This window comes from Salminus brasiliensis, chromosome 20, assembly GCF_030463535.1.
Source record: "Salminus brasiliensis chromosome 20, fSalBra1.hap2, whole genome shotgun sequence".
NCBI lineage: Eukaryota > Metazoa > Chordata > Actinopteri > Characiformes > Bryconidae > Salminus > Salminus brasiliensis.
In genome coordinates this window covers 3,927,594-4,210,959 of record NC_132897.1, presented here as the reverse complement: position 1 = coordinate 4,210,959, position 283,366 = coordinate 3,927,594, and the positions used below count along the sequence as shown (strand labels likewise).

At 42.3% G+C, this 283,366-nt stretch overlaps 5 protein-coding genes across 7 annotated transcripts; 2 read left to right on the top strand and 3 right to left on the bottom strand.

The window, feature by feature from the left end:
* Nucleotides 1–15,178: 15,178 nt before the first annotated feature.
* xbp1 (X-box binding protein 1) lies at nucleotides 15,179–19,124 on the top strand. Its single transcript, XM_072664901.1, is given in 6 exon segments — nucleotides 15,179–15,546; nucleotides 16,715–16,811; nucleotides 16,915–17,031; nucleotides 17,302–17,382; nucleotides 17,385–17,468; nucleotides 18,051–19,124. Coding segments are annotated over 6 exon segments (1,188 nt in total). The 5' UTR covers nucleotides 15,179–15,334; the 3' UTR covers nucleotides 18,648–19,124.
* Nucleotides 19,125–40,606: 21,482 nt separating this feature from the next.
* LOC140542349 (coiled-coil domain-containing protein 60-like) lies at nucleotides 40,607–75,499 on the bottom strand. The gene is made up of 14 exons (XM_072665300.1): nucleotides 75,338–75,499; nucleotides 69,271–69,351; nucleotides 67,735–67,811; nucleotides 60,064–60,234; nucleotides 59,180–59,305; nucleotides 57,559–57,663; nucleotides 54,542–54,670; nucleotides 53,042–53,118; nucleotides 49,541–49,628; nucleotides 45,861–45,938; nucleotides 44,961–45,101; nucleotides 43,956–44,114; nucleotides 43,679–43,868; nucleotides 40,607–40,772 (listed from the first exon to the last, which is right to left on the bottom strand). The coding sequence occupies exons 1-14, from the start codon at nucleotides 75,497–75,499 to the stop codon at nucleotides 40,659–40,661; spliced, it is 1,698 nt and encodes a 565-aa protein (XP_072521401.1). The 3' UTR covers nucleotides 40,607–40,658.
* A 4,734-nt stretch (nucleotides 75,500–80,233) lies between these two features.
* Nucleotides 80,234–83,426, top strand: LOC140542145 (uncharacterized). The gene is made up of 5 exons (XM_072664995.1): nucleotides 80,234–80,600; nucleotides 81,755–81,818; nucleotides 81,926–82,046; nucleotides 82,714–82,903; nucleotides 82,999–83,426. The coding sequence occupies exons 1-5, from the start codon at nucleotides 80,234–80,236 to the stop codon at nucleotides 83,400–83,402; spliced, it is 1,146 nt and encodes a 381-aa protein (XP_072521096.1). The 3' UTR covers nucleotides 83,403–83,426.
* Nucleotides 83,427–87,117: 3,691 nt separating this feature from the next.
* hspb8 (heat shock protein b8) lies at nucleotides 87,118–102,201 on the bottom strand. Its single transcript, XM_072664712.1, has 3 exons — nucleotides 101,584–102,201; nucleotides 95,713–95,776; nucleotides 87,118–88,293 (listed from the first exon to the last, which is right to left on the bottom strand). Exons 1-3 carry the CDS (start codon nucleotides 101,918–101,920, stop codon nucleotides 88,125–88,127), a joined length of 570 nt encoding a protein of 189 aa, XP_072520813.1. The 5' UTR covers nucleotides 101,921–102,201; the 3' UTR covers nucleotides 87,118–88,124.
* Nucleotides 102,202–104,632: 2,431 nt separating this feature from the next.
* Nucleotides 104,633–210,722, bottom strand: srrm4 (serine/arginine repetitive matrix 4). Of its 3 annotated transcripts, none has more exons than XM_072664793.1 (13): nucleotides 210,664–210,722; nucleotides 147,252–147,404; nucleotides 132,873–132,962; nucleotides 130,832–130,909; nucleotides 130,707–130,733; nucleotides 129,271–129,321; nucleotides 126,928–127,014; nucleotides 120,017–120,158; nucleotides 115,882–116,189; nucleotides 114,548–114,721; nucleotides 112,795–112,899; nucleotides 112,548–112,691; nucleotides 104,633–111,135 (listed from the first exon to the last, which is right to left on the bottom strand). In XM_072664793.1, the coding sequence occupies exons 2-13, from the start codon at nucleotides 147,326–147,328 to the stop codon at nucleotides 110,850–110,852; spliced, it is 1,569 nt and encodes a 522-aa protein (XP_072520894.1). In that variant the 5' UTR covers nucleotides 147,329–147,404; nucleotides 210,664–210,722; the 3' UTR covers nucleotides 104,633–110,849. The 3 variants fall into 3 exon arrangements, with proteins under 3 accessions (XP_072520894.1, XP_072520892.1, XP_072520893.1); XM_072664791.1 differs by lacking the exon at nucleotides 210,664–210,722 and adding an exon at nucleotides 204,153–204,631; XM_072664792.1 differs by lacking the exon at nucleotides 210,664–210,722 and adding an exon at nucleotides 204,153–204,631 and having other exon boundaries at nucleotides 112,795–112,878.
* Nucleotides 210,723–283,366: the final 72,644 nt, after the last annotated feature.

Below are 283,366 nucleotides of genomic sequence, written 5' to 3'. Positions count from 1 at the left end.
ACATTTGGACATATAGTGGATATCATTGCTGTCATACAAAAACTTAGATCTTAGAAATGTCAACTTTACAGAAGATAAATAGCTCATAGTTGAATATGAAGAGTTTCTATTGGTCCATGAAATGTTTGTGAACACATGCACAAAAAATGACACAAATGGAGATACAAGGTTTTTGCATGGCAGTGCTGATAAGCTGAATAGCTTAAACAGTAGCAGCAGTAGCAGCAGCCCCCGCTTGTTCATTTTTCTAGTTATTTCAGTCCGGCTTGTGCTGTAGATCCAGCCCTCCGTCCGCAGCGGGGCATGTCCGCTGATGGGGTCGTTGGTGTTGTTGATGTTTTTGGAGTTTGACTGAGCGAGAGACCGGAGGGTGTTTGTGCGCCGTTGATGTCTAACAAAAAAAAAAACCTGTCACATCAGCTTTTCTGCAAACAAAGCTGAGCTTAAACGGCCCGGGACCACCGGCCCAAACAGCAGCAGTATCCCACCCGTGAAATTTCTGTCAGTTTACACGGTGGACAACCATCTGGAATACCACAGCCACCACCTAGCAGCACTCGAGCAACCACCTGGGATATCATAACACCCACCTAGCAATTCCATTATAACCACCACGCAAACCACTCGGCAAAACCATAGCAATCATCTGGGATACCATAGCAACCTTTTACTAACACCATAGCAACCATCCTTGCTACCATCCCAACCAATCCCAATCATAAATAGGTTAGCATTTAACAATACCATATGGATACCATATGAACCACTTAGCAATACCATAGCAACCATCCGGTATACAATAGCAACCACTTTGAAAGTATGTCCCACGGCCTGAAGTGTCTTCGAAGCCCCCTAGCGAGAGGTGAGAAAAGGTTGAAGAAGGGGGGAGACTGGGAGGTAGAGGGCGTGTGACATGATGATGAAGTGAGAATGAGGGTTTCTATTGGGGTTGAGTGGGAGGAGGTCAGGGCATGGACCATCTCCCAAAATTAAGTTAAATCATAACTCCACTTAGCAACAACATAGCAACCATCTGGGATATTGTTGCAACCACCTAGCATCCACTTAAGAGCACCATACCATCCACAGCAATTACATAAACACTGTAAGTGCTAAATCTGTAACACCAGTGAATTTGCTGTGTAGCAAATAAAAGCACCGCCTAAAAGCGCCATATTAAACACCTAGCAACCACTAAACGACACCAGCAATCATCCAGGATATCATAGCAACCATCAACAACAGTGTTGATTTAACACTGGCAAATTTGTTGTGTAGCAACCACTTAGCAACACTATAGCAACCGCCTAAGAACCCCATAGTAACCATCCGGGATACCATAGTAATCACCCAACAACACCATAGCAACCATACATAGCAAATTGTCCAGTGTTAAATCAACACTGTTAGCGCTAAATCTTAACATTCTTGGTGTTCATTTATATTCATTTGAGTAAACAAATTTGCTGTGTAGCAATCACCTAAAAACATCACAGCAACCACCTAGCAACCACAGAGCACCACCATAGCAACCACATAAAACACCATAGTAATCATCTGGGATGACATAGCAATCACCAAGCAACACCACAGCAACCATCGGGTATATCATAGCAACTACTCAGCATCATCATATCAACCATCAAGGATATCATAGCACCCACGTAGCATCCACTTAGCAGAACCATACATAACAAATTATTTGGTGTTAAATCAACACTGTTAGCACTAAATCTTAACACTCTAGTGTTGATTTAACACTGGCAAATTTGCTGTGTAGCAACCACCTAAAAACATCACAGCAACCACCTAGCAACCACTTAGCAACACCATAGCAACCACCTAGAAACACCATAACAATCACATAGGAACACCTTAGCCATACCACTGCAACCACTTAAAAACACCATGGTAACCATCCAGGATCCCATAGCAATCACCCAGCAACACAATAGCAACCATCAGCACATTGTCCTGTGTTAAATCAACACTGTTAGCACTAAATCTTAACACTCTAGTGTTGATTTAACACTGGCAAATTTGCTGTGTAGCAACCACCTAAAAACATCACAGCAACCACTTAGCAACCACTCAGCAACACCATAGCAACCACCTAAAAACATCACAGCAACCACTTAGCAACCACTCAGCAACACCATAGCAACCACCTAAAAATACATATACACATAGTAACATCCACAAAATGTGTGTATTTTTAGAGTTTTTAGCAAAATGTAAACAAACATAAAAAACTTGAACTGAATTGAACAGAATTAGACTAGAACTTCTGAACCAGCTGAAGCTAAACCCTGATAGATCAGACTCTGTTTGAAGCCCATGCTAACCTTCAACCTGATAAGACAGATAAACAGTACAGTAAAGGAGACAGAGAAGAGAGCACCCACAGTACCGCAAGCGTGTTGCACAATTATTGCCTCAGCAGTGCCATGTTTTGACTCGAAAGTACAAAAACACACCCTTCCACTAATGCACACACACACACACACACACACTATGTCACAATTCCAATCAAATACTGGAGAGGTAAGCGGGAAGATCTTGGAATTCCTACACATCACTAATCCCACATTACATAACCATGCCTCCAGGATGTGGATCCAGTTCTGTGCAGGTCTGTGAGCAGTATTAGCCTGGCCTGTTCTTGTTCTCACACATACAGAAGCTCAAATGGCTTCATAGTGAAATCTCCATGATCTGAACAAAGTCATTCAGAGCCGTCCAGACTTCCGGAGAAACTTGGATCCAGACGCCTGAAGAGTTTACTGCCCCTAAAATCTCCCTCACGGAAAGAGAGGAGACATGGTGACGCTTAGCAGCACCATACACAGCCATTTCTCCAGTGTTAAGTGAACACTATGACTGCTAAATCTTAATACTCACTAAAAACATCAAAGTAACCACTTAGCAACGTCAAAGCAATCATCTAACATAGCATAGCAGACACCTAGTAACCACTTAGTAGCACCATACACAGCCATTTCTCCAGTGTTAAATGAACACTATGACTGCTAAATCTTAATATTCACTAAAAACATCAAAGTAACCACTTAGCAATATCAAAGCAATAATCTAACATACCATAGCAGCCACCTAGTAACCACTTAGTAGCACCATATACAGCCATTTCTCCAGTGTTAAATGAGCTATGACTGCTAAATCTTAATACTCACTAAAAACATCAAAGTAACCACTTAGCAACATCAAAGCAATCATCTGACATACCACAGCAGCCACCTAGTAACCACTTAGCAGCACCATACACAGCCATTTCTCCAGTGTTAAATGAACACTATGACTGCTAAATCTTAATATTCACTAAAAACATCAAAGTAACCACTTAGCAACATCAAAACAATCATCTAACATTTTTTCAGTGTTAAATAAATGCTATGAATACTAAATCTTAACACTCATTAAAAACATCAAAGTAACCACATAGCAACCAATTAGCAACATCAAAGCAATCATCTGACATTCCATGGCAGCCACCTAGCAACCCCTTAGCAGCACCATACACAGCCATTTCTCCAGTGTTAAAGAAATACTATCACGGCTAAATCTTAACACTCACTAAAACATCATAGCAACCAACTAGCAACCACTTAGCAATGTCATAGCAATCATCTGACATACCATAGCAGCCACCTTTTCCAGTGTTAAGTGAACACTATGACTGCTTAATCTTAACCCTCACTAAAACATCATAGTAACCATCATAGCAATCATCTCACATACCATAGCATACACCTAACAACCACTTAGCAGCACCATGCTTAGCTATTTCTCCAGTGTTAAATGAACACTGTGACTGCTCAATCTTAACAATCACAGTGTTCATTTAACACAAATAGTGTTCATTTAACACTAGCCAATTGGCTGTGTAGCAACCACCTAAAACATCATAGCAACCACCTAGCAAACGCTTAGCAACACCATACACAGCCATTTCTCCAGTGTTAAATTAACACTATGAGTGCTAAATCTTAACACTCATTAAAAACATCAAAGTAACCACTTAGCAACCACCTAAAACACCATGGTTACCATGCTACACTGTTTTTAATGCATGCGAGGCGTACTGTAAGTATATAAAATAATCTACAAAGAAACCATGTGTGTTCTGGATTTACCACAATTTCACTACATGGTCATACCAGAACATTATGACCACCCCACTGCTGGCAGACCCGTATGACCGTACGCTTCCATACACCTGTACATTCAGCTACTTTCTACTATTTGCAATCGCTCCTTTTTTCCAAAAACATCTAAGTAACCACCTAGCAACCACTTAGCAACATCACAGCAATCATCTGACATACCATAGCAGCCACCTAGAAAGCACTATGCCGCACCATACACAGCGGATTGTCCAGTGTTAAATGAACACTGTGAGAGCCTAATACTTAACACTCACAGTGTTGATTTAACACTGGCAAATTTGCTTTGTAGCAACCACCTAAAAACATCAAAGTAACCACCTAGCAACCACTTAGCAACATCAAAACAATCATCTGACATACCATAGCAGCCTACTAGCAACCGCAGCCACTAGCAGCACCATACACAGCAATTTGTCCAGTGATAAATGAACACTTTGAGTGCTTAATCTTAACACTCACTAAAAACATCAAAGTAACCACCTAGCAACCATGTGGTAACACCATTGCAACCACCTAAAGCTTATTATGTGCTTATTGATGGTTCACAGTTCATAAAAGTTGTCTAAAAGTGGCAGAAATAAAAACAAAACTATTTCTATGAAATTGAGAAAAGTGGGGGCTGTACAAACACACACACACACACACATTGATTCCACAGCTGCATCAGACTGGGAATGGGTGGGAACGGTACAGCCAGTGCAAACACACACGCACACACACAGAGAGAGAGAGAGAGTGGGTGGAGTGTAATCAAGGTTTGAGTAAATACCACCTCAGGCCTGAGACTCCCCCAGCTGGACTCCTGCATGTGTGTGTATGGGTGTGACCCATTAACACCCCATGAAGACAGTGCTGTCTCCAGGGTGGAAAAAATGCCACCACCGTTCCCACCCGGCTCCTTACACACACTCTCACACACACACATGCGCACACACACACACATACAGGATCTGAATGTTGACTCTGGCACTGCCCAGCTAACTGCTAATCACACATGGAAGTGGCTCAGTGTGTTAGCAGCCCATTCCTGTTACACACCTTCTGCAGCTCAGTAAGCTAACACACCTGGGCTGGATCATGGCTTTTAATTCACACTCAGTATTTTCATATCTGCAAAACAATCACCATGTGTAGCCAGCTGATCCATGTGTGTGTGTGTGTGTGTGTGTGTGTGCCAACAGTAGCTTTAGAAACTCCATAAAATATGAAATTTATTAAAAATGAGGACACCTCACTCTCACAAATGAAGAAACGGCTTTAATCATCATTTATTAAAAATAGAATTAAGAGAAATGTAATTTTCCTGTAAGATGAAATTTTGAACATCAGCTGCAGATGATCAGAACATGGTTGGAGAGGATTATTCTGGAGGAGTCTGTCTGATTTAGGCCTCAGACGTTTGTTTAGTCTGGTCTGCTCTTGATTGAAGGTTGAAGTGAGTGGTGAAGAAGAAGATCACCATGGCCAGATCCAGAGAGCTCTCTGAGGCCTTCAGAAAGAAGGTTGGAGATGTTGTAGAGGAGTCTGGGAAGGGGTTTGAGAAGATCTCAGAACAGTTAGAAATCAGCCGTCCCACTGTTTGTCCACTAAATCATCTACAAGTTTAGAACAACATGGCCAGATCAGACCAGCCTAGCAAGTTCAGCCCAAGAGCAGAACCTCAAGATGAGTGAAGAACCATCCTACACCATCCTAAAATCTCATCACTGGATCTACAGGCAGCTCCTACATCACAGGCGATATCCAAGTACAGCATCTACCACCAGAAAGAGACCACACACAGCTGATAGTCATGGGAGGTGAGCAAGGTGGTGGTCAACACTTGCGGTCAAAAACACCTAGACAAAGGCCAGGACCTCTCTAGGACTTGATGTAGTGGACCGATTTGAGACTATAGGCATTTTAAATGGTAATAAATATGAAAAATACCATTTTTTAAATAACAGTATAGCTGAAACAGCTCATTTTAACTCCTTAATGCAGAAAGGATTATTACTAGGTGACTACAGGGACTTCTGCACAAACTGGTGGGGCTATTGTTTGGTAATAGAAGTTTGTAAGAGGTGCTTTAAGGGGTTAAAAAGCCTATGGCCTACCGGTGGGCCAAAAGTGTTATTATTTTAGAATATTTGTTATAATATAAAATTATTTTATCATATTTTATTATTCTATGACCAGAGAATAGCCCAAACCAGTTTGTACAGAAGTCCCTGTAGATACTGAGTCATACACAATGTAATAACCCTTGGAGTGTTGGGGGGTTAAAGCTCAGTAGAATCAGAGTAGCTATTGGGGCACCGTCCTCTCGGATTGGATTAGGGAAAAATCCAAGTGCGTGAAAACATGCGAGGACATCTGATGGTCCTGTGTTCTGGACCAGTGCAGAATTCTGTACAGTTTACTGTGAAACAACAGCAGAGATGGCATGTGAATGATCTGGGCAGTATACCAGGTCAACACCTGGCTGTCAGAGCTGTTTAGCTTGAACCTTGAGGAGAACACCTGATAGTTGGGTCAGATCGAGGCCAGGTCCAGACCACCTCCTCTCAAAGGTCTCACATCAAAATGAATCACATCAAGGGTGGAACTGGACCAGGGTCCGATTACACCGGGCTAACAGGGTTAGCGTTGGAGGCCTCGTTGGCAGTGGAGGTGCAGCTTCTGAACAAAGTTTAAGCAGCCTGTTGCATTTTGTCAGCTGAGGTCACACTGTTATCACATGATACGCAAGTCTGCAAGAGGGTGGGGGAGGAGACGCTGAGCCAGAATTGGTTGAACTGGCGGTCCAACTATCCCTTATTTGTCTTAGCAGTAGGTCACGCTGAGAGGTCAATGCGACAAGTGATCACGTCAACTCAAGGTTTCATACAATATATGGACAAAAGTATTGGGACACCCACACATTACGCCTACAGGAGCTTTCATGCTATGCCATTCTAAATTCATAGGCTGTATTAATATGGAGCTGGCCCCCCTTTGCTCTGAGCTCTAACAGCAGCAGGTCTGGAGCTCTGCAGTTACTGGAGGCTTTTCTGCACTCTGCTCTGAGCTCAGCACTCGGCCCTGACCCCGCTCTTTACCTTACGTGGTCTTGCTGAGCTGCTCTCTGTCGTTCCTCCTAAACGCTTCCACTGTTCAATAATAATAATAATAATAATAATAATAATAATACCACTCACAGCTAATGGAGGAAGATCTAGGAGGGACGGTCTAAATTTCACCAGCTGACTTGTTGCTGTTGGTGCAGCGGTGTCTCCTATTACATACAGAACCACGCTGGACTTCAGTGAGCTCTTCAGAACCTCCAGTTCTTTCACTGATGTGTGGAAGAAAGGCCGACTGCATGGCTAGGGGCTTCATTTTATACACCTGTGGCTGAATAGGACTGAATGAAACTGAATTGAACTCTTGAATGATTAAGAGGTGTCCCAATACTTTTGTCCATAGAGTGTACGTTCTATGTACTGAACGTGCTTGCTTGTTTCTTTCATGTTCTTTAGAAGTAAGGTAGAGCTAGAGGAGTTAAAAGGCCTCCAGCATTACGCTGTGGAGCAGTGAAGCTGCGTTCTCTGGAGTGATGAAGACGGAGCTCCACCCAATACTTTTGGGATGAGTTGGAGGCCCAGAACTAATCATCCAACCTCAGTACCTGACCTCACTAATGCTCGCATTGTGGCTGAATGCAGTCAAATTCTCACAGCAGTGTTCCAACATCAAGTGTAAATCTATCTCACAGCCATTAATATCAACACTCCAGTTGATATAGCTAATGCTAAGCCGGTGAAATCGGACCCTGGTCCATTTCCACCCTTGATGTGATTCATTTGGGCAGGAATCGCGCTGGGATTCAGACCAAAACAATGAACCGAGACCTTTGAGAGGAGGTGGTCTCGGTCCAGTCCCAGTCGAACTTCTGAGCGTTTTATTTGTGGTCAGAACGTAATCTGGCCTCGATCCGACCCAACTATCAGGTGTTCTCCTCAAGGTTCGAGCTAAAGGCTCCGACAGCCAGGTGTTGACCTGGTATACTGCACTGGCCCGGAACACAGGACCTTTTTATCCTGTATAGCTAATGTAATGCACCGCTAGCTGGTGTGCAGAAGCCTCTGGAGTGCTTGGAAAGGCTAAAAGCTGACAGGTACAACCTCTTCAGCTAGTGAACAGCACTATTACAGTTCTAAGCTATGCCAGGCTACGCTAGCCTTTAATATGTAGCCATGGGCCATCATGGTGCCGTAAACCAGCCCATGACAATAACAGTAATGGAAAATTAGTTTCATTCTGGGGTAAAATAACAGGGTGGTAAATAGGCATTTTAGAAGTTACAATGCTGTAATGCGACTAATGATGAATGTACAGTGGTGATGCTATTGGTCAATTGGACCATTGATGTGAGAATCTGTCTGCATCCAGCAACGAGAGCATTGGCGAGATTTACATTTACATTTATGACATTCATCTGACCCTCTTATCCAGAGCGACTTACAAGGTTACTCATATTACAGAGGTGGGCCTATGGAGTGTTAGGAGTCTTGCCCAAGGTCTCTTATTGGTGTAGCGCAGCACAGTCACCCTGCTGTTACCCCCCCCCCCCCCCCCCCAACCACAGTCACATCCCTCAATACCTACGTCCCTTTTGGACAATCTGGCCCTACCCTGTTTTCGGGCCTGCTGTCTTTGAGGAAGGCCATGTCCCTGCTCCTGTTTTCAGCCGAGCAGAGAAAGTGCAGGAGGAATCTTCATGATTTCTCTGATAGCTGACAGTAAACAAGCTACACTTCCTCTTAGGCCTCAAATGACTCGTACTTTCTTTTTTCACCCCACTGGGACTAAAATGAGACTTTCCTGTGCGACAGGAAAGTGCAGCACATCGAAAACCCCTGGAAGCTACCGCAACTAGAGGATCGCCCAACTTTCCCCTGAGTCACTTTTTTTCACGGGAGTACTTGAGATGATCTTCACCGTCCTCACACTGACGTTTCTGTTCCTCCGGCCCCCCCCCCAAAAAAAAAAAAAAAAACCCACAGAAACCTCAGAGGGAGGACACTTTCGGGGTGGGGTGGGGGAATGGGTATAGAGCCAGTACTGCTCTAAAAAAACCCCGGTGACTTTTGTTTTTAAGACTCCTGACCAGCAGGGGCTCCCCCAGCTTTACCAGCAAAAGAGCACAAATCTGATGAAATAAAACTCTGGTCTTGGTGCATGTGTGTATGTGTGAGATCCTGAGAGGGACGTTCATATTTAAAAATGTGTTATTTAGAATTTCATGATGACTGGACCAATAGAAATGACTTCCATTGAAAGTTACACATTCCCTTTACTGGAACGTTTTGTAAAGTTTGCATTTTGGAGATGCAAGGTTTTTGTTTGACAGGGACTAAATATCTAAATATGAAAAAGCTAAGTAAGGTCTGACATCTTGGTAAAAGTTATCTGAGAGCTCAAATCTTTTGGGGCCATTTTAAACTCTGAAATTGGTCCAAACAACCAAAACAATGGGATCTTTAATTTGATGTTTTTTAGAGGTCAGTTCTTTTTTCATTTTTCTATGTTTTCTATTTCTGTCTACCCGTATTATATTTTATAATATTTTACTATTTTATTTATTCAGTATTGCTCTTTGGGTGTAACTGGGACCTTGAGATCACACTTTCATTCCACCCCATGGACCACATGGACAACATCCTGTAACTGTTCCCAATAACTGACATTTTGACCAAACTTTTGCATGGCAGTGTATATACAACTGAGAAGCTGTGTAGAATGAAGGTTACTATAAGTTGCAATAAAATAAATATGAATGAAAAATGAATATATATATAAAATGGAACAACTACTTTTGTATTCATTAGACTTTAGTTGTAAAAATACGTTTACAGTTTAAGTACACTTAAACTGTAAATGTACAGTGAAATACAAGCACATCTCAAGTATTGCAACAGCATTACTGTTATACACTGAGTGCATTACTGTAGCAATATTTTTTAATAACCTTATAAGGTGTATAAATTCAACTTTTTTATATATTTTGCCTTACTTAATAACTTTACATTTATACCTTATAATAATGTATTCATAAAATATATACTACATAATATATATTTAAATGTATGATCAGTTTATTCATTGGTTTATTCACAGGCATTCTGATCATGCCTTTCATCAAAACATAATACATATTTAAAGGTGTGATCATGGCTTATAGATGTATACATATAGATTAATAAGTGCATAACAGAAAACCCTCATTGGCCCTGATGGCAGGGCTGCCCAGCTACAGTAATGTTCATCTACATTTTACAATGTTGATTGCAGGGCTGAAGGGCGGTCAGGTAAACAGGCTCCTGTTTGTATTGGGCAAACTCAGGCATGTCCAGGTGACAGACGACTCGTCAGCCAACCTATAAAAACCATCCCCCGGCCTTCACATGCTAATTACGCACTACTGAGAAACACTGTCATTACAAATGACGGCCACTGTTGCCTATTATTATGCTTTTGACCAATAAGGGACACAAAGAGTGTGGAGAGTTAACGTTACATTACATTTGTAATGTGCTTAGTTTGACTTTTATTTCTGTTTCCGTTAATTTCTTTCGATTTATGTTATGTATTACTAAGAGCATGAACCAAAATACTACTATTTTAAGTACTGCAATATTTTCTTGAGTTAGCAATTCCTACATGAAATTGAAATAAAAGGCATTGCATTTAATATTTACCTATAAATATAAATGAATAGAACCCCATAAACAGGCCCAGACTAATATGAAGTGTTGCTATGCAAATATAATGTAGAGTAATGTAAATAAATAAATAAAATAAAATAAAAAGCAAGAAAAAAAACTAGCATTCACAACTGATAGGCCAGTTATCATCATTCTCATATAATAACATAATTGCAGTTATGTAAGCAGACTGCAATGATTTATACAGCCCAAAAATAATGTGCAAAATGCATGTATTTTGCATTAATTAAGACATGCTATGGATTTAGTAAGGAAAGAAACTAAGAATGTAACTTCTAACTTGGTGTTATGTCAAATTTAAAGGCTGCATCCCTATATCTAACCTCCGTTTATATGTAAGCTAAGTAGCTAACACACCAGTAGTTAGCGTATATAGTCACGGAATTATTGTTTTGGCTTATATATTTAAGTTTCAATAGAAATTTGTCTCTACACATGACTTTTCGGTACTGTAGACATGTCTGTGAGTGTTTGGATAGGGCAATGGATTGGTTTTTGTCAGTACAACCAAGTATTAGCTATAAGTGAAGCTAGCTAGGAAGCAACATAGCTAATCAGCTAATTTAGCCGCTTGACCCTTAAACCCTTCACTGCAGTTTGTTACATGTATAACTACATTATTTCAACTCTAGAGGCCCTAAAACAGAGCCCTGTGGGACTCCACAATTGGCCAATGATTCGTAATAGTTTCTTCATTGGGCCTAATAACTGAATAGTTGCGCTAGGGTCAGTCTGAATCACAATTATTTATGTATCGGTTAACTGATAACCTGGCAATTTGATCAGGATTGTGCCGGACTAACTCATTAGGTGGTCATTCAGATCAAAAAATAGCAGTTAGCAATTGTCGCTGTATTGATGCCGCTGAGTGGAGGACAATAGCAGGCCGTTAATGACTACATCAGCCTTGATTGAGTAACACTGCGGCACGTGTTGACTGTTATACAGCTCATAGAGGAAACAGGCCCACTGGTCGGTGGTTCACTTCAGTTGGTTGGGCTTAAGAAACTGCTGTTCTTCATGGTCTACACTAGATGGACAAAAGTTTTGGGACGCCCGCTCATTCATTGCTTAATCAAGAACGTTATAAAAGCGCTTATCCTGCTTCCGTTGGAGTAACTGTCTCTTACTGTCCAGGACAGAAGAAGACCTACTAGATTTTGGAGGAGTACTGCTGTGAGGATTTGATTGCATTCAACGACAAGAGCGTTGATGAGGTCAGAATGTTGGATGATCATCAACACACCCTAACTCATCCAACTCCCAACTCCCCAACTCATCCCACCCAAAAGTATTGGATGTAGCACCCACCATCATTCCAGAGAGCACAGTTCCACTGCTACTCAGCTCAATGCTGTAGGGCTTACACACACACACACACAAACACACACACACACACACACACACATATATATATAGCGTATGTAGTGTTGCACTAGGCACTACTGTGCTCTTTTGCAGCATGCTGTAGTAGATATAGTGGCCTTACAGACTATATGTTCAAATCTTTGTGGACACCCCTTCTAGTGAAAGCATTCAGCTACTATATATATATATATATATATATATATATATATATATATATATATATATAGACAAGCTGTCTGTGTGCATTTGCATGTATATGTTAGCAATGGGTGCCACTTAAAGTAGCTGAATGCCTTCACTAGAAGGGGTGTCCACAAAGATTTGAACATATAGTCTGTAAGGCCACTATATCTACTACAGCATGCTGCAAAAGAGCACAGTAGTGCCTAGTGCAACACTACCTACACTGTTCCTCATCATAACCCAGTTTCAGTCCGAACTCACAGGCAGGACAGGGGTTAGCTGATGCAATACAGTGAAATTGCTGACCACTACATCCACACCAACACTACTACTTTATCTCTTTTAGAAAAAAAGAAAAAATAATAGTCAGTTCCTGATTGTCTAACAGGCCCATTTAGACCAGAGCAGCCTGTTTATGTTCAACTGATGCAATTTACTGCACGTCCAGGAACACAGAGAGTGGTCCCTCCTTAATCCACTCTGCATCTACCTCCTCCAACGACTGACAAGATCCTTCTTGATCTTTAACTGATGCAATTCTGTGAAATGGGTGACCGCTGTATCCGCCTACTTTAACACAGAAAACACTGTAGTATGAAACAGTGTACAGCCTCCTTCCTTCTTTAAGCCATTTCCACGTTTATTTACTTCAGCATTAATGAGAAAGGTAGATTTGTCGTATATAGGATATATATAAGATTTTTTATCCTGGGAAGACCCTCAATTTACAGTATAACCAAGCCATAATTACAAATCAACAGATTGAGTGAAACAGTTAAAAAGACTATTAAAAAATAATGGAAAAAATAAATAAATGAAATATGTATTTATAAAAACATTTTTTTAAAATCAGATTTAAAAATAAAAATAATAAAGTAAAAATGTCACATACTGCAGTCAACTATGATAAGTTAAATAATAAATAATATTGTAAAATAACAAATACAAGAACTAATAATAATAAACAGTAAAAAAATTTACAGTAATCAAGTAATCAAAATGACCCCTTAATGCAGAAATGTGTATTTTTCAGTATCTACAGATACTTCTGAATTCACATAATGGTTGTTTTGGCTTATATATTCAAGTTTCCAGAGAAAAATATATTAAAATAGTTGAATTTGTCTCTACACATGACGTTTCTGTACTGTAGACATGTCTGTGAGTGTCTGAATAGGACACTGGATCAGTTCTTGTCAGTACAGCCATGTATTCGCTACATAGGAAGTACAAGCTGGCTTTCTTTTGGTAACAGATAGGCGTTTTCGGCCCACCGGTGGGCCCTAGACTGTTTAAGGGCTTAAATCCACTGTCCAAGGCCTGGTATTTCTAGGAGCTCTGCTGTGAGGATTTGTTTGCATTCAGGGTTGGTCAGGATGTTAGATGGTCACCAACCCACCTCATCCCAACTCCCTAACTCATCCCAAAAGTATTGGATGGAGCACCACTCCATTGCTCCACAGCTCAATGCTCAACACATGGACTAGATAGGCTGTATGTGTGCTTTTGCACATCTGGGGCAGCAATGGGTGCAGCTTAAAGTAGCTGAATGCAATTATTAGAAGGCATCTCCACATACATATGGCCACTATATCTACCTCCATTCACAGTAACACAGAAAACACTGTCTAGTGCAAGGGTTTTATATGTTATACGCCCGTTTTTACCATTTATTGAAATGGTGAGAAGACTGTAATGGAAATTTCAGTTCTTTATATGTTTGTCTGATGCAACGTTCAGGAAATAGCTGACCACTAGGCCCAGCTCCCATATAAATGAAATAGGAATTTATAAAAACAATTTATCAAATCAGATTTCAAAATAAAAATAATAAAGTAAAAATGTCACATACTGCAGTCAACTATGATAAGTTAAATAATAAATAATATTGTAAAATAACAAACAAAAGAACTAATAATAATAAAAAACAGTAAAAATTAACAGTAATCAAGTAATCAAAATGACCCCTCAATGCAGAAATGTGTATTTCTTAGTATCTACAGATACTTCTGAATTCACAGAATGGTTGTTTTGGCTTATATATTCAAGTTTCCAGAGAAAAATATATTAAAATAGTTGAATTTGTCTCTACACATGACGTTTCTGTACTGTAGACATGTCTGTGAGTGTCTGAATAGGACACTGGATCAGTTCTCCACATACATATGGCCACTATATCTACCTCCATTCACAGTAACACAGAAAACACTGTCTAGTGCAAGGCTTATATATGTTATACGTCCGTTTTCACCATTCATTAAAATGGTGAGAAGACCGTATCCAGCTATAATGGAAATTTCAGTTGTTTATATGGTTGTCTGATGCAACGCTCGTGAAATAGCTGACCACTAGGCCCAGCTCCCATAAGACACTGTCTAGTACAGGACATTTAATGAATTAATTCTCATGTTCATCTCATTTTGCCCTCTTTCACTCATCCACCCCATCTAAATAATAAAAAAAATAAAGCTGACAGGACATTCATGTCCATTTATTGTCTACTTTATGGTCAGACAGGCTCAAGCTGTCCACCATGTCCACCAAGTTCACACTTGGATGTTGTTGAGAAGCCCTTAGAATGAAAGAAATTGCATCAGCAGACCAGCCAATCAGAGGCCGGCTGAGGATGACGCACGGCCTCCAGCAGCCAATCCGATTGCACCACGATGGTAGAAATACAAAGCAGGCGCTTCCCCCCAGTTAGTTTTCGAGGGCAAGAGGGGGAAGCAGGCTAGGGAGGGAAGTAAGGGGAGTAAGGGAAGTAAGGCCAGGTTATTAATTTTAACATCCCTTCCCCCCGCTGACTAAAACTCGCCAGGATCTCTACGAAGCCCGTGAAGTGAATACAACATGGTTGTAGTTACAGCAGGGGCCGGAGGCGCCCATAAAGTCCTGCTCATATCTGGCAAGCAGAGCTCCGGGAGTCTAAGCCGGTCCGTGTCCGTCGTCCTGCCGCCCTCAGCGCACCAAGCGTCGGATTCGGATTCCAGCGTCACCGGGCCTCCTCTGCGGAAGAGACAGCGGCTCACTCATTTGAGTCCTGAGGAAAAGGCACTTCGACGGTGAGCGTTTTAACCCCAAATATATACCTATATAATCATTCAGCTAGTCTTAATCTCGGGGTTTAGGCTGTAGACATCTGCTAGGGCGGTGTCCCAATTGGATCTAGCTCCCTACACTGCTCTATGGAGGCCTCAGCGCCCCTATGCACATTGTATTGGGTGGTGGCCGTGTGGGTATTGGGGCAGGGGTGGCCCAGTTGAGGCAGTCCAGCGTTGGAGAGAGGTTGGAGGGGGGTAAAATCTGATTTTGAACTTTAGCCAGAATCAGCTGAGCTCCTCCCTCCCTCCCTCTTTCCTTCCTCCCCAGTTCAGGTCAAGTTCTGCCTGCGTGGCAGCAACATGGCTGCAGGATTGTGCAATTGCAATTGATTAGTTTTCTGGGGGTGGGGTGGGGGGCACTGTGGAAAGCAGTCATTATTATGCAAGCTTTGATCAATTTGATCAGTAATGCATGCTTTGAAATGGTTGCATGCAATCAAATCTGAGCTGATGTTTGCTTTTGGAAAATTTCAGGGCTGTTTTCAAGGTGCATGATGAGCATTAGTCTTAGGACTAGGTTTAAGAAGGTGCTGTGGATGAACATGGGTGTGAATGCCATACAATTGTTCCCAAACTAATAAAAATCAGGCCTAAACCCAGTCGAAAATCCACGATGTGGTCAGAAATGGGATGAAATTATGGCCAAATGTCCATGTACTGCCCAGCCCTACTCAAAAGCACCTGGTCTGTAAGACTGCACTCATTTTCAGGCTATATGAGATGTTGAAAATCCATGATATGGTCTAAAATTATGGCCGAATGTCCATGTACTGCCCAGCCCTACTCAAAAGCACCTGGTCTGTAAGACTGCACTCATCTTCAGGCTATATGAGATGTTGAAAATCCACAATATGGGCTGAAATTATGGTCGAATGTCCATGTACTGCCCAGCCCTACTCAAAAGCACCTGGTCTGTGAGTCTGCACTCATTTTCAGGCTATATGAGATGTTGAAAATCCACAATATGGTCAGAAATGGTCTGAAATTATGGCTGAATGTTCATGTATTGCCCAGCCCTACTCAAAAGCACCTGGTCTGTGAGACTGTACTCATTCTCGGGCTATAAGAAATGGTGGACGTATGCAGAAGGTTGCATTATAATGATAAATCTCTGCTTTGCCCCTTATAGGAAACTTAAGAACAGGGTTGCTGCACAAACAGCAAGAGACAGAAAAAAGGCCAAAATGGGAGAGCTGGAGCAGCAGGTCCTGGAGCTGGAGCAGGAGGTAAGCAAAGGAATGAGCTGAAACGGTGGATTAGTCTTCAGTTTTCTTGGTTTAGGGACTCTTGACTGACAGGTCTCCTCTCTTTACCCTCATCTGCCTACAGAATCAGAAACTCCATCAGGAGAACAAGATGCTGAGGGAGAGAACGAGCGATCTGCTGAGTGAGAACGAGGAGCTGAGGCAGAGATTGGGGTTGGATACCCTTGAGACAAACGTGAAGGTGAAGAGGATTGATTTACAGGTTGAGCCGAGTAGGGGGCTGGGTGGGTGAGATGAGTAGCGGTCTAATCTGCCTGTTTAAGCACTAGTTTCTAATGCACAGTTGGCATCAAGTATTGCTTGGTGCTGGCAGTAGGTCAAAATTGAAGCTGCTAAGGCAGTAGGGCACTACATAATCAGACATGGAGAGGATGCCGCCTTTTGCTTGGGTTGCAATACAACTGCTTGTAAAATCTACAGTATCTTCACCCATGGTTTCTCTCCTCCTTAGGTTCAGGTTGTTGAGCCCAGGGCGAACGATTTGGTCTTGGTGACCGGGTCTTCTGAGTCTGCAGTACTCAGGCTACGTGTGCCTCCGCAGCAGGTGCAGGCCCAGCAGTCATCAAGTCTGAAGAATTCGCCGTGGATACTCGCTCTCCTGGCCATGCAGACACTGAGGTAAGGGGGCTCATGTTTGTTGAAAGGGAAGGTTCTTGATTAAGTGCAGGATCATGGGTCTGACTTTGGGGAACTGAAAGTAGGCCTCAGGGTTTATCTGGCAAGGAATCCAATCCTTATTGTTGAGGTAATGTTCTTGAAACTGGAGCTGGAGGCACTTCCGAACTGGTCCTGTCTTCAGAGAAATTTAAAGAGGGTGGGGTGGGGGGGGGGGGGGTGGCATTGTGGTTTCTCAGGAATGTGCACAGAATATCTCCATGGGGAAGTTTTCCAGTGATCCCAGCAATGGGCTGTGCATATAAATATGTCTGACTTCTTGTTTAGCTGGTTTGACTATTTCTGTACCGTAGCGTTATAATCACTCAGCCGTCAAAGGATGTAGCTAATAGGATGAGTCAGGCATGTCACAAGCAGCTTAAAGTAGCCTACCCTGGTCGTAAGCACCTCACACCCACCTTTGTTCCATGATTAGTCAATCAAGTCTGTCCCAAAACCACCATGACTAAAATTATTTGGTGAAATTTGTCCCAAATGCCCCTTGGACCCTCATGCTAATTGTCCTTAACTCCGTTTCTCTTGCAGTCTGATCTCCTGCTTGGCATTCTGGACATCCTTGACCCAGAGCTGTTCCTCAAGGGTGGTCTCCAAGAAGCATCAGAGCCAGAGCAGCAGCAGCAGCTCCTTCTGGTGGGGCCAGCCGGAGAGCCGCTACCTGCCTCCGCACCTGGAGCTCTGGGGCCCGCACCAGTTAAGCTGGAGGCCCTTAATGAACTGATTCAGTTTGACCACGTCTACACCAAGCCCGTAGAGGTGGTGCACGAGGAGAGCGTCGAGGAAGTGAAGATGGAAGAGATCCTGGAAGAAGGCGAGGCCTTCACGGTGTCCGACGAAGAGGAGATCGAGGTGGAAGTGGAGACGGTGTCCGTCAAGGACGAGCCGGAGGAAGCGGTCATCCCCGTGTCCGATCACGACGCGATTGGGGTCGACGACTTCCTGACGGCCTCTCCTTCCTTCGGCGACTACGAGAAGGCCGCGTATTTGACGGCTGATGCTTACAGTGACTCTGGATACGAAAGGTCCCCCTCCCCTTTCAGCGACATGTCGTCCCCGCTTTGCTCTGATGGCTCCTGGGACGACATGTTCGCTAACGAACTCTTTCCACAATTAATTAGCGTCTAAACTTGTCGGTTATTGGTAGTGAAATTACTAAAAAAAATCTGATGCAATGGAATTCCACGATTTCATTGTAGTGTACAAAGTGATAACCCTATGCTTCATTCTGATGTACAAACCTTTTTTGTTTTCAGACCAAAGTAATTGCTGTTTTGCAGATGTGGCAGGCCCATTATGGTTTACCCTCTAAAGACTTAGGAAACGGACATTGAATTTCATAAAATGGGGATTGAATTGGATTGAATCAAACCGGATTCTCATTCAGTATTTTTCTTTTTATTAATGTTTGGGGAAGGGTGACGTGGGAGACGTGTTTTAAAAACAGAACTATTTATTTGTCTACCTTTTTATTCCAGAGTCCTCTGTATTGTAATCTGTCTGCTCAAGATGATGCTTATTGTTGTATAACATATATATAATTTTATTAGCGCTCTCCTCGTAGAATCATTTACTGCATTAAACAAAACCTTGGCATTGCATAAAGTTTTGTTCTGACTCTTTTGTGATGGGAGACCTGAGGGGACCTTTTTACCACACATTGCCTTTGAATCGGCCTTGAACTGGAGAGTTTAATGAATTGAGGAGCCCAGTTTGAGCTTAAGACCTCCAACCTGCACACATCTTATATGGGACTTGGACAGGGTTTGAGCAACACAACAAATGTGGTGGTGGTTAACCTGCTAGTCAAGCTCCCTTTAGATATACACTCCCAAAGGTGCTACAAAGGGTTCTTTGAGTGACTCTATAGAGGGACCCTTGTAAAAGAGCTGTGAGGGGAGGGTGTGGGGGACCTTCTAAAACAGTAAAGCCTGTTTAAGTTGACCTGTCTAGACCTTTAATGCAGTTCTTCACTGGTTTCTTACACAAATATGGGTCCTTATGAATCTGAATTTTTTTTTGGGGGGTGGGGGTTTACTCAATGAAGACCTTGTAGCGCCTTGATTTTGGTCATTTTCAAGCAATGAGTGCAAGGATTTCCACAGACAGTTCTATGAAACTTGATGGTGGCCTTTATGCTTATGCTCTTAACAAAAGAACACGCTCTTGGAGAAGTAAGGAGCACCACTACCAGTGTGGCTGTGGTTTTCAGAGTGAAGGGTTTCCATGATTGATTCTGTTTAGCATTACTTAAGTCCTTCAGAGTAAAAGACTGACCTGGTTTACACCTGGTCAGTTCTGGAGAAGGTCAAGCCACATAAATGCACCAAATGAATTAAATAATAAATGCCGTTCCATCATAGCTGGGATATTACATGTAGCATCAAGCTTTGAGCTGCATTTCTTGTAGCTATTTGTCAGTACAGCGGCTCCGTTCACCCTTGAGACTTTGCCACATGCCTGCAGGCAACAAATAAGAGGAGATAAGATAAAACCTCTGACCTTCTGTAACATTTCACAGCACACACCAATCCACTGATCGGGCAAACATGCCCTCGCTGTTGAAACACATGTATACTTACGGCAGTGCAGTGTTAAAAGGTGCTGAAAGTGTGTTGCACAAAAGCTTGATAGCATTGGGGCCTAGATTTCGAGACAGTAGGCTCCTGTTCCAGCCTGAAGTGGGTCAGCCGAAGTATTTTCTTTCAAGGCTTGGGTGTTTACTACAGTGCTCCACCCAGTTAACCTCAGGGTGATTTAATGGGGCTGTGGTGGAGATGGGGGTGGAGCAGTGTGGGCTGTATATGTTCAGAAATAGTAAAAAAAAGAAGCAACTCTCAGCTCTTTAAACAGAGGTGGACATTAAATCAGCCCATCGAATAGACCAAGAAACTGGGTTTAACAAGAGCTGTTTGGAGTAAAGTCACCAAAGAACCACTTTGGGTTCTCCAAAGAATCTTTTAGAGGTAGAACTGATCTTTTAGGTACAGTTTCCAGGAGAAGGACTAAGTCTAGTCCTGTTTTTCAGAGGTAGACATTCAATCAGCCCCTTGAATAGACCAATAAACAGGGATTTAACAAGAGCTTTTTGGAGCAAAGACACCGAAGAACCATTTTTGGTTCTCCAAAGAATCTTTCAGAGGTAGAACTGATCTTTTAGATACAGTTTCCAGGACAGGGATCAAGTCTAGACCAGAATAGACAAGACTGTGTTAAACAAACCAAAACCAAGAGGACAATTCTTCAAGTTTGCAAACACGTCAACTGATTCCCACCATATAGCTAATATATAGCTATAGCTAATCAGCTATAGGTGTGAAAACGCTCAAATCTCCATGCTTTATGGGCTTAATGGGCTGTCAACCATAGAAGAACCACTTTTGGTTCCCCAAAGAATCTTTCAGAGGTAAAACTGACCTTTAAGGTACAGTTTCCAGGACAGGGATCGAGTCTAGTCCTGTTTTTTTAGAGGCAGACATTTAACTAGCTCCTTGAGTAGACCAATAAACAGGGGTTAAATAAGAGCTTTTTGGAGCAAAGCTGACGAAGAACTACTTTTGGTTCCCCAAAGAATCTTTCAGAGATAGAACCAACCTTTTAGGTACAGTTTTTAGGACAGGAACTAAGTCTAGTCTTGGTTTCAGAAACAGACATTTAACCAGCCCCCTTGAATAGACCAATAAACAGGGATTCAACAAGAGCTTTTTGGAGCAAAGCCGCCAAAGAACCATTTTTGGTTCCCCAAAAAATCTTGCAGAGGTAGAACTAACCTTTTAAATACAGCTTCCAGGACAGAGGTCAAGGCCAGATGTAGACCAGGCTGTGTTAAACAGACCAAACCAAGAGGACAATTCTCCAAGTTTGCAAACGTGTCAACTGATTCCCACCAGAGCTAATCAGTTATAGGTGTGAAAACGCCCCAAATCTCCATGCTTTATGGGCTTAATGGGCTGTCAACCATAGAAGAACCACTTTTGGAGGTAGAATTGACCTTTTAGGTACAGTTTCCAGGACAGGGACTAGGTCTAGTCTTGTTTTCAGAGGCAGACATTCAGCCCCTTGAATAGACCAATAAACAGGGGTTCAGTAAGAGCTTTTTGGAGCAAAGCTGTCAAAGAACTACTTTTGGTTCCCCAAAGAATCTTTCAGAGATAGAACTGATCTTTTAGGTACAGTTTCCAGGACAGGGACTAAGTCTAGTCCTGTTAGATGCAGAAATTTAATTAGCCCCTTGAGTAGATAATTACACTGTGGTTGAACATAAGCTTTCTGGAGCAATGCCACCGAAGAACCACTTTTGATTCCCCAAAGAATCTTTCAGAGGTAGAACTGACCTTTTAGGTACAGTTTCCAGGACAGGGATCAAGTCTAGTCCTGTTTTCAGAGATAGACATTAAATTAGCCATTTCAGTAGATCATTAAACTGTGGTTGAACATGAGGTTTTGGAGCAATGCCACAGCAGAAAAATTTTGGTTCCCCAAAGAACCCAACCAATAGTAGAACAACATTTTTAGATACAGTTTCGAGGACAGGGATCAAGTCTAGGCCAGATGTAGACAAGACTGTGTAAAAACAGACCAAACCAAGAGGAAAATGCTCCAAATCTAAATGCTTTATGGCCTTAATCCATGTCAACCATGAACCAGCCCTTAAAGTTTGAAGCCACGTATAACGTAGAAGTTTTCCAGCAGTTAAAGATTTTCTCTAGATCTATGCGAACATACATACCCAGAGCCATTTAGGTACTTTTTTTAAATACTGAAGAGTGCAAGAGCTGATATGGCCTCATTTCCAGCCCATTTCTCAGTAACATCACACTGCGGTATAATTAGCATCTGCTACTTTGAGTCATGTCACACACTTCCTGTGAAAGGAGCTGAGGTTTGGAGTTTTGTACGCAGCGAGTTTCATACTACGGAAGAAAAACGTCTGTTGTGGTTTGTTTGGCAGATTGGAAAGACAAAAGTCTTCTGTTCAAAGACTCGGGCGGCTAGGATATTTACAATGTACACACAAGTACGTTGAGCACACACTGAAACTTGTCTGGCCCAAAGGTCGTTCAAACGTCTGAAAGGCTTCAGACTTCAAGGGAATAGCACTGTCACTAATGTTTGTGAACAGCCCTTGTATTGAATGCATTCAGCTACTTTAGGTTGCACCCATCGCTGACACAGATGAGCAAATGTGCAAACACAGCTAGTCTAGTCCCAGTGAAGAAGTACTGCCAAAAGAATAGGACTCTCTGGGGTGAGCTGATAAACATGGTGAACCTATTGGCACCATGCCTGATGCCAGGAGTGGGCTTGTGGGGTATAACCCTACCCCAGCATTGAGCTGTGGAGCAGTGGAAGAACTGTTATCTCACTATTTTTTAGGGTGGTGATCATCCGACCTCCAGACCTTTATGTTTTTATCCCTACTTTCTCCACAATTATGGATCCATATGCATATTCAATTCCCACCTAGCAGTTTGAACTTTCACATCTCTGTGCATCAGTTACATGAGGCTCCACCATTTTTACAAATTGCATTTATCGAACAGCTCAACACGCTTGCAGGAGAATGCGGTTACCAGTTACATCATTAGCATTAGGCCCACGCTGGTTAGCATCCCACTGACCTCGTTATTCACCTGGTCATCCGTTTCAAGTATCAGGATTGTATCTGGATAAGGCCCAGCTAAATGTGCAAGTGTAAACACACCCAACACTTCAAGCATTTCAACCAGATCTATAGGGATAGCATGTTGATTCAACACCGGTAACGCGGTGTTAGCTCGCCGGCTGCCGGCCTCTCTGCCAGCATTGCCACCTTGGTGTCAGCATTGCCATCACAGCAGTAGCAGTAGCTATTGTGGCACTAGCTGCCAGCCTCACTCTGCATCGCCTTAGCGGTGTTAGCATTGCTACCGCTCCCCCATCATTGCTACCGCAGCTTTAGCATCACTACCTCAGTGTTAATATTGGAATCGCAACGTTAGCCTGCGAGCTTCAACTACCGCTCGCCATCCTTTAAAATCCACGGAAGACGAGTGTGCCACCGTGCTGGTCGCCAGCATTAGTCACAAGCCATGCTCATGAGGTCCTGGGCCTTTCACATCTACGCACTAGTAAATATGTGGTCTACATATTAAAACTCTAAGGCTTGAGTCCTTTACCAGGCCTGGCCACATGAAATAGTACCATAATAGAGGTCATTTTATGCCACAGAACCTTTTTCACAGTAAAGAGCAGTTATTTTGATTCCAATGGGAAAATTGATGACAAATCAAAGAGACAGGAAATACAAATGGTAACAAAAGAGGCCAGTAAAACTTCTAAAGAGATTAAAGGTGAACTTCAAGCTCAAGGAACATCAGTGTCAGATCTCACTATCCGTCACTGTTAGAGCCAAAGCGGACTCCATTGGAAACAACCAAGGAGGACACCATTGTTGAAAACATATCATAAAAAAGCCAGACTGGAATTTGCCAAACTACATGTTGACAAGCCCCAAAGCTTCTGGGAGAATGTCCTATGGACAGATGGAACTTTTTGCTAAGGCACATCAGCTTTATGTTCACAGACGGAAAAATGAAGCATATCAAGAAAAGAACACTGTCCTTACTGTGAAACATGGAGGAGGCTCTGTTATGTTCTGGGGCTGCTTTGCTGCATCTGGCACAGGGTGTTTTGAATCTGTGCTGGGTACAATGAAATCTCAAGACTATCAGAGTCCAGCATTCGCTGTCTTCAAACGCTGACTTAAGACCCTCTTTTTCCGAGCGTAGTGTTGAGTATTATGGTCTCCAATAATACTAGCCAATACAAACTAGCTAAGGGCATTTTCTGAGTGAACAGTAAAGCACTTTTGTAAGTTGCTCTGGAGAAGATGCCACCGTGCTGGTCGCCGGCCCCCGGCCCAGTATCACAACTGCATTAGTCACAAGCCATGCTCACAAGGTCCTGGGCCCTTCACATCTACGCACTAGTAAATATGTGGTCTACATATTAAAACTCTAAGGCTTGAGTCCTTTACCAGGCTGGGCCACATGAAATAGTACCATAATAGAGGTCATTTTATGCCGCAGAACCTTATTCACAGTAAAGAGCAAATATTTTGGTCCCAAACTCCCCTTTGCTGAAATGCCGTTGACCATTCTATGCAGCCAGTGGCAGCCCAGCAAAGCTAGGCCTGCCTGGTATCAGTTGAAAGTATCTAGGAAAGTACAAATCCATCAAAATGTGGCTTAAGTATAAAAATGAAAATGATCTGGCTTTAAGCAACTTTCAGAAACATTTGAAAAGCTGATGTATCTCCGCACATTTAATAGATTTTGTGCCCCCCACCCCCCCAACCCCAACGTTACTTTCTATTCCTTGTCTCAGTAAAGGAAACAGAACTACAGCATGATGTACGAACACCATCCAAATCACTGCCAAACGTTCATCTGCGGGACTTTCTGTTCGCAATCCCCTTCCCTGCTGATGCTGGAGTGTCCAGCAAGGTGTGGTCCAGGCTTAAATTAGAGTGTGATCCAAGCTGTTAATGTAGAGCTGTCACCACTGCCCATCTCAGTGGTGCAAACCCTACAGTAAAGACCAGTATAGATGATGCACGGCCTACAGTGAGTGTCAGGTTTCTGCTCTCAGCTGGAGAATAACACCAGCAGCTGACGGACGAGGGAAATACCCACTAACTCCAATTCACACTTTCAGTTTCAGGAAACCTTAAAGTGAAAAAAGCAGATCACATATATTGAGAACGGTAGTGGCAAGCCTGGAACCTGGCTTTTGGCCACGTTTATAGATAACAGTATAGGAACCAGTGTAAGAAGCCTTATGAGCAAGGCTATTTGAGGTAGTGGTGTAAAGCAAAACCCCTACATCTGTATCCATATCAGTTCAGAGCTCAAAATATCGGTGCTAATACTTTATTTATTAAAATAAAACTGATGATTGGGTCAGGAAATGTGACATCTAAATGTGCAGTACAAGCTATTTTGTGTAATTCTAACCTTGTTCATTGATTTAGACAAACAAGTCAACAGTAAATGCAAATGCAAAATGAAGGCAATTTTGGCCTGGATGGTACAGAACTATGGGCTTATTTTGGAGATTAATACACTTTAGCAAGTGAAATGATCTTACACATGTGGACAAAATTGTTGGTACCCCTCGGTTAATTAGACTGAGAGATTAATTAGACTGTGTTCAGGTCTTGATGGTACAAAACTATGAGATTATATTGGATATTAATTAGACTGTGTTCAGGTCTGGATGGTACAGAACTATGGGATTATATTGGAGATTATTAGACTGTTTTCAGGTCTGGTTTGTTTAGAATTATCGGATTAGACTGGAAAATAGAAACCAAACAAGCACAAAGCTTACCAAATAAACACAAGAATCAGGTCAGGCCAAGTAAACAAACCGTGGATGTGGACGAGGACATGGACACATGCACAAGACCAGACAAGGGACGACTGAAACAAAGGGGTACTTATACAAAGGATAACAAGGAGCACCTGGGAGTAACAAGGGGGCATGACTACAAAGGAGACACTGGTGGAAACACTAATGGACAGGCGTGGCTAGGGCAGACAAGACACAAACAGAGCCATGTGCTTGGGAACACATGGCAAACCAAACAAAGGCAGATATGACAACAGGGGCAGGCATGACACCTGGTTAGCACAAGAAATGTGTATAGAACTATGGGATTATACTGGAGATGAATAAACCTGGTTGGGATATATGAAATGATGGGATTCTTCTGGATCTTAATAAACCTATGTTCAGGTCTGGTTGGTATAGAACTATGGGATTATATATGAAGATGTGGTTGGTATAGAACGATGGGATTATGGGATATATAAAGATGTGTTTGGTATAGAACTATGGGATTATATATGAAGATGTGGTTGGTATAGAACTATGGGATATATGAAGACGTGGTTGGTATAGAACTATGGGATTATGGGATATATGAAGATGTGGTTGGTATAGAACTATGGGATTATGGGATACATGAAGATGTGGTTGGTATAGATTGCTGAGATTATTTTGGATCTTAATAAGGCTGTGTTCAGGTCTGGTTGGTATAGTACTATGGGATTATAGGATATATGAAGATGTGGTTGGTATAGAACTATGGGATTATGGGATACATGAAGATGTGGTTGGTATAGATTGCTGAGATTATTTTGGATCTTAATAAGGCTGTGTTCAGGTCTGGTTGGTATAGTACTATGGGATTATAGGATATATGAAGATGTGGTTGGTATCGAACTATGGGATTATGGGATATAAGGTTTAGTTAAGGTTAAGGTGTAGATTAATGTATAGATTAAGATTAGGTTTAGGTGTAGATTAATGTGTAGGTTAAGATTAAGTTTAGGTGTAGAAATAAGGTATAGATTAAGATTAGATTTAGGTGTAGAAATAAGGTATAGATTAAGATTAGGTTTAGGTGTAGATATGAAGATGTAGTTGGTATAGGTTGCTGAGATTATTTTGGATCTTAATAAGGCTGTGTTCAGGTCTGGTTGGTATAGTACGGTGGGATTATGGGATATATGAAGATGTGGTTGGTATAGAACTATGGGATTAGGGGATATATGAAGATGTGGTTGGTATAGAACTATGGGATTATGGAATATATGAAGATGTGGTTGGTATAGAACTATGGGATTATGGGATATATGAAGATGTGGTTGGTATAGAACTATGGGATTATGGGATATGTGAAGACGTGGTTGGTATAGATAGCTGAGATCATTTAACACATTTTAGTAAGGCTGTGTTCAGGTCTGGTTAGTAGGAAAATAGTCAGGGTACCATAGAAAAGCTCTGATGATGAACAAATGGAGTTTGTGGTGAATGACGGTTCATCTTGTGGTGTATGTGTTGTGTTAAAAGCTTCTGACCTGCCTCCTGGTTCTCAGAGGTTCCAATCTGGTTCCAATCTGGGTTTATATTACCTCTTCTTTCTTACAAAAGTATTCCTATTTATTTACAGCCCTAATTAATGAGTTTAATGAAAATGGGTTGATCTAATGGGTTCTGAGAACTCTCCCAGTCAGAGTATCTACAAGGTGAAATCCTGTGGTCTGACTGTAGAAAAGGCAGCAAAGAACACCACAAAATCTTCCTGCAATCAGAGGAAGTCAAACCTCAAAATTCAGCACATTCAGCATAATCTCACCCTGCAATCTTCCTGTTGACGTCAGAAGGTTCATGCTGGGGCCTCTTTGTGCCTTAAAGGTGTTTCCAAGGCTTAAAAGGTCAGTGCTGGTGGCCAAGGTGATGAGGTTGGGCCCAAAATACTGGAAAAGCCTGTGTTTTCTACTTTAGATAATTAGAAAAATGGGCAGTGATACGTTTATTAGCATAAACCGATAACGAGCTCGACTAAATACAAATGATGGACATCAACATGAATCACCAGCCATAACTCATTTTCCTTCCATCCTGTGACGGATTTCTGAGTAAAAATGGTTCAGGGACGGTGTCTGAGCTGGCTAACCGTCCTCACTGTCTATTGATCTCTGTGAGGTGGGTGGTGGTAGGCTGAGGTGATACATGATGTCATTGGTCAGTATTATTTAGCGCTGGGGCTCGGTGATGTCATCACAAAAACACAAAAAAGAAGATTTGAAAATTTGGAGACATCAAACATCATTACACATAGGTGTAGGGTTAGGTGAAGATTAGGGTGTAGATTAAGGTGTAGGTTAGGTTTAGGTGTAGATTAAGGTGTAGGTTAAGGTATAGATTAGGTTTATATTAGGATGTATGTTAAGGTTAGGTCAAAATTAGTTTAGGTGTAGATTAGGTTGTAGATAAGGGTGTAGGTTAAGGTACGGATTAGGTTTTTATTAGGATGTATGTTAAGGTTAGGTTAAAATTAGGTTTAGGTGTAGATTAGGTTGTAGATTAGGGTGTTGGTTAAGGTTAGGTTAAGATTAGATTTAGGTGCAGTTTATGGTGTAGATTAAGGTTAGGTTTAGATTAGGCTGTAGGTTAGTTAGGTTTAGGTGAAGATTAAGGTGTAGGTTAAGATTAGGTTAAGGTGTAGGTTAAGATTAGGTTTAGGTGTAGATTAAGGTGTAGATTAAGATTAGGTTTAGGTGTAGATTAAGATGTAGGTTAAAGTTTGGTTTAGTTATAAATTAAGGTGTAGGTTAAGATTAGGTTTAGGTGTAGATTAAGGTGTAGGTTAAGATTAGGTTTAGGTATAGATTAAGGTCTAGGTTAAGCTTAGGTTTAGCTGTAGATTAAGGCCTAGGTTAAGATTAGGTATAGGTGTAGAAATAATGTCTAGGTTAAGATTAGGTTTAGGTGTAGATTAAGGTGTAGGTTAAGATTAGTTTTAGGTATAGATTAAGGTCTAGGTTAAGCTTAGGTTTAGCTGTAGATTAAGGCCTAGGTTAAGATTAGGTATAGGTGTAGAAATAATGTAAAGGTGCACGTATTTGTCACTGTACAGTGTACAGTGTACAGTGAAATGTGTCCTCCGCATTTAACCCATCTGGTAGTGAACACACACACATGTGTTAGGGGCAGTGAGTACACACACACACCCAGAGCGGTGGGCAGCCAACTCCAGCGCCCGGGGAGCAGAAAGGGTAAAGGGCCTTGCTCAAGGGCCCAACAGTGGCAGCTTGCTGAGCCCAGGAATCGAACCCACAACCCTGTTATCAATATCCCGGTGCTCTAACCACTGAGCCCCCACTGCCCCTTATCTTAACTGTCTAGGTTAAGATTAGGTTTAGGTGTAGAAATAATGTCTAGGTTAAGATTAGGTTTAGGTGTAGATTAAGGAAATATTTTTGTAGTTGTTGCTTGGTTACAGGCAAATCACTTTACAATTACTGTTTCACTCCAGCTTCAGAGAATAGCAGTTGTTTTTCAGCACCTGCAGGAAATTCAGAAGCAGAAGTTTCGTCTTCATACAAAGTTTCGAACTGTGAGGTTTCACACACCATCAGAGGGGAAAGGGTGAGTTGGAGACTCAGTTGCAGAAGAAAACTGGACTACAAAAATTTTGCATATCCACACACACACACACACACACACACACACACACACACACACACACATACATACACATCTGGCAGCTAGCTTATTGCTTTTCCACTCAGAGACAGGGCTGTTAAATATATCTGACGTGGAGGGGGTCAGCTTGTGAATGATTCAGAGTGGACACAGAGAGTCAGCGGCTAGCACCTCCTACGCGGACTGGGTGAAGAGTCAACCGAGCGGAGAAGAACACTGATGAATACACAACACGCTTACATGACATGGCCCAGCAGTGGAGACAATAACAACCTGCGCATATATATATATATATATATATATATATATATATATATATATATATATATATATATGTGTGTGTGTGTGTGTGTGTGTATGGAGTTTCTAATGTGCAACTGTGTACATATGTATACAGCCATAACCAATGCATGATATATGCCACAGCAATGTATCTATATATATATATATATATGTATGAATGTATACACACACACACACACATGGATGTAGGTCGTTATATCTATCTATATCTTCCCCTCTCTCTCTCTCTCTCTCTCTCTATATATATATATATATATATATATATATATATATATATAAGTGAGCAATGTGGGTGTAGCGTCTGACGTCTATGTGCGAGCTCCACCTAAAACGATTTAAATACCAAACACAACCAAGAATCTCAACCAGCAGAGAGAGAGAGAGAGAGAAAGAGGATATGAACAGCCTGAAGCTGTGCTGCTTAAGGCAGGGAGAGAGAGGGAGAGAGAGACGTCAGACGTCACTTGTGACACACTTCGCGATCGCCATGGTTTCACTTCCTGTCCATGTGGCAAGTCTCCTACACACCCTGCCATGTGGAAAATTGTCCATGCATGCACACACACACACACACACACACACACACACACAAATAGTTTTCCCTTCCTGGAACGCCTCATATCCATGTAGGCCAAGTTTATCAAGTCTAGTTAGAATCCAAACACACAGTTAAACCAGTGAAACCAGTTAAACAGCACAAACTAACCCTGACTGCTTTCAGATTCTTGATGTTCACTCTGTTCCCGTCAGTGTGTTTACTTCCCCAATCAAGGGGAAAGGCAAGATCCTGGGTGAAAGAACATTTAGTGTTACATCATAGACCTTCTACTAAAATACAGTGAACTAAAACCCAGAAAACAGAACCAGGAGCAAAACTATAGAACCTATAGAACTGGAAACACATAAAACCCACAAAAACTTGGTTTGGTTCCTGAGTTTAATATATATATATATATATATATATATATATATATATATATATATATATATATATATATATATAAGGAGAGAGAAAGAGAGAATACATATTATTAAACAATGGGACATATAAGTCCATATAAGATAAGATAAGATAGTCCTTTATTAGTCCCGCAGTGGGGAAATTCTCAAAGAGGACATAAGAGGACATATTATTAAACAATGATATTCGCTATTTTGGAGATATGAGGTTTTTCTGCACCAGTGTATATGGGTACTTACATACATACAGGTAATACACATGGGAAATATTTGCTGCCCGGACCAAAAAAACAATTGGTCAACTTGCGTGTTTAAGGTGGTAGTAACTTCAGGTTCCTGCAGATGGCGCTGCACCAGGATGATCAGGCTATAAATACCTGCGGGGTGTGTGACGGGACTCAGACTTTGAGAATAGTTGGTGCAGTGCAGTGAGCGTCTCGTTGGATGTGTGGAAAATGGGTCACAAAGCAGATACAGTTACTGATTGGCTAAAAGGAATTGAATCTGCAGGTGTATGGAAGCTTACGGTCATACTGGTCTACCAGCAGTGGCAGAAATCCCAGTCTACAGGAAATTCTCATCAGAACTGAGGCTGAAAGGCGAAACTGATGGACAGGGACCGCCATTAGGGTTTGTATGGCATATCAGAACATTATGACCACCTACCTAATAGTGGGAATAACCACACTTGGGAATAACCATGCTTGAATGACGCTAGTGAGATGTTGCGATTGCTCTGTACCACTCACTGGAGTCGCCGTTCCCCTCTGGCATCATTGCCCCGTGGGGCACCACTGTTCTATTGTTGGGAAGGCACTCAATGTGGGGAAGCCCATTCTCAGTACACCTTCACTACCAAGTTAGCAGTTGCCGAGATGCTACCACCCTTCTTCCACTGTCACAGTCATATCAGAACATTATGACCACCCCTGGTTTGGGATGAATGATCTCAGCCCAGGACGCAGATCCGGTCGCAGATGCCATGTGCACAGGGTTTACTCCACGTATAAATAAGCGCCCACCGGTCAGCTGTAGCATTGTCATGGGCAAAGGATGCGATCTGACTGGGCAAAGGGCATGATAACAGGGTGGTAGCCCTGGTAAGGTGTACGTGTCGCACATTGAGTGCCTTCCAACAGCATAACAGTGGTGCCCCATGGGCCGTTGATGCCAGAGGGGAACAACGCCGAGCAGCTAATCTGTAATCTGAACACCACCAACTTCCTTCACCCGTGCTACGACGTTAAGGCCTTGTTTTGGAGGTTATACATATGGTACATACGTATGCATGACCCCTAGATCCTGGAAGTCTAAAAGCAAACATCTGCATGTGTGTGTGTGTGTTTACACAGCAGGCCTCTATTGCTGAGCAGTGAGTTACACACCAACAGGTCATCATGTTCTCTACTAAAACCCACCCAGCAGGAACCGCCTGATAGACGAGATGGAGGTATTTCTCATATCCATTATCTCAAACACCTCTTTACCTCAAGCCAAAAACCTTCCACAAGGGCGTTTCACAGAAAGTGCCGCATACTTTCACCCCATCTGAGATTAACTCTGAGATGAGGAAAATACAACATGTTCAGAGAGAGGGGAGGAAAGGCCGGTGGAGTTCACACAGCGAGGTGCTTTCTCTTCTACTGAAGAACAAGGAAGAAGGAAGTCATTCAGCTGTTTAGTCTACAGCGCAGTTCCTGTCCGTAAGTACAAAACCAGCTTAGTTGGGCTGTGTACACACACACACACACACACACACACACACAGATACACACACCCCTATATATTTCAAAGCTATAACTGCTGGCTGGGTTGGGTTGGGCTGAGCTGAAAGTGGAGAACCTGATCTTTAACTGACTGTAACAGGGTCACTTCAAGATCACTGGTCATTAATATTGGTAATAACTGACCAGAACAGTCCAGCATCTGAACACACACTACTTTAATAATCCTCTCATTTATTTGACTATTTTCCACATTATTACAATAACACAAGCAGATAAGGTGGGATGGTGATCATCCAACATCCTGACCTCACTAATGCTCTTGTTGCCAAACACAATCAAATCCTCACAGCAATGCTTCCTCCTCCAACATCCAGTAGGAAGCCTGTGTACATATAAGTACACCTGGTTGAATGTGTGCTGACCCCAAATGCTGGGGGTGACCACATTCTTATTTTAAAAAAAGAGGACCCAAGGGAAACAGGGGTCTCCACCGTAGTTAGGATGTCGTGGCGGGGGGTGTGTGTGTGTGGGGGGGTGGTTTGAGTAGGCCTAAGTTGAAGAACTGAAAGGGGATTATTGGGTCATGTTTGCTATAAGAGAGAAGTAAGAGTGTGTGTATTAATGCACATTAACATACTGTAGCTGCAGGGTTTGAGAGGGATTTCCACCCTTATACACACACACGCACACACACCCACACACTGCCACGGTCCTACAACTTTCTTGAAGCATTCTTGAAACCCCCCAGGCAAGCGCCATCCTAACTACCCATGTGTGCTCAGTGTCCTCCTTAAAAATATGGTCACCCCAGCCTTTGAATTAAATGGTTTTAAGATGATGACCAGCACACATTTAACCTGGTGTGTCCAAACCTTTGACTGGTACTAAATATATACATATATTTATATTTATATTTAAATATAATATAGAATCTGATCATTATTATATATATACTGTGTGTGTGTATACACAACTGGGTGGATCAAACATTTACACAATATGTGTGTGTATATACACAAGCGTCCAACTAGATTTTGGAGCTGTGAGGATTAGATTGCATTCAGTGACATATATATCTTTTATAATTCTTTATTTATTTAAAATATATTTTTAAAATATAACTGTTGGGAATCTAAGCCTTATGTATTAAATAATAATTAAATTAAAATAATTGATTTATTAGTAATTAAATAATAATATATAAACATATATATAATATAATATAATATAATATAATATAATATAATTATATAATTATATATATATATATATATATATATATATATATATATATATATATGAATTGAATTATTATTTTTTAATAATTATTAATTATTATTTAATCCAACAGTTATAGGTTTATTTAAAAAATATATTTTAAATAAATAAAGAATAATAAAAGATACTGGCCTTCTCTAATCTGCTGGGTAGGCCACAGTAAATATGTACCCAAGTGTTATATATCAGCAACAGGCAGTGACAACCCAAAGGTCAAAGGCAAGGTCACCTCACTCTCTGACACGGGTCACCAAATACAATTTGCAAGAAAACGGACAATATGGACACTATCACATGTCAAACCGTCCTTTACCAACTTCTCTGTTTGGCTGAACATGAGATAGCACACAATTAACAGCAGATGTAGAACCTGATGCTTCTCCACTTACTGTAATAGGGGGAGAACGGCGTCTCCGTCATTCCCACTCCGGGCCGGAACGCTGCTGCTGCCCTGCACTATGGAGCTCTGGTGGTGGAGCTGCAGGAGGAGAACCTCTCTCCAGAACTGCTGCTGTGTAACGCTGCGTGACTCCCAGTTTGGTACTGCCAATTAACCCACCTGTTCGAAGCTCCCCCTAGAACTAGCAATGCTCCCGACACCAGGAGGGTAAGGCCCCATTTCCTCCAACAGTGATAAGGGTAGACAGCTCCATCTACCACCTGGAGAGAGCACGGCCAGTTGTGCTCTCTCAGACTCTGGCAGCTGATGGCAGAGCGTTATAGTGGCAGGGCACTGATGATGGTGTTTCAGCAGCTGGCGACTGATAGAATGGAACTATTTTATTAACAAATCAATAATTAATAAAATCAATAAATATAAGGAGCTGTGGGATAATCACAATAATACACTCAAGGTTTGATCTTCGGCACTTCTTCAACAGTTGGAGAGATATTGGAGAGTGTTAGTTATCCACTACATTGTCCAACAGTTTTATAACACCCACTGCACACAGAAATCCATAATCTAACAATCTAGCAGCCCAACAATGGCTTTATAAATGATTAAACATATTTTTTATTACATAACATCATACATTTTATATATTATGTATTATTTATATAATAAAAAAATAAAAAAGCTGTAATTTAAACACATATTATACTATACCATTAATTGTCCCTTCAAAACAGGGTGGTCTAATACGCTGCCACTGTGGCCCGAACGACAAGCCATGTCGCTTTGCCATCAGCGTCCAGAGCCAGAGAGAGCACGACCAGTTTTGAAGGGATAATTAATAGTATATTATAATATGTGTTAAAATGACAGCTTTTTTGGTTTTTAAAATTTATTATATAAATAATACATATCAAAAATTGTATGTGATTTAATAAAAAATATGTTTAATCATTTATAAAGTCATTGTTGAGCTGCTAGATGGTTAGATTAGTGGTTGTTATAAAACTGTTGGACAATGTAGTGGATAACTAACACTGAGGGTAGATGGTGCTCTCCCCACTCATCACTCTTAAGCGATGCTGTCTGTTAACCGCTGTGGTGGATCTTCGAGCGTGTCGGCTGCTTGGCAATGCCGTGTCGAAAACCGGCAGGGGTTCGAAAACAAAGGCAGTGGCTGGCTTACCCAACTAAGTTCTTACCCTCCTAATGTCGGGAGCATTGCAGGCGCTAGGGCCAGTTACCCAATAAACATATACTAACCTACACACACACACACACACACACACACACACATCACTTTCTGTAAGCAGTTGCTGGTTCACTTTCTCCACTTCAGGCTGCTCGTAAATGCAGAGCAAATATTGAACTTTCCACTGGAGGCAACCAGTGGGTAGAAAAGTACAAGGACAGGCTGAACACACACACACACACACACACACACACAATTATTCAGACTCGCCACATGCACAGCATTCCACTTACATGGGCTCACTTTTTCTCTCTACACACACACACACACACACACACACACACACACACACACACACACACACATATTAAAGTGTATACAAGCCAGTCATATCAAGCCATCAATAAGCCACTTTTTCCTGACCTTTAACATACACCGTATGGACAAAAGTATTGGGACACCTGATCGTGCATCGTTTCTTCTGAAATCAAGGGTGTTAAAAAAGAGTTTCTCCTGCTTCTGTTAGAGTAACTGTCTCTACTGTCCAGGGAGGAAGGCTTTCTACTAGATTTTGGAGGAGCATTGCTGTGAGGATTTGATTGCTTCAACTGAGACAAGACTGTTAGTTAGTTCGTGAGGTCAGGATGTTGAATGATCACCCCTCCACTGCCTACACCCGACTCCACAACTCATAATCCCAAAAGAATGGGATGGAGCAGCACCATCATCCATCATTTCAAAGAACACAGTTCTTCCACTGCTCCACAGTTCAATGCTGGGGTCTTTATACTTGTATGTATGGCCTCTCTATAGTTGTGTAGTGTTCTTAACATATATATATATATATATATATATATATATATATATATATATATATATATATATATATATATATATATATATATACATATACATAAACGACAGCTCAGCAAAAATGACAGACCCAAGAATTACTCAATTAGTCTAGACATGTTTGATACTTAGTGTGTGTTAGTGTAGAATGAAAGATGCTAGGCTAACATTGCTAATAAACCAGTTTCATGTGCATATTTTCATATATTTGCTTAAAAAATAATATGATTTAGGAAAATAACTCGGAAAGGCCTTGTACCATAAGTTGTACATATTCGTGTAAAATCCTGTAGTTTTACTCTACCGCCTCAGCCCACATTCCTCTCTACCTTTCAGCTTGTCCAGAAATGCATGTGTAGAGCCGTTCATGACGAGATGCTTTAAGCGTGATTTGTATTTACTGCAGTGGCGTGAAAGTGAGTTATGCTACCCACCTGTAGGGGGAGCCCAGGAGCAAATAAAGCAATTTTTAAATATTGCTGCTTTAAGCTAAAATTGAGCCCACATTATCATCGTGGAATGATACCACATACTGTGCTGAGGTAAAAGAGGTTCCGGTTAATCAGGGGCGCAGCTGTCCCACTGTTTATTTTTGTGTTTATAGACTAAAGAAAGTCATAAAGAAAGCTCTAAACCACACTAAATGATGATCTGGAGGAGTTGTGAGCAGCTGAAGAGAGACCTTTTTGGGCGAATATTTACAAAAACGAGATTGGTGACAGCCTATCCCCAGTGTTTGTTAGCTATATTAGCCTAGCATCTCCTATTCTAAGCTAAAGAAGCACACATTAGAGTCCAGACGTGTCTTGGCTGATTGACTGTATCAATGATTAGATTAATTAGTGAAATTATCGTAACTTTTGAACTGCTTTTCCATGATTATAGCTGATTATTAATTCTGTTGTTTTTTCCACTGGTTTTAATGGTTTTATAAAACAACTACAATACAACTTTACAAATGGCTGAAACTGTCAGCGGACTGTAACTCCAGTGCTGTTGTAATGTAATCAGTGCAGGGTGTTCCTGCTGGGAAAGTACCAACCATGTAATCACCCAAATGGGGCCTAAATGAAAGGCATGTTAGAACCCAGAAACAGAAAGGCATTCGAGAAATTTCCAACCACAGACCCCCGACCCACCCACCCACCAGCTCGCCTCTCCACCCTCCCCCTCCCCACCCTTTAGCCTTAACTGGCCTGTGGGTATCTACTGTGTGTGTGTGTGTCTCTTTGATCTTTGACCCCACCTACCACTCACACGCACAGCCCCCTGGAGTGTTTGGTACCTCCAGTCTGGGGCTAAAGGCAACACAGCTTATCATACTGGATAAGCAAAGCTGCTTTAACTCTGACATTTCTGCTGATGCTGAAAGTTCCAGACTACAGTCCAGCAGAGTGGACGTTCAGTGCTGGTCAGCGAGCACAAATATCAGCGTCAGATGTTTGGAAAAACAGCTTAATCTTAGAAATGCAGACTGATGTTTTTTTTTTTTCCCAGAATGGAGGCTTGGAATTCCCAAAGGGACACAATCACAGTTTGGTTTGAGACGCCATGACAATGAATCAGTCATTGTAGACACAGGCCAGTATCCATGTTTACCGATAACAGTATTACTGAACAGTTCAATGTGGTTTAGGGCTAATCCTAGACAATACGCTCCCAGCTATCCAGCCAGCATGCTTATGTGGGGCTCACATGGGTGGAACGTGGGCTAGGTGGCTTCCAGGTGGCTTCCAGGTGGGCATATGCTCTGAGTGGGTTTGTAGATGTGCTGTTATTGGGACAACCCAGACAGGGACCATGTTTAACCCCTCCTGGTCCCATCACTGACCCTAGTTGGGCTACCCTTAAAGGCCCCACATGGACACGTTATCTGGGTACTTGTTAGCTACATTAGCACTGTAGCAATCAAGCAAACTACTGACACCCTGGCTTACAGAGCGTAATAACAGAGAGCAGGCCTTGAGCAAGATGCTCGTCTCCAGTCTCTCGACTGATGGAAACAACAGATGTTGGCTCAGAAACTCAGGACTGTTCCTATGGAAACAAGGCCTTTGTAAATGTGCTTTGAAACAAGCTAAATATAGAATATGGTCATTCAAGTGATAATTTGGCCCAAATTAAGAATGTGCACTTTCCAGCCCCCTCAACCCAAATACTGTCAATCAGCCCAGATAACATGTCCATGTATGGGCCCCACATATGGATGAGCACCAGGGTCAGTGATGGGACCAGGAGAGGTTAAGCAGGGGCCCCATCTGGGTTGTACACTGCACTTGAGGCCTAGATGGGACAATAATAATAATAATAATAATAATAGCTAAAAAGCTAATTTTGTATCTTGTATCTCCATTCTCAACACCACCGCCTTCCCAATGGCAGACTGGGGTTCAGTTCCCCAGATAAACAAAGCACCCCACACTACACCAATAAGAGTCCTTGGTCAAGGCTCATTTACACCTCCGCTATGTACCAAAATGAATACGTCCATTTCAAATGATGTAACTGCCGCTGCCCACATACTTCTATATGTCCTTTACGTTTACATGAATGTTAAGCGATACATCCACTAGAGGGCAGCGGTGTAAACCTTAGTAAAAAAATATGTATAAAAACGTTCCACCCTAAGTTTCTTTTCTGCCAGAGTTTCTACTTTCTTATATTGTCCATATAGCAGCGTTTAGCTTCCCGGATTGACTACACTACCCACCACGATTTTCAGCAGTACTGGTCCGTTCCGTTCATATCTGCAAGCTTTAAATTTATCCGTGCATAAATACAGGCCGCAAAAAAAAATGACCACAGCGCCTCCTCTGAGACACAGACAGAAAGGGCTCTGTCCATTTCCATAACCACATTAAACACTGAGCGTGAATGAGCTTTTATGCTAAATCCTCTGTGTAACATGATTCAGATGTATCAAGTATTTATATATATATATATATATATATATATATATATATATATATTAGTGGTATTAATCTATTAAAAAATGAATGGCGTTAATCACGACAGTATTCTGTGATCAAATCTAAAAGAATCCATTTATTTTTTCTTCTAACATCTCAGTGCAGTTTTGAGAGCATTAGCCTTGAACACGACGAAGCTCAGATGCAGAAGCTTTAATAGAGAAAATGCTTCTCCAGCTTTTTAAGTGAGGTAAGAGCTAAGAGAGGAGCAGCTGTGTGAACAGCTGTGTGTGTGTGTGTGAGAGAGAGAGAGAGGCAGGGGTAAGAGAATGAGAGTTAGTTATGAGATTGAATCCATATTTCAGCAGAAATAAAGTGTAATCTACCCTCTGAGCTCAACAGTAGCCACGCTGTGTTTACGATACTGAGTAAAACAGCTAATACGTCACTGGGCCTGTAAAGAGAGAGAGACCTACGGGAGGAAGTTGGGGCCAAACTTGGTAAGATGATTCATTTACGTTAAAAACTGTTTAACACGGTACAGTTATATATTATATATAACTCAGGACTGTTCCTATGGAAACAAGGCCTTTGTAAATGTGCTTTGAAACAAGCTAAATATAGAATATGGTCACTCAAGTGATAATTTGGCCCAAATTAAGAATGTGCACTTTCCAGCCCCCTCAACCCAAATACTGTCAATCAGCCCAGATAACATGTCCATGTATGGACCCCACATATGGATGACCACCAGGGTCAGTGATGGGACCAGGGGAGGTTAAGCAGGGGCCCCATCTGGGTTGTACACTGCACTTGGGGCCTAGATGGGACCCATGTGAGAATAATAATAATGTATATTTTAATATATATATATATATTCACTATCACTGTATCTCCAAAATAGCAACAAAAAAAAAGACTTCTTAACTTCTGGAGCATTTCTACTGGTCCACTCATCATGAAATTCCAAAACAGAGTAAAGAAGACTAACATTATGTCAAAAAAACTGAACAATTGCAAAAATAAGCTAAAATGAAGCGTTAACCCCCGATTCACATCTCACAAACTAAACTCATGTGGTTTCTGACACTGTCGTCTGTAAACATGGGCTAAAGACATCTCAGGGTCAGTGGTGTGGCACACGTCCTCTCGTAAAACCATATATCGAGAGAGAGACAGAGAGAGAGAGAGAGAGATACAGAGAGAGACAGAGAGAGAGAGAGGTACAGAGAGAGACAGAGAGAGAGAGAGAGAGATACAGAGAGAGACAGAGAGAGAGAGAGAGAGATACAGAGAGAGACAGAGAGAGAGATACAGAGAGAGACAGAGAGAGAGAGATACAGAGAGACACAGAGAGAGAGATACAGAGAGACACAGAGAGAGAGATACAGAGAGAGACACAGAGAGAGAGATACAGAGAGACACAGAGAGAGAGATACAGAGAGACACAGAGAGAGAGATACAGAGAGACACAGAGAGAGAGAGTTATCCTGTGGGTTTAACTCGGAGGTAGTGTTTAGTCTGAGGCAGATTAACTCTCCCACACAACCAGCGATCATACTCCTCTTCAGACATCCCCACTGCGCTCTGCCGCACCATCTGCAGGCCAGAGAGAGAGAGAGAGAGAGAGAGAGAGAGAGAGAGAGAGACACAGCCAGAGGGTGTTAGAGTTATTAGTTATTTATTATTAGTATCTTTACTTTGTAGTATTGTTGTTGTTGCTTATTTTATGATTATGGCTGCTGTTATTGTTACTGTCGAGAGAATGAGAGAGATAGAGAGAGAGAGAGGCGGAGAGATATTTATGATTATTAATAACATTATTTATATTTATTATATATTGTATTTTTTGGGTTTATTTAGCACCTTTAACTAAAAGTTTTTAGCTGCTTGATGTACAACCCCCAGAGTTTCAGACAGACGAGAGAGAAAGGAAGAGAGCGAGAGAGAGAGAGAGAGAGAGAGAGATGATGACAGATCCAATCCTTCGCCATAATGACCCCGTATTTATCGTTCACCCTCATTTCCTGACACTGATTACACACCATCCATGCCTTCAAACAGCTCTCATTGCAGACCAGTACCAACCTGTCCAAGCAACAGATGACTGAAGTGTGAGTGTCTGCGAGTGCATGCATATATGTGTGTGTGTGTGAGGTCTGCAGAAAAACACTACTTAGTCAAAATACCTCAGCAGCTCTGAGACTGAGGCATTTTTTACGCTTTCATCAGTGAGAGGCCGGCTTACAGTGATACAGCCACCGATTACCAAGAGTTCCCCTAACTCACATGTCGGCCTTCCGCATCTCAGTTTGGCCAACAGTGCACACGGAGCTGAGCTACAGGCGGGCCATAAGCTGTTAATTAGGTGTACAGTCTTCACTTATAGCTTACAGCGTGTGTGTGTTAGTGCAACTGCCTGTTCGCCGTGCACATGGCAATAAAACCTACTACATCTACTACAAAAAAATCTACTACAGTTAAAACGCTCTTATTGCTGAATTTAAGAAAAATAAACAAATAAAGAAACTGTGTGCCTACATTTAAATGTGATATTTATATTATATTTATATTAAATTGAGTTTCTATTTTCTACTATTTTTTTTTTTAGTTTTTATGTTGTTGCATTTTAAAGGCTCTTTATGTGATTTGGAGATTTTACAGTTAAATCTCACTTATTGCTGAGAAACATGCTGTAAATAATGAGATATGAGCCTAAATATTTTATATTGATATTGTATTTACATGAAATAATTACTTAGAACTTAGAATTTAAAATATTTGTCGTTTTTAAGTTTATCTTTTTACATAATAGCATTTCAAAGGCTCCTAATGTAATCTGGAGTTTTACAGTTAAAAAAATGAAAAAAGCTGGTAATAATTAGATTGTGTTGCTAAATATGTTTTTCATATTTTATTCATATTAAATATGTTATGTTTTAAATATATATATATTATTACACAGTAGTGTTTTACAGTAAATCTCTTATTGCTGATAGAAATGTTGTAAATAATTGGGTGAGATTGGGTGTCTAAACATTTTATATTTATATTATATTCATATTAAATACATTATATTGAAAATATTCATTTTTTTTGTTGTTATTGATCCTATTACACTATATCATTTTTACAGTCTCTATTATTGCTGAGAAAAATGTAAATAATGAGACTGGGTGCCTAAATATTTTATATTTATATTATATTCATATGAAATATATTATGTTTTAATATATTTAAATATTTATTTATGTTGTTGATCTTATTACACTATAGTATTTTTACAGTTCAATCTCTCTTATTGGTGATAGAAATGTTGTAAATAATGAGACTGGGTGCCCAACCATTTTATATTTATATTTTATTTATATTAAATATATTATATTTTAAATATTTCAAATATATATATATATATATATATATATATATATATATATATATATATATATACTTTTTTTTTTTTAAATATTAAATATCAACCTGGAATTTTTGCAGAAAAAACTGTAAATGCTGTAAATAATGAGATCGAATGCCTAAATATTTTATGTTTATATTAATTTTAGATTAAATATGTTGTAAACATTCAAATATTTTTTGTTATTTCAGTTTATCTTATTACACTAAAGCATTTCGGAGGCTCTGCATGTTTCTTATTGATAACCAGGTAATCAGCTTTACTGTCCAGCCTTTGTAAGAAACTCTTCTGGGTAATCTGTAATTTACCTCATTGCTAATCTGGGCGGGGAATCCTAGCTCTTAAAGGGTCAAGCGAGCATCACACCGCAGACTCCCTCCACCAGGTAAGATGCTTTTGGGAAGCCAGGCCCTGACTGACAGCAGAAGCTCTCATCTCAATGCCGCAGGTATACTTCTGGTCTTTCAGCATTCCTTTACCCAGAGTGCACCTCAAGGGTACCCCTGAAGTGTGGCCAGATGATTGCTTCTACTGGCTTTAGCCACGTGACAAAGGTTTAAGGACAGTGGGGGCTCAGCGGTCAGCGCTCTGGGTTATTGTTGACTGGGTTGTGGGTTCGATACCCGGCCTCAGCAAGCTGCCACTGTTAGGCCCTTGAGCAAGGCCCTTTACCCTCTATGCTTCCCTGGTGCTGGAGTTGGCTGCCCACCACTCTGGGTGTGTGTGCACTCACTGCCCCTAGTTCACTAGTGTGTGTGTGTGTTCACTACCACAGATGGGTCAAAGGCATAGGACAGCACCTTTGCCCTATTGAAAGGTTTTTCTCAACCTTCTCAGCCTCTGCTATTCTGGGAACACTTTGCACAACATTGCTGTGAGGATTTGATTGCATTCAGCCACACTGAGCACATCAGCGAGGTCAGGTAAAGGCTTGGTACCCTTCAAGCTGACCCCATCATTGGTCCCAGCTATACTATTGAAACTGAGCGCGTCTTAAGGTGGCTAAAATAGAAGGTATGTATGGCTGTATTTTGTATAGAGTGTGTGTGTGTGTGTGTGTGTGTGTGTGTATGTGTGTGTGTTGTGTTACCTCTATAGCTACACACAAGTCAGGGCAGCAGAGCTCCCAGGGCTGGAGGGAGTTTAAGACCCTGAGGAAGATGTGAGGGCGGATCCGCAGAGTCTGCTGTGCCGTGAAACGCCTCAGCTTCTCCAGCACACACACCAGCTTCCTGTCCAAGTGTGTGTGAGCGGCCAGGCCTCTGAGCAACACTGAGAGCCTGGAATAAGGACACACACACATTTAATATTCAGTTGGCAAGGGTTGTATTACATACAGCCGAGCAAATACATGCATAAGCACAAACCACTGGGTGCTGTAGGGTCTCTCCGTGACTGTGTCTGGGTGCTCGGACTGCTGTGGACTTGGTGGAAAGGTTCCAGAACAGGCCGAGGAAGCAAGAGATCCGTAGGACGACGCATTCGCGAGGAACCGATATCTCTGGACTGCACCGCTCCATCTTCTCCTACAGAGAAGTCACCAGAGTCGACGTTAAGAAGCCTCCAGATTCACCCTGTAAACTGACTGCTATCTCATGGTGTCAGTAAATACAATGGCAGAGCTGACTAGCTGATGGATCCACATGGCTACTAGATCAGCATGATCCAGGAGAGAAGCTCAACAATTGAAGCAAATATTTATACACTGACCCCAGTACACACATCTGCATCACTCATCCTCATGCATTTTCTTTTGCAAATTTAATCTTGCAGAAGTCCCCCGCCACTTCCCGGCAGGGCCGCCACTCCCTGTGGCGCCCATGTAGACCACTCGTTGTTCTCAGGGCCTTTTTTTGTAGCTCTTCATTGTTCTTACTGGACAGTCGTACATTCTGAACCCTTGTGTAGTGTCAATATTCCGTATGCTCCCCTTGTCCCATGTTTAAATGACTGTTAAACATGGTGGCGGGTGCATTTTGGCAAAAGTGCCGGGACCTCAGCTCCACAACACCAGCCAATAACACCTGTGCTGGCCAACATCGCTTCAGAGTGATGATGAGGGGTGAGAGGGCCATCTACCCACCCCGAGAGAGCACGGACAATTGTGCTCTCCCAGACTCCAGCTGCCGATGGCAAAGCGAAGTGGATGACGGGCCATAGTTGGGTCGAACGCTGTAGGATAGGCGGTGTTAACCACTACACTGCTCCAACCACCACAGAAGCATCTGTTTGAACTTTTCTCAAGAACTAATTCAAGGAAATTCTTAGAAAGATGCTTAGGAGGGTGAATGACGCCTGTTGCTTTTCAAAGTGAGGTACTGAACATATGAAGAGTGGTCCTTTCTATCTAAGCTCTCATTTGAGGAACTTACTTGGCACTGCGGTCCAGAGCATCAGTTAAACCCAGTGCCAACTCCTCGGCCCTGTCTTCAAACGACAGCCTTATCTCTTCTAGCATGGCTGCCTTCCTGTGGCTAAACGCGGTGGTGGCAGGGGGGCGTCTGGCAGGAGAACTGGCCGAGAGAAGAGGAAGAGAACCGATGAATTGGGCAAGAGGTTTGGCCTCTTTCACAATGCATGAGCAACAGTCCTGCCAAACACGGCACTGAATACCAAGCGTTTTGAACCCATTTGGTTCCATCTGTCGCTCAAATATTCTGTGACCAACAATATGAATATATATTTAATAGTGGAACATGTTGACCATATAATCAATGTCCAAAAGTATCCAGACACTCCTCGAAAAGAGCAAATGTACAACCTTTAAATCTACTTAACCTTTAAATGGAATAGCACAGCTTGTATTATCAAAGATCTGGAGAAGCTGCGCTTAAGCCCTGCAGGCCACCCAGCATGAAGCCCTCAGCATTGTGGGGCAGTGGGTCTGTGTTTTCTGGAGTAATGGAGCTCCATCCAATACCTTTGGGAGGAGTTGGAGTGCAGGAACTCTTAACCTAAGAAGGACCTAACCTCACCAATGTTCTCATGTAGCTGAATGCAATCATATCCACACAGCAATGGTCCGAACATCTAGTATAAGGCCTTTCCAGGGGAGTAGAAGCTGTTACTACAGTAAAGTGGGACAAACTCACTATTAATACCCTTGATTCTGGACGTAGGATAGACAATTTAGGATACCTCTGAATAAATAGTGGTGCTGACCTACAAGGCAGAAAAAGTACACTTCTCAGTAGATCATGGACTAGATAAGATTACGTAATCTGAAGATGAGCACATTTAGAAAGTCGATGAGGGGGCAAAACCAGACCTACCTCTTAGGTCTCTGCATGTCCACTTTTCCAGTGATTGCACTGTCCAGTCTTGAGGAGATACGCCTGAGAATCTCACCACTGGAGGAAAAACATTCATGCATCCATATAAACCAAATAACTGTAACCTATTATGGCTAAGTGATTAGCTGCTGTGTTACCACCCACCATTATAGCTATGTTCACATGTCATTGATCAGGCTATCAATTAAAAAGGCCTATTGGCCTTCTGGTCAATCTTAAAGTCGCCGCCAAAGGCACTTGCATATAAGATAATACCCACATGTTTTATATCAAAATGTTCAAGACAGTCTCAACTCTCTATATAATGAAACTCCTGAAAACACCATATAGTCCATACAGTTGTGGCTCAGCGGTTCGAGCAAGCAAACACCTGGATATTTAGAGTTTACTTGCACTTTAGCATAGCGGGACTATTTTGGCACCCCAACAGATGCTGAGGAAGGGTCATTAACAGGTAGGAGCTTATAAACAGGTGTATTCTGAATGGCCTTGGTAAGATATGACCTGCCTGGATCACTGTGTGAAGAGATATTCTGACCTAGTCTTGGCTTCACCAAAGCTGTGGAATGTATTAATAAAATAGTCTAAAAATGTCTAAAATTTTGTCAAAGTAAGTCTTCATTCACTGTGTAAAAGCTATAACCGAAAACACCCCCAACTACAACAAGCTATTTACGCTATTTTCTCTTATTTAATGAATATTTTTAACGGTCATGCCAGTTTCTGTCCAGCTGCAGGCTTACATATTTGATTTCCAGAGTGTCCACTGGTCACACAGAACCTAGACATTTACATTTATGGCATTTAGCTGATGCTCTTATCCAGAGCGACTTACAAGGTTACTCGTATTACAGAGGTGAGCTAGGAGTGTTAGGAGTCTTGCCCAAGGACTCTTATTAGTTTAGCGCAGCACAACCACCCAGATCGGGAATCGAACCCCATCGAATCGTGTGGTAGCTCACTGGCAGGTTGTGGTGTTATCTGTTGCGCCACACCAACCACGGACGGACACACAAATCCATAAAAAAATTAGATGGACACGCAAATCCATCAATTACAGATGAGAGGCAGATGATGGACACACATGAATCCGCCACTTAGATACAGAGAGAGGCAGAAGACAGTCCGAGAGGTTCTTGACCCGTCTTCTGCAAGGGTTCAGTCCACACCGGCAGTCACCAGCAGGGGGCCAAGGCAGTGTGGTAAGAAAGCAGCAGGGGGCAGCTCTGAAAACTCCCAGATTTCCCAGAAGCCCCAGCGCTAATTACAGCTGATCAGACACACCTGCTGGGCTCTGCATAAAAGCTCTAGCAGAGAGGGGCTCAGTGCTACACCTTTGTAGAGGGGCAGACGGTAAAGTGGTAGAGCAGACAAGACCAAGACCAAGACCAAGACCAAGACCACGAGACGAGACGAGACGAGACGAGACGAGACGAGACGAGACAAGATCAAGAGAAAAAGACAAGACCAAGACAAGACCAAGAGAAAAAGACAAGACAAGACAAGACAACACAAGACCAAGAGAAAAAGACAAGACAAGACAAGACAAGACAAGACCAAGAGAAAAAGACAAGACAAGACAAGACAAGACAAGACAAGACAAGGCCAAGAGAAAAAGACAAGACAAGGCCAAGAGAAAAAGACAAGACAAGACAAGACAAGACAAGACCAGGCCAAGAAGAAAAAAAGACAAGACAAGGCCAAGAGAAAAAGACAAGACAAGACAAGACAAGACCAGGCCAAGAAAAAAAGACAAGACAAGGCCAAGAGAAAAAGACAAGACAAGACAAGACAAGACAAGGCCAAGAGAAAAAGACAAGACAAGACAAGGCCAAGAGAAAAAGACAAGACAAGACAAGACAAGGCCAAGAGAAAAAGACAAGACAAGACAAGGCCAAGAGAAAAAGACAAGACAAGACAAGACAAGACAAGACAAGGCCAAGAGAAAAAGACAAGACAAGACAAGACAAGACAAGGCCAAGAGAAAAAGACAAGACAAGACAAGACAAGACAAGACAAGACAAGGCCAAGACCAAGACCAAGAGAAAAAGACAAGACCAAGACCAAGAGAAAAAGACAAGACCAAGACCAAGACCAAGAGAAAAAGACAAGACCAAGACCAAGAGAAAAAGACAAGACCAAGACCAAGAGAAAAAGACAAGACAAGGCCAAGAGAAAAAGACAAGACAAGGCCAAGAGAAAAAGACAAGACAAGGCCAAGAGAAAAAGACAAGACAAGGCCAAGACCAAGAGAAAAAGACAAGGCCAAGACCAAGAGAAAAAGACAAGGCCAAGAGAAAAAGACAAGACAAGGCCAAGAGAAAAAGACAAGACAAGGCCAAGAGAAAAAGACAAGACAAGGCCAAGAGAAAAAGACAAGACAATTCTCTGTTTGAAGTGACCAGGAGCTCTGCTCTTAAGCCCCCCCCCCCCAATCCCGTAACATCATCTTCACAACCTCGTAACTCCGGATGTGAGTCAAATATGATCTTGAAGTAATCTGAGATCGAAGACACCGGGCTCAACAGATTCAAGGTAGCAAGTTGTGAATCCTGAGCCATGCTGCACTGCCACCAGCGGCCGGAGTCTGAGGGAGCACAATTGTCTGAGAGGGCACAAACCGGGTTGCCATGCTCTCTCTTCTGTCCGGTTGGAGCTGAGGACCTGGCATTTTTTCCTCTGAGTGTGTCGGTTGCTCAGTAATGCTGCATCAGCAGGGCGTTTGAAAAGAGGCGGTGTCTGACTTTACGTGCATCAGTGGAGATATGTGGGTCACTCTTTTGCTTACAGTAGGGGGAAATTACAAACTGGTGGGTCAGTTGGCAGTACTAAATCAGGACAAGAAGGAAAAAGGGATATAATATATAAAAACATAAATTTTAATTGAAAGTGGGCGTGGCCTAAACCTGAAGTTTACCACTTGATGGGATTTCATTACCATTTGTGTTGTCATAAGGGTCGAAAATGACCCTCTAACCCAACATTTTAGAGAAGGTGAAGCATTGTCTTTGTTTAAACTGTCCACCACCAAGGGACGCAGATTGTCTTGGGGACACTTTTGACCCTTAGAACAAGGGCAGTATACAGAATATTGAGACTACACAATGGTTAAGCATGTATAATTGTCCAGTAAGAATGATAAAGAGCCATGTAAAAAAATAAAATAAATAAATACTCCCAGCTGTTGCCCTGAGGACAGCGAGTGATCTGCATGGGCTACGTTGAGCTGAGGCCCTTCCGGAAAGTGTCAAGGGGACCTCAATAAATGTTAAAACTAAGTGTGTGTGTGTGTGTGTGTGTGTGTGTGTGTGTGTGTGTGTGTGTGTGTGTGTGTGTACCAGTGTTGATAACCAGGTGCATACACCTTTTCAGCTACAGTGTCTAAAGGACATATAGGACCTACGGCCTGGTTTGACCACCACAAGGCCGATTGTATTGCATTACTGTAACAAAAAGCTGGTAGTGTAACATCTCACTCTAAGCTATTGAGCACAGCCGGATGTTACACACCCCCCAGAATGTAAAACGACACCGTAAAGCTAAAAACTAGGCTGCACAACACAAGGGGATTAAAGTCTGAACCCTGTGGGACCCCTTAGGAAGGGAAGGTGAGGGTGTGTGATTGTGTGTTATTGACAATGTGGTTCACTGGTTCTTACCGATCAGGTTCAGAGCTGTGCTCCCTCTCTGAGCCGTAGAGGTCTTTAGCAACGCTCTTGTGAACCTCCTCCAGTAGCTTCTGCAGGTCTGAAACACACACACACATTCAGCAGAGATGTTTTAAAGCGACCACATCATGAAAACTCCATATAGTCCATACAATTGTGGGATATTTTGGAGTTTACTCGCACTTTAGCATAGCAGGACTATTTTGGCATTGGTCATTAACAGGTAGGAGCTTATGAACAGGTGTACTGTGAATGGCCTTGGTGGCAGAGGTGGTTTCTCTTTTTTTTTTTAATCCAGGCCACTTCGTCACAAGCTGGTCCTTCTGCCCTTCTGTTGGTCATATTTAAACCTCAGATGTCCGTTTAGTCTGGTCTGCTCTTGATGGTTGAAGTGAGTGGTGAAGATCACCATGGCCAGATCCAGAGAGCTCTCTAAGGCCTTCAGAAAGAAGGCTGGAGATCTGCAGAAGAGTCTGGGAAGGGGGTTGAGAAGATCTCAGCACAGTTAGATATCAGACGTTCCTCTGTCTGTTAAGTCATTTCTAACTGTTTTGACCTCGTTAAAAATTCAGATTATGCCAATTAATAAAAAAATCATGCATAAATGGAGATACAAGTTTTTCTAAAAATGATAAACGACCTGTCTAGCTGACGTCTCATCTTGGATGCCATCTCATTACCTCAAACCCTCAACCCCAGCAAGACCCAGCTGCTGTATCTCCTTGGAGAACTCACTGGTCACTCCATCTACAGAAGCAGGAAGCCTTAGCGTAGTTGTGGATGACCAGTCATCGTTCTCAGCTCGTTGCAACCCGCTGCTGCCTCTGAGATTCGAACCCCTGACGCTGGCCTACAAAGCTAAATCTGGACAAGCCAGCCCCTCCGAATTTGATGGCAAAGGTCCAAGAGCACTTGGAGACAGAATGTAGTGTATGTTGAGTATTGTGGTATCTAAGGATCTTTTAAAGACAAAAGTATTGGGACGCCTGCTTGTGCATTGTTCCTTCTGAAATCAGGGGCATTAAAGAGTAGATCCTGCTTTTATTTAACTGTCTCCACTGTCCAGGGAAGAAGGCCCTCTACTAGAGTTTGGCGGAGCATTGCTGTGAGAATTTGATTGCAGTCAGCGACAAGATACTTCATAACCTCATCCCAGAAGCATTGAATGGAGCACCATCATGGGGGGGGGGGTGTCGTCATACCCCAACCTAGTGGTGCCATTAGTTTGATGATGGTCTGCTCCAGGGAGTCCTATTCCTACTCCAGGGAGTCCTATATCGGCAATACTTCTCTACAGGAGAAGCTGGACAGGCTATGTACGTGTGCATGTGCACATCAGCTGAATGCATTGATTCGATTTAGAAGGGGTGTCCATAAATATTTGGACATTAGTGCTTTTCAGTCAGGCTGAAGTCAACAAAGCAAACAGGGGCACAAAATGAGCTTATATCTCCCTCTGCTGGTCAGAATCTGTCACACCATTTTCCAGATATTGAATATCTGACCAGATCTCATTGAAAAGTGAGCAATTTAGAACTAAAATATGTATAAAAATATTATTTTCTCAATTTTTAGATCAATTATGATCACACAGCCATAATTATGAGGATCTTCTCCGTCTTGAACATAACTTAACTTAATTAAGGAGCAGAAAATTCACTCATCAAATTAAAGAAATGGGTTGATTTGGGGACAAATTTTAAAAGCGTAGTAACGGAGATGAATTGGTCGGCATTAGGCTTCTTGGAACTCGCTCACAATCTCATTTTAAACGCTCTGGATTTAACATCTATTTTATTAATTCATTCATTCATTTATTCATCCTCTAGAGGCCCTAATCACTTTTCCATTCAGCTCTATGAAATGTAATGAAGGGCCATGTTGGCTTTTCCCCATCAAAAGTCTGTTTCTACCTTCAGCTCCTTTTAACACCACAACAAAACTTCCACCCTCGGCTCATTTGAACGGCAACAATAACAGAGTAATGGAGGCAGATATCTGAACAGGCCAGCTCTTGGATTTCACGGCTAAATCGGAGGGATTAGAAGCTTCCTCAATTAACCGGCTAAACTGAAAGGGGCTTTAATGGGGCTTTTGATTCCGGACGCTCTTTCTTTGGGTATTAAGGAACTGGCCGCTCTGGAGAGGGAAAAAATCAAAAGGCCAGTTTCCCACTGCAGACAGCTTTGACTCAGCACTGCCTGGCACTGTCGTCCAGCTTGTACTGTAGAGGCCGCCAGAGAGCGCTGAGGATTAACTATGGGCGGAGTGCCTGGACAGAGCAGAGGGGTCAGCCAGCACACGGCCCTGAGGGACCTTTTCAGGGTTTATGGGCCGATTCTGGAACTTTTGAAGAAAGGATCAAAGACGTTCTCCGACACGACAGGAGTTCTACGATGAAACCCAATGTATATAACATATAGAATGTGTTCAAGATGTTCTAGGTATGCAAAATTGCATTAATGTATTAATGGAATGCAAACTGTGTTCTAGATAAAATGTATTAGGGGTATGCAAAAGATGTTCTAGAACAAAATTGTGTTAATAGTATTTTAAAGACGTTCTAGATTAAACTATTAATGGTATGCAAACTAGGTTCTAGAATGCAAAATATATTCTAGAACAACTGTATTAATGGTATGTAAAAGATGTTCTAGGTATGCAAAAGAGGTTCTAGAACAAAACTATTAGAATGCAAAATAGGTTCTAGAATGCAAAAGGTTCTAGAACAAAATTGTATTAATGGTATGCTAAAGATGTTCTAGAACAAAACTGTATTAATAGAATTCAAAATAGGTTCTAGGCATGCAAAGGATGTTTTAGAACAAAACTGTATTAATAGAATGCTAAGGATGTTCTAGAATGCAAAATATGTTCTAGAACAACTGTGTTAATGGTATGCAAAAGATGTTCTAGGTATGCTAAAGATGTTCTAGATCAAACTATTAATAGTATGCAAAATAGGTCCTAGAATGCTAAAGATGTTCTAGATCAAACTGTATTAATGGAATGCACCATGTTCCAGAACTAAAATCAGTGTACCTGATGTGTTCAAGATGTTCTGATATGTAAAGGATGTTCTATAATGCAGAACATTCTTAAACATAAGAAATTCTAGACCTAATCTATTTATGTATGCAGTGCATTAAATATTACCTAGAACCCAAAACGACAGTTCTAGATTAAAAAAAAAAAAAAAACTAGAATGCTTTGAAGATGCTCGGTGTGTAATGTCTCCCTCTGTTGGCCTCGGGTGGGACTGCAGGTGTACAAGCCGTGTGCTTTGGCCAGGCTCCACCCCTCACCTGAGTGCACTCCTCAGCCTCAGCTGGGGGGTCATTCCTGTGTGTGTGTGTGTGTGTGTGTGTGTGTGTGTGTGTGTGTGTGTGTAATATGTGAACTTGCAGTATTTACTCTGTAAATGCACATGGAAGGTGACCAGGGTGCCCAAACTTTTGCACCAGACTGTAAATGCAAATTCTGGTCACCTACATTCAGAAACGGGGGGCTCCGTCTCTGACCCCGTTGTGCTCGGGGGCTCGTCCTCCTCGCCGGGCACAATGACGTCGCTGGCGTTTACAGCGGAACATGCTAATTAGCTTTGACCTGAGGTTCTAGAGCTTCTTTTGTTGCTGTTTTTGCCCATGCTGCCAAACCTTGGTACGAAACATCTGTCACACTCTGGTTAGAAACAAAACTAGCATCCTTAAAGCAAAATGTGTTTTTTATTATTATTATTATTATTATTATTATTATTATTATTAATATTATTTTTTTGCTCCTTGGCTCCCCTTCCTGTAGTATGTATATTTATTTATTTATTTATTTATTTATTTTTTTATTTATTTTTTTATTTGCTCCTCCTCCTGTAGTATTTATTTATTTATTTATTTATTTTTATTTATTTATTTATTTTTTTGCTCCTCGGCTCCCCCTCCTGTAGTATTTATTTATTTATTTATTTATATTATTTTTATTTATTATTATTATTATTATTATTTTTTTTATATATATATATATATATAATTTTTTTTTTGTTTGTTTGTTTGTTTTTAATTTTTTGCTTCTCGGCTCCTCCTCCTGTAGTATTTATTTATTTTTTATTTTATTTTTTGCTCCTCGGATCCCCCTCCAGTCAGGAAGTGTAATTCACGCTTGGAGCCACGACTAAAGGATTATTTTTAAAAAATGATTTTATTTTTTTATATAATCTGCTGGGCACAGGACGGGACGGGGGGAAAAACTACTAGCCTATTCTGCCCCCAGGTGTTTAGCTCCTCCCACTCACATCAAAATAATATTCAGTTTTATCGTAAGCAATAAATGGTTCATAAACCCATAGAAACGCCATAAGTAAACCTTAGGGAAGGAAAGTAAATACATACATTTAAAAAATCATCCCCAACTCCTCCTAAAAGTACTGGATGGAGCACCACCATCCATCACTCCAGAGAACACAGTTCTTCCACTGCTCCACAGCTCAATACTGGGGGGCTTTATACCCCTCTAGCCCACGCCTGGCATTAGGCAGCATGGTGCCAACAGGGTCATGATGCTTATCTGCTTCAGAGAGTCCTATTCTAATGGTAGTACGTCTCTACAGGGACTAGACAAGCTGTGTATATGTGTGTGTTTGTGCATTTGCACATCAGTGAAGCTGAATGCACTGATTAGAAGGGGTGTCCACAAACTTTTGGACCATAGTGTATAATAATTACTATGTTACTCTAGCAGTAATAACCCTCCCGCATGATTCCAGGAAGACTTCCTCTGGTTGAAAACTTGTGTGTCCACCACTGTGAGATTTTCTAAGGACACAGCGAGAGTGTGATGGAGAAGGAGAGAGAGGGAGAGAGAGAGCAGGTAGGTGCTTTGAAAGCCAGCCACGTCAATAAAATGACATAAAGACATAAAGCACATCTCCATTATTGAATTTCAAGGCTGCGGAGATTGTAAGGCTTGATGGAAGCAACAGGCAGTAATCACACAAACCGCGCTGGAGAAAGAGCTGAGCTCGGAAAGAGAAAAACCTTTGGTGGGGATACAAACTGCTCCCACTTGGCCTGTATCGCTTTCTCCTTATTCAGGGTCTTCAGAGTGTTCCTGCTCCTACCAGGGTCCCTGCGAGAGAGAGAGAGAGAGAGAGAGAGAGAGAGAGTCAACTACTTAACACCCAGTTTTCACTCCCATACACTCTAAAGATGCTGCCATCAGTTCTTTTGAGCCACACCATAAAAGAACCGGAGATGTACACCAAGTGTCCAAATGTTTGTGGACACCCCTTCTAACGAATGCTTTCAGCTGCTGGCACAGATGTACAAACACACACAAAGCTTGTCTGAGAATGCCACACTGACTAACATGGTGGTGGACATAGTAATGGCATAGTAGTGGATCAGACACAGAAATGATGCTGGACTGAGAACAGTCCATCAACCATCTCGTGAGCACTCATGAAGGACTCAAGGATTACCAACACCAACAACCTGTGCAGCAGCAGATCAGAGAGAGCCTCTGTCTCTGACCTTACCTTCATCTACAAGCTGGACCAGCTAGGTAGGAGGAGTGTCTAATAGAGAGTGGACAGTGAGTGGACAGACAGACACAGTGTTTAAGCACTCCAGCAGCACTGCTGCGTCCAATCCACTCGTACCACCAGCAGTGCAACACACACACTACTAACACACACACTCGCTGCCACCACCAGGTCAGTCAGTGTCACTGCAGTGCTGAGAATGACGACCCACCACCCAAATAATACTACAGTCTGCTCTGTGGTGGTCAGTCCTGTGGGGTCCAGAGCATTGAAGAACAAACAGGGTGAAAAGAGGCGAATAACAGAGTCTGCAGAGGAACAGATGGATACAGTCTGGACCTATAGACCTACACACTGCTCCTGTACAGGACGTGGAGCTGGTTGCCCAGTGAGGTTGCATAGGCGGCGGTTGAAAAAAGGAGGCATGTGTCGGTCCTCACGCTCCCAGAGGGGGGGAAGAGTACTAACGAGTGGACTGGAGAATAGGGTATGGTTTCAGGGCCTGGATGACCAGCTTTCCTACCACTTTTGACCATCTGGCTAGACCGGAAGAACCAACTACCAGCAAAATCTGGCCTTGAGCTGGATTCCTAAGCAGGAATATGAGACCATGTGATCTAACGAAGCTTATAACGTTCGAAAAAGCAGACAAGAGAGCACACCAATTCAAAAAACATGGAGAAATCAAAGATATTTCTGTTGTTTTGATGGTTATTATGGTTACGGTTTAAGAGAAGATGTTCTAGATGCATTTTATCCCCCCAAAAAAAATCCTAAAAAAAAAAAATTGAGAAATGATCGACAGGACCGAATCTTATTTTTTGGAAGTCGGATGGAAAAGCGAGTGCGTTCCTGTAAGCCGGCTCCACTTCTGACGCTGGCTGTTACGGTTTCATCACTGTGTGTAATATCTGCTCTGTGCAGGGCTGCAGAGCTTCTCCATAAAGCTTAACGTTATTGGAAATTGGACGGTGGAAGGTTGAGGCCCTGCAGGCTTGGAGGGAACTTCGCCGCCTGCCCTCTCTCTCTGTCTCTCTCTCTCTCTCTCTCTCTCTCTCTCTCTCTCTCTCTCTCTCTCTCTCTCTCTCTCTCTCTCTCTCTCGCCATCCCTCACCCCAGTTTATCATTAATATTAGTCGGTAGCTCCAGGAGACAGGATGTAATCTATTTCCTCCTTCTTTGCGCTCTCTGTTGGTCTGTCTGGCCTCCTTCCTCTCTTCTGCCAGCCCTTTCTCTAATATATATGGGCCACTCCGTTGTTGTCTGTCCAACATTTATAATCCTGTGCTTTCTCTCCTCCCCAGCGGACGGCCTTTCCCACAGTGCTGTTCATTATGACCAACGCGTCCACATCGCTCACTGCTATATTAAAGCCATGGTGCGGCCAAATATTAAATGTATGCGGTTGCGCCTAATATGACCACTGTAGGCTTTGTCGGTCTATGGTTTCTCTCCTTACAGCTTCTCTCTAGCTCTTACTGTGTGGGGCTAGGTCATGCTAACTCCTGCTAATGCATACATGCATCCATGCACACACATGGTTCTCTGACTTTGCATCCTGAGGCTCATACATGCAAACTCCTCACCCCCCCCCCCACACACACACACCCTGACTGTAGCTTCTGCCCTCATTACATCAACTTTGCGTCACCCAAGGTCAAACGGTCGGAGGATTATTAAGGTCACTGTTGGGCCTGAGGGAGGACGTCGGAGTCTGACCCGGATGCTGGAGACTAACTCGCTGCCCAGAGCACACAGATGATGCTCTAGTAGTCCTGCATACTGAGGGTATACTTGAAAATATGGGCAATGAATCCCAATCTAACTCAATTAAAAGCGCAGAAACTGTACTATAGTGAAAATATGGTACTGTATCCCAATCTAACTCCATTAAAGAGCTGAAACTGTGCTATAATAAAATATGGGTACTGTATCCAATGTAACTCAAATAAAAGATCAGAAATGATATTCAAATGAACATATGGGTACTGTATCCCAATCTAACTCAATGAAAAGAGGGGAAACTGTACTATAGTGACAGTATGGGTACTGTATCCCAATCTAACTCAACTATTAGAGCAAATGCTGTACTATAGTGAACATATGGGTACTCTATCCCAATCTAACTCAATTAAAAGAGCAGAAACTGTACTATAGTGACAGTATGGTACTGTATCCCAATCTAACTCAATGAAAAGAGCTGAAACTGTACTATAGTGACAGTATGGTACTGTATCCCAATCCAACTCAATTAAAAGAGCTGAAACTGTACTATAGTGAAAGTATGGTACTGTATCCCAATCTAACTCAACTATTAGAGCAAATGCTGTACTACAGTAAACATATGGGTACCGTACCCCAATCTAACTCAATTAAAAGAGCTGGAACTGTACTATAGAGAAAGTATTGGTGCTGTATCCCAATCTTATGCAATTAATAGAGCAATGGCTCTATCCTGGATTTGCTCACTCACTTTGTGTCCCAACACGAGGTCATAGGCCCAACTCTTCCAGCGTGTTCCAGGGTCAGGGACTCTAGCAGCCAGCACAGACAGCATAACTGACGATACATATGCTCACTAGAACAAAAAGAGGAGAAAAACATCACTGTAGGTTAGCAAGGTTTTTTTTTTTTTATATCCTCTAAAGTTGCTATTTTCAGTCACAAGGTGACTGAGCATAGTAATCCAAAGCAGAAGACAAAACGGCCTCTAATTCTTTTGCTTTCTGCATTTAAATCCACAACCAGAGAAAGAGCGAGAGAGAGAGCACCAAGGCTGTGTGTGTATGTATGTGTGCTTCAAGAAGTCTTCATTGAATCAGACTGAATACGTCTCCCTGTCTGTTCAGCCTGGAGAGTCATCACAGCTTTGCCTTTCTTCAATTAAGAGCGCAGTCCTCAGGGTCAGCGCCCAAATGCGATTCAGAACGTCTGTCAAAAGCAGCCACCTACGCTCTGCCAGGCAACTTTGGCATGACTGACCTTTTCAGTGTGTAATCTCAGATACAGGGCAAGGAGAGCCACTGTACCCTCAATGCCTCGGCAACAAGCTCAGGATTCTGCCTCTTTTTTCCAGCACAACAGATTCAGCCCATTAGGGCAAGTACAATGAGCAGAGTCTACAAACCTGAGCAGGGAAACCAAGAATGCAACTAAGGTCTGCAGTAGGTTGGTCTCATTTATTCAGTTATGGAGCGAAGGGGAGTGGTTTTAAGGCAAACAGGGCCCAGTTTGGTGCTGCCAGTTTACCCACCAGTTCGTAGCAATGCTCGCAACACTAGGAGGGTACAACCTTAACACACATTTCCTCCAATACATGCAAAGCCAGCCACCGCCTCTTTTAGGGCTCTTACTCTGGGTAGTGTCGGTCTGTAGAGCTCTTACTCTGGGTAGTGTCGGTCTGTAGAGCTCTTACTCTGGGTAGTGTCGGGCTGTAGGGCTCTCACTCTGGGTAGTGTCGGGCTGTAGGGCTCTCACTCTGGGTAGTGTCGGGCTGTAGGGCTCTTACTCTGGGTAGTGTCGGGTCTTTAGGGCTCTTACTCTGGGTAGTGTCGGGTCTTTAGGGCTCTTACTCTGGGTAGTGTCGGGTCTTTAGGGCTCTTACTCTGGGTAGTGTCGGGTCTTTAGGGCTCTTACTCTGGGTAGTGTCGGGTCTTTAGGGCTCGTACTCTGGGTAGTGTCGGGTCTTTAGGGCTCGTACTCTGAGTAGTGTCGGTCTTTAGAGCTCTTACTCTGGGTAGTAAAAACTCGCTCTGAGGAAAGGGCCGGGTCCCCAGAGGTCCACAGCTCCACCAACACCAGCTGACCGACACCTGTGCCGATCAACATCGCTTTAACAGTGATGAGGGGAGGCTGCACCATCTACCCACTCGGAGAGAGCACTGCCAATTTTGCTCCCTCTGACTCTGGCTGCTGATGCCAAAGCGGCCTCATCAAACATGAACTTTACGTGGGATGCAGTGCTGCAGAATATAACAGTATTTGTTTAAGAGTTTGCCGGCATCGCCATTAATATTGTGTATCGTGAAAATGTAAATATATATAATATTGTGTGTGTGTGTGTGTGTGTGTGTGTGTAGACTAGACTGACTTACTGTGGTAGCTCCTGTATCTGATGTGAGGTCAGTGATCGGTGGACAGGAGTGAAGGGTCGGCCAGACTGAACCCGTCTCCTTCTGGTCAGCTTCCAAGATGACGAGATCGCGGCATTAACACCCCTCCTGAAGAGAAGCGTGTGTGTGTGTGTGTGTGTGTGTGTGTGTGTGTGTGTGTGTGTGTGTGTGCGTGTAAGTGCATATGTAAGCACATGAGTCATGATGTTCCATAAGGCTGAAAAAGGACATAAAGAAGTAACACTTCTCTCAAACATTCTTCTACCATTACAGCATAAATGACCTCTAGAACCTAACTGGACCTTCATGTTACCCCTCAAAACCTCTCATATTAATAAGAAGATAAATGAGAAATATATATATACACATGTATGTATGTTTACATATTTAAACATCTCCAAAGCTCTAGTCCCCTATTCCCCTACACCTGGTTTGATGGTAAATCAGAACTTAATGATGGTAAATCAGGTGAGCTGCTGCTGCTGCTGCTGCTGCTACTGATGGAGTTGAACACATCCTACACGGTGTGCTGGCTGGACTGGGGGGCGTCCAGGAGGAACCTGGAGGAACCGAGCTCTGTTCTTCAGACTAGCTCACCGACAAGATCTCACTACTTTCTTTCTTCAGAATGAGAAGCTCTTGTTTCTCCTATTTACTGGATTCATGTTCACCTGCTTTATCTGATCTGATGAGATCTGGAGCTTCTACAGTAAAAACTCTCTCACTACTGAGAGACTTGACTTAGAATAAGGGGACTAGGGGCCCAAAACCTCTAAAGAGCACTTTATCTATATAGTAATTTGTGAAAATCAACAAATATGGAGATACCAGGTTGAACACATGAAAACATTCAGTCCCAGTCCCACCTCTCTGCCTCCCTGTCCGTGTCCGAGTCGGACGAAACGGAGGGAGGTCGAATCGCTCTCTGCCTCCTCTCCTCTCGTCTCCTCCTTTCTCGCTGCTGCTCCTCCTGCGCCTCCTGTTCCTGGAGAAGGTGAAAGTAGCTACGACCCTGCTTCACTGCCAACACCAGCTTCCTATTGGGAAAATAAGCACTGAACACATGCAGCTTCTGAAGGTCTGGAGGCCATTAATCATCATTATTTACGCCAAGAGGTTCAACAAACACCAACAAACCCCATCGTCCCCCACCAAACATTAACACCCTCTATCAAGCACCAGTCCGTGGAATGGAAATACTCCAGAGAAAGACCATGAAGAAGCCCTCAAAGAAACCTTGAGGGAACTAGATGTTTTTGAGGATGACTGTATTTGGTGGACAGTGTTGGGGTTTGGAAATGATCTTATTTGATGAAACATGTTGGTGTCTGGTGGAGAATGATGGCCCTTGGTAGACAGTGGTGGTGTCTGCTGGAGATGTTTGATGTTTGGTGGTGTCTTCAGGTGACCCTACTCTGCCAAAGCTTTAGGAACAGAGATTGGAAGTTGGAGCCCAGTGGTTTTGCCAGTTATGGTAAGGGGTAGGGGGTAGTGAGCACACAAACAGTGGGCAGCCAACTCCTGCCAAACCCAGGGAGCAGAGAGGGTGAATGGGCTTCCTCAAGGGCCCAACAGTGGCAGCTTGCTGAGGCCGGGTTTTGAACCCACAACCCTGTCATCAACAGCCTGGAGCTCAGGAACCTGACCAAAAGCTATAACATAGTACATTGAGGAACTGTGGTCAGCACCAGACTGTGGAACATATGTGTTTGAGGGAAGGTGGGAGCTGAATGGAGTGAACATGACCTCCAGACACTGAAGGGCAAGCACTTATGTATTCCACATATGGACGATAGCCGGCACAGCCATTCAATAGCTGTATTATCATGCCAATAATGCTCCAATTATTGGTGAAAACTCCAGTTTTTGCCAATTAACCCCTTAAAACTCTCACTCTATTACAGCCTAAGGCTTATTATCCCATAACTACATTGACTACAATGCAAACGGCTTATTCTGAAGGTACAGGAGTGTGTAATAATTGCATTAAAAGTTGCAGTAACACGCACTAAACTCTTTTTACCACCCTGTTATGCCCATTATTTAGTGCTGTTTAGAACCTATAGCACCTGAAATGCTCTATATAAACAACATGCAGGCTGGGCATGGGTAAGGGTTCAGTCCACACCACCAGTCTCCAGCAGGGGGCCAAGGCGGTGTAGTAAGGAAGCAGCTGGGAGCAGCTCTAAAAACTAAATTTCCCAGAAGCCTCAGTGCTGATTGCTGCTGATCAGATGCACCTGCTGGGCTCTGCATAAAAGCTCTCCCAAACAGTGGGTCAGTGCTGCAGACGGTAAACCGGTAAAGAGAAAACTAGAAGAAAAGAAGAGGGTGGAAAAGACAAAAAATTAGGAACAAGAAAAAGTAAAGTCAAGTGGATTCTTGGTTTAGGAAGGAAACTCTATCTGTGTTTAAAGTATGAGCTGATCCAAGGGCTCGGCTCCAGATACAGCCTTATTTTCAGCCCCAAGGCTGAGGGCGTCTTTAGTTGAACCCTGTTTGAGGTTTTTTGTGTCTTTTTTTTTTTTTTTTTCCCCCCCACCACTTCCTGGCGTGGTTTTTCCACTCCTTTTCACACCTCCCATGCACGGTGGGTTGCTGGTTCAATCCTGGCCTCCAGCAGTCTAAGCAAAACACACCCGATCATCTTTATTCACCTTTCTGATTTATCCATCTTATTTATCTCCCTTAAAAAAATAAAAAAATAAAGCAGGAGCACTGCTCTTGGCCTCCGGCCTCCGCCCCCCGCCCCCATCCCATCCCGTCCCGTCCTGTAACGGGGCAGATGAACATACAGACGGCGGCTCCCCGACGCCCTAAAATTGACATTTACATTAATGTAAGCCATAAAGTGACTTACAAGGTTACTCATATTACAGAGGTGGGCCAATGCAGTGTTAGGAGTCTTGACCAAGGACCCTTATTGGTGTAGCACAGCATAGTTGCCCAGACCGGGAATTGAACCCCAGTCTCCACGTGGTGTGGTAGCTCACTAGTAGACACTGGTGTAATCTGTTGCACCACACCAATAAACCTATAAAATGACCTATAATATCCTGAACACAGGAACTGTGGTCAGCGCCAGACTGTGGAACATTTTGTGTTAGAGGGAAGGTTAGGAAGGTTAGACGTTAGAACTGTACGTCAGATGTTGGTGAGGGATGTGATGATAGGCCAGGACATCTGGATGAGGCTTTCATCGCAGCAGGAGGGCATTAGACATTGGAGTGTCCTTTCTGACACGGACGGCTGCTGAGCTATTGCAATGGATGCGGATCACTATGCCTGTATATTCAAGCCCCCGCAGGCCAGTGATGAATAAGAAAATGCGACTCCCACAGGATGAAAGAGTCTGCGCTGTAAGCCCAGAAAGTTCACCTAACTTTTTTTTTTTTAGGGAATTTGAGGGGAACCTGTTGCCTTAAAGGAGTTCAGTTAAGTTGAATGCACATCGTATGTTAGATCAGCTTCAGTCCTAATATTTAACGGAGTCATTTGAGTTTTAGGGCCCTATTTTAGCGATCTTTTGGCGAGCTTGATTTAGGGGGCGTGTCCATGTGTCTTTGCTATTGTACCGTCAGAAAAAGTACACCTTGCATGGTTCGAAGCTCTCGAAAGTCATGTACTAAGTCTCTTAATTAATCATTTGTGTGTTTTAGGTGTAACAAGCAGTAATGAACAAATCAGCGTGTTGCTTGCCATCCCCTTTAAGAGCCAGGTGCGGTCTATCTGACCTTGGCGGGTTGCTGTTTTAGTGGTGTAAAGTGGGGGTGTAGCATGTCGGGCGGATTGAGCTTATTTGGCCATGTACTAGATAGGCCCCGAACAAACATGACACCCCAGACGTCATATATTTTTGATACCGTCAACATTTACTGTTTTACTGCCCAGGCTTTAATCTCAACTATTCATTTTTGACTTCTGTACAAACTGGTGGGCTTCTTCCTTGGTAATGGAAGTGGGATTTCAGCAGGACATAGGCTGTTTTAAGAGATCCTGTATTTCTGCAGTATTTAAGTTGTGCTACCTTACAGTTAGGTTTCACAGTGTAGGTATTCTGATTCCAAAGGCCAAAAGCAACACTGGTGGTAAAGCAGGCCGGGTCCAGTCCACAACGTTCACAACTTCAGTCTTCTCTGCCTGAGAAAAGCCAGTCACAGTAATTGTATTTTACCCCCTTAAAAATGCCAGACCACCCCAGCTTTGGCATCAATAATTCAGAATTCAGGACCCTATCAGTGTCTGTCATAAATGTCAACCATTTTGCCTTGCCCGGGGAGAGGAGAGGGGCCTGTGGAGGAACAATGTGTTATATTCCCCTCTCATACACCAAATGCCACCGGTGATGCCTGCCAGGTTCAGCCTGTACTCCAGTCACTTGGCATGAGCGAGCGCGAGGGAAAACGGAGAGCTGGAGTGATGGAAACAGATCTGAGGCAGAAAGTGGAGAGGCAGAAAGTGTGAGAGTGACGGAGGAGGCACACAGCAGATTCAGATCAGCTGTGTCAAAATATATAAATATGAATATGAAATAATGTCATTTTACACCGGTACGCTGCGTCCTTTCCCATCAACTGTCCGTTAGAGCATCTCCACACCTTTCTCATAGCGGACTGACCCTACAGGAGCTCTCTGCTGTCCAGCTGCATCAGACGTGACGTGTTTTACGACAGCTGGCGAGCGCAGATGGATGAGTTTTTGAGTTCACGCACAACATCCGAACAAGCTCACTTCAAAAGAGGCCACAGAGAGGCTTTATAATCCCCTAAGGTGTTGTATTCCACATATGGACGATAGCCAGCACAGCCATTCAATAGCTGTATTGTCATGGCAATAATGCTTCCTGTGAACCTGTGCCGACCAGCGTTCTGCACTGTACAGTATATAATGTGGCATAACTGTGTTCCACAAAACTGTGTGAAAACTCAATTCTTTTGCCAATTAACCCCTTAAAAGTCCAGCTCTGTTACAGCCTAAGGCTTATTATCCCATAACTACAGTGACTACTATGCAAATGGCTTATTCTGAAGGTACAGAAGTGTGTAATAATTGCTTGGACCCACTGGTTAATGTGTTAAAAACTTACCAAGCACTTCCTGTTGCTCTATTCTCTATTCATTATGACCTTTATTAGTACATATTTGGACGTCTGGTATGTGAAAATCAAATAATTGCAATAAAAGTTGCAGACAAGTCTTTTTACCACCCTGTTACGCCCATTATTTAGTGCTGTTTACTCTCTAATTAGTGATTAGTAGAACCTATAGCACCTGAAATGCCCTATATAAACAACATGCAAGCCGGGCAGATGGACATACAGACCTCCCACACCTGCTGCATGTTGATGGCGGCTCCCTGATGCCCTAAAAGGACATACAATATCCCGGAAATTGGAATTCTGTATACACTCTGATACTGCTCAACATTCTCTGCTCTCTATAAAATCCTCTCAGAACTAACTCTCTCTTTTTACCTTCTCTGAGTAAATGGCCACCCAGCCCGACCTGCTGGAAGATTGCCCGCTGAGGTCCCCTCCACCTGCATCAGACCAGCTACCACCTACCAGTCCGACCAGCAGGCCTCCCACCCACCACCACTAATAGCAGACCAGCGGCTCACCCTCCTACCACTGCTACCTGTTTAAAGACCATGTTAAACCCTAAATGGACTCGTAACCATCTGCCACTATTAATAATATCACCACTATTAACTATCTGCTGTATCTGGTTTGGTATTTTTTATCAATAATTGGTAAATAATTATGATCAGAGGAGGATGGGTCGGGTCCCCTTTGTGAGTCTTGGTTCCTCCCAAGGTTTCTTCCTCCAGCTCTGAGGGAGTTTTTCCTTGCCACTGTCGGCGTTGGCTGCTCACTGGGGGTCTTCATGTCTTACGTTATTTTCTTCTTTCTTCTTTTATTAATTACTAATTATGTAAAGCTGCTTTGTGATGACAACAGTTGTAAAAGGAACTATACAAATAAATCTGACTTGACTTGCATATGGGGCTCATATGTGCACTCCTTGGGAGTGAGTGAGTGAGCGAGTGCTCTGTGGGTGGGATTTCTTCTGGGAAGTTTGCTCTAGCCCTGCCTATAGGGTCAATATAATGTTTGCAACAGTGACTTTTCCATTGCCCCTGGGGGTTTAACCCCTTGACGCAGAAAGGCTTATCACACTAAGATGTATTAGTAGGCCCATTAGCTGCAGGGACTTCTTCTGTACTTCTGTGGGACTATTCTTTGGTAAAAGGAAAAAGGCTGTACGCTGGTTTAAGGGGTTAAATGAGTGTAAAAGATGAGCTGTGGTGAATTAGCAGTGGTCTGTCTTTCATTAGCATAGCCAATCTTATAACTAGCTAGCTCTGCTGCACCATTGGTGTCTTTCATGAGGGGTGTGGTGGACGTCCTCTACACTTTCTTAATTCTATAATAGAATACAAAAAAAATTAAAACACTGTGTTGGATAATCTCTCAAAATTACATATTTTAATGACCTTTGTATCATATAGCCGAACAATGTGGCTTACAGATTAGACAAAATCACCAAAAGTGTAATAAGGACACTATATGTGGTCTCTATAGCTATAAGGTTTCTATATGTGAGGCAGGGTTGTTGCTTGGTGCTACCAGAGCCAGTTTACGGAGAGCCTGGCCGCTTCCAATTTCCCTCGTTATATCCAGAATTACTGCAATGTGCACATGGGGGGATTGAGCTTATTTGGCCATGTACTAGATAGGCACCGTACAAACTTGACACCCCAGACATGTCATAGTTTTAATACCGGCAACATTTGCTGTTTTACATGCTTTAATGTCAACTATTTATTTTTGAGTTAGCCTGGCTTAATCAGTTTAACCCCTTAACCGGGACTTCTGTACAAACTGGTGGGGCTATTCCTTGGTAATGGACGTGGGATTTCAGCGGGACATAGGCTCTTTAAGGGGCTAAGAGAACCCACATTTCTGCAGTATTTAAGTTACCAGAGGAAGCCTACAAGCGAGTCCCCAGTGAAAGGGGTGAATGGAGCTAAACAGCTAAAAACTGTTACAAATGTCTAATCGCTTGGGTGTCCAGGGTCTTCTTTGAATTTTTGGGAAGTAAGTGATGTATTTCACAAAAGGCAAAGGATTCACCTCTGTATTTTCTAATTACTATTATATTTATTTATTTATTTATTTTACAACAAAAAGGTTCTGCCAGTAGCTAGCATTACTACTACTGATTGCTAACTGGCTGAATTGTTAACTGGAGCTGGATTTTTCTTTTCTCCATATGAAAAACACTTAACACCTAAACACTGGCTTTTCCCAAATGCTCCATATTAACCCATTCATAATAACCCATTTTGGATTTGCTCGGGGGCGCCCTCTAGTGTCTGACAAACCCCAAAGACATTCTCAATCTCAATTATTCTTCCCTCTACAAATTCCCTCTCTGGTTCTGCCTTCCTAAAAATGAGCTTTTGCATGATGCAATGTATGAATACATGGGTTCATTTTACGCTTTTTAAATAATTAATCTTCATTAATTATGAGCTTCGGGTGTGTTTTAGATATTGGCAGGTTTATGCTATACATGAGTTTAGTGAGTTAAAGGGTTCCATGCTCTAAAGTGAGGTTCTGCTCATCACTAATTAGAGACTGACTTGACTAATTGGAGACTAATTTTCATTAGTGTTCATTTGCATCACAAATGAAGCATCTTTCCATCATTAAGTATCTTGGTTGAAAGAACAAAATCCCATATAATAGTGGGATTTCTTAGCATTCAGTAACCCCTTAACACTCCACAGCTTATTACTCAGTAACTACAAGGACTTCTGTGGAAACCGGTGGGGCTATTCTTTGCTAATAGAGGTGTAAAATTACACTTTTGCTTCGCCGGCGGGCGATGGGCTGTTTAAGGGGTTAAAAAGGCTGAAACTAACTGAGCTATTCATCTACCCAGCTTGTATTGTGTGTTGTGTAAAGGTCATTTACACATCATCACTAGCTACAGACTAAATATCACTAAATAATGTGCGTAACAGGGTGGTAACTAACTAGTTCATGTGCATTATTACAACTAATAATGCAGTTATTGGTGATTTTCACATAACAGACCTCCTAATCATGTACTAGTAGAGGTCAATAAATAATCAGAGTGAATACATGACTTGAAAAATGTCTAATTCAGGTTTTATTTATTGCTTATTTTACTAAGAATAAAATCTAGGGTTGCCAGTAATGTGTTAACACTTTTAACTCATGAAATTATCTAGAACGTCAGACTGGAAGCCGTTTAATTTATCCGCAGAGGTCCAGGAAAGCAGGACTGGGGCTATTCTGAGCGGAATAGAGGAAATAATTTACACCTCTATAGCACACACACTCTGCAAACTAACAATGCAAAAATTCCAGCAGGAAATCTGTGTACTGAACAGACCCCTGATTAGGTAATCCTCCAGCATCTGTGGTGCCCACTAATTTCAGCTACACTTCGCCGGCATATTGACTCAGCCGCAGAGCGTAATTACAGTTCGATGGGAAAACTAACCTTGACTGGCATAGGCGCTTCCGGAAGCTGTCTGAGTCTGTTCTTCTCTGAGTCTTGGGGCACTTTTGAGACCGATTCTGTGGGACAAATGGACAAGGGAAGCCATGTTGTCAAAAAGCTGCTGGCCTCCAAAACAATTACTATAAAACAATTGATTAAAAAGAAGTATACAAATGAAATGAAGCTTATTACAGATGTGTACACCTGCTTATCCATGCAATTATCTAATCGACCAATCATGTGTCAGCAGTGCGATGCACAAACGTACAGGCCAGCAGCTTCAGGTAATATGTGATCTCAGTCATTGTTGGTGTGAGAAGGGCTGGTCTCAGAGTGCTCCCAGCATCGTGTCCAACCTTGAGGAGGACGGATGGGCCACAACAGCAGAAGACCACATCAGGTTCCACTTCTATCAGCCAAGAACAGAAAGCTGAGGCTGCAGTGAAGTGAGACTGGACAGTGGAAGACTGGAGAAACGTAGCCTGGTCTGATGAATCTGGATTTCTGCTGAGGTTAGGGTCAGGATTTGGCTCCAACAGCATGAATCCATGGACCCAACCTGTCTAGGTTGGTGGAGGCGGTGGTGTGATGTAGTCGTATGGGAAATGTCTTCTTGGCACACTTTTGGGCCCATTTAACACCAATAATCATGACTTGAATGCCACATTTTTATTTGAGTACTAATGCTGACCATGTGCATCCCTTCATGACTGCAGTTTACCATCTTCTATCGGCTACCTCCAGCATGATGATGCACCGTGTCATCTTGTGGAACCCATGCCACCAAGAACTGAGGCTGTTTGGGAGCAAAGAAGGCCTTAACAAGTTTTAGCATCTTCCGTGTACACCAATCAGCCATAACATTAGTACCGGTGGAGTGAAAAGCATTGATTATCTTCATCTACAGTGGCATCTGTCAAGGGGTTGGCAGGACGTAAACCGTTGACAATTCTGACTGGGTCAGAACTTCTCTAAAGCATCAGACCAGTCTTGTGGGCTTTTCCTGGAATGCACAGGTCAATACCTACCAATGGTGCTCCCAGAAAGAACAACCAGTGAACCGGCGACTGGATCATGGGCACCCAAGGCCCACTGAGGCCCCACTTCTCAAGTTACAGGCCTTAAAGGATCTGCTGCTAACGCTGGTCTTGGTGTCAGATCACACACCCCTTAACCCCTTCACAGGACACCCCAAATGGTCAGATCAGGAGGGGCCTACCCAATATTAGGCACTAATGGTACTAATGTTATGGCTGGTCCTGGTTATAGCAGTCTGTGCAAACACACCAGGCAAGAAGGCTTGATAATGTGTCTAATAAAAACATCAAAAAAAAGATCTGCCACCCTCAACTGCCCCCTGACGCCGTGGTAAAGTAACTGGCACCGAGCCACCCACAGGCCCAAATCCCAAAGTGTGAGATTCCAAGAGGTAGTTCATCAGTCAATGAACTGGCCAAGTTTAATTAGAAAAAGTTTCACATCTCTGGAGTCCTTGCACGTCTACGTGCTCTCATAAGACCCACCGCTGACTAATACCTTATTTCCTTGTGAAGTGCCCACGGGGCTCGCATGACACCGGCCATCGTCATCATCCTCACTGATCTCCACCTTGGGTGCCTATGGAAAAAAATAAAAAAATAAAACAAACAAACAAACAAAACAGACATAGTGCCAAGTCAGTTCGTGCTGGCTCGCCATAATCCTGTTCTGCTGAGTCATGAGGTCACGCACACATCGTCCTTCTTGCAAAAGAACACAACCTAAGGGATTTTTAAACTACAGCCAGATTCTGATTCTTTAAAAAACAACACCGTTATCCTAAGCTCAGAAAAAAACCCTTGTGGCAAAAGAATTTGGACAGCTTTGGAACTCGTGAAAATCTTAAATGAACTTGATATTTTGTAATAACTTGGATGCTGTATATCGTTGCTGTCTAGTGAAAAACATGTATCTCCATTTTTGTCTGTTTTTAGATTTCTCCATTGTTTGACCCCTGAGGCTGCTCTGTATACTGTGTAAATAACTGTGGTTGAATGGACCAATAGAAATGCTTTAAATGACTTGGAATAAACTCTTATTTTACACTGACTTCCATTCAAAGTTAAGATCATTGTTGCCTTCTCCTGTAAAGTCGCTATTTTAGACATACATGTTTTTCCTTAGACAGCAATGATATCCAGATTTTTAAATATTTTTTATTTTAATTTTTTGAGGTTCATTTTATGACGGTTGTGTCAGTTTCTATATAAAAGTTGTGCTTTTTATTACTTAGAATAAAACAGGCTTAAATAGCTACATTGAAAACCTCCTTGCAAAGACGGAACGCAGAAATATGCAGTAGAAAAAAAAGTTTGGCTCACACTGTGTGACTGGGCAAAGGAAAGGTCAGTTCAACATGACAAAGCCAAAGTAAACCATCAAAAACTTGTATTCAAATACTTTAATTTTCCAAAAAACACTGCAATTCTCCTTACATTTACATTTAACACGTATCCAGAGCGACTTACAAAAGTGCTTTGCTATTTACCCAAGAAAAACCTCAGCTAGTTTGAATAGACTAATAATTCAAAGATCCTCTAAGTTTAGACTCTACTAAACACATGTCAGTAAGGAGACCATAGTACTCTCAGAAGAGGAGGGTCTTCAGTCTGGGTTTGGACTCTGCTGTTCGGACACCCAGGGGAAGTTCGTTCGCCAGAAAAAAGCCTTGACGCTTGTCTTCCATGGATTTTGAGGGATGGTTTGAGGCTTTTGATCATTGCCATCAAGTATGGAGGGGCTGGCTGGTCCATTCTTGGCAATAACACCATCATTCTCTGAGTAAACCAAATCATTCCCCGTAAAAAGACACCATTCTCCACCAAACTCCATCCTTTTCAAACTACCACCAACACCATTGTTTAAAAAACAAACAAAAAAATGCTATTACTCTCCAACAAACACTGACCGTCACAATGAAACATCTCCAAGAACACACCATAAACCTTCAACCAAACACCATCGTTTTCAAACATCATTCCCAAGTAAACCCAATCATTCTCCATCAAAACACTACCATTCTCCACCATGTTTAAAAAAACAAAAAAATGCTATCCCTCTCCAACAAACACTGACCGTCACTATGAAACATCTCCAAGAAAACACCATCAATCTTCAACCAAACACCAACACTCCCAGAGGAAGCCCAATCACTCTTCACCAGGCACCATCATTCTCAATCAAACACCATTATTCTTTAACTAAACACCCATGTTCTCCACAAAAGATCATCACTCACCAAGCAAACACCATCATTATCCATCAAACACCATCATTCTCCACCCAACTCCATCCAATTGCACCATTGTTTAAAAAAAACAACACAAAAATTGGATATTACTCTCTAACAAACATCTTTTAAGAAAACACCATCAATCTTCAACCAAACACCATCTTTCTCCATCAAACACCATCATTCCCCAAGAAAGCCCAATCACTCTCCACCAGGCACCATCATTCTCCATTAAACACCCATGTTCTCCGCAAAACCTCATCACTCACCAAGCAAACACCATCATTCTCCATCAAACACCAACCACCAAAACAATCCTATATAAATCAATAATTCCAATATTTCTTCAGTGACCACCAGTATTCTTCATAAAAGTCCAACATTTCCTAATAATAACCTACATTCCCCAATGAATACAAACATTCTCCATCAATTACCAACACTGCTACTGAAACGCCATCATTCCAATATAGCTTTATACCATTTCAGGACTAAGACCAAACTAAATAAACCAATCAGGATGGGGGAGACTTTGTAGGGACTCTGGATATTAACCAGAAAATATAGGTACAGGACATCAACCAAACATTTGGGTTTGTTGGCCTCATCCTACCGTGACCATTTGAAAGCCCAAACGCCTGATTAGCCACAACTGTCCTTTGTCAATGTGGTTGTCCCTCCGCAGAACAATGGACTAGCTGCTATCATCAGAAGACTTGTGTTTGTGGAATAACATCATGTGCCAAGGGCTTCTGGCTGATAAATGTGGCTCCTTTCAGACAGAGGTGTCTCCTCCGGCTGCCCTCTCGTCCTCTCCTTCATCCCTCACTCCCCTGCTGATAGATGATCTCATTTGCAGTAAATCTGTTCGTGTTCAAGACGGACACACTGCTGCGTGCACTCTCCTAGCTTAAAACACACTCCGCGTTTCTTTCTTCCTTTACAGACAACAAGAGGCTACAAACAACAGCGTCCTAAAACAGCAGCCCAGATGCAATTCATAGCAATGCAATTCTGCACATCGGCTACAGCATACAGAGACAACCTAATAAAGGAAGGAAGAACATGACCATGCTCCAGCATTATCTGTACAGCCACCCTTAAACATTTGTCTTTTTAAACATATTTCAACATCTGGACGCTTGATCTTCACAGGATCAATACTGAGAGATGATCGGCTCCACATATCAGAATTAGAGGCAGGTGCAGAACATCAGCTGCAGATGATCAGAACATGGTTGGAGAGGATTATTGTGGAGGAGTCTGTCTTATTTAAACCTCAGACATTTTAGTCTGGTCTGCTCTTGATGGTTGAAGTGAGCGGTGAAGAAGATGATCATCATGGCCAGATCCAGAGAGCTCTCTGAGGTCTTCAGAAAGAAGGGTGGAGATGCAGAGGAGTCTGAGAAGGGGTTTAACAAACACTAAGAATCACCATGAAAAAACACCATTCTTTAACCAAACACCACCGTTCTCCACCAAACTCCATCCTTTTCAAACTAATACCAACACCATTGTTAAAAAAAAACACCATTACTCTCCAACAAATGCTGACCATCACTATGAAACATCTCCAAGAACACACCATCATTCTTCAAGAAAACTCCATCATTCACCAAACATCATTCTCCATTAAACACCCGTGTTCTCCGCAAAACATCATCACTCACCAAGCAAACACTATCGTTCTCCATCAAACACCATCATTCTCCAAGTAAACCCAATCATTCTCCACCCAGCTCCATCCAATTGCACCATTGTTTCAAAAACCACAGACTCTGAACGGAGACTCGCAGACTGAACCTTGCAGACTCTGAACAGAGAGTCATGGACTCTGAACGGAGACTCGCAGACTGAACCTCGCAGACTCTGAACAGAGAGTCATGGACTCTGAACGGAGGCTCATAGACTGAACCTCGCAGACTCTGAACGGAGACTCACAGACTGAACCTTGCAGACTCTGAACGGAGACTCACAGACTGAACCTCGCAGACTCTGAACGGAGACTCTCAGACTGAATGGAGACTCGCAGACTGAACCTTGCAGACTCTAAACGGAGACTCGCAGACTGAACGGAGACTTCTGGGCTCTAAACGGAGATTCCTGGACTCTGAACAGAGACTCGCAGACTGAACCTCACGGACGCTGAACGGAGACTCCTGGACTCTGAACAGAGACTCGCAGACTGAACGGAGACTCGCAGACTGAACCTCGCAGACTCTGAACGGAGATTCCCGGACTCTGAAAGAAGACTCACAAACTAAACCTCGCAGACTCTGAACGCAGACTCCTGGACTCTGAACGGACACTCGCAGACTCTGAGATTGGGCCAAGCTTGGCTAACTCGGTTTCTTTAAACCATTTTCATTGATTTATCTTTGATAACCAAAGATTTTACCATTTTTTTTTTCTTTATTTTTTCTCTTAAGGTACATTCAGATTTTGGCCTGACTTCTTATTCTTCCAGAACCATGTCGTTATTCTGCAATTTACATTTGCCTGTGGTGAAAAAAAAATACTGGTTATATCCCTACTAATCTTCATGTTCCTCTAAAATGTGTATTTAGTTTCCCTCTAAAGGGCCCAGAGCTGCTCTCCAGCTATGAGCAAAAATGGATAGCCAGACTCTGTATGTTTACAAGACATGACAGTGGCTAATGGCATTTGCTTAGACAATCCCCGGCGATTTGTAAGGGCCCATATGACAACTGCTTATGCAATGCATGTTTCACCAGGTCCGTTCCTGGAAACCATTGGAAAGCGGTGCAGCTGTTTAAAATTCAGTAGCTCCATCTGAACAGCAGGCTGTCAGAGAAAGAGAAAAAGCCCATTAAAGTGGCCTCTCCTGCACGGTCTTAAACATTTACCAATGCTAGAGTCATCCACTCTACCCAGTCACTTTCAATAAAGCACACCAGGCCACTATATAGCAAAGAATCTGCCTAGATCAGCAGCAAACACTGGCAATAACCATGATGAATGCAAAGTCCCCGGGACAGCGCCTCCCTCTTGACACCTTCTATCCCGCAATGCATTAGGTACCCCGGGTATCGCGGCATGGGCTGTGATAGTGGCTTCGTAGCACACAATGAGGGAGTAAATTGCATTACAAATGGCAGCTGCTGTGTCTTATTCCGGCCGCATTTGTCGGAGGCTCAGAGAGACGCTGCTGAATTATTAGGTGTGATGGGGGGCATCATTCACTACAAGGCCTAAAGCAGCTGCGCCACGGGAGAGAAGAAAACAAGGGGCAAATAGGATGGGCTTTATCAACGACTGCGTCCTTGGACTGCTGTGTGCGTTTGTGTGGAAGACAAAGAGCAATTCTTTGTGCTGTGGATTTGTTCTGTATCAAAGATCAGCGTCCATTTAGTGCACCACAGCATTAGGCCAGTAATGGAGACGGATCTGTTTGGCCTATGGAGGGACAACGGGTGGAAAGAGGATGGACAGACTGCCATGGAAAAAAAAGCCCTCAGGTTCATCATCACTGAAAGGATGGTGCCAAACAAGTAAAACTGATGGGGAAACTTGTCGTTCCAAAAAGTAAGACCCCATAAAAGCAGCATAAAGGCCCACTAGTGTTAATTCTGAGTTGACTGGACATTGACTGATTGAATTTACTGGTAGAATCCATGTTTTCTGGATAAAAGATGTGCAAGTCTTTTTGTTTTTTGTTCTTGTTGGATGCGCTATGTTTTTTTCCTGAGTGAATATATAAGCGCTATGGGGTTGGTATGTGTTTATTATTGCTTTTTCCAAAGACCTGTGAGTGATGTGTGACTGCTTTTCGTATTTATGTGTTTTCTTGTACAAATGGTCAGTTTTTGGGGCCAATAAATGACAAATATCAAATAAATGCAACAATTTGTACGGTGTCATCCTATTAATACACATAAGAGGATGAAAATGAATAAGTGTTGGTCACTTATGGGCACTTTTTACCCAATTACCATCACTATTATAATGCAAATGAGCAGCTAACACTGCTAAACATTCACATTCCCGGGCTTGGTGCTGCTTGAATGGCAGCTCTAAGACTATGCATGTTACCCATTCTTTACTTTGTATGTCACCGTCTTTCAGAGAATCTTTCAGAGAATTTCCTGAACTAGTCGTTTAGCCAGCTTACACAGTAGTACCAAGAGCTACTGTTGGTAGCTTGCTAGCTAGCTACGGTGTACAAAAGTGCCGAATACTTTACAGTGGGCTTCTACTGGCCAGTGCAGGACCTTCCATTGTAACCAACACCATGGGCTAGTCAACAATTTAGTGCTCAAAGAGTTTAGCTCTACAACCTTGTCTCCACAGACACCAGAGGAAGATGCCCACCTCATCAGTCCTGTATCCCAGCCGGCTTTGGTCCCTCTGACTGCGCCCCAGACTCTCCCAGTAGACCCTTTCCCAGCTTTCCTTGTGCTGGAGTACACAATCACGAACTGAGGCGGATCTAATGTAGCGTCTTGCTGCTGCTGCTGTTGGTGGTGTTGGCATGCTTTGGTTGGTGATTTATTTGGCTAATAAAACGGAATAAAGTGTCCAATTATCTAGAGATCCTAGTAGATCTTTTAGGAGATCAATCAAACGCTGAAGGGTCTATTCCTCTGGCAGGTGCCACTGCGCTAAAACAGCTTTTGTTATTGGTCTCCAGTAGCAACAGGTCACTGCAAACCTGCCAGACAAGAAGGAACTGTTTAACGTGTCCCGCGGTCAAGGTGGCTGGTGCTGTTTAACTGCTGTGGATTACTGGAATGCTTACCAATGCTTTTCCTGTAGTCACCCAATAACAGGAGTGGGGAACCAAAGGCCAAAGTCCGGGACAGTTTGCTGATTTCCCTGCTCCAATACACACACACTACTCAACCCGGCAGACAACGGCTAAGATGATTCAACTGTGCTCAAGCAGGAAAAGCAAAAAACTGGACAGGAACCTGGCTTTCCAGGCCTGACATTCCTCATCCTTGCCCAATACACTCAATTTTTCATTGGTTCTGCTCTGAAGCAGGAGTCCCGGTCAACAGCTTTGAACTTTTCCCCTATCTAGAACTCATGAACCAACTCAGTAAATAGTGGACAAGCTTCTAATGGGCTGGGTCAGGTGTGTTGGAGTTGGGAAAAACACAAGGTTTCCACAGACTCCTCATACATTCGCATTGAGTTCATACGTACCCCAACACCCCCACCCCCCCAGTGAGGGCGAGACCAACACGCCCCCTCCAACACCTGTGCAGTCAGTCACACCTTTTTTTCGAACTGCCACCGATGCAACAGCACCAGGCAGGCAACCAACCAACACGCCTGGAAGGACGCACTGTATACCTGGCTCTGAAGCACTGGCTAGCAGATGCCAGTGATGGCCATTACAGTGATGTGGGGGGAGAGTGCCATCTACCCACCCTAAAGAGAGCAAGGCCAATTGTGCTCTCTTGAGGCCCTAGCTAGGCCCAGGGTGATCTGGATCCGAACCAACGATCCTCTGATCACAGTGACCATGCTGGACCACTGCTGGTTTCTACCATTTTAAGCATTTCTGTTTATTTCTTGAGGATCCTCAGCTGTCCATGTCCATATTTCATGTTCTTCAAATCCTTTTTTACAAGTGTGGTCCCTCCAAATGTGGTTCCCCTATGACATCCTGTAGCTTGAAGATTCCCTCTTCGCAGCTTTATTTGAGTACTTTGGTATTTATCAAGTTGAAAGTAGGTTTTAGGGGGTAATATAAACACCACCTTACCCAGTTAGACCAGCAGGGGCCATCTCTAACATTCAGACATGTAATATTCAGAAGCTCCTCAACATCACGTTGTTCCACCAATCACAATTTACAATTTACACCTAGGTGGTACGTGAACACAGCGCGAGCCAAAAATCTGCTAACATGGGCATTGCACATATTTACAATTGCACAATGATTAATGTGCATCTCTCGAGATGTGAGGGAATATTACACGCACAGGTTGCAATTTAAAGCCAGGTGAAAATGGGGTCACTCTGCTGTTCTAAACTCAGTACTGGAGTATTTCTTGGCCTGCTGGAGTGTTGATGGGAACTGGTAATGATTGGGGTGCGGAGGCAGGATGCAAGTGTGAGTTTAGTTTATCTACACTCTTTTGGCGAAACACCAAAGAAACAAAAGCCTAAAACATCATTTTAAACTTAACATAGGGTGCTGGCAGGGCCCAGGTAGCAGGGCGGGTTCACGGCCTTTGTTTAAGAGCCCAACAGTGACCGCTTGCCAAAACCGGGTATTGAACCCACAACCCTGGCATCAATAGTCAATAGCCTGGCGCTCTAACCACTAAAACACCATAAAATTAGATCCCCAGAGATGATTCTCTGAATTGCTGACCTCAAGCAGTCATTACATGCAAGAGATATGCAACAAAGTACTAAACACGGCTGCTATACATTTTATTTATTTATTTATTTATTTATTTATTTAAAACCAAGAACTTAATTGTACAATTTTCATTTCAAAAAACAAAATTCAAACATATATTTGGCATACAAGAAATTGTTATTATTTATTTTTTTATCTATATATTTATATATAGGGCAATTTCACATATGCTGAATATATGTTTATTACACAAATTAAAAATATATATTTTTAGACACATTGTTTAGCTTTTTTAATACATCACAGAAATGTATTTGATAAACATTTTGAACATGTTTTTCCAGATGGGTGTCTAAAATAGCAACTTTTCAGTTTCAGGTTCTGGAGCTCTAACCACTAAACCACCACAAAATTAGATCCCCAGAGATGATTCTCAGCACCTAGTGACGTCAAGCAGTCATTACATGCAAGAGATATGCTACAAAGTACTAAACATGGCTGCTGTTATATACCTTTTATTGCTGTGTCCTAAACATTATGGTTGCCTGAAATCAGATCAGATTTTTAAATTTATTATTACAAATTTATTAACCAATGGAGGCCTGGATTTGGAGTCACACACAAAATTAAAGTGGAAAACCACACTACAGGCTGATCCAGCTTTGACATAATGTCCTTATAACAAGTCAAAATGAGGCTCAGTACACTCTGACACTCTCCTCTAGACACTACGCTGACAGACACAGCAAACCTTCTTGCCACAGCTCGCATTGATGTGCCATCCTGGATGAGCTGCACTACCTGAGCCACTTGTGTGGGTTGTAGAGTCCGTCTCATGCTACCACGAGTGTGAAAGCACCACCAACATTCAAAACATCAGCCAGAAAGCATAGGTACTGAGAAGTGGTCTGTGGTCCCCACCTGCAGAACCACTCCTTTATTAAGTGTGTCTTGCTAATTGCCAATAATTTCCACCTGTTGTCTATTCCATTTGCACAACAGCATGTGAAATTGATTGTCAGTCAGTGTTGCTTCCTAATAGGACAGTTTGATTTCACAGAAGTTTGATTCACTTGGAGTTATACTGTGTTGTTTAAGTGTTCGCTTTATTTTGAGCAGTGTATAAACCATAGAATGAGGACTGTGTAAAAAAGTGATGGTGATATCTAAATGTATGCATATACTCTTAATAATACTCCTAATGATGCTCGTTAATTAAGTCTGGAAGTCTGGAATATGCACTTCAGTCTGGTCTGATTGGTTTGGACTGTGGAGCAGATGAATTTCTTACGTTTTATTGTGTTATTTATGAAAGTATTTCTCATGTTAGTGTATTCAAGAGTTAGATAGTTTTAGATAATTGGTTTTAAACATTTTGGGTGGTCTAAGGCATCCGCACAGCACCACAGATGTGTGTTGAGACAATTTAGTTCATTAAAAGTCTGTAGTTCCATTTTAACGTTTTTCGCACCATTTAAAAATACCAACCCAACAACAAACACACAACGCCTGTAGATTCTTTGTAAGAATATTGTGATAAAATAACCATTACAAATGTTTTTAAATTGTGTCTTAATCAAAAATCTTGATGTAGTGATTGATCTAGAAAAATCAAGAAAAATCGTGTTGTATTTTTCATCAGTTTGGTGTTTGGAGATGATTGGTGAATTGGTGATTTTTGGTCATTTTGGACATCCATGACAGGTCAAATACAATAGTCATACAGTAATTCCACTTTCTCCAGTTCAAAATATTCACAAAAATGTAAATGATTGCTGGAAAATGTTATTGTCATATGAGGAGGTCTATTTCAAATTAATATTTGCCTAGTATTAAGCATAATGTGTACACATGATATGTGTGTAAATGTAATATAGTACATATGCAAAAACCTTGCACATGTATTTTTATACATTTGAAATACATTTCATTACAAAATACATTTCACATACTAAAATATAATTGGAATATATTGCCTATAAAGAAAACAAATGTTAAAATACATTTATTTTAATTATATATTCTATTTATTGAGTAAACATATATTATGGAATAATTATTGTTATGGTTGTATCAGCAAATATACATTCAACAAGGCATTCAGATTTACAGGCATCATTGGAATTAATTAATTAATTAAAAATCAAAAACTTTTGTACAATTTTCCTTTCAAAATTCAAACATATATTTGCCATACAAGAAATTGACCAAATAATATATTTTTACCCATTGTTTAGCTATTTCAATACGTCACAAAAATGTATTTGATAAACATTTTATTACATTTAAACAATATATTTTCCCCAGATGGGTCTCCAAAATAGCAACTTTACAGGACACAATTTAAAGAACAACTGCCAGATTTATATTAAGTAAACCCAAAAAGAATAAATGAAGATACAAGGTTTTTGCATGATAACAATAATATATCCTCTATTTATCCATTACCACAAAAACAGCAATTAATTGGTCTCCCTCATTGACTCCCCAGTTGGGCTGTAGTCTCTATAGCACGCTAATGATCACCGATAAGTGGCAAAGCTCCCCTTGACCGCTGGGTTCTTAGGCTCACAGTTCACAGTCTACAGCCTTCATCATCCACCAGCTATTTGTCATTTTGCCTTCACATCTATAAATATCTCTAATTAGCATCCAGCATAGAGCAGTTCAAGCAAGAGCGAGGCAACAGCTAACTCTCCGTCACCTCGTCCCTACATTCTCCTCCTCTAGCATCAGCAGGGCTGCTTAGTAAGTGCTAAAAGGAAAGGATGGGGTATATATACAGGCTTGTGAGGATGTCCCCAGCATCACAGAGCCTCACCAGAGAAAGAGGTGTACTGAGGAGGAGACCTGTTCCATCCAGCTAGTCCAACTTGTAGTCCTTCAGCATGGCAGATGAGATCCAGCCCACGAGTTCCAGGCCACAATTCTGCAGTGAGGCCACCTGGTCTCCCCCAAGCTGTGGATGGCAGCCCAGTGTGCTCTACAACCAGCACTTTGGCCTTCCTCCACTGTTGGACTCTAGAGACCTCAGCTGGATGGAGAACCTCTTCAGGAAGCTGGGGAGCTCCTCCTGGTCTGGCTACACGAGGACCTCCAGGGCCGTCATGAGCATGAAGGTCCACAGAGAGTTGAGCGAAGGGGTGTCCGAGGTTTACGTGGAGGAATCCAAATGGATGGTCAGTCTGGACGTGAACCACTTTGCACCCACAGAGCTAGCAGTCCGGATGCAGACGGGGTTCCTGGTGATTGAAGGTGGGCTATAATGATAAATGTTGACAGTAAGTGCTATCTATGAAGACCTCAAGGCCTTACAAAGCATCAGTGCCTAACCATAAAGTATTTGCTGCCAGTAGTATATGACTACTTTTAATGACTTAAGTAAATAAGTAAAAGAAATGTCTAGAAATATGGACAAAAGTATTGGGACATCCCTTAAGCATTGAATTCAGGTGTTTCTTTGCCACAGGTGTATAAAATCAAGCCTCTAGCCATGCAGTCGGCCTTTCTTACCCACATTAGTGAAAGAATGGGAGGTTCTAAAGAGCTCACTGAACTCCAGCGTGGTTCTGTATGTATTAGGAGACCTGCTGTTAGAGGAAGGGTCCACCTCCATATCAATGCCTAGGGATTTAGGAATGTAATAAAAGCTCCTGTAGGTGTACTCTGTAGTGTCCCAATACTTTTGTCCATATAAAGGTCTCAGAAGATTTCACTTGCCTAGATATATTTTTTTGCATAATTTCAGGATCATTCAGGTTGCTCTGGTACGATCACGGCTAACATGTCCATGTGGGGTCCTATATGGGTCGCCCAAGTGGGAACCACACTGTTCCACACTGGCCCCACATATAGACACCCATGAGGCCAGGATGAATCATCCTTGTGCCAAGATGCAAGCCTGTGAATCAGATCTTATGGACAACCATGGGTCCAACCTAGAAACTCTGAATTCCATCTCTATGACGCTCAAAAAGGCCTAAAGGATATTTAGGGGAGGTGTGGCTATTTACGACTGGACTTAATATCATCCCAGCCAGTGTGCTCATGTGGGGCTCACATGGGTGGCATGAACCCATGTGGAGTGGGTTTGCATATGGCCTTTTTTACTGGGACCCAGTTGGGCTTCCCAAATGGGCCCTATTGTACTGCACACCTTAAATCTCACACGGGTCACATCTAGGTCCCGTATGCAGTGCACAACCCAGACGTGACCCATGTTTAACCCTTTAATGGTTGAGCGAGCATGCCATTGAGCACTGTCTCCACCAGTTAGGAGGATGCTTTTGGGAAACCTCCTGGTGTTGTGGACCTGTTATGTGGACACAAGTTACCCAAGTGCTTCTAAAAGTGGTTCAGATTAGAATACTCATTTTTCATTATTAATTAAATGTATTCTTAACCCACAGGAAAACATGAGGAGAGGAAAGATGAACATGGCTACATATCCAGAAGTTTCCTAAGGAAATACAAGTGAGTGTCTACCTGTAGTTCTACCAAGCATATGAGAAGGAATTCCTCTCTGATCAAACCATAAACCATATTATTGATGACTCTTCTATCTTATGGTGTTGCACCAGGCTTCCCTTGGGAATAGTTCCAGAGTCCATTCAGTCTTGCCTCTCTGGAGATGGAATTCTCACTATCGAAGCCAAAATCACCAGCGTTCCCCTGCCGGCTGACATAACTATTCCAGTCCAGGTATGGCCAATCGTGAGCCAAAAGTGTATTATTTCGACCTTGTTTTGCCTACCTTCTTACTTTTATACTCAATCAGCAATTATTTGGTTGTTGTTGTTTTTTTGCCTTAGGAGAAAGAGTCCAATTATGGGTTTTGTAATGTGAGAAAGACTCCAGAGAAAGAGGGGGAGTCCAGGTGTTGGGGAAAATTAACATGCACAAAGACCGAAGCCATTTACTGTGCTCTGAGAAACGCACATGTTGCAATTATTTACCCAGTGCAAGATTTTTTCATTCTTTGAGTCAGTTTGCAGCACCGCCGAGCCACGGCAGTTAATTGGCTGCAAAGGCAAAATATGCTTTTCTGCTAGAGCCAAAGGGAATCCAGAAATAATTAGAGGTATGCAATCCTGCAGCCTGCTGTAAAAGTAAGATGTCTGAATCTGTATAGCAGTTTATAAATGAATCGCCCTTCGTTTTCCAATTACCAGTCTCATAATTGTTCTAATAACCAACAAAGTGATTAAATGGAACTGTGCTTCACCCTTGGAGGGATTGCTGGCCTTTCCTCACAACCCTGGAAAATTAATCATTTTGGTCTGCGATGCCTCTGGCATTTAGTGGGTCTTGAAGTGGCATTTTAAGCCCCTTGTCTCGGTCTGAAAGCCGTTTCCTGTTTATGCCACAGGTGGAGGTGCCAAGTCTTGAAGACAAACAAGAAGATGGACTCCAGCGTGAGGGGCTTGCCGAAGGGGATGAGATCCCAGTGGCTGAGGGAGATGCTTCTCAGCCTCCTGTTCCAGCCGGTCCGGAAGAAAAGCCTGAGGATGAATCTGTCAGCCAGCAGATTCACTACGATGAGAGGCTTCATCCCTCAGGTGACCCACCTTCTGGAGTTTTGTTTGGATCTCAATACCTTGGTAGTTTCCAGAGTTACAGCAAGCTTGTTTCCTCTCATTCTTTCAATTCACAGCTCCTACCGTGGAGGGAGAACAGGAACCCATCCCAAGCAGGGCTGCTGAGGATCAGCAGGAAGCGATATCTGAGGAGCAGACAGAACTGCTTCAGAAGAAGGAAGAGGACCTGCCAACCGAGGAAGTCTCTGAAGAAAAGGTTGAGGATGCAGGTGAAGCTGCACAGGAGGTGCAGGAGCTCGCAGAGCAGCTCGAAGTTACTCAGGTTCCAGACGCTGTGACTGCCTCCCCCCAGCTGGAGGACCAAGTCGAAGCAGTGCCAGAAGGAGAGATCCAGGAACCTGAAGCTGACCGTGAGCAACCCACCACTGGGCAAACTCAGGAGGAGATTCTTGCTCAGGTGGAGGTCCAGCCACAGGTGATGCTAGAGGAACAGCTGCAGGCCAAGTTGGGAGACCAGTAGGTGAAGCTCCATCCTTAAACAGAGTGAGGAAGAATGCCCTGCTATGCATCAGTTGGTTACCTGACCATGAGTGGTATCTGGGAAACTGCTGTAACATGCAAATTTGAAGCACTAATAAATCCATAGCAAATTAAACCCTATTGCGTCCTTCGTTCCTTTGACCTGAGCAGGGTTCCTGGTGGTCCCGCTCTAGAAGCATCCTTGCGAAACACATTTTTACTATTTTCTCTGTTACAAAAGCACTTAAGTCAACTCATCATGAACTACAGCACTACTGTAAACACACAAACACAAAAAACAGCAAAAATACAATGTTTTTTAGGACACGCCTCCAAAACATCAGCCAGGTCTTGTGGGATGTTCCTGGTATGCAGTGGTCAATACCTACCAAAAGTGATCCAAGGAAGGACAACCGGTGAACAGGCGACAGGGCCATGGGAGCCCAAGGCTCGTTTATGCTCATAAAGGCAACTCACACTCACAACTCACAACTTACAGGACTTTTGGAGGTCCTGTGGAGTCCATGCTTTGATTGGTCAGGGCATTAAGGAATCTACACAAGATTAGAGAGGTGGTTTCGATGTCATGGCTAATCAGTGTTCTTTAATCATTGTTCTTTGCTGCCCCTGGTGGCCTGGAGCCTGTGCCTTACCTCCTAAGCTAGGTAATGCTGTTTTATGACCAAATTTGAATACATACAGAATATTTTTATGCCAAATCAGGAAACTCACAGTCTCACTTGTGGGATGTTCCCGGTATGCAGCGGTCCGTACCTACCAAAAGTGATCCAAAGAAGGACAACCAGTGAACAGATGACCAGGCCATGGGAGCTCAAGGTCCATTGATGCTCATGAAGGCCCCACCTCTTACAACTTACAGGACTTACTCAGGATATGGTGCCAGAGACCACATGACTGCTTCAGAGGTCCTGTAGAGTTTATGCTTTGATGGTTTAAGCTGTTTTAGTGACATGAGATGATCTTCACATTATTAAAGAGGTGGTTTTGATGTTATAGCTAATCAATCGTGTATGCTCCTTACTGCCTCTGGTGGCCTGGAGCCTGTGCATTATCTCCTAAACATGTTAGCATGTAGGTAATGGTTTTAGGTCGGTGACAAAAACACAAATCTGCCATAAAACCAAGTGAACCAAATATTCTGAAATGTCCAAATCAGTAATTATATTGAGTTCTAGCCTGTCCATCAGACCACGACAACTGAAAGTGTCCAGTAAAATGGTGGGTTTTTAAGGTGCAGACTTTATTTTATTCTAAAACGCATTTTTTTTATACATTTTTTTAGATGTTCATAAAACTATAAACCGAAAGGAGCTGATTTGGCCAAATAGGCTATTATGGTTATGTAGTGGACTTCAATAAATGAGTATATGTTAAAATACTAATATATTGATATTTAATTATATTTAAGTCCTTTTCTCCCTCCCAAATACACACAAACAATGGTCAGATGGCTAGACGACTGGGTTAGAACATCTTGAAGGCATCAGGCGGGTGTTGTGGGGTGTTCTTGATATGCAGTGGTCACTACCTACCAAAAATGATCCAAGGAAGGACAAAAAGTGAACAGATGACAGGGCCATGGGAGCCCAAGGCTCATTTATGCTCATAAAGGCCCAAACTCACAACTTACAGGACTTTTGGAGGTCTTGTGGAGTCCATGCATTGATGGGTCAGGGCATTAAGGGATCTACACAATATTAGAGAGGTGGTTTTGATGTTATTGCTAATCAGTGTTCTTTAATCATTGTTCTTTGCTGCCCCTGGTGGCCTGGAGCCTGTGCGTTACCTCTTAAGCTGGGTATCATCTAGGTAATGCTATGTCATGACCTAATTTGAATACATTTGAATATTCTTATGAATTATTATTGGTAATGATGTTCCAAATCAGGAAACCCACAGTATTATCGCATGTATCTCCGTGTTTCTTGTTTATTCAGATCCCTCCACACTTTTCTCAACCGCAGAAACCAGGGTTGTGCTGGTTGTTTCTGGAAATGTCGCTGGATTTTTTGCTTTCCGCATGTATTGTTCTGGAATGTCATTGCATTGACATCACTGTCGCCTTTGCAGTTGCTGTTGTGTTATATGACTCTGTCGACCACTGTACAATACCCTATCTCTGAATGCATATTCAGACTCTGGCCTCGTTTCACACACTAAGCAATAAAGAAACCCCAGGCCCTGTAGGCCTACTCTCATAGCAGGAGATCTGACAACAGCGCCAGGAAGAGCTTTGATTAAGCTGGCAAGGGAACATGCAGTGGGCGAATCGGTCAGTTAAGCAGAGGAAGACTTTCCTCCGTTGCTTTCCTACCATCGCCACGTCGACGGCATTGTGCGCGAGCCAAGGCACTCCGAATAAGCTCTGCACTAATCCGTCACCCAATTACTGCTGCCGTGTGGAGACAACTCCCCTGGACGGGCCCCAAAAACGCAGCCCACTCGTTCCAAACCTCAGCCAACAAAAGACACAGATGTGAGAGGACAGAGGCAGAGAGACAGTGTGATGGAGAACAAGTGACAGAAGCTACGAGAATGAGGCAGGGACAGATGAGAGCTTTAATGGTCTCAAACAGTCCTCAAACAGCCACCGTTAGTCCTACAAATCCCAAAGTCCCAAAAAAAGGTTCTCTGGAGTGAAGCCCCAGAAGAGCCACATTTGGTTCCCTTAGAAAAACTTTCAGTTTATAAAACCAGGATGTTAGTAAATGAGATGCAAGCATGAGGAACCTTTTCTAATGGTCTGAACTGTTGCTATGCCAACTAAATGCTCTTGAAAATAAAGCTTCCCAAAAGGGTTCTTCACAAAATGCCATTGAAGAACCATATTTGGTTAAAAAAAACAATCAGTGGATTTATTTAATGGGTCCAATGCCTTCTTTACAGTACTTTCCCAGATAACATGCCTATATGGGGCCTGTGTGGCTAGTTTTGTCCATAGGTTCCATGTTGGCTCCACATATGGATGCCCACCAGGGTCTCCCCAGGGTCAGGGATGGGACCATGAAGAGTTAAGCATGGGCCTTATCTAGCTTGTACAATGCACACTGGGTCTAGCTGGGACCAATGTGAGATTAAGGTGGGCTGCAATAATGGGGGTAGCCCAATTGGGTCCCAGTGACAAAACATATACAAACCCACTCATGCCCAACTGGAACCCACCTGGCTCACATTTGCCCTAGGTGTGAGTGTGTGAGTGAACGGGTGTGTATGGTACCCAGCTCTGGACTGACTGTGTTCCTGGTATGCAGTGGTCAGAAAGGACAACCAATGAAACCGGCGACAGGGCTCCACCTCACGACTTATAAGGACCTAAATGTCATACACCAGACACCAGAGGATGCCTTCAAAAGGTCTTGTGGAGTATCCATGCCTTGAATGATTAGCCCTGTTGTGGCAGCACAAGAGGGACCTACCTAGAGTATTCTGTATTAATGTTCTGGCTGATCGGTGTAGCCCAATTTCCTTAAGAAACATCCACACCTGTCCAACTTCTCATTGAGGTGGTACAGTTGAGCCAGACCTTGAGGAAAGTCCATTAAATCTTCCTTTGAAAATGGGAAAGTCATGATGTACTTGGAGTCCTTTTTGTATTGTAATACTGGATAACTAACAATGACTAAAATGAACCATAATGGCATCACTGTGCAAGTTACCACAACAGCTATAAGCTACGCAGAAATAATGAGACGATCTCAGTAAGACAATTTATTTTAGATCATTTCTCAGTATGAGTTACAAACTGTATATTTACAGACCATCAGGAAAACATCAACTGATAAAACACTGACATTGGCTTTTGGCAAAATTCAGTGGTTTTCCACAAAACCATTTTCCTCCACAATCTTTTGGAGATAAATAAAGCAAATCAACTGGAAATACATTTAGTTAAAAAACACACCATATCTTCTCAAGAAAACTATATTTTTCCAACAAAAAAAAGCAAGAAAGCAAAGAAACGGGAGAATATGGAGTCAAATTTACCCCAACAGTCAGTACAGTCATGCACAAAGGCTTCATATAACAGTCAAACTAAACCCATATACTCAGGAAACACACCTCACGCACCATCTGATTGTCGTTCCGGGTACTGATTACTCCAGGTCTGGGAATTGTACCGGTATTAGTAACCTTCACTGTAAATCATGCATTAATCTGGACTCTTGTCATACACTGTGTCCAGAACCTTGCCCAGTAATGACACAGCTCTAGAGGAAAGAAGTGAAGAAATGGTGAAAAGCCTCTAAACTCACTTTAATAAAGGCTCTGTCTACGTTCATGAATCTGATCTGACTCTGGAAGTTCAACCACATCAGCCAAAATGAATCCAAGCTTTGCAAGATGGGCTGAGCCAACTCTATCATTGTATGTATTTACTGGATCCAAGCACTTGCTACATGCCTTATACTACAATAGCCCAGTGATTGCCAGCCTTTCTCCTCTATATCCACCTTCCTACAGGGTTTACTTCCAATCCTGATCTGCTACAGCTTGAGAAAACCCTGATTAGCTGGAATTTTCTCATGTTAACCAAACCCTGCAGGAAGGCAGCTTCCCAGGGGCGTGACATACGCCGAATGGCATAGCTAGTTTGTCATAAGTTAGAATTTCAGCAGGAATTTGCTCGGAGTAAACATCATGTCCACATGGACTTCGCTGATTAGACTGGCTGTACTGATTGGGGGGCTTGCTAGGTCACGTTCTAGGCCATGGTGGACTCCTGCGGTTTGGCCTCAGGCTCGTCCGTGGGCTCTGCAGGGGTTTCGCTGCTGTAGAGGTAGTAAGGAGGGGTCTGCCGTGACTCGATGATCAGCACGCCCTCCGGAGACAGAGAGGCAAAGACTGTGAGGGGGTCCACATCTTGCGGGATCCTGCAGGACAAGAGAGGGTGGAACATGATGTTAGGGTTTTGGTCTTGCTGTGTTATAAAAGGACAGGTGGACAGTGTTGACCGTGTAGACTTTGAGGCAAGTGCAATCCAAGAGTAGCTTGACTTTTAAGCCACTGACCCAAAACTAAAGAATTAGGGGAGGTCCTGAGTGGGAAGATGGAGTTAGCATGGTCTATACAGATTGCAGATTAAGGTGGAGGTGAATAGCCAACACATACTGGAGGCTACCCTAGGTACGAGGCAGATGCCGGCTTCCATTCCACTTTAAATAGTGCTGCAATTTCGGACGTGCGCTAGCCCCAGAATGTAGCCGCTGCATCATTTTAAGGTGGAATGTAAAATTTAGAAAGAAACCACCCCCTCATCTCCTTGCTTCAACTCGAGTCATATCTCCCAGTCCTCATATCTCCACTTATCAGAGGGAGGTCTGACCTTCTGAACTTCATCTAGCCCAAGTTCTCAGAGTTCCCTCCCTCTTACAGCCGCCTCCCATATTATCATAGTAACGTAATGAGGTGGTCCTGAGTCGCATACGTCTTAAGCTGGTTGGGAAATCTCTCAAATTAACAACTTTATAGACATGTCAAACATTATAGATGGATCAGGAATTGTTGTGGAAGTACCCTCAGGGCTTCCTTTCATACGTTTGTGAAGACAGGCATTGCTCAATATTGCTCAATCTGTGTTTGCCCAAGCTTTTTTTGGACGGCACTAGCTCATGGAGAGAAGATAATTCATAACACATTTCTTGATTTTCATTTAAATGTACTTGCTATCTCTTGGAGCGAGAGAGAGAGAGAGAGAGAGAGAGAGCTTCAGGCACGGAGTTCAGTAATAGAGTCTGTTCCCAATTATTACAAATCGCCGGCTGATGCATAGTTTATCACCTGAAATTTCCATCTGCAAACTCTCCTGATCGATGTGCCAGACTGGCACCAGCCATTTTAATGAGAGAGAAAGAGAGAGAAAGAGAGAGAGAGCATACATCAAAAAACACTAAATATACTACATGTCCAAATGTTTGTGGACACCCCTTCTAATGCACCAATTGCTGACAGCTTGTCTAGTCCCCCGTAGAAAAGCACTGCCAATAAAGTAGGACTCCCCAGAGCAGATAATACACATAAACATGAACCTATTGGCACCGTGCCAAGTGCTAGGCATGGGCTAGAGGGGTATAAAGCACCCAGTGTTGAAGAACTGTGCTCTCTGGAATGATAAGGGGGCTCCATCCAGCACTATTTTTTGGGGGATGAGTTGGGGAGTTGGTTTGGGATGATCTCTCTAGCGCTCTTGTCACTGAATGCAATCAAATCCTCACAGCAGTGCTCCTCCAAAATCTAGTAGAAAAAAGCCTTCTTCCAGTTACTCTAACAAAAGCAGGAAACATGCCTTTGATTTCGGAAGAAACAATGAATGAGCAGGCGTCCTAATACTTTTGTCCAAACTACCGAAAACAAATGGTGGTGTTCTACTTAGCATGTGTGCGGTTCTGAAGGCAGGCAAGAACCCGATGCCTGTGAGCCTGGATTCCATCGACTCACTCCGGCTCTGCAGGGAGAGGGAGGAACATACTTCAGGCATGAATGAAGGGTGATGTCATTAACAGCTGACCCCCAACTGGACTCCTATTGCAAAACACTGGTGGAGAATATTCCAGAACTGCACTCTGGTGAGCGATGCTCACTTTTGGTTCCAAAAAGAACCATGTTTGCCACAGAGAAATTGATGAAGAGTGTGGAGAACGTCTTGCAGAACATTTTAGGATGGGAATGAGAAAACTCAAGGCATTCCTGGTCGTAAAAAGGGAGGTGGCCAGAACATTCCAGAACAGGAATGTGAGGTATAGAACATCCTAGAGTGGAAAAGGGGGTTGGAAAACATACCATAAGGCAGGTAGGAACCTCTTAGATTCCTTAGGGGCAGTTCAGGAGCACAGCAGTGTTTGGATATTGTAACCATTAATGCAATGCATAGGGTGTTCAGGGTGTGAGACAGATAAGCCATGGATTTGAAGGAATCTGGGATTTGCTCAGGTTCACCCCACTCCCACTCAAAACCCTTCGATTCAAGCCAATTCTACACTGGGTCTAGGAGGAGAACCGTTGAGCTCCAGATCCTGAAGCTAACTAAACCTTGCAGACCTTGAAACACCAAGACCCTAGGAGCATGTGCAGAAACCACGGAGAGCTTGTACTTAGCCAGGCCACTCTTCGCCGTAACATACAATCTATGCTGAGAGTGGGGAGACAGACAAAGGCACAGGAGACGAGGAGAGACTCAGGGCTTTGTTGAGCACTCTGACCAAATAAGGTGGCAGTGGAGTTTCCGTGCAGGCTGCCAAGCGTCCAGACTCTAATATAAACCCCCAGTGCTAGTTCAGGGCCGACTCCGGTGGCCTCTCTCCATTCAATTAGCATTAAGCTGCTACAATCCATTTACACAACAGTGTCAGGCTGATGCGAGGGCTAACCCAGATGTCCTCCTGACCAGTAGAGCATGTGGAGAAACCGGTGACTCCTAGTCGTTTTGTCACTGTGATGAGAAACCTCTTTAAACACTGTCCCCCCATCCCAGCCCCCGACTGGAAAATGCTAGCTGCTCTTTCCACGGCAAGCCTCGCACTGTATTGTTACCACGTCGACAGCCAACCTCGTCTAGCATTGCTACCACACTGCTAGCCGCTACCGTGACGATCACTGGCCTTGTCCAGTTAGCACACTGCCCGTCGACCTCATCCTGCCCTGCTATTGGGTCGACCGCCGGTCTCACCCAGCATCGCTACCGTGCCAACCGCTGGCTTTTCCTGGCCTCATCCTTCATTGCTATTGCATCAACTGTTGGCCTCACCCAGCATGGCTACCGTTTCGACCACTGGCATTTTCCCGCATTGCTACTGTGGCATTAGCACGCTGCCCGTCACCCTCATCCTGCGCTGCTATTGCGTCGACTGCCCGCCTCACCCAGCATGACTACCATGGCATTAGCACACTGCCCGTCGCACTCACCCAGCTTCACTACCGTTTCGACCACTGGCCTTTTCCAGCGTCACTACTGTGGCGTTACCACGCTGCCCGTTGGCCTCATCCTTCAATGCGACAGTGTCGACCGTTGGCCTCACCCAGTGTCCTTTCCTGGCATAGCTTCTGTGGCGTTGTCACACTGCCCATTGGCATTGCTATTGTGGTGACCACTGGCATTTTTTCCAGCATCGTTACTGTGGAGTTAAGTTAGCATGCTGCCCACCGCCCTCATCCTGCACTGCTATTGCTTTGACCGCCGGCCTCACCCAGCATCGCTACCTCGCCAGTCTCCCCCAGCATCATTTTATGCCACGATACCTTTTTCATAATAACGAGCAGAGATTGTAGTCCAAACTCCCAATTGTTGAAAGTCCACTGACCATTCTATGCAGCCAATAATGGTCTCGGCTAGGCTTTTTCTTGTTTTCCATGACTGTGTGTGTAGTGTGAAGTGAAGTGTTCATAAACAACGACTGCCGGTGAACACAGACACATTCCAATACAGGGAGATTTGGGCCTCGGATCAAAGCAGAAGAGATTAAGCAAAAGAGCATCCTGCCAAGACCTGGGTGGCCGTCCGCTAGCTTAAAACATCTGCTAGATCTGCCATGTTCAAAATCACAGCATGCCTGTCTGCCTGCCTGTGTGTTTTTATATATATATATATATGTGTGTGTGTTTGTGTGTGTGTGACTGTTCATCTCTCTCTGTCTCTTTGTCTCTCTCAGTCAGAGGCCGAGCACAGCACGGCAAAGTCGCTTCGCTGTGTGACAAAGTCAAATCATTCAGGAGCGTAGGCCTCAGAGCAGCACGCTACTCTGTTTACCCCTGGCAAGAGTTTTTTATTATTATTTCATCTCCCACATTGATTCTGTAAGACTGCCAGCAGCCATCTGAAATGATTCTCTCGGACAGAGTGAAGGGGAGAGAGAGAGGGGGGGGGCTATAGAGAAAGAGAATGAGCCAGACAGAGCGAGCATGATGGAGAGAAAGGGACAGAGAGAGAGAGAGAGAGAGAGAGAGAGAGAGAGAGAGAGAGAGAGAGAGAGCGCAGACGAAGTACTAATAGACTGACTCAACCTGAAAAGGTCTTTTTCTATTTGGTCTTTTACTGTGAAAAAGACACAGACAGAGTGACTCTCTCCACCCACCCACCCATCCACCCCCACACACACACACACATACAAACACACAAACACACACACACATACACAAATGGGAAATAAAAGAGGAACCGTGCTGATATGATTCCGACACACAGCGAAGCTTCAAAAGAGCCTGAGATCAGCGATGTTTTCCATTCCTGCAGTAATTAAAGCAGCTGTAAACACACATGAATTATTTCTCACTGAAACAAGCAGAGAGGTTCTGCTGAAAGTGTGCTTGAAAGTAGCAGAGGGGATATTTTACCATTTTATTGATTAGTGAAACCAATAATCAATAATTCGGATTATGAATCGTGAAATCTCTTTATACTCTAATACTGCTTATACTTCTCTTTACATTTCACTGGTTTAATGATTTTTTCAGCTAATATAAAAGATATAAATAAAAATATTTCAAATTTGGCATAAACAAATAATGTAATAAATGTAGAAAAATAAAAAATGAGCATTTTGGCGATGTCGGCCTCGCACAGCATCAATACCACATTGTTAGCATCGTTACTGCGCTGGCCACTCTCAGCAACACTACCGCACCGTGCCATTGACTATTCTATGCCACCTTCAGCGGTCTGGCAAAATTAGGCTTGTTCATAAACAGCGACTGCCGGTGACTACATAAATATTTCAATATACAGTGAGATTTAAATATTTATAAATATAAAACAGATAGCAAAAATACTTTTTAACTTTGTTTTTCATTTACTTAGCTTTATTTTAGTGTGTATGTATATATATATATATATATTAATTGTGTTTTAGATTTTTTTTATTTACTTATTCTGTTTTTCTCTTTTTATATTGATATTTTTAAGATTATGTCAGAATACAGAATAAGTATAAATAAATCTATATTAAATATATATATATATATATATATATATATATATATATATATTTAATACTTATTCTGTTTCTCTCTTTTTATATTAATACTTTATAATAAGATTATGTCAGTAAATTGAGGAACTGCAAAGTAACTGCTTGTTTCTAAGTTCATATAATTTACATATATATATATATATATATATATATATATATATATATATATATATATATATATTTACATTTCAAGTTTCTCAAAAAAAAATCTCTTTGTACAAAATTTATTTTATTTATTTATTTTATTATTTATTTTATAATGTTTATTCTTACACAAATGTTTGCAGCTGTAACAACTGTAGTTTCCCTCCTGGAAACAATAAAGTATTTCGGATTCTGATTCTGCTGTGCATATAAGATAAGATAATCCTTTATTAGTCCCGCAGTGGGGAAATTCTCAAAACATGACAATATATAAAATATGACAATAAACTCTCGAATCTTAAAAAAAACCAGTTTTCCCTTAATCACATTTTTTTGGATTAGCAAAACAGAAAAAAATGTAAAACAAACATGAGACGATCATTTTAGCTCTTATTTTGTGTTACTGCTACGTTTGTGTTTGTGATTTATTTTATTTATGTTTATATTTATTTATTTTGACATGGTCTAGCTGGAGCCACACTATTGTTGTACCCTGCCTCTGCATTTTTTAAAGGGTGGGACCTAACCCAAAAACATACGCCATTTTGAGAGTTACCGGAACTCCCGTTCATATTCCACGCAAGACTTCATAGCAGTTCCTGCATTAGGATTAATAAACAAATCTAGGGTTCAAGGGGGACAGTAGAGGAAGTACAGGAAGACGCAATAAATGAGCAGGTGTCCCAATACTTTTGTCCACATATTCACTGTGGTCTGATGATTACAAAATAAAAGAGAAACTAAGGGCGTCGATGCAGTTCTGTTTGTACTGTGTCAAGGCCACAGATAAGGCCATAGTGAGGCCACAGCAGAGTACAGACTATTCTGGGACAGAGTCCAGAGGGAGGGCAGTCCCCGTTTCCAAAACACACACACACATGCACACAATTTCACATTACTCTAACACACTGATTTTTTTTGGAGTATTGTTGCTGACCATGTGCATCCCTTCAGGGCCACAGTTTGCACAGTTTATGGTCTCATGATAGTCACTGAGACACTGAGTTCGATGTTCTCCAGTGGTCTTCCCAATCAGAGGATCTGAATCCCATAGACCACCTCTGAGATGTGGAAGAGTGGGAGACTCAGAACATTTAAAAGTTTTCCTGAAACATCTGCAGGAACTGCATGATACAATTAAGTCAGCATTGAACCAAAATCTCCAATGAGTGTTTCCAACATCTTGTGGAATCCAGTGCCATGAAGATCTGAGCTGTTCTGAGAGCAAAGGGAGGATCTACACAGTATTGGTGTAGCGTTTCTAATAAGACTGTACGAAAATATCGGTATGTTGAAGTATTGCGATATTAGGTTTGTAATACTGTATCACTTCTCAAAAACACAGTATTGATAAAAAACGTATTGGTACTCAATTACCCAACCCACTCATTAGTATTCTCCCCCGATCACATGTAATGCTCCAGACTCTTCCACCCACCACGACCCATCCCAGACCAGCGGCACACCAGCAGACCAGCGGCCTACCACTGCTACCTGTTTAATGACCATGTTAAAACCTAAATGGACTCTTAACTATCTGCCACTATTAATATTAATATCACCACTATTAACTATCTGCACCATGATTATTATATTATATTATGATCAGAGCAGTTCAACAGTTTAGATGGTTTGGTAACTTTGGTAACAAGGTTTCTTCCTCCAGCTCTGAGCGAGGTTCTCCTCGCCACTGTCGCCGTTGGGGCTCACTGGGGGGTCTTTGATCCTTCATGTCTTACGTTATTTCTTTTTTTTTCTGTCTTTTACTAATTATTAATTATATAAAGCTGCTTTGTGACGACAACAGTTGTAAAAAGCTATACTAATAAATTTGACTTGACTTGACTCTGGGAGGATGAGGACTGACATATATGCATCCTCTGACACACAGCAACCGGTCACCGCCTCTTTTCGACCTGCAGACATCGTGCTCTAAGGAAAATGCTGGGTACAGAGTTCTGATGCATCAGCTAGCAGGCCGGCCAGCCAGCATCACATTGAAGTGATGTGAGGAAAGAGAGTGAGATAGAGAGAGAGAGAGAGAGAGAGAGAGAGAGTGTCTCATCTACCCACCCAGGGAGAGCAAGGCCAATTGTGCTCTCTCCGGCTCCGGCTGCTGATGCAGGCAGCATGACCCCAGATTCAAACTAATGTACTAATGTCTTCTGAAGGCTGTGGAGAACTTACTGAATCTTCTTCGTGAAGTTCTTCGTCACGATTCCCCCCTCGTCCTGTTTCTCTTCGTGTTTCCCTGTAGATAAAAGAACGGCATGGCAGAAATGAACACAGAGAATCACCATCAGGCATGACTTTGAGTCTAATTCTCTAGAATGGTTAGTGGGTAAATTAGTGGCTACTGCACGTACACATCTGTTCTCCCCTGAATCACTTGACACAATTTTCCTGGACGGACCGACATTTATAGCTTCGAGATCACGGCAGATTACTTTTCAAGCTTTCCTCTGGGATTAGGGCATTTGTTTTTCATACTGAGAACACTATTCAGCAACACTCACGCGTTAAAGTCAGGATTAAGGTCTAACATACATTTACATTTACACTGAAGGCATTTAGAAGATGCTCTTCTCCAGAGCGTCTTACAAAATTGCTTCACTGTTTACTCAGAAAATACCCTTAGCTAGTTTGTATCGGCTAGAATCCAGAAGATACTACTACGCCCAAGTGCTGTGTCTTCAGTCTGCATTCATGATGGTGAATGCAATCAAATCCTCACAGCAATGCTCCTCCAAAATCTAGTAGAAAGCCTTCTTCCCTGGACAGTAGAGACAGATACTCCAACAAAAGCAGGATCAACTCTTTTTAATGCCCTTGATTTTGGAAGAAACTATGAAGAAGCAGGTGTCCCAATACTTTTGTCAATATAGTGTATGGTATTTCTTGCTGTCTCTTTCACTGTTCGTATCTGACTCCCCCTCTCTCTCTCTCTCTCTCTCTCTCTCTCTCTCTCTCTCTCTCTCTCTCTCTCGCACTCAGCAGCTGTCAGACTCTAAATCGCAGACATGCCACTCCTGGCCTCAGCCTGGCCCAGATATGTGCACCCACCTCCCCCCCTCCTCCCGCACACACTGTCCCAGCCAACCCCTCGCTTCAGTATAAACCATAAACGCAGTTCTCGTGAAGACTGTGCAGTGTGACCGTCATTCACGGACATGATGTAGGCCATAAATACCTGCTCTATTTATACGCATCTGAAGAGTTTCTCTGGTTTAACGGAACCTGGGTACCCTGGAACCCTTTACTGATAATGTATGCAGTTATTAAAATTTCTAAACATACTCTTCTGTAGAAACTAAGCTGCCAAGAAGCCCCGATTGAATGTTGACATCACTACATCCACTTAGGATTCTGCTTGTGCTGCTTCTGAATGAGGCATAACCCAGGGCAGCCAATCTGAACAGAGTTCATTTACATATACACACACAACCCTCCTACTGGATCTTCAACATGGCAAGTTTACAGGAAGAGGAAGAAACCTCCTTAACTTTCACTGGAAGTCAGTTGGGAGTCAATGCAAGACTTTTTGGAGCTTCTTTATTGCTTTCATTCATCATGAAATTTTGACACAATGTAAAGATCAACTGACCGATTCATTTTATGTGAAAACGTAGAAATCTGCAAAAATAGACGTACAATGCCTAATAAATATATTTATTTTAAAATTAATATATATATATACATTAAAATAAAAATTAATAAATATATGTTTAATTGAAATAACATTTATTTAATATAAATATATATATACATATATATAATATCTGTCACGCAAAACCTTGTATGTCCATATATATATCACATTTTCTATTTAAATAAAATCAAAAGGTTTGTACTTTCTTAAAATTAAATGTTTTTTAATGATACGTCTACTAAAGTTTTGTAGCAATGTTTTGTAAACTCATTTTAGTAAATAACATTTAGTTCTTCATTTCTTTGATTCTAATGTATTCATTTCTTCATTTGTGCTGCTTTGTAATTGGTTACAGCCCTGACCTCTAAACATTATCACTTTATTTTCAGAAACAACAACTTCAGATCCTAAAAATAACATTTCTTATAATTTTTATGTTTACTTTTCTAAATTTCTTTTAAAAAATTATTTCTTCATATGACATTTAAATGTTTTCAGAAGCTTTGTCAACTCCTGAGTTTTTTTAAAGTCTGCTAGCACTGATATGCCAAAGACTGGTTAACAGCCCAACAGCAGGTTGGTTGCCTCAAAGTAAGATTTTTGTCAAAGTAAAGTCAGGGCTGTTATTCAATGTATCTGTTGCTTATTTCCCACAGTTTGGGTGCTGAGGACGTTAAATCAGTAACTTTCAGTCAGTTACGGCTGCTTTCCAGTGGGTGAAAGCGTTAATCTGTTGCTCTTCCTCATTTAGAGTGCTGGAAATGACTCGAGGACGGGCTCTTCTAAGCTTTATTTAACCCGAGGTTTTAAAATTATACTATGCACTATATACTATACTATACTATACTATACTATATACTTTACTATAGTATCTATACTATATACTTTACTATACTATATAATATACTATACTATCATATCAGAATCAGAATCTCTTTATTTCACCAAGCATGTTGCACATACAAGGAATTTGTCTTGGTGAGAGCAACACGTATAACAAGTAACAAAAACACAGAACACAGATTATTTACAGTATTAAACTAAAGGAAAATTACACTAAATAATAAATAGGATAGGGGATCAATTAAAAAAGTAAAGTAAAAAGTACTATGGGTAACAAGAGCTGAAGAAGCTGAGAGATGTGAAACAGATTTAGTTGAAAAATATTATATATAGAAAGTTACAGATGACCTGAATATTTACAGAAAGAGAGAGAACATCTGTACAGGTGTGCAAATAGTCATAGTGCATATATTCTTCACTATACTATATACTTTACTATACTATACTATATACTTTATTATACTATATACTATACTATCATATATACTTTACTAAACTATATTCTTTACTATACTATACTATATACTATACTATCCTATATACTTTACTATACTATATACTATACTATAAACTGTACACTGATATCCCAAGGATTGATTAACAGCTTACTCCTCAGTCTTACTTGAGGTTAAATTCTGTTCATTTCCGGCTGCTGTCCAGTGAGAAAGTTCAGAGTATTGTATTTTATTTTATTAGTATTAAGGCTTTTAAAATCATTTAAAATACTGATTTAATACTTTATTTTTCTTTGTCATTATTTGTCCATTTATGTAAAACTTGTCTTGCCTTCTAGAAGTTACTTAAGTACTAAAGTAGTTTGTAAAGTTGCTACTCTTGTTGAAATACATGTTTACTTTTAATTGAAATTTAATTTAATTGAATTAAAGACAGTATTTTAATGTCAGTGTGGGTTCAGGAAAATCTACCCTCATCCCATTGTTAATCTAACTCTAATCTAATTCTACTCAACTTTATTCTACACTCTTAAAAATAAAGGTACTTCAAGCGGTTGTGAGTGTGGAGAACCTTCAAATTGGTAAAGAGCTTTTACATGGACTTCTTCAAACCTTTAAAGGTTCTTCACGCTCAGATCTCTAGTAGAAACATGACTGTCAATTGTATCACCTAAAGAACCCTTCATTTGTGTTGAAGATGATCTCTCTCTCTCTCTCTCTCTCTCTCGCTCTCTCTCACACACACTCGCTATCTTTCCACACTGAGTTAAAAGGGAGGCTCTCGCTTTGCCACAGCTCCATGAACATTCTCCAGATCACTTTTAGAAGGAGGCTGTGTCTGACGTCAGAGGACCCCCGTCAACCCCCCACCCTAAACCCTTCCTAGCAACTCTGAGTGAATGACCCAGCTGGCATACCAACAATGTGTTTATATAAAGTCTTACTGCCAGCACTAGGCCTCTCTCTCTCTCTCTCACACACACGCACCACGGCAGCTCTTCGTAAACATGCAACCAAGGACAACAAGGGTTAAAGTGTGACAGTCTGACAAAACACCACATTTCCCAGTAACCTGAATGCAGTCGAGCAGCAAAGACATGTTTGGTGCCGTACTTTGAGGCCTCAGTTTTGGAGCCTTGGACCTACTTAATGGAAGCTGATACCCCACCAATTACCAAAACATCCCACCTTAAACTGTGTAAAGTAATGTAAAATGATAAGTAGTAATCCCAAATAGACTAAAATGAGCCCTAGAATGAATAACTGTGATTAACTTTTTACTTTTCCAGTGGGTGAAAGTGGTAAATATGTCGCTTTTCCTCATTTAAAGTGCTGGAAATGACTCGAGGACGGGCTCTCCTAAGCTTTATTTAGTCCCAGAGGTTTTAAAATTATACTAGCACTGATGCAAAATGTTAAGTAATCTCAAATAGACTAAAACGAGCCATAAAATGGATAACTGTGATTATCTTGACTGGTTAAATAATGCTGAAGCAACCAAAACAGAGCTGGAAAAAGGGCCAATTCCAAAACCCCAAAACTGTTACATCACAGTCCTGACTCTTGATTTTATTCACATCGCAAAACTTTGTAAACCATAATCAAATGTGGTGAATCAGTGAAACTCAACGGTGACTTCAGGATAATACGGTGGTTTTGATACTGCAGAGCAGCTCATCACCTCCAGACTCTGCTAGTTATGGAAATACAGGTTGCTACGAGAAACCAGGCCTTGTGAATGTGGCCTTTCTGGTACCAGTGTCAGTAGAAGGGGAGCTCAAACTCGACTAAAAGAAAGGCTGGGAAGCTGGAATCCGTGCTAGGCTATAAGCTAACCCTAGCTTTACCCATCTTTCCTCTCCATCGAAAACAAACTGGACTCCCTCAGCTGAGCCAAACTGGAGCTACATTCACATCAGGAGGAAAAATAGGCTCCGGCCTATTTTTTCTTTTTTATCAGTGAGACCAAAGGAGGCGTGTGGGGCAAGGCTAAAAGCTAACCGGCTACAGTCACTTTAGCTTGTTAACAGCACTATCCAGTAAGACTTGGGGATAATTACAGTACTAAAACTACACCATATTAGGCATAATATGTAAATCAGCCACTAACAGCAGAAGCTAATCTTTCACAAGTCCTCCGCAAAGGAAAATCAGCATTCGGAGGTAATACCAAAATAACAGGGTGGTAAACAGGCTTGTTAAACCACTTATGAGCATGTTTGTCCCAACGAAAGTCACACACTTCCTACTAATGCATCAGACAACCACTTAAACACTCAATAAATGCATCCTATGGTATCTTAAAGTGGTGGGAAGTACGTTTGTGGCACTGTAACAAACACCAAAAGGTACAAAGGGCACACAAGGGTCCTGGCTGACTGACTGCATTTGGTGTAAGCAATCTATCACTTTAACCATCCACCCTTTCCATACAGTCCAGACCAGTGTGCTGATACTATTTAAAGACAGACTGCTGGAACTCTCCATCTGACGTCTAATTTTATCTCCTGTTTAAAGCACAGTCGTTTTTAAGGGATCTCAGCAGGTGCGTGAGTGTGAATGGTGACCCCATAATGTGCAAGTCATGGTGGAGGTGCCACAGACACAGCGTTGTGGCTGTGTATGGACCTTTGACTTCCAATTAAACCTGGAGAACACTGGGGCGACCTTTTTCTTCAGTTTAGTGTTCTGGAAGGTTCCTCTTGGGTTCCTCTTATGATAGTAGTAAAGAAGAAAGGCGTAACCTAGGCCTATAGAAATACATATACATAAAAAGCAATATATATATATATATATATATATATATATATATATATATATATATATATATATATATATATATATATACACATTCCAGAACACTAAATTGTAGAAAAGGCTCACCCCAGTGTCCATTTCTCCAGGTTTAATTGGAAGTCAAAGGTCCATACACAGCCACAACGCTGCCTTAAATTGTGTGTATGTATATATATATATATATATATATATATATATATATATATATATATATATATAAAGCTCTGTTGGCATATATAAAGAGACTGAGTTCCTAAATAGGTAAAGAACTACTACTATCCAGACCAGGACCAGCTTCCATTCGTGTGTTCTCACCTGAAACCTCCACAAAACCCTCTTTGGTCTTCACGCTGAGCTCCTCGGGCCTGTAGCTGTGCACGTTCACGCACACTTTCCACGGCTCGTCCGCGTGGCTGGCTGGAGCGCTGCGCGGAGGCTCCGTGTACCTCCGCGGGAACGTCGAGTGCAGGGCGCCCGGCCAGGGTGCGCTACGGCGACTCGAAAGCCGGGGACGCGCCCAGCCCGGCCAGTCCATGGAGAGCTCGTCCGGAAAGGCCGGCATGGCGAAATCGTCGTCCATGAAATGCGAAGTGAACGGGTCCCTGGGAATTCTCTGCCTGCTGCCCAGCGTGTAGAAATCACCCTCTGCCATGGTCAGAATGAGAAGGACCTCAACTAATCAAATAATCCGGCCTGAAGGTCGAAAAGTGTCCGTTCGTGAAGCCGCTGGCCGAGTTTGTCCAAGTTTGACGTTAAGACCTCATGCGCGTTTTTACGCACGGAGCTGTGTGCGTAAAGGTCGCGATAAGTTAAGTCAACTCCAGAAAACTCTAATCTTCTCCTCAGCTCGCGCTGTTTCTGAAGTTTTCTGGCCCAAACCTCTGTTTTATACGCCTGCTGGAGCTCCTCCACGGGCAGTCTTGACAGCTACAAGCGTCCAGAAAGTGCTGGTCAAAGACCGCTCCCCAAGGCAGGCCAAGTTTAGCCCTGGGCCCTCACTGGCTCCCCCCTCCCCGCCCCTCGCCCCCCATGTGCTCCTCCTCCTCCTTCTCTGGTGACTCATTGACTTTTTATTAGAACATAACGCACAGCCTTCAGGACCACGGTGATGCTCAGGGCTGTGGCCATGCAAGGTGATGTCACCCCCCCCCCCCCCCCCCCACACACACACACACACTCACCAGCACATATAATACTCTATAAGTGTCAACATGACACGATTTAATGACACTCAGGAATTCTGACCCTCAGCTCGAGAGTCCTTAAGACGGACATTTACACCACGGCATACCCATCTCATGCCATCAGTGCATATAATGAGTTTACATGTTTGTTTATGCTTCATCCTAGGATGGAAAATGATGTCAGCAACCAACGTATAAAATGCTCAGTCCGTGTCCGTAAACATGATACGACCTAATGACCCTCAACAATCCTGAAGACACTAATTTCATGCCTGCAAACCATAGCATTTGGAGCTTATGATGAACCAAAGATCCATGGCTCAGGTGCTCTCTATTATTAGGAGACCCATGGAGAAGATACAAGGAGCTCTCTGAGGCTCTTGATGGTTGAAGTGAGTGGTGAAAAAGATCACCATGGAGAAGATCCATGGCCCAGGTGCTCTCTATTATTAGAAAACCCATAGAGAAGATACAAGGAGCTCTCTGAGGCCTTCAGACAATGCCAACTGCTTTGTAGCACCCCACTGGCTTTCTGAAACTAGCATCATACAGTATGATGCTGGCAACCACTTTTGATACCATAAAGACCACTGGGTATGCGCTATAGCAGGGCCCTAATGACATTAGCAACGGCTCAGTGCCATCCTAGCAAACGCTTAGGGCCTGTTTACACATGTTTGCAAATGTCCTTAATAATGAAATAAATAGAAATGTAATTTTCCTGTTAGACCCCCCCCCCCCCACACACACACACACATTTATTACCCCTTCAAATGTGTAGAATTAGAATTAGAAGCAGGTGCAGAACCTCAGCTGCAGATGATCAGAACATGGTTGGAGAGGATTATTCTGAAGGAATCTGTCTGATTTAAACCTCAGACGTTTGTTTAGTCTGGTCTGCTCTTGATTGACGGTTTAAGTGAGTGGTGAAGAAGAAGATCCCCATGGAGAAGATCCATGGCCCAGGTGCTCTCTATTATTAGAAGACCCATGGAGAAGATACAAGAAGCTCTCTGAGGCTCTTGATGGTTGAAGTGAGTGGTGGAGAAGAAGATCAGCATGGAGAAAATCCATGGCCCAGGTGCTTTCTATTATTAGAAGACCCATGGAGAAGATACAAGAAGCTCTCTGAGGCCTTCAGACACTGCCAACTGCTTTGTAGCACCCCACTGGCTTTCTGAAACTAGCATCTAGTAATACATACAGTATGATACTGGTAACCACCTTTAATACCATAGATACCACTGGGTATGCACTATAGCAGGACCCTAATGACATTATCAACGGCTCAGCGCCATCCTAGCAAACGCTTAGGGCCTGTTTACATCAGGCATTAGCATAAGTTTGTATCTGGGTAGTATCTGGATGTACTTTGATTGGATTCTGTTGACACTAGTCATTAAAATGCGTCTCCAGTGAGATCAGATGAGATCTGATTTTGCCTTCCCGTGTTGCACAGCAACAGGTACAATAGATGGTTCCTGCTGCATTCCCGTAATGGCTTTATCAGATGTGACTATTTAAATCGCAAGGGAACAGACTCTGTAATACTGCTCTCATCTACTGGTACTATGTGGGTACTATTCGAGTGATCCAATCATAATCCGATCACAATGCATCTTGGAGAGGGGTGGTTGTGGTGTTTACACCTGGCTTGTTTTTATGCAGACAATGAAATCCGAACATGATCCGATCACCACAAGCACTGTTAATGCCAGGTGTAATGTAAACAGGCCCTTAATGACATTACAGCAACCACCGAAAAACCATAGCAACCACCTAGCAACACAACCATCTTTGATACCATAGAAACCACTAATCAACACCCTCGCAACCACATGGAATACCATGGCAACACCATGTGTTATAGTGACCTCATAGGAACCACCAAGCAAAGCCTTAGCAGCTAGAATGGGGCATGGTGGCCTTAGGCCCGTGTGTGTCCGCTTCAGTAGATCCCATTCTATTGGTCAGTGACTATACAAGCTGTGTGTGACATTGAAGACCTCCTGTCAGCAATGGAGATGTCATCTTAATGATGATGAGATGAAATCACTCATTACAAGGGGTGTCTGGATACTTTTGGACATCCATGTTTCCTCAGTAGTCCACATTCTTATCAATTTAATGACATCAGACCACACAATAAGGTTGAAATCAGTGTATTATTTATTTATTTACTAATTTTTCTATCATTTAATTACAGACTCAGACAACAGAGGAAGACTAATTACTCATTTGAGGAGCAAAACGGACACTTTCATATTCTAAGACACACACACAGTATTTTGCATATAGTACAGTACAGAACAGGGGTATGATTAGTGTGCTTATTCTCCGGGGATGTCAGCTTGGACTGGGCAGTTTTGAAGGCATTGACAGTAAAGCTGTCCTGGCTTTCTTGTCAGAGGATTCCTGGTGGATAGGAAAGATCTGATGGATGTCTGATGGATGTCTGATCTTGGACCTACTGCATTTCACTTTCTGTTTTAACAAAAGATTAGGGTTGCTTTTCCTTTCGCTTTCTGGTTCAGCAGGACTGCAGGACTGGGCGATATTGGACAAATTTACTTTCATATTTATGATATTGTATCATGTGACTATTTTACAGTGATACAATGAAACAGAGGTCACTAATAGGTGGGCCGCAGCCCAGGTCCTATAGCCGATAAACTATTAAGAACTACTTAATTTTGACTTTTTTAATTATTTATTTATTTTTATGAATTTTAGTAGCCCAGAAAAATCTTGCCGACCAATAGCATGCATTAAAAGTGTGAAGTAGAGCAAAAAACGAGCTTTTATTAAGAATAAATGTTTATTTATGGGCAGCTCTACACCAGTGGTTCTGAGACTGTGGTGATCATTAAAAGCAGTGATGTCAAGCAAGACTACTAAGAGTTATTAAGCTCTATATTTTGAGAAAATGAAAATCTTAAAATTATTTTAAAATTATTTAATATATTTTTAAATCTCTAAATGGACCATATTAAATTTAAATAATTTTTAATTGGGCTTTAAATAAGAAACAAGTCCAGTTCAGTGTGAAAACCGAAGGTAAAAAATGTTGAAATATCGTTGTTGTCCAATGAAAAACATGTATCTCCAAAATGTTGACTTTACAGGAGAAGGCAAGAATGGCTTTCATTTTAAATTGTAGTCAATGTAGAATAAGAGCTTATTCCAAGTAATTTAGAGCATTTCTATTGGTCCACTCATTCAGAATTACCTACACACAGTCTACAGAGCAGCAACAGGGTTCAAACCATGGAGAAAACTGTAACGCATTAAGATGGAGATACAAGGTTTTCAATGGAGAGCAGCGAAATACTGGTTTAGGCTACTTTACCATACAGGATTGCAAGTGAGATATTATGACATTCTGGACTTTGTCTTGAGGGAATTTTCTCTAACTGGATCTTATTGTATTTTAATTAAATAGCCCTGCCATAGGAACCACCTTTGATTTCAGAGATTTGTGAGAGTGTAGAAATGTCCAAAGATCTAAAGAACCATCACTTGATGTAATTTTTCATTATCAATTTAGCTCTCTAAACCCTTTAACATAAGCACACACTTCAGTTCTTCACCCCCACAACTGCATTACTGTCATAATTAACTTCAATTTCATAGGCCCTAAAATAGAGCCCTGTGGGACTCCACAATATATTCTTAATGAGCGCTCCAAATAATCCATAGTAGCTTCTGCATTGATTGGATTGATAGCGGAGCACTTAACCCAGGGTCTAGTGAGTTCACAAGTTCTTCACAAGTTCTTTGTAATAGAGAAGTATGAGCGTGAAGAACCTTTCAAAGTTCTAAAGGAACTTCACTTGATATAAATGTTCATTATCAGTTTCTTACTTTGCAAGTTCTTCGTAATGGAGATGTGTGAGTGTGATAACAACAAAGAGCCTTTACATCACATATAGGTACTTTAGATCTTCAAGAGGTTCTTCACACTCACAGCTCTTACAAACATGGTTCTTTATGAAACCAAAAGTGGCATCGTTCAAAGCGCCTCTATTTTTAAAAATAAAAATCTAGACGATTCTCATTGCCTACAAAAGGCCTTCAGTACTGATTCCAATAGGTGTAAAATCACATATGTGTCAGGTGACCTTTGGTTGAGTCGTGATGTTTTTTTATGATATCAAAGTTGACAGAAGCAGCCTATTAAATGTTTTATTTTATTTTATTTAAATTCATTATTAATAAATTTTATGAATCTTTATGTAGTTTTATGAACTGTGGCCTATGGCAAGGTGTTACAATCGTGAATTCACTTTAATTGACTGAAGTTCCACTTTATTCCATTTCCGTCTACTTTAACTACTTTAGTCTGTCTGTCGATTTGTTTTTCTGTCTGTCTATCTATTTGTCTGTATCTATCTATCTATCTATCTATCTATCGGTTTATCTTTCTGTCTATTTGTCTGTCTGTTTGTCTGTCTGTTTATCTATCTATCTATCTGTCTATCTTTCTGTCTGTCTGTCTATTTGTCTTCTCTGTCTATTTGTCTTCTCTGTCTATTTCTCTGTCTATCCATCTATTTGTCTGTATATTTGTTTGTTTGTCTGTCTATCTATTTGTCTGTATGTCTATCTATTGGTTTATCTTTCTGTCTGTTTGTCTGTCTATTTGTCTGTCTGTCTGTCTATCTGCCCGTCTGTTTGTTTGTATGTTTGTTTGTTTGTTTATATTCTAAGCTCTCTGTTCAAAACAATCTTACAACAATTAATCGGGAACAGGGATGCTGCTATTCTGTGAGCACTATATTATAAATATAATGCAAATGATCTATTAAACATATTGCTAAATATCGCAGAAACTGATAAGCAATATCACGTTATTTCAGTATCACTGTACTTCAATCCAGAATATATATATCGCCCAGCCCTGCAGGACACTCACTCCATTTGTTCCAAGTCTCGCTGGGCTGCTTTCCTCAATGACATGGACTGAGAATAAGCATCTTTACTGTACAGTATATTGTTCACATCGTTCTCAATGGCTGTCAACCAAAGTTTGATAAGATCCTCCCAAACTATTTCTCCCAAGAACGTCAACTGAGAATCACTACAAAAAAAAAATCAAATTCAAATCAAGCTTTACAGACTACGCTGGTGTAGCACGTTTCATTTACCAGAGAAACAACTTGTAATCGGTTTGATTAGATTCATGGTGGGATTCCAGTGTTTATGCACTATTTGTACATGTAGACTGAGCAGACATCAAAAATATATATCATTATACCATAGCTATGTACACCAGAGAACCGGCCCAGTCAACCAACAGACAGGATATCCTTCGCTGCCGCTACTTTCTCAGCAGAATTACACACATGCCTACATAGGTCACACTATACTTTGGCGTATTTACACAACAGATTTACAGATAAACATCAGGACAGTTGCTATTCGCGAGTCACATTCCTCCAGGAGTTCCGTCATTTCCCGTAAATCTCTGTACAGGTCACAGCAGAACAAGTAACAAACTGATATTTTATTATTTACAATGCATAGAGCCAGAGAACACCTTTGATACTCATGCCAGAGCTAGATAAAAAATAGATCATAAATAATTCATACATTTATTAATAATTCATTGATTCGGTAATCATTTATTAATACATTATTAATAAAAAGAATAAATACGAATAAAAAAACAGACCAAACACGATGAATAAACAAAAGCTAAAATGTATGAAAAAAAATATTATGATTCATGTGCTGAAAATGGTCTGGAAGGAACCCCAGTGTAACGAGTGCTTGGTCCCCTTTAGGAATAGTAGTCTAGCCATTCACAATCAACAGCAATCCCTGCGAAGGTCAACAGCTCAAATGTACTGCATAAGATGTACAGTGCTGTGCAAACATTTTGGCATCAAAATTTCCTTATCTGGCCAGTTAGTGTTTATTAGCTCAGTAAAACACTGATATCAGAATAAACACTAATAATAACATTCCTACAGAAAGTGGTGGTGGTTCTCCATCACTGTGTTCATCATTAGAACATCTCCAAAGTTCTCCTCATGGAGTCTAGTATTATTTAGAGTTCTCCTCAGATCAACACCCGGTTTGGTAAATAAATGCTAAATAATGTTAAATAAAAGTTTATAGATGTTAATTGTTTGTTAATAACCTGTAAAATACTCCAATATACTCCCAGGTACTTATTTCTAATGGCTTTGCTAGGTGGATGCTATGGAGCTGGTAATTGGTTGCTGTGGTTTCCCAGGTAGTTGCTTTGGTGTTGCTAGATGGTTGCTATAAAGTTACTAGGCGGCTGCTCGGTGATTGCAATGGCATCCAAGGTGGTTGCTATGGAGTTGCAAGGTAGTTGCTATGCTAGAGATGTATATATGGCATCCTAGGTGGTTGTTAGGTAGTTGCTAGGTGGTTGCTATGTGCTTTCTATGTCGGTACAAGGTAGATGCTATGGCATCCTAGGTGGTTGCTATGGAGTTGCAAGGTAGTTGCTATGCTAGATGGCTGCTTGGTAAGTGCTAAGGTATCCTAGGTGGTTGTTATAATGTTATGTCGTAACAAGGTGGCTGCTATGGCATCACAGGTGATTGCTAGGAAGTTGCTAGATGGCTTCTTGGTGTTTGCTATGGCATCATAGGTGGTTGCTATGATGTTGTTAGGAAGTTGCTATGGAGTTGCTATGTGCTTGCTATGTAGTTACGAGATGGCTGCTATGTAATCTTTAGTGGTTGATATGATGTTGTTTGATAGTTGCTATGGAGTTGCAAGGTTGCTGCTGTGGCATCTTCAGTAGTTCCTATGATGATGTTTGGTAGTTGCAATGGAGTTGTTAGGTGCTTGCTAGGAAGTTCCTAGGTGGCTGCTTGGCGGTTGCTTTGGCATCCTGGGTGGTTGCTATGATATTGTTAGTTAGATGTTATGACATTCCTGGGTGGTTGCTATAGCAATGTTGCCCTAGATGGCAGCTATGGAATTCCTAGATGTGCTTATGTTAAATCAGGTGAGCTGCTGCTGCTGCTGATGATGATGATGATGGAGTTGAACACATCCTCCACGCTGTGCTGGCTGGACTGGGGGGCGTCCAGGAGAAACCTGGAGGAACCGAGCTCTGTTCTTCAGACTAGCTCACCGACAAGATCTCATTACTTTCTTTCTTCAGAATGAGAAGCTCTTGTTTCTCCTTTTTACTGGATTCATGTTCAGCTGCATCTGTGTTGATGGGATCTGGAGCTTCTACAGTAAAAAGCTTCTCACTGCTGAGAGACATGACTTAGAATAATATGCTTAAGTGTCTAAAATCTCTGCACAGTGCTGTTCATCTCCATAAATAATACTCATTAATACCAGATTATGTCAATTCCCATTATGCATGTACTCAAGCACAGCTTCATTTGCTTAACCGGCAAGACATGCACATCTGTTGTGAGGAAAATAATGAATTAAATAAATAAATAAAAATGTGTATTAAATGATGACACAAATGAGTGTAAGATAAATAATCACGAGAAAAGTATAAATATTATAAATAACCATAAATAAGACCTCACAAATAAGGCTGCCATTCACATGAACCGAGATAACCTGAGATAAAATTATGAAAATAAATACAATAATTGATCAATAAAAATGAATAAATTAGAAAATAAATAAATAGAATATTGGATGAACTGTGGAATGTGACCACTTCCCCATGTCATGATCAGATGACCAATTCTGTCATGATTGCATGAGGAATCGCCGGATTTCCCTACAGGTTACTTATAGGCCTTAAAGGGCTCCCCCTGCTGGTCACGCTTTCTGAACATCCTAAACGAATCAATTTGCTCCCGAGATAAAAACATGCGTCGTCGCCTGGACAGATGGTTCCTAAAAATGGGATTCAGCCTCCGAAAGGAGTGCGGCGTCCTGATCATCCGTCATTACTGTCATCATAACCATCATCAACGTAACAGCCACTGACATTTGAATTGTTTTCCACTTCGGCAGAAGATAAATACTGCTGGCATTTGGGCTGACAGGGCGGAGGCTCGACACATTTTTCAAAGCGAGCGTGAATGTGATGCAGGTGTCAAAGAAACCCTGCATGCAGTAAAAGCTGTTATGGAGGCCATATATCTCTCTGCTTGAACATTTTTGACACGTTTAAAAAAAAAAAAAAACACACATAAAAAGAAAAGAAAAGTGGTGCATGGAAGGGCGGAGCCGATCCGTAAGTGGCGCTGCAGCTCGTGAGGCCTCTCCGAAAGCAAGACTTGTTGCCTCTGCCCTGAAAACTCTCCGAAACTAGGCTGATGAATGCAGAATTTGAAAGAAGGTAATACTGAAAGTCTCCCAGAGTCATCCCAGACAGTCGTCCCAGACGCAACACGCAGGCCGCTTTCCTCCTCTTACTGTTTTGTCTGTAAATTAGCGCCGAGCTCGGCTATAGAGAGCTAGGGAATCGTAGCTCCTGCTGTGGCTGCGGCTCCGGCTCCGGCTCCGGCTGCGGCTCCGGCTGCTGTAGAGAGAGTTCCAGGAGGAGCTACGGCTGTAGCTGCGGTACGACGAGCGGCTGCGGCTCCTGCTTCGGCTGCGTGTCGGACTGCGCGTTCGGCTGCGGTTCAACGAGAACAGGCTCCAGGAGGACAGGCTGCTGCAGCTGGAGGAGGAGGAAGGACTAGGGCGGTAGTAGGGAATGGGTCTCTTCCTCGCACTGTAAGAAAGGAAGATTTTAGCATATTCAGTACGACCGTGAAGCAGACAGTGATGTCGTCATGCCACTGTGTTCCTTCAACAGCAATAGATAGGATGCACCCGAATGGCAAAATGTGACAAAATGTAGCATAGTGACTAACACCACTGATAAACTGCTAGGATAGTATAGTGACTAACACCACGGGTGAACTGGTGGTGTAGCATAGTGACTAACACCATGGGTGAACTGGTGGCGTAGCATAGTGACTAACACCACGGGTGAACTGGTGGCATAGCATAGTGACTAACACCACGGGTGAACTGCTAGGATAGTATAGTGACTAACACCACGGGTGAACTGGTGCTATACCATAGTGACTAACACCACGGCTGAACTGCTGGTGTAGCATAGTGACTAACACCACGGCTGAACTGCTGGTGTAGCATAGTGACTAACACCACGGGTGAACTGGTGGTACAGCATATTGACTAACACCACTGGTAAACTGCTAGGATAGTAGAGTGCCTAACACTGATGGAAAACTGGTGGTGTAGCATAGTGACTAACACCGCAGGTGAACTGGTGGTGTAGCGTAGTGACTAACACCGCGGGTGAACTGGTGGTATAGCATAGTGACTAACACCACTGGTAAACTGCTAGGATAGTAGAGTGCCTAACACTGATGGAAAACTGGTGGTGTAGCATAGTAACTAACACCACGGGTGAACTGGTGGCATAGCATAGTGACTAACACCACGGGTGAACTGGTGGCGTAGCATAGTGACTAACACCACGGGTGAACTGGTGGCGTAGCATAGTGACTAACACCACGGGTGAACTGGTGGCGTAGCATAGTGACTAACACCACGGGTGAACTGGTGGTATAGAATAGTGACTAACACCACGGGTGAACTGCTGGTGTAGAATAGTGACTAACACCACTGGTGAACTGCTAGGATAGTATAGTGACTAACACTGATGGAAAACTGGTGGTATAGCATAGTGACTAACACCACTGGTAAACTGGTGGTATAGCATAGTGACTAACACCACTGGTAAACTGGTGGTGTAGCATAGTGACTAACACCACTGGTAAACTGGTGGTATGGTGTATTACCTAACACCACGGGTGTACTGCTGCTGAGTATTACTACCAATGAACTGGTGGTACAGTATAGTAGCTAACGATGCTAGCGAACTAGCTGGTGGTGTAGCAGAGTGACTAACACGGCTGGTAAGCTCATGGTGTAGCATTATAAGTAAGAACACTAGTGAACTGGTTGTATAGCATAGTCACCAACATAGCTACCCTTCATACAGCAGGGTGGTGATTGCCAGTATACCAATATACCAGCAAGAGTAACGGCTGATGTTCCTCTACACATTCAGTACTGTAGTTTCAGTAGTTTGTTGTGCAGCTGTAGCAAGACCTTGTAATTCTGCGGGCCTCCAGATGACTGGGCGAATCTCTTCTCCTTTTTCTCATAGGCGAACAGGCTCTTCTCCTGCTACACTTCCTGCCTCGCTTTGATTGCTTCTCGCTGGAGCTGGAGCCTCGTTTCCTCTCCCGGGTCCTTTCAGAAAGACAAGTATAACACACATGCCTTCAGTAAGCCTGGCTTTAATAACTGCTTCTAATACACACTGTCTGAAAGCACTGAAGCTTTGGTTCAGTACCTGTCCGGCGTGTATCTCGAGTGTTTCACGCTCCGTCGGCTACTCGCGCTGCACACACTCCCCCTCCTCGAGTCTATGGAGTAGCTGGATGAACGGGAATATGACCTTCAAGCAAGTGCATGAGAATTAGATATCCATCATCTGTCCAATAGATATGCATCTCAGGTAATATGGACGTGGTGTGGCCGAATGAGGGGCTAGCAATTCCATAAACCAATAAAAGTGATCAATATAAGTTTCTATCTATATTTATAGGCTATAGTGTATATAGCCTATATAGCCTATACAGTGTATATAGCCTATATATAATATGGGTATATGGGGATTGGGTATTGGCTATTTTAATCCCAATCCAGTTCAATCCAAGTCTTTTCTTCGCCCACAGTGTTTAGAGCACCATCTAAAGTATCAGTGCACTGTTGGTATTTGTACACCAATGAAACAGCTGATCATTCATATATATATATATATATATATATATATATATATATATATATATAATATAATATGGGTATATGGGGATTGGGTATTGGCTATTTTAATCCCAATCCAGTTCAATCCAAGTCTTTTCTTCGCCCACAGTGTTTAGAGCACCATCTGGTGTCCACAAGGTACAATTAACGGACATTGTCGCCCAGCCGGCTGCAGCAGCAGCAGCAGTGCGGACGTTCTCAGAAGGTAAATAAAGAAGTTGAGGTTCTGCAGTGTGGAACTACTTTACAGTGGAACATGAAAACAGACCATAATATCTGAACTTTATTAAAAATCTGTGAAACGCTCCGTTTTACCAGCGGGAGAACCGCCACTCGCCTTTCTCTGTTTCTAAACCAGCACTGAAGAACCCATTCAGAACCGAGTGGAGGCTAATGCTAACGCTAATGCTAACACTCACACACACACACTAGCTATAGAACCCCCAATCACACACACAGTACATTCACCCACTACAGACCAGTTATTACACACCAGTAGACCACAGATACCACTCCAGAGTGTGTACCACTACTACACACACACACACACTCATATACACACACTCACAGGAAGTGATTAGACTGCAGTGTTGTAAAGGAGCTGGGATCTGATTGGTCAGGGAGGAGATCAGACTGGATTATCAGATATTAAACACTATAAAACAGTTATTTTAATAAAAGTCTCGACTAAACTAAATCAGTCAATCCAGAATGTCTGATTATAGAAACATTAAGAGGTTTTACTGATCGGATTCATCAGCAGCTCGTCTGATCTAAACTGTGGGGCTGGATTATTTATATATATAGGGACTATTTAATAACATATAAAGCTGCTTATCTGGGCAGTAAGTAATTTATCTCACTGATAACATTGCTACAGAAAGTGGTGGTGGTGGTTCTCCATCACTGTGTTCATCATTAGAACATCTCCAAAGTTCTCTCTCATGGAGTCTAGTATTATTTAGAGTTCTCTTCAGATCAACACCTGGTTTGATGGTAAATCAGGGCTTAATGATGGTAAATCAGGTGAGCTGCTGCTTCTGCTGCTGCTGCTGATGGAGGTGAACACATCTCCACGCTGTGCTGGCTGGACTGGGGAGGGGGCGTCCAGGAGAAACCTGGAGGAACCGAGCTCTGTTCTTCAGACTAGCTCACCGACAAGATCTCTCTACTTTCTTTCTTCAGAATGAGCAGCTCTTGTTTCTCCTTTTTACTGGATTTATCTTATCTTATCATCTTATGATTTCAGTGTCCTACATCTTACAGTATCATCTACCAACCTGCGGCTGGAGGACAGTGACTTGCTCCTGGAGTAGCGCCCCCAGTGTCGAGAACTTCGGGATGATCTACTCCGGCTGCGGGACCTCGATTCCGAGCGATATCTGTCAGGAGACGGAGTGAAACTCCTAGCAGCTCGGCGTCCCGGGGGCTGCAGCCTCACGCTTGGTTCTTCACTGTAATTATAGCAACAAAGTGACTCTCCTTCATTTAGCCAGAATGATCAGATCATTTGCATCCCCAAGGAATTCGGTCCATTAAACTGGAACACAACTGTTTAGCAGACGATTATCTACAAATCCTCAAATTGTTCATTTGGCTGCTTATGGACAGCAGAGTTAGACTTTCTTAGACTGTCAGTTAATTGAGGCCTATTTGGCCAAAACGTTTGTGGACACCCCTTCTAATTAATGAATGCATTCAGCTACTTTAAATTAAAGATGTGCTTGTCTAGTCCCTGTAGAGAAGTACTGCCAATAGAATAGGACTCTCTGGAGCAGATAAACAGATAAACAACCTATTGGCACCATGCTGCCTAATGCCAGGCGTGGGCTAGAGGGGTATAAAGCCCCCTAGTATTGAGCTGTGGAGCAGTGGATAACTGTGTTCTCTGAAATGATGGAAGATGGAGCTCCATCCAATACTTTTGGGATGAGGTGCGGAGTTTGGGATGAGGAGGGGTGGTGACCTTCCAACATCCTGACCTCAGTAACGCTCTTGTCACTGAATGCCAAAATCTAGCTGAAAGCTTTCTTCTTCCCAGGACAGTAGAGACAGTAGAGTTTCTCCAACAAAATCAGGATAAGGTGTCCCAATACTTTTCTGAGGTGGCTTTTAGAACATTGCTGCTGGATTTCATTATGTTCAGCCACAATGAGAGCATGAGGTCAGGTACTGATGTTGGATGATCAGTTCTGCCACTCCAACTCATCCAAAATATTGGATGGAGCTCCACCATCCATCATTCCAGAGAACACAGAGAAGTTCTTCCACTGCTCCACAACTCAATACTGGGGGGATTTATGTTCCTCTAGCTAATGATTCGATTGATCGATTGATCATGCTTAACAACTTAAATGTATCCAGACACCCCTTCTAATGAAGTTCAGTACAGTAGTATATGGTACATCCTGTATGATACAGGATGTACCATATACTACTGTACTGAACTTCATTAGAAGGACCAATAGAAATGCTCTCCATGCTTCTCCATTGACTTCCATTGAAAGTTTTGTCTTTTTTTTTCATCCTCCTGAAGATATGAGGTTTCCTGCAGGACAGCGACACCACATAGCATCTCAAAAATCTCTAAAATAGGGTGTCTCTGTGTTCTCACCTTTTGACCTTGCTGAAAACAGAGCTGGACAGGTTACTCTCCCTGTGTGCCGCTTTCCCCAGAGAGTGATAGCTGGTCAGAGAGTTTCCGGAATCAGAGGCATTGTCCCTGTCCGTGAACCTGAGCTTCTCCGGAGACGCAACCTTTCCTGCGACCTTTGCTCTGGAGATGCCAGTTTTGGTAGACAGCGGAGAGGACGTGTCATTTCCTGAATCGTAATCTGCGTGTCCTTTGCCCTGATTGGACAGCGAGGCCTGGACGATGGCCACTTTGCTTAAAGATTCAAGCCCAGGGCGCGACCGTTCGACCTGCGGGCAGACAAAGCGACGCTGTTGTTTTTCTTCTGGAAAACCCAAAAGGCACAACTTCACAAGTCCTAACCTTCTAGCTGCACGGATGCAGTGAGAGTACTCTTACATACTCTTACCAAACAGTCACCTTATTAATTTCCCTACCAACAAACCAAACACAAAGAGAAAATTAAGAAAATATTTTTTTTCTTTAAATTAACTCATTTTTTAGGACAGATAACTGTGATAGATTAAAAATGGCATGCAAATTGGTCACATGCGAAGTAATTTCCAAAGGAAAGAAGAAGAAAAATACGCAGAACTCATAAGAGAAGGGAAATTTAATGGAATACACTAAAAAGAAGGGGGAAATCAATGGCTTTCTCAACGTAATATCCACATGAGAGGTGGAAGATCAGAAAAAAGAGGGAGGGAAAACTCTAACCAACAAATAAACTGCTTTAAAGTCGGTGTGGTAAAAAAAAAGGAGGGAGAACAGAAACGGAAATGAAAGCTCAGCTTGAAAAAGTTCTGTCTATCAAAGAACATTGAACAAACATCACAGGATGGGCTTCTAGAGATAGAGATATGTCTATAGAAACAGATGAAATAAAGATTGCAGACAAAGAAATACTTCCATCACTCTAACTAAGCCTAAAATGCCTTGAGGAGAAATAAAAAAATAAAAATAATAATTAAAAAATAACATTTCTTTTGGGCTTAGGTCCCCTGTAGGAAGAGCCTTAAAAGTCCACCAGCGACCTATATTAAGTCCCTAGGTCTGCGGATAGCATCGACTTACCAATCAAGACTTCCTCCTTAAGTAGGTAAGGTGTAAGAAAAAGGGAAGAGCGGGTAACGTAAGTGAATCATTAGAGTGGTAAAATGCATGAAAAAGACAATAACCCTCTCTTCTTCAAACCTCTTCTTTAAAGCTCCCTTTGCCTGCAGGTTATGTCCTGAACCCGCTCCTAAACCAGTTTCCCAATTAAAACATCATAAGTGCTTAAAAAGTAAGTGGTCTGATTCCAATGATTGACAGGTATGTACAGAAAGTCACATGGTGCCGTGTTACAAATCCTAAAGGTCGGGTCACTTGACCTCATTTGGCTGTTTTGTGGAGGAAATAGCTTCTTTTACCAATCTGTAGAATTGATCTGAGCACCTTCTGGGCAGATCCATGCATTGCAATCTTCTCTTATCTGACCAAGGATCAGATTTAAGGGCAGGCTAAAGCCCTGCTTACCCTCTGGCTGGTAACGGGGTTCAGCTATGTGACGCAAAAGAAACAGGCCTTGCTCAACTTGCTTAAAATAAACATGAAAAAATACGTTTTGGGGGGAGCAGGGCGGGGACATGGGTAAACATCAGTACTGGCCTGGTAAAAGGTTGGAGAAACACTCGAATAGAGTGAAGAATACCCACCCAAGTTGACTGTAATGACCACGATTAACCCAACGAAAGGGCCCAATGACCTTTTTTTTATTGTTATTGGAGCTGTGACTTCAGCCGGCGTTTGCGCTAGAAAGCAAACCTCTAGTAGGAAGTGCCACCATACGCATGTATTACCTAGAGGCCCAATGAGGGCTGATTCATTCTTTGGTGAAGATGCAGGGAGGTGCAGCTGCACTGAGCCGGTATTTAAGGGTAAGTGGAGCTCGCAGAAGCTCAAAAGCCACAAAAATGTCTCTTACGCCCTCTGGTGGCTAGTTTGGGTACGACCATTTTACCGCCCATTTTACAACTTGCACCCGTACATGTTTTTAAACCATAGACTGGATATAAGAGCGGACTGGACGACAGTGGTTGAAAAGTAAAGCTAAAAATGTCTCTCATGCCCTCTGGTGGCTGGCTTCGGTATGACTTTTAACCCCGCCCATTTCGATATAAGTAAACGGAGCAGAAAGAAAACCCTAATTTAAAATGACATGTCCAGCAAAGGCCAATTGTGCTCTCTCAGGCTACGGCTGCTGATGGCAAGGGATTCGAACCAGCGATCCCTTTGGATCAGTTTAGACTGATTTAAGAACCACTACACCCAAGAACTAGTCACTGAACGTTCCTGGGACTTATTCGGTCTCGGTTTTTGGTTTTATTTTAAAGAGCGTAGTTGAGTTTTCGGAGGTAGGCATGTCACGTGTAGACGTCTCTACATACACATAGACCTCATTTACACCTGGTCACTTAATGTGACTAGTATCTGGATTGTATCCTGATATGATTTCAGCCATTTGTGTTTACACTGAGTAGACGAATGCGTCTCAGATTGCTTGGTGGGACGGAATATGCAATATGCGCTTGTTGCACGGCAATGATTACAGGTGTTTCGGGTTGCAATGGGAGGGGTTTTGGTTTTGGAATGCATCTTGGAGAGACTTTCATAGTGTCGAGTATATTCACACTGCTATGAGAAGTGGTTTGAGAGATCGGATTTGCGTCCGATTGAAATGCATCTTGGGTGCGTTCACACGTACACATATTTTGGCGTGGCTTGGCCTTATTCAGATTTTAATACTCAAGACAGATGACGTAAACAGGCTCTTCCTTGCATCTTCCCAGATTAATAAATCAGGCCTATTTCCAATATAACTCCAATTTAATATGGAAAATTCCCAAAGGACAAACTACTGAACTGATTAGATGGCTTGGCTTACATGTTTAGAACTGTAATACATGACGCCTTGCATTACCATTGCAATCTTTGAGCTACAGATGGTAATTAGTGACATTTAATAAAAACCAAAGGCCAAATGTTTTTAATAATAATCCAGTGAGCATTGCCACTGCATTTGTGCATATACTGTAGCCTTTGGATTGTTTGGAATACCAAATAAGACTTACTGCTTCAGAGGAGTCACATTAGTACTGATGGATCATATTCTAGGCAGCTGTATAGAGCATATTGACATTGGCAAATCTATCTACAAACTATTCTTGTATTGTTATTAACTAAAAATAAAAAACCTCTCAGTATAAAACTATCTGAGTATTCCTCTAGCAAATTATGCATAAGCAGAGTTATTATATAAACTGGAATTAGAGTAATGGGTGCTTTTTCCCCTGGATAAACGTTGAGAGGGATGAAAGGTCAGATGAGAGTTAGGCCATGTATAATTATTCGAGCTGGAAAACACTTGAAAACCACTCTCATTTAAAAGTTAATTAATGCAAATCTAAGCGGGGTGTCAAGCGTGTGTTGCAACATGCAGATCCAATGAAGGCCCTTCTCGTAAATGTATCCTCAGTAAAGGGCCTGATGAAATGCTGGTCAATGTGCAATGTGAGGGTTGTCAGGTTTCTAAATCTGCTGCCCTTTTAGACTGACCAAGGCACAAGTTTCCCAACCCAAACCCAGCTTTAAGGCATCATATGTACACAATTCCCCCATTATCTGAAATGTAGCTGATCATCCAAGACATGTTTGGTGTCTGAAGTCTTTAATTTTTCTTTGGAAGCTACAATGCTAAGGTAGCTCCACCAACACCACCAATTAGCGTTGTGCAGACTGCACAACTCGCCTGAACTCGCCTCAAACTGTGTTAAATTGGTGGGTAATTTGAAACAGACGGCCTTATCTGGCTTCTAACACTGTAACGTAACTCACTTCAGACGCTAAACGTGTCTTAGCTAATCATCTGCATTTGGGGTAAGAGAGAAAAGGAAGCTGATCGCGAGTATTGGCGCTCTCTGAAGTGTTCAGGCCACGTCAACGGGTGTAGAATGGCATCGGCCCTCTCTCTGCTTCCCATTAAACGGCAAAAAAGAAATCAATGCTTTTACACGGCCTTTAACAGAGCAGCAGCCTAGCGCCATTAGCGCACCGCGTAGCAATTGGAGACACTTACTGAGCATTCAGGCAGCATATTGCAGCACTTAGAGGGGATTTTATTGGCTAGCTTGACTGCTGACCCCCATTCAAAACTTCTTTTTTGGTCCCCCGAAGGATGGGTGCCATCTCCAAAGTCAGATTTGCCATGATCTTCAGATCTATAGAGACAAAACAAACAAGTTTTAGATTCATCGGCCTAAAATAGTGTGAACAGAGCAGTGTCTGGCCCAGTTTTGCATTTTACTATGTTTGTCATGTGAAAAAAATTAGGACACCATATAAAACACATGTGTTTTTTATTTAACTGAACATATACACCCATAAAGCAGAACAAATGTCTTAATTTATGTAACATAATTAACAGAAGTGCATTTTTTGTGAAGAAAAAGTTAGCTAGTATTTTTCCCGCTTTGGCTGAAATAACCTTAAATAGATGTTTCCTATAACCATCTACTAGTTTCCCACTCCACTATGCAGAATTCTTTCATCTATGTGACATTTGGCGACCTCTCCATCCCTTTTTTGAGCCATTCCTTGGTGGATTTTCTGGAACGTTTGGGTCATTGTCATGTTGCATGGCCCACTTCTGCTTCCGCTTCAGTTTTGGATAGATGGTCTCAAATTTTCCTCAAGCATCCTCTGATACAATGAAGAATTCATAGTGGATTCTATGATGGAGAGACTGTCAGGCTCTGCTATAGCAAAGCAGCCACAAACCATGACATCTCCACCTCCATGCTTCACGGTGTGCGGTTCTTGTATTCAAATGCTGGGTTTGGTTCATGCCAAAAATGTCTTCTGCTGCAGAAGTCCTGGTCTTTGTCTAGTTCGTCTTGTCTTGATGTTTTTGTTGGACATGAAGGGTTTCTTCTTTGCACACCTCTTAGGAAAATCAGACAATCGACAATTGAACACGGGCGGAACGACAACAAAGTCAGAGAGGAGCTAACCGGCTCTGTCTTCCCATGTGAACTGCGGCGAGGTCAGTGGGCCAAAAGCTGGACCTTTGTGCAGGCTGGCGTATGTGAAAATGTCACCAGCTCAGAGCTAAATCTGGAAAGTGCTCTTGCTGTGTGTGAGGGGGTTGAGGCCATGGCCTGTGGGAGAGATCAGAGAGTGTATAGAGCTGGGCCAGTCTCTCCGGAGCGCAGGACTGCAGCAGCCTTTGCTTTTTTGTTCCCCGAAGAAAAGATACGACTCCAGAAGCCGAGATCAAGTGCCGAACAAGCGCAGTAAGCTGAGGAGATATCCGGCTCTATGCCAGTCTTTTATGCTCTGCGTTTGCTTTTGAGAAACTTGCTGTTGCCTGTGCACCCAAAGGCAGCCACAACACACTTTGAAAAAGTCAAAACTTTGGCTCAAAGAACAGCAGAAGAGACACATGAGCAAAGACTGGACATTTCAATCTGGGGTCTAAAGATCCCTAAAGTCAATGGACTGCAGTTTCTTTTTCTGGAGGTCAACCAGGAATGACCAACCAAGTTCCATAACTGTAGCAGCAGTGGTAGAGTGGCATGTGGCATGGGTTTGGGTATTCAACGACCCATTTTAGCCAGCTCTGAACTCACTGTCTGAATGTGTACTTGTAAATTGCGACAGTTTTGCCAGGCATCCCACCTCTCCAGGATCTTCTGGGAGTCTTCTATATATTAATCGCAAATTTACATTTACATTTAAGGCATTTAGCAGATGCTTTTATCCAGAGCGACTTACACAAGTGCTTTGCTCTTTACCCAAGAAAAACCTCAGCTAGTTAGAATAGACTGATAATTCAAAGATCCTCTAAGTTTAGACTCTACTAAACACAAGTCAGTAAGGAGACCATAGTACTCTACTATTCGCCCAAGTCCTCTCAGAAGAGGAGGGTCTTCAGTCTGTGTTTGAAGACAGCGAGTGTTGGACTCTGCTGTTCGGACACCCAGGGGAAGTTCGTTCCACCACTTCGGTGCAGGACAGAAAAAAGTCTGGACGCTCGTCTTCCGTGGATCTTAAAGGATGGCGGGTCGAGCCGAACCGTACTTGAAGCTGGAAGGGCTCTTGGTGCAGATCGGCTTTTGACTATTGCCATCAAGTACGGAGGGGCTGGCTGATCCTTTCTGGGCTTTGTAGGCCAGAGTCAGGGTTCTGAATCTGATGATCTGGGCAGCAGCTACAGGAAGCTACAGTGAAGAGAGAACGCAGCAGTGGAGAGACATGGCTGAATTTAGGAACGTTGAAGACGACCTACACCGCTGCATTCTGGATAAGCTGCAGAGGTTTGATGGTGCGCAGAGGGAGACCAGCCAGAAGAGAGCTGCAGTGGTCAAGTCTGGAAGTGAGGAGAGACTGAACATCTGAGCACCTTGGTGACTCTCTAGAGAGGAAGGGTCAAATTCTCCGGATGTTGTTCAGGAGAAATCTGCATGACCGAGTTACATTTGCAACATGGCTTGAGAACGATAACTGATCATCTATGACTACACCAAGACTTCCAGCTTCTGTAGGAGTGACTAGTGAGTTCTCAAATTCTTAACATCCTCAAATGATATGGTCTACAATATCCTGGAAATTCTGGAAATCGTGATTTTTTGTACATAGCAAACTTCGTTGATTTGTATAGCTAATATTATGTAAGCTAACTGGCTAACTGTGCTACTCTGTTGCTACTGTATTGATGCCCTTTGGGATAAGGCCAAACACTCTATAGACCTGCATAACTTATATAGAATAACAAACAACTCCACGAATGGAATCATGTGTTTTGGTCGTAAGCTAAAGTTTGGGCACTTGTGGTCAACCTTTTGCTTTTCTAAATGGCAATACATACAATAAATACAATAAACACATTAATTTAGACAGAATTTATATTTATTTGCTAAATTTAAGAAAGAAATTTAAGAAAACCGTACAACCATCACCTTAACATTTATAGCCATAACCCTAACCTTTATACATACCACATTCGGTGTTACTTAAAATAGTCACAATAATAATAATAGTCATAAAAATGGTAAATTCATCACATATGCTGCTGTTCATAGACCTGACGTTGGGGTATAGTATGGTGGATGTCCCATGAAACTCTAGGAGACTGGATTGGTTTGACACTTTGGTTTGACACCTGCACAAATGTGCTATGTTTGTCCTATGATGTCCTCTGAATGATCTCAAATTGCAGAAATTAATAAATAACAATAAAGAAATAAAGAAAACCCCTCTTTGAAGTTTGCATCTATTTTAAAGGTGCCATAAGTAAAGTTTCAGATTATATTTACTGGCTGAATTTAACATACTGAAAAAAGTAAAACACCACCTGATCCTTACAGTCATATGTTACCATATTTTATGTTTTACTTTCCCCACATTGAGATACATTCAGCAAATAACCAGTAATTGAGTTTTCAAATGTGCAAAAGTGTGTTTCTGGAAAAGGGCACCCAAACTTTTGCGAGGCTAAGCTATATTTAAGGGGGTATTTGCTGCATTATTTAAATATTCTATTTTAGATCCTAAAAATTTTTAAAACAGAATGTAACAATAATGATATTATTAGATAATATTGAATATTTCTAATGTTTATATAATATTATTTATTAGAAAAAACAATAAATAAAACTAGTAAGGGCATAAATGTGTTATTTCATAATTAATGTCTCTGATATCTTCTCTGATTTTATCCCAAATAGCAAAAAACTGCAAAAATAAAAAATAAACCCCTAAAATGAAAGTTGCATCCTCTTTTTAGAGCAATTTTAAAAGTTCCATGAGTTTCCCTTGAAACCCAAAACACACAGCAATGATACTGCAATCAGAAATGCTACGCTAACAGCAGCCCAGCAGGCAGATCTCTACAGGGGTGTAGGCAGTGAACGGAGCCGCCTAGCTCTTAGGTAGAACTCAAGGCCTTTTCAGCACTGAAAGCACATGCAGCTTCACACTCGTCCGTTTCTATAATGACTTCTCCCTCTCAACATCCTTTTGGAAATTGCAAATAATGGAAAAATCGAGAGGGGATTTATAAGCAATCATCTCCGGCTTAAGATCATTTCAATTTGAAACCGGAGCTCCGTTCTGTCGCTTTTACAAAAGGAGAAGTTTGGGGTGAAAATGATGGAATGACCGTCTGAAAGGCTAGATGAAGCAATTAGCATGTAGGGTTACAGGGTGACAGCGATGTGGGCCAGTGAGGCGCTTTTTAAGTCCGGATCCGGAGCTTAGACTCTACTAAACACAAGTCAGTAAGGAGACTCTGCTATTCGCCCAAGTCCTCTCAGAAGAGGAGAGTCTTCAGTCTGGGTTTGAAGACAGCGAGCGTTGGACTCTGCTGTTCGGACACCCAGGGGAAGCTCGTTCCACCACTTCGGTGCAGGACAGAAAAAAGTCTGGACGCTCGTCTTCCGTGGATTTTGAGGGATGGCGAGTCGAGCCGAGCCGTACTTGAAGCTCGAAGGGCTCTTGGTGCAGATCGGCTTTTGACCATCGCCATCAAGTATGGAGGGGCTGGCTGGTCCATTCTGGGCTTTGTAGGCCAGAGTCAGGGGGTTGAATCTGATGACCTGGGCAGCAGCTACAGGAAGCCAGAGAAGAGAGAACGCAGCAGTGGAGAGACATGGCTGAATATAATCCTGATGGTTATACTGACTGTTGGTGTAAAGCAGGTGTAAACGGGGTCACAGTTGCAGCCAGATATTGCGATATTGAAATCTATGAATATGAATTATCGGCTGTTTATAAGATTTAAGATTATATATTCCTTTCTCGGTGTTAGATGCTGATTGGGCAATGAGAAATGTATAGTTTGGTAATTCGGGCCTCTATTGCAACTCAAATTAGGTCAGAAATGATATTAATAATAATAATGATAATACCCAGCACAGTCTTCTGCAGGGATGGGATCTCATATGTCATTCGCAGCCAGTTCCCATTGATCCACAGTCCAAATGTTTGGCATCAGCTGGGAGCCTCTGATAAAAGCATTTCCTGTGCTCCACAGATCACATAGTCACCTCTGCCTCTATCAGTCATCGCCCGGCAGCGGCGGACACTCTTCGCTGATAAGATAAAACGCCTGCACAGGCAACACCAGCCACGGCCAGCCAGAAAAACACACCAACATCTGAAAGTTGCCACTTGACTTGATGAGCTGCTTGGTTTAGTACGCAGGACACATCGAACAATTCGGACCGGACCAGGAAAGTGCTCGTTTTAGGACTGCCTATCCTGCACGTCATAATAGACATGATGCAAGTTAGCCGACACTAAGGGCAGATCGACATGATCCAGTCCTGTCCTGGTTGTTTTTTCCACTCGTCCACTGGTGGCGCTGTTGAGCATTATACACACAAACACACACGCCCAACAGCTGCGTTCATGTTCCAAGGCCTAGGCTGCAGCCTAGGCTGTGTTTCTCGGACGCTTCGTCATTGGACCCTTCATAGTCTGGTTAGACTGTTCCATAGTATGTCACCAATAAGCTGCTGAGAAGGAGAAGTCGTCATAGCACAGTTGCTCTACTTCGGCTGCAGCCTAGGCAGCTTCTTCGCAGCTCAGCCAACCGGTCTGTACTGTGCTTAACGAAAGAATGGAAAAGACAGCGCTGGACAATAGTGCTTCTCTAAATAAGAAATTAATGAACCAACATTGAAGTAGAAACAGTAAGGGGTCCTCATTTCACCACGGTTAAGGTTAGATTCTGAATGAGGGTTAACATTAGGTTTCAGGTCATGATTCGGGTCATTTTGCTTGGTTACAGTACCTGATTGAGATCTTGAGGGGGGGAAGCACACCTCAAAAGTGTATTTTAAATGATGCTTCACATATTTGCTGGTGTCTAGCATATAAGCTTCAGGCTTTTTACATGCACTAAATAGACAAAAGTATTGGGACACCTGTTTGTTCATTGTTTCTTCATAAATCAAGGATATTAAAAAGAGTCTATCCTGCTTTTGTTGGAGTAACTGTCACTACTGTCTATGGAAGAAGATGTTTTACTAGATTTTGGAGGAGCTGTGAGGATTTGATTGCATTCAGTGAGGTCAGGAAGTTGAATGATGATCAGCACCCCACCACCTCATCCCAAACAAACCAACTCCCCAACTCGTCCCAAAAGTGTTAGATGGAGCATCACCATTTTACTGCTCCACAGCTCAATGCTGGGGGGCTTTATACCCCTCTAGCCTACGCCTGGCATTAGGCAGCATGGTGCCAATAGCAGCAATGGGTGCAGCTTACAGTAGCTGAATGCATTCTTTAGAAGGGGTGTCCACAAATATTTGGACATATACTGTATCTAGTGTTGAGAAAATGCTGGGTGGGTTATCCCTTAACAAGTCCTTGGAAAAATGTAGCAAACAAGCTCAGAAGGACATTAAAATGCAGGGATTCGAGTCCATTACGGATCCAGTTTGGATTGACCCTGACCGATATTGGTGGAGAAAACAGAGGCAAGCTGTAATTTTAATTTAATGTGATTTATTTCTCTGCAGTTTTCCATGTTTTTGCCGTGTTTTGACATAAAAACATCGGCGGAAACTGAAAAGCAGACACGAATCAGTCCCAACAGGATGCAAATTAAAATGCAAATTTAAGCCATTATGTAAGTATGTAAATAATTAAGCAATTATGTAATTGCATAGAAGCCATTATGCAATGCAGACTGAAAGTAGAGCAAAACAACAGTAACTGTAAATTGTTAAGGGTTCCATCTAAATGACGAGAGAGCCTAGAAGAGACCAGCCACAACAAACAGGCTCAGAACGGCACTGCAGTGTTGAGGACTTCTGGGGAATGTCGCATCCATGCAGCACTGGATTAACTGCTAGCTTTCACAAAGACAGCTTACTAACCATAGTGGCTGCCCTTTAAGAGCGGCGGCTGCGGCTTTTCACTGACAGACCACAGGAACACATCCCACCCCACCCCACCCCATTGCCCCATGAGTGTCCATACCTGTTCACTGTGCTTGTAGGTGTCCAGTCAGGACTGTGAGGCTCTGCCCTCTGCAGACGCTGTCTGTGATGGGAGTCACTCCGAGACCTACACCAGAAACAAGATATATACAGAAACATGTTTACTATAATTTCTCTTATTATTGCAGACGGGTGTGTGTGTGGGGGGGGTACATATGTACGCCACCCTAGCTAACATATATGCGTTATGTGAGGATGTTAAAGCACTGGCTCCGCCCACAGTCGTTTCTTTAACTGCTGATTACTGAAGGTTTCACTATAAAATCCATTGAAAATGGTGAAAATGCATTAACGGCATTAAAAAGGGGCGTTAATAACTTATCGCATATTGACAGCCCTAATGCATATTTATTAAACTACGCTACAAAGCTGCTACAAGTGAATCAGTCGGCCTAGGCAGCCATACGGACTGAGGGGAAAGAAAAACAATCCAATTTCTGTGGGAAGAGGGCGCCATCCACCCATCCAGAAACAGCAAGGCCTATTGTGCTCTCTCAGGCTCCGGCTGCTGATGATAATTACAGTTAATGGTTTGGCTCCTTGCTGCTGCAGGTTTTTTTTTCATTGTCCAGAGAAGTATTCTGAAGGTTTCACTATAAAATCCATTGAAAGCCTTTTTTGTTTTAATCGAGAGAAGCTACAACCACGTATACTGTCAGATCAACATAGCTGGTTTCAGGCTAGGCTTGAAGGGTCTTGAATTGTGCTCTCTGAGGCTCCGGCTGCAGATGATAATTACAGTTAATGGTTTGGCTCCTCTCTGATCATACTCTTTCACTCGTATTTATACAGCTTGTGGATTTTTGTTACAGTCGAGGCTCTCAAAAGAACCTGGAGCTCCACTTTGCTGGTGTTTTTGTTAATCTGCAGTGGGTGGATGTTGTTGTTGTTGTTTTTTTCATTGTCCAGAGTAGTCTTTTGATGGTGTCACTTCAAAATCCATTGAAAAGGCTTTTTTTTTGGTAGTCGAGAGAAGCTACAACCACGTATGCCGTCAGATCAACGTAGCTGGTTTCAGCCTAGACTTGAAGGGTCAAACTGTGAAAATGCATTAACGGCATTAAAAAGGTGGCGTTAATAACGTATCGCACATTGACAGCCCTAATGCATATTCATTAAACTATGCTTTAAAGCTGCTACAAGGGAATATATCCCTGTTGTTGGCAACCTTCATCAGTCAGGCTCGGCAGCCATATGGGCTGAGGGGAAAAAAAAATAACAATCCAATTTCTGTCACACATATACACACACACACACACACACTCCCTCTCTCTCTCACACACACACACACATACACCTCCTGAACCTGCAGAAGGTCAGACGCACAGCATGCTCTCCTCGCCGAGGTTGGGAAGTGTGTGGAGCAGTGTAGCGGCGCCGTGAAATTGGTTTATGTTTCTGCCTCCTAGGCTGTTTCGCTGCTTTAGACCCTGCCGCTCTCTCACACACTGCGGCCCGAGTCCCTTCTGTTCCCACTGAGAGAGCACGCGGGACCAACGGCCGCTGAGACTGATCTGGAAATGCCGCTCCATGCGGTCAGTGCACTGTGGCTAATCTGGGTAATGAGACACTAAACCTGGCCGCTCTGAAAGGTGCAGCCTGGCTGGGTCTATATTTATTAGTCCTGATCTGCTGGTACACGGCGTGACCATGGTGGTGCGCATAAATCACAGGGACGCCACCCATCCGCGGTTTTGGGAGGACCATTTTAGGGGGGCTGATTTTACTATTTTGCAACTAAGATAAAAGAAGGAAATCATTTTAAGGTCTTAATTTTGTCTTTTTCTGTTGAAAAGTAGTTAAATAAGGACCCCAAAAAATGGACGGGTAGTATCCCTGTGATTTATACATATATAAAAACATTACCCTTATAAAAAACAAAAGAACAAAGAGGTACACAAATATAACAGGGGGTAAAAAGGATGTGATACAATGTGAGGACAATGTGTTAGTATCAGCGCTGAGAGGACACAATGAGAGGACAGCAGCACTGTCCGGTAAGACTCTGGAATAATTACAGTGTTAAAACTATGCTAGAATATGTGGGTCCTGTCAGTTGTCATCAGTGCTAAAAAGCCAACAAGCTCATCCAATCAGAGCAGAGCTTATTGGGCATTTTTTTCCTACAAGCCCTTCCTAAAATAACAGGGTGGTAAACAGGGTTGTTAAATGACATCTGAGCATTTTACACACTGACCACACAGTGTCACACGTTTATTTTTTTTTTATCAAACAACAACTTAACAAAAACACTCAGTAAATACATTCTTTAACATCTTTAGTCCGTATGTTCGAGTTTATGAGTAAAAATTGAAGGACCGACCTCTTTTTATGTTTTCTCTCTTCCTTCCTTTTGCGTCTGGTGCTTGAAGAGCTGAACAATGAGAAGAAAATGAATGAGAGAACATTAAAATACCCTGACCTTGCAATATTATTATTTTTTTATTGAGTTTAGTCTGCTGACCGTTAAAAGAAATAATGACTTAAATAATAAATATAATAAAATAATATATATAAATAAATATAATATAATATAATTATATATAATACAATAATATAATAAATATAATATAATTAATATAATATAATATAGTATAATATAATATAATAAAATATAATAAAATAAATAATATTAAACCAAAAAGTATGTGACATGTTTACACTGCACACTTCCTTAGTTCTATGTTTGTGTCCTATCAGTCATATCAGAATATTATGACCACCTTTTCAGGCCCTGCACCAGCATACATTACAGAATAATCAAAACCTCTATCCAGGTCTTTAGTTTGAGGTCTTTAGATCAGTTGGCTGTTCCACGGTCTCAGCTGAAGCTTAAGAGTCCTGTTGCAGCACTGAGACTCTGGGACAGCCAACCATTATACATTTGATCCTTTAAAAATAAATAAATTACTTACTTACTTACTTACTTATCTACCTTCCTAATAGTGGGAACATCCACTCTTGATTACAATAACAAGACGTCATGGCACGGATTGTATTAGGGGTTGCTCTGTACCACTCACAGATGTCTCAGTTCCCATCTGGCATCAATGGCCCATAGGGCACCACTGTTATGCCACTGGAAGACCTTCATTACAGCAGCTCTAGAACACCCCACAAAGTTACCAGTTTACAACATGCCCCCATCCTTCGCCCCGGCACCCTTTTATCCTGCCCTTTTGGACATTAGTCAGATCATGTCCTTTGCCCATGATGATGGTTTTACACTCTGCTACAACTGACTGGTGTGCTCGCTCACTCCTTTCTACAGGAAGCAAACCCTGTAACATGGCATCTGCAACAGTGTCCTGGGCCGAGTTCATCCCCTACCAGGGGTAGTAGCGTCCCACTAACTTGGGATGTGGGATTTTGGTTTTTTTTTGGACTTCTCGCTCATCAAGTGCCTCCCAATGACCGGCAAGTGGTACAGCAGTCGAGCAATCAAGGCGCCACTGTGGAGCAGCTAACCTCTATACTGAACCCCTTCCATCACCTGCTAATACAGTCCATACCAGTCATCCGGACCAAGGATGGTTATTCCCACTATAAGAAGGTGGTACCTATTTATGTACCAATATATATATTAGATCTTAAATTGTATACATTATATCACACTGTGCTGTGCTGCATGAAGGGTTATCAATAATAGCTCTATTAAAAACACCCATATTCCTACTCCTCACAGATCCCTTGTTTAAGCTCTTGGGACGCTCGTATGCTGATATTTTATCTGTAACTGAACAACAAACATGAACACACCTGTGTCTTCTCTTCTTGGAAGCAGACCTGTGAGAGAGACGGGGCAGAGTTAGCTATACCGGCAGAGCTGGCACATGGGCCCTTTCTTAAACTATATGATCTGACGCACAAACGTGAAACACTACCTGTGTTGCTTCCTTTTCTTCGAGCTCTTCTTCTTCTTCTTCTTCTTCCTCACGGGCGACACACTGAAGGAGGGGGACCTGCCGGATGAAACAGCACAGCAGCTGAAGAAGCACACACTTTGCTCAAGCACTGACAGTTTACACAGTATCTAGACACCTGACTGAATGTACACCAATGTCCAAATATTTATGGACAACCTTTCAAATGAAGAGAAAAGAATACTACCAATAGAATAGGACTATCCCTGGAGCAGATCAGTCTGATCAACCTATTGGCACCATGCTGCCTAATGCCAGGCGTGGGCTAGAGGGGTGTAAAGCCCCCCAGCATTGAGCTGTGGAGAAGTGGAGGAACTGTGTTCTCTGGAATGATGGATGGTGGGGCTCCATCTAATATATTTGTGATGAGTTAGGGAGATGGGGATGATGAGGTGATGTGGTGATGATCCAACATCCTGACCTCACTAACACACTTCAATCAAATTCTCACAGCAATGTTCCAATGTTCAAAATCAAATAGAAACCCCTTCTAGCCTGGACAGTAGAAACAGCTACTCCTACAAAAGCAGGATAAGCGCTTTTTAATAGCCTAGATTTTGAAAAAGGGATCCGGTGTCCAAATACTTTTGTCAATTTTGTGTATTTATACATAAACCTCAATTGTTACTGCCATAAAAAATACTTGTAACTTTACTATTGCCATTTTTCCACTTTTAAACATTTCATTGTGTCCAAATTTCAATGAATGGCCCGATAGAAATGCTCCAAAATGACTCATTGACTTCTACATTAACTTTTATATTGACTATAACCCTGAGCTCACTTCAAATGTTATTGACAATCACAATCACATACAAGTATGTTACACATACAAATAATTTGACTTGAAAGCAACACAAGTATGACATTTAACAAACAAATAAATAAAATAAAAAATATGTTTAAAAAAGTATTAAAGTAATAAAGATCTGTAAAATAAATAAAAAACCCTTTTATGAGCAGATATAATTATATAAACATTTACAGAAAATGAACATCTGTACAGCTGTGCAAATAATCCTAGTGCAAATGTTCTGCATGTTGTGTATCAGTGCTGTGTTGTAGTAAAGTCCAGTTGTAGTTAAGTTATAGATTAAGGTTATAGGTTATGGTGTATAGTGTGTACTACTGTAGTGGAGCGCTACAGCTCTGGGGGAAAAGCTGTTAGCGTGTCGTGTTGTTCTGGTTTTGATGGTTTGATGGTATTAAACTCGGCATCACCATGGTTTTAAACTCCAGGAAACTGCATTCTAGTGCACTCTAGCATTAATGAGCACAGTCTTTCATACTGCATTGATCAAGCAGATTAAGATGTATCAATTATTAAAGGATCTTGATATAACAATGCATTATAGATGCAGCTGTTCATGAAAAGTACAGCACTGATCTTTCTGTTCCAAAGCAAAACTTTTAGATCTTCATTTTTAAATTTTTATTTATTTTTTTACTTATATATTAACCCCCATTTTTTTCTCCAAGTCTTTTCTAGGGGTGGCACGATACCACTTTTTCCTGATCCGATACCGATACTACTGCAACCTTGAGTATCTGCCGATACCAGGAGCAATCCGATACCATTTGTTTCTCTCTTTTAAAATTATTTATCATACATTTTTGATTTATGTGTCTTTATTTGCTTACAAATTTCAACGTTATTTTATGGGACAGGCTACCTAAGAGCTAAATATTGACATAAATTTGCATAAATTTGACATGTTTGTATCATAAATTTATAACTAAGCAGTTGCTGCTTGTATAGACTATAAAAACATGGTTAGATAGGGTCAGTTCTGCTGCTGAACCATGGATTTACATATTGGATTGGTACCGGATTGGATCCCCCCCCCCCCTGCAAATCCGATCCAGAAAGATTGGCCAGTATTGGACTGGTACTGATACTGAGTATCGGATCAGCGCATCCCTAGACTTTCTATTTAAAATCACATGAAGCTGAAATCGGGTTGTGGCTTCACACGGAGAGCCGGCTGTTTTCTGAACTGACCTTTCCCTCCTCCTCTTCCTCTCTGATTTCTTCTTCTTCTTTTTCCCTTTGGGCGCCGGCCGGGGGGAAAAGTCCGCATCAAAAGACACACTGCAACAGAGACAGAGACAGAACTTCACTCACCAGGGTCACTTCTGAGCATTTGTCTGTGAGAATGTAAAAATAACTTTGCTTTGTTCAATTGAATCAAACTAAAGTTTATTAAATGCTAAATTAAACACAACTGACCAATAATCCAATAATCCAATAATCGGTCCTGCTCTACATTAAGTGTGATTACCCAGCTAACATGTCCAAGTTGGGCCTGTGTTGGTAGCCAGAAACCAGAAAGTTTTGACCTTAGGTTCCATGTAGGCCCCACATTTGGTTCATGCCCACCAGGGTTAATGATGGGACCAGAAGGGGGTTGAGCATGGGCCTCATCTGGGTTTCATACACTGCATACAGGGCCTAGATGAGGGGCCCACTTTTGGAAGCCCAACTGGGTCCCAGTAACAACATATGCACAAACCCACTCAGAGCCCTTGTCCTCCTGGAACCCACCTAGCCCATGTTCCACCCATGTGAGCCCCCCAACAAGCCCCGCATGTTGGACCTGCACCTGTGGTTGGTCTGTGGTTGGTCCATAACTTGGCTCTTAAGCTCCAGTGATGCAGATGTGCCAGGTGCTGGTGAGGCTAAGGTAAGACATTAACCAGAGCTCCATGACTGAGCCATTTCTCTGGATAAGGATGTTGGTTCTGGTGTTGGTTTTGGATGTTTGGGTGGGTGTTTTAAAAGTAGGGCCTTCAACCATAGACGCAGGTCCTGTTTTTTGGAGGTGGTGGATATTAGGTATATGGTGATCTTTTTTCTGTCTTCTTTTAAATATTCGGACACCCTCTTACTTAGCATATCATGCTACTCACCGTATGTTTATTAGCACTGTGGTTGTAATCTTGTAATTTTAAGTAAGTAAAGTTAAGTAAACAAAGATGGCCACCCCCATTTTTAATGGAAAATCATAAGGCCTTGAAGTCCGCTGTTTAAAAAAAGCCCTTGGTTCCAGACAGGCTGATTTGAGTATTTCTAGGCCTGCTGGTCTCTTGGGATCTTCAGCACAGCAGTCTCTAGAGTTACTCAGAATGGTGCAACAAAGAAAACACATGCAACGGTTCTGCAGACGATAACACCTCGTAGATGAAAGATGCCAACAGAGAATGACCAGACTGGTCCATGGAGCTGACAGAAAGGCCACAGCATCTCAGAGAACCACTTTGTGCTGCCTGAGAAAAATCCAGAAGATCCAGTTGGACTGTAGCCACCCAGCACATGGCTGTTCGCCTTACTGCCACCTGGCAGGAGGTACCGCAGCATCCAGGCCAGAACAAACCGGCTGATGAACAGTTCCACCCACAAGCCATCAGGTTCCTGAACAAGCTGTGAACCTTTCACCAACACATATCACTGCTGACATAATTTATGGATATATTGGATATATTTTTAAACTTTTCATTTCTAACCGCCAGCACATGTTATTATTTTATTTATTATTATTACTTGATTATTATTATTATTATTATTATTATTATTATTATTATTATTATTATTTGGTTATTTTTATAATTTAATTGGAATTATGTTATGTTTTTTATAAATACTATTTTAATTAGATTATTTTATCAATTGATTATTTATTATATTTTTATGTTTATTTACATTTATGTTACTTTTATTACTTTTAGTATTTTAGTTTTAATTAGTATTTTAATTATTTTAATAATTTTGTTGTTTATTCTGTATTTTGTGTATGTTTTGTATTTATTGAATATAATTTTTATATAACTTTATTTTAATATGTTTAGTATGCATATAGCTTTGTCCTCCTGTGGAGCATCAACCCAAGCCTCACCACAAGCATTTCAATGCATAAATGTCCTGACATGTTGTGCAAATGACAAATAAACCTGAAACTTGAAACTTGAAACTACAATTGTGGGCAAAAGGAGATCTCTAGCATCTCACCACCTACTCACCACCTCCAATCATGAGGAGGATGGATGAGCTACAACAGCAGAAGACCACGTCAGGTTCAGTTCTGTCAGCCAAGAACAGAAAGCCGAGGCTGCAGTGGCTCAGCACAGGCTCACGACCCTCTGATGGTAAGGTTAGAATTCAGTGCCAACAGCCGGAATCCAAAGACTCAACCTGCTTTGTGTCAACAGTCCAGGCTGGTGGAGGTGGGGGTGTAGTGGTGTGGGGAATGGGTTCTCGGCACATTTTGGGCCTGTTAACACCAACCAATGATTGCTTGAATGCCATGGCCTATTTAAGTATGGTTACTGACCATGTGCATCCCTTTATGACCACAGTTTACCCATCTTCTAATGGCTACATCCAACATGATGATTCTTCAGAGTTTTTAGAGCATGAAGGTTCTGAAACATCTGCAGGAATCCCAAAGGACATGTCTCAACATCTTGTAAAATCCATGACATGAGGACTTGAGGATGTTCTGAGAGCGAAAGGAGGCCCCTACGTCGTATTAGTATAGTCCACCAGCAATAAATTGCTTGGTTGGGTGAGTTTATATCCAGTTTAGCAAACTTCCACAAAACTTCTCCTGCCTGAAGGTCTACACCGATCCTGACATTTTAATGACAGAGCTACCACCTGTGCACATTATGACCACATTAATGCACCCTGTGAATGGCAGGGCCTGGCTTGGAATGAAGGCTTTTGAAGCGCTCGGAGAGTTATTAACCTTTTCAGGATTGTGGTCAATGCGGTGGAAAGTCACATAATGGAGTTATTGATGATAACATCTAGTCATCTAAGAAGAGACTGAGGAGCTGGAGAAAGTGGTGATGGTTGTGTGGGAAGACAGATGGCTGTTTACATTAATTGATCGGTGATGACATTACTGGAGTCGTAACCCAGAGAAAAACGTAAAGGGTGACCTGGGCATGTTGTATTGGGTGGGCATTTTAAGAGTGCTGTTGCGGCACTGCAGATAGGTGCTTTTAAAAGCAGCAACGTGGCTGCTGGGGTGCACAGAGGTCAGGATTAAAAGCTTAGCAGAGACATGCTGGGCAGCATGACCAGCTGATAAAGGGTACGCTGGGGTGAAAAGTAAATGACCAGGGACTGCAAATTTATATCACGTATAACATTACTGACTATAATTTAAAAATCGTGTAATAAACCATTACTTACAGACATAATTTATGGAAATATGGATATATTGGATATATTTTTAAACTTTTCATTTCTAACCACCAGCACCTGTTGTTATTATTTTATTTATTATTATTACTTGATTATTATTATTTTTTGTTTATTTTTATAATTTAATTGGAAATATTTTACTTTTTTTAATAAATACTATTTTAATTAGATTATTTTATCAATTGTTTATTTATTATATTTTTATGTTTATTTACATTTATGTTACTTTTATTACTTTTAGTATTTTTGTTTTAATTAGTATTTTAATTATTTTAATCATTTAAGTATTAGTTAGCTGTATTTTAGTTTCCTTATTTTCATCTTACTTTTTTGGTTTAATCATTTTTTAAATTTCATCATTTTCTTTGGCTGTTTTAAAACCTTACTTTGAATTTATTTTAAAGCTAATTTTTGAAAGTCGACTTTTTTTATTATAATGTGTTTTATTGTATATATATTCCTCTCTCTTTATCTTTTAAAAACCTATTGTTTTTTTTATTATTTTGGTCATGTTAGTCTATTTATTTCTGTTTCTGGTTTCTATTTATTCTTCCTCTCTTACTGAAGCCCCTGTCACACATGCACAGCAACCCAGACCTTTTCCAGGCTCCAAATCCTGGGTCATGCTGCCTGCCATCAGCAGCCGGAGCCTGAGAGAGCACAATCGGCCTTGCGCTCTCTCTCTCTCTCTCTCTCTTTCTCTGCCCTCATCACTTCAGGATGCTGGTGGCCCTTCATCGGCAGCACTTGGAAGAGAGGTGGTGGCTGGTTGTGCATATGACCGAGGAGGATGTGTCAGTCCTCACCCTCCCAGTGTTGGAAGCATTGTATGTGTTGGGGGAGAGAACTAACGAGTGGACATTTTGAGTGGTCCGGTTGTACCGGACATTGCCAGTGCATTATCCTGTCTACCCCCTAGTACAATGTCCGGGTAATGTCCAAGTGAGGCCATGTGTGAATAGAGCAGGTTATTACCCAGAGAATTCACAGTGAGTGTGTTGATGACATCATTACCGAAGAGTCGGTAGCCTTGTTCGCCATCTTTAATGTGCTGTAAACAAAGACTTCTATTTCTGCAGCGTAGTTTTTGCATCCTGCCATGTGTCCATCATGGGCTACACAGGCACTAGCCCCCTGCCTGAACCATGGTTGAGTGGTAGGGTAACTTCGGATAATGTCCGGGCCTGATTCTCTGGACATTTTTGGAGTTTATATGTGAAAACCTGTGCCTTAACCCCCTTAACACCCCCCTAAAAATGTCCCGCCAGTGGGCCGAAAGCATTATTACAAACCTCTATTACCAAAGAATAGCCCCACCAGTTTGTACAGACGTCCCTGTAGTTACTGGGTAATACACTGTAGTGTGTAATAAGACTTTCTAGGTTAAGGGGTTCATTCAAATCATGTGTATTTACACAAGCAAAACAGCAGCAAATAGGCTACATAGACAGTAGTCTTACTGTTATTACATGATTATAAGACGTAATTACAGCAAACATTTGAGCTACTGCTACAACTGCCATACCTATATGTAGTAAATCGGGGTGAATTGTTCATAAGCAGTAAGTGTTGTTAACATACCGGCATGTGAAGGACGCTTATATAAAATGAATATTTTCCACAAATATGTTTGCAACATAAATTGTGTTCTTGACCAGTCAAATGTTTGGACACACCATATTACCTGATTAATTTACACATCTTAGAATAATAGTGATGATGTCAGATCTATTAAAATAATATTAATGTAGATATTTTCTCAAGTATCTTCATGAGGAGGCTCCCGAGGAACTTTCCCAACAGGCCTCAAGAAGATCCCACAAATTGCAGGTATTTTATAGATCAATGTGACCTAAAGCTTAGGAGAACTCTGGCTCTGTACTCCGGCTACTCAATGGTCATTCAGACCCATGCAATTGGTCATCGCTCTAAAGTTTCCTTCTAATTCAGCTGTATTTACTCAGTGTTTTATTTTGCTTAGCTTCACTTTAGAGTACTTTTATATATATATATATATATATATATATATATATATATATATATATTAATTATACTTATTCTATATGACAATAAACTCTTGAATCTAGAATCTTAAATCTATACGCTCTGGCTTAAGCCACCAACAGCAGCAGTGTACCAAACAAAGCAGTGCGATGAACCCTCACGCCGAAGTTAATAACGTCCTCTAAACTAATTGAGGAGTTCCAAATCTCTACTAGCCCAAAGAAGCAGATTTATCTGGCGCACAAATGGAGAATCGTGTGAGACGCAATGCTGGTCTGATTTAGGCACATCAAATAACCTCTCCATTTCCCCTTCTAATCCTCTAAACCTTAAAGAAGCCTCGCCGGGCCCGTGCCTCTGTCACTCACACACAGATAACAGCAGCATGACCTCTACATCACATTCGTCAAAGGCATATTTTCTATTTTCTGATATGTCTCTGCTTTTATCAGAGGGCTTTTTTTGGCGTGATGAACTGAGAGCTTGGCTTGATTTTAAAGCAGAAGTTTAACGCAAATCAGATCAGATTTACACTTTTTTAATCTTCCTCTTCATCCTGAATGTGGTCGAACATCTAAGACATGCTCGGTGTCTGAAGTTTGCTTCTTTGATTTAGCGCTTTAATTGGTCTCAATCACTGTTCTAAGACCTCCCCCTGGCTGTGATTGGTCCTACTCACCACATTGTTTTTCTTTTTTTCTGAGACCTCCCACTGACCTTGATTGGCCCTATTTATCAAATTATTTGTTTTGAGACCTCCTCTTGGTTGTGATTGGTCCAAATCACTGGATTATTTGTTTCAAGACCTACCCCTCATTGTGATTGGTCCTAATCACTGCATTGCTTGTTCTGAGACCTCCCCCTGAGTGCAAATGGGTCAAATTGCCTTATTTGTTCTGAGACCCCCCACCTGGCTGTGATTGGTCCTAATTATTAAATTATTTGTTCTAAGACCTCCCCCTGGCTGTGATTGGTCCTAATTATTAAATTATTTGTTCTAAGACCTCCCCCTGGCTGTGATTGGTCCTAATTATTAAATTATTTGTTCTAAGACCTCCCCCTGGCTGTGATTGGTCCTACTTACCACATTGTTTTTTTATGAGACCTCCCACTGACCTTGATTAGTCCTAATGATCAAATTATTTGTTTTGAGACCTCCCCTAAACTGTGATTGGTCCTAAACACTGCCTCATTTGTTCTAAGGGCCTCCCCCTGGCTGTGATTTGTCCTAATCACTGCATTGCTTGATCTGAGACCTCCCCCTGACTGCAATTTGGTCTACTTGACACATTTGTTTTCAGACCTTCCTATTACTGTGATTGGTCCAAATCACTGGATCAATTGTTTCGAGCCCTACCCCTCACTGTGATTGGTCCTTATCACTGCATTGCTTGATCTGAGACCTCCCCCTGACTGCAATTGGGTCTTCTTGACACATTTGTTCTAAGACCCCCGCCCCCTGGCTGGGATTGGTCCTAATCGCTGCCTTGATTGTTCTAAGACCTCCCCCTGGCTAGGATTGGTATTAATTATCAAATGATTTGTTCCGAGACCTCCCCTTAACTGTAATTGGTCCTAATCTCTGCCTCATTTGTTTTCAGACCTTCCTATTACTGTGATTGGTCCAAATCACTGGATCAATTGTTTCGAGCCCTACCCCTCACTGTGATTGGTCCTTATCACTGCATTGCTTGATCTGAGACCTCCCCCTGACTGCAATTGGGTCTACTTGACACATTTGTTCTAAGACCCCCGCCCCCTGGCTGGGATTGGTCCTAATCGCTGCCTTGATTGTTCTAAGACCTCCCCCTGGCTAGGATTGGTACTAATTATCAAATGATTTGTTTTCCGAGACCTCCCCTTGACTGTAATTGGTCCTAATCTCTGCCTAATTTGTTTTCAGACCTTCCTATTACTGTGATTGGTCCAAATCACTGGATCAATTGTTTCCGAGCCCTACCCCTCACTGTGATCGGTCCTTATCACTGAATTGCTTGATCTGAGACCTCCCTCTGACTGTGATTGGGTCAAATCACTACCTTGTTTGTTTTCGGAGATCTTGCCTTTACTGCCATTGGTCCTCATCTCCACCTTATTTGTTCTGAGACCTTGCCTTTACTGCCATTGGTCCTCATCTCCACCTTATTTGTTCTGAGACCTTGCCTTTACTGCCATTGGTCCTCATCACCACCTTCTTTGTTCTGAGACCTTGCCTTCACTGCCATTGGTCCTCATCTCCACCTTTTTTGTTCTGAGACCTTGCTTTCACTGCCATTGGTCCTCATCTCCACCTTATTTGTTCTGAGACCTTGCCTTCACTGCCATTGGTCCTCATCTCCACCTTTTTTGTTCTGAGACCTTGCTTTCACTGCCATTGGTCCTCATCTCCACCTTTTTTGTTCTGAGACCTCCTCCTCACTGTGATTGGTCCTAATCACTTGTTCCACAGAAACCCACATTTGAGTCTGGACCATTTCCCATGTGTATAGCCAATGAGTATAGTGCTGATGATGTCTATGGAACATGCGAAGGACTTATCGGATGGACTGTTGGATGAAACAGCCCTATATGTGGAGTCTGTGAATATTGGTGAAGGTTTCACATACACAGCATCAATGTAAGTGACACTGACAGTCCAAAGGATGTTTCCTGGAGTCCAAAAACTATTTACAGCTGACAAGTACAAATTAACACATGGAAAAGTGGCATTTTCATGTAATACGTCTACTCCGTAACAAATGGACAGGCAGACACAGGCCAAAGCGAGCACAGTGTGAGTCTGCTGGATTTCCATCATGGCTCGGCAGACTGATAATGTGTCCCGGACTCTGTGGTGGGGGTTGGTAGGGGCGCTGTCTGTGACAGGCGATGAATTACAGCATGCTAAAGCTTAGCCTGATTGATTCTATACCAACAGTGATAGCAGGCCTTTAGAGTGCTCATAACAGACAGTGGGAATGAATCTAATGTGCTGGAGGGGACGCTGATCGGAGGAATGGCCGTTTGGGATGATATAGGGAAGCACACGCTGCTGCCTTCTCTACATTAGTCGAGCTGGATCGCATTAGAAGCTGATTAGAGACAAAGCAAGAGCCTTTTCTGCTTAATTAGAAAGCTTTGTCACTCATTATGCTCTCTCTCACACACTCACAGATATTGAGGCCACGGCTGGGAGACAAAGAAAGTTCATTTGCATTTTGTCACGATTGCAAATCGAGATGGATTGGCGAAAAGGAGTTCACATGAAAAGTTGCAGTCAGTGAAAGTTAAGCTTGGCTGCTGTACAGTTCTACAGTCTGAACAATTAAGGTGCCAAAAGGGTTCTTTACAATTATGCCATGCAAAAGTTTAAGAGTTTGTGAATGAGGACTACAGGTTCCATTCACTTTCAGAAAAAAGGTACATTCTTTTTTTTGGCTGCAGTGTTGGTATGCTATGCTACCTGGCACCTGTGAGCCATTGCAGTGCCATAAACCAGCAAATCAAAAGCAGAGCTTACCATTTTTGATCCACAAGCACTCAGGAAACTGGAAAACTGGTGTATTTCATTACAAGGTAAAATAACAGGGTGGTAAATATGCTTGTAAAACCCCAACCAACATCAGAAACTCACTGTATCCAAGCCAAAATTCCTATTATTTTAAGGGCATGATGCTCTTTAAATAGTGTGAATATTTCATGATGAATGGATCAACCAAAATGCTCCACAATTATCTGGAACTACATTTTATTGCATTAATGGACATTTTGATCTAGATTCACAAACTCCAAACCTGCACTGTAAAAAAACAGTAAAAATCTACCATAAAAATACCAGTAATAATTTCTCTATCTTTATCTATCTTAATTTATTATTTATTTTAAGTACCAGCAACTGTAGTTGCCAGAATTTCACCATAAAATATACACAATGAATAAACACCACACTATGCTTTTTAGCATATATATTTACATATATATAAAAAAGCATACATATTTAGCATACTGTATATATAAATATATATAAATCAATAATTATTGTGAAAACAACAGATAAACTGTAAAAACATCAAGCATCAACAAATTCTTCATGGCAGCTCATTTCTTTAGCCTTATTCTTTCATTCCTTAATTGACTGATATTTACTAGCTGCCATAAAGCTGACCATATAATCCTGTGGTATTGCAAGAGTGACCACTGCAATACCCGGCCAGCATAGAGTCACCCTCAGCAGCATAGAAAATTGTAGCTTGCTCATATAGCCTTCAATACTGAGGCCAGGCAGTCAATCATATCAAATATAAATGTAAACCCAAGAAAAGGTAGCCCAGGAGGAACGATTACACGCTGACAGTAAATGAAGAGGGGCAAGGATTCATGCAATATGCCAATAGATGATGCCAGGAGCCAATGGGAAAGTTTTTCTTCAGTATGTTGCACCTACAAACCCATGGTATATTATTGAAACAGCACAGCTGACTCATCAACATGTGAGAAATTCTAACAAATGATTAAATTCAACATCCGTTGAACAGTGTCATTTATTCTTCACAACAAATAAATACAAAACAGCCAAAAATGTTGCCTGTTGATGAAATATTATGCAAAATGCAAGAGTATTTAAAGCTGGAATATTGTATTTTGTCCAGAATATAGATGTAAAAATGATTGTTTTGGCTGATATATTTTTTATGGTATTTCACAGAATGTTCTTACATTAATTATGTACAACATCTTTAGAGTTTACAGTCTTTTATCGTCAAGGTTTGCCAGTTTTCCCCCGCTTTTAAAATTTACGGAGATTTTTTACAGTGTGACTGAGATAACAGCACTGCCGTTGCTCATGTGCTTCATCTGCTGCCACTTTCAGCAGCCGCTGCTGACCTCACATGGTATTTACAGTCCTCAGCTTTTAACACTTTTGTGTGGAAATTGGTTTTCTCCTGTCACACCCCCAGTGCACTATGGTCTCGAGGGCATGCAGGTGACGAACGGCTCTGGAGAATAGTGAAGGTTATGGAGCTAAAAGCCTGCCAGGGCCAATAATGGACGTCTAGCGGGGAGATTTAATCAGCTGTTAGCGAACGGCGGCTGTTAAGTGGCCGATGCTTTCACAGTTTGTCTCAAGGCCTCTTGCGAAACAATACAGAGCCAATTCATCACGGGAACACTAAATAATTCATCTGTTGGATTGCATGTGGTAGGAGGAGTAGCCTGGGTTTGTAGAATAGTGTGCAGTTCGTGGATGGTAGCCCATCTGTGGACCACCAGTTGATGCACATCAAGTTTTTAGTAGACATCTTCTAGCTCTTCATTAATGGTGAATTTCTGACCGCAGAGCTGCTCTTAGCTAGATTTTGGTGGGTGGTGGACTCACTGTAAACCCAGCAGTGCCAGGAATATGTAAAAAAAACAACAACCCAGCAACACTGTTGTGCCCAATACACTCGAACCAGCACCACATACACTATAATGAACACTACCATGTCAGTGTCACTGGCTTGGTATGTGTGGAGAATGTTCCACCACCCACCCAAATAATATCTGGTCACCAGTGGTCAGGAACTGGAGTAGAGGGTAGCAGACAGACATTAGCATCAGCAAATAGCCTAAAGTTTGTAATTGGAGGCCTATTAAGGCCTATAAAGGGGGACACATCGGCAGTTATAATGTGCACTACCCAGAAAATCCTTTAACGATAAACTTACCTCTCAGATGGCCACTTTAAGGGGATCTCCACTGCATGTGTGCTCATGCTTTGAGCTATAGTCTTGCATTAAGGGACTATTGACTGTCAGAATAATTTTTGTGATTCATCTTGACGTCAAGCGATCCGTTAAACCAGTCCGATTTTTCATTGGGGGCCTCTTCACACCCCAGGCTCTTCAGTTTTTCCTAAGGGAAAGCTAGCTTATCAAAAACATGGGTCTTGAAGGCGATGTGTTAAGGTAAGCAGTAAAAATGGGCAAGCATTGGGATCTGAGACACTTTGACGAGAACCAAACTGTGATGGCTGGACAACTGGGTCAGAACACCTTTAAAACGTTAGGCAGGACTTGTGGGGTTTCCCTGGTATGCAGTGGTCAGTACCCTACCAAAAGGGTTTTGGTAGGACACAGCAGACACAGACCCACAGATATACATCTGCATGGCCACACAGCAACCCGACAGCACTATACACAGCACCGATGGGCAGGACCGCACAGGAGCCATGTCAACCCCACAGCATTCTCCGCCCATGACCATTACATTGCTCAGATTGCCAGATGAGTGGCCATCTCCCTCTAGCTGTTGTAGCGACCTGCACAGACCATATCCATGCACTTCGAGCTGAAAGTGCTGTTGTCGAAGGTCTACTTATTTTAGCAGCGACCCAACAAGGTCAGCTGAGGTATGTGTGCTGCCTGTGGGGTTGGCAAGAGAAGGAGGCCCCAGCGCCCTTGCAGCATCCTACCCCTCCACACAGTCCTGTCCATCAGAACCTTGCACAACGGCATCCACACAATCACACGTGCAGCTAAGAACGCACAGCTAGCACTAACTCTAACCCAAGCAGTAACTCTAACTACAATGACACCTGTCTGGACGGTCCAGTCACTGGTTAATCAGTATTCCTGGCTGTAAATACACCATGAAGTCAAAAGAACACTCCATGCAACTTGGAGAAAAGGTTATTCGAGAGTTGAATGGGGTTGGACGCAAAACAGTGGCTTTCTGGAGTTCAGTTAAACCAATCATTAAGAAAGGAGAGGAATATGGCACATATGTAAATCTGCCGTCCTCACAAACTGAGTGACCGCGCAGGAGGGAGGCTAGTAAGGGGGGCCACCAAGACACCTATGATGCCTATGACCACTCTGAAGAAGATAAACCGATGCTGCTACCATCCCTCCCTATGCTTCACGGTGGGCATGTTGTGTTTGTGGTGACGTAGCGTCTAGTCTGATGTCCAGAAAGCTCCATTTTGGTCTCATCAGATTGAAGAACCTTCTTTCACTTGACCTTGGTCTCTGCAGCAGAGGTGTAATTCTCTAATAATAATTTTTCTGTCCTGCACCGAAGTGGTGGAACGAGCTTCCCCTGGGTGTCCGAATGGTAGAGTCCAACACTCGCTGTCTTCAAACGCAGACTGAAGACCCTCCTCTTCTGAGAGTACTTGGGCGAATAGTAGAGTACTATGGTCACCTTATTGACTTGTGCTTAGTAATGTCTAAAGCTTAGAGGTAACTATTAGTCTATTCTAACTAGCTGAGGTTTTTCTTGGGTAAATAGCAAAGCACTTTTGTAAGTCGCTCTGGAGAAGAGCGTCTGCTAAATGCCTTAAATGTAAATGTAAATTAAATTTCTGTATATTTGTAAATGTTCAGAACGTGAAATCCTGGTCTAGGAAAGTCTGCATTGCAAGTAATCTTTCCCACATTGGGCTTTAACTGCTATTTGAATCAAGCTGCATCTCCATGCTCTGAAAAATCCCCCTTGTGGAAAGCCTGGCCACGCTTTCCAAACCACCTCCTTTCTCTCTGGCAGGCAAAACCGAGCATGAAGGCTTTTTTTATATAAGTTCACCTGCCGTGTGGCAAATTCAGCTTCTGATTGAGATAAGTCTCTAGTCGGTTTGTCCTCGCCGTTCCCCCGATGTTTGCCTTCCCGCACAATTTGAAGGTATCACAGGAATTACACCCTTAGGAATTTCTGACTGAATCGATTATTTTATTTATTTATTTATATATGTATGTACTTTCACCCCAGTGGAGTTTTAATTTCAGCGGGTGCAAAGTAAGCGCTGAGATGCGCCGATGAAAGAGCTGCACTTCATCTTAACATTCCCGGCACCACCTGAGCGCTGATGCTGTAGAGGTGAGATAAGAGTGTTTGTGTTCATTTCCCTTCTGTGTTTGAAGATTTCTCTTCCCCGCGTTTATGTTCTTATTGTTACGCTGAAGCCTCCGGGCTGCTGTAACAGGTTTGGTCCTCCATCGTGCCATTACGTTTATCACATGCAGCAAAAAATGAGCTGCAGATTACGAAGACGCACCTGTAAGGAAGGCAGCGCCGCTGTGCGAATGGTGGGTGTGAAACCTGGTATAAAACCTTGGGTGTTGGGGGTACAGCAAATGACAAAGTTCGGAAAGTGATTAGATGGAATATGGGGGGTGGCTTTGTTCCATATGTTTATGAATGCTGCAAAAATAAAGATCGTTCCCAGTTTTACCAGACCATTCAACATTATACACAGACACAGGTCAGCCTCCCCTGACACCTTAAAAAAAGGCCATGAGGGCCCAAAGTGTTAACAGTCCCCCCAGATTGTACAGAAGTCCCTGTAGTTCCTGAGAAATATGCCTCAGCCATGATAGTAGCGCTGCTGGGGTTCTAACTTAATGTGGAGTGTTTCCTTTTATGGATGTAATAAACACTCACCAGACTCTTCTACAGCCCAGAAAGCCCAGCAGCATCTCTACTTTCTCCAGAAGCTGAGAAAGGCCCGTCTCCCACCACCCATCCTCACCCTCTTCTATAGAGGGACCATAGAGAGCATCCTGAGCAGCTGCATCACTGCCTGGTTTGGGACCTGCACAGCCTCTGAGCGCAAGACCCTCCAACGCATTGTGAGGACAGCTGAGAGAATCATTGGAGTCTCTCTCCCCTCCGTCATGGACATTTACATTTACATCGGGAAGAAGGTACCGCATCATCCGGTCCAGCACAACCAGGCTCTGCAATAGCTTCTTCCCCCAAGCCATCAGACTCCTCAACTCCAGAGACTGAACTGACTGAACTCTCACTGTGTACTCTGTATGTAGTTGAAATGACAATAAAACCCACTTGACTTGACTCTCAATAACATCACAACACCATCTCAGTGATGTAGCAGCAGATAAACATTCAGCAGATCATCGAGAAACGTTTACTAAAGACTTCAACTGAAGTCAAATGTTTAAAAATGTAAGATATTAGCAAGCAATTTCATTTACGGCCTTTGTCGCCTTACCCAGAGTGACTTACAAGGTTACTCATATTACAGCCGTGGGCCAACGTAATGTTAGGAGTCTTGCCCAAGGACTCTTATTATTGGTGCAGCACAGGATAGTCACCCAGCCCAGGAATCGAACCCCAGGTCAAACCCCAGGAAATGCTACTCTATTGTGTACTCTAGTGCGATTCGTGGGTGTTGTTGCCGTAGCGAACCTGCGAGACAGATGGCGGCTGTGATGTTTCCGTGTCCTGCTACGCTTGGTGTGCCGCTTCCTCTCTGTGGCCTTCATCTCCAGTTGTGGCTGTGGTTCGGGTTGTGGCGGTTCTGCCAGTTGTAGCGGAGCCTCGCTGCTTTTGGGCGCCAACCTGTGACAAGACAAAAAGGACAAGACTTCTCTTAGAACCATTGTAGAATGTGGCAGGATGTTGTTATAGATCACACTTTAAAATGTTCTGAATTTAGAGTTCTACAGGATGGTTTTCTACAATAGAGTTCTAGACGTTCTGGAATTAACATTTTAGAACCTATTTTTTTATTTAGATCCTAAATTTAGGAGGTTCTGGAATTTCAAAAGGGTGTATTTCTGAAATCTGACTTGGCCAGTCAACGATGCCACAGGGGGTGGCTGGCTTTGCATGTATCAGAGGAGACATGTGTTAGGTCCTTACCCTCCTAGTGTCAGGAGCAATGCTACTGACAGGGTCGGGTTGACTGGCAGCACCAAATTGGAAGAATTGAGACTGTATTTTTCTGACTTCTCAAGTTCTTAAAAAGTGAACCCAACCTCTAACACATCTAAATGAATGCTCTTATGAAGATGTATGATGTATGTAGACATTTTCTGAAGAAAAAAATTATATTTGAATTTTTTTTTTCAACAATATGAACAAAACTGTATGTCTGATGAGCTGAAGTAACTCATGTTTGGAGCTTTTGGCCTGTGAAACGCTGCAGCATCTCCTCATGCTTTTCCTCTAAGCCCTTCATGAATTCCGAGGTCATCTGCTCAGCATTTAAATGAGGCGTCGGCAGGGAAAAAGCCTTTATTTACACGCTTGGTCTGATCTGACATTTCTGAAATTATTTCTGGATCTCAAGGTTGTCAGACGCCTCATCAGTGAACTCCAGACTCAGGTGGAAAGCCCAGCCAGGTTGTCCTTTACTGGTGGAGGACAGATTCAAGCAGGGGTGCTGCCATGGATTTTAGGGCCTAAAGCTGGGCAGGATCCACTTTTTTCATGCTGTTATACCATTAATACCATATAATGGTATTAATTGGTTAATTTTTTTTTTTACAACCAAAAAATGACCAAATACAACATTGATTTTGCTTGCAGCGTGACAAAGTGAGCAATCAATCATTCAATAAACGTTAAACCATCAATCTGACCATTGCAAATCCTAAACTGGCCCGAATCAAGAGAGAGAAGCTGGTTAGTATTAGCTTATTTAGCCGAATAACAGTCCAAGTCTAATTCAAGTCTGGCTGACTGAAACCCCACTTGTAAACATCTAGACGAGTACGACTCAGAATGAGTGACTGCTGCTGAAAGGACAGAAAGCTTAAGTAGCCTTTGCTTCACTAGCTCAGCTAGCTACAGCTCCACCGAGTATCAGACATCCCTGTTCAGCAGCTGTTGACTAACTGCTGAGCTACCGACACAAGCATCTGAGAGCGATGTCGAGCGACTGCTGTTGGGAGGGTCAGAAAGGGGAGGTGAGAGACCGGTTCTGCTGTGTTCGGACTTAGGGACAGTTATGTAGCCATAGATAAGTTAGCTGACAGGCTAAACACCACAGCACAGGTCGTGTTTCAGCTAACCGAGGCTCAAGTCAGACCCCTTTAGAGAATAAAGCCGTAAATCTGAGAGCACGGAGTCGAGGGAACGATCTTGGGATTGTTTTCGGCTGTTTTCAGGTACATATGGTTTATCCAGGTTTGCTTGCTATGTCTTTCAGTCAGTTCAGCTTATTTGGCCGTGTACTACATCAGACACATCGTAATTTTGAAATACCGTCCTCATTTTGACATCCCACCAACATTTGTAAACACTGTGGCATATGAAATTACTATTCTACCAATCAAGCCTGTTGGGCCCCATGAAAAGATATTACACTGGGCCCCACAACTGTAAGTGTTCTGCCAAAATAATTAATACATTTTAGGGCCCACTGTCAGCCACAGGCCCTGAGAATTTTCCTAACCTCACCCCCTCCTGGTTGCATATCAGGACCCTGGTTGCATATAATATGCTCCGAAGTAGCATACTAAACTATAATTACTCCAATCTTCACATTCTGCTACTCTTTTATTAGTACATAATTAAACAAGAGGCAGAATAAACAAAGAAGCCTGTCTGATTTGGCTTAATCACAATCAATAGAAGTGATTAAACGTTGTTTGCTATTAAACTTCATGAACAACCCTGCTGTGCCTTTATGCATCCAATCTCCTAAAAATAACCTCTATCAGGAGAATGAATGAAATAACACCTTCAGTAAGAAAACAGCGTTCTCCTCATTAACACTTCAGAAGACTCCCACCACATCCTGAAAAAGCTCTCCGAGACGTTCGTTTCATTTGCACTGACCAGTTTCTTACAATTAATCAGGCCGCACTCGAGCACAAGACACTTTAGGCGTATTGCCCAGTCCGGTTATTACAAAGAACAGGATTTGCTTAATAAAGATTTTTTAAAAAAAGGAGAGAAACCTCAGGGGCACATTCTAGACGCTGGAGAAGAAGAAGTCCATGGAAATTGGTTTAATAAGAAAACAACAGCAGTGTCATTTAGTTTTGGTAGAAACTGTACTTCTTCTGCGTTCCTGCACAGGCACGTTTTAATCACAGAATGACCTGCATATTAAAAAATATCCATCTTTTTATGGCTTCTTTTTCTTTTTTTTTACAATTTGAGGAGCATGTTCACATTTCACCATCTCTCTGTTACCCAGATTTCCAAGCCCACATTGCATGAGAGGTTATTTAACGGTTGCCTCAGGCTTGTGGCAAAGGGTTCACCAGTCAAACCAGATTATGAGAGAAAATGGCACTGTCATCATGAGGAAGAGTACATGGTAACTCCTTCACTCTTGATGATGTTAGGTGCAGTACTAATGTAGACATGAGTAGCTCTAGTATTCAGTGCATCCAGGCCAGAACAAACCGGCTAATGAACAGTTTCTACCCACAAGCCATCAGGTTCCTGAACAAGCTGTGAACCTTTCACCAACACCACTGCACTCGGACACTTTATTATTAATACTCTATATATCACTGCTATGGACAACACCACTAAATCACTTTACACAACATTTTATACAAGATTTTGGAGGAGGAGAATTGCTGTGAGGATTTGATTGCGTTCGATGACAACAGGATGTTGGATGATGATCACGATTCCACCTCATCCCAAAAGTACTGGATGGAGCTCCATCACCATCATTCCAGAGAATACAGTTCTTCCACTGCTCCACAGCTTAATGCTGGAGGACTTTATACCCCTCTGGCATTAGGCAGCATGGTGCCCATAGGTTCATGTTGAGTCCTATTCTATTGGCAGTACTTCTCTACAGGGAGAAGTACAGAGTCTGTGTCAGAAACTTAGAAGGTGTTAATTGGTAGGTTTGGTCATGCTGGTTGATCTACTGGTCATGGTGGTCAATGTGTTTGGTCATTGCTGGTTGATCTACTTAGTCATGTCCGTGGGTCAGCTTGGTCATACAGGTGGATGGGTTTGGTCATGCTGGTTGGTCTACTTAGTCAAGCTTGCCAATCTACTGGTCATAGAGGTCAATGTGTTTGGTCATGTTGGTTGATCTACTTAGTCATGTTGATTTTCTGGGCATTGCTGGTTAATCTACTGGTCACGTTAGTGGACCAGCTTGGCCATATGGGTGGATGTGTTTGGTCATGCTGGTTATGCTGCTTGGTCCTTTGGTCATACTTTCCAATCTACTGGTCATGCTGATTGATCTACTGGTCATGTCAATGGACCAGCTTTGTCATGTAGGTGGATGTGCTTGGTCATGTTGGTTGATCTACTTGGTCATGCTTGCCAATCTACTGGTCATACCAGTTTGGTCATGCTGGTGGATCTACTCAGTTATGTTAATCTACTTGGCCATTGCTGGTTGATCTACTGGTCACGTTAGTGGACCAGCTTGGCCATACTGGTGGACATGCTTTGTCATGCTGGTTATGCAGGTTGATCTACTTAGTCATGTTGATCTATTCGGCCATTGCTGGCTGATCTACTGGTCAAGTTAGTGGACCAGCTTGGCCATATGGGTGGACGTGTTTGGTCATGCTGGTTATGTTGATTGGTCTTTTTGGTCATGCTTTCCAATCTACTGGTCATAGTGGTCAACCAGTTTGGTCATGCTGGTTGATCTACTTAGTCATGTTGATCTACTCTGCCATTGCTGGTTGATCTACTAGTCACAGCATTGGACCAGCTTTGTCATACAGGTGGGCATGCTTGGTCTACTTGGTCATGCTTGCCAATCTACTGGTCATAGTGGTCAACATGTTTGGCCATGCTGGTTGATTTACCTAGTCATGCTGATCTACTCAACCATTCCTGGTTGATCTACTGGTTACATTAGTGGACCAGCTTGGCCATTTGGGTGGACGTGCTTGGTCATGCTGGTTCTGCTGATTGACCTGCATAGTCATGTCCATCACGCTGGTAAACCAACCACCATCAATCCCATCGAACATAGCTAACAGACAATTACTTTATTTTTCCTACAGTGTAACCAAATAGAAATGATTCTAAGGGAAGGTTTGATGGCACCCTGGCCTCCACATGGGCTTTTATCTTCAACCTGCTGAATCCGTGTGATGTGACCTAACGGCAGCGCCGCCCAACAGGCAGAACACTGCTGGGATCTTATTAGACTTATTAGCGGTGCATCTTTCAGCATGAAAAGCTTGTATCTGTGCGATTTGTTCATAATTACAGATCCTCTTCCCTCCGTAGGTGTTTTGTGTGTGCATCTGTGCATTGGAGCTTGCGTAGGTGTTTCTGTGCGCCTCCGTCCTTCTCTGAGCGCGAGCATTTGTGTGTGTGTGTGTGTGTGTTTGCGTGCCTGATTGTAATGAGAGGTTAATCAGTCTCTCAGATTAAAGCCTGATTGCCTGTGTCTTCCTGCCGGAGGAGGAAGCTTGTCCTCTTCCACCCCTGAATTAGTGAGGGCAGGGCAAAATCACGCTAATAACAGCCTGGATCCTCAACTGCCTCGCTACGTGAGCAGAAAATATGAAGGCCCTACTGCTAGGCATGATGTGTTCACATGAAATAGGGCTATATTGCATTACGTTGTTGATGTATGAACATCAATTTAGAGAAATAATAGATGTCTTTGTACAGTCAATCCAGAGTAAAGCCTTTATTAGAAGAGTAGAGGCTGTTATAACAACAACGAGGGGCAAACTCCCCATTAATACCCTTGATTTTAGAGGGAACTTTGGACCAACAGTTGTCCACAAACCTTTGGACATCTACTGAAGCTACCTACCCCATGCTACCTACAGAGACTTAAAGATAAATGTTGGCCTACAAGGCAAAAAAATGGACCAGGTCCTTCAAACCTGATGACAACAGTCAAAATCTGACCTCTACCAAGAGAACCAAGAAGAACTCAACTTAACCCACCATCCTTCAAGATGCTTTGAAGACAAGCATCTAGACTTTTCTCTGTCATGGAGCTGAGGTGGTAGAACCAAGCTCCCCTGGGTGTCCAAACATCTCAAGTCTTTTGCCATTCAGGCACACTGAATTGCATGTTCACTATGTGTCCAAATGTTTGTGGACACCCCTTCTAGTGAATGCACTGATGTACCTTTAGCTGCACCCAGTGTTAGTCTAGTAGAGAAGAACAAGACTGGATCTGGAGCATATAATAATTAAGCCAATGCCGTCATGCCTGCGCTAGGCCTAAAGGGCTAGAGGTGTACAAAGCCCTGCCGGGTCCCCAGCTCAACCACACCAGCTAACAGAGGCCAATTGTACTCTCTTTGACTCTGGCTGCTGATGGCAAATTCAAATTTGCAACCCCCAGGCCATAGTGGGATTTTAATACCCTTGTATTCAGAAGAAACAATGAATGAGCAGGTGTCCCAATACTTTGGGCTATTTAGTGTACATAACTGTTGGGTTTTATGCATCTTTTGCATCTAGGTATTGGGCAGTATCTAAGCTTAGAGGTGTCTGTGGACTATTCACACCAGCTAGGGATATTCTCTGAGTGAACAGTGAGGCACTTTTGGAAGTCACTCTGGATAAGAGCATCTGCTAACTGCCGTAAATGAAAATATAACCACCCAACCCAGGTGGGCAGTGCCGTGAGGGAAGTACAGGATACACCACTCCACCACTTGCAGAGTGAGTGGATTAGTCTAACAGCTGCTAAAGCTACTTTATTAGTTGCTTTCTGCAGCTCACACATTTGGTGTTATGTAGCACTCTGATACTTGCTCACTTGCTGTCTGCTGGAGAGGTTCGATGACGAGAAGCCTAAATGAAATCGATTCCTCGCTCTTTAGATCGCTTTCCCTCCCGTCAGATGGATAATGGATAGGAGAGTATTGCTTAAGCTGGGCAGAATTGTGTTTCTACCTGTCATACGCTGCCTCTGGAAACTTCGGCGATATCCTGCTTACAGATTTCTTGAGGTTTTCTCCCCAATTAAACTACAAAGCAATGTGTGAATTCCTCAGGAGCATTTAGCTGATTGTGTGGGTCTCACATGGGTGGAACTAGGTGGGCTAGGTGGGTTCCAGGTGGGCATGGGCTCCTGTTGGGCTTCCCAAATGTGCCCCAACGTTACAACCCAGCCTAATCTCACTTGGGTCCCATCTAGACTCCATATACAAGTGTATAACCCAGATCAGGGGCCCATGTTTAAACCCTCCTGGTCCCACCAATGCCACCGGTGGGTCCACCAGAAAAACAGCTCTCAGTCGGCCCAGAAGTGAACCCTGATTCAGTTCTCTTGCTCATATGGATTTATGTATTTAGTACACTATATGTCCAAAAGTTTGTGGACATCCCTTGCATCACATGCATTCAGCTACTTTAGGTTTGCTGACACAGATGTGCAAATGCACACAGTCTAGTCTTTGTAGAGAAGTACTGTAAACAGAATAGGATTCCGTGTCTGTGCGTTGTTGTGGGTCCCCCATGTGCTCCTCAGCACATGGCTCTGTTTTGTTTGTGTTCTTGTCTCCACCCTTGTCTCCGCCCTTAGTCATTAGTGTTCCCACCTGTGTCTACTTTGTAGCCCTGCCCTCTCGTTATCCTCCCCAGGTGTTCCTGGTTGTTCCTTGTGCTCTTATACCCCAGTGTTTGCTCTGGTTGCTGACTGCCAATGTTTATGTTTGTGTTGTTGGTTCTGTGGCCATGTGCAGTGTACAACCCAGATGGGGCCCATGTTTAACCCCTCCTGGTCCCATCACTGACCCTTGTGGATATCTATATGTGAGGCCAACCCAGGGACAAAATTTTTGGGGTTCTGGTTGGACAGACCATACAGCCCCCACATGCATGCATGTTATCTGGGTTGGAACGAAGAGTGCCATAGAAGAACCACTCTGGGTTCCATAAAGAAGAATGTTAGTAATAGAGATGCATGACTGTGGAAAACCTTTACAATGGTAAGGAACCTTTACATCAAATGAAGGTTCTACACACTTACACACTTATCTACAAACATGGTGCATGCTGGACCCAAAAGTGGATCTACTATGGCATCGCCCAAAGAACCCTTTGAAGCACCTTTATTTTTAAGAATGAAAAAAAGGATTTGATCCAATTTTGGTTCCTTGAGGAACCATTTTTGTCGATGTGCAAACTTGCATCCTGCCTCCACACCCCAATCGTTACATACTCCAACTTTTTCAATACTTTTTTTTTTACCCTTGATGTGGGATGCACAGTGAACAAACAGGTGTCCAAATACATTTGTCCATACAGCATACATTTAAAAAAAAAAGTGTCCTCAGACCTTTGTGAGGCAGGGTAATCACACACAGACATATGTACATACATAAAAATGCAGCGCACACTAACACAGCTTGCAGACTTCCCATGCTATCGTTCCACCCTAATATCACATGGGTCCCATCTACGCCCCATATGCAGTGTACATCCCAGATGGGGCCCCATCACTGCCCCTGCTGGGCATCCATATGCAAGGCCAACTTTAAACCCATGGACAAAACTGTGTGGTTCCCGGTTAAACTGACCATACAGCCTCCACATGCATGCATGTTATCTGGGTTGGTACGAAGAGTGTAGGACTTTGCCCACCCTCTTAAAAACAAAGGTGCTACAAATGGTTCTATGAGCAAAGCCATAGAAGAACCACTCTGGCTTCCTTAAAGAAGAATGTTAGTAGTTGTGATTGTGGAAAACGTTTACAGTGGTTAAGGATACATACTCCAACAAGAGCGTGATGTTTTTAAATCCCTCGATTTCAGAAAAGAAACTATGCACAAACAGGCGTCCAAATACTTTTGCCCATGTAACGTACATGTTGCCAAAGTGCCCTCAGAGCTTTGTGAGGCAGAATAATCGCAGACAGACGTACGTACATAAGCATGCGGCACGCACGGGGACACAGCTTGCAGACTTTCCGTGCCAGCCTGAGTCGTTTTGTAATGGTAATCCGCAAAAGTCTGAGGAGTCTGAGGAGCGCGGCGGTTTTGAAGCCGCTAAATGGGAGCATTTCGAGGCGACAACGAGGAAAAGAAACTTCAAGCAAACAATAACAGGAGGAGAGGGAGTGTAAGGATGCGAAAGCGTCTGATTTAAACCCCTCTCACAGCGCGGGGAGATTCACGGTGGTAGGGAATCGGCAGCCTGCATTAGGCCGAATCATAAAATGAGAGATGTAGCTGTAAAGCAGGCGTTCGGCGCGATGTTTCCGACGATGTATTTTTCCAACTCCTCACAGTTTTACGAGCCTCCCCTCCCGATGCTGACCGAAATGATATCATTAGTCCGAAGTTACTGGACGGTTATGACGCCCGGCCACTGCGTCTTGTTTACAAATAAAAGCAGATCCCGTGAGCAGCACGGGCTCTAGGACACGGTTCAGCTCAGGCTCAGGGACATAAATCACAAGCGCTAACACTGTCACACCCCCCGTCTCCGTCCCGCAGTGCTGTTGTGTCTGACGCTTGTTGTTTTGTGTTCCTCCCTGTGCTGTAATCTGCTCTCTCTGTAGTGCCGTAATATTAGATCCCTGAGTCGTGGGACTGTGTGTGTGTGTGTGTGTGTGTGTGTGTGTGTGTGTGTGTGTGCACTGTTGTTGTTGTGGATGACTCACTGCTCTTGGCTCAGGCCTTCTTTGATTCTCTGTCATACAGTGCTGAGACCCTGGAGTATGGGGGGATTGGGGGGGGGGGGGTGTAAGATGCACGGAGCGAACCACAGGACGGGAAAAGTCACGTGTACCTTTAAGCATACCATAACACACACCCATATATCTGGACAAAAGTATTGGGACACATATCACTGAACTCAGGTGTTCCATGCAGTCCCATTACCACAGGTGTCTAAAACCACAGTAGAGGAAAAGTCACGCGCACCTCTAAGCATGGACAAAAGTATTGGGACGCACATCTTAATCACTGAATTCAGGTGTCCCATGCAGTCCCATTACCACAGGTGTCTAAAATCACAGGAGGGGAAAAGTCACACGCACCTCTAAGCATACAATAACACACACCCATATATCTGGACAAAAGTATTGGGACACATATCTTAATAACTGAACTCAGGTGTCCCCTGCAGTCCCATTACCACAGGTGTGTAAAGCCACAGGAGGGGAAAATCACACGCACCTCTAAGCATGGACAAAAGTATTGGGACGCACATCTTAATTATTGAATTCAGGTGTCCCATGCAGTCCCATTACCACAGGTGTGTAAAACCACAGGAGGGGGAAAGCCATGCGCACCTCTACGCATACAATAACACACACCCATATATCTGGACAAAAGTATTGGGACACACATCTTAATCACTGAATTCAGGTGTCCCATGCAGTCCCATTACCACAGGTGTCTAAAATCACAGGAGGGGGAAAGTCACGCGCACCTCTAAGCATGGACAAAAGTATTGGGACGCACATCTTAATTATTGAATTCAGGTGTCCCATGCAGTCCCATTACCACAGGTGTGTAAAACCACAGGAGGGGGAAAGCCATGCGCACCTCTACGCATACAATAACACACACCCATATATTTGGACAAAGGTATTGGGACGCACATCTTAATCATTGAATTCAGGTGTTGATATAGTACCATTACCACAGGTGTCTAAAATCAAGCCCCTAGCCATGCAGTCGGTCTTTCCAGACCTAGAGTAAAGGGGGGCTGTCCATGCCACAACGTCTCGCTAGTGTCCTCCAAATCAGGGGTGGTTGTTTCCACTATTAGGTAGGTGGTCGTAGTATTAGTTATAGTGTAAAAAATAAAGGAACCTGAATCTCACCCATGCTGAAATTTCTCCTTTCTGTGATGTGTAATTATTTAATGTCTGATCCAGGCAGTCAGCAGAATGGCTTGCGGAGCATTTGGAAAGGCATCATGGGAGATGGTGATAGTGAAAGCCTCCGCAGAGACAAAACAAAGACTGATAGAAGAACAGCCTTTTCATTTTTATCCCCCACTGGCAACGTATAACATGCTGCTTCAAGCTGTTTTCATATGGCCTGGACACACACACACACACACACACACACACACACACACTTACTCACTCGGTCAGCTTATATGAACAGACTACACCAATTCTATACGACACCATCATTTATTTACACCAGCTTCAGTGAGGTCTGGTCCACATTGTGAGCCGAGCTGCTCCCGGCTTGGCCTTGCTGCTCTCTGCTGTCGGTTCCATTGAGCTCGGTTTATCCTCCTACAGCTGTTTTCATAATGGACATTTCTGCTGAAGCAGCTCTACAGGGCAACAGTGTCCGAACGAGCTCACTACAAGCATGAGGAAGAACCTCTGTGAGGGACCAGGACTCAAAAGGAGGCCCGTCCTCATCGGGCCCATGATGGATGGAGGTAGTTAGATACGAGCGGTTCCTCCACTCTCCTCCCCTCCACTACAGCACTAGTAAACATTAGTTGTAGGTGTTTCTGATAAAGTGGCCAGTGAGTGAAAGCTTAAGGTAGGTGTTTCTAATAAAGTGACCAGTCCTTTGAAGCTCATTGTAGGTGTTTCTAATAAAGTGGCCAGTGAGTGAAAGCTCAAGGTAGGTATTTCTAATAAAGTGGCCAGTCAATAGAAGCTCAAGGTAGATGTTTCTAATAAAGTGGCCAGTGAGTGGAAGCTCAAGGTAGGTGTTTCTAATAAAGTGGCCAGTCAATAGAAGCTCAAGGTAGGTGTTTCTAATAAAGTGGCCAGTGAGTGGAAGCTCAAGGTAGGTGTTTCAAAAAAAGTGGCCAGTGAGTGGAAGCTCAAGGTAGGTGTTTCTAATAAAGTGTCCAGTCAATGGAAGCTCAAGGTAGAGGTTCCTAAAAAATTGCCCATAAGTGAAAGTTCAAGGTAGTTGTTTCTGATAAAGTGGCCACTTAGAACAGCTCAACAAGACTGCAAGATAAAAAGCACATAAAACAAGACACACACACACCCCATACACACTGCAGGCACCCCTGATTTACGAGCCTCTCGTCCCCCCTGCGGTTCAGGGGACCATCCAGCACTATTAGCCCTGTCATATTCACAGCTGAACAATTGATAATCGTTATCATAAAAAATGAGTGCAGGAGAGATAATGAAGAGGAAAGGAGATGACTGAGTGTGTTAATTAAAGATGGATACTGATTATGCTCTCCTGGGCACCAGCTATTAAAAGTGGGATGATGATGATGAGTTTGTTTGTGTAACATTAAGGTTAGGGCAGATTTCTACAGAAAACTAGCAGTAATATTGGATTCGGTGTGTTTAGCCATGACAAGATCAGATATGGAGACAAAGCAGATAATTAGTTTTCATCTTGAAGCAGCAGCTCTCCACAACATTCAAGCACCCATTTCAGCAATTGCTCTATTATGTTCTTCAGTGTCTCACAGCTTATAAATTAAACATTTTCCATCTTAACTCCGTCCACTGTTGTCCACATTTAATTCATGCTGTAGTGCACTGACCTCTACTGTAGGACACTCAGTCAACAGTGGATATGTACTAAAGCCGCAAGTCCGGCAGGTAATAAGAAGTCAGTGAACATCTCCCAAGACTCTGTGTTAACCATCCTCTACCCCAGTGGTCAAAACTCCTGCTTGTGGAGATCTGCCATCCCAGCAACCCTAAAAAGTGGGGTCACTGCCTCCGTCCAATTAATGCTTTCAGAAGTGCTTGATTAGCTGAATGAGATGAAACCTGGAGGTGAACAGGGAAGGATGGTGAATCTTCATAAGGAGGGTTAATGCCCACTGCCATGACTCTTCATTAGTCCATGAGGTAGGTGTTTCTAATAAAGCGGCCAGTGGGTGGAAGCTGAAGCTAGGTGCTTCTAAAAAGCACCAGTGTCCAGTAGAGATAGGGTAGGTAGAGGTATATGGTAGGTGTTTCTAATAAAGTAGCCGGTGAGTGGAAGTACAAGGTAGGTGTTTCTAATAAAGCGGCCAGTAAGTAGAAGTATATTGTAGGTGTTTCTAATAAATTGGCCAGTGAGTGGAAGCTCAAGGTAAGTGCTTCTCATAAAGCGGCCAGTAAGCAGAGGTATATGGTAGGTGTTTCTAATAAAGTGGCCAGTGAGTAGAAGCTCAAGGTAGGTGCTTCTAATAAAGCGGCCAGTGAGTAGAGGTATATGGTAGGTGTTTCTAATAAAGTGGCAAATATGTGGATGTACAAGGTAGGTGTTTCTAATACAGTGACCAGTTAGTGGAAGCTCAAGGTGTTTCTAATAAAGTGGCCACTCAGTGGATGTACAAGGTAGGTGTTTCTAATAAAGTGATCAATACGTGGAAGCTCAACGTGGGTGTTTCTAATAAAGTGGCCGGTCTGTGGAAGCTCAAGGCAGGTGTTTCTAAAGTGTCCAGTAGGTAGACGTATATGGTAGGTGTTTCTAATAAAGTGGCCAATGTGTGGAAGTACAAGGTAGGTGTTTCTAATAAATTGGCCATTAGGTAGAAGTATGCGGTGGGGGTTTCTAATAAAGTGGCCAGTAAGTGGAAATCCCAGGTAGGTGTTTCCAATAAAGTGGCCATGAGGCAGAAATACAAGGTAGGGGATTTTAATAAAGTTGCGATGGGGCCGAAGTACAAAGTAGGTGTTTCCAATAAAGTGACCAGTAGTCTCTCTTGCCCTCTCTTACTCCCATTCTCACCTTCACACTCTCCAATATCAACAGCAGATGTGAGTAGAAATCCCCGCGGCAGCCCACACAGGCCCCGGCAGTTTGCTCTGCTGAAAAGTAGAGCAAAAGAGTGATGCTGAGAAACCATGACCAACCTGTCAACCAGCTTTAACAGCTTAGTGATTAGCTTGATGACCAGGCTGGTCAAGTTGGTCATGCTCAATGACCAGTTAATCAGTAAAACCAGCTTAGCCAACTTGGTCAACCAGCTTTTCAAAAATTCTGAACCACTATGACCACCGTCAGGTTGGTCAGGCTGGTCTCTCAAACCCGTTGGCGATCAATGAGGTCAACCAGCTTTTCCCAACTTGTCAACCAGTATGACTAATTGACGGACGGCTTGGTCAAGACTGGTCATGCTGATAAACAATCCAGTCCCTCAAACCAGCATGACCAAACTGGTCAACCAGCTTTACCAAACTAGTCAACCAGTATGACCAGCTTGATGACCTGCTTGGCCAAATTGGCCATGCTAATATACCAGCTAATCCATCACATCAGCTTGACCAAACTGGTCAACAAGCTTTACCAAACTAGTCAACCACTACAATCACCTTGATGACCTGCTTGGCCAAATTGGCCATGCTGATAGACCAGCTAATCCATCACACCAGCATGACCAAACTGGTCAACAAGCTCTACCAAACTACTCAACCAGTATGACCAGCTTGATGACCTGCTTGGCCAAATTGGTCACATGCTAATAGACCAGCTACTCCTTACACTCAAATAAAAACAGACACAATGCTGGTCACATGCTAAGCTGGTTAACTGGTACAACAAGCTGGTTCACCAGTCTAGGGTATGTTTTTGCCTAGATGACCAGCTTTGATGACCAGCAAAAGCTAGTCTTGAGCTTTGAACTTTTTGCATGAGATTGTATACAGTATATAGACATTATGGCAGACAAATAGAGAGAGAGAGAGAGAGAGAGAGAGAGAGAGCCTTCCTCCTTTAAGAAAATAACATGCATGTCATCTTGTGGGAGAAATAAAATCATGGCACCAAACCTCATTATATGGCACAGACAATGGGCCTCGCAAAATCCCAAACGAATGAGGGAAGGTAATTGATTTCTGGGGCTCTGTTGGAACAGGGAGAGCGAGCGAGCGAGAGAGCAAGTGAGAGAGCGAGCGAGCAAGAAGGATGAGGTAAATCTCCCCTGGCTGGTCGAGCCCAGTCCGGAATTGGCCGTCCTATTTCGCGCTCTGCATGAAGGCTCGACTGAGTGATACGAGAGGACATGAAGGATTTAAGGCCAATTCAGACAGATTTAACAGCTTTATTCCCAACCTCTGATCCCACCCAACCCCCCATCCGGCCTCTTGCACACCCTCCGATAGGCATGCCAATTCACACTCACTTCCCTCTTGCTCTTGAAGTGTCTAATTTTTGGTTTTGGAAAATACAAGATAATATACAAGATAAATGGACTAAAGTATTGGGACGCCTGCTCGTTGATTGATTGTTTCTTCTGAAATCAAGGGTATTAAAAAAGAGTTCATCCTGCTTTTGTTGGAGTAACTGTTTCTACTATCCATGGAGGACTTTCTACAAGATTTTGGAGCATTGCTGTGAGGATTTGATTGCATGAATGAATGATGTCCACTTTTCAAACTTCCTCAAGAACTAGTGGACTTCACCCAGAACCACATTCCTACACACCAGGGGAATTTATAGAGTAACCAATTCACCGGATCGCCATGTTTTTTTGGATTGGAGAACTGGAAGTCCTTGAAAGAAACCCACACCGACACATGGAGAACATGCAAACCCCACCTAGACAGGGACTAGAACCAAAGACCCCAGTGCTGATGGGCTAACCACCATTCCAGTTCATCCAACAGTATTGGATGGAGCTCCACCACCATCATTCCAGAGAACACCGTTCTTCCAGTGCTCCACAGCTTAATGCTGGGGGGCTTTATACCCCTCTAGCCCATGCCAGGCATTAGGCAGCATGGTGCCAATAGGTTCATGTTTATCTGCTCATGAGACAAGCTGTGTGTGTGCATTTGCACATCTCAGAAATGGTTACAACGTAAAGTAGCTAATGCATTCATTAGAAGGGGTGTCCACAAACATTTGGACATTGTTCTAATATGCAGGGAATTGTAACAAATTTGGGAAATGCATCTATGAGAAGGTTTATGGATGGTGGTCTCTCATTGCCAACACTTCAAGCCAGCTTTTGCTGAGAAAGACAGCGAGCTCACCACCACGGGTGTGAGTCGGAAGACAAGTGAGGTTGGTTTGTTCAATTATCGCAGTCTGATGATAAAATGGAGCAACATAATGGCTTGATTAATTTCCTTATCACAGCGAGCACAAAGAGTAATTATGGCCAAGTGCACTGCTTGGTGATCCTGCGATCCATCACACTAAAGCACCCTCCACTCCCTCCAATCACTTCCACCTAAACACAACAAATTAGCTTCTCCCTCGCTCTTGCCATGACTTTCCTCTTGACTCAGAGCAGTGAAGCGTGATGTTGTGTTCCTCAATAGTCTGATTTTACTAGTGTGGCCTACAGTAGTTTTACTGCATGTGTTTAATAGCTTAGCAATCAGTTATCTAGAGCTCAGACTTGGGGTTTTTCATTGGTAGTGTTTATGAGCCAGTTCAGGAATCACGAAAAGCTCCTGGGAAGTTTGGGAAGCGTCTACACCGCAGTGCTGGTTTGGTGGGAGGTGTTTTGAAGGATCTCCTAGATTTGTTGGTATAAAAGGCTCTGATTTGGTCCAATTTTGGTGGAATTCTCTGGTATCGCTCAACTAGGAAAGAATCTGATTGGGTCATTTGACAATTGTGTAGTACAATTGTGACAATTGTGTCCCGGGCTCGGCAAGCTGCCACTGTTGGGCCCCTGAGCAAGGCCCTTTACCCTTTCTGCTCCCCGGGCACTGGAGTTGGCTGCCCACCGCTCTGGGTGTGTGTGTGTACTCACTGCCCCTAGTTCACTAGTGTGTGTTCACTACCACAGATGGGTTAAATGCGGAGGACACATTTCGCTGTGCAGTGCACACTGTACAGTGACAAATACGTGCACCTTTACCTTTACCTTTTTAGTAGGATCTTCAACTGAGAAGACATCTGAAGGTGTCTTATGACAATTCTTTGTAGGGTCTTTCAACTGGGAAAACATCTGAAACGGTCATTTGACAATTCTTTGTAGGATCTTTCCATTGGGAAGACACCTGATTTGGCCATTAGATGATGATTTTGACCCATTTGTGCATTAAAAGAAACTACATTTTGGCCATTTCCAAATCATTTTGTAGGGTCTCTTTGATTTGTTGGTATAAAAGGTGATTTTTGGTATATTTGAAATTGATTTGGTCCAATTTTGGCAAAATTATCTGATATGTTTCAACTGGGATAACATCTGATTTGATCATTTGACAATTGTGTAGTAGGATCTTCAACTAGGAAGACATCTGATTTGATCATTTGGTAATTCTTGATGAATCTTTAACTGGAAAGACTGGAAAGACATCTGGATTGACACTAGTACAAGTCTAAAGTAGGATATTTCTATTGAGAAGACACCTGATTTGGCCATTAGACAATTTGTTGAAGGGTCTTTGTGCATTAAACGGAACTAAATTTTGGTCATTTCCAAATCCTTTGTAGGGTCTCTTTGATTTGTTTTTTGATAAAAGGTGATTATTTGTTTTTGAAATTGATTTGGTACAGTTTTGGCAAAATTATCTGGTATCCTTTAACTTGGAATACATCTGATTTGGTCATTTGACAATTGTGTAGTAGGATCTTCAACTGGGAAGACATCTGATTTGATAATTCTTTGACGGGTCTTTAACTGGAAAGACATCTGGATGGTCATTAGGCAAGTCTAAAGTAGGATCTTTCTATTGAGAAGACATCTGATGTGGTCATTTGACAATTCCTCAGTAGGACTGTTAAACTGGAAAGATTTGGCAATTCTTTAATGGGTCTTTTTTTGGTCATTTGACCATTCTTTGTAGGATCTTTCAACTGGGAAAACATCTGACGTCATTTGACGATTCTTTGTAGGATCTTTCCATTGTGAAGACACCTGATTTGGCCATTAGACAATTTGTTGAAGGGTCTTTGTGCATTAAACGGAACTAAATTTTGGTCATTTCCAAATCCTTTGTAGGGTCTCTTTGATTTGTTGGTATAAAAGGTGATAAAAGGTCAAATTTTGGCATTATCTGGTTTCCTTTAACTGGGAAAATTTGGTCATTTGACAGTTGTGTAGTAGGATCTTCAACTGGGAAGACATCTGATTTGATAATTCTTTGACGGGTCTTTAACTGGAAAGACATCTAGGCAAGTCTAAAGTAGGATATTTCTATTGAGAAGACACCTGATGTGGTCATCTGACAATTCCTTTGTAGGATCTTCTAACTGGGAAGAGTCTGATTTGGTAATTCAACAATTCTTTGTTGGGTGTTCAACTCAGAAGTTGTCTGATTTGATTATTAGTGGTGAAAACATGGGTGTTGGTAATTTGACAACTCTTTGTAGGCTCGTTTTGCATAAAATAGGTCTGTTTTGGTCATTTGACTTGATATTTTCATATTGTAGGAATTAATTATTCTGGTATTTGCTATCTATAACCTTTAGAATGAAAGGATCTGATTTTGTTTGTGAATCTAATTTACTCTGTAGAGTCTAGCAGGTTTTTTAACAGGTCTGATTAGTTCTTTTGACCTGCGTTGTACTTCTAATTCAGATAAAGTGGAGCCTTTGTGGTACTTCCAGAGGTAAGCAGTAACATCACTAGCCGTAACAATAGCTAATCAGCATTGAGCTGAATTGATGGCATGATATGGAGGTACTTAACTTTCTGTTGGCTTTCTAATATCTACGATTTACACCCTGTGGTTTCGTACAGTCGAGTGTGATGTGGTAGGTTCCCATGGCACTGATTCTGAAAAGTCAGGTTGAATTTCTTTTACCCTGTAAATACACACTAGAGTTAGCACCACCATCAACATTACAGGCATTTCTCCAGAAACCATATAATCTTGTCATTTATTAGGAAGTAATGAATTCAGTATTGGCAGAACTGAGTGTAAAATAAAGCCAAAGGCAAAGGTTGGGAAAAATGAGATGAGCCTTTCCCAGGTGTTAAACAGCACACTGTCAGTTTCTACAACCGGCATTTATAGCACCTTCAATATTTTGTGCTTGTAAAGAGTCATTGCATCTATTTAGTAAATCGGTCACTTTTTCAAGCGAAAATAGGACTTTCAACAGTGCAGAAGTAGATTAGTAAATCTGCTTTAGGGCATCAGAAAATGAAATATGGACTTTATAGTCTTGTTAAATAGGGACAATTACTGCAGAGCACTTTAAAATACACTAAAAATTGTGCTCAGGATTTCCATGATTAAAATGCATTTAAATAAAAATGTTACATCAAAAAAGTTATTTTTTAAATTGCCCTATAAAAAAAAGGTGCCACAATTAGCTAGATGCCAATGGAGGGATAAGTTCAGCCAACTACAGATGAGCATTCTCTCTACAACTGTTACTGTAAAACCATCACAAACTGCCACAAATTCCCACTGGATAAAAATATCCCAGGTTCTTTTTAGTACACTATAAAAAACTATTTCATACTGGATTAAAATCACTATACATTTATTACTGTCAGACTTTAAAGACCATACAGGCTGCAGCTTCATACTGGATTAAAACTGTACTACAATTATTAGTCAGCCTAAAAATCACAGTGCAAATTCATACTGGGTTAAAACATAAAGTTTTCATACTCAGCCTTTAAAACCACACAGTTCAGATTCATACTGGATTGTGATCATTCCACAATTAATACTGGTAGACTGCAAAAGTCTGCAAACAATGCTGATTCATACCGGATTAAAACCACTCTGCAGTCAATACTGCTCTCCAAATTCATACCGGATACAAATCGCACCACAATTATTACTGTCAGCCTAAAAATCACAGTGCAAATTCATGGATTAAAAATAAAGTACAGATGCTGCAAATTCATACTCAGCCTTTAAAACCACACAGTTCAGATTCATACTGGATTGTGATCACTCCACAAGTAATACTGCTCTCCAGATACATACTGGATTCAAATTGTACCACATTTATTACAGTCATCCTAAAAATCACTCACAGTGCAAATTCATACTGGATTAAAAATAAACTACAGACACTGCAGTACACATGCTTTACTGGCAGGCTTTAAATCCACACAGATTCATACTGGTTTAAGATCACTCCCCAATTAATACTGATTCATACTGGATTACAATTACAAAAACAAGTATTACTGCCAGACCGTAAAAACCACACGCAGCAGATACATACTGGATAAAAGCACATCAATAATCACATAAATTAGTGGAGCTTTTGGTTGGACATGAAGCAGGCTTGCAGGTGTGGCCGTCTTGAGCTGTTTTTTGTACGTTTTATAAAAGAGATATTTGTGGGAAGAACATTTTACAGGTTGGAAGAAGTTGAAATACAGGTAAAATATCCCACCTGTTCATAGCTCTAGCTCTAGCAATGCCAGCCAGCCACTGCCTCTTTTTGAATCGCCGGGTCCCCACCTCCGCCACACCAGCTAGTTTGCCCTGCTGACCCCCTCGGCCACTGTGGTAGCACATTTGACCACTGAGGCACTTGGAGTCCCTTTTTTTTTACCAGGATTCTCACAAAAATGGATCTTTATGGAACCAGAACTGGTTCTTTTATGGTATCACTCAAAGACCCTTTAGCAGCACCTTCATTTTTAAGGGTGTTATAAATAAAGACGGTGTAAAATGATATGGCCGTATAACTAAAAGGCCCAACGTTTATATTCTATAATATTCATATATAGCACTCCAATATAGCACTTTTTCATATTGCTGAATAGATCTCTTTAGTATAGGTCACCCATGAAGAATGCTATTGTACTCCCTCCCTCTCTCTCCTCCTCTTCCTCGCTCTCTTTTGTTCCAGTACATAAATCAAATTGAGTTGTCACACTATGGCTTCTATTCTCGCTGCACATTATCTGCTGTATGGATGAAGGAAAGCGGCCTTGAACCCCAGGGCAGTGGAGAAGAAGCTTGCAAACGATCAGTACATTCACTATTCCCTCTCGCACTCTCTCACTCTCTCTCTCTCTCAGATTAAAATTCATCCTGGCTACACTTGAGGACAGCCCAGCAGATTGTAATTACATGTGTTACAAAACAGAGCTAAAGTGTGTGAGGGGAAGGCGGGATCATGAGGGACTGAGTTTGGGGAGAACGCCAGACATCGCTCCAGTCGTGTCAACACCCCTGCCATACACCGTGCCTTAGCAACCTGCTGTCTGCTTGAGCCCTGTGAATGTATGTGTGTGTGTTGGGGGGTTGGGGGGGTGTTAGGGGTCAGGGCTGTCATTTTAATCGCTGCCTTTTGTTGCTTTGAATTTTTGTTGAATTAGAGACTGACCGCAGCAATGGCGTGGTCATTACGGGTCAAAGAGGAGCTGATGCAATCAAAGCGGATTTGAATTGCCAGTCCTGAGATGGAAATTGGCGGTGGCATTTGATTGTTGCACAAAGGCATAGCTATCATCCCTCTAACGCAATCTGACCATGATGTTATTAACCAATTGGGCCTTTATCTCTAGGTAATGTCATAGTCACCGACCCTGCTTGTGGAGTCGAGTTTTATCATTAGTGGCTTCAGGATAGATAAGTTCAGCCAATTATAAAATACTACTCAATCCACAATGAATACTGTACCCGCAGATTCCTGCCAGAATAAAAATACCCATACAATTATTATTGTAAGGATGGATGGGTGGGTGGAAAGATGGATTAATGGATGGATCAATAAATGGATAGATAGAGAGATGGATGGATGGGTTCAGACAATTATAAAAGACTATTCACTCCACAATTATTACTGTCAGACTGCAAAAATAGCAAATTGCAAATTCATACTGGGTTAAAATCCCACCACAATTATTACTGTCAGACTGTACATTTACATTTACATTTAGACTGTCAAACTGTAAGAAAGACTGTACATTTTGACTGTCAGACTGTCAAATTGCAAAAATAGCAAATTGCAAATTCATACTGGGTTAAAATCCCACCACAATTATTACTGTCAAATTGTAAAAACCACACACACAGCAGATTCATACTGGATTAAAATCACACCACAGTTATTACTATCAGACTGTAAAAAACACACACCAGGCAAATTCATACTGGACTAAAACAACCCTACAATTACGACAGTCACACTGTAAAAACTATACACACTGTAAATTCATACTGGATTAAAATCACTACACATGTTTTACTGTCAAGCTTTAAAACTACACAATGGATACTGCCAGACTGAAAAAACACACACCAGACAAATTCATACTGGATTAAAAATCACTATACAATTATTATTGCCACACCGTAAAAAAATATGCACACTGTAAATTCATACTGGATTAAAACGACCCTACAATTATGACGGTCACACTGTAAAAACTATACACACTGTAAATTCATGCTGGATTAAAACAACCCTACAATTATGACGGTCACACTGTAAAAATTATACACAGTGTAAATTCATACTGGATAAAAATCACTACACATGTTTTACTGTCAGGCTTTAAAACCAGACAGTGCAGATTCATACTGGATTGAGATCACTCCACAATGAATACTGCCAGACTGAAAAAACACACACTGTAAATTCATTCTGGATTAGAATCACTACACAATTATTATTGCTAGACTGAAAGACCACACACCAGGCAAATTCATACTGGATTAAAATCCCTACACGTGTTTTACTGTCAAGCTTTAAAACCAGACAGTGCAGATTCATACCGGATTGAGATCACTCCACAATGAATACTGCCAGACTGAAAAAACACACACCAGACAAATTCATACTGGATTAAAAATCACCATACAATTATTATTGCCAGATTGTAAAAACTATACACACTGTAAATTCATACTGGATTAAAACGACCCTACAATTATGACAGTCACACTGCAAAAACTACACACACTGTAAATTCATTCTGGATTAGAATCACTACACAATTATTATTGCTAGACTGAAAGACCACACACCAGGCAAATTCATACTGGATTAAAATCCCTACACGTGTTTTACTGTCAAGCTTTAAAACCAGACAGTGCAGATTCATACCGGATTGAGATCATAGCACAATCTATACTGCCAGACTGTAAGAAATTACAAACGCTGGAATAAAATCACAAACAAATCACCTAAATCACAAACCTGCAGCCTGTTAACCTACATAGGAGCTTTTGGTTGAGCATGTCTGACTGACTCTAGTTCTTCCACTGTGTCTCTATTACTGCCTCTATGTATCAGCCCTGAGGATGGAAACCTACACCAATCTCCTCTCACTCCCCCATTCCCTCACATACTCTTCAAATTCCATTAGCTGTAGAGCCCGCTGTGCATTACAAGCCAATTTATTTCATTTTGCCAGCTCCTATCAGGATGGCTCCATAATCGCTGGGAGAAAGGAAGTCAGGAAGATGTCCAGCTTCAGCTAGAGCTCTATTTCTGAGAGAACAACAAAGGATCTGAACACAGAGGCTGAATACACCCCCCTCCCCACCACCCCCACCCCACTTCAAGTGAAACAATAGCTTCATATTATATGGTGTAGGTTTGTTTCAGGGATTACTGGAGTAAAACCGGAAGCTTTCATTTGCCAGCCTATTGATGCTTATTGGCAGGAAACCCCTGGCTATGTCCAAAACTAGGTCCAATTCATTATAGACTGCACTATTTTGGGGGTCTGCCATTTTGTAGTGGTCTGAAAACACGTTTGGACACTCTGTGGACTGTGTTACTGGACATTTACTTCAGTCAAAAAAAAATGATTAGACTATAATTTCTGTTTCCTAGCATAGCATTCCAACATCGTTCCCTTAATTTTCCAGCTTATGGAAAAGTGATGAGGAACCATTTCTGCTCACAATAATAGAATAATAATGAACGGTTCTCCTGATTTTACAGTTTAGTGCACTGCATTGCTCCTGATTTTCCAGTATTCAGAACAGTGAGTAAGGTATTAGCTCTGTTCCCTATAACAGCATTCCAAATAGTTCTCCGGATTTGTCAGTGTAGAGAATACTGATTAGGGACTATTCCTGTTCCCTGTTATAGTGTACAGTATTGCTCCTCATGTTCTAATATTTAGAATAGTGATTAGAGACTGTGCTTTCTGTAGATCTCCTGATTTTCCAGTTTAGGGAACAGCCATTAGGTGTAATTCCCTATAAACGTGTCATCTGCTGATTTTCCAGTGCAGGGAATTGGGATTAGGGGTCATTTCTGTTCCCCATGTTGGTGTTATAAATAGTTCTCCTGGTTTGTTAGCTCAGGGAATACTGTTTAGGGTCAATTTCTGCTCCCTGTAATAGTGTACAGAATTTCACCTGATTTTCTAATATTCAGAATAGTGATTAGGGACCATTTCTGCTTCCTATGATGATACCGTGCTTCACTAAACTGCAAAAATAAATAAATAAATAAATAAATAAATAATTGGGGAAAAAAATTTTGTTAGACATAACAACATTTTAAATGTAAATGTAATTATTACATATTACATAATTACATAATATTAATTATTAATTGTTTTATTTATTTTCATTTGAAAAATAAAATGTAAAAAAATGTTATTATGTAATTACATTACTTTTTATTATTATTATTATTTAATATTTGTTCTTTTTTTGTGTAAAGTAAGAATTTCCTAGTGAACATATTTAAAATATCAATTATTATAAACCAATTTTAAGAAATTTCAAGAAAATTTTAATCTACCAAGCAGACAAATAAATACATTTTATTTTATTAAATAAATAAAGAGTAAAATATAAAAGTTAAAAAGAAATACTCTAGACAATAATATGTTTTAATTGATATGTTTTAATAAAGATTTAAGATGGTATCTCAAATAGATCTCCTGATTTTCCAGTTTAGGGAATTGCAATGATGGTATCATTTCTGTTCATTCTGATAATTTCATAGGGAATACTGATTAGAGATAATGTCCATTCCCTGGAAAAGTGGATGGCCGTGATGGTGATTACAGAATAATAGTATTCCAAATAGTTCTCCTTGTTTTTCAGTTTAAGGAATGGTGATTAAGAGCCATTTCTGGTCGCTGTAATAGTGCACAGCATTGCCCTTGATTTCCCAATATTGGAAACAGTGATTAGGGACCCTTTTCTGTTCTATACAGCTCTACTGATTGTCTAGTTCCCTAAAAAAGTGCTCTCTACGTCTTGGGATTATCTCTGTTCTTTATAATGTTGCTCTATGTAGTGTTTCAATGAAGGAACCAGTGATTAGGGACCATCTCTGCTCCTTATAATAGTGTAACTCCTGCATTTCCAACTCAGTGGCTAAGCTTTAATGAAGTGAAAACTATAGCCCAAAGGTATAATACAGCACTTACTCACAGGCAAATAGCCCCCGATAAGATCATCACTGCTAATGCTGGCTTTGCCCCAAATGTATGGGCAAATGGGGTAATTTGCACCAGAGAAGCGTCTGAAAAAATCCCATTCCAGCACTGGTGTACCGGATAAAACATGCTAATTAGCACTTCAAAACTGACAAGGTGTCCAACATAGCGAAGCAACGGAAGAGAAGATGTGTCTTAATTAGAGCGGGTGCACATTTCCAGGGTGTTCCAGGTTTGCAGGAACGTTTGCAGCGTAGAGCGAATCTGCGGGGCAAGATGGAAAGAGTGCCGGGGTCATACAGGGTCACAAGCCACACAAATAAGCCTATTAGAGATTACCTGACAGATCAACACAGTTTAAGGTGAGTGTGTGATGATTCGGGCAGGCACAGCATAAGCTCCCATTGCTTCCATTCTGTTACTAAATATCTTGGAACCGTTAGCTATTTTATTTTATTATTGTTAATATTCATATCTCTTTTTGACACATAACATTAATCTGACAGGTCCTCTTTATATTGTGTCAAAATTTTATAATGAACAGACCAATAGAAATGCTCCAAAATGACCCGGAATAAAGTACTAGGAGTACTAGTTACTAGGAGATAAACGAAATTGACAAAAGTATTGGGACGCCTGCTCATTTATTATTTCTTCCTAAATCAAGGATATTAAACAAGAGCTGATCCTGCTTTTCTTGGAGTAACTGTCTCTACTGTCCAGGAAAGAAGGCTTTCTACTAGATTTTACAGAAGCATTGCTGTGAGAATTTGATTGCACTCAGCGACAAGAGCATTAGTGAGGTCAAGATGTTGGATGATCACCAACACACCCCACCTTATCCCCAACCAACTCCACTCCAACTCAGCCGAAAAGTACTGGATGGAGCTCCACCATCCATCATTCCAGAGAACACAGTTCTTCCACTGCTCCACAGCTCAATGCTGGGGGGCTTTATACCCCTCTATACACCTGGCATTAGGCAGCATGGTGCCAATAGGTTTAGTCAGATGTATCTGTTTCAGAGAGTCCTATTCTATTGGCAGTACTTCTCTACAAGGACTAGACAAGCTGTATCCGTGTGTGTTTGTGTGTGCATTTTCACATCTGTGTCAGCAATTGGTGCAAGTGGTGCAAGTGGCTGAATGCTTTTATTAGAAGGGGTGTCCACAAATATTTAGACATATGGTGTGTAAACATTGGCATGTGAAATTCATCTTAAAAAAAAAACCTATTTATTATTTAAACTATTTATTTAAAATATTATTTTTTACTTTTATATTACTATAAATATATTTATTTATTTATTTATTTATTTATTTATTTATTTGTTTATTTATTTTATAAGTTTAATTTGTTTGTGTGCTTGGTAGATTAAAATTTCTAATATTATTTGTTGAAATTGGTTTAAAATAATTGATATTTTAAATATTTTCACTAGGAAATTACTTTACACAAAAAACAACAAAAATTAAATAATAATAATAAAAAATAATGTAATGACAATAATATTTTTGGTAATAAATTGGAAAATAATGAATACAATTAATAATGAATATTATTATGTAATTGTGTAATATGTAATAATTACATTTACATTTAATATGTCTAACTATTTATTTATTTATTTATTTTATTTATTTTTTTTTTGTTTATTTTTGCAGATTAGTGAAGCACTATAGAAGCAACCAACACCAGTCATGCTTTGGCTTTGGGATCTGTGTGAATGCCTCTACAACAGTCCTGCTCAGCAAATGAACCGAGTGAACTGAGGATCCAATCAGAAGCCAAAGCGGGGGTGAAAGAGAAGAAAGGAGTCAGCTGGGGTTGCCTGATTGGAGTGTGGCGTTTTGAAGGAGTGCACAGGGCCTGCCATTAAAGCATCAGGCAGCAGATTTAGCTCCATTCAGCAACGGGCTTAGCCGAGGGGCCGGACGCAGGGCCATTTGATTGGAAAGCCGAGAGGTTTTGGACCAAACCCACGAGCTCCGTCTTCTACACAAAGACTAGCAGATGGCCAGGCTTGACTTAAGCATCCTCTCTGATCCGTGTTTTTGGGAGAGAGAAAAAATCTTCCTTTTTTTTTCTTAAAGTGGGAAACAAATGTAGCGGCGTCGGAGAGGAGAGAGCCAATTAGTTTGGAGCATGCTGCTTTTAGAATAGCTTGCTGATGAATCTCCCCAAAATCTCAGCTCTAAGCAGACTCCTTCAGTATGTGATGGCCGGCGTTAAAGCAAGGCTGTAAGGTGCCGTGCAGAAAAGCAGCAATTTTCTGTTCCTGGCTGATAAGTGGCAGCTTTTTAGGGTTTCTAACGAGACTGCAAAGTCACATTAAATTGCTGTTATTTACTTCTAAACTATTCCTCCTTCTCTTTGTACCAGTACTGGTTAAACTATGATTTAGAGGATGCAGTTTTGCAGCACAGACTGAAAAAAATGGTGCTGGTAATTGAAATAATTCGGGTCTGTTGGCTGGTTGCACCTCACTAAAATGTATTACATGGAGACAAATCCTAGTAAAGAAAGACGTTGACCGCAACATGGAGAAGATGGGCTCTCTCTCTCTCTTTATTCATATATATATATATATATATATATATATATATATATATATATATATATATATATAGTACTTGTATAGAACCTAAATATAGTACTATAGAACCTAAAATGTTATTTTTTAAGTAGAACCCAATTTCAATATAAAACAAATATATATATATTTTTACACATCCAGGCCTTAGACCAGGGTTTCATAGTAAAAGTGCTACAAAAGGTTCCTTGAGTGAGGCTACAGAAGAACCTCTTTTGGTTCCAATAGGACCCATTTTTGTAATAGAGATGTGACCTTGACACTGCAGCAAAAGAAGGTTCTTCAGGTCTTTTGAAGGTTTTCATTCACATATTTCTGTGACAAACATGATTTGTATGGAACCACAAGTGATTCTTCTACAGCAGTGTTCTTCTAATCCAGCCCTGGAGGGCCAGGGTCCACCATGGTTTGGGGATTCCTCCACTTGGACACACCTGGATTTTCATTCAGCTCAATAATGCAATCATTTAAGTGGTTCACCAACATTAAGACGATAGATCTCTTCAAACATGTCTAGAACAGTCAGACTAAACCAGATCATGGCAGCAACACCCCCTTCCCTGTGGTACACTAGGGTTCTTCTTCCTGGTCCTTGGGTAAGACTTCAAACATCACATGCTCCTACCTGTATAGCGTGATTCGAGTGTTACGTCACTCTGGATAAGAGCGCCAGGCAAAGGCTGTGAATGGAAATGCAACCAACTGTATTCTCCTCATGTACAACTGACTGACACGTCTGAACCATGTACCAAACGACCCAATCCAGTATGTGCTTCATTACGGACAGGCACCTCCATTTGAATAAATTCAAGCCGGTTATTAAGGAGGCTGTGCAATGTAGAAAAAGCAAGGAAGAGGGTGAGAGAGGGGGTGTAGAAAGAGAGAGAGAGAGAGAGAGAGAGAGAGAGAGAGAGTAAAGTATCTGCAGATAAGGCCACCAAATGCAAATAGAGCTTATTACATTTAAATTGCTCAAACCTAAAAAAAATATAATAATAAAATACCATGAGGTGAACCTGGAAAGCCATTGCTCATTTATGCCGCCGTTCTGGGAACAGAACATTTTTAACTGCAGAGAGCTGGAAAAAATAGGGGTGTATTTATTTCTCTGGATGGGAAAATAGAATTAATTATAAAAAATTACATGAAAAAAAAGTATTGAGACACCTGCTCATTCATGGACAGCCTCTACTGTCCAAGGAAGGCTTTTCTTCTGAACTGCATTCAGTGACCAGACCGTTAGTGAGGTCAGGATGTCAGATGGACCATTACCGCCTTACCTCATCCCCAACTCCCCCAACTCAACCCCAAAAGTATTGGATGGAGCACCACCATCATACCAGAGTTCCACTGCTCCACAGCTCATTGCTGGGGTGGGGCTTTATGCCAAAATAGCAAAGACAGGAGAGGGGGGGGACTTCAGAACTTTTAATGGAAGTCAATTTTGGAGCATTTCTATTGGTTTATTTTGTCAACCCCTCGGTATCACGCCCTCCCCCGGGGCGATTCCAAGCCGCCGCCCACAGGTCCCTTAAGAACTTTTTGTTATGTTTCTGTTCTTGTATCTATTCAGTGACTCGGTTCTCATTCATTTACGTTCATGTGTGTTTGGTTCATGTTTGGTTCTTAGTGTCAGTTCAGTGTCTCTTTGTTCACGTTCTCGAGCAGGCCACCCGGCCCTCTACGGATTGAGCGAGGTGCTTTCGCGAGCTCAAGTTGATACCCACAACTCTCGGTCCTGCTAGGCGACCCTCTTCCACGCTGCGTTGTCATCTTTGGTCGGCCTAGCCGTTTTTGGTTCTGCGGCTGGTTCCCCAGCTCACTTCTCCCCTTTTGAGTAGTCTCAGTGCAGTTCTCGTGCGTCCTTAGTTCCCCCCTTGTTTCCCCAGACACTGGGGAGGTTTTGTTAGGATTGCCCCTGTTTTCCTGCCCTGCTCACCCAGCTCAGCTCCCAAAGCCACCAAACCCCCCCCCCCCCCCCCCGCTCCCCCCTCCGGTCTCAGGTGTGCTTTGTGTTTGCCCTCTAGTTTGTTGAATTTATGTTTTTTTCCTATTTATTCCCGTTAGCTGCTGCTGTGTTTGCTTTGGTTTGCTCTTTGTATGATTTTCTATTGTGTTATTAAAGTACTTGCATTGGACCCATCTCTGCAAATGTTCATCCCTCTGTGTCTGGCCTAACCCACCATGACACATTTCTAAAGACATTTATCTTTAATGCAGTTATCAGACGCTCTTCTCCAGAGCGACTCCCAAAAATGCTTCACTGTTCACTCCGAAAATATCCATAGCTAGTTTGTATCGACCAGAATCCAAAAGATACCCCAAGCTATGACAAAAGTCAGTATGGAGACCTAGAGTCCACATTTGGACCCCAGGACCCAGGGAAAGTTCGTTCCACCACTTTCGGTGCAGGACAGAAAAAAGCCTGGACGCTCGTCTTCCGTGGATCTTAAGGGATGGCGGATCGAGCCGAGCCGTACTTGAAGCTGGAAGGGCTCTTGGTGCGGATCGGCTTCTGACCAATTTCCATTTCCAAGTACGGAGGGGCTGGCTGGACCATTCTTGGCTTTGTAGGCCAGCGTCAGGAGTTTGAAACAAGGCCTAACCGCATGCCACTGCATTCTGGATCAATTGCAAGGGCCTGATGCAAGTGGACATAGGAGGACCAGCCAGAAGAGAATTGCAGTTGTCTTGAAATGACGAGGGACTGAACAAGCACCTTGGTGGCCCCTCTAGAGAGGAAAGAGCAACTGCTAGATTCACATGCTGTCAAAAACGAAGAAAATACTAGAAATAGTAGAAATAAATGACTTCACTTGCCGATGCTTCATTTATTGTAGCCTAAGTGCACCTCCTAGTTGTGATGGTGGTGGTGATGGTGGTGGAAGGAAAGTAAAGATGGTGCCAATGGGGTTGAACTGTAGGGGTGTAACACTGCGCAGCCAAGCGAGACTAAGCAGCATCTCACTGAGACTCTGAGAATGGAAACCACAAATCACTGCTTGATTGCTTCTCTTTCTCTCCCTCTCTCTCTCTGAGGAGAATGTCACTGGTGTTGGCCAAAGTCCATGTCATTAAGCCAGATCCTGCCAGAACAGCCCTCATTATTCCAGCATCAACAACCCCTGACTTTCCCTCAAAACGCTGATTTTGTTTCCGGCCAGCTATCGAGTGTGTACAGTAATTGAGGCAGCTGCGGTTTACAGCGCGGAGGAAGTTCTTGCAACTTAAAACTAAAAACGCAACAAAGTAACTCCTCCATGACCCTCAAACCTGGCTACCGCGTTGCCTTCGCATCTAGTTGTGAAATCTGTCACCTGTTCATGCTCCATGTGACATCTCTCATGAGCTCGAGACGACAGATAATTAAAATCATGACGTTCCTTCAAAGCTGCTCAGTGTCTGGATGTGAGGGAGCTGTTCGGATAAGGCAGCCGTTCCATCACTCACTTTAAGACAACACATCGCGACGTCTGTCTCCATCGACCGATTTTTTTTGGGGTTGTTTTTTCTCGTAGTTGTCCTCGTTGGCTAGAGGAGTGTAAAGCACCTCCCAGTATTGGGCTGGAGTGATAGATCTCTATCCAGTATCTTTGGGATTAGTTGGAGTGCCATAACTAATCATCCAACATCAGTACCTGACCTCACTAATGCTCTCACGGCTCAGTGCCATTAAATTCTCTCAACGCAAATCTGTGATCTTAAGGAGGCAGGCTGAATTAGCTTTGCTCTGGAGCTACGAGGCTAATGTAGCTGTAAGTAGTGAGCTAAGCTTATTTCCTACATATTTTGGGTCTCAAGAGCAACTTGAGCTCAAGTCTGGGGTCATAGCAGATTCCAAACGATTGGTTAGCTCACACATCCCAACTGTGACGCCCTTCAACCCATTGCTGGACCGAACACAACACGCCCCCAAAACGAGGCAGATATTGCTTTATACATGAATTACCATTCCACCTTAAATGGTGCTGCAGTATCGAGAATGTACTGCCGCCAGAATGTAGCTGCTGTATCATTTAAGGTGGAACTCAGAATTAATGTCATTGGCTAAAGACGGGACCCTTTCAGATTTTGTTTCTGACCAGTAGACACTACCAGAGTCAGGTTGGATAGGCTCTGACTGCTCTGATATGCAACTAAGAGGCCAAAAATCAGAGTCTGCTTCTCTTACATACTACTCAATACTACTGTCTCCACCTGTGGACTCCAACTGATGCAAAAGCTGCAGACCACCAGCACCAGCTAACATCGGGGTCAAAATCGTGTAGTGCAACCCGGCTTTAGATGCTTCAAAAATGGACAACAAACAAGCCAGTAAGTCAGAAACCACCGTCTCGAAGGTTATAAGAAGATAGCCAAGTGTTTTAATGTGAGCTTCCTATGGTTAGACTGTTATTTAAAAATGTCAGTTGAGTTTTTGGTTAGTAGACTGTTAAAAGTATAAGATCATTGAGGAACGTTTGGAGGTTCTTCAGTTTAGAACTGTCGAGGGGTGCTCTAAGGAACCTTCAAGGAACCCTTTTCCTTCAAAAACCTGTTTCTTAAAGAATCTTAAGAGGTTTCTTCACAGTTTCCTTGAAATTGAAGAATCTCCAAAGTTCCTCAAATACTTTTAATAGTGTAGAACATTACGTTCATGTTCTGAAAGTTCCTGTTTTGGTTCCTAGAATATTAAGTCTGTCAGATTTCCTGGAAGTTCCTAGAAGTTTTTTTTTAGCATTTATTAGTTTATTCTTTATTTTAATTTAATTTCAAAAAGTAACCACTGTTTATCATTTATCCATTATATTATCAGTCTAAAACCAGCAAATATTCAATTCTATGTCTAAATAAATGCTTTAATTCTTAGATTAGGTCAAGATAAGAATCTGGAAGACCCAGAAAACTCAAAGAGAACTGCTCATATACTGGTAAGACAAGGCAAATCAAGGTCCCTACATGACCGCCAAGAAGCGTGGTGCACTGTTCCACTGTGCAGCATTGCTTACACCTAACTTTGACCTCACTCATCACAAAACTACTCCTTTAAGACCTCAATCAAGTCCTACCATAGCTCCACTAATAATGCTTCCCTGATCCCTTCGGTGCAGTGAAGTATTAAAAACACATCACACGAATGTCCCGTTCTCGCCGCAGTCCAGATGCAGAGAGGGAGAAAAACCCTGTCGAGTGTCGGACACGGTAATTACCACGGCCACAAGCGGAGGAGAAGCAGAAGCGGCGGACATGTCATCCTCCGTCCTTCCTCCTACTCCTCCAAACCCCTCCCTCCCTCTAACAGCTGGCCTTTGCAATGCAAATCATCCTGGGAGACTGAATTATTCACCGCTCTTCACAAAAGCACACTTTTTTACGAGCGCCAAACGTTCTTCACCAGGAATCTTTTATGAAATAATGAAACCCCAGATAAAGTAGGAACACACTTTTTCTCAGAGTGTTTAAAAAATGAGAGCGCTTGATTTACGGCCTCTTGAAGGAGAGAGACAATCTGGTGGAAAATCAGCAGTAGTTTGAGGGATATGGCAAGGAACATCTGGCGCACTCTACACGTGAGAAGAGAAAAAATACACTCTCTTGCACACTTACACACTTACACACAAATTGCTGCAAAGCTGATAAATAAATCACTGCTCACTCCTGTGTTAATAATCAATGGGACTTGTGAAGGTAGCCTACGATGCTTCTCATATTTCATTAATGCAAGAAAAATGAAAGAAATTTGCATTTCATTTATGATCTCCTGCAGGTTTTTCCCGAGCTGCAATGAACCCATTAATGGTTTCACATCAGTAATGCAATCTGCTGTTCCGAGACCACGCTAGCTAGGTCTAAGCATGCTTTCCTTTCCAGTTGAATGCCACATTATCTCAATCAGGAATCTTCACATTTTAGTGGAAAGGCAGGATTAAAAAAAAATAATAATAATCACACTGTAATTCTTCTCCCACGTCTTTATGCTCTGGTCTACTGTTTCTTCTGGAACCTCAAACTAGTTCTAAAAGCTTTTTAAGCCTTTGGCACCTTCATTCATCACACTAAGCCTGACAGACTTGTTTACAAACTGGATTTGAAGCTCATCAAAAGCCGGGAAACAGAATAAAAGATGTTTTTATACTCCAAATATTTGGAGATTTTTTTGTTACCTGCTTAGATCAATCAAGCTCCTTCTACCAAAGAAACAAAAATCCACCAAAATCCACCAAAATCATCAATATGGCCTGTGCAAGGGCTCAGGCCCCTACATATTGCGAAGGCCCTGATTGATTGCTTTATTTAATTATGTCTTTTTGGGCGAGGTCTCATGCCAGATTAGCCTATGATGGTCTGAGACCTGATCCGACCTGATCCGTAAAATCAATCAAATAAATAAACAGACACTTTGCCATTGTCGCGCACCTGGCTCAGCCTCCAAACTCTCCAATGTGCAGGACTCCATATCCCAGAGTACCCCTCACTCCTTCATGACAGTCACAGGATTTCGAACAACCGGAGAAACCATCAGAGGTGGTTTCTAGGGGCCACTTCACCAGAATACTAACCAGTTTCACCTGTGTCTATTGTTTTGCTTTGGTATTTAGGTCTACATGTGTCGTTAGCTTGTTGTGAAGTATTGGCATTGATTATCGCTGCATACCGAGTGTTTACTGACCTCCTGCCTTTCTGTGTTCTCGACCTGTTTTTGCTGTCTACCGTTTTTCCGCTTCTCATCTAGCCCTTTTGGTTTGGTGTTTGGACATTGCCTTCTTCTGGTTTTGACCTATGCTTTGTTTCTCGGTTACGTCTCTGCTTCTTCCATGCACTCTTCTGCTTAATTGGTTTGACTTGACTTGAGCTTTTACACAAGATGCAGTTCTTGGACCTTTCAACAGGGTTCAGCAGTCGGTAGTCGGTCAGTAAGCAGAATTGCATCTTCTAGGCCAAATATGGATCTTTTTTTAATGGAATGGACACCTTGCCAACTGTGAAGAATGAGGGTGGATCTATCCTGCTTTAGGGTTGTGTTGCCACCAGTGGCTTTGGTGGCAGGAAAGAATGGATTTCACAAAATACCAGCAAATATTGAATGGATTTCTTAAAACATCTGTTCAAACATCTGGCTTTTACATCAGCATGAAGATGCACAACACACCCCAAAGTCTGAGGAGGCATAACTGAAGCTTTTGAGAATATCTCAGAACTAGGGGCCTTCTGTGATGAAGGCTTTCAGCTGCTACAGCAATTTCACGCTGTGAATGTGGCCAAGGATGATTTAACCGGATCCTGACCAGGTAATAGTCAGTGCCCAAACTTTTGCAAAGGCCTCATTAATGTTATTATGTATTTATTTATTTATTTATTTACTATGTATTTGTATTTGTTTACAAATGTGGCTTTTGGCAAGGTTGGACAGTCAGCCTGAATAGTCAGTCACCCCTTTTCGTATTGGGTGTCATTGAATTAGCTCTATATATATATATATATATATATAGCAGTGGAATACAGTTAATCTCATATATTTCTGTGCAATATTGCTGCCATTTCTGTCTGTCGAGTGTCCTGCGGAAGTCCCATGCCGAGCTCTGCTCATTAATCCTGTCCAACAGCGGTCCGCTGTCTCCACCACCTGTGCGCAGATACAGGGGCAGATGGAGCAGGAGTTATCTGTCTGTTCGGAGAGTTACTGTAGCCAAGCCCAGCATGCTTCCAACAGAGGGGCTGAGATACGCAGGTATGCAACTAAGCAGGGCGCCACGAGAGGCTCTGCGTTAGAGAGGCTTTACCAGGTTTTGGGCACTGGTGTTGGGGGGGGGGGGGGGGGTTACTGAAGAAAAGCAATGCAGTACTGATTACAAATTACAGGAGAAACACAAACACAAATGTAATTAAGGAATGTAATTCAATGTAATTGGTGTGATCTTAACATCCCCCTTCCCTTTCTTCTGTCTCACAGCTAGCGTGCAGTCTGGCACAGTTGGTAAATTAAGAACTTTAGAGCAGCAGATTATTATTATTATTATTATTATTATTATTATTATTAGAGTTGGCTATGTTAAGTTGCATACCCCATTGAAAGCACAGTCTACCCACCACGTCAGATGCAGCTACACTTTAAAGAATGACAGATTTATTACTTTTTACAAAATGAATAAATAAAAATGAATAAATAAATGAATAAATAAATATATTTATATAATATATATATAAATAAATATATTGATATAATGCTAAAAGCATGTCATCCGTATAACTGGATGTTATATAACCTTCCTGGTATCATGCTACTAAAAGAAGACCATACCCGCTAAATTGCGATATTGCAACCAAGCGGTACTGTGACCAAATCTCCGGACGGTGGAGACGGACATGCAGGTGGTGTGTTGTCGGGATGCTGATTAAAGAGGGTAGAGGAAAGGAAATGTGACTTGGGGTGTGTGTGTGTGTGTGGGGGGGGGGGTCGCAAGTTAGAATCCCAAGCCAGGCTGCTTTGCCATCAGCAGCCGGAGCCTGAGAGAGCACAATTGGCCAGGCTCTCTCCAGGGGGGTAGATGGCGCTGTCTCTTCCCTCATCACTCTTAAGCGATGCTGGCCGGCAGCTTAAGGCTTCTGTTAGCTGGTGCAGCAGAGCTGAGGACCAAGTACTTTCCGATGAGATAAAAGGGGCGGAGACTGGCTTTGCATGTACTGGAGAAGACGTGTTAAGTCCTTGTGCTACTAGTGTCGGGAGCGTTGCTAGTGCTGGGGGGAGCTGTGAATGGGTGGGTTCATTGGTAGTATCAAATTGGGTGAAAAATGGAAAGAAAAAAAAGTTGAACGGCTGTTAGATCAATTAAAAAAGGGGGGTTGGAGTTTAGAGGGGTCTTGTCTACTGTTTGAGAAATTCCTATAAAATATTATCTAAGGTGGGACAATAAATTTATCCAGTAAATGTCCCAGGTTTACGGTTTAAAATTCACTTTCTGACAGATTGCAATACACCCCCGGAAGTGTAGGGGGCAATATAGCCTGTATTGTTTCAGTATATCTTAAAAGAAGTAACCCTAACTTTGTACCACACAACTTTTTTAGTTACTAGCAGCTACTAGCTGGGTATTGTATTAAGAGGAAAACACTGTATTCAAAAGTTTAGGCACCCCTAAACTTAAAATATACACTACATGGACAAAAGTATTGGGACACCTGCTCGTTTCTCCTCCTGCTTTTGTTGGAGTAACTGTCTCTACTGCCCAGTGAAGAAGGCTTTCTACTAGATTTTGGAGGAGCATTGCTGTGAGGATTTGATTGCATCCAGAGACAGAAGCACTAGTGAGGCCAGAATGCTGGATGGATTATCTCCACCCCAACTCATGCCAAAACTCCCCATCTCCCCAACTCATCTCAAAAGTACTAAATAAAGCACCATCATCATCATTCCACTGCTCCACAGCGAAAGGAGAAGCCCATAATCCAGCGAATTAGCTCGACTAGCTAATCAATGAAGTAATAAGTGATCAATTTACTGTTTGTATGAGTAACAGTTGGCTTTATTACAGATTCGACTGCAGCTCTGTGCCGAGGGAGCTGTTCTTCCAGCCGGCTGGCTTTCACAGCGGCCCGTGTAATAACTGAGAACCCGTACTGTTCTGGATGAGCGGAAGAAGGGAGGCCACGCGATGTCCGGACAGAGCGATAAACGCAGCGGCGAAGAGCAGATTCTCACTTTACTCGTTCACCTGCTGACTCCAATTAGCCGGTAATCACTTGAAGTTATTCAGAAATGGGGCGGCTCAGAAACCAGGCACCAAACCCCAGCTTTAACCTTTTAGTTAGCCACTGGACCGTAGAGTTGCGCGCTTGCTTAAGGACATAATGACCACATTTGTCTCGACGGGCCATCTCAAAACATTCACACCCTATTAACGGGATCAGAATTGTGTAAAAAAACACTCAGGCTCCCGTGACTGGAGGACCACCGGCTAATCACTGAGCCCCGTCTGGGCGGCTACTGACCCGTTTTAGCTCCTGTACTACGCACTCTGTAATCACCGTCCTCCACCTGGACGTGTTCATTGAAGAGACAGTGACCTCCTCTTTTCTTCTTCCACAAGCTGCTACAGAAGCGCCTCGTCCAAGATGCCTAATAAATTGTCTCATTGGTTAGACTTAACCTTCCCTGTTATTTAATACCCCCATCGCTGGCAGGCCATTTCCATTTTATGCGAGGGAGGTTCATCCAATTTACCCAGACCCAATGAGAATGCGCTCTCTCAAGGACGAGCGGATTATTCTATTACCTTTAATGTGTCAGAGGTGCAGACATCAATGCCATGTGATGCAATGCCTTTTTCTGCTGTTTCCAGCAGGGCTGTTTTCCAGCAGGTCTGTTCCTTTGACTGCGTGTAGCCTAATATAATGAAGCCTGTATATTTTGAAAGAGACTGGACTGGAATATTTGTGAAAGTAAATTGCGACACCACATAGCTGTTAATGGGAGGATGATAAACGGGGCCGGCCCAAGCCTTTATGGGGACCTAAGCAGGGACCTAACCACCACTTCAGCACCAGATGCTTCAGCGTTCCAATACGCTGTGAAGCGCCCGGGCCTTTATCGACCACCCAAGTGAGGCAAATCTACATTTGCCCAACTGCAGAATTTATGAACTATTTAATTAAACTCATTTAATTGAATATCATTTCAGTTTATTATTCAATGTTATTATTTTATAGATATTTTGTATCATTACATATTGGTGCTCTAATTTGGGTCTTGAGTATGAGAGACTTCTAATTAGTGCATTTCACTACCATAATTAGCATAGCATAGCTAGGCAAGCACTGCTGACCTATATGCAAATACAACATGTCCAAATGATTGTGGACAGCCCTTCTAATGAATTACCTGCACCCATTGCTGACACATGTGCAATGCACACACACTCACACAGCTTGTCTTGTCCCTGTAGAGAAGCACTGCCAATAGAATAGGACTCTCTGGAGCTGAGCAACCAACATGAACCTATTGGCACCATGCTGGCTAATGCTAGGTGTAGGCTAGAGGGGTATACAGCCCCACAGTGTTGAGCTGTGGAGCAGTGGAAGAACTGGGACCTCTGGAATGATGTTGGTGCTCCAAAATATACTTTTGGGGTGAGTAGAACGCCTTCTTCCCTGGACAGCAGAGACAGTTACTCCAACAAAAGCAGGAGCAACTCTTTAAAAAAAGCTTTGATTTCAGAAGACAACACACACACACACACGTATTGGCTCAGACTGTTCCACATATTCAATATTATCATATTCAACATATATATGTATTATATATATATTTATATATTTATATTTATATATAGTTATATATAGGCTTGGGTGTTTTCAGACGGTTCGACATATTTAGTGATTTCAGACTATATATATTCCTCCTATATCTTTTATATATATATATATATATATATATATATATATATATATATATATATATATAATTGAATATGTGCAACAGTCTGAGCCAATACGTGTGTGTGTATATAGTATGTATATAGTATGATATATATATATAGTATGAAATCACTACATATGTGGAATTGTCCAGAAACACCTCAGAGGCATATATATATATATATATATATATATATATATATATATATATATATATATATATATATATATATAACTGAATATGTGCAACAGTGTGAGCCAATCAGAACTTGAATTACTGTGTTTGTCTGCTGGCCAAATCAACTGAAGTAAACTGTATTAATACCCACATTAAACCATGTCCAATTATATCAAGACATAACTAATAGGTACTTGAATTATTTTGCTCATGATCAGACTGGTATCAATACGTTCAGCCTGCAGGGCAAATCAAACGAGCCGAACCCTGTTCTGTTATGATTTACTCTGTCCAGGTAATTGAATATCAGTGAGGGGAGCACTGCAACAAATGCTGATGTATGTTTTAATTATATTAACTCTGAGCTAATGCGCAAAGTTTCGGATCAATAATGAGAGTTAATTGCAAATAATTAAAGTGGCTCACAACTTGGAGTGATTGCCGGAACGCGAGAGGGAGGCTTTTTGGTGCAAATATGATTAGCTAACAGGCCGTTTGAGCAGACAGAGACGGATTAAATAGACGCTGGGTTGCAGTGTAAGCTCAAGACAAATATTTTGCTCTCTGAATTCACTTTGAGGACCTTTATAAAAGGGTTTTCTTCTGAGCCCATTTAAAGGTGCTATAGATTGCATTATTTTCGAGTGTTTAGTAATTATCTATTTAATTTTTAAATATATATATTTAAAAGTCTGTTTATCACCCTGTTGTTTTACTGCAGAATTAAATATGCTGATTTTCCTATTACAGAGGATTTATGGATAAAAAAAACCCCAGCAAGCTCTGATCTGATTGGCTGGTTTATGGTATTGGCGATGGCTCACAGAACCCCCATATAATAGTTTTATTAAAATTATAGTAAAATAAAAGCCGGTGCTTTCCCTACTGATGTGAGTTTAGCTCCAGTTTAGTTCAGCTAAGGGAGTCTAGCTTTTTCGTGAGGGAGCGGATGATTAAGAGGAGATGGTAAAAGTTAGGGTCAGCCAGTGTTTTGCGCTTTTTAGCTTAGCACGGATCCTGGTTTTATCTCCAAAGCTTTGGTTTGAGCCCCCCTTCTGAGGACGCTGGCACAGGAAAAGCCATGAGGTCACGAGGCCTGGTTCCCAGTCTGATGGTAAGGAGCTGCTCTCCAGTATCAACAACAGCATATTCTCCTGAAGTCGCCTTTGCGGGTTATCATTTCAACAGCTTTGACTGGAGATTTTACTCTAGTAGATGGGTTTTTTGGTGATGGGGGTGTAAATATAACAAATGAAGACTGTGATGTAACAGTTTTGGGGTTTTCCAGCTCTGTTTTGGTTTTGCTGGATGTTCTTTTGAAGAAGGTTTTTGAGGTTCAGGGTTTCTGATTTCCATGTATCGAACTCTCATTATGCTACTATGCCAAAAAAAATACAGTATGTCTTTCTAGGGCACCATTAAGAAATAACTAGTAGCCTTTTGGTAGAAGCCACTGTGTTGGGTTAAAAAACTCAATGTGACTCCAGTAACACTTAAAAATTGGATGGCTGAATTTATTTTTTTGGTAAACAATCCCACAACTGTCAATGAAGTCAAAGCAAAATTGGCCATGTGTTCCTCACCACTTAAAGTTCTATACTTATTTACTCAATTTCTGCCCTACAAAACAAAAAAAAATGTAAAAGGCAAAAGGAAAGGACGGCTAAAGGCCGTGTGATATGTGTGATATTACTAAATATAAAATTGCCATGTACGTTACTAGAGTAGCCTGTTTGGGCCTCATTACTATTACTCATGTGCAGCCATGCGATCCCGTTCATTCCTGAGGAAAGACAGCAGATGGCAAACCTACTTTGCTGGATGTCTGATTGAATAGGTCTGACAGCGGCACATTTTTCTGCAAGTCGGACCCGAATTCGGAGTAGTCGCATGGCTGAAATATGTACGGACATGACTGGAAAGCCCTGGACTGAGACAATGGAGAGGAATGGGGGAATGTGGTTAAATAATTCAGAAGCATCTCATCGTCTGAGTCACATTGTAAGTGTTATTAAAATGGGGACACTGAAGCAAGTGCATCCCCATGCTGTGATCAAAGACACCTCATTATTTCCTGCTTAAGCCTTTGCAATTGGACCGATCCAGTGTTCTAGAGCCTACCAGTGGGTTCTCTTAAACTGCCGACGAGCCGGGCGATGAGGCTAAGACAAAGTGTTTCCTCTGAAAAGCCTTTTTAATTGAAACCCTAAAATAAGAATGGCATTTTCTATCTACAAGCCTTTCATGTTTTTATATGACTGATAACCAGTTCTTCAGTAGAGATCAATAGAAATGGATATATGGGGGTAAAAAAAGGAAAACAGCGGGAAAGTGCGTCTGCATTTATCAGTGTATTTGAAGCTAGCATGAAGGGAGGCTTTTTTTCTCAAAGCTCTCAAAGTCTAATCTTCAGAAGGAAAGTATTAAACTCTTAAACCAAAGGTTGAAGGAGTTTCTTTTCTTTCCTCTTTCTCCAAAGAGAAAGTTTTGCCAGTGCAGAGCAAGGCAAAGGGAAAGTGGCTAATGAGCTAGCGCCAGGAAAGGAAAAGGACACTAGGAAAAAGCCTCAGAGCGGGAGCAAATATGGCCGCCACGTTGGGCGGGGAAGACAGCAAACCTGTCAGCTTCACTTTTCCTAATCAGCACTCAGCCGAATCTGTCAGTGGTAATATCCTTCACACTCGCAATTCCTACACTGAGTGAGTCGGTAACAAACCCTCCTCTCCAGTCACTTCTTGTTCTTAATAACAAATATAGCTGAATCTGGAGCGGCTCCTTATAGAGTGCGCTACATAGGGGAAATAGTGCCTACAGTATTCTACTACACTGAGCTTCAGGCCTTCGGCTGTACAGAGCATTGACAAAAGTGTAGGGACACCTGCTCAATCGCTGTTCAAGGCTATTAAAAAGAGCTTATCCTGCTTTTGGTGAAGTAACGGCCTCTACTGTCCAGGAAAGACGGCTTTCTAGAATTGCTGTGAGCGTTTGATTGCATTCAGCGACAAGAGTTTTAGTGAAATCAGGATGTTGGATGATCACCACCCCACTGCACCTCATCACCAAATCCCAAATCAACTTCCCAACTCATCCTGAAAGTATTGGATCATGCACCATCATCATAGAGGGGCTTTATAGCGCCCTCTAGCCCACACCTGGCATTAGGCAGCATGGTGCCACATAGGTTCATGTTTGCTTGTCTGCTTCAGACAGTCCTATTCTATTAGCAGCACTTCTCTACAGAAACTAGACAAGCTGTATGTGTGTGTGTATGCATTTGCACATCTGTGTCAGCAATGGGTGCAACCTAACGTAGCTGAATGCATTGCTTAGAAGGGGTGTCCACAAACATTTGTACTAATACTGAGCCCTTATTACTGAGCCATTAATGTACCTGGGTCTTCTACTGTTCCCGTTTTATGCTAGCACTCAGCGGTTGCTGTTTTTCGGGAGCACAAATGAGCCTCCAGAAGAGTTAGCCAGTGATATACAGGCTAACAATCTGCCAAGGAGGGATCTGTTAGAATTTCCGTAATGAGCTATCTAATGCATGGTCCAGAGGAATGTCGCTTTTCAGTTCCCTTTCCTGGCGTACATTTGCTCATGACCTCCCCCTGAACTTGTCACTGGGCTTAGCTTGCTTCTGCAGTTGCAGTCACTTAGCTATATCCCAGCAGTCTGGAATGAAAGAGAAATGTTGTTCTTGACCATCCACACCTCAAGTCGACTGCGTCATTAAATTACTCCTCTCCGAATACTTTACAAGACCTCTTCAATAAAGGCAGCACGGTTTTGGCTCGTAAAAGGAATTGGGTGATGCTAATCCAGACGCACGGCAGGCTGTGAAAGTTTTACGTGGGTGTAAAAGTGTTGGATTCCTCGAGGCATCGCAACACAATGGATGTTTTTGCAAAATAGCCCCTTGAGTGTTCATTAGTGCAAACTAGCTGGAGGTTTGTTTGTTTGTAGGATGCTAAGAGGTGTTGTTTAATTACATCCCACAATGCACACTTAAAAATGCAAGGGAGAAACCTAACCAACTTTGAGATTACATAACAACAAGTATGTTGTAGATACTGAAATATATAAATAGACCAGTTATATATTATAATATATTTACAAATGTGAGGTTGGACAGTCTGAATCCAGTGTTTGTAAGCACCAGCCTAGCCTAGCATTTCTCATTCTTAAAGCAGCAGTCCTTAATTTTTGTTCATTTCAATTGAAAGCAGTAGTGAGTAGGGAGGGCCATAAATATTATAGCAATATAATAGCAATAAATGGTAGCAGTGTGATGCGCGAACGTCCCTGAAAAGCCTAATGTATTCATTGTAAAAACAGACAGAGTGGTCTGGTAGGTTTTCGTGGGAGTTTTCCTGGCCATGTCAGGCTTTTACATACTTATGATATCAGAAGGGCACTGTCCAACCAGAGGAACTGACTAACTGTAAACTTGTAATGCTTAGATCCATCCTCCCTGAAAGGAGACCGCACCACAAGGCACATTTTAACAGTACTCTTCCACCATGCTCGATGCAATTACACATTCTCACCAGAGAGGTCTCTAAATCACCAAATCCCCAAATCTTACAGACTGTCGCTTTAACTAAAGAAGTTGTCAGACATTAAACATGTCTTTGTTGATTGGCTGCATCAGGAGTCAGTGATCAATCATGACATATTCAATGCATTTTCTCCATGCAATTCCTTTAAAGCAGCACTATGCAACAATTGGTATTACTCCCTCCTGGGCTCCCCCTACAGTCAGAAACTGTAATTTGCGCTTTTAGCCAACCCTAATGCACACACTTTACACAAGCTGAGAGATACAAACCGTCACTGGAAGTCAAAGAAGAAAATGGGCTGAGGCAGAAGAGTAATATTTCCAGTCCATTTACATAGCGCAGTTAGCAGCGTGCCAGGCCTGAAGTGGCAATGACAGAGATGCTGTTCTTCTTATTACAGTCAGAGGAGCATCAACATGATTTCGAAGCTGCTATTTTGAGGTAAATATGTTACATACTGCTGCTTTAAGGTGGGATTTAAGGATTGTTTTTAGCCTTTGGATGGTGTTAATGGTAATGGTAATTAAAATGCTTAATCCATTTGGAAGGCACACTCCAGAGAATGGATTTTTTTTACAGAATTTGATGAAGTTGGAAGTTGTTTGATAAAAAAAATATTTTTTAATTTGCTGTAAAAAAAAAATCACATAAATTACATTTACATTTACAGCATTTAGCAGACGCTCTTCTCCAGAGCGACTTATAAAAGTGCTTTGCTATTTACCCAAGAAAAACCTCAGCTAGTTTAAATAGACTAATAATTCAGAGATCCTCTAAGTTTAGACTCTACTAAACACAAGTCAATAAGGAGACCATAGTACTCTACTATTCGTCCAAGTATTCTCAGAAGAGGAGGGTCTTCAGTCTGGGTTTGAAGACAGCGAGCGTTGGACTCTGCCGTTCGGACACCCAGGGGAAGCTCGTTCCACCACTTTGGTGCAGGACAGAAAAAAGCCTGGACGCTCATCTTCCGTGGATTTTAAGGGATGGTGGGTCGAGCCGAGCCGTACTTGAAGCTGGAAGGGCTCTTGGTGCAGATTGGCTTTTGACCATTGCCATCAAGTACGGAGGGGCTGGCTGGTCTGTTCTTGGCTTTGTAGGTCAGAGTCAGGGTTTTGAATCTGATGCGGGCAGCAGCTACATGGAAGCCAGTGAAGAGAACGTTGCTTTAATTAGCAACACATGAAAAAATCCAGTCAGAAATAAACATGGAATTTCATAAATGCAGGTTTTAGAAATTAATATTTTGAAGTTTTGAAGATAAATGAGTTTCAGAATGGGCCTCAGACCTGCATTACCCAGCGATATCTCAGAAATCCTGCACCTTTTATGGGAATACTGTCATAATTCCACAGAAAACAGCCAATCTGAACTACAGCCAATGTTCAATCCAGGGCTGAACATCAGGTCCTACCAAAGTTGAAGGAAAGAGGAAACTACGATCTGGAGAAACACTCGGCCTTCACTGCCAGGTGCGACCTCTACATTGAGAGGAGTTAAGAGTTCTGCCCGCTCATTATAGCTTTTCCTAGCGCGCCACGGCCACGGAAACAGCCCCAGCCCCAAATGAAGCATCAGTTATGCAAATAGGAGCAATTTTGCATGAGTGGCAGATCGTCTCCTCAAAATGAGGATGGGCAAGGGAGGGAAATGAGAAATGAAGGGGAGGCAGGGATGAGGAGAGCCAGTCAAGCTTGAAATGATTTAATTTAAGTGATGAAGGTTTGACTTTGATAAGTTTGCATTTTAATAATGGCCCGCGATCGCTGCAGGGGTCCAGTCGAGAGGAAAATTGAGCTCCAGCACGCATTGGGGAAGAACCAGGATCCAACAAGCTGGCTGACAATATTAACCTACGAGCTACACTTTTAGCCTGGGCTTGAACTCAACCCACCCCTACTCTCTCTCTCCTGGCTCTTCTCCTGGGGATCTGAGGATTAGCTAACATTTTAGATATTCACACAACGTCTGTCGGCTTGGACGCCTGATATCTTCTCGGAAAGTGGTGCAATTTGGGCCTCATGGTGTGCAGGAATGGTGGATAATTAGGTGACATTTTAATTTCGATGTTCTGCATCACGTCTCCAAACCCCTGCGGATGAACCTTTGATTCGTAGCATTTGCCCTCTGATCATTTCCATTTCAATCCCAACAACAAAGCCGAGCACGTCTTTGAACAATGCACAAAGCCACAGATCTGGAGGAAACGCTGATCTTTGAGTTTGCTTTGATAATAGCGAGTCATTACACGCTTGCATCCAAGGCCCGGCCTGCCACTGTGGTGGACGGTAGGCCGTCCGGACACCCTGCAGCATTGCAAAGTTCAGAACTGTCAGTCGTGCAGCTCTGGAGCATCCACTGCATCCCTCTTGTCGGCAAAAATGTCCTGCCCTACGCGGTGATTGCTCTAAAATTATCTCGTTACTGTTTAGCGTGTTAATTAAAAAGCATGCACACTCAAACACACAGCTTCAGTAGAGAAGAAGTACTGCCAATAGAATAGGACTCTCTGGAGCAGATAAACATGAACCTATTGACACCCAGGCAAGGGATAGAGGGGTATAAAACTCCCCAGCATTGAGCTGTGGAGCAGTGGAACTAACTGTGTTCTCTGGCATGATGGTGGAGCTCCATCCAATACTTTTGGGATGAGGTGGGGTGTGTTGCTGATCATGCAAATTCCTGACCTCACTAACACTGCTCTTGCGGCTGAGTGCAATCAAATCCTCACAGCAATGCTCCTCCTCCAAAATCTAGTAGAAAAATTTCTTCCCTGGACAGTAGAGACAGTTACTCCAACAAATAATACAGGTGTCCCAATACTTTTGTCAATATAGTACATCGTGAATAAAGAACCTTTTAAAGAGGTTCCAACATAGAACCATTTGTACAATGGCCAAAGTGTACTGAGAAATGGTTAGTGTTCAGGTTTTTTGAGAACCATTGACTTTAAGGAACCTTTTTTTCTTTAAAGAACCCTCAAAGAATCTACTTTCGAGAGCGTATCTAGAATAAAATATATTAAACATACTATTAGCAATATATAGAGAACACCCTCACGAAACGGGTTCCTCAATGGTTCTTTAATAAGACTATATTTCTGTATAGAACTGTGACAACTCAAAGAACCACTGGAATGCATAATTGGTTCTTTGCCTGGTTCTAAAAGGTTCTTCATATACAATTAAAGCCTCTTGGCTTCTAGATAGCATCCTTGAGGGTACGTAAGTATTGTTCTGACTCAAAGAACCTCTATTTTAGTACTATATAGAACACTGGTTCTATATAGAGTTCTCACGTTCTATACAGAACCCCCTGGAACCCCCTAGAGCTGTGTTTTCCTGGTCATCTCTCTGTGATTCTAGGCTCTTTTCTGGGCTTCTTTTCCTAGCAGGCTGTAAATGAGGCGCCGGAGAGTGCTGGTGTCATTCCGTGAAGGCTTTTCTGCCTTCAGGCTTCATCAGCGGGGTTTGTTTTAGCTCATTAGGCCTCAATGGCCATCTCTGCCTGCTGTATCCTAGAGGAACCCACTGGGTGCGGAAATCAAACCCGATCCGTTCGCTCTTATGCACGCAGTGTGGGAATATCGCTTATGTCCTTGAGTAAACAATAAGAATGCTCGAAAAAATCAAGCTTCGCCACCTCGCTCTCTCCTGCTGCAGCTCTGGTGGGCATGATCTACTGATAATCACAGAATGCGGCCAGCTCTAGTTATTCAAATTCCAAATGTGGACCCTGGGGTTTAGGAGTTGTGAAACAACCAGATTAAAAATGACTTGTACACCATGTTAATCGAACAATACTAGTCTAATCAATCAATCAATCAGTGAATCATCAGGTGCAGGGTCTGAATTGAGCTTCTTCAGTTCAACAAGTAATGGCATATGTTCGCCAATTGGCATTGTGCGCACCTGGGGCCGATCAGAGAAACGAGCCCCAGATGGTGCATAAAAGGGCCGGTTCAGCCTACACACAGTGGATAAAGCAAGCATGTCAGTGAGCATGAGGGCTTAGAGCTTCAAAAAAAAGGCTGTTAGAGACCCACATGGGCCTTATGTGTTATGTTCTTGAAGTTTCTCAGGTGTTGGTGGAGTGTGTGTCCATATAAAGGTTAAGAGCTAAGGCTAACAGCTAAAAGAGGACGGATACTTGGGTGTGCATCCATATAAAGATTACGAGCTAAGGCTAACAGCTAAAAGAGGATGGATACTTCACTTTGGAGGCTGGTAGAGCTCCACTTGGGTTCCTCAGGTGTTGGTGGAGGGTGTGTGTCCATATAAAGGTTAAGAGCTAAGGCTAACAGCTAAAAGAGGACGGATACTTGGGTGTGCATCCATATAAAGATTACGAGGGTGGTGGAGGGTGTGTGTCCAAAAGCAGGCAGTTTGTGAGCCACTTGAACCCTGCGTCTGTGCCTAGCCGCCTAGTAGGCCTTCCCTGAGGGACGTGCCACTATACTGGGGATTGTGGTTGGGGTGTTGTGACCATGGGGGCTTCAGGTAGGCCTAAGTTGTAGGACCATGACAGTTTGTGTGAATAACACCACTACTTGCTAGTGAGCTACCACGCCATGTGGGATACTGGGGTTTGATTATGCTGTATTGGTATATGCTGTGCTACACCTATAAGAGTCCTTGGGCAGGACTCCTAACACTACATTGAACTACCAAGACTAATAAATAGTGTCAATGGCATATGTGACCAAATCTATTATATATAATTATAATAGTGGATTATATAATATTTAATCCACTTGTTTCCCCTAAAGTTGTGGAGTGTAATGCACTTTAACACCACTGTCATACATACAAATCACGCTTTGCGCGCCCCCTTCCTTTACAGCTGTTTACAAGCATTTGTTGATAAGCCAACAACCCATTCTTTCACTGATGTGTGTAAGAAAGGCAGGCTGCATGGCTAAATGCTTGATTTTACACTACTGCGGCAATGGGACTGAATGAAAAAGTATTGTGTCCCAATACTTTTGTCCATATAATGTACATGTGTGTAACATGCTAATCATTCTTCAATAACTGGCATGTTTTGCTCCTGGGCTGCCCCTACAGCTGGGGAGTGTAATTTACATATACACCACTGTCATAAACACAAATCATGCTGTGAGCGCCCCCTTGTGGACAGCTGTACACATGCATTTCTGGACAAGCTGAGAGCTCCAGAAGCTTGATCTGAAGGTAGAGCAGCATGTGGGCTGTAGAGGCAGTAGAGTAATACTACAGGATTTTACACTAATATGACTCTATGGTTTACGCAGCGTTACACAGCAGCAGTTCTGGAGAGAGGTTCTCCACCTGCAGCTCCACCACCAGAGCTCCATAGTGCAGTAGCAGCAGCAGCGTTCCGGCCCGAAGTGGGAATGACGGAGACGCCGTTCTCCCCCTGTTCCAGTCAGTGGAGCTATGCCCTGCCTCGGAGCATGCAGTAGCATCTCCTGCTTTGGTTAAGGGCATAATGCCTCCAATGCTGCTGAAACGGACAGAAGGAGCTGAGCGGGGCCCTATAACTCCAGCTTTACACCCCTGGCCATAAGACTGAGCAGTTTTGCATATATTACCTCCAAATCCTTTGACTAAAGAGACAAAGGTCTCATAAAGCAGTCAGAGATTAAATATTAAGACAGTGTTATTTAATTCATTATCAGGTCATGATGGGTGGGTCATAAAAGATGCACATTCATTATTGTAGGCTTTTAATAGTTAATGGAATCTTATATAGCATGGCTAATTGTATGGATTTGGACCAGAAAAATGATCCATATATAACCTTGGGTTGTGGCCTATCCACATTGCTTAATCTCTCTGCTTTCCTCACTGATCCATGGGATTTACTAGCTCTTTATAAACTGTTTTGGCCTGCGGAGTGGGCCTAGAGATAGAGGCTCGGAAAGAGCTTGTTTGGTCTCTTTCTGATGGTAGATGCTGTACTTTGACTCTAAGTGTGATGTTGGAGCTGCCTGTAGATCCAGTGATGAGATTTTAGGCTTGAGGTTCTGCTCTTGGGCTGAACTTGCTAGGCTGGTCTGATCTGGCCATGTTGTTCTAAATGTTCTCCACTTGTAAATGATGATTTAGCAGACAGACAGTGGGACGGCTGATTTCTAACTGTTCTAAGATCTTCTCAAACCCCTTCCCAGACTCCTCTACAACATCTCCACCCTTCTTTCTGAAGGCCTCAGAGAGCTCTCTGGATCTGACCATGGTGATCTTCTTCTTCACCACTCACTTCAACCATCAAGAGCAGACCAGACTAAACGTCTGAGGTTTAAATAAGGCCGGGGTTATGCTATGCAATTTTTATCTCGTCTGTGCTGGTTGGCTGTAGGCTGCTGTAGTGTATAAGGTCAGTGACTCAATCTTGATGGGTCTCGTCTATAGCAGATGAAAACTGAGCTTGAAAAGAGCGTGGGTTTCTTTTATTAATTTTTATGAGCCACCTTAACTGATGCAGCAGCTACATTCAGGTGCTAGCACATGTGCTAGGGTGCTAGTCCAATGCTGAAGAATCATTTAAGGTGGAATGGAAAGGATGTATATAAAACTATGGCCCGGGGATGGCGTACTCTGAAACCATGAGGAAATGTCGCTTTGCCATCAGTGTTCGGAGTCTGAGAGGGCACAACTGACAGTGCTCTCTCCCAGAGTGGGCAGATGGCACTCTCCCCATCACTCTTAAAGTGATGTTGGATGTAGCTAACTGGTGTGGTGGAGCTGGGGTGGAGCATGTCAGCAGCCTGCATTTCTAAAAGAGGCAGTAGCTGGCTTAGTCCTTAGTCCTTGCTAGAGATAGGGGGTGTTACGAACGCAGGCAGTACCAGTCCTGTAGTGAACCCAATGTTTAAGACAGGCTCCTCCAGAATCCCCTCGAAGTAGAGAAAGAGAGACAGGGAGGCATTGAGGCGGTGCTTCTGCCTGCTGCTGGTCAGGTGCAATATAAGGCAGGCCTCACCAGCCCTGACTTGCAATCAGAACCTCGCGCGAGAGACCACAAGCTCTCGCGCATAATGACACACATGATTGCCAGGGAGCGTTCTGGAAGGGACGCCGCATTGCCATCACGTCGAGATGTCATAAATTAACTGGAGTTGATGTGGCAGTGCAGGCTCTTGTAAACACATTTATCTGCGCGCACAATTCATTCTGTTAACATGAGCGGTGTTAAATGCCAAGAGCCCGGTTTAAATGCCAGATTCCATTATTTGATTTATGAATCAGCGTCGACACTCCAGAACTCCTTCATGTTCGCCCCCACTCACCGCTCAGCCACCCCAGCATATCCTGCCTTTCCTTCGCTTTTCCACCACAAGTTAAATATAGCTGTCAAGGACACGAAAATGGTTGGCAAAAGAGCCCGTCAAAAAGCTCGCGTCCGCTCTCACTTCTTGCGTCAGACGGCCAATTACTCAAAAAGGAATTTCAAAGGTCGCCTTTTAACATGCCGAGCTGATGCCAGAATCTTTCAGCGTCCTCCTGAAAGTCTTACCAAGACTACGCAAGAGCAAGGTGTTAAATGCCGGCAGTTCAATACCATCTCCCCAGTGCTCCGCAGCTGCACTTTTCATCACCGCGCTGACGAAGCTCTGGACTTACTTCTGGCTAAGGAAAATGGGCCTGCACTTTGAAGAGCCTTCTCCAGCTCCGGAAGCCTGTGTTGTAATGTTGCAGAGCTTAGATTACAGTGGAATTAGAGAGGAACCCTGGAGGCCTGGCTGCCGTATCAGCGCTTCTGCAGACGCTTCGCTGGGAGCCAAAGCTACAGGACTGACAGACGTCCCACCCAACCGGTAAGACAACAGTGCTGTGGCTAAGAAGTACACATAAGCAGACACATGTGGATGGGGTAATAATAGCTGAAGTTAGAGGTAGGCTACATTTTGCCAACCCTTAAGCGAGTACGATGTCACTGGTGGGACTTTAGACATGAAGCAACAATCAGCCCTAATTTTACTTTAATTATTACATCAGAACTGCTGGTTTGTGTTCCCGAGTGTTTGAGAACTAAGCACTTCTATGATGTCTCACCCTCTTAAAAATCAAGGTGCTGCAGAGGGTTCTTTAAGCGATGCCTTAGAAGAACCAATAACCATGTTTGAAATAGAGGTGAATGAGTGTGAAGAACCTTTCATAGAAGTAGTGTTGTGGTCAGGACTGCCAGAACCGAGTCTGAGTCGACACCAAGACCGGGACACATTAGGTCCAAGTCATGACCAAGACTTTTAATAGTCGAGTCTAAGGAAATGGCAAGACCAAGACCATGTCATTTTCCTTTAGTTTAATACTGTAAATAATCTGTGTTCTGTGTTTTTGTTACTTGTCATACGTGTTGCTCTCACCAAGACAAATTCCTTCTATGTGTAACATACTTGGTGAAATAAAGAGATTCTGATTCTTCTGATTCTATACATATAACATTACATCATTTATAGCCTAAAATGATTTATTTAGAATTATTCATTTTAATTATCATTCATAAAAAGTTTTGGATGAAGCACAATCTATCATTTCAGAGAACACAGTACCCGGTTCTTTGGTTCCGCGCTCTATTAAAGCAATGATGGTGAAGATTACGAAAAGATACAGTAATAAACAGGCTGAGCTTCGGCTACGGCTTCATGGTCATCTAATCCCTGTCCTCACTGCTTCTTTAGTCTAACATCTGCTGGGCTAACAGGTCCCTGCAACCCCCTTTAGCCTTTCCCCCTTGGGCCATCTGCTCCCTCGCTACACACACACACACACACACACACACACACACTCACACACACACTCGCCCCCGACTTTACCCTGTATCTAAAACTCTCTGCATTGTTAATGAGGTTTGTTACTGAGTAGCTGACAGCTTGCAGGCATGCAGTTAGTGAGTGTGTGTGTGTGTGTGTGTATGTGTGTGTGGTTGGGCCCTCCAGCTGAAAGGGAGTGCACCCACCCTCTTTGCCCCAGTCAGAGTGCACTGGGAGTGGGGTGGGGGTGGGTAGTTCCTAATTACACCCACAGGCCTCCAGCACAGCTCAGCCACACAGAGGAGAGGAAGGAGGAGGAGAATGGAACAAAAGTAAAGCAGTAAAGCACTGGAATGAATAGACCTACAGGCACACAATGAGCGAGCGGAGGGTACGTACACACACACACACACACACACACACACACACACACACACACACACAGTAGTTCTGCTTTATGTGACAGCGACCATGTCCTGACCCATATCCTCACATTGTATAAACACAAATGAGAGTGTGTGTGTGTGTGTGTGTATACACAGTACCAGTCAAAAGTTTAAACACACCTGGTTGAATTTCTGCTGAACCACATTTTTGATTTTGAGAACGGGGGGTTTCATGTTGGCCCTTGTAGGACCCTGGTAGTGTATGTGTACGTGTGTGTGTGTGTGTGTGTGTGTGTGTGTTTGTGTGTGTGTGTGTGTGTGAGGGTGGAAATAGGTCTCAAACCCTGCAGCTACAGCATGTTAATGTATCTAATACACACACATTTACTTATTTAAGAAGACCAATAAATAGCCTTAATAGCTTATCTGACCAAATCATCTCCATCTTTCAGCTCAACCTACAATCTAGGCCTACCTGAAGCCCCCCAGCCACGACATCCTAACTACAGTGGATCCCCGTGTGTCCCCAGTGTGTCCCCAGTGTGTCCCCAGTGTGTCCGTAGTGTGTCCCCAGTGTTCCTTTATTTATTTATTTATTTACTTACTTACTTAAACTGTAAGATAATTCTCAGCACACATTCAACCAGGTGTCCAAACTTTTGACTGGCACGTATGTGGCATGTATATATGAGTTGAGTACTTACACCTACTCTAAGTTACACCCATTGCTGACACAGATGTGCAAATGCACACACGCAGCTTGTCTAGCCCTGTAGAGAGGAACTGCCAATAGAATAGGACTATCTCTGGAACAGATAAGCATCATGACCCTATTGGCACCATGCTGCCTAGTGCCAGGCGTGGGCTAGAGGGGTATAAAGCCCCCCAGTATTGAGGAGCTGTGGAGCAGTGGAAGAACTGTGTTCTCTGGAATGATCATGATGATGATGATGATGATGATGGTGCTCCATCCAGTACTTTTGGGATGAGTTGGGGATTTGAGGATGAGGAGGCATCCTGGGAACATCCTGACCTCGCTAACGCTCTTGTGGCTGAATGCAATCACATCCTCACAGCAATACTCTAGTAGATTTCCCTAGTGGTCTTCTCTGGACAGTAGAGACAGTTACTCCATCAAAAGCAGGATTTATAGCCTTGATTTCAGAAGAAGGAGCAGGTGTCCCAATACTTTTGTCCATATCCATATTGAACAATATGTTGTGTGTGTGTGTGTGTGTGTATATATACATCATGCATATGTATCATGAGAAAGTGTTTCTGTGCCATCACTCTGGCTAAATCTGTCCATCATCCAGTGTTTACTCAGTGCATTTTGACGGGTCCACAGCGGCGGAGCCGGCCTGCTAGCTAATGGCTAACGTTAGCTGATTGTCAGAGTGGGCTGAAGGGCAAAGCTGAAGCACCCGAAGAAAAACGCAGACCACTTTAAAAGCACTCCAGTGTGTGTTCCTCAGCACAAGGAGGGCTGAGGTCTGAATTGTGCATCTCCTGCAGCGAGAACAGCAGGAAGGAGGAAAACGGGACGGAGACTCGCTCGCCCGGTGCTCGCCCAGCGCTCGCCCAGCGCTCAGTGGAATTAGCTGCGATTATTTGTTTGTAAACGTGGGCGTCCGACTCACATCAACATCACTGTCACTCAGAGCCTGGAGGCTGGAGAGACTTATGAATATGTACAGAGTGTGCTGGGGGAGAGGGGGAGAGAGAGAGAGAGAGACTGAAGGGGAATGGATGGAGGGACGGTGAATAAGCAAGGGTGGAGAAAAGAGGGAGAGACTGGAAGAGAGGAAAAGAGATGGAGATGATGATGTGAAAGAGAGAGAGAGGAGTGAGGGAAAGAAAGAAAGAGAGGGGGAGAGAGAGACTGAGATAAATGGATGGGGAGTGTGTGTTTGAGAGAGAGAGAGAGAGAGAGAGAGAGAGAGAGAGAGAGAGAGAGAGAGAGAGAGATTAAAGGAGAATGGATGGGGAGAGAGAGAGATAGAGAGACTGAAGGAGAATGGAGGGAGAAAGGGTGGAGAAAAGAGAGGGAGAGGGAGAAAAAAAGAGAGAGAGAGAGAGACAGAGACTGAGGGGGAATAGATGGGGAGAGAGAGAAAGAGAGAGAGAGAGAGAGAGACTGAATGGGAAAAAAAAGTGAGAGAGAGACTGCGAGAGAGAGAGAGAGAGAGAGAGAGAGAGAGAGAGAGAGAGAGAGACTGAAGGGGAATGAATGGGGAGAGAGAGTGAGAGAGAGAGAGAGAGAGAGAGAGAGAGAGAGAGAGAGAGAGACTGAAGGAGAATGGATGGAGGGACAGTAAATAAGAAAGGGTGGAGAAAAGAGAGGGAGAGGGAGTGAGAGAGGGAGAGGGAGAAAAAGAGAGAAAGAGAGAGAGAGGGAGAGAGAGAGAGAGACTAAAGGGGAATGGATGAAGCAAGAGAGAGAGAGCGTGAGAGAGAGAGGGAGAGAGACTGAAGGGGAATAGATGGGGAGAGAGGAGAGAGAGAGAGAGAGAGAGAGAGAGAGAGAGAGACCAGAACAGCAGCATAGAAAAGAGCAATTCCTTAAACGCGACTGTGTGTCAGACTGTCTTCCGAGCTCATCCTGTTGTTACTGTGGCGTTTAGACTGAAATATGCAAATGAGCTCTGTTCTGATTGGCTTTCCTTGCATTGTCTCATTTAGAAAGTGCAGTGGAATAAGGCTCCAGTGTGGTGCTGGAGTAAAACTAACCCCATCCAAACAGTTCATTTCTAAAAGGGCCATGACCCGGGCCTGAGTGGTCCAGCAGAATAGAGCGCGGTCACTATGACCACTATGAGGGTCGCTGGTTCGAATCCCGGTCATGCTGCTAGCCATCGGCGGCTGGGACTCTGAGAGCAGAGTGGGAATTATTATGACCACCTGATCTCCCCATGTAAAACTAACCCCATCCAAACAGGGCTTTGGACATTATGATGTTCTGGACCTTGGCTTGAGGACATGTCCTCTAACTGGACGATGCTCTAAGTAGCATCGTTTAAAGAACCCTGAGCAGAAGCTTCATTTTTAATAGGGTAGATTTCATAAGTGATGAGAATAGCTCTATATTAGAAGCTGTGTGTGTGTGTGTGTGTGTGTGTGTGTGTGTGTGTGTGTGTGTGGATCCTCCACCACATTCTTGGAAAACACACTTCTTATCTTGCTGGAGGCGGCCCTGCAGTCATAAGCAGACACTTGCTGCTGTGTCCAGCTAAGGTCCAACAAGTGTGTTGCTACTATGTGTGTGTGTGTGTGTGTGTGTGTGTGTGTGTGTGTGTGTGTGTGTGCACATACAAGCATATATGATAAAAGATTAGCTGTTGAAGACGAGGGAAGCAGGTTCTGAAATTGGATGATCAGTTAATTGTGCCAATCTCTATCAATACTGTCCATAGACAATATGGCCAAAAGTTTGTGGACACTCTAACCCAGAGTGTTTCCTCTGAAATCAAGGGTATTACCATGAAGTTACTCCTCCTTTGCTGCAGTAACAGCCTCTGGGAACACTTTAGACTAGCTGTGTTGGAACATTGCTGTGAGGATTTGATTGCATTCAGCCACAACGAGAGCATCAGTGCGGTCAGGTACGGTCTGATTTTTAGACGATTAGTTCTGGGACTCCAGCTCATCCCAAAGGTACTGGATGGAGCTCCATCTCTGTCTCTTCAGAGAACACAGCTCCACTGCTCCACAGCTTAATGATGGTGGTGGAGGTGGTGGGGGGGGGGGTGGAGTGGGGGGCGCCGTATACCCCTCTACACTAAACTAAGAGCCCAGAGTCAGTGCTTTTCTGTGGAGGTACTACAATAAGCTGCGTGCTGACTGATTAGAAGGGGTGTCTGAATACTTTTGGACAACTTAAACTAGAAGACGTGTTCCTGTGCAGTTTGTATATACTTGTAACTACTAACACACACACACACACACACACACACACACAGATGTCATATACAGTACATTATCTTCCATCCGCACCCTCTCTCTCTCTCTCTCTCTCTCTCTCACACACACACACACACTCACACACACACACACACACACTCACACACACTCTCATCCCTTTCATCCTCAGTGGGCCAATCCATAACACTCTGTTCCATCAATCCAGTACCGCGTTCATCAATCCCACACACACACACACACACACACACACACACACACACACACACACACAAACAGTGCATTTTGCTCAGTGTGTGTGTGTGTGTGTGTGTGTTTTCATGTACAAAGATACACACAGTCCCTCATTACCCCCTAGTAACACACACAACTCTCTCTCTCTCTCTCTCTCTCTCTCTACACGTGCACACACACACACACACACACACACACACACAGTAAGGCTGTAAACCGACAGCAGGTATAAAAGGGTGAAAGGTTGTTGAACTCACGCGCTGCTCTGAGCTCGGCGCGCGGCGATGCTCGCGATGATGACGCTCTCTGGCCTGGGCGTGGTTACGGCTCTGCACGCGCCTTTCCACAACTTCTCCAGGAGCTGCTTCTGACCCTGCAGCACGGTGGCCATGGCAACAACCCCGCGCGCAAGGGGGTAAAACCAGCAGGGCAAACGGAGTGAAACGCGGAGCACGCGGGAGAACTGGAGCGCGCGGGAGCTGTCCAGGTCCTGAATCCCGCGGGTTTCTCCACCTGTCCTCCTGAACTGCTCTCGCGCTCTCTCTCTCTCTCTCTCTCTCTCTCTCTCTCTCTCTCGCGTGTTGTGCTTTCGTTTGGGTGCAGAGAGCGCGTGAAGACTGGGGAAGACTGTGAAGCTCAGCACGTGCCTCCACCTTCACCTCCTCCTCCTCCTCCTCAGCGTGCGTGTTTTTGTAAGCTGCTGCGAGCGGACGCGCGCGCGGGAGAGGGACAGAGAGTGTGTGTGTGTGTGTGTGTGTGGGAGTCCAGCTGATGGAGGCTTGTTTTGTCAGGAGGAGCCAGTGACGTAGAGGAGGAGGAGGGGTAGAGACACACACACACACACGCACGCACACACACACACACACACCTCTCGCTCTCTCTCTCTCTCTCTCTCTCTCAGAAAGTTTGGCCCATGGGTTCCATGATGGCCCCGCATATGGATGCCCACCAGGGTCCCATTAGGGTCAGTGATGAGACCAGAAGGGGGTTAACATGGGACCCATTTGAGATTAGGGTGGGCTGTAACGATGGAGCCCAGTTGGGTCCCAGTAACAGGACACACCCCACCTCACAGCCCATGCCCACCTGGAGCCCACCTAGCCCACGTTCCACCCGCGAGCCCCACATGAGCATGCTGTACTCTCTCTCTTATCCGGTCCACTCCCTCCGCTCTGGGAACGTCCACAGGTGTTTGTGTCCATCCTGTGGAGCTGAACAGTGGACTGACCACCCCAGAGTCCAGCCCTCCACATCACTGAATGTGTTTGACAGGATCTGGAAACACCAACATTGTGCTTCCACTCACTGGCCACTTTATTAGAAACACCAACATTGTGCTTCCACTCACTGGCCACTTTATTAGAAACACCTAATTTGTGCTTTCACTCACTGGCCACTTTATTAGAAACACCTAATTTGTGCTTCCACTCACTGGCCACTTTATTAGAAACACCTACCTTGTGATCTATTTCTGGCCACTTTATTAGAAACACCGACCTTGTGCATCTACGGACTGGCCAATTTATTTGAAACACTTACTTTGTAATCCATTTTTGGCCACTTTATTAGAAACACCTACCTCGTGCTTCCACTCACTGGCCACTTTATTAGAAACACCGACCTTGTGCATCTACGGACTGGCCAATTTATTTGAAACACTTACTTTGTAATCCATTTTTGGCCACTTTATTAGAAACCCCTGCCTTGTATGTCCACTCACTGGCCACTTTATTCCGATACAATGTGAAGAACAAGTGAAAACGGCAAAAATTGAGATACGAGTTTTTGGGTTTTTTTACAGCATTTTTTGTTAAATTTTTAATTTTAAGAATTTCAAGACTTTTGACTGAAACCTCTTTCTTTAGTTTTGTTCACACAGTTGACCCCCACCTCCCCCCTCCCCCTCCCCAGCTCTCTCTCTCCCTATAATGAGACAAAGCTCTGTATCCTCTTCCCTTAATCAGCATAACAATAGAGCTGAGGGTGGGCAGCAGACGGAGCATCAGCCACATCGCCCCCCAGCAGAATCCCCCCATTGAGCGAAACACACGCTGCACCTGCACAACACAACACACCCACAACACCAGTCACCAGCACTGACCCTAACTCTCCTAGATCCCCCCTTACACTCCACAAAGCCTCTTCAAACACCCAGCATTAACCCCTTCATCTCCAGCTGACAGCTGAACACCTGCTTTGTATTTTCACTCACTGGCCACTTTATTAGAAACACTGGCTTTCTGCTTCCAGTTACTGACCACTTAATTAGAAACACCTAATTTATTATACACTTCTGGCCACTCTATTAGATACAGCCACTCACTGGCCACTTTTTCAGAAACGCCTACCATGTGCACCCAGTCACTGTCCACTTTATTTGTAACATCTGCCTTATACTTCTGCTCACTGGCCACTATTTTAGAAACACCTACTTTGTAATCCACTTTTGGCCACTTTATTAGAAACACCTGCCTTGTATGTCCAATCACTGGCCACTTTATTAGAAACACCTACTTTTGTAATCCACTTTTGGCCACTTTATTAGAAACACTTGCCTTGTGCTTTCACTCACTGGCCACTTTATTAGAAACACCTTCTTTGTAATCCACTTTTGGCCACTTTATTAGAAACACCTGCCTTGTATGTCCACTCACTGGCCACTTTATTAGAAACAACTACCTTTTACTTCTTTTCACTGGCCACTTTATTAGACACACCTATCTTGTGATCTATTTCTGGCCACTTTATTAGAAACACTTGCCTTGTGCTTCCACTCACTGGCCACTTTATTAGAAACACTTGCCTTGTGCTTCCACTCACTGGCCACTTTATTAGAAACACTTGCCTTGTGCTTCCACTCACTGGCCACTTTATTAGAAACACTTATCCAATATTTCCAGTCTGAATTAAAGGTACAGTTGATTTTAACTGGTCGTGGTGATTCAGCGCTGTTTGTTTAAGGGATTCTAAAAAAAGAAATAAGCATAATTCTGTCACACTGTCTGTTCTGTACGGCACACACCATGTCTGTGATGTCTGTCACACACACACACACGCAAACACATTCACATGCAGATCTAATAGGTATGCAGAGACACCCAGCTACGCTCGCTGCCTTGATTAGTTATGCATATTTTAACCACTAACATGAAACTCAATGTGTAACGCCACCATCCACTTAACGCTAAGTGGAAGCCTCATCAGCGTGCTTTGAATAAAGATTACGACCAAGCACACTCGAATTAAACCAAATGCCAACGCGCAGCATGTTCAACTAATCAACCAATATGTTTGGGTTATGCTTCAGAATACTGTACTCTACCTGATCCTGTTTGTGTTCTGTCTGGAGCGAAGCGCGAGCTCAGATGACTGCCGAGCCGAAGGGATTCAAAATAAAAAGAGGAAATTTGTTTACAAACTCCAAACCATATAAAACACAAGTCTCCGTCAAAACAGGCCAAATCGCCTCGTCTCAGAGGTTCAATAAAAGTCCTTATAAAATCATCTGAGCTCCTTTATTCCTTTCTAAAGCTTTGATTGCTTTGGCATCTCCATCCATCACAGCATCTAACAGCCTTTACTCCACACTGGATCTGAAACTCCTCAAATGCTGGAAATCTCCACAATAAAACAAGACAATGGTGGAGCAGCTACTACAACTACTACTACAGACACTACTACAGCCACTGCTACTCCACCTATGACTTCTACTGCTACTACTATTACTATTACTACTATTACTACTACTACTACAATTATTATTATGACTTTTCTGCCACTACTAATACATTGACTGCTACTAACTACTACTACTTACACTACTACTGATACTAATACTACCACCACTGACACTACTACTGACACTACTTCTACTGCTACTACTTACACTACTACTGATACTAATACTACCACCACTGACACTACTACTGATACTACTACTACTACTACTACTGACACTACTACTGACACTATTACTACTACTACTACTTACACTACTACTGATACTAATACTACCACCACTGACACTACTACTGACACTACTTCTACTACTACTACTACTTACACTACTACTGATACTAATACTACTACCACCACTGACACTACTACTGATACTACTACTACTACTACTACTGACACTACTACTGACACTATTACTACTACTACTACTTACAATACTACTGATACTAATACTACCACCACTGACACTACTACTGACACTACTTCTACTACTACTACTACTGACACTACTACTGACACTACTACTATTACTTACACTACTACTGATACTACTACTACTACCAATGACACTACTACTGACACTACTTCTACTACTACTACCAATGACACTACTACTGACACTACTACTATTACTTACAATACTACTGATACTAATATTACTATCACTGACACTACTACTGGCACTAATACTACTACTTACACTACTACTGATACTACTACTACTACTTACACTACTGCTGATATTAATATTACTACCAATGACACTACTACTGGCACTAATACTACTACTTACACTACTACTGATACTAATACTACCACCACTGACACTACTACTTACACTACTACTGATACTACTACTACTTCTTATACTACTACTGATACTAATACTACCACCACTGACACTACTACTGATACTAATACTACCACCACTGACACTACTACTGATACTAATACTACCACCACTGACACTACTACTGATACTAATACTACTACTACTACTTACACTACTACTGATACTAATACTACCACCACTGACACTACTACTGATACTAATACTACCACCACTGACACTACTACTGACACTACTTCTACTACTACTACTTACACTACTACTGATACTAATGCTACCACCACTGACACTACTACTGACACTACTTCTACTACTACTACTGACACTACTACTGATACTAATACTACCACCACTGACACTACTACTAATATTACTACTGCTACTGCTAAGTTAAGGGGACATATATTATGTTTATATATATATTTATATTTCATGAGGGAAAATGAATGTTTTATTTACTGTACATCTAACAGTAACAGTAAAACTCTCGCAATTTAATGACTTTTATAATGAAATAAATAACAATTTCCACATCCTGAAAATTATCATTCACAGTAAAATCTCACATCACGTCAACACGCCTCTGGAGCGGATTTGCATTTCTCGCGCAGGTGTGTGGCCCACTAGGTTACACCGAACTACTTACGGAAAGGGAGTTTAGTATGTTGAACACACTCTCAGGGGAGCTGGAGAGACTGTGAGTGAGATAAGTTTAATGCTGTATTCTGAGAGAGCGAGAGAGAGCGAGGGAGAGAGAGAAAGAGAGAGAGAAATAACACTCATTAGGATGTGCTGCGGCGTGTCTCAGGCCATCCGTGACTGTCCTGTCCCGATAACGCATAACACTTCTATTTCTGACGCTTTTCCACATCCCCATAAACAAGCAGGTGAGTTGACCCGTGTTTTCACACAAAATTAAGCTGCATCTTCCTGTCCTGCCTGTCCCGTCCTGCCGAGGTGTTGGTAATGCCACCCAATCAGCCGTTACATGAAAACCACTGACAGGTGAAGGGATTAACATTGATGATACGGTTCCTATGGCATCCGTCAAGAGGTGGGATCTACATACTAGGCAGCAAGTGAATGGTCAGTTATTAAAGGTGATGTTAAAAGCAGGGAAAATGGGCAAGGGTAAGAACCTGAGCCACTTTGAAATGACCCAAACTGTGACTGTGGCTAGACGACTGGGTCAGAACACCTCTAAAACATCAGGCAGGTCTAGTGGGGTGTTCCCGGTATGCAGTGGTCAGTACCTATCAAAAGTGCTCTAAGGAAGGACCACTGTGAATGACCAGCAACAGGGTCATTGATGCTCATGAAGACCCCGCCTCACAATTTACAGGACTTGGTGCCAGAGACCACGGGATGCCGTCAGATGTCTTGTAGAGTCCATGCCTCGAAGGGTCAGAGCAATAGGGGGACTTATGCAATATTAGGCAGATGGTTTTAATGTTATGGGTGATCTGTGCAGCATTTTCATAACTATTCTATTGGCAGTACTTCTTCTCTACAGGGACTAGACGAGCTGTGTGCATGCATTTGCACATCGGTGTCAGCAATGGGTGCAACTTAAAGTAGCTGAATGCATTCATTAGAAGGGGTGTCCACAAACATTCGGACACATAGCGTACACAGTAGGTATACTGTATAATTGAACAATAATAGACTGTGGTCCATCTGTGCTGCACAGAATGTCTGAGCACCACTGTGAGAGTCATTAGTGGTCAGTTTCTAACCACAGGGCCACTGCTGACCAGATATTACTTGCATGGTGGACCATTCTCAGCACAGCAGTGACACTGACATGGTAACGGCATGGGGCAAGGTAGTGTGTGTGGTGCTGGTAGGAGTGAGTCACGCTGGTGTTGCTGGGGGGTTTTGGACCTGGACTGTGTCCACCACCCAAAAATACACAGCCAAGGCTTGCCCTGACCACAGATGAAGAGCTACAGGATGGCTAACAACCTGTGCATCAACAGAAGCCCTACTTAGGTCTCTATCAGTACTCCAAGAGAGGGGTTTCTAATAAATTGGCCAGGGAGTTCAATTCTAAGAGAAGTTCAGTGGAGATAAAGACATGTTCAACCTTTCCGGCAGTTTGTTCAATAGGCGTTCCTCCAGGGATATCCTACTTCAGGCTCGGCAGAATGACAAAGTAGATGAGGAAAAATGACACGGACCTCAGATATCTTCTCAGTCTGACGCCAGACAACGAAGCTTACACTCTCCATCCTCCTCTTTGGTGGTGTATGAAGTTAATACAGCCTCTCCCTGTCATCACATCCCAGCCTCCTCCTTCCCTTCACCCATCGCCATAGAAACCACTCTGCTTTCTTGTCAGGAGATGAAGCGGAGTTGCGCCGACTGTCCAATCATGTCGCTTTTTGTGTAATTCCAGCAGTCAACACGTCGAGAGGCGGCACAGAGCTTCATGTGAACGAGGGGGATGGGGGACAAAAACAGCTTCCATAAAGCAAAGACGTAAATAAAACTGCATTAAAACGTCACTCTGCAGAGCTCGACATCTAAAACAAGAGTTTTCGGACATGTTTAATATTTGTGGTGTGTGTATAAACATACACACACACACACTTACACACAGAATATGTGAGCCTTTATAAAATAATTACTTATCCAATATGTATAAGCCAAAATATAATGATATGTTTTATATAAATTAATTATAATGACAATGACAAGAATGATAAGATTTTCATATAAATATGTATGTATATATATTATTAAGTTCCCTTGACTAAAAAAAATGGTGGTAGAAAGGTGGTTCAGGCTCCTACAGATGGCGCTGCATGAGACTGATGGGGTTATAAGTACCTGTGGGGTGTGCCATGGGACTCTGAGAACAGTTGATTCAGTGCAGTGAGCGTCTCGTTGGATGTGTGGAAAATGGGTCTCAAAGCAGATACAGTTAGTGATTGGCTAAAATGAGTAACTGCATTTGGGCGTGTCCAAAGGCCACAGTGTGCCGGAAGTAGCTGAATCTGCAGGTGTATGGAAGCTTACGGTCATACTGGTCTACCAGCAGTGGCAAAAATCCCAGTCTACAGGAAATTCTCCTCACAATTGTGGCCAAATTCTGTTTATGAGGAGCAACATGCCTGAAGCTACACCTCCCTAATCTAACGTCCTATAAATTCTATCTCTACCTTGTCCACATGTCCACATGACAAGCCACAAGTTCTTGATTTAGCATGAAAAAACAAACACATTCTAATGTAATGTGCCTTAATCCTCTGAACCAAGAGCTGCATCTTTAACAAAACATAATGATACAATGCTAAACAAAACAGGGGGCCCTCTGAGACTCCGATCAGCTGATTACATTGCTTACTAGGTAGAGACGGTTATGGAGAGGGGTGGTACTCGTTGTTTACCGATTTGGCCATGGTTTTACTATTTATAGGCAGTGTTTAGAGAAATTAACATTTGCATTATATTTTCTAAACCATGGACAACAATTTCCCCTAAATTCCAAATAAAAATATTACTATTTAGAGCATTTATTTGCAACTGCTCAAACAATGCAAAGAAATTATTATAATTATTATAATGTAAAGCAGTTATTCATGAAATGTAAACAACACAGTACTAATATTTGAACTTTTCAAATTCAGAAATCTCATTCAGAAATCACTATGGTGAAATAACCTTGACGGGCAATCACAGCTTTCATGTCTCTCCAGCCGTTTATGCCGTTTATAGTCTGCAAACTCAGCTAACTCAGCTCTGTTTTTTTAAATCCCTGGAATTAGGGATTAGGGATTAGGGAACCCCCCCCCCCAAGATATATATTGTCACTGTCACACAAAAACAATAAACAATAAACAATAAACAATAAACAAACAATTCAATAGAATCAATGTCAATGTAAATACATTTTATTTCAGGTCATTTTAAAGCATTTCTGTTGGTCCATTCATCATGAAATTCGAACACAATGTAAAGAACAACTGCCAGATTCACATTATGTAAAAAAGAAAAACGGTAAGCATGGATATAGCGGATATACCATGAATAAACATGGATATACCATATATACATATATACCGAAGCCATTTTCACATATAAACCCCAGAAAATGTCTGTAGAATCAAGTCCGGACGTTATCTGGAGTTGCCCTTTTACACAGCCAGAGATTTTGCAATGATGGTTTAGCACCAGTTGCATGAGAAACATCATTAACACGCCCACTCTCAACTGCTCTGTCCACACATGAGCTCATCCGGACATTACTCGGACTTTGTACTAGGGGGTTCGCAGGATAATGCCCGGGTACGGTACGGTACAACTGATTCAGACATGTGCATATCCTGAAAAGTTCTGGGTTACCGTGCCTGTCTGAAAGGGGCTCGACAGTGCGGCCTTCTGTTTTCCTCTGTCCGCTCGTTAACTCATTTCTCCTTCGTGAAGGAGGCCATATGTGTAGATGATGTAAATCAGCAGTGTGTTAAGTCTGCGCCAGTGTAAATAGTGTTGTCAGGCCGATTTAATTTCATGCCTCTCGTTGGGTCAAGATCTAACAACCCTCCCTCCCCATTTAGGCTGAAATATCCGCTGCCCAAAATGCAATTAATTTGCTGGAAATTAGCCTGGATGAAGCTAATTACATACATGATTAAATCAATGTGGGGAAACGGACAGAACCAGTTTGTGTCATTGCAACGTCCTTAACAGCAAACCCTGCTCCACTTCAGTTAAATTCCTCACCAGAGGCAAACGTCCTTCTTCCAAACGGATGTAGGAGGACAACCTATAGGGGATCAATAGGCCTTATTCTCGTGATTACGAGTGATCTCTATCAAAATGAACAAATTAAATCCTAGCTAGAGGCGATCAGTTAATGAACCACTTCATGCCTTCAGTCAAATGAGCCACTGGGAGACCTCAGCACTCATGCTGTTCCCTCAATGGTTCAGCACAGTACTGTAAAACGTACCTCGGTGTTGAGACTGTACCAGGCAAAGCTTTGGACACACCTGGTTGAATGATGTGATGATCGCCACCCTAAAAACATCTGGTCCGAATGCTAGGAGACCCGTATTTTAGTTTTCCTTTCATTTAGCTTGAATTTTGGAAGTTCAGACCATACCTTCAAGATATGGGTGGAGAAAAGTTGGACTGGAGTTCTGGGGCTTCTAATTTGAGCTAAAATGGCCAGGCCTAGCTGTGATAAACTGAGGTAGGACTGAGAGATAGCACTGAGGAACATGGAGGAGATGTTCCTGGAGAGCTGGTAAGGTGGGAGAAGGTTTGAGGTCAGATCTTCGTTCCAAATGCCAGTTATTTTCAGACTGCCTGGCGGGGCCGGTCTGGAGGAGGCAATTCTGCTTACTGACTGGCTGAGAGAGTGAGTAAGTGATGGACCTGGTTGAAACATGCATGCTCAGCAACTGCCTCGTTTGCCTAGAAAGGACAGTTTCTGGTACTGATGGTCTGAGGACTACATTTTGCCACCAAGCTAACAAGTATCTGATCTGCTGAGAGGAGCTGTAGTCTTGGGTAATCTGAGGTTGGGTCTCCTTGCTTGAAATATCATTGTAAAGGGAAGTGGGGCGAAGACAGACAGTGGCGTGTCGATTGATTGATTTCATATGATGATCCAGCATTGTTACTGCTACGTTGGTCACAAGCCATGTGACAGTCTATGTCTTAAGGCTCTAAGGGTAAGGCTTGAGTTCTTTACCAGGCAGGACACAGGAAATGGTGCCTGAAACATAATAGAGGTCATTTTATGCCACAAAACCTTTTTTTTCACAGTAAAGAGCAAATATTTGGTCCCAATCTCCCCACTGTTGAAACGCCATTGACTACTCTATGCAGCCAATGGCAGTCCGGCAAAACTAGGCTTGCCTGTGTATTACTTGTTTCATAGCTCATTCAAATACCATGATCAATGATCATCATGGTCTCTGTATGCTGGCCCAATGTTCTCTTTCTGTACCTGATGTACTCTCATTGAAAATATTGGGCTAAAATGGGTTAAAGGTGCTCGTGCAAATATTATATTATTATCATAGCTTCTGAGTGCCCTATTTTAGCGATCAATAGGCGAGCCTTCAGCTGCTCGCCGCACAGCTCGATTTAGGGCATGTCGGTGTGTCTTTGCTATCATAACGACTGGAACAGTACGCCTTGAGTAGCTCGAAATGAGCCAAAGGCATGTACTAAGTCTCTGAATTAATCATGGGTGTGTTTGTTTTGGGCGTGTAATAAACCTGCCCGCTGCATCCGCAAAGCAACCAGCATTGTGGATGACTCCACCCACCCTTCACACAGACTGTTCTCCCTCCTGCCATCAGGAAGAAGGTACCGCAGCATCCAGTCCAACATGACCAGACTCTGCAATAGCTTCTTCCCACAAGCCATCAGACAACTCAACTCAACTTCTGAACTGATGTCTTTTCTGTCACATGCACACTCTCTCTCTCGCTCTCTCTCTCTCTCTCCAACCATTTACCCCAGATAAAATGGGAAGCATTTTTGCACAAAGCATTTGCACTAATAACTTTACTTTACTACCTCACTGGACTCAATATTTATTACACACTGCATCATTTGCACACTACCCCCAATCATTTATTACTCTCTGTCTGTACTGTGTTGTGTTGTCTGTCTGCACTTGTACTGTGTTGCACTTGTGTCTTGTATGCACTGTCTATGTTGCACCATGGTCCTGGAGGAACGTTGTTTTGTTTCACTGTGTACTCTGTATGTAGTTGAAATGACAATAAAACCCCACTTGACTTGAAACCAATCAGCGTGTCGCTCGTCGCTCCCTTTAAGAGCCAGGTGCGGTCTCTCTGACCGCGGATTGCTATTTCATTGGAGGTGTACGAGAGTCCGGCTGCACGCACCTGTGTTGACAATTCACTGCCGAGATAGCAATGAGCGAACGTCTGACTGTTGACGAACGTCCGCCTAGGCTGTTTTCAGTCCTGTGTTTTCCGCTGCCGGGATACACAGCAATATGCCAGAAATTGACCTGAACACCCCTCATTTCGAGACCACCATCGGTGTATATATATTCGCGAGCAGCGTTGCTGTTTATAAGACTGTTGGCGGGGTGTAAGATAGCTACGAGCATCACGGCAAGCCTTTCACAGGGTGTAAGGTAGGGCTCTAAGACTCTTTGACAGACAGATTTCTCTGGCAAGGTGTTTCACTGCAGTTGAAGCTAAGTGCTTAACTGCTTTCCACATCTAACAAACAGATGTACACTTGTAATCTGAAGAGCTGTTCTGTGGCTCAACAGCAGTTTAAAAACTGCTTGCAATAAGCAGTTCATGCTCGATGCAAAGCAGGCAAAATGTCTTCGATCATATCGCTTGCCAGAGTCAGAAATCTCACCTCAGTTCTTGTGGCGTAAGCAGGCCGTCAGCGACACGGGTGGCGGGATTTAAATTTTGGCGTCTACACCCGCATGGTTTTTTTGGGGAGTTTTTTTTTGCAGTCTTCCAATTACAAGCCTTTGGAGTTCATTTATTATCCCGTCTGTATGAAAGTTTCAAAATTCAATTAGAAAAGTGCTGAATATGACAACTCACTATGAATGCTCTGTAATGGATTGCTCATTGTCGAGCGCACTGCTGTTTTGTGAATTGCAAAGTGAGCATTTTTGCAAACTGGAGGGGAAAAAAAAGGCCCCGCGTCATTAAGGATCATTGGCTTTTAGCTGATCTGTACAACTACTGTCTTTTCTGATGATGATCAAAAGAGCACTTTGCACTGACGAAAGCTATTGTTAAGTAATCAAGATGATTAAGTACCATTTAATACACCCGGAGCGCCGCTTTTTCACAGAGGCTCCTACAAGTCTATCGCTCAGAGTTCTGTTTAGGAACCAGTCAAATCCATAAACGTCTTGCAGCCACAAAAGCAAATACAGTCAATCTGGGCTCAGTAACACAAACTTATTCATTTCAAAGGAGCCCTAGACTGGAAATCTGCATTTATTGGCATCATTGAATAATGAGAGTTCAGTACACAGAAGTGAGAAACCGTGAACCTCAAACACTGCCATTCCTCCTTCAAAAGAACATCCAGCAGAACCCAAACAGAGCTGGAAAACAGGCCACTTCCAAAATCCTGAAACTGTCTAGCTAATGCTAGGCTGACTAGAGAGGGAAGAATCAGCTGATTGGAGGCTAAATGACAACCCTAGGGTGTTTATATAAATAGACCACTGAATTGAGAACCTTTTTCTTGTTCTAAACTGTTGAACTGAGAACATTCTCTTGTTCTAGACTTCTGAATTGAGAACACTCTCTTGTTCCAGACAGCTGAATTGAAGACTCAGTCTTGTTCCAGACTGCTGAATGGAGAACCTTTCTCTTGTTCTAGACAGCTGAATTGAGAACACTCTCTTGTTCTATACTGCTGAACAGAGAACACTTGTTCTAGACTGCTGAATTGAGAACATTCTCTTGTTCTAGACTGCTGAACTGAGAACACTCTTGTTCTAGACTGCTGAATGGAGAACATTCTCTTGTTCTAAACTGCTGAATTGAGAACACTCTCTTGTTCTAGACAGCTGAATTGAGAACACTTTCGTGTTCTAGACAGCTGAATTGAGAACATTCTCTTGTTCTAGACTGCTGAATTGAGAACACTGTTGTTCTAGACAGCTGAATTGAAGATTCAGTCTCGTTCTAGACTGTTGAATTGAGAACACTCTTGTTCTAGACAGCTGAATTGAGAACACTCTGTTGTTCTAGACTGCTGAATTGAGAACCTTTCTCTTGTTCTAGACAGCTGAACTGAGAACACTTGTCCTGAACCCGGAGTGCAGAGCGTCCTCTCCGGATGATGTAACAGAACAGTTCCTCGGACCGTCAGGAACACAGCCACACTCAAAGAGAGCAGTCCGGCAGGGCAAGGGTATGAGGGACTCTGCTATCCCCTCTGATTAGCCGCCTGTCAGTCTGCTGTGTGCCTGGGGCCGTCCAGCAGAGACTCACAAGAATGGAGCTGATGATCCATAGCTGGAGGACAGAACATAATGTTCATCAATAATGATGGTACCCTCTCTAAGTTACGCTAATGGCTTCAGCTCACGACATCAGAAGAGACAGCGTCTCCTCGGTAGCAGGGCAAGGCTCTATTTTGGGTTGCACTTCTGCTCCTGCAGTCACCCCTCGTTCAAGAGAGCCGGCCGAAGCCTCTGTTTCTGTCGGCTTGATGCTACAGAGTGCACCTAATACGACCTGAAGTTCATGGTATATCAAGTCTCCTCAGCTTAAACATGCATGTCTGTTTCGCTCCTCATTTTTTTTAGACAAGATAGAATTTCAAAGTACGATTCTTATAGTTCCCTCTAGAGAAGTACTGCCAATAGAATAGGACTCTCTGAGGAGATTAAACCAACAGGAAGCCCCCCAGCATTGAGCAGCATTGTTCTACCAATGACTGTGGTTCTAAAAAACAAGGCTAAAAGCTAATGCTAATGCTAACCAAAGCATACACCAATGCTTTAATCTGGCAACTAAAGGCTAGCACTACTCTGACCGATGTTGTTATCTGGCTTAAGGGCTAAAAGCTAACGCTAGTCTGACCAAAGCAGACACTGATGCAGTGATCTGGTGCTAGGACATCTCTGGAGTGACTACGTCTCCAGGTTCAGCTAACAGCTACACACGTGGACAAAATTGTTGGTACCCCTCGGCTCAGTGGTCACAGAAATAACTTGAATCTGACAAAAGTAATAAATAAAAATTAGATGAAAATGAACAAATGAAAATTCAGCATCTCAGGTGTCTACAATCTTGTAATCAGTCAGTGGGCCTATATATAGGGGTACAGGTAGTCACTGTTCGGTTTGGTGACATGGTGTGGACCACACTCAACATGGACCAAAGGAAAGAGTTGTCTCAGGAGATTAGAAAGAAAATTATAGACGAGCATGTTAAAGGTAAAGGTTATAAGACCATCTCTAAGCAGCTTGAAGTTCCTGTGACTACAGCTGCTCATATTATTCAGGAATTTAAGATCCATGGGACTGTAGCCAACCTTCATGGACGTGGCTGCAGGAGGAAAATTGATGACAAATCAAAGAGACGGATAATATGAATGGTAACAAAAGAGCCCAGAAAAACTTCTAAAGAGATTAAAGGTGAACTTCAAGCTCAAGGAACATTAGTGTCAGATCGCACCATCCGTCATTGTTAGAGCCAAAGAGGACTCCATGGGAGACGACCAAGGAGGACACCACTGTTGAAAACAAATCATAAAGAAGCCAGACTGAAATTTGCCAAACTACATGTTGACAAGCCCCAAAGCTTCTGGGAGAACGTCCTATGGATAGATGGAACTTTTTGCTAAGGCACATCAGCTCTATGTTCACAGACAGGAAAATGAAGCATATCAAGAAAAGAACACTGTCTCTACTGTGAAACGTGGAGGAGGCTCTGTAATATTCTGGGGCTGCTTTGCTGCATCTGGCACAGGGTGTCTTAAATCTGTGCAGGGTACAATAAAAAAACTCAAGACTATCAAGGGATTCTAGAGAGAAATGTGCTGCCCAGTGTCAGAAAGCTTGGTCTCAGTCACAGGTCATGGGTCTTGCAACAGGATAATGACCCATAACGCACAGCTAAAAAAAAAACAAGAATGGCTAAGAGGAAAACATTGCACTATTCTGAAGTGGCCTTCTAAGATAAGATAAGATAGTCCTTTATTAGTCCCGCAGTGGGGACTATGAGCCCTGACCTAAATCATTTTGAGCATCTTTGAAAGGAGCTGAAACATGCCATCTGGAAAAGGCACCTTCAAACCTGAGACAACTGGAGCAGTTTGCTCATGAGGAGTGGCCCAAAATACCTGCTGAGAGGTGCAGAAGTCTCATTGACAGTTACAGGAATCGTTTGATTGCAGTGATTGCCTCAAAAGGTTGTGCAAAATATTAAGTTAAGGGTACCATCATTTCTGTCAAGGCCTGTTTCATAAGTTTAGTTTTTTCAATAATTCTGTTGAAGCATGGTTGAAAAGCAATGTCTGACTTTCATTGGTTAATTTTCAAAGCATTTTTATTTATTATTACTTTTGTCAGATTCAAGTTATTTCTTTAACCATTGTGGGTTTTTTGTTCATTAACTGAGGGGTACCAACAATTTTGTCCATGTGTGTACCTCTAGCACTTTAACCGAAGAAGACCCGGAAAACCTTTAGCTAATGAAGCTAATGCTGTTACCCAACAGAAGGTCTGTGTTCTCTGGAATGATGGATGATGCTGCTCCATCCAATACTTTTGGATGGGATAAGTTGGTTGGTGATCATCCAACACACACTGTCGCTGAATGCAATCAAATCCTCACAGCAATGCGAGCTCCTAGATTAAAACTATTTGTAATTTTTTGTATTTTTAATACATATTAAAGAATAAATGATTTCTCTTATCTTATGTATTTATTTCTGAACTATTATTCCATTAGTATAATATTGGCTAATACTACTAAATTATGTAATTTTGTAATATAATAATACTTATTTTTTTAATTAGAATTATTATAAAATTATATTATATATAATAACATAATTACATAATATAATATAATTTTAATCATAATAATAATTGAAAAGAAATAAATGATCATTAAAAACTATCAATTAAATCAATTAAAGAACTTTAAAAACTATACATCCTAAACAATCAATCAAACCACAATAGTCCAATAAAATAAGCTAGGCCCGTCAAGGATGTGCCTCTTCCAACTTATCTCTGTATTGGGCAATTGTGGATTTATGGTTCAATACGGGACGCAACATTTAAATGCCTAATAAAGGACGATTCTGTATTTTACGAGACGGGTGGCAACCCTATTTATTGGGGAGCAAAAAGCTAACTGTAGCGGACCGAATCAGACAGTGATGCTGTCACTCTGCCTGAGGATGTCTTTAGAGTAGCTAAAAGCTAACACTGACCGAACAAAGCAAACACTGATGCATTTCGCCTCTGGAATGGCTAAAAGCCAACACTCCACCTTTTATTGCCTCCTATGGATAAGAGCTTTGTATCTGGGTACTCCGCTTTTGTGTAATGCCTCCATCCCTTTTCAGGGGAAAACAGTCTCTAAATTGACAGGCCGTAAATGTCTCTAATTTGACAAATGTCCAGGTTTCTGACCAGTTAGTTGGATAAAATAAGAATTCCCTGCTGATTAATAGCTATCAGAAGTATAAAACCCATGACCAGCAAGGCAACCAATTATTCTTCTTATTTAGGAAGAAACACTAAACTAGCAGGTGTCTCAATACTTTTGTCCAAGTGTAGAAACAATGCAGAATCTTGTTTGAACTTTTTTTTAAGCTCAAAAAACTTAGTTTTCTTCCTTTTTTACTTTAAACGAAAACAAAAATGATCCGATTTGCGAAATCTCACTAACTTTTAGGACCCATTGTACATTGTGTTACGCCAATTAGGAAAGAAAATATACCATCCAGAACATCCAATTAAAGCTCTGGATGTTATTGTTTATTTCATGTTCTACATAAAGTGCTTAATTACTGTCTGAGAAAGTCTAAGCTTGTGGTAAATTAGAGGACATGGGTGACTTGATGTCCAAAACTTTGTAGGCCTCCCTTCTAATTAGTGAATTAAGCTTATCTAAGGTGTCCACTAAGGTTCTCTAAGGTGTTTAATTGCACAAACACAGCAATAATTTCCATGGAAAAGCATTACAGAAAGAATTGGACCTTCTCAAACAGCCAACCATGAGCCTAAAGCCATCATGTCCAGTGCCAATCAATTAATCGTCGCCTAGAGAGGTATAAAGCCCCCCGGCATTGAGTAGTGCAGCATGGGGACTATGTGCTCTGGAGTGATGGTGCTCCATCCAATACCTTTGAGATGAGCTGGAGCTGTGCTTATGAGCCTCTCATCGCCCAACATCATGCTCTTGTGGCTGAATACGATCAGTTCCTCACAGCAGTGTACAAGTATGAACATAGAAAAATGTAAACTCTCATCTTCTAAGGGTCAAATTCCTTTGGAGGGTAGTAGAAGTGGGACACACTGTGCTACAGAATTTTACAGTAGGATTGAGGGTTCCTGACCCAAGGTTCCTAACCGGCTCTTGGCTTGCATGAACAGCTCTAAGGAACTGGCCTAAGACCTTCACATAAGGAGGAGGTTCAGAAAGGTTCTTCACACTCAAACATCTTATTTAGAGAAACTAACCTTCCATGGAGATGTTTTTGAAAGATCCATTGACTGTGGTTCTAAAAAACACAAGGGTAAACGCTAATGCTAGCTAACTAACGCATCCACCAATGCTTTAATCTGGCACAAGGATACTCCTGGAGCAACTAAAGGCTAGCACTACTCTGACCGATGTAGTTATCTGGCTCAAAGTCTGCTCTGAAGCAGCTAAAAGCTAACACTAGTCTGACCAAAGCAGACACTGCAGTTATCTGGTGCTTGGACATCTCCGGAGTGGCCAAAAGCTAACACAAGGCCAAACAATGCTGTTTCATCTCCAGGTACAGCTAACAACTAACTCTAGTAGGCCGAAGAAGACCCGGAAAACCTTTAGCTAATGAAGCTAATGCTGTTACCCGACACAAGGACATCTCTGGAGCTGTTAAAAGTTATAGCTAGGCAATCCGATGTTGTTATCTGGAGCAAGGATGCATCTAGAGTGGCTAAAAGTTAATGCTAGGCTGGTCAATGATAGCGAGAGGGCACCTCTGGACCTCTGCTGGCTAAAAGCTAACACTGGCCAACCGTGGTTTTCTGGCGAGAGGATTGCTCTGGTGAGGGTAAAAGCTAACACTAGCAGACCAAATAAAGCACTGACGCAGTTGTCCAGCACGAGGACAACTCTTCAGTGCCTAAAAGCTAATGCTAGGCTGACCGATGCTGTTATTTGGTGCGGGGACACTTCTAGAGCAGCTACGAGCTGAGTCTAGTGGACTGAATCGGACACTGATGATGTTATCCTTTCTGAGGAAGTCTCTACAGTGGCTAAAAGCTAACATTGGTGCTTGTAACCTGCGCAAGGTCGCCTCTGGAATGGCTAAAAGCTAACCTTCACTTCTCTCACCTTCTCTTATTGGTGCTCTAAATTGACTGGCGGTGGTAGAAATACGAATGTCCAGGTCTTGGACAGTTTATCTAAACAAAATTTGATTACTGAAACAAGAATTCTCTGTCCAAAACCTACGGCCAGCCAGGCAGCCAATTATATCATGTTGTTTATGGTCAACGTTCAGCGTCGTTATCTAGAAAAAAATCCTCTGAAATCATCAATGTGGACGATCGACCCTAGCCAATGTTACATTTATTGATGAATTTAATCAATGATGATTCGATACCCCACAGTGTTGTTGTCATGGCGTTAATTTAGCAATTATACTCTATTTGAATTTGGATTTTTATGATAATAACAATGACATTTCCAAGAACAAATCAGGGGGAAATCCGTCTGACTGCAGCCGGTGCTGGATAACAGGCTAACAGGCTAACATTAAACTGGGATTTCCTTGGCTTTTCATTGGCTTCCAGTGCAATCAACATTCAGTGTTCTGACTTTTACCATTAGAACCACTGACTATAGCATAATTAGCACAGATCTCTACTTTTGCAGTCCTACACTCTTCAAGAAAGTGAAGAAAATTGTAACCGAGGTTTTGTTTTATTGTTGGACGAGCAGAAAATGCTACGTAGCAGCTATTGTTTTCTATTGGTGAGACTATTGTTTCCAATTTGGCGGCGGCAATAAGATTGGGTTTGGTGGCGTGGGGTTGCTCACATCCATTGGTATCTGTATTTGGATGTGTTTAAAAGATATCATCGGTTATTCATTAAAACCCTCCAAAAACGTACTTCAGAATGATCCATTCCTGCAAGTGTTTCTCCTCATTATTCCCGCTACAGAAATAAGCTGCGCCAAGCTGCATTGCAAACACCATCACTGATATATGGACCACGGCATCTACTCTGCAGCTTTACGGCCCCAGGTGGTGTGATCTACGGGCTTATTTTCAACATGTGACAAACGTATCCGGCCAGCACTGCATCTAAACGCTCTCAGGGGGACACATATATTGAGTGTTGGTGCAGTACTGCAAAAAAAAAGCGGTCACAGGCGGCTCTAAATCTAACGGTCGGACAAGAAGTACACTAGCTGACCGTAGTGGTAAATTAACTCTTTGAGAATTGAATTTGCTCCAACAGAGCTGAATTGGATTAGCTTTCACTCTGTAGGAGTTCATCCAATAGCAGGAACTTGACTGTGTAGTACAGTGGTTTTGTCTGCTGTGAGATGGTTCACTTGCACGGCATCCCAGGTGGCGCAAGCCGAGAGCATTGGACAGCTGAATGTTCTTGTAAGGTAAAGTATATGTGCATGTGTGAGTGCTGAGGAGAGAGAAGGAGCGGCCGAGACGGCAGTAGGCCTGATAATTGACCTCAGACGGTCCATTTATTTTAGCCGAATTGATTCTGCCGATCAGCAGCTTTTCTCCTTTTCCTGCCTCAGTGTGGCCTCAGTATTCTCAGAAAACAACACCTACCAAAACAACCCCCTGCTCCTAAATAGTAGCGAGCAAGTCAGGGAAACTTTGGCTGCATTTCCACATAAACGATTGCGATTCAAAGAACCTCCTCGCGCCGTCCGGTGTTCTTTGTGCGCCGGAGCCCCGATAACTAATTCAGCTTTCCTGGCAGTGATCCACCAAGCTGCTGAAGGGCCCTCGAGTTTGACCCGTTGGCTGCAGCATCGCATTATGAATTCTGAATTCCTATTTTTCTGGCAGGTAACAGTGACTTGCGTCCTTGACCCTTGGATGTGTGCTGTAAAAACAGTGCATATCAATTTGCATACACTTGGGGTTAGTATGAGCAGCTACTTTCAGAGGCAAAAGGTAAAATACAGTGCTTGGTGAGTAGGGGTGTAATGGTACCTGTATTCGTACCAAACCGCCATGGTTCGAGGGTTCCAGAATACATGGTTAGGTAAATATGATAATTTCATAAGCATGTGCCACCTGGAAACCTTAAAAAGAAGTAAGCTGTTGGATTTGCATGGTATTGTGGGAAGAGTGGTAGAGTGCTGCAGACTATGGTGACTGTAGTCTTGTTTGCCCCCCCCCCAATCCACCTCCTTCTCTCTTGTTTCTTTCTCTCTCGCTGCCACGTGTAGAGCGAGAGACTTGGGCTCTGTTTCTTATCTTTGGATTTGAAACCACTGAAAATAAACAGGTATGGGGATCTGAGGGGCTCAGCGGTCCAATGAACTACCACTTTGGCACGGAGGTCGCAAGTTCGAATCCCGAGCCATGCCGCTTTGCCATCAGCAGTCCGAGCGTCCAAGGAAGCGCAATTGGCCGTGCTCTCTCCTAGTGTTGGGTAGATGACGCTTTTTCATCTTATCACTCTTGTGAACCTTCAAGAATAGAACCTTAGAATAACCCATTCCTGAGGACCTATTCTTAAAGATCTGTAAGACACCTTAAAAGGTTCCTCCACAGTTTTACATTGAAGAAATAACCTCCAAGGTGTTTTTTCCTCCAAATGATCTTTGTTTCTCAAATTTGAATCCAAATATAGTAGAACTCTTCTAGAAACATTTGAAGTAACAAATGTCATACTGAAGAATCCCAAAAGTTTATTGAGCATTGAGGAACATTTGAGTTATTGGTTCTTTAAGGAACTTCTCATTTTTTGTAAGTAGTATAAAATGCAAATTCCATTTTTTTTCCATCATTAAATATCGTCTTTCATTAAATATATAGTTTCCGTTTCCATGGTTACGACATAAAAGGTGTTACCTTAATAAAATCCTGATAGAATTCACAGGCAATATTGGGGAAAGACGTGAAGGTAAGTAATATATTTTATGTCTTTAAGTTATTATAAAACACCGAAGAATTTTCTAAGAAATGTTATTGGTGCAGAGAAGTTTCAAAGTCTGGGTTGGGCACAAGACCCAAGTAGCAAAATATTGAGGTATAAAGCTTTTTACATAGTAGAATTCATAATGATTTTGATGTATATTATTTGGGGGAGGTGCAATAAATAATATATGTAATATATACACTTTTATACACATTTATTTTATAATAAAGTATTTCTAACATGAATTATTCACCTGTGGACATAAAAGTCCCCCAAATTAAGAACTTACCCTTGAATACACTGAAGATATTTCAAAGTAAAGGACTATTATAAAATATCCCAAACAGCAAATTGGTTATTTCAGAGTTTAGAATAGACCTGGCAGTAGTTTGAGCACATGTCCACCCATAGTGAGTACAAACACTCACAAATGACCATAGTTGGCCAGACGTCACGGGGTTAGCTGTTGTTGAGAAGTGGTTGTGGTGGAGTTGATGTTGCTGAGTGAATAAATCAATAGACTGAAACTGCCAGTCCATTTGCTCTCAAGCTGCTCTCAATACAACCCTTAACAAACATGGACATGGTCACACTCACGAACAAGCACACACACACACTTAGGAACCGATGTGAGCGATCCCCTCAAAACAAGAAGGAACCACTTAGATGTTTCACCTTTATTATCATAAATAAGCACGTTTTTGTGTGCGTATGGTATCAGCAGTGAGAGCTCATCAATCATCTGTTCAAGGTTAGCTGACAATACTTCAACACAGCATTCAAAAATGGGAAAATAAACATTAAAAATAAAACAATAACTAAACTAAAACACTGAACAAGGACAAGAGCTAGAGGCTAAAACTAGGCCTCATGGCTACAGGCTAGAGGGTATGACAGTTGGAGAATACCAAAATAAAAGATATGGCTAGAGTTAAGCTATAGCTAGGCTAGTGCTAAGGTAAGCTATAGATAGACAAGGGATACATTAAGATATGGCTAGGCCAGGGTTAAGGTTAGCTACAGATAGACTAGGGATAAGTAGGACTAGGGATAAGCTAGGGATAGGCCAGGGCTAAGGTAAGCCACAGATCGACTAGGGACAAGTTCAACTATGGCTAGGCTAGGGCTATGGTAAGCTATAGATTGTCTAAGGATAAGTTAAGCTATGGCAAAGCTAGGGCTACAGATAGACTTGGGATGCATTAAGATATGGCTAGGCTAGTGCTAAAGTAAGCTACAGATAGACTAGGGATAAGTTAAGCTAGCTATCACTGAGGTAAGCCAAGATTGACTAGGGATAAGTTAAGCTATGGCAAGGCCAGGGCTACAGATAGACTTGGGATACATTGAGATATGGCTAGGCCAGGGTTAAGGTAAGCTACAAATAGACTAGGGATAAGCTAGGGATAGGCCAGGGCTAAGGTAAGCCACAGATCGACTAGGGATGAGTTAAGATATGGCAAGACAGTGCCCAGAGAAGTGGGCAGCCATTGCTGCAGCACCCAGGGAGCAGAGAGAGGGTGAAGGACCTTGCTCAAGGGCCCAACAGTGGCAGCTTGCCCAGCCCAGGTATCGAACCCACAACTCTGTCATCAATAGCCCAGAGCTCTAACCTCCGAGACACCACTGCCCCAAATAAGCTTTGCTGTTTCCTTCAAGCTGACCATCAACCGCCACCTCAAGAAATCTGGGGTCTACATGATGCTTCAGTGAGGACGTTGTTTTTCCCTCTAAATCCTTTGTTGATGAACTGAATGCTGGCCTTCAGGTTGCAGTGATTCCTGATTGAACGAAGAGACATATACAGACGCAGTTGTTAATAAAATCTCGAGAACAGCATGCTGCACAAGGTAACACGCTGCTCTGGAGAATAAAAATGCCTCTCTCTCTTTTCCTTTCTCTCTCTCTGTTTCTTTTACTCTATCCTCCCCCTCGCTAAATGGCCCCCGGCACACAGGCCTCGTCGCGAGTCTGGGTAAGAAACAGGACACGGGGAGCATGGAGAAAGCGTCTTTGAATATCTCGGCACTGAGAGAACGTCTTTCATCTTCTAATTGCAGACTTTCACCCCAATCTAGCACGGATAATGGTTCTCGGTTGTAAAGACATGTGTAAGGACACTGAGAGAGAGAGTGAGCAATAGAAAGACAGACAGAACGAATACACCAATGCTTCTGTTTGTCCAGAATTGTCCTGACATTTACAGATGCTGTTTATTTGTCCTCCCTGAGACACTTTGCGTAGCCTAGTGCAGCACCCTTGGGCCCATGTAGATTTGTATGCAGGTTGGCTACATTAAGTAGCGCTTTCAAGTGGCCTCGGCTTTACTGGAAAAACAAGTTACCCCTCAGGAGGCGCCACATGAAGATGAAGATGAAAGTTAGGCCAACCGAACCCCTTAAACAGCCCATGGCTGCAGCCCAACTCAACGTAGCTTAGTTAGCTAACGCCTAAAACGTCAAAAACATCATTAAATAAGCTGCAGCTGAAACTGATTAAATACTGTGTGAGATGTTTATTCTTCAATCTGTTTACTGTTCATTCCTCTGCAGGTTAGGACCCCCCCCCCCCCCCATCACATGGAGGGAGGGCCTCCATGTGACCATGGAGGGCTGTGTTGTCTTGATGGGATTCAAACTTTTCAAAGATTTACTCTGTGTGAACTGTGTTTGTATGTAGTGTAATTTCACAGCTCTAGACCGGCCCTACGGTCTAACTGCTGCTCATTAAATGTGAGGTGGACATATGTTTAAATCCCAGCTGGGGCTCAGAGGTCAATTGTCAAAAGATCATGTGAGACTGGGGAGATCATGTAATGGGCGCGGGGTGGTGGTGGGGGTATTCTAACCTGCAGATAGGAATAAACAGTAAATAGATTGAGGGGGCGGAGCCACAGACTAAAGATCTTACATAGTATTTAATCAGTTTCAGCTGTAGATCTTTTAACGATTTTTTGTAAATAAAGCCTAGGCTGCAGTCGGAGGGGGGGGGGGGGGGGGGTCCTTGGTAGGACTGTCCCTTGAAGACACCTTCTTAGTACCTGAGGCAGCGTCTGACGAGTCAGCGTCGGGATATCGTGAGAAAGGTCCTGCCTCTTGCAACTGCTCCGCTGATTGGTTTATTGCACGTTACGCCCAAAAAACACCCCTGAAACTTAGTACATGCCTTTCGAGCGCTTCGAGTTGCGCAAGGCATACTTTTTTACCGTCGTTACCATAGCAAAGACACACCGACGCACCCTAAATCAAGCTGCGCGGTGCACGGCTGATGGCACGCCTAAAGATCGTTAAAATAGGGCCCATAGACTATAATACAAGTGCCTGTGCACCATAAGGCAGGTACTGGAACCGGTATCCATGGATTTTGTGAACCCCAAGAGTGAACTGTTGCCATTTCCTTCAGTGATCTGGCTGGTTGCTAAGGGATTAATGACATGGTAACTGCATGAACTATAATATGATGAAAGCTTGCTGTTCTTTATAATTGCCTCTCATGCACGTCTGTGCACCCTGCTGGCACGTCTCACTCTGCAGCTCATGTTTTTTTCCATTAGCTCTATCTATTTTTATGCAACTTGTGAAAGTAAATCATTATTCATCCAGTACTTCTGCAACTTCTCGTACTTTTCAGCGGTATAAAAATTAAGAAAAGGGATTAAGTTGTAGGTATGATTGTATGATATATGGAACTGCGGCCTTAAAAGAATCTAGGCATGCATATAAAGGGCGGAGCTAGCTGGTAAAAATCCAGCAGGTTTCAGTTAGCACTGAACTGAAGTCTGACCAGAATATTTAAGCAATTCTAGCTTTTAAGATGCCAAAAACTGCATTTATTGAGTGTTTGAGTTGTTGTTTGACGTCTACATTGTGAGTATGGGACTTTAGTGGAGGTGAAAAATGCTCAGATGTCGTTTTACATTTAACATTTAACATTTAGGGCATTTAGCAGACGCTCTTCTCCAGAGCGACTTACAAAAGTGCTTCACTATTTACCCAAGAAAAACCTCAGCTAGTTTAAATAGACTAATAATTCAGAGATCCTCTAATCTTAGACTCTACTAAACACAAGTCAAAATGGAGACCATAGTACTCTACTATTCGCCCAAGTCCTCTCAGAAGAGGAGGAGGGTCTTCAGTCTGGGTTTGAAGACGGCGAGCGTTGGACTCTGCCGTTCGGACACCCAGGGGAAGCTCGTTCCACCACTTCGGTGCAGGACAGAAAAAAGTCTGGACGCTCGTCTTCCCTGGATCTTAAAGGATGGCGGGTCGAGCCGAGCCGTACTTGAAGCTGGAAGGGCTCTTGGTGCGGATCGGCTTTTGACCATTGCCATCAAGTACGGAGGGGCTGGCTGGTCCAGTCTTGTCTTTGTAGGCCAGAGTTTTACAAGACGATTCTTAAAATTTGATGGCGGAGTTAATCCACGAAGCCCATCGGCATGAAAGGTGGCCATACCGAGAAGACAGTGAGCCTCTGGGCCATTAGGTAAGATCAGGGAACGAGGTGTTTTTTTGGCTGACTCTTATATTTTTGTGTTATTTATTTATTTATTTATTTATTTAGCTATCTATTTCTGACTCTGACTATTTCTGTTTCTCATACAGTGGAAGCAGGGTAGTCCCAGGGGAGGCCTCGGGAGGCTGGTGGGGGAAGCTGAGTGTTGAAGGCTGGCTGAACAGGGCGTGTAGGTTTACTGTGCTCAGGGAGGAGAGAATCTACATGGTCAATTACACCAAGAGCTACAAGACAAGGCTCTCAGTGCAGATACAGCACACTCAGTAAATATTGATTCTCTCTCTCTCTCTCTCTCTCTCTTCTTCTTCTTCTTAGTTCAACTCTGTTCAAGAAAGATTCACTGACATGACTGTACTTAGTGCACCATTGCCAAAGTAATAAAATACTACTACTACTGCTACTACTACTACTAATAATAATAACAATGCATTCAATGGTGGGCTCTGAGAGGTCCAGCAGACCAAGGCGCTGCCACTAAAACCTTGGGATTGCTGCCTGCCATCAGCAACCAGAGCTTAAGAGAGCACAATTGGCCTTGCTCTCTCCGGGAGGGTAGATGGCTCGCGGTCTCTCCCCGCATCACTTCAGTGTGATGCTGGCCACTACAGGCATCTGTTAGCCGATACCTCCGATCTCAGTACCCCACACTTTCCTTTAAGCGGCAACAAAGAGAGGCAGTGGCTGGTCGTCTGCAGAACAGCACAGCATGGTTGCACAGCTAATAGGGGTTCTCACTTCCTGGCAGTTCCTAGGCTGTTGCTATGTGGTCACTATGTGGTTAAACTGTTTTTGCTCAGTGGTTGTTATGGTACCCTAGGTGGCTGCTTGGTTGTTGCCATTGAAATGCTATGCTATTCCTGATGGTTGCCAAGAGTGATGCTATGGTGACTGCTATAATATATTATGTGGTTGGTTGGGATGAGGTCTAAGGTGGTTGCTGGGGTGTTGCCAAAGTGATGGCTTTAGCCTAGCCTGGAGTTCGAGCTTCTCTTCTGCAGATACTGATGCAGAAAAAGCCAAGGTCACAAGGCCTGGTTCCCATAGCAACCCGTATTTTCGGTAACTAGCAGAGTCTGGAGGTGATGAGCTGCTCTCCAGCATCAGCACCACCGTATTCTCCTGAAGTCCTGAAGAACTTTTTCTAGAACAGTTTCTAGAGGATGAGGTTTAATATAATGAGTCAGGACTGTGATGTAACAGTTTTGGGGTTTTGGAAATGGCCTGTTTTCCAGCTCGGTTTTGGTGGTGCTGGATGTTGTGTTGAAGGAGGAACAGCAGTGTGTAAAGTTCACAGTTTGTCACAAAGGAAGAAAATACATCTAGACGATCTCTGGCTTGTTTAAGAACAAAGCCAGATATGCTCAGTCTTTTTTGGGCAGTGCTTTTATATCTTCTGTGTGTTTAAAGAAAGTGGATGCGCAACTCTTCGGCATAGCAGGCCGGCAATATTTCCTACAATTCCCTGCCGAGTCTGCAGTCTATAGGACAGCAGGCTCCTCATTGCCTGTATTCATAGAATGGCCAGAAATGAAGACAACAACAGCCTCCTTTTTTATTACATCCATTTCCCACCACAGAAACCAGGACAAAGGCTTTCTGTCAGAGTGTGTTTCTGCCCCCATGTGTGTTTAAAGAAAGGGAAATTGCCTTCTTTATTCCGCTTACCTTAACAGAGGCAGCCTTGATTTAGGATAAAGCACGGTGACCTGGACGGCCACAAAACATCCCGTAATTTCACTTCAAATGGTTCTCAAATCGGGGGGTTTTCATAACAGGGACAGTGAAAAGTTACTTTGGCCATCAGGCATGGTGGCGGTGCTGTTAACACTGGCATGTGTATGAATGCAGGCATCCCAGTGCTACATTTGTTTAACCCTTTCACAACTACCAAGGTCCCACCAGTGATAGTTGCCATGGAAGATGCCTGGTTAGTATTGGTCCCTCCCACAGGACTCAACTGTTCAGTGTAGAAGAATGTCCAGCTCTTAAAATTACGCAAAAATCAGCTTCAGTTCCACTGGTTCTTTAAACCATCCTCTGATTAGTCTTCCCACAACATACCGTGTGTCCCTAAAACACACAGCCAGAACACACTGACTGACACCTGCGTTCTGTTAATTAATGAATCGACCACGTGCAGCTGCCCGGCTTGTTTATTCTCCATGTGTTTTAAGCAAGCAAGCTCCAAATGAATTCCCTCGTTACTCTGAAAACCAACATGGAAATGTTCCGCTTTGCCAGATGTGCTTCTGTACCTTAATCATCCTATCTCATCACATAACCTCTAAATGCCATCAAATTCAAAATGCATGCTCTGATTTATGACAATAAAATAGATTTGAAAGTCTGAAACTGTCAGGCCCTCGTTATCACGCCCTCCCCCGGGGTGATTTTGTTTGGTTCATGGGTTTCACCTGGGACTGGGGGTACTTAAGGAGCCTCAACACCATGGTTCAATGCCGAGAATTGTAGCGTTTGGAACCTTGAGGTTGCCCGAAAGGTTCCCCGTACGACTAGAGGTGTGTTGAGGTCAGCTTCGGCTCGGTATCCGCGTTCAGGAGCAGGTCACTCTGCTAACCACGCTATCAGCGAGGCTCGCTCGCTCACTGTCAGGATTCACTGGCTACCCACAACCCAGCTAGACGACCCATGCTCACGGCAGCACGCTGCGGTTCCAGGTTTGATCGGCCTCACCGTTTTTTCTTAGTACCTGGTCCCCCAGCTCTCCCCCCATTTGTCGTTATAGCGCCAGTTGCGCGCAATTTACGTTAACCCCTGTTTAGCCCAGGCTCTGCCTGCGGGATTTCTTTCGTGTCCCCTTTTGGTTTTCCCCCCGGCGTTTGCCGTTCATGCCAGCTCAGCTCCCAGTCCCAGGTTCGTTTGGTTTCGCCTTCTCGTTTGTCATGTTTGTGTTGTGTTTACATTTGTACCCAGTAGTTGCTGCTTCTTTTGCCTCGTTTCGCCCTTTTATGTTACCTTGGTTTTTGTTAATGAACAACTTGCTTTGATTCCATCTCTGCGAGTGTTCATCTCTCTGTGTCTGGCCTAGCATGACATGACAGAAACCATGATTACAAACTTTTTAAACAGTGATTTCTAACTTGTGAACTGTGATTCCAAGTTGTGAACAGTGGGACCAAATTTTGAACAATAACTCCACAGTTTATACAGAGATTCCAACATTTTAGAGATTCTAAATGAAGTGATTTTTTAACCCTTGAAACTGTGATTTAAACATTTTCAAACATTGTTTCTAAACATTTGGAACAATCATTCCAAAAACTGAAACCATGATTTCAAAAATGTAAACAGTAATTTCAACATTTTCAAACTGCAATTGTAAAACTGGAAACTGTGATTCCACAATATTTAAACACAATGTTTTGTTACAGTAATTCAGCATATTTTAACAGTGGTCCCAAATCTTTTAACAGTGGTTTCAGAATTAGATTTTTTAATTTGGTGATTCTTGGTGATTCTGAAAATTGGAAGAATTGGAAAAACTGGAATAGTGATTACAACATTTTGAAGAAGTGCAATCATCAATCAAGTTACAATCATGATTCCAAACATTAAAACAGTTTTTCCAACATTTGAACAGTGGTTTTAAATCTGTAATTTCAATATATTTGAACACTGATTCGAAACTTGTTTTTACAGTGATTCAACTTTGTAAAAGTGATTCCAAACATTTAAACAGTAATTTCAACATTTTCAAACTGCAAAAATTAGACTGTGATTCCACAATATTTTAACACTGAATGTTTTGTTAGAGCAGTTCAGCACTTTTTAACAGTGATTCCAAACCTTTTAACAGTGGTTCCAGAATTTGAAACAGTGATTCCAAAAACTAAAATGATGATTCTTTGTGATTCTGAAAATTGGAAGAATTGGAAAAACTGGAAGAGTGATTACAACATTTTGAGTGATTAAAAAACGTTTAAAATCACGATTCCAAACATTGAAACAGTTTTTCCAACATTTGAACAGTGGTTTAAACTTCTGACCTGTAACTCCAATATATTTGAACACTGATTCAAAAATGTTTGACTTTCATGTGATTCAGTGCTATCAACAGTGATATCTCAAATTTTAAACAGTAATTCATTTACATTTATAGCTCTTATCCAGAGCGACGTACAAGGTTACTCGCATTTCAGAGGTGAGCCAATGTAGTGTTAGGAGTCTTACCCAAGGACTCTTATTGGTGTAGCACAGCATAGTCACCCAGACCGGGAATCGAACCCCAGTCTCCCACGTGGTGTAATTGTTCACTGGCAGGTAGAGATGTTATCTGTTGCGTCACACAAAATTCAAAATAAAAAAAAACTGATTCTCAAAAATCAGACAGTGATTCTGAAAATGGAAACAGTGATTGATTTATACATTACAGTGATTTCAAACAACTGGGACAGTGATTACAACATCTTGAACAATAATTTCATAATCTGTATCAGTGATTCTGAAAGTTACTCAGAAAGTTGCCCTCAATGAACTTTTTTAAGTACCTTTATTTTTAAAGTCGTTTTCACTCTAGAGCTTTTTTCCAGAGCCAGTTTCGCAAGCTCTGCAAGTTTGGTTTGTTTGGTCAAGTGTGAAAGCTATGTTTGAGCCCAGGACCAGTCCAGAACACCGATCTATGGTCCTCTTGAAATGGGTGGTCTGGGTTTTGCTTCAGGTGAACAGACAGACTATAGTGTAAAAGCCTTTTCAGAAGAGCAGAGGCTGTTCCCAGATAACATGCCCATGTGGGGCCTGTATGGTTAGCTCAACTCGAAACCAAGAGGGTTTGCCTGTGGGTTCCCATATGTTGGCCCCACATATGGTTGCCCACTAGGGTCCCAGCAGGGTTGATGATGAGACCAGGAATGGTTAAACATGGGCCCCATCTGGGTTGTACGCTGCACATGATTCATGAACAGTGATTCTAAAAACTCAGACAGTGATTCTAAAAATGGAAACAGTGATTGGATTAGTGATTTCCAATAACTGGGACAGTGCTTACAACATTTTGAACAATAATTTCATAATCTGTAACAGTGATTCTGAAAGTTACACAGAAAGTCTAAACTTTGGAACAATGATTTTAAACTCTTGAAACTGTGATTCAAAATATAATGTCATTCTGTCATTAAATAATGATTGCAACATTATTTGAAATAATGATTGCTGCAATCACACAGTGATTAAAAACATTTGGGACTGTGATTCCAAGTTATGAGCAGTGATTTCCAAAATCTTTAAAACAGTGGTTGCAAGAATTAGGCACAGTGACTCAAAAAACTCAATGGGGAATTTAAACAGTGATTACAAAAAACATTGATTAAAATGTTTTAAAATGTAATCATTGTAAAAAGTTTGTAATCATTATTCACATTATTGACATTTTAGAATGATTCCAAACAGTGATTACAAAAACCGAAATGGGGATTACAAAAATTTGAGTTAGTCACTGCAAACAATTGAAAAATAATTGTGAAGAAGTGATTTTAAACTCTTGAAACTGCGATTCACAAATTTAAAATAATGATTCCAACATTTTCACGCAGTGATTAAAAACATTTGGGACTGTGATTCCAAGTTATGAGCAATAATTTCCAAAATCTTTAAAACAGTGTTTGCAAAAATTAGGCTCAGTGACTCCAAAAACTGAATGGGGAATTTAAACAGTGATTACAAATTTTTTTTTTTAAATGTAATCATTGTTAAAAAGTTTGTAATCATTATTCATATTATTGATATTTTAGAATAATGATTTCAAAGAGTGATTACAAAAACTGAAATGGGGATTACAAAATTTGAGTTAGTGACTGCAAACAATTGAATAATAATTTAGTAAAAAAAAGTAGTAATTGAAAACTACTTAACCTGTGATTCCAGAATTGAAATAGCGATGTAAATTTTTGAGCGGTGATTTCGAAATTTGACATAATTTATTCTATCTTTTTGAATGGTAGTGTAAAACACATCCGTAAAAAAAATGAGTTTCTGCTTTCAGGAGCAGTTTTGCATCTCGACTGCCTTGTATTTCTTTCCAGAAAATTTGTCCTTAGTTAATGTTCACAACACTAGGGTGTGAAAAAAAAACAACACTGCACAAATTGCTAAAGTACCTGCTGCTGGATCCTACAGCGAGAACAGGCAACCCGCCCTAATCTGCAGATCTTAATTAAGAGTGTGTTCATGGGAACGTCTTTGCACAGCACAAATTGATGAGGAGGTGGCGAAGAACGAAAAAAAAAAAAACTGTCAGTGTCGGTCCTCTCATGAAGCGGCAGCGAGCTAATTAGCTTTTAAAATTTGTCTGTTTGAAGTTTCACACTCAGAACAGAGTCTGATAGCAAGACACCATTCCTACTTATTCTCTCTGTAACTGCACAAAAAGAGCACTTTAAAATCTAGCCAGTGTAGCTAGCATTATTTCTGCACTATACATTTACATTATCCAGAGTGACTTTCAAAAGTGCTTTGCTATTTACCCAAGAAAAACCTCAGCTAGTTTGAATAGACTAAAAATTCAAAGATCCTCTAAGTTTAGACTCTACTAAACACAAGTCAATCAGGAGACCATAATACTCTACTATTCGTCCAAGTCCTCTCAGAAGAGGAGGGTCTTCAGTCTGGGTTTGAGGACAGCGAGCGTTGGACTCTGCCGTTCGGACACCCTCATGGGAAGTTCGTTCCCCCACTTCGGTGCAGGACAGAAAAAAAGTCTGGACGCTCGTCTTCCGTGGATCTTAAAGGATGGCGGGTCGAGCCGAGCCGTACTTGATGCTGGAAGGGCTCTTGGTGTGGATCGGCTTTTGACCGTTGCCTATAGGTCAGAATCATAACACTTGGCCTTGTGCAGCATTGCACTCTACACCCATCAACCATAACATTAAACCTTGGGGGGAAGTGAAGAACATCAAGGAGTGGTCAGTAGTGAACTTCCAGGTCTTGAAGGTGTTAAAAGCAGGAAAAATGGACGAGCGAGAAGTCTGAGCCACTTCGGCATGAATCAAACTGTGACGACTAGACGACTGGGATCCCATCAGGGTTGATGATGAGACTAGATGGGTCTAGATGGTCTAGATGGGACCCATGTGAGATTAAAGTGGGGCCCATTTGGAAAGCACTACCCCGCTCCGAGCCAATGCCCACCTGGAACCCATGTGGAACCCACCTAGCCCACGTTCCACCCATGTGAGCCTCACATAAGCATGTTGGCTGGGTTTCGTAATATTGATAGCCTTGATATCTAGCCATGGTTATTTGATATTATGGTCTAAATGAATTATTTATTGCTTATTATGACAGAAAATAATGCAATTATTAAAGCTTTTCACACTTCAGACTTCCAATTATATACTAATTCAGCTCATTAAATATAATGAATAAATGAAATAATAATTTTGATGTGTCTAATTCAGGCTTTGATAAATCACCAGTATGTGTATTAATAATAATTTCATCTCAGGAGGAGAAATATTAAATATATTGACCAGATTTACGAAGCTCTCTCTCTCTCTCTCTCTCTCTCTCTCTCTCTCTCTCTCTCTGCCCTGTGCTCTCCCTTAACTCAATCTGTAGCCTGCAGTCAATCTCTCATTTCGACTCCCTCTCTTTCTCCATCTCTCGCTCTGTATCGGTGTGTATGTGTATGTGTGTGTGTGTGTGTGTGTGTGTGTGTGTGTGTGTGGGTGTGTGGGTATATGTTGACCAGATAGACCTGCAGTGTTCCGGATTGCCTGTGCTGAAGTTGTGAAATGCCTCAAACTGGAATTATATATTAATGGCTGTGGGAGTGAAGGTCAGTGGGCTGTTTTTTGAGCAGGTTTTGGGGGGATGGACAGATGGATGGATACTGTTATAGAACAGGCCGATACGTGACGGAAATATAAGAATCCGTCTGTGGGAACTGATTTTTATTTTTCCCTCCCCATTTCGCCTCCATATGCGCTAAATATTTATCAACAGGATGACCATTATTACAGATATGAGGTCTGTCGATTAATGAGGGCTACAAGTTTGATCAGATCAAGAAGCAAATCAAAGTTTTTTTTTGTCACATACATGGTCAGACACGGCACAGCTAGCAGCGAAATGCTAAAAACTGCCCGCTCACATGAAAAAGATGAAATTCAGGATTATATATCAGAGTTATGTAACTTCTATTCTTATATTTGAACTTTTATTATACAAGTAGCAATGCTTTGACAACTGCCTGCTCACTTGGAAAATATACAACATAAAATTATATAAAAAGGGTATATAAAAAGTGAAGAAAACTTTAAAGAAGTAATGTATTTTAATGGAAATTTATTGTATATACTCAGTATAGATACTATATGCACTCAATTTTTATAAACAGGTTGACAATTATTACAGATATGAAGTCTATCAGTTAATGATTGCTACAAGTTTGATCAGATTAAGAAGAAGTTTATTTGTCACATCCATAGTCAGACAAGGTATAGCTAGCAGCGAAATGCTAAAAACACACATGAAAAAGATGAAATATAAGATAATATTAAAAAAAAGTTAAAAGTATAAAAATGATTATATAAAAAGTAAGAAAATGAAAAAAAGAAAAAATGATTTACATAATAGATTATTACATTACATAATAGATTTTATATAGAGAATCTTTTTAGGTTCTTTAGGAGATAATTAGATTTTTTTATATATATATATATATATGCACACACATTTAATAGATTTTATATATAGAATCTTTTCAGATTATTTAGGTTTATTTAGGAGATAATTAGATTTATATATATATATATATATATATATATATATATATATATATATATATAAGAAAGGAATATCAGTATATACGCTACATTTTAAATAATATAGAAACCTTATAAAATGAGATTCAGCAAACGTTTAATTTCAGTACAGGCTGGAATTTAAGGGGTTTATACAAAGGAAAATCGAAACTGTAAGTTCACTTTAATTAAACTAGGAACACATTTTGATATTCTGAATTTTTAGATTATACTAAACTTGGGTGTTCAGTGAAGTGTTCAGCAAGCTTTCAATAGAAAACACAGCAGAAATAAAGGTCATGCCTCCGTCGACCGGCTCAACTACAATTCCCACAATTTCCCATCTCATGACATCACCATCACATCACCTTCCTCAGCCAATCAGAGACTGTACTCCAGTTCAAACGCACCGGGATACTGATCACTCACACCTGGTCACAATGAGCCCTCTTTGTATATAAATATACCTGTTAGTCACTCTGCGGAGTACGGCCTTTTGTGGCGGGCTGGTGTTTGTTGTCTGATCTTTGTTTGTTTGTTTGTTTGTTTGTTTGTTTGTTTGTTTGTTTGTTTGTTTGTTTGATTGGTTTTTGCCCTTTGGGTTTGTTGACCTGGTTGGTTGACCCTTTGCTTTTTCATCTTGGCTTGACTTGGCTATGGCTTCTGATTTAGCCTCACCAGCTAGCTCCTTGCTAATTGTGCTTTGGTTTGTTGCCTGGTCTGTTAGTTCCACTCTGAACCTTTTGCAGTGTTGCCAACTCCTCAGTAAGGAAAGTAGCTATTGACTGTCCTAAAAGTCGCTAGAAGTCGCTAAATGACGCCATCTTCTAATTTGCATCAATGTCCAAATTTGAATGATTGTCTAAATATGTTTGAAGTACAAATAGGCCGTCGCTTCTTAAAAAATAACATCATGACTTTAATGCTTTGTCTAGACCCACATTACATGAAGCATTTTTATGTAAATTTCATAAATCAATTTTGTCCTGTGTTAAGTATTAGCATATCAGATTTATTCAAAACACTGTTATGTGGGGTGGGACTGCTACTCTACGCTTAACCTGCCTCCTTTATCTGGGCTTGGGACTGGCAAAGTGACCCTAAAAGTTACTTGGAGTTAGTAAGACTGTGCAAATTAGTTACATTTAGTGATTTATTTTTGATGCATTTACGTTTACATCCTGCTCTGTAAATAGGGGGCGGGGTCAGCAGCAGCTTTGGGCATGCGCAGTTCATTTGCAGTGTGGATGTGGAGCGGTGTGGGTCTGCTCAGACAGTGAGACCGAGCACTGCACCTCAGAGTCTCCGAAAGTCTCCAATAACACCATAAAAAGTTGCTAGATTTGTCACTAGTCACTTTTTAAACAAATAGTCGCTAGAGAGATCTGAAAAGTTGCTAAGTATAGCGAGAAAGTTGCTGAATTGACTCTTTGTATTAAAGTATTCCTAACATTTTACGGTCGCGAGCGTCTGGTTCGTCACTTAACCATTACACTATGATCAAACCCTCCTCAACAATCTCTCCAAAATCACTCCTTGGAGCTCTCCGTGAACCGGCTGGGCGTGGTCTAAATATTCTAATGAAGGTGCATGACTGACAGCCATCAGCTATCACAGCCGAACAGAACTTATGTTACCATGGCAACACATATCCTGGACAGCGAGACATTTTGTGTTTTGTAGCTTTTTACTTATACTGAACTATCAGCCCATATATAGCTCAGGCCCGTCGTCCCTCCCATCTGGCATCAGCCCCTGTCCACCGTCAACCCGTACCCCACCCTACCAGGAGAGCCCGTGCCAGAGGGGAGGAACAACAGGGCCCGTGGAGCAGCGACTCCCACAGTAACGGCTGGAGATTTCTGGTTATGTTTACGTGAACCTGACCCTCTTTCTCCTGACCTCATTAACACCCTTGTCGCTGAATGCAATCAAATCATCACAGCAATGATTTGACTGCAGTGCTTCAGTAGAGTCTCCTGGTAGAACTTTCGCCAGAGCTTTACTGAGCTTCCCTCTTCGGCTTCCTTGTTCTTTCTAATATTTTCACTGTGTTTTGTGACCCTTGTTCTGTTTTCAGGATTTTGATCATTGACTCTCCTTGTAGCCTATTTATCTGCCTCCCTGTGTGCTGACCTCTGCCTGCCTGACTGCCTGCCTTGACTCCAAGAATTGGAACCCCCTAAATTACTTCATATAAACCCACTCTATATGTCTGGCCTCTCGACCTTCCAAATATTACACCAATAAGTAGTGATTTAGAGTGTCAAGGTTTTTCTTCTTCTTCAGGAAGGCCAGTGTAATGTATAGTTATCCTCCACTGTCTGGTTAAATCTGTTAAATCTGCTGTGGTGGGCTCTGAGTGGCGCAGCAGTCTCCATGTACTATCATCATTATGGCCCGGGGGGTGGTGTGGGGTGGCTAGAATCCCAAGCCATGCTGCTTTGCCATCAGCAGCCGGAGTCAGAGAGAGCACAACTCTCCGGGGGGGTAGAAGGAGATCTTTCTCCTGATCACTCTTGAAGCGATGATAATGCGAGATGTGTGTTAAGGCCTTTTAGGAATTGCAGCTATTTTTTGAGTCGTTCTAGGAGACGGCTGATATTTGTGTGCACAAAATTTAATGAGATGCATTAAACACATAAAAAATATGCCAAAAATGTTTCCAAAGCTTCATGCTATTAATTCAAGGGGTCTTGTTAACATGAAAAAATTATTCATTAGTGCAGATCATCAAATTGATGTTTTTTTTTATATATAAATGGTAAAAAAAGGTAAAATATTCTATATTTTCTACCTGAAGATATGTTTTTTTATATAGAAAGAAAAGTATATATGTGTCATACACACGCGCCCTCCCCCAGGGCGATTCCGAGCCGCTGCCCACAGGCCCAAATAAGGACTTCCGCCTTGTTTGTGTTCATGTGTTTGGTGCATGTGTTTCACCTGGGACTGGGGGTACTTAAGAAGCTTCAACTCTATGGTTCAAAGCAGAGAATTGTATTGTTTGGAACCTTGAGGCAGCTCTAGAGGTTCCCCTTATGGCTAGGGGTGTGTTATGGTCAGCTTCGGCTCGGTATCTGCGTTTAGGAGCAGGTCACCCTGCTAACCACGTTAACAGCGAGGCTCGCTCGCTCACTGTCCAGATTCACTGGCTACCCACGTCCCTGCTAGGTAACCCATGCTCGTGGCAGCACGTTGCCATTTCAGGTTGGGTCGGCCTTGCCGTTTGGTCTAGCTGCTGGTTCCTCAGCTCTCTTTGTCTATGTATTGAGCACTGCTCTAGTGCCCACTCAGCTCCCACCTCCTCCCAGTCCCAGGTTTGTTATGTTATGGTATATGATAATGTATCTATGATAATATATCCAAAGAAGGAAGTGACATCACTTAAATCTTTGAAGCAGTCAGTAACAAAAAGGCAAATTCTGGCTTGTTAACATAAAAAATGAGAAAATGCTATTTCTTACAGAGTATCAAACTATTTTGAATACCTTTTCATTAGTGCATGGCCATTTCCATTTTGTTCGTATCATCAAATCGATAGTTTTTTGTTTATTTTTGTGTGTGTGTGTGTGTATGTAAAATGCATGATCTCTGTGCACCCCCTCAGTTTGACATACCACCCATCACCCTTATTTTGAACAGTCTTTTTTCAAAATTTGTATTTTTTTTTTGCTTATATTTCTATATTTCTATATTTTCATATTTTATATTTTATTTTTTAACTTAAATGTAACTTACTCTATTTTTATTTATTTTATTTTATTTTTATTTTGCACTTTTGCACTTTACTTCATTAAGTTAAGGTTTAGTTAAGTTTAAATGTAGATCTTTATTGTATAGCTTTGATGTGGGCAGACTGTCATAAAAGCATTTCACTGCAAGTTATACTGTGTATGACTATGTATGTGACAAATAAAATTTGATTTGATTTTGATTTGAAAAAGGCAAGTTCTGGCTTTCTTTTTATTATATAAAACATTGTTTACTTTTTGTTGCTTTTTCATTTTGGACCAAGTTGGTCAAACGCAACATACCCAACCACCCTGTTACGCAAAATAAAAATGGAACAAATGTAATTTAAATGTAAGTTTAAATTAAGTTTAAGTTAAACTATTAATGCAATGAAATCATTAATATTTTAAGTTGATTGGCACTTGACCACATGAACGCCTATGGCCATTTCAGAATGCAATTTACCACCCTGTCACTTTTTATTGGGAATATGGCTCCCGTGCATGAATAGGTCTTATGGTTGCTCTTGATGAAAAGTTAAAATTCATATAGACTTAAACAGACTGCATTAAAAAACACAAACACACCATCCTCTTAGTCCTCTTAATCAAAGGTCATTCCAGAGAAGGACGGCGGTGACATGTAGGCACACTGGCACAGATAAAAATCAATCTATCTGGCAGGATGAAATTATATTCCTCCCCCCAGAATAATCCCCAGAGGAGGAAACAACTCGCCGCAGCTGCAGGGCAGCAACAGTAGCAGCACAGATAAAGTAAAACCCGCTTGTCAATTATTACTGCTGGCTTCTTAAAGGAAATGGGGAGGGGCGGGGGGTAGTCAGAATCCATGTGTTTGCTCAGTGAAAGCTGCTTTAGTTGTTATACTGTCTGTTCAGCTGTGTTTCTCGTATCAGAGCTTCAGCTTATAACTGCATGTTTACAAATCTGTTTTTTTGTACAGCATTTTTTTTTCACAGTCATAATTAGTAACAGGATACGATTCAATGTATCTAAGCAGAGACAATCTTTACAAAGCAGAGACAATTATTCTGGAGACTAGATACTAGTACTGCATATCCATTATATTAATATATATATATATATATATATATATATATATATATATATATATATATATATATATACAAAGCAGAGACAATTATTCTGGAGACTTGATACTAGTACTGCATATCCATTATATTAATATATATATATATATATATATATATATATATATATATATATACAAAGCAGAGACAATTATTCTGGAGACTAGAAACTAGTACCGCATATCCATTATATATATATATATATATATATATATATATATATATATATATATATATATATAAGCAAGCTTTAAAAGTGAAGGAACTATCAATGGAGGTCAGTGTAAAAGATTTTATTTAGAGTATTTTTGAAGCATTTCTGTTCATTCATTCAAGGAACATTTCATTTAGAATTATATTTATATTTATATATACATCAAGATCAACTTGGTGTGTGTGTATATATATGAGACGCTAAGATGCTGTTCGCAACGTATGAGACGATGTTCACAAAACCAGACTGGTCTACCTCAGCATTCACTCCTGAACTCCCAGTGTAACGTCTTTTAGACATTAGTCACCAGCCTCATGCACACATTTGCACATGCACATATCTGAATTTGTATATTTTTGTATTTATTGTAATTATTGTCTTTGTACTTCTTGTCTCTGCACCCTGTCATATGTTTTGTCTATTGTCCTTGCACTATTCATGTGTCCTACCTATTTTGCACCAGAGTCTAGCAGTCGTAGCCTAGCAGTGTTTGACTGTACTGTACTAGCCTGTAATAGTATAAGGACTGAATTATGTCAATAAGGGAAAAGTCATGCTGCCTGCCCACTCGGCACCAGACGTCATATTGACGTTGTGTTTTGAGGTAAAAAAATGGGCTGCAGTGAGTTTAAGGTTGGGTTGAAATTGTCGTCTTTTTCTAGATGTCTTTTCACTGTCCTGAAAAAGACTTTTTACCTTTTAACCAAATATTAATGTTGTTAAGAGGCCATGCAAAGTCATCAACGAGTTATGCTGGGTAGGTGCCATCAGAAACCGGAGCCAGAGAGAGCACAATTTGACCTTGCTCTCTTCGGATGGGTTTTTCTGTCCTGGCACTGAAGTGGTGTAACGAACTTCCCCTAGGAGTCGCTCGCTGTCTTTAAAGGCCGACCGAAGACCCTCCTCTGCCGAGAGTACTTGGGCGAAGTGTAGTGTCGAGTATTATGGTCTCCATACTGACCTCTGTATTTAGTAGTTTCTAAGCTTAGAGGGATTTTCTGGCTTCTAGCTGATATAAACTAGCTAAGGGTCCTTCAATTACTCTGGAAAAGAGCCTCCGCTAATTGCCTTCAAAGTAAATGTAAAGCTACATCAGTATTTTCCATTTCTTTTCCCATTATCGTAAACCTATCAGCACAGACTTTCTACCATATAATCTCACACACAGCACACATAAACACAATGTCACACCGCTACACAAATAGGCCAACATTGTATTCGCTGCATCCTGTGCATTGTGCCATACAGTAAATACATAAGTACACTATTGTCACACAGTTTACAGCAGACGGCTCTGGAAACAAGTACTAGAACACCATGCCGAAACACATACGCTATAATTATCGTGTCCAGTGACAGACCCACTGACACCATGCCAGTTCAGCTCTACATGAAACATGTAGTCTACAATTAGATTTGCACAGCAAGAACACAAATGCCAGAAGATTAGTCACATGAATGTCAGAAAGTAGGAGCCAGAATCTGAGAATAAACAGTAAATCCAAACGTTTTACACACAGTTCTGTAAACTTTATGAACGCACCACAGTGTGCAGTGAATATGTTACCCTTTAAGGGAACAAATGAAGAGAAAAGCTTGGCTTAACATCAAATAATCACATTTGAAAAAGTCGCTTTGATTTTTTCTTTTTTAAAGATTAATATTAATACTAATTCTACAATTTCTTCCTAAATGACCGAGTAGCTCAGCCAAACACATTAGAGGTGCCAAATAATGCATTTATGAATATTTAAAGTTGTAATTTGATGTATAAATAGTAAGCAAGTGGCTTTAGTTGGGGGGAAAATTAGTCAGATGCCTGTTTACCACCCTGTTATTTTGCCTTTAAATAATAATGCAGATTTTTATTAAAAACAAAAGCAAAGCAACAGTTCTAAGAACTACATATTATAGTGTAGTTTTATTACTGTGACAAAAATACTGGCAATCTTTCCGGATAGTACTGCTGTCCTCTCATTGTGTCCTCTCAGCGCAATGATGTGCTGTTAGCAAGCTGAAGAGATTGTAGCCGGTTATCTTTTAGCCTTACCCCCATCGCTTCCTTGGGTTTGGCTTTCTGGAGTCTTACCAGTAAGCCAGTATTTCCTTTCTGATGTGAGTTTAGTTCTAGTTTGGTTCAGCTGAGGGAGTCCAGTAGGGAGCAGATGATGGATAGTAGAAATAAAAAAAAAAAACTAGCATTGGCTAGCATTAACTTTTAGCCTAGCGTGGTACCCGTTTGTCCCCCCAGCTTTCTCTTTATTGTGTTACAAGTTTGAGCTCCTCCCTCTGGGGTCACTGACACAGGCTTTAGGACACAGGGGTCAATGAGGCCTGGTTCGTGAAGCAACCCGTAGTCCCATAACTAGCAGAGTCTGGAGGTGATGAGCTGCTCTTCAGTATCAACGACACCATATTCTCCTGAAGTCGCCGTCGCATTTTACAATTTCACCTGCTTTGACGTTGAGATTTCTCTAGTGGGCGGGGCTTATGTCCATTTTTCAGTTTACACTGTGATGTAACAGTTTTGGGGTTTTGGAATTGGCTCATTTTAGTTCTGCTGGATTTTCTTTTAAAACAGTGTTTGAGGTTTATAGTTTGTCACTTCTATCTACTGAACTCTTTTTATTCAACCCTGCCAAAGAAAATGGCTTTATACTATAGGGCCTTAAAAAGTGATATTATAACTAACAATCTTATATTTGTATTAAAAGCTGCATTTTTACATATAGATTGAATTAAATTTTACATAGCAATGTGTCATCATCAGTGCTGTTAGTAATAATGAGTGTCTGTGGTAAAAATAACCAGGGATACTAAACATCTGATCCACAGCATTTCAGAATTCTGTGCTGCATTTATTCAGGGCTGAAGAACAGAGTGTTGTGGCCAGACAGTCCTGCTGTTAGGGACTAGTTAATTTGCTATTCTGTCATCGAGTACAACCACCTAGAAAACAGCAGTTTTGGAGCTGGTAGAAATATGAATAATGAATGATTCAGCCTTGACCCAGATGCCCTTTTTGTTGTTTGCCGACTGCTCTGACCTCTGAACCCACTTAATCTGTAGTTGACACAGGGGGTTATGTCTGTTGTGTGAAAATACTAAAAATGCAAATATTACAACTCTTGTTTATTCATGAATTCATATACATACACAGATTGTGTTTTACATTCATGTACTGCATTTGCCTGCATTTGCCATCATGTGTTAATATTATGACATTACAGGGCAGTAAATGTATTATGTAAATTCTGTACAAAGTCTTACATTGATGTTTTACATGGAAACTTTACCCTACATTAAATGTATAATGTAGACCTTGTTTACAGTAATGTTGTACATCAAATGCTAAATGTTAAATGCATTTTTAAGTTAAGATTTCCATAGAAATTGTGTTTAAAGATACATGTATTATTTAAAAATTAGAAATAATATATGTAATATGTAATATAATAAATAATGTGACATATGTTCAATGTATTATATACAAATTGTCTTACGTTAATGTATTACATCAAAATGACATTAAATGTATTATTTAACAATTGTCCAATGTTACTGATTTACGTCAAAACTGTATCTTACAATGGATGTATTATATAGAAATTGTCTTACCATAATGTTCCATCGCAATTTTGACTACAATGAAAAAATGGTCTTATGTTAATATATATAATATTAAAATGTTATCTTATTTGTTATCTTTCATATTATCTATTTAATTAATGATGTAGATATTATCTAACAATTTTGACATAAAACATTAATGTATCTTATGCTAAAAGTATTCTGTAGAAATTGTCTTACATTAAATATATTATGTTAAAGTTGTCTTACATTATTTTTTTTGTTGAATGTATTGTCAAAAGGATCTTACATTATTGTTTTACATCAAAATTGTATCTTACGATAAATATATCATGTCAAAATAGTCTTTGTTAAGGTTTTACATTGTGAATTGTGATTTACGATAAATGTATTATGTAGAAATTGTCTTATTTTAAGATTGTAATAATCTAAACTATCTTATGTTAAATGTTTATGTAGAAATGATCTTACATTGATGTTTTACATAAAGATTGTATCTTACGATAAATGTATTACGTCGAAAATATCTTATGTTAAAGTTTTACATTAAAATTGTGGTTTTAAGACAAAAGCATTAAATAGAAATTATGTTTTCACATCAAAACTGTATCTTTATCGTACTGTAAAATTTGTAAGAAAAAATAAATAAATTAAAAAATTTGCATTAAAAATAAAACACCTTCCACTAGTTTCCTGATTCTAAAACTTTGCCTGAAGTTCACCGTGCAGCACTGAGTCATCCACACAGTAAAACCGCTGGAGACAGGTTTTACCTCAGCAGATTTAAATTTAGATGTAACATTCACAACTTCACTGTGCCAAAGTTATTCATAGCCCTCTGATATATAGACGGCTCAGCTCAGAGCTGGGAAAACACGGACGCTCTTCAATCTACTTGCAACTTTTATATCTCACCGGTGGACATGTTTAAGAGACTGTCTCTTCATCTCTTTTACGTTTGGAGTACAAATAAACCCACACGGATACACGAAGGCCAGCCAGCCACGGTTTCTCTACTCTTTATATTGTCCTGAACTCATAAAGCCTCTTTAGTCATAAAACAAGAGTTAGTGTTATTTCAGCCTTTGTTTCCCCTCTCGCTCACACTTTCCCAGCAACAGAGCAGAGCCTCTCAACCTTGTTGATGGTTTTGGGGGCTTGGTGTTTATCTCTGGATGTTCAGGAGCCATCTGAGCAGAAAAGTGGTTCTTGCCCACTGGTTTGAACACTGTTATTGTTCCGGTTGAAATATCCGCGAGAGGAAGCCGGAGCTTTCCGCTTCTGCTGGCTGATCCTGGTCCATGAACATCAATGGCTCAGCGGCAATCAAGCCAAAGCCAATGCAAGCCAAACACCTAACTGCGACACATAATGGGCTCATAGCACGCTTTATGGAGAGCTCTCGTTATGGATGGTTAATTGGGAGGATGAGGGTTGAGGGCAGCAGCTGTCTGGTGCAAAATGCCTCTCTCCCAAAAAAAAGGTGTCATGTATGATGTTCTAAAATACACGCAATAATTTTCATCACCTCCTGGAGAGTTACATTGACTAGGGTTGGAGCTAAAGTTGGTGGATCTTCAGAAACAGGGTTGGTGACCATCTGTTTGTGTGTGCCATCCCATAGACCTTGGCCAGGTTAGGGGTTTCTAATAAAGTGGCCAGTGAGTGGAAACACAGGGTGGGTGTTTCTAATAAAGTGGCCAGTGAGTGGAAGCACTTCGTCAGGGTTTCTAATAAAGTGGCCAGTGAGTGGAAGCACAAGGTAGGTGTTTCTAATAAAGTGGCCAGTGAGTGGAAGCACTTGGTCGGGGTTTCTAATAAAGTGGCCAGTGAGTAAAAGCACTTTGTCAGGGTTTCTAATAAAGTGACCAGTGAGTGAAAACACAGGGTGGGTGTTTCTAATAAAGTGGCCAGTGAGTGGAAGCACTTCGTCAGGGTTTCTAATAAAGTGGTCAGTGAGTGGAGGCACAAGGCAGGTGTTTCTAATAAAGTGGCCAGTGAGTAGAACCACTTGGTAAGGGTTTCTAATAAAGTGGCCAGCGAGTGGAAGCACAAGGTAGGTGTTTCTAATAAAGTGGCCAGCGAGTGGAAGCACAAGGTAGGTGTTTCTAATAAAGTGGCCAGCGAGTGGAAGCACAAGGTAGGGGTTTCTAATAAAGTGGCCAGCGAGTGGAAGCACAAGGTAGGTGTTTCTAATAAAGTGGCCAGTGAGTGGAAGCACAAGGTAGGTGTTTCTAATAAAGTGGCCGGTGAGTGGAGGCACTTGGTCAGGGTTTCTAATACAGTGACCAGTGAGTGGAAGCACAAGGTAGGGGTTTCTAATAAAGTGGCCAGTGAGTGGAGGTACAAGCCTGGTGTTTCTAATAAAGTGGCCATTGAGTGAAAGCACTTGGTCAGGGTTTCTAATAAAGTGACCAGTGAGTGGAGGCACAAGGTAGGTGTTTCTAATAAACTGGCCAGTGAGTAGAACCACTTGGTCAGGGTTTCTAATAAAGTGACCAGTGAGTGAGCACAAGGTAGGGGTTTCTAATAAAGTGGCCTGTGAGTGGAGACACAAGGTAGGTGTTTCTAATAAACTGGCCAGTGAGTAGAACCACTTGGTCAGGGTTTCTAATAAAGTGGCCAGTGAGTGGAAGCACAAGGTAGGGGTTTCTAATAAAGTGGCCGGTGAGTGGAGGCACTTGGTCAGGGTTTCTAATAAAGTGGCCATTGAGTGAAAGCACTTGGTCAGGGTTTCTAATAAAGTGGTCAGTAAGTGGAGGCACTTGGTCAGGGTTTCTAATAAAGTGGCCAGTGAGTGGAGGCACTTGGTCGGGGTTTCTAATAAAGTGGCCAGTGAGTGGAAGCACTTGGTCAGGGTTTCTAATAAAGTGGCCAGTGAGTGAAAGCACAAGGCAGGGGTTTCTAATAAAGTGGCCAGTAAGTGGAAGCACAAGGCAGGTGTTTCTAATAAAGTGGCCAGTGAGTGGAAGCACTTGGTCAGGGTTTCTAATAAAGTGGCCAGTAAGTGGAAGCACTTGGTCAGGGTTTCTAATAAAGTGGCCAGTAAGTGGAAGCACAAGGCAGGTGTTTCTAATAAAGTGGCCAGTGTTAAGTTTGAGAGTCTGTAAAGAACATTTTGTGCATTTGAGTGACACAGTGACACAAAACTGGAATAATGAGATCATATTATTGAGAGCATGGATTAAAATTAACTTGCCAAACTCTCTCTCTCTCTCTCTCTCTCTCTCTCTCTCTCTGTCATCGTCCGTCTGTCTGTCTGTCTGAGTAATGAAATGTCAGTCTCAGGTTTGGTATCATTTCATCTGCGCTCTCCTGAATAATTGAAATACCTGTCTTTCCATTCGGCCACTCTCTATCAGACATCAAATTCATAAAAGCAAAGTTAATAAGTAATTTACAGCCTGTTCACGGTAACATCCTAATGGATCGTTCTTTATGCAGGTTCACAACTTTCAAAATAATAGAACACTTTGAAAATTAATATGACATTCTTGTCTGGGATGCAGAATGGCCCATCTGACCTTGAACGCTCTGTGTCCAAAGGGCAGTTAGCATGAGAACTTATTTATAATATATATATTAGAAAGTCCTTGCCAGTCTGGAATGAGGCCTTTATGTATAGAAACAGTACAGAGCAATAATTGCAAAAAGACAAAACAACCCAGACGCAGAACAGAACTTTCAAATCAACTTAAGCAGATCCAGAGACCATTCCTACATCAGCAGAGGGGGATTTTATACCAGCCTGGTTTGGTCCAGACATCTGGACCTCTGTTTTGTCTGAACCAAATCAGCAGGTGTGTAACGGTGTGTTTCGGCCCACTGTCCAGATCAGTGATGCTGACATGCCGGCATTGGGCGTCTAACCTTAGTCTAACCTAACCTACTACACCTAAACCTAACCTACTACACCTTAACCTAACCTACTACACCTAACCCTAATTCTAACCTTAATCTAACCCTAACCTACTACACCTAAACCTAACCTACTACACCTAACCCTAATTCCAACCTTAATCTAACCCTAACCTACTACACCTAACCCTAATTCTAACCTTAATCTAACCCTAACCTACTACACCTAAACCTAACCTACTACACCTTACCCTAATTCTAACCTTAATCTAACCCTAACCTACTACACCTAAACCTAACCTACTACACCTTACCCTAATTCTAACCTTAATCTAACCCTAACCTACTACACCTAAACCTAACCTACTACACCTAACCCTAATTCTAACCTTAATCTAACCCTAACCTACTACACCTAAACCTAACCTACTACACCTTAACCTAATTCTAACCTTAATCTAACCTAACCTACTACACCTAACCCTAACCTACTACACCTTAACCTAATTCTAACCTTAATCTAACCTAACCTACTACACCTAACCCTAACCTACTACACCTAAACCTAACCTACTACACCTTAACCTAATTCTAACCTAATTCTAACCTTAATCTAACCTAACCCTAACATACTACACCTAACTCTAACCTAAGACACCTAACCCTAATTCTAACCTTAATCTAACCTAACCTACTACACCTAACCCTAACCTACTACACCTAACCCTAAATCTAACCTTAATCTAACCTAACCTACTACACCTTAACCTAATTCTAACCTTAATCTAACCTAACCTCCTACACCTAACCCTAACCTACTACACCTAAACCTAATTCTAACCTTAATCTAACCTACACCTCAACCTAAACCTAACCTACTAAACCTAATCCTAATTACAACCTTAACCTAACCCACACCTCAACCTAAACTTAACCTACTACACCTAAACTTAATTCTAACCTTATTCTAACTTAACCAGAGACCATTCCTACATTAGCAGAGGGGGATTTTATACCAGCCTGGTTTGGTCCAGACATCTGGACCTCTGTTTTGTCTGAACCAAATCAGCAGGTGTGTAACGGTGTGTTTCGGCCCACTGTCCAGATCAGTGATGCTGACATGCCGGCATTGGGCGTCTGCCCAGTGCTTTCCTCTAAGCACGTTGGTTGCCCAAAAAAGAGGCGGTGGGTGGTTGTCCATGTGTGAGAGGAGGCATGTGGAAGCCCTCACCCTACTCATGTTAAAAGCATTGCATGTGATTAGGAGAGAATACTAATGAATGGGTGGTGGTGGGTGTTTGGCGATCTACAAAATAATAATACAAATATAATAGTAATGATGATAAAAAAAATAATAAAAGTAGATAGAAATGGATGGTTCAGGCTTTCAGGCCGATTACAGAATATAGCATCACCAACTGAACCACAGAATAAGAACAAGAAACAGGAAAAAAATCAAACACAACCTACTACACCTAAATCTAACCTACTACACCTAACCCTTATTCTAACCTTAATCTAACCTAACCTACTACACCTAAATCTAACCTACTACACCTAACCCTAATTCTAACCTTAATCTAACCTAACCTACTACACCTAAACCTAACCTACTACACCTTAACCTAATTCTAACCTTAATCTAACCTAACCTACTACACCTTAACCTAATTCTAACCTTAATCTAACCTAACCTACTACACCTAACCCTAACCTACTACACCTAAACCTAACCTACTACACCTTAACCTAATTCTAACTTTAATCTAACCTAACCTACTACACCTAAACCTAACCTACTACACCTTAACCTAATTCTAACCTTAGTCTAACCTAACCTACTACACCTAAACCTAACCTACTACACCTAACCTAATTCTAACCTTAGTCTAACCTAACCTACTACACCTAACCTAATTCTAACCTTAGTCTAACCTAACCTACTACACCTAAACCTAACCTACTACACCTTAACCTAACCTACTACACCTTAACCTAATTCTAACCTTAATCTAACCTAACCTACTACACCTAACCCTAACCTACTACACCTTAACCTAATTCTAACCTTAATCTAACCTAACCTACTACACCTAACCCTAAGCTACTACACCTAAACCTAACCTACTACACCTTAACCTAATTCTAACCTAATTCTAACCTTAATCTAACCTAACCCTAACATACTACACCTAACTCTAACCTAAGACACCTAACCCTAATTCTAACCTTAATCTAACCTAACCTACTACACCTAACCCTAACTTACAACACCTAACCCTAATTCTAACCTTAATCTAACCTAACCTACTACACCTTACCCTAACCTACTACACCTAACCCTAAATCTAACCTTAATCTAACCTAACCTACTACACCTTAACCTAATTCTGACCTTAATCTAACCTAACCTCCTACACCTAACCCTAACCTACTACAACTAAACCTAATTGTAACCTTAATCTAACCTACACCTCAACCTAAACCTAACCTACTAAACCTAATCCTAATTACAACCTTAACCTAACCCACACCTCAACCTAAACTTAATTCTAACCTTATTCTAACCTAACTTAACACCTAAACCTAAACTTAACTTATTACACCTATCCCTAGTTCTAACCCTAACCTAACCTACTACACCTAAACCTAAACTTAAACTACTACTTCTAACCTTACCCTAAACTACACAACATAAACGTAACCTACTACACTAACTTAATTCTACCGTAACCTAAACCTAAACTTAACCTACTACATCTAACCCTAATTTTAACCCTAACCTATATTACACAACCTAAATCTAACCTACTACACCTAAACCCCATCCTAACCTACAACTCAGGCTAAACCCAATTCTTACCTAAACTTAACCTACTACACCTAACCCTAATTCTAACCTTAATCGAACCTAACCTACATCTTAATCTAAACCTAAACTTAACCTACTACACCTAACTCTAATTCTAACCTTAATCAAGCCTAACCTACATCTTAATCTAAACCTAAACTTAACCTACTACACCTAACCCTAACTCTAACCTCAACCTAACCTAAACTTAACCCTAAACTATAGTAGAATATTAAAATCTCACTGTTTCTGTAAGACTTTCAGTACATTCATTCCTTTAGAAGCTCCATCCAGAGAAAAGCAGCTTGAAGCCACCGGTGGACGGGAGATGTAGTGTGAGTCGTAAAATATGTACAGCCTATCTTTGTGGAAATGTTTTTCATTTCTTGGGGTACACTTTTAGTCATAAAGGCACAGATGTAGTGAGACCTTGTTGGTGGGTGTTGATATAACTGTTGCAGGACGAGCTCATTAATTTGGAGTACTGCAAGTCTTCTCAAAGTCTGAGCTTAAAGTTTGTCCTGCTGGTATCAAATCTGCAATATCAGCAGTTTAGTGAAACCAAATCAGTCTGTTCATTTTTTCCAGGAAAGGCAACCCGCCAAGTTGACAACACGCCAACATCAGACACACACCCCTGTATAAACCAATCAATACACACACCCACAGCGCTAAACTGCACTGTGATACCAAACTAAGCAGATCAAATGGAACAAAACAGGAACTGTGGTTTGCACCTCGGCCTGGACTTTCAGGTGTGAACACGCCTCCAAAAAACTACTAAGTGACCATTAACAGAGTCAGCTTCCCCTTCAGCTCCTTTTTCTCCATGATGGAGAGCGTACTGACCAACTGCATCACTGCTTGGTATGGCAGTTCCATTGCTGTTGACCATAAGGCTCTCCAGAGGCAAAGACTTCATCACCAGGGCTGCTTCCCACCACCCTTAGAAGACATCTATCATAAGAGATGCCTGAGGAAAGCCAGCTGTATCATCTCAGACCTCCATATATCATACATCCAACACATCCGATTTGCACACACCACGGCTGGTTGGGAAGCTTTCGGAGTGCCAATGCTCGAACCAGCAGACAGTCGGTTTGATAAAGTACGTTGAATTGTTCTTGTATATGAAATGTGCTCTATTGAATGTTACTTATGTATTTAATTTATTAATACTATCAAAGTTAAAGTGTTAAAAAGGTGTTAATAACATTTATGCTACCATTTGCATGTTATCCTCTGTGGAGATCGTTAAGAGCACCAAGTTCCTTGGTGTCCACTTAGCGGAGAACCTCTAAGTGCCTCTAACCTGGTCCCTGAACACCAGCTCTACAGCCAAGAAAGCCCAGCAGCGTCTCTACTTCCTCTGGAAGCTGAGAAAGGCCCGTCTCCCTCCACCCATCCTCACCCTCTTCTATAGAGGGACCATAGAGACCTAAGCAGCTGCATCACTGCATGGTTTGGGACCTGCACAGCCTCTGACCGCAAGACCCTTCAACGCATTGTGAGGACAGCTGAGAGGATCATCGGAGTCTCTCTCTCTCCCCTCAGTCATGGACATTTACACTGCCTGCTGCATCCGCAAAGCAACCAGCATTGTGGATGACTCCACCCGCCCGCAGCATCCGGTCCAACACGACCAGGCTCTGCAATAGCTTCTTTCCCCAAGCCATCAGACTTCTCACCTCAACTTCTGAACTGATGTCTTTTCTGTTACATGCACACTCTCTCTCTCTCTCTCTCTCTCTCTCTCTCTCTCTCCAACCATTTACCCCAGATAAAATGGGAAGCATTTTTGCACAAAGCGTTGTTTTGTTTCATTGTGTACTCTGTATGTAGTTGAAATGACAATAAAAACCCCACTTAACTTGACTTGACTTGACTTGACTTGACTAATAATATCTTGATTAACATGTTAATATCATATTAATGTGCAAACATAGCTAAATAACATGTTAGCAGTGCCGTCAGACTCCACAACCAGTACTGCTCCCAGCGGACCACATACACACACATGTTCAGGGATGTTGCAATTGACGTGCAATTATCTGTAAATAATATTGTTATTGCCTTTTTTTTACTTCTATTATTTATATTGTGTATATAGTGGTAATTTATCTCTAAATATTCTACTGAAATTTCTCACTGAGAATTTCCCCACTGTGGGACTAATAAAGGATTAACTTATCTTATCTTATTGTCTTTCTCTCTATATAAATGTATTTCTCTGTATAAAATTTGAACAGCCACGTCAATATGTTAATAACATGTTATTAGCATGTCAATAAAGTGCAAACACAGCTAAAAAAAACCCAGCATGCTACCATGTTTACAAAGAAATCCCTTAATGCAGTGGAAGTTATTTCTCTGTATAGAATTACAGTCATGTTAATATGTGTTAACATGTGTTAATAACATGTTATTAATGTCTTTTTTAAGCACTATGTCCAGAACTATTTTGCTGTACTGCAACGCATGTTATTTATTTATATGCTTTGACAGTCATGTCTAGTTAATAATGTCTCAAAGACATGTTACAAACATGTTAATAGCATGTTAATAACAATGTTATTATGTGTCAACAATGGCAAAATAACACGTTAGCAACATACTTATGTATACATACTACATATTATACATACATTATGTGTACATACTATATAAATATATATATATATATATATATATTTCAATCCATTTTGGGGCATTTCTATTGGTCCATTCATCACAAAAGGTTATACAAGATGAAGACCTACCAGATTCAGCAAAAAAAACAATAAGGATATACGTAAATATACACCACATGGACAAAAGTATGGGGACACCTGCTTGTTCATTCTGCTTTTGTAGGAGTTACTGTCTCTACTGTCCAGGGAAGAAGGCTTTCTACTAGATTTTGGAGGAGGAGCATTGCTGTGAGGATTTGATTGCATTCAGCGACAAGAATGTTAGTGAGGTCAGAATATAGGATGGATGACCACCACCCTCATCCCAAAAAAAGTATTGGAATGGAGCACCATTATCATTCCAGAGAATACAGTACTCAATGCTGGGGGGCTTTATACCCATCTAGCCCACCCCTGGCATTAGGCAGCATGGTGCCAATAGGGTCATGTTGGTTTATCTGCTCCAGAGATAGTCCTATTCTATTGGCAGTGCTTCTTCTCTACAGGGACTAGACAAGCTGTGTGTCTGTGTGTCTGTGTGTCAGCAATGGGTGCAACGTAAAGTAGCTGAATGAATTCATTAGGAGTGTCCACAAACATTTGGACAGATAGTGGATGTGTGGGTGTAGAGAGAGAGAGAGAGAGGGACATTGTCTCTCATGTAAATCCTGCTGTAGTGTCACTCCTCCTCTCCTCATCGCTCTGGAGCTCCTTTGCGCTGAAACAGCAGAGCGGCTTTGTGCCCAAATCTGCGTTTCTCCATCTCACCCCACCTTCTGCTCACTCTTTTTTATTTTTTATCATCCTCTGCCATATGTCTCTCGTCACTCTCCATCCTTATCACTCCTCTGGGAGAGAGTGGCTGCTCCGGCCGCAGGGAGCGCAGCATCTTTCTGCTAAATTCTCTCCAGCTCGACCCCCATGGCCTGCAGAGCTGCCACTCATCCTGGTGTGTACTTGTGTGTGTGTGGGTGTGTGTGTGTGTTGGGCTCTTTGCAGGTCTCAGATGTCTCCAGGATGTGGTTATTGTCAATTTGGTGGTTCTGGCTGCTCTCCATGAAGACAAAGCCCCCCTTCCTATAAAAACCCACTGAAATGTGCATGTTTGTCACGTTTTAATGTTTCACACCATCCATCTAATTTTAATTACAATTTTAATTTTATTTTTATTTTAATTTTATTATTTATTTTAATCTTATTTTTATTTTAATGTTATTATATATTTTAATTTTAATTTTTAAATTGTAATTCTAATTCTAATTTTATTTTTAATTTGAATTTTTAAATTGTAATTTTAATTTTATTTTTAATTGTAATTGTAATTTTTAATTGTAATTTTAATTTGTATTTTTAATATTAATATTAATTTTAATGTTACATTTTTAAATTTAATTTTAATTTTAATTTTTAATTTTTAGTTTAATTGTCAGATAAAGACTCAATCATCACCCATGGGTTCCTTATGTTTTTATTTAGGTGTCTCATATACTCCCATTGCAAGAGCTGTGTAAAATCCAGCCTCTAGTCCTGCAGTCGGCCTTTCTTCCACACATTAGTGAAAGAACTGGAGGTTCTGAAGAGCTCACTGAACTCCAGCGTGGTTCTGTATGTAATAGGAGACCAACAACACCAACAACAATAAGTCAGCTGGTGAAATGTCTTCACTGTTGTTGTCTTGGTCTTATATTTAAAGAAATTGGATGATCTGAAATATTAAAATAAGGCAAATATGCAAAATTGAAGAAATTGGCAAGGAGGCAATGTTGCCTCTGTTGCTATATTTAGAGACTTTTCAGACTTTTTCTGGTGTTATTGGAGACTTTTGGAGACTTTTGGAGAATCTGAGGTGAACACACACACGTTCTTCACTTGAGTGAGTCCTCAGCTGCTGTGAGCCCCGTCCCCCACAACACTCCCAGTGTATTTACAGAGCGGGATGTACATATCACTGCATTTAACTAACTTACACAGTCTCACTCCCTCACTTTGCCCGTCCCAAGCCCGGATAAAGGAGGAGGGTTGAGCGTAGAGTAGCAGTCCCACCCCACATAACAGTCAGAAGGCCATGGAAACACCCCTAATACACACCACTGTGCACATGTTTGTGAGTGCATCAAGTACAATGAACGCAACGGCATAAAAGGTGACCGTTATGCTGTTGCCATGACATTCGATGAAAGCTGTCCATCACATGGGGGGGGGTGTCACTTGAACATGCAGATGGAGTCGCGATTCTGACCTTGCAGGCCAGCACTAGAGCACCAAGAAAGCTCTTACTGGATCAGAGGTGGAAAACACTCTCTACATTCAAGAGCTCGCCTCAGAAACTGTTAGTATAGATAGAAACGCCTTAGCAGCCACCTGAAATATCAAAGCAACTGCATAGCAACGACCTAGCAACCCTTTGGGATACCGCAGCAACACCCTAAACGTGGGAACCACTGAAGCTATGCAGTCATTCTGCATTTCATTTTTCTTAGTGACCATCTGAATTACCTTAGCAACCAACCTAGCATCCACTTGGTATGTCATAACAACCACCTATTATGAAATATGAAATTATGCGCTTGAAAAAAGAATGTGTTGAAAAGAGACCCCCTACTGTGTGTGTGTGTGTGTGCGTGTGTGTGTAGGAAATAAGGGGATTATTAACAATGCCTCCTAGGAGTTAAGTAGGAAGCTTTCTTTTCGTCTGTGTTAAAAATAAGTGTGAACTTGTTTGTGTGATCCAGAGGAATGTGGTGCTGTTAGCACCATTATTTCTGTCCCTGAAGTGTGAGAAATGCATGGGAGCTTCTGAGCTGCCTGCATTTCCACTTCCAGCCGAACAGGAGGGGATCCTGAAGGGCCCCAATTCCACAAAGGCCCTAAACGCACTCCCAATAAAACCGTGTGGCAGAACAGTCAACATTAAACCTATAGTCCGGCCTACGGTACAGCTCGTGCAATGAAGCTACAAGGCTAATGCCGCTAATACCTAATAGGTAGTATACAGCCACCAGCTTCAAAGTCATGTTGATGCTCCATTGGCCTCACAGGAACTGCTGTGTGCTTCTGGATCTCTGAATCTCTCTCTCTCTCTCCCCCTTGTGGACACCGGTATAACACATGCATTTCTGGACAAGCTAAGAGTTCCAGGAGAAGCATGTGGGCTGTAGAGGCGGTAGAGTAATACTACAGGATTTTACACCAATATGACTCTATGGGTTACGCAGCGTTACACAGCAGCAGTTCTGGAGAGAGGTTCTCCACCTGCAGCTCCACCACCAGAGCTCCATAGTGCAGCAGCAGCAGCAGCATTCCAGCCCAGAGTGGGAATGACGGAGACACCGTTCTCCCCCTGTTCCAGTCAGTAGAGCGTCAGCATGGTCCTAAACTTGCTAGGCCTAAATATTCACACACTGGTGGGTTCCAAGACCGCATGGCTCACTGTTATCTATAAACATGGACTGAAGTATGTAGCTCAGCTAAAAACTGCAGCAGCTGAAGCCTTTATTTAGCCTTTACTTTTCTTTATGTGCTTCTATATTTAGGACAGTGGGAGAACTGAATTAGCACTTATCTCCTTTTTTCGCCTTGAGATACTGTGGAGTTTCCAATTTATAGACAAAAGGAGAGCAGACTGTGTGTGTGTGTTTGTGTTTAGCTCTTTGTGGGGACTGAATCCTCTTCAGATGATTAAATCATAAATATTTAGTAGTTGTGGGGTTGTGTGTCTGCTTTTTTTCCAAGAAATTGTTCCTTTTATTAGAAAAATTTAATACTTTTACTTTTACTCAATGTCAACCATCAGCCTGTTGCCTCATTGGACTCAGACTCAATCTCCCAGACTCCCCTGGGAGGTCACTAGACTGCTCGGGTGGTGATCATCCAACATTCTGACCTTAATTAACACTAACCTCCAAAATCTAGTAGAAAGCCTTCTTTCCTGGACAGTAGACACAGTCACTCCAACAAAAGCAGGATAGCTTGATTTTGGAAGAAACAATGGACGAGCAGGTGTCCAAATACTTTCGTCCAAACATTCTGGGTCATAATCTTACATTAAAGCCATACTGCACCCGAGGCAAGTCTTGCATTTGTGGAGATTTGGGTGACGTCTCGCTTCTAGTGTTTGTTAGATCCAGTTAGATTAAGCATAGCAACGACCGCATGGCCGTACCTGCATAAATTCATACAGGGGTCATTATGTGAACCTCGCCTCACTGAGGGAACAGATGAATGAATGCATTTACTTTCCAGGTTTTCAGACGTTGTCCGCCAGTAGATGTCTGTCTCGCCCCCACCCCCCAGCCCACTCCGCAATCCTGGGGCCGTACTCCTTTAATGCAGAATTCTTAGCTTTCTCAAAAAACCCAACCCTTGACATTTTTCTGCCTTCCATTAAACCTCCATTACCAAGGCTGCTCCAATGCTTTCCTGTGGAATAGCTGCAGACTGAGTCATGCGGTTCGTTCATTGTGTACAGTGATGTACGTAAGTAAGGATAACTCAAATGAGCCAAGGCCATTGTTTTCCATTGAGTGAGCTCAAAGTAGTGAGCTTTGATGGCCAATCGTTTATCCAATTAAGCCCTAAGACGAGGTCTGATACTGTATTTGACCCCCCTGAGCATTCTGCAGTATATAACCCTCAGTGGAAGATATCCGGGCACCAAATGCTGAATGTTTATTTTATATGAATTATTTCTCAAATAAAGCCGACTGGACAGGAAGTGCAGAATCTGACGTTTTTCCACATCCAGCTTTGAGTAAATTAGATATTGTATCATTCGAATTTGGTGAGATGAACCACTCTTCACACTTTAAACCATGTTTCTCATATTTTTATTTTTTATATTATAACTATTTTTATAAAAACTATGTTGAAACAGCAGGTAAAGTGGCCAAAAGCTGTTTACCTCATCCTCAACTACATCCCAAAAGTACTGGATGGAGAACCATCATCCATCATTCCAGAGAACACAGCTCTTCCACTGCTCCACAGCTCCACAATGCTGGGGGGCTTTATACCCCTCTATAGCCCACGCCTGGCATTAGGCAGCATGGTGCCTATAGCTGCTCCAGAGAGTCCTAATCTATTGGCAGTACTTCTCGCTGCATGAACTAGACAAGCTGTGTTGCTGAATGCATTCATTAGCAGAAAGGGTGTCCACAAACATTTGGACATGTAGTGTATGGTTTACACTAATAGCCCGTTTCTGTCATCACCACAGTCTATGGAGCGCCTGCCTAAAACGCTTTCGGGATGGGGCTTCGAGAGGCTCAGCGGGTCACCACTATGGCCCGGGGGTCACAGGCTATTGAATCCTGAGCCATGCCGCTTTGCCATCAGCGCCGGGAATCGGAGAGAGCACAATTGTCTCCCCGGGTGGGAAGATGGCGCTCTCTCCCCGCATCCCTCTTAAGCGATGTTGGCCGGCACTGGCGTCTGTTAGCTGGTGTGGTGGAGCCGGGGACCCGGTGTCGTGACGCATCCTATCCCCCCGGACACATCTTATCCCATCTGACATCATCTTACCAACCCAATATGTTAGCTAGCTGATGTAGCTAGCATGCTATTTGGTGGTCCACCCCCTCTACTGTATTAGCTATCATGCTACTAGTTAGCCAGTTGAGCTGATCCCCTTTTGATTGCATTAGCTAGCATGATACCGGTTAGCCAGTCGAGCTGATCCCTCTTCGATTGTACTACCTAGCATGCTACTAGTTAGCCAGTTGAGCTAGTCCACCCCTCTACTGTATTAGCTATCGTGCTACTAGTTAGCCCATTGAGCTGATCCCCCTTTGACTGTATTAGCTAGCACGCTACTAGTTAGCCAGTAGAGCTGGTCCACCCCCTCTACTATATTAGGTATTATGCTACTAGTTAGCCCATTGAGCTGATCCCCCTTTGACTGTATTAGCTAGCATGCTACCGGTTAGACAGTCGAGCTAATCCCCCCTTTGACTGTATTAGCTAGCATGCTACCGGTTAGACAGTCGAGCTGATCCCCCTTTGACTGTATTAGCTAGCATGCTACTAGTTAGCCAGCAGAGCTGGTCCACCCCCTCTACTATATTAGGTATTATGCTACTAGTTAGCCAGTTGAGCTGATCCTCCTTTGATTGTATTAGCTAGCATACTACTGGTTAGCTACTCGAGCTGATCCCCTTTGATTGTATCAGCTATCATGCTACTCGTTAGCCAGTTGAGCTGATCCCCTTTTGATTGTATTACCTAGCATGCTACTAGTTAGCCAGTTGAGCTGATCCCCCTTTGATTGTAATAGCTAGCATGCTACTAGTTAGCCAGCGGAGCTGGTCCACCCCCTGTGTCAGTTGAGCTGATTTCCCTTCGATTGTATTAGCTATCATGTTAATCATTAGCCAGTCGAGCTGATCCCTTTTTGATCGTATTAGCTAGCATGCTACCAGTTAGCCAGTCGAGCTGATCTTTAGATCATTTTTAATCAATGGAACAGTCGAGGGGAGGGGGGCGGTGGCTGGCTTTGCATGTATCGGAGGAGACGTGTGTTAAGCCCTTGCCCTCCCAGTGCTGGGAGCATTGCTAATGCTAGGGGGGCTATGAACGGGTGGGTTTATTGTCAGTATCCAGTTGAAAGAAACAGGGAAAAATGATGGCAAAGACCATCACCCTGCTTCCAGCTAGCCGCTAGCTGCCTGCTGCTACCGCCCTATTTTTTTCAGTGTGAGCATGTCAGCTCAGCATTAGACCCATTATGTGGCAGCTCAACCTCGTACCGTCCACATTAGCTTCACAGTTGCTACAGGACGGACACTGCTTTGAAGCTGTGGAGTGTGTCGAGGATTGCCTCCACTAGTGCAGCTCCAGCTCCTGCTGCCTTGGCCCGTTGGCCTGGCGCTGTGTGTGTTGCTGTACAGGAGCGCAGTATCGATCCTTCCTCGCGTGTTGGCTCGGAATGAGAAGTAGGGGATGGAGGGAGGTGATGAATGTAAAAATGAATGGTGGATGACAGAACGAGTGGCCTCCTCACTGTACTGCGCCCACACCCCGCCGCCTCACCCCAAATGATGACATTTGATTTAGTCTGCCTGCCGCTGGTATTATGACACTCTACCAGTGAAAAATCAATTGCTTTTTTTGCCGGCGCCGGCTTTTTCTCTCACTCTCTGCCTCCGAATCGCACCCCTCCTCTCTCTCTCACCCCTCTTTTATTCGCCTGTGACGTACGCTTGTCCTTCGTGTGGGATAATACCGCTGCCATAATTTAGTAAGATCTTCATCTGTTAAAATAATAATTTGGTGATGGCATAGAATCGTCCATATAGCTAGACTGGTAGTTTGTCCACCCGTCCACTGGTAGCGCTGCTGAGCGAAATACTCACATTGGCCGTGAGTACCATGCAGGTTTATCATCTTCAGAGGGTCCTATTCCTATTTTATTGGCAGTGCTTCTCCACAGGGACTCGATAAGCTATGTTTGCACATGCATTTGCACATCAGTGTCAGCAATGGGTGCAATTTAAAGTAGCTGAATGCTTTCATTAGAAAGGGTGTCCACAAACATTCGGACATGTAATCTTACAGAAGGACAATTTAGGACCCAGTACTTTAGCTAGCAGGCTACACGTTAGCCAGCCGATGTAGCTTGCATGCTACTCATTAGCCAGCAGAGCTTGGTCCACCCCCTCGATCCTCTTTCGATTGTTTTAGCTAGCATGCTACTGGTTAGCCAGCCGAGTTTTTTTTTTCATCACTTTATTATTTTATTTGGATCCCAATTTTTTGCTGATCTTGCACAAGGTTAGCATGACAGCGGATAGCAAGTGCACGGTAACTAGCTTTACCTGTTGCTATCAGCTGTATATGCCAGCATGACAACAAGTACAAACACCCTTGCAGCCTATCCAAAGGGGTAGGAAGAGGCCTAGTGGTTACATCCCTCTAGGCCTCTTCCTAGTGGGATGTAACCAATAGACTCCTTCCTAGTGGGATGTAACCACTAGACTCCTTCCTAGTGGGATGTAACCACTAGACCTGTTCCTAGTGGGATGTAACCACTAGGGCTCTTCCTAGTGGGATGTAACCACTAGGGCTCTTCCTAGTGGTTATGGGATGTAACCACTAGACCTCTTCCTAGTGGGATGTAACCACTAGACCCCTTCCTAGTGGTTATGGGATGTAACCACTAGGCCTCTTCCTAGTGATTATGGGATGTAACCACTAGACTCCTTCCTAGTGGGATGTAACCAACTAGGCCTCTATCTAGTGATTATGGGATGTAACCACTAGACCCCTTCCTAGTGGGATGTAACCACTAGACCTCTTCCTAGTGGTTATGGGATGTAACCACTAGACCTCTTCCTAGTGGGATGTAACCACTAGGCCTCTATCTAGTGATTATGGGATGTAACCACTAGACCCCTTCCTAGTGGGATGTAACCACTAGACCCCTTCCTAGTGGTTATGGGATGTAACCACTAGGCCTCTATCTAGTGATTATGGGATGTAACCACTAGACCCCTTCCTAGTGGGATGTAACCACTAGACCCCTTCCTAGTGGTTATGGGATGTAACCACTAGGCCTCTTCCTAGTGGGATGTAACCACTAGGCCTCTATCTAGTGATTATGGGATGTAACCACTAGACCCCTTCCTAGTGGGATGTAACCACTAGACCCCTTCCTAGTGGTTATGGGATGTAACCACTAGGCCTCTTCCTAGTGGTTATGGGATGTAACCACTAGACCTCTTCCTAGTGGTTATGGGATGTAACCACTAGACCTCTTCCTAGTGGGATGTAACCACTAGACTCCTTCCTAGTGGGATTTAACCACTAAACCTCTTCCTAGTGGGATGTAACCACTAGACTCCTTCCTAGTGGGATGTAACCACTAGGCCTCTTCCTAGTGGTTATGGGATGTAACCACTAGACCTCTTCCTAGTGGGATGTAACCACTAGACTCCTTCCTAGTGTGATGTAACCACTAGACTCCTTCCTAGTGGGATTTAACCACTAAACCTCTTCCTAGTGGGATGTAACCACTAGACTCCTTCCTAGTGGGATGTAACCACTAGGCCTCTTCCTAGTGATTATGGGATGTAACCACCACTAGGCTCTTCCTAGTGGTTACATCCCATAACCGAACAGTAAGTTGCTTAAGTGTGTACTAATTGAACGGAGTGTACCCTAAAGCGACGCCTAGGCTTCCGCAGGGCAGAATTCATTCTTATTACAGCATATTAGTCAATGAAATGTGCAGAACTGGTGAAGAATCATCCTTCTTATGTGTGATGGTGTTAGCATGCAGTTGCATGATGCTATTTTTTATTTATTTTTTGCTAAACTACCACTTTAAACATAAGCAGCCAGAAACAGTGGATTCCAAATTCCGTCCAGATTCCTGCTCCACACCAGAATGGCCCAATTAGCGAAACGCAGCACAGCCCTGAGCTCTGTGTGGAGGAGATAAACTCTCCCTGTAAACAGACAATATCCGGCCATCTTGTTATATCAACCAAGAACTCCGCTATAATTGGCCGAGCTGTGGCTGGGAAGCTGGGAGCTGCAGTTTCAGATGGCTACCTGGGCCTTGTCATGCCGGCCAGGGGATTTGTGTGGGCTTTGCAGGTGTGTGACAGCTCAGGATCCTAAATGCCACGAACGGACCGAAAGGCCTGTCAGACACTCGTTATACACGAACTTGCTGGAGCTGTGAAGGGAAAGAAAGAGGCGCAGAGTGAGGGAGGGTGAGAAACAGAGGAAGAGAGAAAGTGAGGGACGGAGAATCAAAGCTACTGCAGCAAAAATACAGGGTTGAATTTCACAACTGTCGCGCATTTCGACCATTTTTCACTTTTTGACTGATTGTGAATCTGGTAGTTGTTCTTCACATGCTGTCAGAATGTCTTGGCGAATGGACCAATAGAAACACTTCAAAATGACTTGGAATCCAATCTTTTTCCATTGACTTCTATTGAAAGTTACAAAGGTTTTTTCCTCCTCCTGTAAAGTTGCCAAGTTTTTGGCACGACAGCAAGGACATAATAATAGACTGTACACACTGCAGCGTCCAAAGCAATAGTGTTTATGTAAGAGTCAAGGAATGTGTGTGTGTGTGTGTGTGCGTGTGTAGTCCACCTGTGTTTGCATATATGGACAAAAGTATTGGGACACTTATTCATTGTTTCTTCTGAAATTAGGGGTATTAAAAAGAGCTCATCCTGCTTTTGTTGGAGTAACTGTCTCTTCTGTCCAAGGAAGAAGGCTTTTGCAGGAACATTGCTGCGAGGATTTGATTGTATACAATGACAAGAGTGACATATTGACATATTGTGTATATTGTGTAAATAGGCTCAGCACAAGAATGATTTTTAAATGGTCAAGCGAGCATCACTCTCTACGCTCTCTCTACCACACAAATAGAAGTATAGCACCTTTACATCCAGATATCGTCACATCATAGCAACAACACCTCTTTACTCACCCCTCCCATGATAATCAAGCTATGTTTGGTCTCTTTCTGGTGATAGATGCTGTACTTGGACATCACCTGTGATGTAGGAGCTGCCTGTAGATCCAGTGATGAGATTTTAGGATGGTGTTGGATGGTTCTTCAGATCTTGAGGTTCTGCTCTTGGGCTGAACTTGCTAGGCTGGTCTGATCTGGCCGTGTTGTTCTAAATGTTCCTCACTTGTAGATGATGATTTAGTGGACAAACAGAGGGACGGCTGATTTCTAACTGTTCTGAGATCTTCTCAAAACCCTTCCCAGACTCCTCTACAACATCCTCCTTTCCACCCTTCTTCCTGAAGGCCTCAGAGAGCTCTCTGGATCTGGCCATGATGGTGATCTTCTTCTTCACCACCTCACTTCAACCATCAATCAAGAGCAGACCAGACTAAAGTAATGTCTGAGGTTTAAATAAGACAGACTCCTCCAGAATAATCCTCTCCAACCATGTTCTGATCATCTGCAGCTGATCTTCTGATGTTCTGACTCTAATTCTACACATTTGAAGGAGTAATAAATGTGTGTGTGTGTGGGGGGGGTGGTTTGGGGGATCAAACTTTCTCCTTACAGGAAAATTGCATTTCTATATATTTTATAAATGATGATTAAAGACATTTCTTCTGTGGGTTTTAGATAGATTACCTCAGGATTGATCACATGAAGATCAAATGTCCAGATGTTTAAATATGAGAACCCTTTGGCTGCTTATTATATATGTATATTTGCATTGGTGGTTCTTTATAGCACCATAAACAGTTCCACTATTGTTATGAGCCAAAGAACTTTTTACATGGATTTGAGTCAAGATCTTAATAGTAAGATGATTTGGTGAGGTTAGAGAGAGAGAGAGAGAGAGAGAGAGAGAGATCAGGAGAGAACAGTGGGTTGATTACACAGGTCTCAGATTTGTAAGAACCTGAGAGACGACCGATTATTACTAAAACACTACTGAGGATCCAGTTCCCTCACCTGTGCTAACTTACCCTTCTCCTTTACAGAGAGAGAGAGAGAGAGAGAGAGAGATGAAAGCTGGGATAAGGGACGAGAGAGAGATGGACAGATAAAAACACTAGGGGGCATGACATAGGAGGGAGATCAAGGAGAGGAAGTGAATATAAGAGAGAGAGAAGAGAGGAAGAAAAAGAGAGGAGAGAGGAGGGAGAGCAAAGTGAGTGAGGAGAAAAGAGAGAGAGAGAGACATAAACATGAAATGAGGAGAGAAAAGAAAGGAAAAAGAGAGGGAGGAGAGAGAGAGACAGAGAGATGAAAGCTGGGAGAAGGGACGAGAGAGAGAGGGAGGACATTGGAGGAAGAGCAAGAAGAGGAAGGAGAAGATAGAGAGAGAGAGAGAAAGTGAATAAAAGAGAGAAAAAAGGAGAAATAAAGAGAGAGAGAGAGAGAGAGAGAGAGAGGGAGAGAGATGAAAGCGGAGATAAGGGATGAGAGAGGGAGGACTTTGGAGGAAGAGCAAGGAGAGGAAGTGAATATAAGAGAGAGAGAAGAGAGGAAGAAAAAGGGAGGAGGGGGGAGGGAGAGCAAAGCGAGTGAGGAGAAAAGAGAGAGAGAGACAAACATGAAATGAGGAGAGAGAAAGATGAAAAGATGAAAGAAAAAAGAGAGGGAGGAGAGAGAGAGAGAGGAAGAGATGAAAAGACGACAGACAGAGAGATGGAAGCTGAGAGAAGGGATGAGAGAGAGAAGGACAGATGAAAAGCGAGAGAGTGGGATGACATAAGAGGGAGAGGAGAGAGAGAGAGAGAGAATAAAAGAGAGGGAGAGAGATAAAGAGGGATAAAGAGAGAGAGAGAGAGAGAGAGAGAAATGAAGAGATTAAAAGAATGAGAGAGAATGATGGAGAGAGGATGGCAGAAGAGAGAAGAGAGAGAGGGGGGATAGAGAGATGAAAAGAGAGCAGGGAGAGGGAGAGAGAGATGAAAGCAGAGATAAGGGATAAGAGAGAGGGAGGACTTTGTAGGAAGAGCAAGGAGAGGAAGGAGAATAGAGCGAGGGAGAGAGAGAGAGAGAGAGTGTGAAAGAGAGAGTGGGAGCTCTCTCAGTTGTCAGTCCAGCCTGCAAACCTACAGTCGGTTAAACACACCTCTGATCTCTCAAGTTGCTGTATGTATGATCTCCATCTGTTTGGCCTCCTCAGCCTCAGAGCTGTTACATGCTGAGGGAGTAAACAGAAGGATATGGCAACCCCGCGGATCGCCGGACTAGCAAGGGATAGGACTGGCAGGACGGTGAGTTTGGGGATTGGTCACGGAGCTCTGTGAAAAGGCTGGAAGACGCTGAAGAAACGAGGGATGAACAGATTTCCTATAATCTCGAGCAGATGCCTGCTGGCTGGCTGCCTCGGCGTCAGCGTAGCGGGGGAGGAACATCAGTGACGGACGCCTCAGAGTGAGATTTGATTGTTTGGTGTCTCTCTCACAAGCTGTCACGTCAGGTGCAGAACATCTCAGACACAAAAAAAACAGCTGTGGAGGCTGCTGACTCAGGCTGATGATTGAGATTAAGCATATGTACACTATATGTCCAAATGTTTGTGGACACCCCTTCTAGTGAATGCTTTCAATGCACCCATTCCTGACACACAGTTAGAGAAGTGCTGCCAGTAGAATAGGACTCCCTGGAGCAGATCAACCTCATGAACCTATCGGCACCATGCTGCCTAATGCCAGGCGTGGGCTATAGAGGGGTATAACGCCCCCCAGCATTGAGCTGTGGAGCAGTGGAAGAACTGTGTTCTCTGGAATGATGGTGGTGGAGCTCCATCCAATACTTTTGGGGTGGGTCGGGGAGTTGGTGTAGAAAGGCTTGGAGTGGTGATCATCATCCAACATGCTGGATACAATCAAATGCTCACAGCAATGCTCCTCCAAAACCTAGTAGAAAGCCTTCTTCTCTGGACTGTAGAGACAGCTACTCCAACAAAAGCAGGATACACTCTTTTTTGATTTCTTCTTTGATTTCAGAAGAAACTATGCTTAGATAGGTGTCCCAATACTTTTGTCCATTCATTGTTTCTGTTACTGTAAATAGCAAAGTGAGTAAGAAAATGACCTGATTTGCAAAAGACATGAAGGTTAACCCTTTACAGATCCTTTGCGGCGGCTCTAGAACATCCCACAAAGTTAGCGGGTTCCAAGATGCTACCACCCTGTTATCATACCCTTTTGGACATCAGCCAAATTGTGTCCTTGGCTCATGACAACAGTTTTGCACTCTTCTTCTCACAACTGACCGGTGCTCGCTTATTCATACATGCAGCAAACCCTCGCATTGCGTGGCATCTGTGAGCGTGTCCCGGGCCAAGGGGTGGTCATAATTGTTCTGATATGACCGTGACGAAGGGTGGTAGCATCTCAAACCCCCTGACTTTACGGGATGTTCTAGAGCCGCTGTAATGAAGGTGTCCCGAGAATGGGCTTCTCCCACACTGAGCGACTCCCATTGGCAAACCGACACCCCACTGCACTGAACACCTTCCGTCAGCGAATAGCTATAGCCCATTCCACAGCGTCTCACTAGTGTCATCCGAGCCAAGGGAGGCTATTCCCACTATCAGTAGGTGGTCATAATATTCTGATATGTGCCTAGGGTTGTGGGTGGGGCTCAGGAAACATGCACAGTGTGTGTAAGCCCCCCTCTAGTCCGTTTTTGACCACAGTGCCTGGATATGACCGGATAGGTTTGGGTGGCGGGCCTACTGTTAACCCAGCAGTGACACTGATGTGTGTAAAGCCCCTTTAGAGCCGCCGCTGTGCCTGAAACACTCGTGTATCCATGTCATCTCACGAATGTCGGTGTTGATGTGTGTAATTTTTCTGTCATGTCTCCTCCTGCCCTTGACAGAACAGCCAGATCTGCATCTCCTTGTTTGGCCAGTGATGTGGCTGGTTGTTTGTGATGCTCACCAGTGGCAGCCACTGGCTGGCTCTTTTGCCGGACCTGGCAGGAGGTGTACACATCTGTCCTGGAGCTGATAGCAGCATGCTAATACGAGCAAAGCCAGTCAGCTCTTTTTGTGCGTGTGCTTGTATATATATGTGTGTGTGTGTGTGTGTGTGTGTGTGTGTGTGTTCAGGTAATCCAGTCTGAGGACCAGAATGAGAAGCAGGCCTTATGGCTGGGCTAGCAGCTCATGTTTAGCGTTAAAAAAGCATTACGTTAAACAATATGCTGTGAACTCAATACCAACCCATATATATCTTAATATACACAGTCATATCACAACATTATGACCACCTACCTAATAGTGGGAACAACCACCCTTGGCTCGGAGGACACTAACAAGACTTCATGGTATGGACTGCATTAGCTGATAGAAGTTAGCTGCTCCACAATGGCGCCCTCGATTGCTCTGCACCATGCACTGGAGTCATGGCGCCCTCTGGCATCAGTGACCCGTACGGCACCACTGTAATGCTGTTGGGAGGTCAAGAAGGCCATTCTCTGTGCACCTTCACTACAGCAGCTCTAGAACATCTCACAGATGCTCTTTATTTATACCTGGCACCTGGGGCAGTGTCCTGGGCCAGGATCATTCATTATGTATTATTCATTATTCATACTACTAATAATTAAAATGTGTAGAATTAGAAGCAGGTGCAGAACATCAACTCCAAATAATCAGAACATGGTTGGAAAGGATTATTCTGGAGGAGTCTTTGTGTCTGATTTAGGCCTCAGATGTTTGTTTAGTCTGGTCTGCTCTTGATTGAAGGTTGAAGTGAGTGGTGATGATGAAGATCACCATGGCCAGATCCAGAGAGCTCTCTGAGGCCTTCAGAAAGAAGGTTGGAGATGTTGTAGAGGAGTCTGGGAAGGGGTTTGAGAAGATCTCAGAACAGTTAGAAATCAGCCGTCCCACTGTCTGTCCACTAAATCATTTAGAAGTTTAGAGCTACATCGCCAGATCAGACTGGCCTAGAAAGTTCAGCCCAAGAGCAGAACCTCAAGATGAGTGAAGAACCATCCTACACCATCCTAAAATCTCATCACTGGGCCTACAGGCAGGGGTGTCATATGAAGGGGGGACATTAGGACGACTCTTAGGGCCTGTGAGAGTATTAATTGAGTATTATGGCAGAACTGTTGGAGTTGTCGGTCCCCCAAAAAAGAAAATACCTAGACAGGGGACCAGAACCTGGACCTGGAATGTGCTTTGGACAGATGGTTTGCCCTGCTATTTTTAATATTAGCTTATCAACAAATACATATGATAATTAAAAGTGGTTAAAGTAGTGGTTGTTCATATTCAACATAAGTTCTTTTTGCTGCTAATTGTAACCCGATTCAAGGTCTTCTGACATCTAATTTGGCCCATACTTACATATGCTTTTTCAGGTTGATGGCTCATGGTGTGAATAGCACAGAGGCCAGATGGCCGAAACACAGGGAACAACCGTCCCCCCTGCAGTCAGATGTATCCGATGCTGCAGGGAACAAATGAAGACTGACTCACTCCACATCATCAGACTGAGCTCAATTTAGCTCCACGGCCCCTCCTGAAGTAATGACACCACAGCAATAACAAGCTTATGCAGCACTTTAACCAGAGCCTTAATTGAATTGTCTGTCTGCATTTCTTAATAATTCAAACTGATAATAATTTAACAACTGATCTATAATCAATCTGTAACTGCCATCTGCTCATTTGTGTACACTGTATGATCTAATCGATATTGACAAAAGTATTGGGACACACCTCTTAATCATTGAATTCAGGTGTTGATTCAGTCCCACTACCACAGGTGTATAAAATCAAGCCCCTAGCCATGCAGTCTGCATTTCTTCCACACATAAGTGAAAGAATGGGAGGTTCTGAAGAGCTCACTGAACTCCAGCATGGTTCTGTATGTGATAGGAGACACTGCTGCACCAACAACTACAAGTCAGCTGGTGAAATTTCCTCCCTCCTAGTTCTTCCTCCATCAGCTGTGAGTGGTATTATTATTATTATTATTATTATTGAACAGTGGAAGCGTTTAGGAGGAACCACAGAGAGCAGCTCAGCAAGACCATGTGAAGTTACAGAGCGGGGTCAGGGCCGAGTGCTGAGCTCAGAGCAGAGTGCAGAAAAGCCTCCAATGCTCTGCTGACTCAATAACTGCAGAGCTCCAGACCTGGTGCTCTTAGAGCTCATTGCAAAGGAGGACCAGCTTTATATTAATGTCTATGGATTTCGAATGGGAGGTAAAAAAAATGTGTTGGTGTCCCAATACTTTTGTCTGTATAGTCCATTTTGTTACTATACGTTTTATCTACCTGATAGTGCTCCTGTACTCTTGCTGTGTCCTCACCGATTAGCTTATAGCCTTTCCCCAACTCTCCTCCCTGGGCCTGTCTCTCCCAAGTTTTACCAGTAAAAAATAAGCCCTTCTGATGGGAGTTTAGCTCCAGTTTGGGAGCTGAGGGAGCTGAGGGAGTCCAGCTTGTTTTCGAGGGAGCAGGAGCAGGTGGTAAAAGTTAGCATCACATAGCATTATGCTTCCCCAGCTTTTGCTTCCCTTCTGCGGACACTGGCACAGGAAAAGCTGCGGCCACAAGGCCTGGTTCCCATAACTGTCAGAGTCACCATAATGGTCTATAAGCTACAGTTTGCACTACTGTTCATATTAGCACTGACCATACCCAGATTGTTAATCTGCTGCTTATGTCACTTCCTGTTATGTCATTTTAGGGACCTCTGTATACTATATACTTTATTGGTATACTTTATAAGTACATTGCTGCATATGCCTCCTTACGTCTGATGTCAATGTCAGGGACCTCTATTTATTTATTTGTAACACTTAATACTCCTACATTCCCACATATTACTATAGTACCATTTTAGGCTTAGCGTTATTTAATGTTTATTTAAATGTTGATGTTCGTTTTTCCACCATTGGTCTGCAGTTTTGACCATAAAGTTGACTTTGACTTTGACTATGAAAAGCTGCTCTTCAGGATCAACATCAACATATTCTCCTGAAGTCAATATGTTGCGTTTTGCAGCTTCACCAGCTTTGACTAGAGCTTTCTTTGGTGGGCGGGGTTTAAGAGTAGAAATGTACAAGTCAAGACTGTGATGTAACAGTTTTGGGGTTTTGGAATCGGCCTGTTCTCCAGCTCTGTTTTGGTTCACAGCAGGGTTTAAGGTTCACGGTTTCAGGGCTGACAGTAGTCCTTAAGTCAGTGTGTTGTGTTTTGCAGCTTCACCAGCTTTGACTAGAGCTTTCTTTGGTGGGCGGGTCTTAAGTATAAAAATGTAACAAGTCAAGACTGTGATGTAACAGTTTTGGAATCGGCCTGTTCTCCAGCTCTGTTTTGGTTCACAGCAATGTTTGAGGTTCAAGGTTTCAGGGCTGACAGTAGTCCTGAAATCAATGTGTTGCGTTTTACAGCTTCAGCAGCTTTGACTAAAGCTTTCTTTGGTGGGTGGGGTTTAAGCATAGAAATGTAACAAGTCAAGACTGTGATGTAACAGTTTTGGGGTTTTGGAATCGGCCTGTTCTCCAGCTCTGTTTTGGTTCACGGTAGTGTTTGAGGGTCACGGTTTGGCACTTACATGTACTGAACTCTTTAACCTTTAACCTTTAAGCACATGGGCATTGTTTTGAGTAGAACAGTGGAGTTTAAAGGCAAAAGAATGGAGAAAATGTGCCTTAAATAAGGGATAAAGTTTATCCATCTGACTTTATTATCGAGCCATCTGTCTAATCTATCTCTGCATGTCTGTTTAGCCAACTCTCAGCATTTCCTATAAACAGCATTGCAGTAGGTGTTGCTGGTATTACTGTCAGCCCTGATCGGAGGGGATTTACATGTGCTATGTTAAATGAACTCTGTAGCTGTGTAGCTTTGAGGGTACCACAAGTAATGGGACAGTTGGCTGCTCAGTTCTTGTACCTAACTATATGCTGCTGTATCTTTTACTGTATGTACAAAAGAGCTAACAAATGGATTTTGAAATTATGAAAGAATTTTAATGTTAATTTGATTAAAAAATGATCATTGTTATCAAAACATACATAAAAAACAATGAATCTGAATCCAATTACAATGTAATTCATTACATAACTCATTACATTTGGTAGGTGCGTCGCCTCACTGCAGTAAAATGGCCTCAAAACATTGAAGCAGGCTGTGAAATGAACTGTAGAGGTGTAAAGCAAGTCAATATCCCGACCTGAACCTTATTGACCAAGCTTTCGCTTACTCAGGACAAGCCCAAACTCACTCAAGACTGTGTCACTGTCCAATTACTTACAGACTGCCCCACATAGGCCAAGCTAAGCTGGGCCATAAGGCCTAATCCACCCCTAAAGCCTTTATGTGTGTTGAATTCTTATATTCTTTCCCTGCCCCCCCCTCGCACCTTCCCAACCGCTTCCCAACAGCGAAGTCTTACAGCGTGGCCTCTTCAAAGACCTGCTCGAATTTGCTCGAGACGAGAAGAAAGCGTCGGAAAACGAGACGCTGGAACGGATCAAGATTAATGAAGGTCCTGTCAGACTTCAAAGCATTCGCGGCTCTCGTGAAAACGGTCGAGGATGAGCAGGAGATGCGTTTCTCTGGTTTCTTCAGTTTAACACATGTATGGAAATTTGCTCTCAGGACCTCCCAAAGAGACCCTGACGCTAATCTTGATAAATGAAAGCTTGGCCTAAAGGAAGCGCTCAGCTCTTTTGTTTTTAAATGGGAGCTTGTTTTGGTTGTGCATCGAGAATAATTAGTACTACATCTACAGATGCTTGTTTGGGAGCATATTGATTAATTCAGTTGGAGTTTTTTATTTGAAAAAGCAGAGGGGGAAAAAAACAAAGGTTTAAGCTGTGAAATGATGTCTGTGGGCTCTCTGCAGTTAGAAGAGATAGAATTCTAGTTAAAAATGTCTGTAAAGGATAAAAAAGCACAAGGCAGGAGTTGTTGTTTCATGTATTATGCTGCTTTTATCACATTTGACAGCTTATTATAGTTTACTCGAAAATGCCACGCTTCAAATCTCAGCCTCTATTAAATGTAACTCATTTTATTGGCATTACATCGGGTGAGTAAGAGGAAGAACGAGGAACACAGTTGTTGTTGTTTCCAGTAAAATACGGTTGGTGTTTTTGTTCAAATACAAAAATGAAAGCATCTCCATCTTCAGTGAACAATCAGATTGATGAATTCTTTGGTCATTTCTAAGCGTAAAAAAGTTTTAAGATCATTTAAAAATGAAAAAACAAGAGAACATTGTGCTGGATGTCCTGGTTGATAGTGGAAATTAATGGTGGAAATCGATGGTTTTGTAGAAAATGCTGTACAAAATGGGTGTTGGGTGGAGAATGATTGTGTTTTTGTGTTGAATGATGGGGTTTGGTGAAAAATGAGGGTGTGTTTGGTGAAGAACGCTGGTGTTTGGTGGGGAACGCTGATGTTTGGTGAAAGGTGCACGTATTTGTCACTGTACAGTGTACACCGCACAGCGAAATGTGTCCTCCGCATTTAACCCATCTGGTAGTGAACACACACTCACACACACATGTGTTAGGGGCAGTGAGTACACACACACACACACACACACACACACACACACACACACACACACACACACACACACACACCCAGAGCGGTGGGCAGCCAACTCCAGCGCCCGGGGAGCAGAGAGGGTAAAGGGCCTTCAAGGGCCCAACAGTGGCAGCTTGCCGAGCCCGGGAATCAAACCCACAACCCTGTTATCGATATCCCGGCGCTCTAACCGCTGAGCCACCACTGCCCCTGAGTGGTGTTTGGTGGAGAACGCTGGTGTTTGTTGAAGAACGCTGGTGTTGGGTGGAGAATGTTGGTTTCTAAACCAGATACGTTTTTAAGATAATAAACTAGCCTCCAGGATGATGAGTTTGGTGTAGAATGATTGTTTTTTTGTACTGAATGTTGGTGTTTGGTGGAGGATGTTGGTGTTTTGTGAAAATGGCTGTGTGTTTGGTGGAGAATTTCTAAGCGAAATATATATTTTGATTCTGTTTTTGGTAAAAATTTTGGTGTTCAAATGGAAAAAGACGGTGTTTGTAGAGAATGACGGTGCTTAATTGAGAATGTTGGTGTTTGGTGAAGAATGTTGGTGTTTGGTGGAGGCATGCTGGTGTTTGGTGGAGAATTTCTAAACCAGATACATTTTTAAGATAATAACCCAGCCTTCAGGATGATGAGTTTGGTGGAGAATGGTTGTATTTTTGTATTGAACAATGGTGTTTGGTGAAAACTGTGTGTGTGTTTGGTAAATAACCCTGGTGTTTGGTAGAGAATGTTGGTAGAGAATTTCTAAACAAGATAGGATTTAAGATAATACAAATGCTAGAGAAATATGGTGCTTGAAGGAGAATGTTGGTGGTTGAAGGGTAAAGGGTGGTGTTTGGTAGAGAGTTTCTTAACTATATACGTTTTTAAGTTAATCCAACATTCAACTGTGAACATGGCGCTTGCTGGAGTGTGTTGGTGTTTGGTGGAAAACGCCTGTGTTTTAAGTAGAAAATTCAAATAGGGCGTATGTGTTTGTTAGCATGCAGCCATAAAAACTACATCTACAGTTGCTAAAACAAGACATCATCTTTGATTCTTTTGTACATTTCTAAACAAGATAGCCTGCAATGGACAATAAAAAATGAAGTGAACATTCTGCCAACCTCCAGGGCCCAACAGATTCATTTCATTGTTTGAGACAGAGAGAGAGTCTCAAGTCTGTTATTAATTTCCTGTTTGAGAACGAGCATTATTGATTCCGTATTCCCTGCGTTCCTTCCCTGGATGCCGCACAAATGATCACATAAATCATAAAATGTAATTAGACGTGCTCCATCTGCTGGAATAATTCTCCGTGAGGGGAATACATGCTGGATTTAATATCTGAAGCACAGCAACAGTTGAATTGTTTTGTCATTTTGAATCAGTTTGCTCTGAAAAGTGAGTCCCTTCGCGTTCACAGTTGTTTTACTTTTCATTTCCTGGATATTTACGCCAGCAGAAGATCAGCGTGTTCAAGACTTGGTAAATCCCTCTGGAAATCCCATCTTAAACCAATTTACAAATGCTCTTTCAACCATGCCCTTAATGACAGCCTACAAATAACCCACCAATCACTGTCTGTTCGACCGGTGTTCTCCAGACAAACGCTTCGGTAAATCATTACCATATTCGAGGATTTCCTGTAGTTATTAATCTCTGTGTGCTGCTTATTTTCGGTCTTTGTCCCGAAACACCTGACTTCCACCTGACCCGACCGAACTGAATCACCTCAGTCTTTTCCATTCTACAACAATATACAGCACAAACAACCCTACATGATGGGTTTTGATGTAGAATGGTGTTGATTGATGAGGAATGTTGGTGTTTGGTGATGAATGTTGGCGTTTGATGGAAAATGTTGGTGTTTGGTGCAGAATTATGATGTTTGAAGGAGAACGATGGTATTTGATGGGAAATTATGGTGGTTTGGTGTGGAATTATGCCGTTTGGTGGGAAATTATGGTGTTTTTGATGGAGAATGGTGGTGTTTGGTGGTAAATGATGGTGTTTAGTGCAGAAGATTATGGTGTTTGGTGCAAATGTATGATGTTTGGAGGAGAATGATGGTATTTGGTGGAAAATGATGGTGTTTTTAGTGAGGAATTATGCCATTTGGTGGAGAATAATAGTGTTTGGTGAAAAAATATGCTGTTTTTGGTGAGGGATTATGCAGTTTGGTGGGAAATTATGGTGTTTTTGGTGAAGATCGGTGGTATTTGGTGGTGAATAATGGTGTTTATTGCAGACAATAATGGTGTTTGGTGCTAACTTATGATATTTGGAGGAAAATAATGATATTTGGTGGGAAAAGATGGTGTTTTTGGTAAGGAATTATGCTGTTTGGTGAGAAATTATGGTGTTTGGTGGTAGATGATGGTGTTTAGTGCAAAAGATTATGGTGTTTGGTGCAAATGTATGATGTTTGGAGGAGAATGATGGTATTTGGTGAAAAATGATGGTGTTTTTAGTGAGGAATTATGCCATTTGGTGGAGAATAATAGTGTTTGGTGAAAAAATATGCTGTTTTTGGTGAGGGATTATGCAGTTTGGTGGGAAATTATGGTGTTTTTGGTGAAGATTGGTGGTATTTGGTGGTGAATAATGGTGTTTAGTGCAGACAATAATGGTGTTTGGTGCTATCTTATAATATTTGGAGAAGAATAATGATATTTGGTGCGAAAAGATGGTGTAAGGAATTATGCTGTTTGGTAAGAAATTATAGTGTTTGATGGGAAATGTTGGTGCTCTGAGCAGAATGAAGGTGTTTAGTGCAAAAAAGATGGTGCTTGGTGCAGAATTATGGCATTTGGAGGTGAACAATGGAGTTTGGTGGAAAATAATGGTGTTAAGGAGAATAGCGCTTGGTATAGAATGATATAAGGTGGAGAATGTGTTTGATGGAAAATAATGCTATGTTTGGTGGAGAATGATAGTGTTCGGTGGAGAACAACAGTGTTTGGAGGAGAACAATGGTATTTCATGGGAAATTATGGTGTTTTTGCTGAGGAATTATGTCATTTAGTGAAGAATGATGGTGTTCAGTGGAAAATGATTGTGTGTGTGATGGAGAATTATGGTGTTTGGTGAGAAACAATAGTTACTGGTGGAATCTGATGGTATTTGGTGGGGGTTTATGGTGTTTTTGGAGCAAAATAATGGTGTTTGGTGGGGAATGATGGTGTTGTTGGAGCAGAATGATGGTGTTTGATGGGGAATTATGGTGTTGTTAGTGCAGAATGATGGTGTTTTGGTGGAGAATGATGATGCTGTACAGGAGAATGGGTGGAGAATGATGGCGTTTGGTGGAGAACACTGATCTGAAGGAGAATACTGATTGGTACAGAATGATGTATGGTGAAAAATAAAGGTTCTGGAATGAATTTATTGATGTTTGATGGAGAATGATGTTTATGGAGATGGTTGGTGTTTGGTAAAGAATAAACATTCAATTTTGTTCGTGTATTAATACATTTGTGTCATTTGAATTATTATGATTGTTAATTTAAATTAATGTATTAACAGTAAAAAGTCCCCAAACATCACCAAACAGTGAAATGGCAAAGACTGACTGGTCTTCATCTTACTAAAGATTCACTCAAACCATATGACTCTTTGCAATTGCAGTGTCTTGCCTTTCTGTGGATGTATTTAGGACCTAAAACAGTGATGGTTAACTTTGGAAATGCAGCGTATCTGGATCTTCAGCTCCATCTAAAACCCATGATGATTGAGACAGTGTCCACATGGACAGTGTTTGTGTGCATATTGCACAGGGCCAGTATCCAGACTTCCTGTCCCTGATAATTATCATTTGGACGAGAATAAAAGCTCTGACCAACACTCCCACAGGGGTCACACAAGCAGACTTTACATCATCAGCAGTGACCTCCAATTAGGAGAGCAATGTCCAGCACACAGACCAATAGATCTTAATATAGCCACTGTATTTTTCTTTCTGTGGCCTGCAGCGAGCACACTCATGGTCCAGCGTAAGTCACTCTCTCGCTCTCTCTGGCCAAGTCGGTCTCCTCTGGCCTCTCTGCTGGCTCTCTTTGGCATCTGATCTTGCCCGAGGTGGCCACTGTACCAAACATACTGATGAAGCGGACAGAAAAAATAGCTATTTTGAACATCCTTATACGTGCTCGTCTTTCTGGTGAAACAAAAACAAAGAACACAACAACACGACCTTGCATCGGGTTCATTAAGGAATGTCTGCAATTGGCTGAGAAAAACTCCCTCTTAAACTTTACTGAGTATTTCAACTGTAATTTGATGTAAAAACATTAAGTGTGTGACTTTTTGTTTTTACCCAGAATGTAGACTGCTGATTTTTGATAAGCTCTGCTCTGATTGGTTGGTTGGCACCGACACCAGCTCACAGAACCCACATATTTTAACATAGTTTTAACACTGCAACAAAAGCACTGCAATACCGGATAGTGCCGCTGTCCTCTCATTGTGTCCTCTCAGCGCAATGTGCTGGTAGCAAGCTGAAGAGCTTGTCGCCAGTAGCCTCGCTTCCCCAGGTTGGTCTTTCTTGAGCTTTACCAGTAAAAACTGTTAAAAAAAAAAGCCAGTATTTCACTTCTGATGTGTGTTTAGCTCCAGTTTGGCCCAGCTAAGGTAGTCCAGTTTTTTTTTCGAAGGAGCGAATGATGCAGCGAGAAAGAGCGAAAACCTGGAGTCATGAGGGACTAGTAGCGAACCCATATTCCCATAACTATCAGCATCTGGAGGTGATGAGCTGCTCTCCAGTATCAATGACACCACGATCTCCTGAAGTCGCAGTCGTGTTTTACTGTGTCATCAGCTTTGACCAGAGCTTTCTCTAGTGGGAGGGTTTATCTAAATGTTTGAGGTGCAAATGTAACGTCATGACTGTGATGTGGGATTTGGGGGTTTTGAAGTTGACCTGTTTTCCTCTCACTATTCAGCTAAAACAGTTTTCCGTTCTGGGGCTTATGTAAAACTTATCTCAGATGGTGTTTGGTGGAGAAGGATGTTGTTTTTGCTGATAACGATGTTAGGTGCAGAATGTTGGCATTTGGTGGAGAATGATGGTGTTTGGGGGAGAATGATAGTGTTTGGTGGAAACTGATGGTGTTTGGTAGGGAATGAGGGCATTTGGTGGAGAATGATGGTGTGTGGTGGAGAATTATAGTGTTTTTACTGCAGAATGATGGCATTTGATGGAGAATGATGTTTGGTGGAGAATCATGGCGTTTGGTGGAGAATAAAGAAGTTTGGTGGGGAATGATGGTGTTTGGTGGAGAATGATAATGTAAGGTGGAGAATGATGGCGTTTGGTGGAGAATGATGATGTAAGTTGGAGAATGATAATGTAAGGTGGAGAATGATGGCGTTTGGTGGAGAATGATGATGTTAGTTGGAGAATGATGGCGTTTGGTGGAGAATGATGGCGTTTGGTGGAGAATGATGATGTTAGTTGGAGAATGATGGCGTTTGGTGGAAAATGATGATGTTTGGTGAAGAATGATGATGTTAGGTGGAGAATGATGGCGCTTGGTGGAGAATGATGGGGTTTGGTGGAGAATGATGGCGCTTGGTGGAGAATGATGGGGTTTGGTGGAGAATGATGGCATTTGGTGGAGAATGATGATATTAGGTGGAGAATGATGGTGTTTGGTGGAGAATAATGATGTAAGGTGGAGAATGATGGTGTGTGGTGGAGAATTATAGTGTTTTTGCTGCAGAATGATGGTGTTTGGAAGGGAATGATGGTGTTTGGTAGGGAATGATGGTGTCTGATGTAGAACATTGATGTTTGCTGAGAAATGATGGTGTTCAAAGAGTAATGTTTGGTACAGAATGATGATTGGTGGAGAATGATTGTGTTTGGTGGAGAATGATGGCATTGGGTGGGGAATGATGGTGTTTGGTGGAGAATGATGTGTTTGGTGGAGAATGATGTGTTTGGTGAAGAATGATGGAGTTTGGTGGAGAATGATGGCATTTGATGGAGAATGATGTTTGGTGGAGAATCATGGCGTTTGGTGGAGAATAAAGAAGTTTGGTGGGGAATGATGGTGTTTGGTGGAGAATGATAATGTAAGGTGGAGAATGATGGCGTTTGGTGGAGAATGATGATGTAAGTTGGAGAATGATAATGTAAGGTGGAGAATGATGGCGTTTGGTGGAGAATGATGATGTTAGTTGGAGAATGATGGCGTTTGGTGGAGAATGATGGCGTTTGGTGGAGAATGATGATGTTAGTTGGAGAATGATGGCGTTTGGTGGAAAATGATGATGTTTGGTGAAGAATGATGATGTTAGGTGGAGAATGATGGCGCTTGGTGGAGAATGATGGGGTTTGGTGGAGAATGATGGCGCTTGGTGGAGAATGATGGGGTTTGGTGGAGAATGATGGCATTTGGTGGAGAATGATGATATTAGGTGGAGAATGATGGTGTTTGGTGGAGAATAATGATGTAAGGTGGAGAATGATGGCGTTTGGTGGAGAATGATGATGTTTGGTGGAGAATGATGATGTTAGGTGGAGAATGATGGCGCTTGGTGGAGAATGATGGGGTTTGATGGAGAATGATGGTGCTTGGTGAAGAATGATGGGGTTTGGTGGAGAATGATGGCATTTGGTGGAGAATGATGATGTTTGGTGAAGAATGATGATGTTAGGTGGAGAATGATGCCGTTTGGTGGAGAATTAAGGAATTTGGTGGAGAATGATGATGTTTGGTG

Excerpts from the sequence above, each read along its gene's own strand:
- LOC140542349 (XM_072665300.1), bottom strand. The coding sequence starts at position 75,499 with ATGCCAACACCACCAACAGCAGCAGCAGCAAGACGCTACATTAGATCC. Across the intron at positions 59,306-60,063 it reads ACGGACAGGGAGGCAGAGAG|GAGGGGTGTTAATGCCGCGA; the intron begins GTGGGACTGGGA and ends GCTTCTCTTCAG. Across the intron at positions 53,119-54,541 it reads TCAGCTCTTTCTCCAGCGCG|CGACGTCATTGTGCCCGGCG; the intron begins GTTTGTGTGATT and ends TGTAAACGCCAG.
- LOC140542145 (XM_072664995.1), top strand. The coding sequence starts at position 80,234 with ATGGCAGATGAGATCCAGCCCACGAGTTCCAGGCCACAATTCTGCAGT. Across the intron at positions 82,047-82,713 it reads ACATAACTATTCCAGTCCAG|GTGGAGGTGCCAAGTCTTGA; the intron begins GTATGGCCAATC and ends TTTATGCCACAG. Across the intron at positions 82,904-82,998 it reads TGAGAGGCTTCATCCCTCAG|CTCCTACCGTGGAGGGAGAA; the intron begins GTGACCCACCTT and ends TTCAATTCACAG.
- hspb8 (XM_072664712.1), bottom strand. The coding sequence starts at position 101,920 with ATGGCAGAGGGTGATTTCTACACGCTGGGCAGCAGGCAGAGAATTCCC. Across the intron at positions 95,777-101,583 it reads GGGTTTTGTGGAGGTTTCAG|GGAAACACGAAGAGAAACAG; the intron begins GTGAGAACACAC and ends TTTTATCTACAG. Across the intron at positions 88,294-95,712 it reads AACTTCACGAAGAAGATTCA|GATCCCGCAAGATGTGGACC; the intron begins GTAAGTTCTCCA and ends CTTGTCCTGCAG.
- srrm4 (XM_072664791.1), bottom strand. The coding sequence starts at position 204,286 with ATGGCCACCGTGCTGCAGGGTCAGAAGCAGCTCCTGGAGAAGTTGTGG. Across the intron at positions 132,963-147,251 it reads AGCCGCCATCTGTCTCGCAG|TGTGTCTTTTGATGCGGACT; the intron begins GTTCGCTACGGC and ends TCTCTGTTGCAG. Across the intron at positions 130,910-132,872 it reads AGGAAGAGGAGGAGGGAAAG|GTCCCCCTCCTTCAGTGTGT; the intron begins GTCAGTTCAGAA and ends TTCATCCGGCAG.